This window comes from Erpetoichthys calabaricus, chromosome 17 (assembly GCF_900747795.2).
Source record: "Erpetoichthys calabaricus chromosome 17, fErpCal1.3, whole genome shotgun sequence".
Classification (NCBI taxonomy): domain Eukaryota; kingdom Metazoa; phylum Chordata; class Cladistia; order Polypteriformes; family Polypteridae; genus Erpetoichthys; species Erpetoichthys calabaricus.
The window spans coordinates 87,811,036-88,067,181 of record NC_041410.2 but is presented as its reverse complement, the minus strand read 5'-3'; the positions used below and the strand labels follow the sequence as shown (position 1 = coordinate 88,067,181).

General features: G+C 40.4%; 8 protein-coding genes and 1 long non-coding RNA gene across 10 annotated transcripts in view; 6 read left to right on the top strand and 3 right to left on the bottom strand.

The window, feature by feature from the left end:
• LOC114667909 (transmembrane 6 superfamily member 1-like) overlaps positions 1-3,904 on the bottom strand; it is an 86,449-nt gene extending 82,545 nt beyond the window's left edge. The window contains exon 1 of the mRNA XM_028823428.2: positions 3,535-3,904. Within this exon, the coding sequence (XP_028679261.1) occupies positions 3,535-3,626 (92 nt within the window). The 5' untranslated portion in view covers positions 3,627-3,904. The remainder of the gene's footprint in view (positions 1-3,534) is intronic.
• A 10,420-nt stretch (positions 3,905-14,324) lies between these two features.
• On the top strand, positions 14,325-36,459 carry LOC114668035 (BTB/POZ domain-containing protein 1-like). Of its 2 annotated transcripts, none has more exons than XM_028823628.2 (8): positions 14,325-14,913; positions 22,655-22,811; positions 25,270-25,375; positions 25,584-25,781; positions 26,075-26,204; positions 28,621-28,708; positions 31,100-31,246; positions 35,061-36,459. In XM_028823628.2, the coding sequence occupies exons 1-8, from the start codon at positions 14,495-14,497 to the stop codon at positions 35,217-35,219; spliced, it is 1,404 nt and encodes a 467-aa protein (XP_028679461.1). In that variant the 5' UTR covers positions 14,325-14,494; the 3' UTR covers positions 35,220-36,459. The 2 variants fall into 2 exon arrangements, with proteins under 2 accessions (XP_028679461.1, XP_028679462.1); XM_028823629.2 differs by having other exon boundaries at positions 26,012-26,204.
• Positions 36,460-36,705: 246 nt separating this feature from the next.
• On the bottom strand, positions 36,706-98,766 carry glsl (glutaminase like). The gene is made up of 21 exons (XM_028823627.2): positions 98,457-98,766; positions 97,191-97,291; positions 95,648-95,715; positions 94,508-94,601; positions 87,825-87,957; positions 86,077-86,143; positions 79,944-80,056; positions 74,259-74,388; positions 70,591-70,661; positions 68,079-68,242; positions 66,802-66,860; positions 59,389-59,433; positions 59,078-59,136; positions 58,613-58,679; positions 55,295-55,345; positions 54,055-54,231; positions 52,154-52,285; positions 46,982-47,074; positions 42,726-42,787; positions 40,681-40,821; positions 36,706-37,442 (listed from the first exon to the last, which is right to left on the bottom strand). The coding sequence occupies exons 1-21, from the start codon at positions 98,504-98,506 to the stop codon at positions 37,346-37,348; spliced, it is 1,974 nt and encodes a 657-aa protein (XP_028679460.2). The 5' UTR covers positions 98,507-98,766; the 3' UTR covers positions 36,706-37,345.
• Positions 98,767-102,756: 3,990 nt separating this feature from the next.
• On the top strand, positions 102,757-111,713 carry c17h15orf40 (chromosome 17 C15orf40 homolog). Its single transcript, XM_028823402.2, has 4 exons — positions 102,757-103,137; positions 109,445-109,574; positions 110,111-110,238; positions 110,993-111,713. Exons 1-4 carry the CDS (start codon positions 102,916-102,918, stop codon positions 111,086-111,088), a joined length of 576 nt encoding a protein of 191 aa, XP_028679235.1. The 5' UTR covers positions 102,757-102,915; the 3' UTR covers positions 111,089-111,713.
• Positions 111,714-117,475: 5,762 nt separating this feature from the next.
• LOC127526127 (uncharacterized) lies at positions 117,476-119,682 on the top strand. The gene is made up of 3 exons (XR_007933747.1): positions 117,476-117,642; positions 119,047-119,092; positions 119,509-119,682. It is a non-coding gene; the product is annotated as an uncharacterized LOC127526127 (long non-coding RNA).
• Positions 119,683-124,014: 4,332 nt separating this feature from the next.
• Positions 124,015-199,516, top strand: LOC127526108 (77 kDa echinoderm microtubule-associated protein-like). The gene is made up of 10 exons (XM_051920289.1): positions 124,015-124,171; positions 128,684-128,874; positions 131,396-131,493; positions 131,595-131,719; positions 152,122-152,451; positions 172,907-173,167; positions 178,151-178,286; positions 181,831-181,980; positions 190,280-190,764; positions 199,184-199,516. Exons 3-10 carry the CDS (start codon positions 131,486-131,488, stop codon positions 199,384-199,386), a joined length of 1,698 nt encoding a protein of 565 aa, XP_051776249.1. The 5' UTR covers positions 124,015-124,171; positions 128,684-128,874; positions 131,396-131,485; the 3' UTR covers positions 199,387-199,516.
• A 9,558-nt stretch (positions 199,517-209,074) lies between these two features.
• Positions 209,075-216,079, top strand: LOC127526122 (echinoderm microtubule-associated protein-like 3). Its single transcript, XM_051920440.1, has 2 exons — positions 209,075-209,840; positions 215,656-216,079. The coding sequence occupies exons 1-2, from the start codon at positions 209,114-209,116 to the stop codon at positions 215,955-215,957; spliced, it is 1,029 nt and encodes a 342-aa protein (XP_051776400.1). The 5' UTR covers positions 209,075-209,113; the 3' UTR covers positions 215,958-216,079.
• Positions 216,080-217,489: 1,410 nt separating this feature from the next.
• On the bottom strand, positions 217,490-226,495 carry LOC114668054 (RNA guanine-N7 methyltransferase activating subunit-like). Its single transcript, XM_028823668.2, has 3 exons — positions 226,417-226,495; positions 220,018-220,189; positions 217,490-218,656 (listed from the first exon to the last, which is right to left on the bottom strand). Exons 2-3 carry the CDS (start codon positions 220,185-220,187, stop codon positions 218,461-218,463), a joined length of 366 nt encoding a protein of 121 aa, XP_028679501.1. The 5' UTR covers positions 220,188-220,189; positions 226,417-226,495; the 3' UTR covers positions 217,490-218,460.
• Positions 226,496-253,189: 26,694 nt separating this feature from the next.
• Positions 253,190-256,146, top strand: part of homer2 (homer scaffold protein 2) — a 162,609-nt gene continuing 159,652 nt past the window's right edge. The window contains exon 1 of the mRNA XM_028823667.2: positions 253,190-253,856. Coding sequence (XP_028679500.1) covers positions 253,852-253,856 — 5 coding nt within the window. The 5' untranslated portion in view covers positions 253,190-253,851. The remainder of the gene's footprint in view (positions 253,857-256,146) is intronic.

The window sequence follows — 256,146 nt, the reverse complement described above, 5'->3', positions numbered from 1 at the left end:
ATATATATATGTATATATATATATATATATATATATATGTATATATATATATATATATATATATATGTATATATATGTATATATATGTATATATATATATATATATATATATATAAATAATCATCACAAAATCTCCCGAAACCATGAGGACTTAGGACTTGAAATTTGGAATGTAGGTTACCCTTGGCCCATTGGTGCTCACTGAGAAACGGTTTTTAAAAATGTCTGTCCGGCTTTATGTCTGTCCGCTTTTCACAAGATAATTACAGACAACCACCAAACCTGCAGCAACTCATTGTCCGAAGCTCCCTAAGTGAACCAACAGAAAATGGCACATCTCCCTGCCTACAGAAAAGATGTCAAACGTGTGCTCACATTTATAATACAGACCGTACAGTTATACCACACTGCCGACTAGAACATCACATAAAGGGATCATTTTCCTGCAGATCATCTAATGTGGTCTACCTAATTCTCTGCATGAAATGTCCTGACATTGCTCTCTATGTGGGAGAAACTGGACAAACACTCCGCCAGAGAATGAATTTACACTGGTTCCACATTAAATGTGGCAACACAGATGTTCCTGTAGCGGCTCACTTCAACAGCCATGGACACTGTGAGAGGGACTTTAAAGTCCCAGTGCTTATGGGCAACTTCAGAACGCAGCAAGAGAGAAAAGAATGGGAAGTCAAACTGAAGCTAAAATGTAATACATTACAACATGGTTTGAATAGAGACATGGGTCTTATGGCCAGATATGAGAATTGTTTGCATCTCTCAGACAGACACAGTCAACCTGACTACAGATCCACATTGTATGGAAAAACTCATTAGAAACTTCAAAAGACTATGTTGGGCAGTTACCTAATCCAAAGATCTTGACCATACATTATTCTTCTCTCTTGTTAAATGAACCTTAGCCTGAAGGGGTCTATTAATTTTTTACATTTAAGATTTCTCACTTAAAGATTTACCAATGTTGTTACTTGTCCTAGTGTGTATATAAACACAGGGAACTCCAGTGTACATTGCCTCCGCTTAGCTAGCGATACCTGTTTGATCAACAGACATTATCAGCTACAGATTGTTAAGGAGTAACGTTTGACGTTTTTCAGAGAGAGATCAGAGCTCCATGCGTTTTAGAGGGTAGCTGCTGATTGCCAGAGATATCACGGCCACGTGCTTTTGTCCCCACGGAGGGAACGCTTTCCCGTCAGAACTGAACACGATCAGATATAGTGCCAACATCTACTGATTTTTAAAGTTTGTCCTGTTACATTACTATGTGGGCGAAGCCACGGGGTCCAGCTAGTATAATATATATACATACTGTTACTTTTTTGGGATTGTGCAGAGCTCCTGGATGACTACATCCTAGCAAAATATCAGAAATTTAAAACTTTGGTTTCCAAGATATCCACCCTGAACACAGAGACCTACTGTATGTACAATGATGACCCCCCGACATAAATTACCTATCATTTTCAAACAAGTTGCATTGTGTTTGTCTTGTTACAGGCACCATGTTTATTGTTTTTGGTCCAACACTTGTTTTCATATACTTGAAAAGCCAAATGACATTTGTCCAATACAACAACAACATTTATTTATATAGCACATTTTTATACAAAAAATGTAGCTCAAAGTGCTTTACATGATGAAGAAAAATAAATAATAAATAAATAAATAAGACAGATTGAGGAGATCGTTCCTCCCCCAAACTATGCGACTCTTTAATTCCACCAGGGGGGGTAAACGTTAATATTTAACATTATACATAGTTATTGTCTGTTTTTTTCACCTGTATTATTATCATTCTTTAATTTAATATTATTTATTGTATCAGTATGCTGCTGCTGAAGAATGTGAATTTCCCATTGGGATTAATAAAGTATCTATCTATCTATCTATCTATCTATCTATCTATCTATCTATCTATCTATCTATCTATCTATCTAAGACAAAGTAAGAATTAAAATAAGACAACATTAAATTAACATAGAGTAAGAGTAAGATCCGATGGCCGGGGGGGTCAGAAAAAACAAAAAAACTCCAGACGGTGGGAGAGAAAAAAATAAACTCTGTAGGGGTTCCAGACCATGAGACCGTCCAGCCCCCTCTGGGCTATCAATGATAACTGTTACTGAAATTGTTTAATTTAACTAGGATTTTTGCAGTCTACTTCATTTATTTGTGGGAGCAGGCCTGCTGATTTGTAATATTTCTGCATGAGCAGCTTATCAGATACATCATTTATTTCAATATGTGCATACACATGCATACACATGCATGCAGACACCTAACACAAATACTTTTATAGGTGAAGATAACTGACAGCTTGCATGCCCTACCAGAACACATACTAGATGAAGAAAAAAAAGTTAACACAGGAACACCACAACAGAGCAGTAAAGGCTGACCTGCACAGAGGCATTAAACCACCCGTACAACTGTATCTGTACAGCTTGTTTACTTTATGTGATCCAGTGTGTTTAGTTTCAAATGAAATATTATTGAAGTTGTTCATTGCATTAAATTGCCTGTTTAGTTTACACTACACGTATGTGTTCATAATATTATATACTGTAAGTTAGTGTACTTGATTTTATGTTATTGTACGGTAAGATAGGTTGTGTTTTATTAGAACATTTCCTTTGGTTGATTTCCCTGCGGTGTCACTAATTTACATGGAGGTACCGGACGGACCATTTATTCCATACTGATTTTTTGTCTTTGCGCACCGTTACCCCGAACGTGCAAACCCCGCCCGGTATCCAAACCACGCCCATCACCGCATAGTGCGGAGTTGCATAGTTTGGCTTTAAAATGGATGTCCTTGTTCCAAAAAGCAGCTTTTAGCGAGGGATGGCTAAAAAATTAGGGCGAGGCGATGGGTATTTGGTCCGCACCATCCGTTATTCCCTTACTCACGGCATGGCGACATTGCACCTCAGACACTTAACTAAAGTGAATTGAACGGAATAACAAGCGGCATGGATCGGCTGTTTGTTCACCCGTGTTAGGAAATAAGTAACTTTAATGCGCAGACCTCACGATCTGATTGCTGCCAGTTTGTGCCAGGATAAAACTGGAGGGCAGCGCTGTTTGTCTGCAATTTTGGTTCTTGTCATGCTTAGTTCTATTTTTGAAACAATTACTGATAGGATACTTTGCATTCTCCGAGTGTAATAATACGAAGAGCGCTATATAAAACAACTACAGTTTTGGGGTGAAAGCAGCCACTGCACGTGTACCCGCTCGGCTTTTTCTCAGTAGCAGCTTTTTTCCCCGTTGTTTCCCCGTTTCTTTAACTCACTTTGCAGCTTGAGCCGCGAACCCTTCCTTAATTTTCAGACCCGCGAATGTCGCGCTCTTTCAGCTCGGCGATCCATCCTGTGGCGCAGAGCCGCAGGCTGCATTGCAACAGGGAGACCGAGCGGACCTTCCAACTTCCTCGTTACCAGACGTCTGCCAACATTCTCAGTTTTAGTTTGCAAAAGAAAAATGACGGGACAGAGAAAACTCACTCACCTGTTAGCGTGGAACAGTAAGTTAAACAAATAGGTAAGCGGGACTGACAGGAGGGAGAGCACAAAAACCCCCGTGCCTGCTGAAGCTGTCATTGTGGACCTTTCGGTTCTTCTGTACGGCGACAGTGCTACTTCTTTTGTTACACATCCATTATTGCAGCCTGGCAGCCGCGAAGTGGCGGTGGTCTCCTTATGGTATGTGTGTGTGCGCGCGCGCGCTTTGGGGAGCCAACGACGGGGCGGGAGGGCACGTGCAAACTGACACTTGACTCAAGATAATAACAGGCGGCTTTACATTACAATGTGCCCACGTGCCCCGGAGCGTTTCTCCCTTGTGACACGAGCAAGAAGAAACGGAGAGTGAGGTAAGGAAGTGTGTGGGTGGGGTTAATGGGCGTGTTTGGGCAACCGGACTCGCCGGCACAAGCTGACCTTCCACAACGACTTGGAGACAACGGCAGAAGAATTTCGATTTCAGGTAAAGTAATGGATTCTGAAACAGTGACTTTAACCAAGTTTGGGAAAGACGTGAATAAGTTAGGGCGGCGCAGTGAGAGCGGAAAACATGACTGCGTTACAGCGGCGCAGTGATTAACGCTGCTGCGAGACACCAACTTGCACGTCTCCCCGTGTCTGGCTGGGTCTTGGGGTGCTCCTCTTTTCTCTAGTACCCCCCCCCCCCAAAAAAAAACACTTGTTAGCTTATGGGTTAATCTAAATTGGCACCCAGGGCGACATTTGTGATTGTGCCTGGCAATGGACTGGCACTCCCCAGGTAGCAAGCCCAAATTGGCCCCCAATGTGTTTTATATGGGGAAAAGTATGGGTCCCATATTGGTGGCCTTTATAAACCTCATCATATTGGACAACCAAGCATCATTTGGGGCCTGTACAGGTTGGTACACTTTTATCGACTGACTGGTATAGATGTGCTGGGAGCGAGCAAAAACCTGGAGGATCCCCTGCTCCAGATGACATGCACCTAGGCTTGAAGCAATATTTTAAAATAATGAAAAACTCACTACTTATTTAGTTGATGCCTTCTTCCAATTAAGAATTACGGCGGTCACTTTGTTCTTGGGAATCTTCAATGATGCAGACATTTTTTTTGTAGCCTCCTCCGGGTCTGTGCCACACAATCAGTCTCTAAGCTGTACAGGCAATCAATTAATTCCTTCGACTTCATGGCTTGCTTTTCTGTTCAACTGCGGGACCCTCTATAGACAGGCGGTGCCTTTCCTAATCAGTCCAATCAATGGAATTTATAACAAGAGGATTTAAAGAAAGTGTAGAAACATCCCAACAAGGATGACTAGAATGGGATGCACCTGAACCCGATTTCAAGTGTCATAGCAAAGGGTTCTGAACCCTTGTGTCAATTAGATGGTTCAGATTTTATTTTTAATAAATTTACAAAAACATTTAAAAAAATCCTGTTTTCGCTTTGTCCTTCTGGGGTATTGACTATTGTTGGATGAGGGGAAAATGAATTTTAGTGATTTTAGCACAAAAAAAAGTGAAAAAGTTCAGAGGTCCGAATGCTTTCTGAAGGCTCTGTGGAGTTTTTGAGGTGAATCCACCACTGGTAACTTTGTTTGTATAGCATCTTGATTTTCTAAAAAAAAAAGAGGCTTTAATAAGAATTGAATATGAAAACATATAGAATACATTAAATACCAAGTTATAAACCCATAAGCAATCATTTTTAAAATTTTAAAGTGCCTATTGTGAATTTCAAACTGTGGATGGAGTTTAAGTGAGGCAACAGATGTTAACTAAGATCAGTTTCTAGTAAAGGGCACACTTTCCCTTAAACGTTTTTTTAGGTAACAGCTAATAACTATTAACTAATTATTAATAAATAATAGCTAATAACCAACGACTACGATAATAAAATCCTGCACTAAGTAACTTTATCATGCATGTCTCCCGCTCTTACAACAAACAGAGAAATATTCTGTGCAACTTGAATTATGGATTACTTTACTATTTCAAATTTAGCTTGAGAGACATCAGTTCATGTTTTATATTTTGTATTCATTTTTTCCGCTTATAAAAATCAGATACAGTACTTGCTCCTGTTAGCAATCAGATACTCAGTAGTCAGTCCAAGTTACTGAAATGGCCGCAGAGTCGCAGGCATATACTTGAATATGCCACCCGTACAAACATTTCAGATATCATTTTCAATAAAGCGGTGTCATTTTGCGTCTATCTCGCTTTTTAAAATTTTCTTTTTTCTGCGTCACTGGGCTGGGCTCTCATTTTGACTTTCTTTTTTGTGACCTATTAGATGCCTGCTCTGATCAAGCCCCACCCTTATCAACCAATCATATTCTTCTTTTAAAAGATTATTTATTTAGGTTTGATGGGATAGGTTTAAAACCATGAGGATCAAAATGGGGTCCAAAACGTGCACCTAAGTCACCCTAATAGATAGATAGATAGATAGATAGATAGATAGATAGATAGATAGATAGATAGATAGATAGATACTTTATTAATCCCTTTATTAATTCACCTACTCCAGCAGCAGCATACTGATAAAAACAATATTAAATTAAAGAGTGATAAAAAATTCAGGTATAACAGACTATATCTTTTTATAATGTTAACGTTTACCCCCCGGTGGAATTGAAGAGTCACATAGTGTGGTGGAGGAATGATCTCCTCAGTCTGTCAGTGGAGCAGGACGGTGACAGCAGTCTGTCGCTGAAGCTGCTCCTCTGTCTGGAGATGATCCTGTCCAGTGGATGCAGTGGATTCTCCATGATTGACAGGAGTCTGCTCAGCGCCCGTCGCTTTGCCACAGATGTCACACTGTCCACCTCCGTGCCTACAATAGAGCCTGCCTTCTTCACCAGTTTGTCCAGGCGTGAGGTGTCCCTCTTCTTTATGCTGCCTCCCCAGCACACCACCACATAGAAGAGGGCGCTCGCCACAACCGTCTGATAGAACATCTGCAGCATCTTATTGCAGATGTTGAAGGACACCAGCCTTCTAAGGAAGTATAGTCGGCTCTGTCCTCTCTTGCACAGAGCATCAGTATTGGCAGTCCAGTCCAATTTATCATCCAGCTGCACTCCCAGGTATTTATAGGTATGCACCCTCTGCACACAGTCACCTCTGATGATCACGGGGTCAATGATGGGCCTGGTCCTCCTAAAATCCACCACCAGCTCCTTGGTTTTGCCGGTGTTCCGTTGTAGGTGGTTTGAATCGCACCATTTAACAAAGTCCTTGATTAGGTTCCTAATCCATCCATAGATTCCACCATGTTTCCCAAAACACACTGAAGTGGGTGGGTGCAGTGGTAGCGCTGCTGTGTTGCAACATGAAGACGGGAGTTCAAGTCTTCAGTGCTCCCTTCGTGGAGTTTTCATGTTCTCCATGTGTCCACATAGGTTACCTCCCACAGTCGAAAGATGTATAAGTTAGGTGGATTCTTCTTCTGTAGCCTGTCCCATTTTTATATTTCTTTTGACTAGTAAAAACCCCTGGAGATGTCATGATTTTTACAGCTGAACGGATCACCAAGGCTAAATTTGTCCCTTAAATGTGTGTGTGTTCGGCTGGCAGTAAATTGGTGCCTTGTCCATTGATTATTCCTGCTTTGCTCCCGATGCCTGCTGGGATACGCTAACGCAACCCTGGTCTGGGTAAGCGAGTTTAGAAAATGGATGGGTGGATCGACTGCTTTATCTTTTTGGGATTACATCAACAGTATTTGGCTTGAGTAGACTGCCATCTAGTGGACATACTGTAAAATAAGGCCCGGCAAGAGCATGGTTTACGCCTTGCGCCCTGTGTTGGCTGGGATTGGCTCCAGCAGACCCCGTGACCCTGTAGTTAGGATATAGCGGGTTGGAAAATGGATGGATTGATGGTTTATGTTACCACTGAGGTACAGTACTTAATCTTTTATAATGTGTATGAGATTTTCATAGAAAAGAAGAGAGTTTAGTTTTGGATCTTATCACAATCTCATTCAGATATAATTCTGATTATCAGCTCACTTTCATAAAATTTGTTCCTATTAACTACAGCTGTGTGATTATATGCAGTTCATAAGCTAATATATGCAGCATTCAAGATAAATTGCATAATACGAGTTCAGAAAATGCAAAGAGATGTAAAACTTTTATTTTAGAACAAGTCACAATTTTTGCTGATGATACCAAACTAGGTGGATTGGCAGATCATTGAGAATCCATTGAATCAGTGCAGAGGAACTTGGACTGCAAGCAGGCTTGGGCAGATTTGTGGCAGATTGAATGTAAGTAAATGTAAAGTGTTACATGGGGTAAACGTTAACATTATACAATGTTATTGACTGCCATACCTGTCTCACACTCTCCACCTTGCATTTTTTAATTTGCACTGCGTTTTTATCACCTTTTAATATTGTTTTTATCAGTATGCTGCTGCTGGAGTATATGAATTTCCCCTTGGGGATAAATAAAGTATCTATCTATCTATCTATCTATCTATCTATCTATCTATCTATCTATCTATCTATCTATCTATCTATCTATCTATGTAGGGAGTAAAAATGTGAGGTTTGAATACACCATGGGCGGTCAGAAAATCGAGAGTACACCTTATGAGAAGGATTTAGGAGTCGTAGTGGACTCGTCACACCCCTCCAGGCCGTGTTCAGAAGCCATTAAGAATGCTAATAAGGTTATATTGGTTTTAGGTAGGGCAGCACTGTGGTGCAGTGGTAGTGCTGCTGCCTCACAGTTAGGAGACCTGGGTTCGCTTCCCGGGTCCTCCCTGCGTGGAGTTTGCATGTTCTCCCTGTGTCTGCATGGGTTTCCTCCCACAGTCCAAAGACATGCAGGTTAGGTGGTTTGGCGATTCTAAATTGTCCCTAGTGTGTGCTCGGTGTGTTTGTGTGTGTCCTGTGATGGGTTGGCACCCTGCCCGGGATTGGTTCCTGCCTTGTGCCCTGTGTTGGCTGGGATTGGCTCCAGCAGACCCCTGTGACCCTGTGTTCGGATTCAGCGGGTTGGTAAATGGATGGATGGATGGTTTTAGGTATATAGCGCCCAAATGCGTAGAGTACAAGTCCAAGGAGCTTATTATAGGTTTACGGTTTCTTCATTTAGTCACGTTTACACAAGAAAACATGAAATTTGCCTTCTTAGTTGCATCTAATAACAGACAGAATGAAATAAAACAGACAAATAGAAACAAGAAAGGTTAAGGTAAGGCAGTTAGATAATATAATACATATTTACACCAAAAAAAAAAGGTTACAGGATATATATCAACAACCTTAATCGTTATCTCCGATATTTCTTATTGAAAAGTCGTATGGCACTAGGAAGAAAGGAGTTCTGGAGCGATTTGTGTGGGTTTTCAAAGCGACTCTCCTTCCTGATTTACTGAACTTTAGTTCTACATGTAATGGATGTCTGTCATCAGTTGAGATGATTTCCAGTTTCTTTAACATTGCCCTCTGACACACACTAGTCAAATCATCTCCATCAGCCCCAATAACTTTAGCTGCATACTTCGTAATCTGCTGGAGCTTTTTTGAGTTTTGGTTTGTCAGACTATTAAAACAGGCAATGAAACTGAAAGTGATCACAGACTGGATCAGACTGTGATAGAAGGACAACATGAGGTCCTTGTCTACTTTAAATAGTTTGAGTTTATGGAGGAGAAATATTCTGCTCAAGCTTTCACTGGTTAGACCTCATCTGGAGTGCTGTGTGCAGCTTTGGTCTCCAGGGTACAAAAGAGACTTAAAAGCACCAGAAAAAGTCCAGTGAAGAGCCACTAGGCTGATTCCAGGACTGCAGGGGATAAATTATGAGAGAAGATTAATAGAGCTGAGCTTTTTCAATTTAAGCAGAAGAAGATTAAGAAGAGACATGACTGAAGTCCAGTGAGTCGAGATGGGGACTTTAAAATGAGTTCATCAAGAACACGGGGACATGGTTTGAAACTTTAAGGGTAGATTTTACACAAACATTATGAAATTTGTCTTCACACAGATGACCACAGACACATGGAAATAAGGGACCATGTAGTGTGGTAGACAGTAAAACTTTAGGGACCTGCAAAACTTGACCTGATGTTATTTTGGAAGAATTAGGACTGGTGAGCTCTGTGGGTTGAATGGCCTATTCTTGTACGGATTGTTCCAATGTTCTGATTTGTTTAGCTATGTGTGCACAGAGCTTACTGAATAACTGATATGGCAACCTGGTCAATGGATACATCAGGCAAGTTGATCTGTGCCTTCTATTCAATTAAGTACGGCATTTTAAGACATTTTTATTTATCATAGCACCAAAGAATGCTGCATGTCAGTTGGATATGCACATGTGAATTTCACTGTCTCCTTTGTACAACACTATGACGACTACATTTTCAATTAGGAGAGCTGTAGCCTGATGGCGGACTGTTCCTGACTTGTGTCCCATGTTGCCAGGACAGGCTCTGACTCCCCTTTTTCTTCATCTTTTCCCAGGTCTGTGTAGTGTTGATGTGTTTGAATGACCGTCTCCATACAGCTTGGTCCTATACCTCCTCCTCAATTAGATCCTTTTACCTCAAGTCTCCCTTTAATCTATCCATCCACCTCCACCTTTGGCCAGTTCATAATTCCTATGAAAACAAAATCTGAAAACTAAAAAAGTGAAGCTGTGAGAAATACCTAACTGCTGTGGTATAGAATGATTTGTAGGAATCTGAAACAAACTACTCAATCATGTTAGTTGAACGGGAAGTCTTGACAAACTTTAAGAGGTATCTGGATGAGATATGGAGACATGGCTGGTGCTGTGGTAGCACTGCTGCCTCACAGTATGGAGACCTGGATTTGCGTGGAGTTTGCATATTCACTCGGGGACCTGCGGTCAGGGGAGGCAGAGCATCGCCTGCCATCTTGAAAAGTAAAAAACTAATAATGACAAAATAAATATGTCCACTGGTCTGTGCTATAAATTTGTTTTCTGTATGATTCCAATAATTGTGATCATTTTTATAGCCATAATAGCTGAATTTGCACATTTCCTGTTCAAATACTGTGGAGAAACGCGAGGTGCAGCAACGAAGAGCCTCACCTCACCTCAGACTGTGCTCTCCCTCACACACAGGGCTTGATGCCAGCGATTGGCATGTGCCTGATGCTGTCTCTCGATATGTCGCCAATATGAGGGTTGCAGACACGTTTATTAAACACCCTGACTTTCTCATATCTTTAATGAATGTGTGTGACATATTTAGTCTGATCGGACACAAAACTGTGTTGAAAAGGCACAAAGTGAGGCACACAGTACCGTGCCGTCCTGAAGGGGGTGCATGTGAGCCCAACAGGTGCTCATTGTTGTTATTGTACTACGCAGAGGCTCTGGACGCCTATAAGTTAGCGATATCAGAAAGTCAAGAGCACTGCAGCGGTCTGTTTATTTTTATTTTGTTGTTCCTACTGACTGCCAAAATGGAAGATTAAGACAAACATAAAGGAAAATAAGGAGGACTTTTACAGGAAAGTGACGGAGATTTCATGGAGAAGGATAGACGCATGGACATCATTTACAAATATAGGTAAGACCATAAACAGTTTTCAATTTTATAAAAAATTGGACCAGACTAAGAAAAAAAAATTATGTTAAAAAACTAAATGTTGACTTTAGATAAAATATTCTTTTGTTTTTCTTGTTATACTTTTGTTGAACAGTCTGTATTAGAATTGATTAATACATCAGAATTGAAAGCTTTTTAAAACAACTAAATATTTCAATTAAGGTCAAAATTGAAATCCGTTTTTTTGTACACCTCTCTATACTTTCCTTTGTATTGAATGAGTTTGAATTGTGAAATTGCAACAGCAAGTTTAGAACACATGGAGGGTGAGGAGCAAATGTGCGCTCTCCGCTCTCTCGTCGCTATAAATGTACAGTGCATCCGGAAAGTATTCCCAGCACATCACTTTTTCCACATTTGGTTATGTTACAGCCTTATTCCAAAATGGATTAAATTCATTTTTTTCCTCAGAATTCTGCACACAACACCCCATAATGACAACGTGAAAAAAGTTTACTTGAGGTTTTTGCAAATTTATTAAAAATAAAAAATTGAGAAAGCACATGTCCATAAGTATTCACAGCCTTTGCTGTGAAGCTCAAAATTGAGCTCAGGTGCATCCTGTTTCCCCTGATCATCCTTGAGATGTTTCTGCAGCTTCATTGGAGTCCACCTGTGGAAAATTCAGTTGATTGGACATGATTTGGAAAGGCACACACCTGTCTATATAAGGTCCCACAGTTGACAGTTCATGTCAGAGCACAAACCAAGCATGAAGTCAAAGGAACTGTCTGTAGACCTCCAAGAAAGGATTGTCTCGAGGCACAAATCTTGGGGAGGTTGCAGAAAAATTTCTGCTGCTTTGAAGGTCCCAATGAGCGCAGTGGCCTCCATCATCTGTAAGTGGAAGAAGTTCGAAACCACCAGGACTCTTCCTAGAGCTGGCCGGCCATCTAAACTGAGCGATCGGGGGAGAAGGGCCTTAATCAGGGAGGTGACCAAGAACCCGATGGTCACTCTGTCAGAGCTCCAGAGGTCCTCTGTGGAGAGAGGAGAACCTTCCAGAAGGACAACCATCTCTGCAGCAATCCACCAATCAGGCCTGTATGGTAGAATGGCCAGACGGAAGCCACTCCTTAGTAAAAGGCACATGACAGCCCGCCTGGAGTTTGCCAAAAGGCACCTGAAGGACTCTCAGACTATGAGAAGGAAAATTCTCTGGTCTGATGAGACAAAAATTGAACTCTTTGGTGTGAATGCCAGGCGTCACTTTTGGAGGAAACCTGGCACCATCCCTACAGTGAAGCATGGTGGTGGCAGCATCATGCTGTGGGGATGTTTTTCAGCGGCAGGGACTGGGAGACTAGTCAGGATAAAGGGAAAGATGACTGCAGCAATGTACAGAGACATCCTGGATGAAAACCTGCTCCAGAGCGCTCTTGACCTCAGACTGGGGCGATGGTTCATCTTTCAGCAGGACAACAACCCTAAGCACACAGCCAAGATATCAAAGGAGTGGCTTCAGGACAACTCTGTGAATGTCCTTGAGTGGCCCAGCCAGAGCCCAGACTTGAATCTGATTGAACAACTCTGGAGAGATCTTAAAATGGCTGAGAACTGACGCTTCCCAGATCTATTTGTAGATCTCACTCTGAAGGAGTCACCAGCCATGAACCTCACCTCACCCCTTTTCTGCATTGGCTTTCTCCAGCTGCTACGGTTTTCTTCCACTGTAAAATGGTGTGTGTGTGTTCGCACTGTCCAGGGTTTGTTCCTGCTTTGTGCCCTATAGCCGCCCCCCCCCCGTGACCCTAGTCTGGATTAAGAAGGGTTAACAAAGGACATGACATGATCTGGAGACATCTGAACTATTAAAGAAACGAGTAACATGTGGATTTAAACATTTGTTTGTCAGACTTATGTTCTTTTTTTGGAAGGTGATGTCAGAAAAAAGAAAATCAGTTTTGGAAATAACTGGTGTGGCAGAATGAAACACTAAGAAGGCATAGAATTAAATAACGGGTTTAATTAATAGCTAAATAGGAGATTAGTTGGATTAAAAATGGAACTGTTTGAGATCTCTGAATTAACTGGTCCTTTGTTGGCTTGCACAGTTAGGCAAGCTCATAATACTGATAATTGCTCCAATACTGATGCACTGTGCAAGAAAGGACAGAGCCGGTTATACTACCTTAGAAGACTGGCGTCCTTCAACATCTGCAATAAGATGCTGCAGATGTTCTATCAGACAGTTGTGGCGAGTGCCCTCTTCTACGCAGTGGTGTGCTGGGGAGGCAGCATTAAGAGGAAAGACGCCTCACGCCTGGACAAACTGGTGAGGAAGGCAGGCTCTATTGTTGGCATGGAGCTGGACAGTTTAACATCTGTGGCAGAGCGAAGGGCGCTCAGCAGGCTCCTATCAATTATGGAGAATCCACTGCATCCACTTAATAGTATCATCTCCAGACAGAAGAGCAGCTTCAGCGACAGACTGCTGTCACTGTCCTGCTCCACTGACAGATTGAGGAGATCGTTCCTCCCCCAAACTATGCGACTCTTTAATTCCACCCGGGGGGGTAAACGTTAATATTTAACATTATACATAGTTATTGTCTGTTTTTCACCTGCATTATTATCATTCTTTAATTTAATATTATTTATTGTATCAGTATGCTGCTGCTGAAGAATGTGAATTTCTCATTGGGATTAATAAAGTATCTATTTATCTAATAATTACAGAAGACGGCTGAGAAATTAGCAGCAGCAACTGGTTACTAATTGAGAAAGTGACTGAAATTAAAATTTGCAGCCACTGCAGCCCTCCAGGATCTCGGTTTGACTCCCCTGCCATAGTCGTTTCATGTCTTCTATTTGCATTTTTCTTTAGGCGCCAGGGCTACTTCTCACCTACCCAAAAGACGTCCAAGGTTAGGTTCATTTTTGACTCCCACACAATATGTATTAGTATGTACACACCCTGTCCAGAGCTAGTTCTTGCTAATCGCACGTGCTATTAGTGTTAACTGTCTCTGACAATGAGTAAATTAGCATACATATATGAGCTTTTATAAATGTGTGTTAATACCACCTAGAACGTCGGTGATCTTCAAGCATGTCCATACAGCTGCCCTCAAGTAATACAAACACAGTATTTACATGCATACGTTCTGGAAGTTTCATCGCCGCGCAGCTCTGCAAGCGGATTGGCGAGTGCGCGAAAACGATCCAATCAGAAGCGAGATACTTCTGCGCAGGTTTGTCGCCGTCTAAGCGGAAGTCAAGGATGTGAACGACAAAACCCCGTCAAGGGGGCAAAAATACCAGACGAAGCCGATTCTGTCGCTCTCAAAAATGATGCGTCCATTCGGTTTGCACAGCCAGTTTATTTAACGCTTATAGACGTGCATCTCCACAGCGCCATGGCTGCCGGGCGTGGGGCAGAACCCAAGGTGCACACAGAAGGGCCGGCCTCGAACTTCGCCTATTCTAGTAGCAGCAGGAACATAGCGGCGGCTCAGGCTGCAGCGGCTGCTGCTGTCCCTGGCGCTCCGGGATCCCCGGCTTCTGTGGGCTTTCACCGGGAGCCGATGTACAATTGGCAGGCTACAAAAAGCTCCGTGAAGGAGCGCTTCTCCTTCCTCTTCAACAACGAACTGCTCAGCGACGTGCGCTTTATTGTCGGGAAGGGCCGTCAAGCGCAGAGAATCCCAGCGCACAAGTTCGTGCTGGCAGCCGGCAGCGCCGTTTTCGACGCCATGTTCAACGGGGGTATGGCGACCACCTCGACCGAAATTGAGCTGCCCGACGTGGAGCCCGCCGCCTTCTTGTCTCTATTGAGGTTAGTGTCTTGGGAGCGCTGTCTGTTTTTTTATCGTGGTAACGGTGAGTAAGACAAAGTCGTCTTGGGAGGGGGAATTGTTGGGGTTAACAGGAGACCCACTTGCTTATTTAAGAGTTATTTATGGAAGTCCAGTGCCGCTATCGCCTTCAAATGTTTCAGAGTTGAAACACAAATATGCTCCAATGCGTCAGCCACATACTTCATGTAAAATTTCGTTGTTCGATTTCGTTATCTTTTTATTTAAATCCGAAATTGTGTGAGCAGCTGGTAACGGGAACGTTCATACTCGAGTAGATTTGAACGCTCATTTCATTATCGAGAACCAACCCCGGACGGGGCGCCGGGCCATCATCAAGCCTGCAAACACGTAGACGATTTCGAATCGCCAGTCAGCATAATGATAACATCTTAGGGATGGTAATGAAAAAGTGGAGGACGGCCTGGTAGGGCCTTGGCTTACCACAGGGTCACTCACACCAACCTTGGGGTGGGGTGGGGTGGGGTGGGGTGGGGGTACCAAAATGGTGGGGTTTTTTTTTTTTTCTGTAAAAGGATTTTGGTAATGTGCTGTTTTAAAGGCATCATCTTATCAAAAACGGTTGATTGCGTTTAAAGGAATACTTAACCCAAAATTGATATTTTTTTAATATATTACTTCGTTAATATGTAGGTTTGTAGTGACGGCCAAGAATATCTTTTAATCAAATATTTTCATACAGCATAGAGAAAAAAATGTTTGATATAAAACAAACCAATGGTGATCATTGCATAGGTGGCAAACAATGTGAAACATGTCCACGAAGGAAAAAAAACAAATCTTATGTTACTCCTACACTAAGATGCACCTCTCCCGCTCCTTCATTTGTCAAGAGTCCTGTCTTCAATTCAAAAGTGCATTATGGGGACATGTTTTCCTGTCTGTGATATGCACTGATAATTTCGAAAGCATCTATTTAACAACATCGTAGCAATACAAAGCATGTGTTTTGCATGGATTTATTACAAGACAGATATGTGGATTATGCCAATGTTTCACAACCTCAGTTGTTTCGGGACCCCATTCAACATTTTTAGGTTCACTGGTGACCCACATACAGCAATTAAAGAGCTCTCCCCGTGATGAAATTAACGAGGTTAGGAATGGGAATGGAAGTGGGGAGGGGATCACACAACCCTGTCGATCGTTTTGCTGGATGGAGGGTTTGTGACCCACTGATGGCAACCTGTGACAACCCAACCCCCCAGACTGTGAGTTATGTGACCGGAGTAACATGAGATTTTTTTTTCTCTCTCCACGTATGTTTTTCACATCATATGTGGTTGTACAGTTTTGGTCACCTTTGGCTTCTTTCATATAATGGATTTTTTTCTCTCTATTCTGTATGAAAATATGAGGTTAAAATTTTTCTCTGCCATCGCTACAAACTATATTGGGTAAGTAACATATATGAAAAAAAAATACATAAAACATTTGGGTCGAGCTTTTCTTTCAGTGTATCCAGCAACCAATTCCACAATTAATAATGGTAAAGTTGCTGCATAAATGTTTAGCAAATCTGATTAATCCAATGTGTTGCTACGTGGGCTCTCCTGGCAGAAGAAACGTGCCATGAGCAGTGTGCCAGTCTATTAACACTCACATGGGCACACAGGGCCAATTTAGAGTTGCCCATCAATGTAACACGCCTGAAACCTTAACGGAAAAGTGAAGAACGTAAAAACTTGATGTGAGCAGTAACTGAGTGTGGGGTTTGACCTCGGGACGCTGGATTCGTGGAGCAGCAGTGCTAACCGCGTTTTTACAGTAATGCCTGTGAACAAGTCGATGAGATCGCTGCCATCCCATTCAAGGATTTTATTTATATATTGTTTTGTGTAGCACTCTTCAGTGAATGCAGGGGCAGAGTGCTGTAACAAGTTCACACTTCATAGGAAAGATGCAAATACAGACTTGACAAATTGCTAGTGAGCACATGTAAAGACAGATTTGTTTAAACAGATAGGAAACAAAGGCCCTGTCCACACTCTTTTTGTTTTAAGTCATTTTTACTTTTTGTCCTCACTACCCCTTTGTTTTTCAACCCTGAAAAACAGACTTTTTGAAAGCGCCGTCCTTAGTCATATACATGTATTTCGAAAAGTGCAGCCTCAGCATTTTGATGTGAACAAGTGAAAACACAGACTGTAATGAGTCTTTGGTTGGTTGGTTCTTATTGTATTCCCTGATCGGATCCTACTTATTACAACGTCTCATTCCCTAATTAGTCACCCATATTCCAACAAAGCCTAGCTGTCTTCCATGGCACTTCATATGTTGCTCACTTGTATGCATCAACGTTGTGTTTTGTATGGTTTGAATGTGCCAGTCATTTACTCAGTGCTACAGTTTTGCGATTAATCCTGTGATTAAGAGCGTTACTACCCCAGTGCATGTGTGCCCGTTATAGATGAACATCAATGTCTTGTGTTTCCAGTGGTTCTTGTGTGCACAGAGATCCTTTTGTAGACAATGTGAAAACACAAGTGTGGACAGAGGTAGATTTCTTTTAAAAACACCTTCTTTAAATGAAAATGTAGTAGTGTGGACTAGCCAAAGTGGTTTGAAACTAACATAAATGGAACCTCACAATATCTGTCCTTTAACAAATCGTTAAAATATGGCCAGTTGACAATGGAGGAGAGGAAAGTAAAAACTGGTCTGCAGCATCAGTGGAGGATAAAGTAAATCTCCGGAGGGGTCCACAGTCGGTTATCATGGGTAAAGTCCAGCACAATCCCTGTCCAACTGGCCGCCCACCCCCTCCTGGTCATTCTACAGTAGTGTATTCTGGGTCATTTAAGCTGACAGCAGAATCTTTTAAATCTGTTGACTCCAAGCCTTCCATTATCTCGGATGACTTTTCTATGGGTACAAAAAAAAAAAGCTTAGCAGTAGAGTAGTAGTACAGAGTGCCACAGCAGGACATGGAGAACTGAAATGGCACACTGGAGTGTTAGTGACCGTTCAGTATTATAGTCTTACATATATTCTTATATATTTCATGTGCCTCAGTTATCTATTTACAGTGCCAGAAGAACATGCTTTGGGAAGGACACTGCATAATATTGGATGCTAGCATTTAAGGTGCCCCCTAAGATCTTCCTTGATTAATAATAAAAATAGTAACATTATGGAATAAGTAAATAAGAGTGTTCATCCACACATTGGCCGATTTTTATGAACTTGCATTAACTGGGACAGTGCCTTGGTGTGATTGGTCAGTTTGGCTTTGGCGTGATTGGTCAGTTTGGTTTTGGTGACGTGAGGAAAGAGGAAGTGTGAGTGAGTGAGACACACAAGGAGGAATAACGGCATCAAAGTCACAATGAGAATGTCCGATTCAAAGACAGGTGGTGAGAAAGGCACCTTGAAAATAATGACAAAGTCTGAGAAGCAGGCTTTACGGGAACACGCTTGACAGACAGAGTGCCAGTTTAGAGACGTTCAGACACACAAATGCAGAGGAAAGTTGCTATCACTGGCCCAATGTGTATTTAATGTGTTTTTTTTTTTTTTTTTTTTTTAATTATTCAATTCGCTGTCTTTAATAGGTTCTGTGACTATTATATAAATGAGTTTTAGACTGTTGTGTTCTGTTATGCTAATGGTGCAAAATAAATGCAGACAATAAACCTCTAATGCAGGGTGTGATTTTTTTTTTTCCCCTAAAAATAAACTGTGTAGGGTGTTTTTTAATATATAAATAAGGGTGCTGTATAAATTACATTTTGATCAGCTTTAAGCAAAAGATTCAAAACCTCGACCTGTGATCCTTTCGGTTGTGTTGTTGTGCTAGTCAGTGAATGAGCAGGTTACGCTTTCTAGGGTCAACTACCTGCAGGCAGATTACAGTATGTGTTGTTCAGCAAAATGAAAAACAAAAACAGAGGAGTTGTTCTTCCCTCAAAAGAAACCAATCCATTTTGGCGTCTAAAGTGACACGTTGCAGGGGCAACATAAATGACTGAATTGAAAGCCTGCATTGTGCGCTGTTCTGAAATGTGAAATTAAGAACTTTTAGGAAATGTCAGGTGTTTTTTTTTTTTTTTTTAACTGAGAGAGTAATTTGAAGCCGTGAGGTGAAGGTTGGCCGTCCAGGAAACACTGGAATGTCCGTGCAGGGCCGTCCTGCGCATTCCTTTTATAGCTCCGTCAAAAGGCTTGTAACATTAACAAGATCAGTAGATAGAGAGAAAAAAAACTGACTGTATAATGTATACAACCTTTTCAAGTTATGATTGTGCATTAGACAATTTTGTGGCACAGTTTTAGTGCTTCGGCCTCCTACTTTCAGGAGACAGAGTTTGACTCCTGGTTTTGTACCAGCAGGGGGTTTGTGTTTTCTCACCTTTGAGCCCCTATGGCCTGAAAAATCTGCTTAAACAGGTTGAGTAAATAGATATATATATCTGCTCCCAGCCTGCTCACCTGCCTCCAAGCTCCAGGAACGTGACTCTGTTGGAGTGCTCTTCACCTCCTGTTGTCTTCTCACCTTGTCTAGTTGTTGTTGTTGTTGTTGTGTTTTTTTTGTTTTTTTTTTTTTTTCTTCAAACCCCCCCCCCCCACCACCACCACCCAGTGGATGTATATTTTTTTTTCCCCGTGTTCCCCAGAGCATGCTAGTAATGGAGCACAGATTCAGCAGGTTTAAAAATGGATGGCATTTTAATTTGAGGATTCAATTCTCTTCCTCATTAGAAATTCCCACCAATGTGCATTTCAAATTCTTGAGAAAATAAGCAATGTGTTCAGTGGGCCAGAGGGGGTCAGTACCGGTGCTGTCGAAATTATCAAAAAAAATGAGGGTTTGGATAGTTGTATTAAAGTAAGCAAATATTCAGATATATTTGAAGGTTGGTTAAAAGTTCTGAGTGCTACTACATATGTGTATGTACTTAATGTGTATTTGCTTGTATGTATGTATTTTTGTGTGTGTGTATATGTGTGTGTATATATATATATATATACACACACACACATACACACACACTCACACACTAGGGGGCTTTGACCCTGCTCGTTTCACTTGCCAACCTGTGGTCCTGCACTACGCGCTAGCCACTTTGCGATTCTGCCGCTCGCATATAGGGATGCGGTTGTACAATTTAAACAGATTTTTATTTTAATGGGAATTGTTACATATTCATAATAGAACTATTTTACATTACAGCAAGTAATTAACCATATTAAAAAAGAGTAAAACTATGTAAATTAATGTAAGTCTATGTAAGTAAATTATGTTTCATGTTGTGTTAGTTATCCATCTATCCATCTATTTTCCAACCCGCTGAATCCGAACACAGGGTCACAGGGGTCTGTCGGAGCCAATCCCAGCCAACACAGGGCACAAGGCAGGAACCAATCCCGGGCAGGGTGCCAACCCACCGCAGGACACACACACACACACACACACACAAACAAACACACCCACACACCAAGCACACACTAGGGTCAATTTAGAATTGCCAATCCACCTAACCTGCATGTCTTTGGACTGTGGGAGGAAACCCACGCAGACACGGGGAGAACATGCAAACTCCACGCAGGGAGGACCCGGGAAGCGAACCCAGGTTGTGTGTGTTACTTGTTGTGTAATATGATTTCGTTCTGTTTGGCTTTGAAATTAACACGCAAATACTTTTTAAACTTACACTTTTACTGTAAAACTTCAGTAAAAACGATTTTTTGAATTAAATTTTCATCAGTATTGCATTGAATTGTGATTCTGTGTTTGGACTGTCATTGTGACAACGATAACTGCCCGTGATTTAATTTTGTTTCTTTCAATCTATTAAATAAAATGACTGCTTTGAATGTTTGGCTCTGAGATTTGTAAATTGCCTTTGCAAAAGCTATTCTGACGGGAAACTGTTAACATTTTAATATAAATGGCATATCAAGATCTCCTTTGGTGTCTAATGTTATCCGCTGAAGATGTACTACATTATCTTTCTTGGATACGTCCTTCTTTCAACAGTAATTTGGCCAGTGACATACCAGACAGTGTTAACGGTTGTAGATATTCTTCGTGATATTGTAAGTTGATGTTTTTATCTTCCACACCATCACCACCAACTGTTTCAGCAGAGTCTATTGATACGCATTTGCCGTGTAACCAGTTGTCATTTTTCTTGTTAATGCATTTGACTTCATCGTTTCTCAGTGCTAGGATTGCCCGTGTACTCATTTCTTCTGTTGATAACCCTTCGGAATGAAATTCTTCAATAAGATTTGGACACAAAATTTCTTCTTTGATTGGGAACTTAAAGCGAGGAAAATGTGTAAAATTTATAAGCGCCGAGAGAGCAGGAACTGTGTCTGTCAAAAGCATTCACACGAATGAGAGGTGAGAGTCCCATGGGCGTAGTTGAAAATGGTTAAGAGGAGGTCGGGACTTGAAAAAATCTTCCAAAAGTCTTGTCACGTCGCAGGATTTTTTATACAGTATAATATATACATACATACTGTATATTTTTTTTTTTGTTATTTTGCTTGTGGTGCATCTGGAAAGCGTGTAGCACTACTTAAGCGTTGTTCACTGATGCAGCTTTCATGTGGAAAATACCAAAGACCTGATCAAAGATGAAAGTGGATCTGGGACACTTCAAACGTCTGTAATGCCTTTCAGAAACCCATACACAATCACTTCTGAATACTTTAAAACACATTAAACACACTCTTTACTTTAGTCCTGCCCCTCTCCTCTCACCCCCACTCCACTATGTGTGGGTGCAAAGACGCAAAGTCAGTGCCCATTTAGATTTGTTGTGTATCAGAGCGGCACACGGTGTTGCATGGGTAAGTCGTTTTAAGCTGTGGTTCCTTTGCCTGCCAGTCTGTCTTCAGTCTCTTCTGCACTGAGCCAGCAGGTGGCACTGTCCTTCAGACTGTAGTAGAACCAAAGATACTCCTGGGGTCAGAATTTTGGGCTGGCACATAGTGTCTGGTCTCCTCCTGATCAAATGAGTGAGGTGTGCACATTTTCGATGAGATTGTCCCAGCAGTGTGTTGCGTGTATGCCTCGTATACAAAATACATAATCTGTTGTGATATGAATTTGCACCTCAGAGTGTTTCTTAAGTGAGTTGCACGGTGAATTAGAAGTGGGAATTGAACCAACAACATTGGGATATTAAATCCTTAGCCATGCTCCCTGCCTGTGTGGTAAAGTCGCTAAGTAATGTTTTTTTTTTTTTTTTTGCTATATGTAAATTCAGTTTGCCATATGAGCCAACACCATAAGTAGATGCATCTGCTGTCTTTACCACCCATATGAAGCTGCCAGTACTTGCAGAAATGTCTGTGTATTGGACCCCCTTCTGACATTCCACATTCTGCTGTTCATCCATTTTGTTTTCTAACCCTGCTCAGTCCTAGCGGCCAAGCTGGTGCTGTACTGCCCACCATTGTGAGACTCTGAATGAGTCGCTTACATTGCCAATTGCAGAAAATAAAATAACAGGAGCGCCGTCATGTGACAAGTTTCTCAAGACCATACTGGACATACAGCGTCATTCTCCTCCATGATTTGTTTCTGACCCTGACCTCAATGTTGCTGCCATTTCTGTTCTTATTAATAGAAGACGCCCCGATCAAAATAATCTTCTGTGCATTATGTTGCATCGTTAGGTTACTTTTTCAAACGTTTCACTGTTTTCAAACATGGTACTGTAAAGGTTTGTACTTGTTCGTTTTAAGGTTCCTGTATTCAGATGAAGTTCATATTGGACCAGAAACCGTTATGACGACCCTTTACACGGCTAAAAAATACGCTGTGCCAGCCCTGGAAGTGCACTGTGTGGAGTTTCTGACTAAACATCTGCGGGCTGATAACGCCTTCATGCTGCTTACTCAGGTAGGTGAGTGGGATGGGATATTTGGATTTTTACTTTTATTGGTCTCTTCTAAAATAAATACACATTTTTTGCAGGCTGATTTATACTTCATAGGGGGCATTTTTTGATGGTCAGAGGTATAGATGAGCCCTCCCACCCCCTTTCAAACCTGGTAGTAAGTGTCCTGAGTAGAGCTCTGCACAAACAGCACTGAATCACCCAATAGGCAGTTCAGCCGCATTGTATTTCTTGTTTTAATGAGGAGACAAACAGAAAGCAAAACTGGGGTTGGTCATGTCACAGCTGTAATCACATTAAATAATTATAGAGACAATTATGAAAATAAGGTGGAAAGTATCCAGTTTACTGCTAAGCTTTATATAGCAAACATATTGGTTTCCAGTAAAGCTCATATTGATAACCATGCAGTGTCTTTATTGAATTGGTCGGATGTGTGAATATTTTGCCTTCCATTTGATATCCTTATCTTTCTTTAACACACCCACTGTATTTTATATATAATAGTCTATCCAGGCATCTGGATGTTAGGTAGAATGCCTAGTGGGGGCTGACCAGGTGGTCTCGTGGCCTTGGAACCCCGTAGATTTTATTTTGTTTTGTTTTTTTTCTCCAGCCCTCCCTGGCCATCAGACCTTACTTTATTCTTTGTTAATTAGTATTGCCTAATTTTATTTTTATATTTTTTCTTTTTTCTTTCTTCATCTTCTAAAGCGCTTTGAGCTACATCATTTCTATGAAAACATGCAATAGAAATAAATGCTATTGTTGTTGTCCATTTTCATAACCCAGGGAAGGATAACCGAACAGCTGGAGCCTGTGCAATCAATCATAGGGTGCAAAGAAACCGAAGAGTGAATATACACACGCACACTCACTAGGGTTGTGTAGTACCAAAAAAAACAATATTTGAAACAATAGAGTGAGACCTGGACACTTCTTTTCTGAATTCTGACTTTTTTGTGGAAAGGTGCTCATACATTTTATATATTTGACCCCTGGATAGAGCTTGCAGTTCAGTCACTTGTCCCACCCTTGACTCAGTGATACTGACCCAATCCAGAGATGCCAATTGACACATAGAGAGAGTGAGTTTAGGAACACATGCCCGCACCCACCATATGGCAAACCAATTTAGGACCCAAGTGCAGCAGGTGACACCTCAGCACCACACTGGAACAATGTGAAGGTTTTCTTTTTGTTTTTTTGTTTTTTTCTATTTTTTACTGTGGCTGGTGTGCCAATCCCGCCATCAACCCCCAAGTTTTCCGAGCAAGTTGGAGGACCTGCTTGCAGGGCTGGATGAAGATTAACGTCATACCCAGGACGAAGCAATTGCAGGTTAAGGGCCTTGCTCTAGGGCCAACGGAGTAGAGCCACTTTCAGTGTTTACGGGATTCAAACCGGCAACCTTCTGATTGCCAGTACAAATCCCTAGCCTTAGAGACACCACTCCGCCCCAACAGAGGAGAAGAGGTAGAAAATATGCAAACTGCACACAAACGCTAATCCAGCCAAAGCACTCGGCTCTCATTCCTGGAACTGTTTGAAGCAATTCTCATGAGGTGCTTTTCTTATTATAAATTGAAAGTGTAATCTTAAATCGGTGCTCCAGTTCATCCCAAAGGTGTTAAGGGCTCTGTGCAAGCCACTCAAATTCCTCCATGTCCTGTGGACCTGACTTTCTGCACAGAGGCACAGTCAATGCTGGAACAGAAAAGGGCCTTCCCTAAACTGTTGCTGCAAAGTTGAAAATGCACATCTGTGTGAAGTGTCTTTGTATGCTGTAGCATCAGCTGTTACCCTTCACTGGAACCAAGGGACCAGGCCCAAACCTTAAAAATCAGTCCCAGACCATTATCCCTCCTCCACCAGACTTCGATGTTCAGAAGGTAGCATTCACCGAAAACCCGGATTTGCATCACTCCACAGTACATGTCATACAGCTGCACAGTCCAGTGGTGGCCTGCTTGACATCACTCCAGCCGACATGGCATTGCACATAGTGATGTCAGGTGTGTGCAGCTGCTCGGCCATGGACACCCAATTCATGAACTGATCATACTTGAGTTTTAGTAAGGGTGGCATCCTATGGCAGAGCTCTTCAGTATGACACATTCTACTGCCAGTGTTTGCCAATAAAGACTGCAGGGGCCTTGTGCCTGATTTGATGAAGCCATTGACAATGAGTGTGGCTGAAACACCTGAACTGAATAATGAAATTAATTTAAATTTAATTTTATTCACATCATTTTGGCCATACATCTGTATTGTGTGCACATATTAATAAACTGGGGCAACTAAAGTGAATTCCAGTAATGGTTGGTTGAGAACTGTTCAAAGCCTATTTTTTGTTCCCCTTGCTCTGCCCTGAAGCTTCCCTTTTTGCTATGTCTCATATTTGATTCGCATTGATACCATAGATAAAGCTGACATTTACCTTTATGTTTTCTTTTGTAGGCGAGGTTGTTTGATGAACCTCAACTTGCCAGTCTTTGTTTGGATACAATAGATAAGAGCACGGCAGATGCAATTAGTGCAGAGGGGTTCACGGACATTGACTTAGGTATGCTGCTTGGCTTATAATAAATAACATGTAAACTTCTTTTGTTGTATAATGTTGCAAATAAGTGAAAAGCAGTTGTGTTTTTTTTTTTGTTTTGTTTTTTTTTTTTTATAAGTAAGCATATTTTATTTCTTGCCAAATGGCTTTCAAAACAGAAATCCACGTTGTTCAGCAATCTGTGCCTCTTTCTTCGTCTGCTTCTCTCTAGACACGCTTTGTGCAGTGCTTGAAAGGGACTCGCTGGGCATTCGGGAGAGTCGGCTCTTTGCGGCTGTTGTGCGTTGGGCTGAAGCAGAATGTCACCGGCAGCAACTTCCACTGACGGCAGAAAACAAACAAAAGGTTTTGGGAAAAGCCCTGTCGCTCATTCGGTTTCCACTTATGACTATTGAGGAATTTGCAGCAGGTGAACAGTTCAATAATGCTATTACAGCGTTTTGCTATTAACTTGGATGTAACATTTGGTTTTGTGCTTTATCTATTGTAATCATTGAAAATACTGTGTACAACATGTTCAGACTTTTATTGTGAAGTTTGCTCAGTGCATGTTTGTTTATTTATTTACTTTTTTGTTCTCAAAGCTCTTTTTGTTTTCTATCCAAAGAAACCAGTTTAATATTCTCTCTTGTGCCACAGGGCCTGCCCAGTCCGGAATTTTGTTTGATCGGGAGGTGGTAAATCTCTTTTTACACTTTACAGTAAACCCCAAACCAAGGGTTGACTACATAGACAAGCCACGTTGCTGTCTCAGGGGGAAAGAATGCAGCATTAATAGATTCCAGCAAGTAGAGAGTCGCTGGGGCTACAGTGGAACCAGTGACCGAATAAGGTAAGCTCTTAATAAATAAAATACACATAATATACATTCTGTTTTTGTTTTTGTTTTTTTTTGTTCTTTTTGAATAGCTTTGTTTTTCAAGGTAAACCTTTTTTTTCTTTTCTAAAGCACATGGATTGTTTTCACAATATTCCAGGTTTTTGACCTAACTCTGGGGCCAGTAGGGGTGATTCATGGTCAGAATGAGTGGCATGAAATATTACATACAGTGTGACCTATCACCGATGAAACAGAGCCCCACGAGTTGTGATGGTAGAGGAATGGTCCGCATCCTTGCCTTTCATAGTTTGATTCTCGCCCATTACATTAAATGCTTTCTTCAATCAATCGTTTCTCCTGCTATATCTGTCATAGTCCCAAGCCCCACCTCCGAGGGGTCATATTGTTCCCCAAGTAACAATCTGTCACCATTACACCATCATCACAACCAGTATGGCCCTGTTTCTTAAGCATCTTTTAAACTGTATTCCCAGATCAAGTGCTCATAACCCCACAGCTGGGTCACATCACATAATAAATTGGAATCCCTGATCATATTTAGTCTAAACATAATCATTTTTAGAGTTTACATTTATAAAATATCACTTGGGCAAAGCTGGGCATCCCAGCTCCAAGTCTACTTACATAAAGATGTCTTGGCATTTGTTTTATCAGCACTCAAAAAACAGCGTCACTGATTATCAGTAAAATTGGAGGGCAACTCCGGGATAGTCCAGCTTAGTATATAGGCTATGTAACGTCTAAATGCATTGTGGGAAGGGTTCAATGAATCAGACCTCGTTCTATTTCTGTTGTCCAGCAGTTTTTCCTTTTTTTAAATTTTCTGGGGGTAACTTTTAAAGCTGATCATTTGAAGGTGAATGATACTCCAACAGGGGCAGGTTGGGGGCAGAACAAGTGGTAATGATGTTAGCTAAAAATAATTAAAGAGAATCAATGTTAATACTGCAGACTCCTGCCATCCTGTCAAATGACCATTTCCATTGTAAATGGCTGCAGTTGGCTGTTAGTCTGTGGTATTCTTCCATACATCTCTAGTCGGGCTGCCTGCATGTCTTACTCAGAAAAACGTGAAGTACTTTATAGCTGCGTTTTAAGGGAAAACCCAGGCAATGCCAGGAAATACAGATATATACTGTATAATAAGGCTAAGACAACCATTTTAATGCCACCTCCGTTCAGATCAGATGGACTAGAGATTTAAATGATTTGATCTGTGGTTGAGCTGAAACAAAGTGAAATCTGTTTTGCTTTAACTCCTACACATTCCTTCCCAACGTTTTACACCAGCTGCATTGACATTAGCTAAATATTATTATTTGCAGGTTCAAAAAACTTTTTCAGTGTCCCACAGAAAATACAGCTTAAAATATTATGTCAATTTCAGTTTGGTAAATGTGCTTCTTTTGTGTTTTTGAGTGGTATAAGGTGATGAAAAGACTGAGAGCTAATGTACATAAGTCAGTTTATTACAACATAGCTGTCTTCTCAGGCATAAGGCTAAGAGTGCCTACGCAGAATGACAAAAGCATGTGACATCTACATTCTAGACATTCAAGAACAAATATACAGGGGTGGGCAAATGTAGGGTTATGGTTGTTCATGTGGAGAAAGGACATGCAGGTTAAAATTACTCAAAAGAAGTGCACTTAGCTACAATCTCAAAGTGCTCAAATTGCCAGCCTTGCACACTCGCAACTGTAAACCTACTTTTACCCACGTTTGTATATTAAAATGGACAACAATAAATGAGCAGTAGTTGAGATCTCTACTTTTGTGTCTTAATAATCCTTGTAATTGGAAATTTTGTAAACAGAAGTAAGGTTTGCCTAATAGTAAAGCAAACAGGTACACCAAAGTGGCACTGGTGGTGTGGTAAACAAATCCACCTGATAGTTTTCTAGGTAACCTCTAGGGAATGGACTGTCCTATAACATGAACAAAGTTAGAGAGCAGCTGCTCTCGGTCAACAGGCTGCCGCCACCCCCCCCATCCTGAACATCGTCAAGTCTGGTACGGGACACACTAGTTTGCATAACTGTAGTATGACCTGATCTTACATAAAGGACGATTAGCACAAAAACAGATGTAAATGGTACGTCTCGCAAGAAAAGGCACTCGGCAAAGTCTTACTCTTGCTATATGATCTTAAAGATCATTTCATAAAGAAATTATTTACCTAATGAAAAATATATTAAAAGGTCTGCAATGAAAAGCTGATATCCCTTTTGTAACCAAGCTCCTTTTTTCAAGGGATTCTAAAGGTTACAATATCGAGGCCCCCATTGACACTTCAACCCTAGAACAAAAACGAGGAGCTCTTTCATAGATACTACAAAGTAAATTGTTTTTAAAATATAAGTAGGAGCACAAAGTTTTAATGTAATTTTTTTTTTGTATATTTTAGGTTTACTGTCACTAAGAAAATATTCATAGTTGGCTTTGGGCTGTATGGCTCTATCCACGGGCCAACTGATTATCAAGTGAACATACAGGTACAGTAGATAATGTTTTGTAATGATGACTGCCTAATGCATTAATTGTACACGGTGGCTGAGCTGGATAGGAACAGGGCCCAGTAGGGCAGTAGGAAAGAAATGGATGTCTGCACTGGCTTCGAGAGTGAAAGGCAATGCAGGAAGAAAAACACAACGGGGGAGTGAGGGGGGCTTAGTATAACACATTTTAAATAAATACTCCATAGACACATATTGTGTCATAAATAAAAAAAGATCCTCCATGTCAGTAGGTATCAGCAAGATGATCTGGGCCCCCATCAGCATATTATGGAGTGCAGGCAACCAGAAATGTATAGATGTCAGGACATTTTAGTGTCAAAATATGTCTACAGGAGTGTAGGAGCACTAGAAGGCCAGCTAGAAGGAGCTCTGGCACACTGGCATAGGAATATCAAGAGAGGAGTATAAAGGCAGCTAATAGTCAGGGGCAAGGGGGGCCAAGAGTTGTGGGATAAACAGGGAAGGCAGCTCCTTGATGAGCAGAAGAGCAATCAGGACAGAGAGAAGGGGAGCGACTTAGTTTGGTGTGATGCTTCCACAGACTGGTGTTGGGAAGCAGGGGGCTTGTTTTGCATTTCTTTATTCTGTACTTCATGTGTTTGCCTTTTGCCATTCTAGGCAAGGGCATTGCTATGACAGTGCCCCCTTATAATCTAAGGAGCATCACGTTGAGTGCACGCACACAATCTGTATAAATTAAGAGTCCAATTTTACATTTGCAAAAAAAACAAGAAAACAAAAGTAAAATTTGACTTTTTTTTTTTTTTTATTTGAATAAAGCAGATTAATATCCTAGTATAGTCATTATTGCCCTAGAAGGATTATGCATTTGCCCCAGTTTGGTGCTTTTCAGTATTTTTGTTTATATATATAAAAAAAAAAAAAAAACAAGCCACAAATTAGTTAATATCTAATCCTGTTTCTTTTTTTGGAACATGCAGAGGATTTTTTCAAGGAAAAACTATTTATATATAAAAAAAAAAGTGTAATGGGGGGGGAAAAAAGTCAGAATTTCATTTGAGCCTTTTAAAAGGATCACGAAGTCCAAACCAAACCTCCAGTTTACTGCTTCCTTAAGTTTTAAAGTTAAACTCCTGGGAGACAAGTTCCCTGCATGGACGAATTCAAGTATCTCAGGATCCTGTTCATCAGTGATGGAAGAAGGGCACATTAGATCAACAAGCGGGTTGGAGCGACAGTCCATTGTGGTGAAGTGACAATCAAATCTGTAGACTAAACTCTTGGTTTACCAGTTACTCTACATCCCTGTCCTCTCCTGTGGTCATGAGCTGTGCGTAACTAACTAAAGACATTGTGAGTACAAGGGGGAGATATTCAGTTTCTTTAAAAACATGCCATGCTGACGCTTCATGATAGGGTGAGAAGCTCTGCAATTTCAGGGGAGTCGCTGCTCCTCTGGATTGAGAGGAGCCAGCTGAGGTGGTTTTGGGCATGACCCCAAGTCCGCTTCCCCTGGAGCTCCTCTGGGCACATCCCTCTGGGTGGAGACCCTGCAGCAGACAGAGGTTACATCCCTCGACTGGCTTGAGGAGCACCTCGGAGTTCCCCTTGAAGAAGATCTGGAATTAGTATGTGGCAACAGGGAAGTCTGGGCTGACCTACCTGGCCTACTGCAACCATCGATGAGATGGGAACTGTCACAGTCTGACCTGCTGGTAGGTTGTTAGTACCTGTGACATACTGTGTAGAAGTGTTTGTCGGAGTCCTTGACGTTACAGAAAATTCACCAGTGGAGGAGGACTGCTCGAGTTAAACCTTTCCAAAATGAGGTGCTGAGATTTTGTCTTTTTCACATTGCGTGCAAAAAGAAATATTGGGAGCTCATTGGAAAATGCTTTATTCATTTCAAGGTCAATCATTCTGCCTACATCAAGTACAAGGCAAAAACCAGCTCTGGATTGGGCCTCAAGCCTTCACAGGGTACACTCTGTGTCTCTCTCTTCTCTCTCTCTCTCTCATTGGGCCAGTTTAGAACCACCAGTGAGCCAAAAAAGCAAAAGCAGATCACTCACATTAGTAACCCATGTAGAGATGGGGAGTCCATGTAAATTCCACAGACAGGGTGTTTCAAATAATTTGCTAATTCTGATTTTATGTTGGGTAAGTAAGAGATTCCATTGTCTCTGTCTAGTGGAGGCTTGCTGACTGCATAACATCTCAGATGGTCTCAATGGCATCTTCCATAAAGTGACTCAAGGCAGAAGCTGACAAATGATCTCAGTTTCATGAGTCTATGCCACTGTGGTTATCAATATTGACTTCACCACACTCAAAAACATAGAAATGCTTAAGTAATACAGCATGTCTCCATGGTAATAATAATTCAACTTTTGTTTGGTTTCATAGATAATTGAAAGTGATAAAAACCAGACCTTGGGACAAAACGACACAGGATTTAGTTGTGATGGCACTGCCAACACCTTCAGGGTCATGTTTAAAGAGCCCATAGAAATACTTCCAAATATCAGCTACACAGCTTGTGCAACCCTCAAGGTAAAACTTTTGTTTTTGTTTAGTTTTACTATTTTATTTTTTAGGCAAAAAGGTTTTTGTTATTTTTATTTATAACTTGCTGTTATTTGTTGGCCATTTATTGTTCTGTAAAAAAAAAAAAATTTGGGAAACACTGGCTTAGATGATAAACATTCCTGCTGTTGTCTACTCCTTCCTTTTACTTTTTAGCTATGAAGCTTCCCCACAAATACACACAAACAGTGTAACGTTAAAGTGATAAATCTTGTGTGTGTCTGTGTTTTTTTTTCTTTTTTTAATGACTAATGCATCATTTTGGCCTCTTCTAACTTCATCATTAACTGTATGGCACCTCAATTCTAGTTTCACAATTGCAGTTTAGGCCATTAGCGGCGACACACACTCACAAGTATGAAACTTCCTAATAGCCGCTTTGTCTGCACACTCATTTGGTAAGTTAGGCTGTTCTGGCCTGACAGGTCATTGGTGACCTGAAAGGAGTGTGAAAGTTCAGTAAGCTCTAAAACCCTTCATCATGCGACATCCAGTGAGACAAAAACATAAACGGGCACACTATGAACAAAACACGTGCAGCAGGAACAGGCGTGCTACCACATCATGTAAACCCACCAAAAATATGAATTGATCTCATTGTAAACTCATGGGCTTTTTAAACGTTTGGACAAGCACAGAGAGTAAAAGAGAAATCTGCCAAACTGACTTCACTTGTAAACATAACTTATCAATAGAAAGAAGTGAATTAAACCAGCATTTAAGTACGTATTAGAAGAGCAGCTCAATAGACTGGAATTTCCTGTGTACTTTTGAATTTTTATTTATTATTTTTTTTAATGTGGACACAGTGATAGGATGAATATTTGTGATGGTAAAACTGCCATTTATCAGAGCTGAATAGCAAGTGCATGTTTTCTATTTATTGTTGTAGATTTGGCTGACACTTCAATAAAACTCAACTTACAAATTTAATATGCGATTACAGAAATTTCTTTATAGTCTGGGCACAGGTAGGTACAGTGACCTGCTCGGAGTCGTACAGGAAGTCAGAGGTGAGGAATGAGCCATCGGACTTGAGGTTTAATGTCTCACGCCTCAGCCAGTTTGTAACCAGTGCTTGTATTTTAGTTACGGTGCATTGCAGTAATAAAGTAGACATTAATGAGTCTTCCATTATACTAATTAGCTGTGGTGGTGACAGCAGGATTTTTTTCCATTACCAGTTATTTCTTCCATACAACCACCTAAAGCTCCACAGAGAATTCTGCTTCTACGATTTTCAGTGTACACTGTACATTCACTGTGATAATTTGTCTCAGAAAATTACTGTAGGATCATAAAGAAAGAACAAAGTCCCGAAGATCACAAAGGAACAAAGTTCGCCTACCTAAACTGATTTTGTACATTTCTATGAGAGCTGCCAGACTTATAAAGGTGCAGTGATAATCTTGATAATTGCTATTATGAATTTAATAAAACCCAATTATAAAATAAGAGTTATTCCAGTTAATTTTTGGAACTGCTTACAAGTTGTGCTAGTGATTTTCTGAAAGGTTAGTCGCTGTAAACAGAAACAGGGTGTTGGCTTGGGCAGGTACACTCCGGATCGAGGGACTTTGTTACAATATCTGACAGCACAACTGACACACGTAACTCTGTTTACAAAATTCCAGAGTGATCTAAACGTGCTGGGCCGTGCATTTCTCTATTTTTGCAGCCTATATGTTATTGAAGTATTGTGTATTTGACTAACGAATATGAAGTCAGAAAACAAAATCTGGTGTTTTTGAAACAACACAAAACAGAGTTTGTTTGACCATGGAGTAGACAGTCCTTTTAAAATAAGACTTTCTGAAAGTTTTAAAATGACATCTGGATATTAATGTATACTCCTTACACAGGAAAGTTGTGTTTTTTTATTTTAATTCAATAGCATAGATTCAAATGGCAATTACATTAACAAGTATAGTTTTGTTATGTAGAATGAAAATGATCTGCCCCGAGAAAAGTCCACTTGGACACAAGAAGAATGTTTAGACAGTACACAGACACATTTAGAAACATGCAATATTCTCAAATTGTCAATAATTATTCACAGTTTAGTGGTAATTTTGTTTGGTTTGGCCGTACAGCTTTCACAGTGTGGTCACAGTGCCAAGTCTCGACTTTGATCATTCAGTCTCTCTTGTTGTTTTCTAGGACTAAACACGGCCACTTCACTCTCCATTGGCACCAATGAAAAGCAGGGTGCAGTGAATCCACTTTCTATGTACTGAGGGTGTACCCTTTGTGCAATATGGAAACAGTATTTTACCACAGTGGAGTATTTGCAAATGGATTGAGAAGTTCAAAAAATGCTTGGAATGTGTTAAGCACCAATCCACATCCACTACAGACGACAGCTTTGAGCAGTTTTGTACCATCATTCTGATGAACCAATGAGAATTTCAGCCCTGCGATGCTTTGGTGCAAATGGAGAGTGAAATGGCAAACAAGAAAAATCTGACTGATGAAGGTCGAAACTTTACCAGTGTGACCACAGACATGCCATGTGTGCTCGGCGAAAGCTGTACTGCCAACCTAAACCAAATGAACACCAAAGTGCAGATAACTATTGGCTCAGCCTTTGTAATATTATGAAGCAAATTTCTGATATGAGGTTAGCAACAAAAAGTCCATTTAATGTTGCATTGCCAGTGAAGTGAAAAAAAATTAGTTGCTCAGTATGAATGAAAACTCACTAGCAGGAAAAAAGGTTTACTTGTACAACTGAACTAATTGAAAGTGGCGAGTATGTGTGGCGTTTCTTTGTTTATTGGTTTGGTATTTACTTGTTCTATCATCAGTTTGCTTTCTGCATTGTACTGATAGCATTATAAAGTTTCCATTCTGTGTTAGGATTTTTTTTTTTATTTATTATTATTATTTAAAAGTCTCACAAAATGAGTGTGGGTACAGGGGTCTAAAAATCCTAAATATGGATTGGAGTAGAGTTCAAGTTCACTTGAGATCCACCAAGGCTTTCTCCTGCATTTCTTTTCCGTTTTACTTCTTGACCTTCGTAGTGAGCTACAGTAGGTACCCCATAATGCACTTTCTAACACACAACCCACCCTTGGAAACCTCATAATATTCTTACCTCGTTATTGATTGGCATTTAGTGGCCTGGAGGTGTCATTAATATAAAATTACCTTTGAGGCACTGCTGTAGCTCTTCATGTAGTGGTAACCGTCGTCGCACTGGCATGAGGACAGAGTGGAGTCTGAATTGAACCTTGGTGGTCCTGTTCTGGTGGTCGGTTGCACTGAGCCTATTCAGGAGGAAGCACTTGGCACTGCCGCTTTATTTTTTAAATATTTGAATTAATACTCCTGTCCTCCAGGCTAGTTAGGAAAGTGCAGTGTGGTTTGTTTTAAATGTCGTGAGATTTTCATTTTATTTATTTATTTATTTATTTTGTCTTCAGTATTTGAACTGATCCTAACACTTACATACCAATTGAGCTGATTGCTTTGTCAGAATTCTTCTGTTTGTTTCATTTCCGTTGGCAGGAGTGACAGGTTTGAAAACTGAATGTTCCTTTATGCGTTTCTTTTTTTTTTTTTTTTTTGCAGTGTAGCACCAGGTTAGAGCAACAAGTCCTGTTTTCTAACGTGAACTGCATTTCTACTCAGAGTATAATATTCTCCAACATTCAACCTAAAAGTAGAAAGACTAAATATTTTCAGTTTCCCCTCCTTCTATGTATTTTTACTACGTAATCTTTTGTACCCTGCTTACTAATTTAGAAGTGTTAATTTTCTTGTATTTTTGGTTTAGGGTCCTGATTCACATTATGGAACCAAAGGACTAAAGAAAGTCATCCATGAATCAGCAGCGGGAACCAAGACTTGCTTTTTCTTCTTTAGTTCACCAGGGAATAACAATGGCACTTCAGTTGAGGACGGACAAATCCCAGAAATCATCTTCTACACATAGACTGGACTGCTGTCTTGGCCATTTTAAAGGACAATAATTCTTACAAAAGTGAATATGCTGTATGCTAAGAAAATTACACCAGTGACAACAGTAGAACAGTTCAAAATTATTAAAATAAATCCATGGAATGCAACCAATATAACTGCCACTGACGATTAATCATTTAAAGGAGCATGTCAGAAAAGTGGATTTCCATTGACGTCTCACATAATTTCAGTTTATCAGCTCATTAAAAAATAATAGTTTTGTTTCAACTTTGTGAACGATTAAGCAAACAGGCACAGTGTATTTAAAGAGACACTAGTTTTACGATACTCCTGCATTATCTCAGTAGGTGATATTCACATGTGGACGTTTTTTTTTGGTTTGTTTTCTGCCTTGGTAAATTGTAAATATAGTGCCATTTCAAGAATGCAGGCCTTTGCCTGCTGATTAATTACTTCAATATATCTGTTTGTTTAACTTGTCCGTGCATAACAAATTAGATTTTTTTTGTATACAGGCATTAAATACAGGCAAAAATGTAGTTATACAGTGAACATCTGGTCAATGCTCTATAATTTTTTGTAAGAACCCTTTGGTAATTGAGGTTATTATTTCCCTTCTGTTTCCATGTTAATTTTAGTATCTGTTCATTCTCATTCCTGTGACAGTTGCTAATACAGAGCAGTTGTATTAAACTGCGGAGTTGTACGTTATTTTGTCATTTGAAACTCAATGTAGCATACTGTGTATGTTACATATTGCTGTTAAATTAAAGTGTATTATATGTAATATAAATACAGAGAAATGATGAATACTGCATATTCAGGTTGCATGCACCAGCAAATATTGGGCTTAAAAGCTCTGACTTGTTAAAGAATGTATTTCCTCTGCATTTTAAAGGGGAAAAAAAAAAATCCTATTGTTGCTGTCCAAACTCCTTACAAGTTTTGGTATTTTCATAACATGCATCAAAATGGATAAGAGAGGGTCCTACTATAAAAAAATGAAATATGGTTACCACCATAAACAGCCACTTGGTTTATTACATTAAATCTACAAGAGAGCTCTGGTGCTTTGTGGAGGTCAGTTGTACTAACTCTCTTCTTTCTTTAACCACACAGAAATGTGTCAGCCGAGACTGCATGCCGCCGTCACCCCTGCCCTGTTACTTTACAAACCTGGAAAGTCAACTCTGATTTGACGAGAGGATAAGAGCATTTAGTGAGTACAGACACAAAGAGCCAGTGATAAATGATTGCAATGACAGAATCTCACTTTTGGATATGTTTGTACGTTTATAGCCAGTAAGTGCCTGTAAGTATCTCAGTACTTCTACCTGGGTAGTTGTTGAAGACGTGAGAGGAAGAGGAGAAGCAGACTAACATTCAAGTTCAAAACTTTCAGGAATAAAATTGTGTGATTCACAAATGTTTGAGTACAGAGTGTTAGTACAGAGTGTTCAGTTTCACATGTATATCCTACAGAAATAAGCAGATCTCTCTTTTACAGGTAACTAGTGCATGTTCATTTTTGCTTTTGTAATTTTACAATTGCTTATCAGTGTTTTGAAGCGTGTTGGTAAGACAATGCTGTATATTTTGATGCTGAATGTTGTTATTTAAAGAGTTTACAGGAAAAGTGATGTGAATTGAGCAATACGATTAAAAAAAAAAAAAAAAAGATTTAAATTCTTGATTTTTTTTTTTTTTTTTTGAATTCTTCCTATGCATTAAAATGTTTGATGTGAATCTGGAGAAATATGGTCGCTAAACTGGTTACTGAGTGCAGGGCATACATTTATTTAAACACATCTGCCTGAGGTTCTTATTTAAAATGTCAACATCAGGTATCTTACCCCAGCCCAACCTCATTTGTATACAGTAAATGTAGAAGGGACAACACCTGCATTTGGTATAAAGGAAAAGGCTACAAAAAGACAGAAAATATTTTCAACTATAAATGTAAACACACACAAACAGAAAGCAGCTACTCAATTTCAGAAATTTTAAAATCTTGATATGCACTGAACAAACGGTGAACCTTCTTGGTATAAACAATACATACTGCATGTGGCTCTTTATTCACTGTGATGAAGATGATGATGCATTCAAGTAGAGGATTTCACTTGGCTGCTGGTGCCACTATAAAGATCTGTGCTGTTCTTTGTATCTCTTCAGCAGTTGCACTGCATGAGCGTTGTTGTATTTTGTGGCTTCTTGCAGTGGCGTGTTCCCCCATCTGTAATCAAGATTAAGAACATCTTACATATACACATGTATTGAGACTTCTGTTGAATGATTTTTCCTGAACCCTCTTCATCCACTGCTGGGTTTTTTGTTTTTTTTTCCCCATCACAGGGCACACACACACACACACACACCCACACTCGCACACACATTCATTCATACCCAGTGTGCCAGGGGAAAACTCACAAAGGCGTGTGGGGTTTGAACATGACACCCCTGGAGCTGTCATGATTTATACCCCACCACAATGTGTATACGTTTACACATAAGTACACCAGTCTGCACTAAATTCCTCCTATGTAAAAAAAAAAAAAAAAAAAAAAGTAAACAAGCTGTACTTTACAAAATTAAGTGGGCGGAATCCATTTTGGAGTTTCTGTACTATAACCTGTATCCATGAGATATTGTATTTAGTGAAAAGTAGTGTTGTGAATTTTTTTTTTTTTAATATACGGTAAGTTTTATGTTTTAATTGCATAAGTATTTTTCATACTCAGAATAATATTTGAATTATTTGAGCTGAAATATGGCAGTCTTCTTCATTTTTAACACTAGCTGCAGTGTAAGCAACTCAAAGTCACGTATTTGCTACCCATTTTTTGTTCCCAATCAGTATTTTTTTCTCTCCCCCCCCCCCCTTCAGTATAGCCATGAATTTATATTTAGGAGGTTAGAAAGCTGTCTTTTTATTGTCTAGTAACGATAAAGCTGTTGTTTAAATGGCATTTATAGAAATAATGCAAAGTCAGGCTGATCCACACATTGTCTTGACCAGGAAACCGGTCAGCAAACAGTAAAGAGCACGCAGCCTGCCTGTAGTGGAGATGACAAAATGTCCTGATTTTACAAATTTTCAAAGAGGGTAAAAGGAATTTAAAAGAAAATGGAGGGAGTCTGTTAGTATTCTACTGCGACCACCTTCAGAGGACTAGAGGAGGAAGAACACCACCAAGTAACTACTTTGGGTAAGTAATCCAAATTTACACAAATAGTTGTTTTAAAATGTTTTTCAAGTCTTAAAATATCACTTTGTATTCTGTTTATTTAATATATATTATGTAATTTTCTCGTCTTAAACCTTTGTCAAAATTTGTTAAACTGTCCCGCTCTCAGGATATTTACAGTGACAATAATCCCAAGGGGCTTCACTGGTACACTTTCTAACTTTTCCTCTGACTCATTCAGTTGTTTCCTTCAGTATTTTTAGTAGAGAGAGAGCAGTAAGGATAAGTAAGGATTCCAGAGAACTGGTAAAATCAAAGCGCTCGTTGGGGTTTCCGAAGTTTGCTTGGTCACTATACAGCGTTTGCCCATTCTTCCACAGTCTGCTCTGAACTCCTCGCACATCCCAAATGATGCACAGGTCAGGCTGAATGGCGACTCTCCTTTAGCTCGATCTGAATGAGTGGACTTCTTCATGACTTGCATTTAGGTGCTGCCCCCAAACACTTGACCCTTGAAATACAGTATATGGCCAAACGTTTGTGGACACTAGGCCATCAAACCAATTTGAGTTTGTTGGACATCCCATTCCAAAACTGTGGGCATTATTATGGAGTTAGCCCTCCATAACAGCCTCCACTATTCTTTCCACAAGATTTTGTCTGTGGGCATTTGTGCATATTCTTCACAAAGAGTGTTTGTGAGGTCAGGAACTGAAGTTGGACAAGAAGACCTGCCTCACAGTCCGCCTAGGTTTAAGGTCAGGGGTCTGTGTAGGGCCACACAAGTTCCTCCATTCCTTTATGGACCTGGCTTTGTGCACACAGGTACCATCATGCTGGAACAGAAAAGGGCCTTCCCCAAAGCTGTTGCCACAAAGGTGGAAGTGCACAGTTGGCTAAAAGGTCTTTTTATGCTGTAGCGTTAATGGTACCCTGCACTGGAACCAAGGGGCCAAGCCCAAACTTTCCATTATCTCTCCTTCACCAAACATGGCAGAAGGCACTGTACGGTCCGGAAGATGGCGTGTTCTTGGCATTTGCCAGGATTGTCCATCAGACTTGAGCTAGTGAGGTGTGCGCACTGCTTCACGGTCCAATGGCAGCATGTTTACACCACTCCAGCTGATCTTGAGTGTGTGCAGCTGCTCGGCCATGAAAACCCATTTCACAAATCTCCCCTGATGCATAGTTCTTGTGCTGATGTTGCTTCCCGAAGCAGATTGTGAACAATGCAAGAGGAGATAGGCGATTTTTACATGTTATGCACTCGGTGGCCCTGTTCTGTGAGTTTGCAAGGTCTACCAGTTTGTAGCTGAGCTGTTGTTGCCCCTCGACACTTCCAGTTCACAGTAACAGCACTTATAGTTGACTGGGGGACATCCAGCAGAGCAGAAATTTTGAGATGGGTCCAGTTGCAGACTTTCATGGCTCAGTACTTCAGCCACTCTGCTAAGCAGCCAGTTAGATTACAGGTTTTTGGCATTTGGTTTACTTGACTTGAGTCAGACAACTGCCACCTCCCACCCTTAATCTTAGCCTTTGTATAACCAGGTGTTATCACTGATGTATAATATAAAGCGACAACCTCCTCAATGAAGTGGAGCTCTGGAGGTCTGCAGCTAGAGTCTATGGAAAATTTCACATAATGACTTGTGGCAAAGGTGGCATTCTCTGGTACTGCCACATTTAAAGTCCCACTCCATTTCAACCCATTCTGTTTGTCAATGCTAACTGCATTGTCTTCTATACTTGATTTTAATGCACGGGTGCTACTGAAATACCAGAACTTAATATTTTGAAGTAGTGCTTTCTTTCATACTTTTGGCCATATGGTGTATTAATATAGAGAAAGGTGAAGGAACAAAAGGTTGCGTATAAAAAAAATAAAACTTAAAACTGTGCATTGCCATGATTTATCCTGAAAAGCAAGTCAATGTAAGACCAATACTTATGCAACTGCAGGTATCATCATACAGAAGAAATTGTAAGTTTACAACACATCGTGTCACAGTCATAAAAGTTTGTGTTTCCCTGGACAAACGTATTAATTTTTTGGACATCAGGAATGTTTTCACATTGTCATTATGGGTTATTGAATGTACCTGTAGATTGATGGGCAAAAATGTATCCATTTTAAAATGAAATGTGCAGAAAGTGAGGACCATGTTCTGGATCCACTGTGCCAACATGCTGCCATCACAACACCTCTCCCCAAGAACGTTAATGTGAATAAACAGACGCTACCATATAACCTTTACAATTAATAAACAAAACTGTAGTAGTTACCTGTCTTGGGCCATGTGGTCTGCTCCGGCATTCTCTACAAGAAATTTTATAACTTCTAAGTGCCCTTCAGAGGCAGCAACGTGTAGCGCAGACCTTCCATCATAATCGACACAATTGACATCAGCTCCTGAAAGCAAATACCTGTGCAGGCAACAATGTTCAGGTCCATGTTATGACAGACAACATCAAATTCATCTACAACAACAGGATCACTTACTTAACCATACAATTTGAACTTTCAATAGATACTTACTGTATTTCAGGATTATAACAATACTCCTGTAATTACTGAAAAGCTAATTATCAGGAATGTATACCTCGTGGCTGCATTCTATGAATTGTACTTCCAGGTGACAGCTCATCGGTTGTAAGGTCGCTTGTGCTCTGTCTCTGTCTCTCTCACATACACACACTTACACACACAGAGAGCCCACCACAACAACTCAAGAGGTGTTATTGTATGTTAAATTTAGCCAAGACAAGTTGCAAATTGGTCTGACTGAGTCACTAGGGATGTCAAACTATATATTATTTTCCATCATGGGAGCAACTAGCCTGGACTCTCTAAGACTATATTAACAAAGTCGGCGCGCTGGACTTGATAAGTGACAGGGCCTTTAGAGAAACTACACTGCTGAAGGCTTTGGGCCAAGAAGATCCCAGGTGTTTTCTTACTGCACTAAAACGAGAAGTAAGAGCAGGTTTAAGTTGATAATATTTTCAGCAATCAATGCTGTTTAAGTCGGCCTCGCATTGTAGCGGGGCTACATAGTAATAGTGTTTTAAATGTATGTGCTGAGTGCGTTTTGTTTCCATCGTCCCGTTTGCTGTTTATAATGTGTGCGTCAGTGAATGTTGTCCCCGTAAATACAGAGGGGACGGATGAGGGAGAGAGACCGCAGCCCCAAGATGGATAGCGCCTGTTCACAATCGATTACATCCGGCTCCTTACTATTTAAACAACCGGGAGGGAAAAGGGAGGAGGAAGGAGAAAGACGGAGATTTACACGGTGAGATTGTTCCATTTTCCGGGAGATTCAAACACATCCATTCTTTGTTGACCAGTCATCCGTATTCAGGACAGTAATATACCATGACTCAAGTTCATGATCATTGTCAAATTCTGTATTCATCCATTATTATTTGTGTTGTGTGTGTTATATGTTACAGGGGCAAGGGAGGGTTTATTGTATATATGGTGTTTTCACATTGCTGCTTTGGTGGAGGGATATATATATTTTTCTACATGGGGAATGTGCAGTATTGTTTTGTTATTGTGTTCCATTTTATATTTATTCACTTATTTGACATACCTGCTTTTGTGTGCTTGTATTTATACCGTCGATTGAGGGGAAAATATTATTTGTTAGAGGTACAGCTTGGTATATGTAGATTCATCTCAGGAATTTATCCAGGCCACAAGTCTTGGTAGTGTAGCTGCCTGCTGGGTAAGGGGTCGGCCGTTACAACATTACGTGACTTTGAGCCTGAGGGTTGTGGGATTACATGACTAGAAATCACAGGGGATGACAAACTGTCCAACACTCTGCTGACTTTTACATTTCCAAAGTATTGTGAGTGCGCCCCTTTTTCTGACTGACCATTTGGGCTGGATGAATGCCTTTCTGGTTCATCATTTTGCATAAAAAAGGAGACGGACAGATGACCCTCTCTTCTGTTTGCACCCCTTAAACTTAACTTGGATTAGTTGGCTTCAGAATACTATTTTTTTTTTTTATACATCTATTTTTTAAGCTCCCTTTTACCATTGTGGGGTCTTGGAGAGCCTAACTAAACTTTCTACTGCACCCCAAATGGTGCCCATTCTTTAGGACTGAATTAATGACTTCATTTTAGACAATGATGTTACTCTCAAAACTTCATTGTATTGTAACAAGCTGAAAACACAATCAGGACACATTTATTGATTTTGGGTTTTTTTTTTTTTATGGTTCATTACATTTTACCTTGAAATATGTGCAATACCCCACCATGTGGACGACCTCAAGAGCGATGTAGAAGCAAAGATGATGCCATATGCTTACCTACGTAGGGACAAAACATCACCTCGATAAGCTGCTAGCAAAATATTCATGATCTGATAGCCCTGTAGGAGAAAGCACACACACCCGGTCAGATGTTGACACCTTCAGCTTACAGTACCTTCACAAGGTTTTCAGACCCCTTCATATTCTGCACACTTTATTGGGTTCTTAAGAATTACCTATGAATGCTTTAAAAACACTTTTCGATCCTAGTATAATTTTGCAGGAGCTTTTTGGGTTCCCCCACCCCAGACCTGGAAAAGTCATTTTTAGGGTATTTTTGGATGAATTTTTTGTGCAGGAAATTACACCCTTGTGATAAAAAGTATACCAAGTTTCTTTAGCAAAACTGATCCCAAGGACTTGAAGCTATGTATGACACATCAACCACCCCCAGGGGTTCACCCCCCCGATGAGATATGAGGGGTCAAATTGACTTCTTTTCTCAAAAACCTTGAAAGAATCCAGATTGGCAATGTACTCTACTATACTAGCTGTGTAAGCCCGAGCTCCTAGAAACAATTGAAATGCAGAGTCGGCGGTTTTGTTTTGCTGATGTGCTCGCCCCCCAGGTCTATCAGCAGGTAAGCGAGTTCCTCGCTCCTCGGATGTTTCATTTTGCCGACCTGCTCACCTCGCTTTGCGCATTAGCGGCTAAGCGAGTTTGTCTTTCCTCGGTGGTTTCACTTTGGTGACGGAACCTCGCCCTTCTTTCTTCTTCCGACTTGTTAACTTGGAGCCGTCTTACCGGCTCTTTGAGCTTCATGCTGTAGCCTCGCACTTCTGGGTCAGACAGACACACACACACACACACTTCCACACGTAGACGTTTATATATAACATATTGGTTGTATAGGCAACATGATATTTTGAGGTTGTTGATCAAACATTGGATCATACTTTTGATATTTGATTCTTTACCGGTGGTTCTAGCCCCCAAGAGCCATTCCTGGAAGGGTAAAAACGACAAACTTCAAACCTAAGTGTGTGGGGTGTCATTTTTAAAATGTTTCATCGTCGGTGACTAGAAATATGATGTTATTTTTGATCTTTTACTAGAGATCTATGTCCCTCTATGGACTTCTATCAGAGGGTGAAAAATGACAAATTTCTATTACAATCAGGAATTATCAAGAGTTTAAACCTCTAAAATGAAGCACATATTTTAATGTTTCATATATCTGATGCAAGAATTCTTGTTTGTTACAGTTGTGCTTGAAAGTTTGTGAACCCTTTAGAATTTTCTATATTTCTGCATAAATATGACCTAAAACATCATCAGATTTTCACTTAAGTCCTAAAAGTAGATAAAGAGAAACCAGTTAAACAAACGAGACAAAAATATTATCCTTCTATCATTTTCCTTAATAAATAAATGACCAATATTACATATTTGTGAGTGGCAAAAGTATGTGAACCTTTGCTTTCAGTATCTGGTGTGACCCCCCATTGCAGTAATAACTGCAACTAAACGTTTCCAGTAACTGTTGATCAGTCCTACACACCGGCTTGTAGGAATTTGAGCCCATTCCTCCGTACAGAACAGCTTCAACTCTGGGATGTTGGTGGGTTTCCTCACATTAACTGCTCACTTCAGGTCCTTCCACAACATTTTGATTGGATTAAGGTCAGGACTTTGACTTGGCCATTCCAAAACATTAACTTTATTCTTCTTTACCCATTCTTTGGTAGAATGACTTGACTTGTTCTTGTAGGGTCGTTGTCTTGCTGTATGACCCACCTTCTCTTGAGATTCACTTAATGGACAGATGTCCTAACATTTTCCTTTAGAATTCTCTGATATAATTTAGAATTCATTCATCAATGAAGACAAGCCATCCTGGCCCAGATGCAGCAAAACGGGCCCAAACCATGATACTACCACCACCATGTTCCACAGATGGGATTAGGTTCTTATGCTGGAATGCAGTGTCTTCCTTTCTCAAAACATAACGCTTTTCAGTTAAACCAAAAAGTTCTATTTTGGTCTCATCCATCCACAAAACATTCTTCCAGTAGCCTTCTGGTTTGTCCGCGTGATCTTTAGCAAACTGCAGACGAGCAGCAATATTTATTTTTTTTTTTTTGGAGAGTAGTGGCTTTCTACTTGCAACCCTTCCATGCACACCATTGTTGTTCAGTGTTCTCCTGATGGGGGACTCATGAACATGAACATTAGCCAATGTGAGAGAGGCCTTCAGTTGCTTAGAAGTCACCCTGGGGTCCTTTGTGACCTCGCCGACTATTACTTGCCTTGCTCTTGGAGTGATCTTTGTTGGTCGACCACTCCTGGGGAGGGTAACAATGGTCTTGAATTTCCTCCATTTGTACACAGTCTGTCTGACTGTTTATTGGTGGAGTCCAAACTCTTTAGAGATGGTTTTGTAACCTTTTCCAGCCTGATGAGCATCAACAACTCTTTTTCTGAAGTCCTCAGAAATCTCCTTTGTTCGTGCCGTGATACGCTTCCACAAACGTGTAGTGAAGAGCAGACTTTGATAGATCCTGTTCTTTAAATAACACAGGGTGCCCACTCACACCTGATTGTCATCCCATTGACTGAAAACACCTGACTCGAATTTCACCTTCAAACTAACTGCTAATCCTAGAGGTTCACATACTTTTGCCACTCACAAATATGTAATATTCAGTCATTTTCCTTAATAAATAAATGACCAAGTATAATATTTTTGTCTCATTTGTTTAACTGGTTTCTCTTTATCTACTTTTAGGACTTGAGTGAAAATCTGATGATGTTTTGGGTCATATTTATGCAGAAATATAGAAAATTACAAAGGGTTCACAAACTTTCAAGCACAACTGTATGTACCTCTACCTTACAAAGTAAATATTTCTTATGAACATGCCGAATTAAGGTGGCTTACACTAATTCCAACTTTTTGTTATGTTGCAGCCTGATTTATTTTTTTTCCTCATCAACACTCAGTACCCCAGAATGACAAAGCTAAAATAGGATTTTAGAATTATTTTCAGACACCTTACGGTGCCAGCAGTTCACACCACAAGCCGCATTCTGACTCGCTCAGACTGTGCCAGTTTGGAGTCACCAGTTAGCCCATCACACATCTTTTAGTACGTGCAAATAAACCGAATTACACAGAGAAAGCATACACTGACATGAGAAGGGCATGAAAAACTCATGAACAACTATACAAGGTAAAGGAGTCAAAACCAAGTCAGAAGAGCAGCAGTGCAAGTGTCACCCGCTCATCTGTGTTGTCCTGTCAATACGCTGCACTTTTTCTCTAGAAGCTGCACACGCTGTATTAATTATTCAATAGATGTTATAACTCTGCCATTAAATAAAACCCCATTGGGCTCAGAATAACTGGTTACCTGAAGGCCAAGTGAGCCCACTCGGCCACCTACCACTCACTGTGTCAAAGGTGCTGTTATTACAGCCTGCTGTAACGCTAGCTAGAATGTGAAGATGGGTTGGCTACACAGCAGCATCGCCATTGTTAAGTTAACAACAGGAAGTGTCTGTATGACAACAATGAACACTTTAAAGGGTGAAAACAATGCCCCTACTTGTGCACATTTAAGGGAGTTTTATTCCATTTACGTATTTGTGTGGCGGCACGGTGGCGCAGTGGGTAGCGCTGCTGCCTCGCAGTTGGGTGATCTGGGGACCTGGGTTCGCTTCCCGGGTCCGCCCTGCGTGGAGTTTGCATGTTCTCCCCGTGTCTGTGTGGGTTTCCTCCGGGCGCTCCGGTTTCCTCCCACAGTCCAAAGACATGCAGGTTAGGTGGATTGGCGATTCTAAATTGGCCCTAGTGTGTGCTTGGTGTGTGGGTGTGTTTGTGTGTGTCCTGCGGTGGGTTGGCACCCTGCCCAGGATTGGTTCCCTGCCTTGTGCCCTGTGTTGGCTGGGATTGGCTCCAGCAGACCCCCGTGACCCTGTGTTCGGATTCAGCAGGTTGGAAAATGGATGGATGGATGTATTTGTGTTTAAATTGCTGAAGCTTATTTACTGATTCTGGGCTTCATTTTTTTTTTTTTTCTGGAACCCCCTTTAAGTGTCCAAATGTCTAACTACAGTGTTGCTAAGTAGTTCCTTCTACGGTTACTTACATCAAACTAACAGTTAATAATTGTTACAGACCCTGCAATGAATACCTTGAATAAGTCCCAAGTTTCATAATACCTCCCAGCATGCCTTGTTTGTGATTGATGTGGTGGTCAAGGTAAAAGAACCACATGATGCTTTGCAGTTTATTTTCGTGAGAACTTACCTCAGACTCCGCTTTCCATTGTCTGTAAGTGACCACTTGACGAAAAGGGGTCCTGATGTCAAAGCTGTGAAGCTGGAATGTTGTTACAAGTTCCTGATAAAGTGAAATAAAATGACAGAGATGATCAATTTATACATTTTTATTATGGCCTCTTACACAACAACATTTTCAATGTTCAGATGTACAGGCAATGAGTTTTAACTACAAACCTCAGGCATAACTGAAATCAGTCAACATCACATTTCCAGAATGGATTTTTTAAAAGCATAAACAAAAGATTTAATGAAGTCCCAGCTCCTTAGCCCGATAGCTCATTAAAAGACAACTTTTTACAGGGGAAAGACGCCACTACCTACAGTATAATATACAAAGAAGTAACAGTGGCACATTATGTTACTGAAAGACCATGTTTAGGCAGACAGACCACCTTGATTTAAATAGGAGACTGTTACCTCCTGGTGCTCTGATCAAAATGTGTCTTATAGGGTAATTGTAAGCTCAAAATCAAAACAGTAATGTGAGTGTGGAGCATTCCCTGTAATAAACTGGAGTCCTTTCCAGAACTGGATCACACTTTGTGCCCAATGAAAAATGTCACTTCCTAAAAAAATGGATCTTGACAAAGCCTAAGAAGATTTGTTATTTGTAACCTTGTCAAAAATAACAAAAGATATTGGCTCCTTGATAGCATGCTACAGGATGTCTGACTGGAAAATATAATACCAATGTAAAGAGGCTAATGTTTTAGAAAACGTTTAACTAGTGCTTTCAATCAACCTGACTTTAAAATCTGCCTCTGTTTGTGAGGCAGTGAGGCTCTGTTTCTGGTTTTTAAGGTGGGAACACCACAATGTTGAATGGTTTCCAGAACTAACAGATTGGCCCCAGCTACCATCTGTAAAATGTGTGATAGATTATATATATATATATATATATATATATATATATATATATATATATATATATATATATATATATATATATCTCTATATCTATATCTATCTATCCATCCATCCATTTTCCAACCTGCTGAATCCGAACACAGGGTCACGGGGGTCTGCTGGAGCCAATCCCAGCCAACACAGGGCACAAGGCAGGAACCAATCCTGGGCAGGACACACACAAACACACCCAGCACACACATGAGCCAATGTGGAATCGCCAATCCACCTAACCTGCATGTCTTTGGACTATGGGAGGAAACCGGAGCGCCCGGAGGAAACCCACGCAGACACGGGGAGAACATGCAAACTCCACGCAGGGAGGACCTGGGAAGTGAACCCGGGTCCCCAGGTCTCCGAACTGCGAGGCAGCAGCGCTACCCACTGTGCCGCCCTATTTCTATATCTATATATTTATCTATATCTATCTATATCTATATCTATCTATATATCCATCATATCTATATCATATATAGATATATATAATCTATATCTATCGAGATATATAGATAGATAGATAGAGATATAGATAGATAGATAGATAGATATCTATATCTATATATTCACGGCATTCGTAGTCTGAATCACATGCAGTAGAGTGTGTACACCTGATGAGCCAAGAATTAGGGCGAAACACATGTCGCGTACTCTTTGCATTTATTTGACAGTAAACTATTTCAACCATTCTATGATCTGCTTCTCACAACTGAGGGCACCGTGGTGGATGTTAGCAGACTTGCTGGCCAACCACAAGCGCTACCTGGTAGGTAACCACCCATACAATCAGATTGTGACACAGACTTCGAATGCCGTGAATGTAATTACCCCGATCTACATGCTGTCAAATAAACGAACCACACGCCGTGGCGCAACGTTAGGGGCTTCACCTCTGGCGCTGACGTCCGAGGTTCAATTCCCGAGAGGGAGTGCAGTGAGTGTGTACACCTGATGAGCCCAGAATCAGGGCGAAACACATGTTGCGTACTCTTTGCATTATTTGACAGTAAACTATTTCAACTATATATATATATATATATATATATATATATATATATATGGGGTGGTTCAGATCTAACTATGCAATTATTGCATTGCATTAAAAGTTGCATAGTTAGATCTGAACCACCCTGTACAGTACATCCTGCAGGTATGCAGTCAGCATTCAAGCAAAGTATATCTCACGTAAATGATGGACAGGGATACTGGGCAGATGGACACTCAAAAGGGTTTATGGGTTAAACCTGCTCTGCATATTAAGGACATACAGTATGCAACATTTGCTGCATTAGAAAGGCAAACAGTATATATTTAAATATATATAAAATATCCAACGTCTGTATGTCTGTCTGCTTTGCACGAGAGAACTACTTAACAGATTTAGATCGGGTTTTCTTCTATAATTTGCTTGAACATTCCGGTTGATTTTGTGACTTCTCTCATCGTGCTAAGAATCATAGTTTGCTTGCAGGAGTGACATATTCACGCTAATCTGAGACAGAGGCTGGGCCCTCCTCACTGTCCTGTTTCACTCCTACACGGGCAGAGCCACAGGTGATGGCTAGTAAATACATACTGTATACATACATACACAGTATGTGGCACAGTGGTAGTAGAGGTGGCAACCCCTAAATGGGAACAGTCAAAAGAAGATTTTTGTCAATTGTCTGAGGAGACTGGCACATACAAATTTCACTGTACTGAGTACACATGACAATGAATTTGACTTAATTGGAGGCACGGGAGCTGAAATTGATAGAAAGTGGCATCTGGAATAACAAAAGTATGCCACAGATGTGAGATGATCTTGCTAGCAGGGAAGAATTGGAACCACCATAAAAAGGTAATACAGATTCTGTCTTATTATGTGATATCATCTACTGTTAAATTCTGCTCCGTACTTCTAAAATGTTTATTTTTATCCTGTATTGAGGATTTGTTCTGTTCTGTGTATTGTATTGTATTGTATTGACCCCCTTCATTTGACACCCACTGCACGCCCAACCTACCTGGACAGGGGTCTCTCTTTGAATTGCCTTTCCAGAGGTTTCTTCCATTTTTCCCTACAAGGTTTTTTATTTTTGGGAGTTTTTCCTCATCTTCTTAGAGTTGAGGCTGGGGGGCTGTCAAGAGGCAGGGCCTGTTAAAGCCCATTGCAACACTTCCTGTGTGATTTTGGGCTACTATATAAAAATAAATTGTATTGTAGATTCTATTGTACTTTTACAAACAGAGGTCATAGGCAGGCACACCAAGTTTCAAAAAACTGTCAGGATGATGAAACCTGAGCCTGTAGATATTCTTATACTAACCCAAAAAGTGTACGTGTACATGGGTGACATCTGATTTTGTGTAGCAAGTTTTAAATTCAGACTTCATGTCTTTTGTCTTTGTTTTTTGTGGTAATATAATGTAACTGGTTGCTCCCTGACAGGATATTATTCTAAAAGTGCACTACAAAGCAAGCAGATTAAAACACAATGAGTAATTACTGCTTAATAATAATAATAATAATAATACATTTTATTTATATAGCACCTTTCCCATGCTCAAGGCACTTACAGAATATAATAAAGAATGGCAGCGTATACAGTATATAGCATTGTACAAACCAGATAAATAAAGAAGATTACAACAGTGAATTCAGAGAAAAAAGAAACAGACAACATAATTGATGGTCTCTCGCACACACACACACACACACAGGTTACATGGGCATCTTGACAGAGAAGTAAACTGAGAGAAGGGTAATAAAGTCAAGTAGAGCTAAAAGCCTTCCTGAACAGATGAGTTTTGAGTTGTTTTTTAAAAGAATTCATGGAGTCAGCTGACCTGATTAATTTCGGAAGGTCATTCCAGAGTCTGGGCGCTATACAGCTGAAGGCCCTGCTGTCACCCATAGAGTGTAGATTAGTAAGGGGCACAACAAGATTGCCAGAATCAGAGGACCTTAGTGGGCGGGCAGGCACATAGTGATGGAGAAGGTCACTGATGTAGTTTGGTGCGAGGTTATTTAAGGCTTTGTAGGTTATTAGTAGGATTTTATATTCGATTCTGTAGGACACAGGGAGCCAGTGAAGATGGAGCAGGATGGGTGTGATGTGCTCACTGCTGCTGGTTCGAGTAAGGACTCTTGCGGCTGAGTTTTGAATAAGCTGGAGCTGTGATATAAGATTAGAAGGGGCACCTGCCAGTAGGGAATTACAATAATCGATGCGGGATGTGATAAAAGCATGGACAAGTTTCTCAGCCTTAGAGAAGGAGAGGAAGGAGCGAACACGGGATATGTTACGGAGGTGAAAGTAAGAAAGTTCCTTAATGTGATTTATGTGGGCGGAATAAGAGAGGGAGGAATCAAAAATGACACCAAGATGTTTTACAGTAGAGGCAGGTCTGATGAGATCACCGCCAAGATGGACTGGGAAGGAGCTCATTTTATTAAGTTGCATTTTAGTCCCAATTTGCAGGAGTTCAGTTTAATTGCAATTTAATTTTAAAGAGTTCTGCTCCATCCAGGTTTTAATTTCACTAAGGCAGGTTGTGAGCTGAGAAAGCTCTGATGAAGTTCCACTTTTAACATTGAAGTAGAGTTGAGTATCATCTGCATAAAAATGATAACCCAGTCCATAGCTACGGATAATATGGCCAAGGGGAAGCATATAAATACAGAAAAGCAGAGGCCCGAGGACAGAGCCCTTAGGAGCTCCTTGTGTGAATGGCGCCGAGCTGGATCTGCTGTTGCCAAGACTAACAAACTCTTGCCTATCAGTCAGATAGGACTTGAACCACTGGAGGGCAGTGCCAGAGATACCCAGCATGTTCTTCATTCTGAACAGTAGGATGTCATGTCTGACCTGAATGTCAAATGCTGCACTGAGGTCTAACAGAATTAATATGCTGGTTTGGCCAGAGTCTGCTGCCATAAGCAAATCATTGGTTACCCGTAGCAGAGCAGTTTCACAGCTGTGCCGCGCCCTGAAACCAGACTGAAAGGGTTCCATCAAATTATTAGAGGTTAGGTAATTGGTGAGTTGGGAAGCTACAACACGCTCAAGAACTTTTGACAGGAAAGGTAAGTGGGAAATAGGCCGGAAATTGTTAAGATTGTCAGCATCAAGGCCAGACTTTTTTTTAACATTGGCAAATGCATGCATCTACTTCTGCAGATTTTTTTTATTGTAGTGGTGCACATTTATATTTATTATAACTGAACAATTTTCCAAAGTTTCAATACCTGGCAAAAGTGAACTCCCATCAAAGAATTTCCAAAGGTGTCAAGCTGTGTGGACCAACACATAATCCCCATCACTCCAGGAACTACAATCTGCATTGTACCATTTTTGCTTGACATAGCTGGCAAAGATGTCTATAAAGAATGCAAAACATTAGTAAAATGGTTTTGGTGTTGATATCAACCATGTCAGTCATAACATACATCCAACAGCATATAAACCTGGAAGCCGGTTTTCCTTTGGTTGTACAGACAGTTACACAATGCACAAGAGATAAAACCGTTCTATCTAAAGCACTTCATCTGTCTGTGTGTCCATCAAAATACTGTATGCTCAGAATTCCTGTAAATCATCTCAAAAGCTTTTAAATGGAAGACCCATCAACAAGTAGCATGAATGCTGCTGATTAAACCACTATCATTTGTGGATGAACCATGCAGGTACAGTATAAGGCAATTTAAAACAGGGCTGTATCTCCCACCAACAGAAATAGTTACATTAATTAGCCTGCACAGCTAACATGGATTTAAACTAATTGTTGTTCTTGTAAATTTTCATCATGATGATTATCACATGTGGGCTGTGCACAAATGGAAAGGAATTTGCAGAGATCAGCCATTGGCACTCACATTCTGTCTCACACACTCACAGATGGTCACTTTGGAGTTTCAAGTAGTCTAACTTTCATATCTTTGTGAATGTGGGAGAAGAACCCAGTCACATAAGAAGAAGAATCTTATTCCACACAGACAGCATCTTACATCCTTACTATGCTAAGCTTTGTTGCTGTCTTTATAATTCATTGCTAATAATAATAATATTACTTTTTTTTTTAAAAAAAAGGCACCTTTCAAGGTACCCAAGGCCACTGTACACAATACACATAAACAACAAAAGGCAATATTAAAAAGATGAGGTACATGCACAGAGCTCCAAAGGCAGGGCATTCCATAGCAGTGGCCCTGACACACTAAACGCTCTGTCACCCATAGTGCACAATCCGCATAATGAAATGGTTAATAGCAAAGAGTCAGAAGAACGAAGTGTACGTGATAAAAGTACAGGGACAAATTAAGGAAGATAAGTAAGGTGAGGCTAGACCGTGAAAAGCCTTCAAAATCTAAAAAGAGATATTTACATTGAATACGGAAGGGAACAGGTAGCCAATGCAGTTTAAGTCTTTCAGGGCTGATGTCGACTTTTGTCAAAAGGAGGAGTTGACAATGGTAATCGACTGTAAATTGTGACAAAACCTACCGTTATGTGTTAGCTGGACTCTCGTTGCTAGAAGGAAAGTTAGTTTCATTGGTTTGACCAAGATTTCCTGCGCTTGTGTGAGTAGCAAGGTGCAAACAACACCAAAAATGGCATTGACATCTAGCGAGAGACCAAAGTGAATGCATAAAGCAAAACTACTACGTGGACGACGATTGGCCTATTGTCTCTGAACTGGACTATGACTTGTTGGACAATGATTTTGATACAAGTGATCGAAAACGAATGTGAGGTTCCAGCTTCAGTTGACTGGTCCCCATGGTGCTGAACGGGTTCATGTAGCTGATACATGCCTTTGGCAATGTTCGCCAGGGAGGAGTGCCACTTAACAATGATAAGAGGTAGAAACTGATCGCTGCTGTGCTGCCTCAGCCACGTGAAGACAGCTTGGCAGCAAATCTGCCGCATATTCTTGTCAAATTGGCTGCCGCAGCATGCAGCAACAGACGTTTTATGTTGACTTCTGTGTGAAACCATTGCTTTTCAGAAACCGTTTTTTGGAAAATATATTCAGCCCTCAAAGAGTTAAGAAGTGGAGGAGTAACATGCTGCATTGCTGCCAGGATAATCTCTGATGCTCTATGACCATAACATGGAAAAAAATATTTTTTTTAAATGAACAACACACCTTGAAATGAAATGTCCTCGAATAGTCATTCATTCCAGCTACTTGCATGACAGACAGTGTGTTCCTTACACAGGCAGGACTCAAGATTTGGTCACCAGACAGAGGACAAAGGCCACCATTGGCTAGTGATGCAGCCAAAACTGCACCGGAATCGCATGTCATTTCTGTAGATAAGCACTGGGCAAAAAAGGAAAACAAACGCACACTTTAGATACAAATGAAGTCATTTAACAGAATTATTTTATAGAAATACCAGGGGGCTCTGCCCCCTGCTGGCTTCACTCGCCAACCCCCCTGCCTGCGCTACGTGCCAGCAACTTCGCTTCTCTGCCACTCGCAAACAACAAAACTTTTAATTCTCACGGATCGGCCTCTTCTTTGGGAAGAAACACTACTTTTCCCTGATGGCAACACGAATTAGACAATCAAGTTTAAAGCCAAATAATATCTACATACTTCTGTCATATCACCTATGTCCATATATTCGATCTCTTTTCGCTTTTACCTTTACGTCAATATCGCATTGAACTTTGATTCCGTGTTTGGAGTTACATTGTGACAATGCAACTATAACTGCCCGTGAGTGAATATCGTTTCTTTCTCTCTACACGAACTGTGTCTGACAATAGCATTCACACAAATGAGAAATGATTGAACTGTGTATGCGGGTGTAAATGTTTTAGATGTGGGCGGGACTTTTCCAAATCTCTTTACATAAGGTCTTGTCTCGCGGGGCTTGACATTTTCTCTCACGTGATTTCATTTTCACCAAACAACAAATCTTTTAATTCTCGCGGATACGCCACTTCATTGGGAAGAAACACTACTTTTCCCTGATGCCAACATGAATTAGACAATCAAGTCTCCAACTTAAAGTTTAAATTCAGACAATATATTCAATCTCTTTTCGCTGTTCCGTTATTTCACAGAGTAATAATTTCCGTTTGTTTGCGCTAATGCGATCTGTACTATCATTTGTTTGAGACTTTCGAATTTTCGTACTTCCATTATCTCTAACCTGCTCTACATGTGTATCGCGCCAACATTTTTGAATTCTTTACGACGTTCTACTTTGTCATCTACTCTTTGTCTTTTATTTCCGGCCCCAGGCGTGGTTAAATCTCTTGGCACAAAGTCTCGTCCTGCGGGACATGAAAGTGTCTCTCTTCAAAAGATCATGTCTCCCAAGATTTTTTTATTATAATAGATGTATTTCCTCCTGAAAATGACTGACATTTACCTGTAGCAGCAGGTCTAGTGTTGCACTGATGTCAGCCATGTCTGGGAAACACTGCAGCATTAAAATAAAACAAAAGAATCAAAAAGTCACGCTTTCATCATCACACTAGTACAGAGAATACTGACACATGCTTAAAAGGGGTACTTTTATCATTCAAATATTGATCCAATAGTTAAGCTGTTTTTCAATATTTTTCATGTCAAAAACAAATCTTTCTAAATTTAGTACAAAATATACTTATTCTGCTTTATATCCCAATGGCCATTCTGCACAAACGCAAAGAGCCGCATGCTGGTTTTTTGTTTTAATTTTTGCATCTCCAGGCTTATTAAACTTCTGTACATCATCCTTTCATCATAGGAATGCTGTCATTCATCATTTTTATTTACTGGATTACTTCCACACACTAAAGAGTGTATGTTAGTATATACAGAGGATTCAGAAATTATTCAGACCCCTTCGCTTTCAAAACACTTTACTGTGCTGTTGATTTAACTGTTAATGGATAAATTTGCCATTTTTGCCCATCAATCAATAGCTTATGATAACAAAGTGAAAACATGTTTTCAGAAAGGTGTGCAAATTTATTACATGATAAAAACTGAAATTTCTCACTCATAGAAGTATTGTCTTAGTTATATGATTCAGCTCATCATTGCACTGAAAGGTGAACTGTCGCACCAATCTGAGATGGCATGCAGTGCAACGCAGGTTTTCTTCTAGGACCTCTCTGTATTTGGCTGCATTCACCATTCCCTCATTTCTGACCAGTCTTCCTGTCTGTGCCATTGATGGTATTGGGCAGGTGATAAGCAGAACCTGGTCATCACCAGACACAGTGCTTAGACATCTAGCCAGAGAGTGCATTCTAGATCTCATCAGACCAGAGAATCTTTCTCCTCATGATATCAAAGTCCAATGGCAGGCTGTCATATGCCTTTAACTCAAGAGTGGCTTCCATCTAGCCACAATACCATCAGTGCCTGATTGATTGAGATCTGCTGAGATTGTCGTCCTTCCAAAAGATTCTCCCATCTCAGCAGAGGACTTCTGAAGCTCCGTTAGTGTGACCATTGAGTTCTTGGACACCTCCCTGGCCAAGCTGTTCTTGCCAGATTAATCAGTTTGGTCAGACAGCCAACTCTAGGAATAGAGTCCTGCTGTTTCCTAACTTCTTCCATTTCATAACTGTTGAGGCCATCATGCTCCTGGGAACATGCAAAGCTGTACAGATGGGTTTTTATCTCCTTCCCCTGATCTTTGCTTGACCATAATTTTACACCAGAGGTCTAAAGAGAATTCCTTGGTCTTTTTGTCCTGACGTGCAGTATGAATTGTGGGACCTTCTATGTGCAGGTGTTAGCCTTTCCAAACAGTGTCCAGTCAACTCAATTTGCCACTGGTGGACTCCAATCAAGTTCCAGACACAGCTCAAGGATGGATAGATAGATAGATAGATAGATAGATAGATAGATAGATAGATAGATAGATAGATAGATAGATAGATAGATAGATAGATATGAAAGTCACTATATTAGATAGATAGATAGATAGATAGATAGATAGATAGATATGAAAGTCACTATATTAGATAGATAGATAGATATGAAAGTCAGTATATTAGATAGAGAGATAGATAGGTAGGTAGTGTAGTAGGCAAAATTAAAAATCTATAGAGATCAACAAGAAATGCATTATATAGGACAGATAGATAGATAAGGAAGGTACTATGTTAGATAGATAGATGTGAAAGGCACTATATTAGATAGATAGATAGATAGATAGATGTGAAAGGCACTATATTAGATAGATAGTGTAGTAGGCAAAATTAAAAATCTAGAGAGATCAACAAGAAATGTACAGTATTATATACGATAGATAGATAGATAGATAGATAGATATGAAAGTCACTATATTAGATAGAGAGATAGATAGGTAGTGTAGTAGGCAAAATTAAAAATCTATAGAGATCAACAAGAAATGCATTATATAGGACAGATAGATAGATAAGGAAGGTACTATGTTAGATAGATAGATGTGAAAGGCACTATATTAGATAGATAGATAGATAGATGTGAAAGGCACTATATTAGATAGATAGTGTAGTAGGCAAAATTAAAAATCTAGAGAGATCAACAAGAAATGTATTATATACGATAGATAGATAGATATGAAAGTCACTATATTAGATAGAGAGATAGATAGATAGATACGTAGTGTAGTAGGCAAAATTAAAAATCTATAGAGATCAACAAGAAATGCATTATATAGGACAGATAGATAGATAAGGAAGGTACTATGTTAGATAGATAGATAGATAGATAGATAGATAGATAGATAGATAGATAGATAGATAGATAGATAGATATGAAAGGCACTATATGATAGATAGATAGATAGATACTTTATTATTCCCAAGGGGAAATTCACAGCACAATTAAATTAAAGCACAATCTGGAGTGCCACAGCAAATGGTCTGAATACTTTTATGAACAAGAGATGTCAGTCCTCAAGTTTTTAATAAATTTGAAAACCTTTGTGAAAGCATGTCACTTTGTCATTGCTGTTTATTGAGCGTAGCTGGATTGGCAAGTATTGCAAATTTGTCCATTTAAAATAAAATAACACGTAAAAGTGTGTAGGTAAGTGAAGGGTTCTGAATACTTTAAGAATCTACTGTATTTGATGTGCTTTCTAATTTGAGGACACCAGTCAAGATGCTGTTATTTTCTTATGATTCCTATAAAATCAGAAAGTACAGTACTTCAGTTTATACGCAATTTAACATTGTAACTTTGTCAAATCCGCTAAATTTGATTCAGTGTTATGAGGGCCACAGTTTACTCCCACAGCATTAAATGCAAGGCACAAACCAGCCCTGCAATGGGCAACAGTCCTTCCTTGGGCCTATTTTTGCACCCCACTGATAAACAGTGCCAGTTTGGAACCATCAGTAACTTAACACACACACACATCTTTGAGATGTGGGAAGAACAATGGAGTAGCCCTACAGAAACCCAGCAGGCAGAATGTGCGCACTGCACACAGACAAGGAGCAGTTGGAGAAGTCCAACAACAGGAGGTTGGATCTGTAGGGCAGTGGCTCTAACCACTGCTCTGCCAATCTGCCCGTAACATTTAATTATTACTAGAAATGTGTTTTCTTTGTCAGCACAAAGCCTTTTTTAGATTCAGGATCAGAATTCAGATAATTATTTTTCCCCTTGAGAATGCCTTTCAGAGTTTGAGGTGACAGTAAGTATAGGTCTCAACTAAACAAGAATGTTTTAAAATTATTTGTAGAAAAAAAAAACTCACTTTCTTTTCTTGGAGGAAATATGACAAGGCATGAAGTCGGATGTTCTCCTTTTGCAGGTATTGGTATCTATTTAAAATTGGGTTGAAACATTTTATAAAAAATGTTATACATGTACTGTAGGTCACTTAACCAATGAGGGAAACCAGTTGTTTGCCGCAAATGTTCTGGAAGAAAACCCAGTTGCCTTTCTTATCAGTTATGTCATATTATTATTAACAGAGAATTAAGGGAGTTCAAATGTATTAGTTTGAAAACACAATTTCCCACCATGTCCCTTTTAAACTTATTTTTTACAACAATAAAATCACAGTAAGAAGCTCTTTCTTTATTTGAAAAAGTTACCAACACACAACACCGAATAAACCCTGAATAAGCAGGTTCAGAAAAAAGATAAAGGGATGAATACACCACAGTATTTATCAAAATAATATTTCACAATGAATTGACAAAAAAAAAAATCTTACCTGGAACAATTTAGATTTGCGTGTTCTTTGTTGCACAACCTCCTAAATAAATTTAATACCTTCAAAAAGTAAAATAACACATTTTTCCTTCAAAAAAAAAACCATGCATTTGGAGTTTTCTGTCAAAAACCCCAAAAGATTCACTTATACTTTAAGCAGAGTATTTTTATTTTCTCATTGCAATAACACAGTAACTGTTGAAGATCTCAGGGGTTCATTTTATATTATTAATAAAAATATGTTAAAAAGGGAACAGCATGCTGAAGACATACTAAGGTTTACCAGAGAATAATAGCTTTAGTCACACTTACTGTTTCATATTTTTCCTCGTCTTCCCCACCAAGCCCTGTGGCCAGCTACCAACGAAAAACACAATCATAAACATCCAAGTAAATCAATAAATTAACAATTATTTTTATATACAATCATATACAATATGTATTTGCAAGTAATAAATGTTTAATCACACTCTTATTTACTGCACATGAGGAGCATTGGTACTTTCTATTGCAGCACAACAAACGTCTCTGCTGTATAAATTGACTTTAAATGACAATTACAAGCACTGCTCAAAACATGAATCTATTCATCCAGTCGTCATCTTTATCTTGAAGTATCATTTTCTATTTCGGGTCTGGACGGTGCCCAAAGCCGGCATTTCTAGCACTGGCTACAAAGTAGGAATCAACCTTAGGGGCAATGCCAATCCATCAGAGGGCGCTGTCATGACTACACCCACACTCACTACTACTGATGTCATTTAAAGTCAGCAGTCAACCTAACATTACTAGATAGATAGATAGATAGATAGATAGATAGATAGATAGATAGATAGATAGATAGATTTTAATTTTAGTATAGTAGGCAGGATTAGATAGATAGATATGAAAGGCACTATAAGATAGATAGATAGATAGATACTTTATTAATCCCAAGGGGAAATTCACATTTGTTAGTGTTTCCAGATCGCAGCCACCCTACATGAGTCAACCAACTTAAAAGGGAACAATTTAAAATCAACAAAATCACTTTAGACTGTGGTAGAAAACCTGAATCAGGAGAAAACACATATGTGGGGAGGCAGCATAAAGAAGCGGGACGCCTCACGCCTGGACAAACTGGTGACGAAGGCAGGCTCTGTTGTAGGCACAGAGATGGACAGTTTGACATCCGTGGCAGAGCGACGGGCGCTGAGTAGACTCCTGTCAATCATGGAGAATCCACTGCATCCACTGAACAGGATCATCTCCAGACAGAGGAGCAGCTTTAGTGACAGACTGCTGTCACCGTCCTGCTCCACTGACAGACTGAGGAGATCGTTCCTCCCCCACACTATGCGACTCTTCAATTCCACCAGGGGGGTAAGCATTAACATTATACAAAGTTATTGTGTGTTATACCTGCATTTTTATCAATCTTTAATTTAATATTGTTTTTTATCAATATGCTGCTGGAGTATGTGAATTTTCCCTTGGGATTAATAAATCTATCGGGCGGCACGGTGGTGCAGTGGGTAGCACTGCTGCCTCGCAGTTAGGAGACCCGGGTTCACTTCCCGTGTCCTCCCTGTGTGGAGTTTGCATGTTCTCCCCGTGTCTGTGTGGGTTTCCTCCCTCAGTCCAAAGACATGCATGTTAGGTGCATTGGCGATTCTAAATTGTCCCTAGTGTGTGCTTGGTGAGTGTGTGTGTGTGCCCTGCGGTGGGCTGGTGTCCTGCCCAGGGTTTGTTTCCTGCCTTGCGCCCTGTGTTGGCTGTGATTGGCTCCAGCAGACCCCCGTGACCCTGTAGTTAGGATATAGCATGTTGGATAATGGATGGATGGGATGGATATCTATCTATCTATGTACAGGGAGAAAATATGCAAACTCAACACAAAAGGCACACCAGCCAGGAGTCTGTCTGATTTGAAGTTAAAATATACGTATCTTACTGTCTATCCATCCATTTTCCAACCCGCTGAATCCGAACACAGGGTCACGGGGGTCTGCCAGAGCCAATCCCAGCCAACACAGGGCACAAGGCTGGAACCAATCCTGGGCAGGGTGCCAACCCACCGCAGGACACAACGTATCTTACTGGATATACCGTATGTCTTCCAGACCAACTGAAACGTTTAGTCCACCTCTGCTGACAGAGTAACACAGCCTTGGACAGCTGTAGTTGTCTGGTCTTTTTAAAGAAAACCAGGGCCCTGGGGTGCAGTGGAACAAGTGAACTTGTGGCTCTATAACTTTGTAAGCAGTTCTGTTTCCTGTCTAGAAATAAACACTAGGCAGGTTTTAAAATGTTATTCATCTCTTTTCCTTATGTATTAACATAACAAAGGTGCTAAAGGTTGGAGAGCTCTTATGTTGATATAGGGAAGTTTGAAAGTCTATGAGTTATCAAATGTTGTATTCAAGAATCTACATGCCTATCTAAGGACCCAGGAAGGGCTGAAAGGTGCTGAATGGGTATCCGTCAATATGGGCGCGCACATAAAGGCGACCTTCAAAAGGGCGACCTCAATTGGGCGCGGCGAATAAAAGCGCACATAAATAAAAGCGATCTTCAAAAGGGCGACCTCAATTGAGCGCCGAATAAATGCGCGCGCAAATAAAGGCGAGCTTCAAATGGATGACCTCAATTGAGCGCCAAATAACTGCATGCATAAATAAAGGAGTGCTTCAAAAGGGTGATGTCAATTGGGCGCAGCGAATAAAGGCAAACGCAACAAAATTACAGAAAATTTATTAGATAAAGGCAATGATTGAACGTATAAAAAGGTGAAAGCAAGAATATTAAAACATCCAATTAATTAATGCATGAACTTCTAACGAACTATTTCTAAAGCTCTCTATATTTCATTGTTTTCAAAATTACAGAAAATTAGATTAAGGCAATGACTGAATGTATAAAAAGGTGAAAGCAAGTTACACTTGAAGCTGTAGATTATGTGCAATGCCACGTAGATATTCGAGATGCGGTCAATTAGCATAATCAAGGACAATTAATTTAATTCGCTCCAAAGGTCATCCTTTTGAAGCGCTCCTTTATTTGCGCGCGCATTTATTCGTCGCTCAATTGGGGTCGCCCTTTTGAAGATCGCTTTTATTTATGTGCGCTTTTATTCTCCGCGCCCAATTGAGGTCGCCCTTTTGAAGGTCGCCTTTTTGTGCGCGCCCTTATTGAATAGAACCGCTGAATGTCTTGTATTTTGGATTTCCTTTTATGAACTCCTTAATTTTTTTTTATTTAATAAAAGCCCTTACTATTTCAGATCTTGTGGTTTAGGGTCCATGTTGAACTCTTTTAATCTTAGTTTATGATCACAGTGGCCAGAGAATATCTGAACACAACCAACCCCAGACAAGGCACCAGTCCATTTCAGGGCACACTTACATACAAACACGATTACTCCTACAAAGCAAATTTCGTCTCGTCAATTAACCTGAAGCATGCACCTTTGAAACAGTGTCATTTTTTTTGTTCCATTTTCAGCAATTTACTAAATGAGGACTATTTTTTAAAATGTATATTATACATGTTGAACAGCATATACTATTGTGGGTTTTGTATTGATATGTAATATGCTGATTTCAACACTAAAACAAAAAAAAAATGGATCTAATTAATTTATTGTTGTTCTAGGAATAAACATTTAAGCTGTGATCTATTCAGAAATTACACAAATGTATTAAGTACATGTAAACTTTTTTATTTACCTATTTAGTTTTTAGTTGGCACTGTGTTACACTGGTGAGCGTTGTTGCCTAATGAATCCCACATCCCACATTCAAGTCTGTGTGGGTTTTCCTTCCACATCACCAAAGATGTGAATTTTGTGTTAACTGGTGACTCTGAACTTGTCCTGTGACACTCTGGTGGCCTCTCCAGTGCTGGTTTCTGACTGTGCTGATGCAGTCGGGTTAGGCTCAACTTAAGAATATTATCTTATGTTACTTATCTTTTTATAGTGGGAAGTCAAGCAATATGACACCTTTTATTTGCTAACTAAAAAAGAATACAATATGCAAGCTTTCGAGGCAACTCGGGCCCCTTCTTCAAGCACTAAACAAAACATAACATATTATTTTAGAAAAGTAAGAACTAGTTTTGATTAAACCGGAACACCATAGTAAAATGTAACTTTTCAAGAACTACAATGAAGATTGGCAAATTTAAAAGCAGCACAGAATTCATTTTTTTAAATGGTGTTTTCAATACAAGCAAGCCTTATTTTATGCTGCCTTTCTCTGTAAGCACACCCTAAGGCATTTTGGAAATAATGAAACAAGTGAAGAAGGCTTTCAAAGACTGAACATTGGCAGATTATATAACTTTCTTAGGGTTATAAAGTAATTACGTAATGGGGAACTGAATCTGGGCCCTTGTGTCTTACCATGCAGTTTGAGCATCATATATTACACTCCCCTTGGTAGATACTTTACACAGCACATCCACACACATACACACTAGCTGTGCTACCTGTCTAAGAGTCAAAATCTAATTCATCAACATCAGACTTCAGTATTAATGTTTGCACTGCCCCATCTATTTGAATGTATAGTAATCCCTCCTCCACCACAGGGGTTGCGTTCCAGAGCCACCCGCGAAATAAGAAAATCCGCGAAGTAGAAACCATATGTTTATATGGTTATTTTTATATTGTCATGCTTGGGTCACAGATTTGCGCAGAAACACAGGAGGTTGTAGAGAGACAGGAACGTTATTCAAACACTGCAAACAAACATTTGTCTCTTTTTCAAAAGTTTAAACTGTGCTCCATGACAAGACAGACATGACAGTTCCGTCTCACAATTAAAAGAATGCAAACATATCTTCCTCTTCAAAGGAGTGCGCGTCAGGAGCAGAGCATGGCAGAGAGATAGAGAAAAGCAAACAAATCAATAGGGCTGTTTGGCTTTTAAGTATGCGAAGCACCGCGGCACAAAGCTGTTGAAGGTGGCAGCTCACACCCCCTCTGTCAGGAGCAGAGAAAGAGAGAGAGAGAGAGAGACAGAGTTTGTTTTTCAATCAAAAATCAATACGTGCCCTTCGAGCTTTTAAGTATGCGAAGCACTGTGCAGCATGTCGTTTCAGGAAGCAGCTGCACAGAAGGCAGCAACGTGAAGATAATCTTTCAGTATTTTTAGACGAGCGTCCGTATCGTCTAGGTGTGCGAACAGCCCCCCTGCTCAATCCCCCTACGTCAGGATCAGAGAAAGTCAGCGCAAGAGAGAGAGAAAAGTAAGTTGGGTAGCTTCTCAGCCATCTGCCAATAGCGTCCCTTGTATGAAATCAACTGGGCAAACCAACTGAGGAAGCATGTACCAGAAATTAAAAGACCCATTGTCCGCAGAAATCCGCAAACCAGCAAAAAATCCACGATATATTTTTAAATATGCTTACATATAAAATCCGCGATGGAGTGAAGCCGCGAAAGGCGAAGCGCGATATAGCGAGGGATTACTGTACAGGTATTATGTAATGCATGTAGTAATAAAATGCATTAGTGCAAATGTTTGTGATTTGACATCTATTGGAATAACAAATTACTAAACATGTTTGTAATGCACCATCTTTTGGAATGACTCTAAAATTTCTTTTTACCTTCCATAAAATTTCAGTTTCCCCGTAGGGCCAAATACAGTATCATAAAGTATCATCTATCCAAACGTTTGCTCTGTGGTCAGAAAAAGACTGCATGGATGTGACTGAAACAGAATGGCATAAACTGTGCAGAATGTCAAATTAAGCACATCAGAACACAACTCGTTGTACCGTCAAATGTTATCATCTAGTGACAAAAAGACAGCACACAGAACACAAAAGGATTAGAAAAACTTTGCTTCATGAATTCCATTCTCACTCGTTCAAAAAGACTGAAAGATCAGAACATGTTGGAAACATCATGAGCCATCTATGGATCCATCTGAAGATGTGATGGTGTGAAGTTTTGTGACACACCTCGAGTCTTTTGATGCATGACTGCATGAGAAGGAGGGAGCGGAGGATGCCATCATCTATATGCTACACCGATCCCTCTCCAACTTGGACAGAGGCAGTGGTGCTGTAAGAATTATGTTTCTGGACTTCTCTAGCACTTTCAACACAATCCAACCTCTGCTCCTTAGGGACAAGCTGACAGAGATGGGAGTAGATTCATACCTGGTGGCATGGATTGTGAACTGTCTTACAGACAGACCTCAGTATGTGTGTCTCAGTAACTGCAGGTCTGACATTGTGGTCAGCAGCACAGGAGCGCCGCAGGGGACTGTACTTTCTCTGGTCCTGTTCAGCCTATATACATCGGACTTCCAATACAACTCGGAGTCCTGCCACGTGCAAATGTTCGCTGATGACACTGCTATCGTGGAGTGGGCAGGAGGAGGAGTACAGGGACCTAATCAAGGACTGTGTTAAATGGTGCGACTCAAACCACCTACACCTGAACACCAGCAAAACCAAAGAGCTGGTGGTGGATTTTAGGAGGACCAGGCCCCTCATGGACCCCGTGATCATCAGAGGTGACTGTGTGCAGAGGGTGCAGACCTATAAATATCTGGGAGTGCAGCTGGATTATAAATTGGACTGGACTGCCAATACTGATGCTCTGTGCAAGAGAGGACAGAGCCGACTATACTTCAGTAGAAGGTTGGTGTCCTTCAACATCTGCAATAAGATGCTGCAGATGTTCTATCAGATGGGTGTGGCGAGTGCCCTCTTCTACGCGGTGGTGTGCTGGGGAGGCAGCATTAAGAGGAAAGACGCCTCACGCCTGGACAAACTGGTGAGGAAGGCAGGCTCTATTGTTGGCACGGAGCTGGACAGTTTGATATCTGTGGTGGAGCGACAGGCGCTGAGCAGACTCCTGTCAATTATGGAGAATCCACTGCATCCACTGAACAGACAGAGGAGCAGCTTCAGCGACAGACTGCTGTCACCGTCCTGCTCCACTGACAGACTGAGGAGATCGTTCCTCCCTCACACTATGAGACTCTTCAATTCCACCGGGGGGTAAACGTTAACATTATATAAAGTTATTGTCTGTATACCTGCATTTTTATTTCTCTTTAATTTAATATTGTTTTTTAATCAGTATGCTGCTGCTGGAGTATGTGAATTTCCCTTTGGGATTAATAAAGTATCAATCTATCTATCTATGACTGCCACAACATTTAGGAACATTGTTGTCAATTATAAACTGTGCATCTCTTTGTCAAAGTAGTGTGCCCATCTGTGAATGGGGCTTTTAGGAAAGATTTTGCTGTCTTCTCAAAGACTAGTTACATTTCAGGAGTGAACCAGGGAATAAAACTGTGAATTCATCTCACTCCAGTGGTACATTTGCAGGATGAAATTGAACAAGCTGTGGGTGTCACAATGTAGGCAATATGGCCACGTATTCTGGAGCTGTACTTTTTCCAACTTGTTTTACTTAAGATGTAACAAATTCAGGCTGTTCTGGGGGCAAATTGGAATCAACCTACCAAAAAAAGTAACCACCTAGTGTATATTCTCTATTAAATATTGTGTAACACTCCAATGTAACTTTAATGTCAACCTTACCTTAAACACCAAATGTAAATTTTATTATGAATTTGGCTGTTTACTGTAATTTGTACATATGTTATCTTGGGGTCAATGCAAATATGCTTTATGTGTCGAAGAAAATCTTAACAAAAGCATTTATTTGTTAAATTATACTACTAGATTTATGCATTTTCTACAAAAGGTTACCTGTAACAATGAAGCAATGATAATTGCACCAGTTTCAATGAGAGGAGTGTGAGGAGTTCCTAAAAAACAAAATGGAGACATAAAGAACATCATCAGTTTCAGAGTTAAATGTTTTACTTTTATACTCCCACTCTGATTTTAAATCTTATCCTATTACTGATTAAAAAACGTGGCTAGACTGATGGGAATTGTCCCATCTCCCTTCTTGTTTACTGCACAACAGACTGCCAGTATAACACCAGCTCTTGCCATCTACCGCAGTTCTGAGATGATTGCTCCATTATAGGTTGCATTTATAATGAAGATGGTTGGAGTACAGGGGGACGGTGGAGGACTTTGTCTTGTGGTGCACAGAGAACCACCTGCAGCTTAACATGAACAAGACCTCCTGCGTGTCAATGAGCCCCTGAGAGCAGTCGTCAGCATCCTTTGGGAGAATGTGGTGGTGCTACAGAGCTGTAAGTACCTGGGGGTCCATATGAACAACAAACTGGAGTGGTCTGACAACACATTGGCACTGTGTAGTATAAGAAGGGCCAGAGCAGACTGGATTTTCTGAGGAGACTTTCCAGCTACTGGAAATGTTTTACCAGTCTGTTGTATTCAGTGAATTCTTCTATGCTGTGTTCAGACGATGCAAAATATCTCAACAAACTTATCAGAAAAGCCAGCTCAATCGCAGGACTGACCCTGGACACTCACACTCTGGAGGTTGTTATGGGAAAGAGGATGGTGGCAAAAATTGGATGTCAAGAATTGTGCCCATCCCCTCCAGGGGGGGCTTTCTTGAAGTAATTCTAGCCACAGCCTGCAATAGGAAGCATTTCTGGGGATCTTTTCTGCCTGTAGCTAGTAGGTAGTTCAAAACCTCCATCCTGCCCTTCACTCCAGCCAGAAGCTGTAGGAAGACAGTGCAGACTCACTCTACTTCAGTCATTTTAACATAATAGTTACTCTATTATAGGTTTTTATTCTATTGTTTTATATTGTACTTTGGGTCAGTATTTGTGTATTCTATGCTTTTGCTGCAGTATGCATTTGAATTTCCCCTTGGTGATTAATAAAGAATATCTAATCTAATCTAATGTGATGCAGTATTTTGAACCCTTTACTAATGTGGAACAGAAACAAATATTGCATGCATGATATGCTATGTTCTTTTTTTGAACTTGACCTTGAGGTTATATTCACAAATAACAAATGAAACAGATGTTCCCCATACTCTCTGAGAGTAGTTTCAAGGTTGAAGATCATTCTGCTGTTTAAAATATTCATACCATGTTTAGTCAGTACAAAGGAGGAGTCATATTTTGAATATTCTTCCATTCCCACATATCTGTGAATATGATCCACGCTGAACTGGTCCACAGCTATGCCATACATCAAAGGCCAGGAGCATTCCCCTAGGAGGCAGGGATCAGCAGAGTCCCCTAGAGATAACCTGCGTAATCGACCATGACAACAAGCACAAATATGAATACAGGGACATGTAATGGATTGCCTTTTTCCTAACAATTAGTGTATACATCAAATTTTCTTATCTTAGGCACGCACACAATGTAATTTAAAACATACAGCAATAAAAAAATGACACTACCTTCAAAAGGCAGATACAAATGGCCAAAAAGTGACTTAGAGAAATGAGATAGGTTTAAAAAAAAAACACACACACACATACACTGTTCATCCATTCATTTTTTGAACCTGCTTTCTCCTTTAAAGGTTTGAACTGATCCAGAATCCATCATAGCAGCATTAAACAAAAAGTATGACCAAACCATTAACCTGAAGAAAGTCCTGGAAAGGGCACAGTCACATACATACCCACACTTTGTTATAATTGGCCAACCTGGAGTCACCAGGCTCCATGTGAGTCCCACACGGACATTATTCATGCAGTAGAAGATTTAAATTCAGCTATTGTGCCACCATGTCTTCCTTGTCCCCTACTCATCCATCAGTCTGATACTGAAGCTTCACTTATGTATTCATACATTTCTTAATATGCTTTCCAAGTTCAGGGCTAAGGAGAAGCCCTGGGTGTGTAGGCGTTTGGGTTAATCATCACACAGCACACTCACACATAGATACACTCACTTATAATGAGCATATTTAAAGTCACTATTTAACATAACAAGCATGTTACACACACCTATAAATACCTGGGAGTGCAGCTGGATGATAGTTTCTGGACTTCTCTAGCACCTTCACCATCCAACCTCTGCTCCTTAGGGACAAGCTGACAGAGATGGGAGTAGATTCATACCTGGTGGCATGGATCGTGGACTATCTTACAGACAGACCTCAGTATGTGCGTCTCAGGAACTGCAGGTCTGACATTGTGGTTAGCAGCACAGGAGCACCGCAGGGGACTGTACTTTCTCCGGTCCTGTTCAGCCTATATACATCGGACTTCCAATACAACTTGGAGTCCTGCCACGTGCAAAAGTTCACTGACGACACTGCAATCGTGGGCTACATCAGGAGTGGGCAGGAGGAGGAGTATAGGAACCTCATCAAGGACTTTGTTAAATGGTGCGACTCAAACCACCTACACCTGAACACCAGCAAAACCAAAGAGCTGGTGATGGATTTTAGAAGACCCAGGCTCCTCACGGACCCCGTGATCATCAGAGGTGACTGTGTGCAGAGGGTGCAGACCTATAAATACCTGGGAGTGCAGCTGGATGATAAATTGGACTGGACTGCCAATACTGATGCTCTGTGCAAGAGAGGACAGAGCTGACTATACTTCTTTAGAAGGCTGGCGTCCTTCAACATCTGCAATAAGATGCTGCAGATGTTCTATCAGACGGGTGTGGCGAGCACCCTCTTCTACACGGTAGTGTGCTGGGGAGGCAGCATAATGAAGAGGGACGTCTCACGCCTGGACAAACTGGTGAGGAAGGCAGGCTCTATTGTAGGCACGGAGCTGGACAGTTTGACATCTGTGGCAGAGCGACGGGCGCTGAGCAGACTCCTGTCAATCATGGAGAATCCACTGCATCCACTGAACAGACAGAGGAGCAGCTTCAGAGACAGACTGCTGTCACCGTCCTGCTCCACTGACAGACTGAGGAGATCGTTCCTCCCCCACACTATGCAACTCTTCAATTCCACCCGGGGGGGGTAAACGTTAACATTATACAAACTTATTGTCTGTCTGTATACCTGCATTGTTATCACTCTTTAATTTATTGTTTTTTATCAGTGTGCTGCTATTGGAGTATGTGAATTTCCCCTTGGAATTAATAAAGTATCAATCTATCTAACTATCTATCTAAACCCACACCGACATGAGTTTAATGCAACGTCAGGGATTCAAAGACTCAGAGGATATTCCAACCATGCTGGGCAGGAATATTCTCTATGGAATATTAGTCTATCACTGGGCATGTTCAAATTAGATGTACAGTAGTTGCAATTTACTGTTTGTATGTTAAAATTATAGTCCACAAATATCAAGCAAAAGGGTGTAATGCACACTTCAAGAATAATTTTATTTTTAATGTGATCGATCATTCTTTAAGATCAGAATATTGGAGGCCTCTCAGATTTTTTCCAATACTGAAGTCCAGCATATAGAGGTTGCACCTTAATTGATGGGGACCTTGCAAGCCTTTTCTTCTTTTATAACATTACCAATGCTGTACATCTAAAAACACAACTATCACATTTTACATTTAATATGTTAAAAAAATGACAGAAGACAAGAAGTAAATAAAGACCATTTTTTTGCAGCTATAGTTTATGTCTTACATGTACCTTTAGGGAGCTTGGTATTCATACCTTTGTCCATCAACAGTGCAAATCGACACTCCCCATTTTTGACTGTTTTCTTCCTGACAGTTGAGTTCTGGCTAAGAAAACATAAATAGTTAGTATTTTGACATTTTCGTTTCTTAGCATTTTACTTAGTTTTTGAAAAGTCAACCAAAATGACACCTTTTATTGCACAACTAAAAAGAAAAAGTTTTCGAGGCAACTCAGGCCCCTTCTTCAGGCAAGATGTAATCAATCTAGCATTTACTTTTAATTTATTAAATTTTAGAACTATTCGGATCTTACTTATCACATGATTTGCACTATACAAAGATTGTGTAGGATGTATGGATTGTGCCCATCAGTCAACTCTAACAAGAAGCTTTTACATATTTATTTAGTTGTGCCCAAAGGCAAAGCTCTGTGGGTCTTAACACCTCTCAACACAAAATCTTTTCTTATTTTTATGGTAGGTGCTTGTTAAAGAAATATGGTTATAGGAAAATTACTGAGCCATATGCACTCTCTCCTGTATTATTATTACTTACACTGACACCTTTATCTGAAGTAGCTTACAACATCCATCCATTATCCAACCCGCTATATCCTAACTACAGGGTCACGGGGGTCTGCTGGAGCCAATCCCAGCCAACACAAAGGCGCAAGGCAGGAAACAAAGCCGGGGCAGGGCGCCAGCCCACCGCAGGAGCTTACAACATCTGAGATACAATTGGTTACATTTCTTTGTTTTCTGTTTTTCCATTTGGAGCACAGTCATGTCAAGTGACATGCTCATGGTCACACAGTGTCAGTAGCAGAATTTGAACCCACAACCTCAGGGTTTGAACTCCAAAGTTTTAACCACTGTGCTATAATGGAAATGGAAATCTCCTGCAATACGCTACTCTCAGACACATTTTCTGGTCTAATACACTATCTGTTTGTGGCAATTTCTTTCTAGCTTTTTGGATTCCTTCTCAGCCAACCTTAACATACGTAGACGTATGAATGTTATGTTGTTTGCTGCTCACTTTCTGTAAGGGTTAAGCATTACCATTAACTACACGCTTTCTTCCAGAGCAGGACATGCTAGATTCTATGAATAACGATACTCCTTGTGGTGAGCAGAGAATGTTGGCCTACCAAATGTCTCATGTTTGCCGCCAGGAAAATGTTAGATTAGCCCACAGTAGCTGTTGTAACAGCCATGATGCTTGTCTGCTGGTGCTCTCACTCATCATCATCATCTCATCTCCTTCAATCTCTGCATGTCAGACTTCCTTTTGTAACTTAATGACTTCTTTGTGAATTTGTTATCAACCTTTCAGCCACAGCTTGTCTGCATTCTCATTTGCTACTGAGTTTTTGAATCCTGTGCATTGGGCCCCTTACCTCTGACCTTTTCTCGAGATAAGGCACAAGCATTCCAGAGTTAATAGTTGACATCCTTACTACGACCATAAAGGCATCCACAAGCCTTTTAAATAATATTAGAAGAAATAAATTGATTTACCAGTCAATCTACGTCCCCACCCTCATCTGTGGTCATGAGCTTTGAGTAATGACCAAAAGAATGAGATAAGATGCTGCAGATGTTCTATCAGACAGTAATGTGGCAAGTGCCCTCTTCTACGCAGTGGTGTGCTGGGGAGGCAGCATTAAGAGGAAAGACGCCTCACGCCTGGACAAACTGGTGAGGAAGGCAGGCTCTATTGCTGGCATGGAGCTGGACAGTTTAACATCTGTGGCAGAGCGACGGGCGCTCAGCAGGCTCCTATCAATTATGGAGAATCCACTGCATCCACTTAATAGTATCATCTCCAGACAGAAGAGCAGCTGTAAGATGTAATCTCTTGCCTGAAGAAGGGGCCTGAGTTGCCTTGAAAGCTTGCATATTGTAATCTTTTTAGTTAGCCAATAAAAGGTGTCATTTTGCTTGGCTTTTCTCTACATTCATAATGGCTAACACGGTACAACACCCTAGTACCCTTGGGATTAATAAAGTATCTATCTATCTATCTATCTATCTATCTATCTATCGTGGGTTTTGTATTGCTAGGTAATATGCTGATTTCAACAATAAAACAAAAAAATGGATCTAATTAATTTATTATTGTTCTAGGAATAAACATTTAAGCTGTTATCCATTCAGAAATTACACAAATGTATTAAGTACATGTAAACTTTTTTATTTACTTATTTAGTTTTTAGTTGGCACTGTGTTACACTGGTGAGCGTTGTTGCCTAATGAATCCCACATCCTACGTTCAAGTCTGTGTGGGTTTTCCTTCCACATCACCAAAGATGTGAATTTTGTGTTAACTGGCAACTCTGAACTTGTCCTGTGACACTCTGGTGGTCTCTCCAGTGCTGGTTTCTGACTGTGCTGATGCGGTCGGGTTAGGCTCAATTTAAGAATATTATTTTATGTTACTTATCTTTTTATAGTGGGAAGTCAAGCAATATGACACCTTTTATTTGCTAACTAAAGAGAATACAATATGCAAGCTTTCGAGGCAACTCGGGCCCCTTCTTCAAGCACTGAGCAAAACATAACATATTATTTTAAAAAAGTAAGAACTAATTTTGATTAAACCGGAACACCATAGTAAAATGTAACTTTTCAAGAACTACAATGAAGGTTGGCAAATTTAAAAGCATTAAGAAGAAAGACGCCTCACGCCTGGACAAACTGGTGAGGAAGGTAGGCTCTATTGTTGGCATGGAGCTGGACAGTTTAACATCTGTGGCAGAGTGAAGGGCGCTCAGCAGGCTCCTATCAATTATGGAGAATCCACTGCATCCACTTAATAGTATCATCTCCAGACAGAAGAGCAGCTTCAGCATCAGACTGCTGTCACTGTCCTGCTCCACTGACAGATTGAGGAGATCGTTCCTCCCCCAAACTATGAGACTCTTTAATTCCACCCGGGGGGGTAAACGTTAACATTTAACATTATACATAGTTATTGTCTGTTTTTCACCTGCATTATTATCATTCTTTAATTTAATATTGTTTATTGTATCAGTATGCTGCTGCTGGAGAATGTGAATTTCCCCTTGGGATTAATAAAGTATCTATCTATCAAACAGCCAAAATAAGCTTTCTCCACAGGGTGGCTGAGCTCTCCCTTAAAGACAGGGTGAGAAGCACAGACATCTGGGAGAGGCTCCAAGTAGACCTGCTGTCCCCCCTCATTTAGAGGAGCCACTTGATGTGGTTCAGGCACCTCATACAGACGCCTCCCTGTGGAGGTTTTATAGGCACAAAAAGCTGGGAGGAATCCTTGAGGAAGGCCCGCAGCTCGCTTGGAGGATTATATGTCCCAGAAGGCCCAGGAACACCTTGGGATACCACAGTATGAGCTGGCCAGCAAGATTGGGGAAAGGGACGTATGGGCCTCACTGCTATGACTGATTTCACCCGCAACCCACTTTTGGGTAAGTGGTGGAAAATAAATGAATGAATGAGAAGAAATAAAGTGCAGCCATATATTCTAATATACTACTTACATATGGCATATAAAATGTGAACTTCAACTTTTGGAATGAAAAAGAAAACACTTTATGCTTGGAACATTTTCATGTGCCAGTTCTTCTGTGTATAATTAACAATCACACCCATGACAGCTTTATCACATTAAATGCTAGCATGAAAAGAAGACGCCAAGAAAGGTATTTAGTAAGAACCGCACCTTGAATGATGTAAGCTGCTTGCACTTCATAAAAATCCTTTGAGTTTCTTCAGTAAAAGTGGGAAAGTCTGGAATGACAAATCTCCCTTGCAGAGCTTTCAATATAAATGACACAAAGCCTGTGACACACCTGTAAGTTAAAACAATTTAAAAATGTGTATTAGCACTGTCTAGTATAAATTCATTAATCAAATCTATAGTCTTTTAGAATTATTTTACAAAATGCACTAAAACAAACTAAGTAGCAAGAAATATTTTTAGAATTAAGAACATTTTCTAACAATTAGACGTCTGTTAAAATTCACCTTGTTTGCCTAGTTTTCTATCTATTACCCGTTCATTTTTAAATGATCTCAGCGTATCTGTCTTGCATAAACTTCCCTTTTGTTTCTACTGGTATCTCCAACAACTAGGAGGAATAATCTTGCTCTGCTTGTACTTCTCTGTAAGGCTTCAACTTCTACTATTTGTCCTGTCATGTAGTAATTAAACTTTCAATACTTCAAAATATCCATCCATCCATTCACTAGATTTCATTAATTATTTGCCAGGCCCAAAAGAGGCAACCAGGGCAATACAAGATAGGACATAAGCCTGACGATGGTCTTTCAAACCCAACACTATGCTACCTTTACAATACCAAGTTTCAGGGCTAACAGTACATGGTGGTGTCTGGTGGATGGGCAGGTTGCTGAACCCCTGGATGCTCTCTTCCAATTAAAGAGAACACAGTCTGCCTATCCTTTAACTAAACAATACAGAGTCAAATACTTGATGTGGGACTTCTGTATGGCTGTCCACCAGTTTGGTAGAACTCAAATGATTTTTTTAAGTGGGTCACCAGCTGACTTTAAGAATCCCAATGTGAGGCGCTCTCATATTGATTCTAGGACTCCAATGTCAAAATATAATGGGGGTATGCCTTGGGGGGTTGATTTGTTTCGAACCTTGATTTATTTGTATGGAATGTTATTTGATTTTAATCTTCTTCTTCTTTCAGCTGCTCCCATTAGGGGTTGCCACAACAGATCATCTGTTTCCATTTCTTCCTGTCCTCATCATCTTGCTCTGTTACACCCATCACCTGCATGTCTTCTCTCACCACATCCATAAACCTTCGCTTAGGTCTTCCTCTTCTCCTCTTTCCTGGCAGCTCTATCCTTAGCATCTTTTTCCCAATATACCCAGTATCTCTCCTCTGCACATGTCCAAACCAACGTAATCTCGCCTCTCTGACTTTGTCTCCCAACCGTCCAACCTGGGTTGACCCTCTATTGTCCTCATTTCTAATCCTGTCCATCCTCGTCACACCCAATGCAAATCTTAGCATCTTTAACTCTGCTACCTCCAGCTCTGTCTCCTGCTTTCTGGTCAGTGCCACCATCTCCAACCCATATAACATAGCTGGTCTCGCTACCGTCCTGTAGATCTTCCTATCACTCTTGCTGATACCCGTCTGTCACAAATCATCCTGACACTCTTCTCCACCCACTCCACCCTGCCTGCACTCTCTTTTTCATCTCTCCTCCACAATCCCCATTACTCTGTACTGTTGATCCCAAGTATTTAAACTCATCCACCTTCGCCAATTCTACTCCCTGCCTCTTCACCATTCCACTAATAAAATCAAAAAAATAAATAAATAAATAATGGGGGCATGCCTATATGACATGGTGGGCATAGCTGCATGTTATCACTTATTTATCTATCTATAACCATTATATGTTTGTGTAAAAAAATGTATTTATTTTTCTTCTGATATAAAATAGCCTCTATGGTAGATACTCTTTGTTAGATAGGCTCTATAATGCTATAGAATATTTTACTTGCCCCCTACAACAGCATCTTACTGTCATTATTTTTAGTTATCTTGTTACTTCAGTGATAGTATTTTCACTCATTATATCTCTTGGGACTACCAATGTATAATTTAAAAGTGGGCGGCACATTGGTACAACAAGTGTGTCCTGGGTGCTCCCTGCGTGACGCTTACATGTTCACCACATGTCAGCATGGGTGTCCTCTCACAGTCCAGGGTCCTCATGTATAAACGGTGCGTACGCACAAAAATGTTGCGTAAGAACATTTCCACGTTCAAATCGTGATATATAAAACCTAAACTTGGCGTAAAGCCACACACATTTCCACGGTAGCTCATACCCTGTCATACGCAAGTTCACTGCTCGGTTTTGCAGACTGGCGGCACCCAGCGTCAAAGCAATGCTACTGTTCCTGTGTGGTTACCCTTTCTTTTTTAGATCCACATCCCTGATGCGGCTTTATAAATACACTGAAATTAAATCACATATTGTTTATTAGTTTAATGCATCTGATTGTAATTAACCTGTAACAATATAATGGTCCACAGAATGGTCAAACTATTCCAAATACCATAACTACTTTAGCGTTGTTACTCTCACTGCACCTTCTTTTTCTTCTTTCAGCTGCTCCTGTTATGGGTTGCCACAGCGGATCATCTTTTTCCATATTACTCTCACTGCACCACTTGGGAGTATTTATATCACTGTATCTGAGTGTGAATCACAGCTGTACAGCAGCTGATCGGAAAGAGAATTATCAGTATACAGCATCAAGCACACACTGCCTCAGCCTTGCTGTCTATTGACTGCTCTCATACGGCAAACGCTTCAGAGCCTTTCCTGTACGGACCTCGCAGTTCAGAAACAGTTTCATCCCAAGAACTGTAAACACACTCAATCAGTCCATCAAGTGCTCCTTGTAGAACTGTTGGTACTTATAAGTGTGATGACCACACTGTAAACTTGCGATAGTTATAATATTGCACAACCTGAGCCACTTTATAAAGCACGTATTTATATATGATGACGGTATCATTTTTAAGATGAAATGGAGCAAAATATGTTAACTTTAACTTCATTTAAATAATCTATAGTGTTAATAATTAAACGTGAGAACACGGTGCCGCAGCGCTAGCAAGCCACTTGCGCTCCGTTCATGGATTGTTTCTGCCTCGCGCTGTATTCTTGCTGGTGCTGATGCGACACTGGAAGGATAGATGGATAGAATAATTAAACACGTACTACGAACATATTTCAATGTTCCTTAAAAGTTTTGAAGAATCGGCGTTCTAAGCTTACAGATGGCTTAACGTCTATTATAGAGCTGATTGTGTGGAGATTGGGTTTTTGGAGAAAGAAAAGTAAGGACAGGAATTGGGGGTTAGTACGTTTGAAAGAGACAGTACTGCTGCAATAAAGTATTTCATCGAAGGTCACGCACGACGCAGCAAGCATCTTGCGTGAGACATGAACAATCACTGCGCCACCGTGTTCCCATGTTTAATAACATGCTTTAATTCCTATCATCATGAAAATGATATCACATATACATCTCAGTATTTTAATTATTCAGAGAGCTGTATTATCACAAATGAAATGGATTATGTGTCCTGTCGGAGAAAGAGAAAGCCCGGAAGCACGTAGTGATTCACACACATAGAGCACATAGAAGATCAGATACAAAACAAAGCATTTAACACGTTACTTTAGTTAAGATGGGATTGAGAAACTTGTAAATTAAACAATTTTAAGATGAAGTTTATGATGTTTTACTTTAATGACAAAATAAACTACGTGATTAAAGTGGAAATTTAGAGATTAAAGTTGACATTTCGTGCTTTTTTCCCCACTGTATGCCTTTTTTTTCTCTGTACCCTAATAAGCTTTCATATGACACTCACATGGTGGGCTACGACTCGCCTTTTCACGGCGACTTTGATATCTGACAACTTCTTTTTTTATTTCGGGCACTGTGCGACTTTGTGAACGTGAGCTTTCGAGTTTCTCCGACACGCTATGTCACTCGATCAACTTCCTTTTGTTGTTTATATCACTGTTTAAACCAGCGAAAGGCAACCTTTTTCGAGTTGCGGCACACTAAGTCCAAAAATTTTCTTTCGCGGCGCACCTGAGGGACTGCCCATAAATAAAGTCGTGACGACACAATCTATGGACAATCGCCAATAAAAACAGTTAATTTTACAAGCTTGAAAGACATTTTATTAATAAAGGAATCAAAGGATAAATCTTAAATTTAATTAATGTGAACGTTGAGATTGTTTTTCAGCACATATTTGCTCCGCCTTCTTCTATCCGTACAGTGAGCGAGATCTTCTAACAACGAGACTTTTTAAGTCTCACAAGATGTGTTTTTGACACCGCTGGTGTTGATATTATGATGAATGGTGAACAGCGAAAATTTTAACTTGCATTCAAAATAAATACATTCATTTATTCAACAATCTGATTAACCGTTATCTGTTTTTCCAACATAAAATATATTTTTTAAACATTATCTTTTTAATCAACCAAAAGTTCAAAAACACTAGCAATTTTAAATATTTTACAAAAGTTTTCGCTGCGCCCCTAGAAAATTCCGCGGCACACCGGTTGCCCGACATTGGTTTAAACCAACAAATAGTATGTTTTTCTTTGCCTCCACTTGGTATTTGCTGAAATTCTTCATTTTCCCCTCTTGCTTTTGCCATTGCCTTTTCACAGAACGCTGATCTTACGGCCTATTTATATTGATTTGCATATTCAAAGAGGTGTAATTCTGGGAGGAGTTGGGGCGGGACAGCAGTGCACATGCGTTACTTTTCACACTGACTGGGATTTATGTAACGGAAGCACGTGGAAGCTGGCGTTTGCACAGACATATGTATCTGGATTTTTTTGTGCGTAAGCACATTTCCGCTTTGTGCTTACGTCATGTTATAGTGCGAATTCTACGCACGGCGTTATGCATGAGGCCCCAGGAGTCCACTTCAGGTTAGTAGAGTTGTGATTGCTAAACTGGCCCTAGTGTGTGTTTGCTTGTGTGTGTGAAAGTGTGCTCACCCTGCGATGGACTGACGTCCTGTCCAGGGATTGTTCCTTCCATGCACTCAATGCTTGCTGGGACAGCATTTTGTGACCCTTCTCAGGATAAGTGGGTTTGAAGATGGATGCATAATTTAATAGGAATTACTGACATCTTGCCCTATTGCATGTAGTCGTTTCCTCTTCAGTTCTCAACATACTTTCACAGGTCAGGTCAGGGAGCATGCACCGGTACAGTGTGTTGCCGCACCCACCACACAACGAAGCAGCTTGGGATCCTGGTTGGCAGCCCCACGGTCCAGTCCCACTCTCAAGACCATCTATCTGCCGCAGCCAGGTGTTACATGGGCGACCCTCTGGCCTGGTCCAGCCACTCGAATCCCCAACAATCACTCTCAGGGAATCGCGCCACATGGCCGTAGTGCCGTAACTGACGCTCCCTCACAATGCAGGTCACGTGCCTCATTTGAGACTCCATGAGCAACACAAAGTCAAACCGGCGAGGATTCTCTGAAGAAACACAGTAGTGAGGGACTCCAGTCTTCATCTCAGGTCACTGGATAGCATCCATGTCTCACAAACAGAAAGCAGCAGGACTCTAAAGACTTGGACCTTCGTCCTTTTACAGAGATATCAGGAGCGCCACAAACCCCTTTCCAGTGACCTCATGACCCCCCATGCTCTCTCAATCCATCTACTGACTTCATAGGTACAGTCACCAGAGACATGAATGTTTCTGCCAAGGTAAGCAAACCTCTCAACTTTCACACATTGAACATTTTTTTTTATTAGTTTACAGACACTTAAACCATTAACCTCTAACCTGTGGAAAGTATTTCTGTCAACACTGCCATCTGGTTGCTGCAGTTTTCTCATCAGAGAGTAACAATCTTTGATCCTGGGGTCAGTTTTGCGGATGCCAGAGCTCCAAATTGCCTGTAGATTTAAATATTTTTTAGTTAGATAGACAGATCTTTATTGTCATTGTCACTTTTACAAAGGAACAACGAAATTGAAGGTGCAATCGACTCAGTGTGAGGAATAAGAGTTAAAAAGACAAAAAGACAAGAAGAGAGAAAATAATAACAAACCGAATAGTAATAAATATACAAATTGAACTTGTTGACTTAAGGTCTATATTGCACATTGGTAGAATAATATGGAGCAGTTTTATTCTGAGTTCAGGGCCATGATTGCGGTTTGTCCTCGTTTTCATAGCTCTGTATCTCTTGCCCGATGGCAAAAGCTGGAGGAGGCAATGACCGGGATGTGATGAGTCCTGTGAAATGTCTATTGCTTTTTTGTGGCTTCGGGAGGTGTAGATTTGTTCCAGAGTGGGGAGGGTACAACCAATTGTTCTCTCCGCTATCCTGACGACCCTGTGGAGCGCTTTCTTTTCTGAGGAAGTGCAGCTGCCGTACCACACACACAGTCCGTACGTGAGCACACTCTCGATGGAACAGTGATAAAAAGCAAGGAGTAGATTTTTTGGGAGGTGGTTCTTTCTGAGAATTCTCAGAAAATACAGTCTCTGCTGCGCCTTCTTTAGCAGCTCCTTGGTGTTGGCGCTCCAGGTCAGGTCATCCTCCAGCTCCATACCCAGAAACCTGAACACCGGGACCCTCTCCACACAGGCCCCGCCAATGATGAGTGGCTGGATGTCAGTTTTGTTTTTCCTAAAGTCAATAACAAGCTCCTTTGTTTTTTTGTTGTTGAGGAGCAGGTTATTGACTGTGCACCACTCTGACAGTCGCTCCACCTCGTCCCTGTACGCTAGCTCACCCTCCTTGCCCGAGATGAGTCCGACCACCGTCGTGTCATCCGCAAACTTTATAATCTTGTTGCTATGGTGAGTGGGGACACAGTCATATGTGTAGATGTACTTTATATTTACTAATCATCTAAAATTGTTATTAACTTTGTTGTTAATTGTATTACATAACTTGAAGTATTTTACCCTTGATTGAGAACAATGTTTTATAAAAAGTATAGAAAACAGAATAAATTGCTGAGAAAATCGGAATCCCCACAGATCCAGAATCTTGGGTTAAAATCTCACAACACCGCATTTATGAAGTCTGCAAATTCTCCCCATATCTCTGTTGATCTTTTCCCCACTGGCCTTCCAGCTTTGTTTGCACATATCCAAGATGTACAGGCTAAGGAAACTGCTGATTTCATTTTTGCCTAAGGCAGGGGTGGGCAAAGTCATTCCTGGAGGGCCGCAGTGGCTGCAGGTTTTTGTTCCAACCCAATTGCTTAATAAGAAGCACTTATTGCTCTAGAAACACTTCTGCTTCATTTTAGTTATCTCCCTCATTAAGATTTTGAACCCTTATTGCTTATTTAAGTCTTAAACAGCTGCATTCTCAGTTTTTAATTGCTCCTTATTAGCAATAAGATGCAAATGACAAAAGAAACCAGCAGTTATCCATTTTGCTTGTTACCCTTTACACCTGTGTGTATTTATCGTGCACTATTTGGTTTAATTAAATACTTGGAAGGAAAGAGAAGAGGAAAAAGTGAAGGATTGAGAATTACCCATCCGTTTTACACTTCAGAGTATTTGGATGATATCCTTAGAATGGAAAAAAATTCTAGGATATGAGAATGACTTGACATAGCAGAGTTAAAGCACTAACAAGCCATGAAATGTAATTATTGGCAAGGATTGTTTTCTAATTAAGCAACTGGGTTTGAACAAAAATCCGCAGCCACTGTGGCCCTCCAGGAATGACTTTGCCCACCCCTGGCCTAAGGTATTCCTTATGAGTGAGCTCTGCACTGGCACTCCATCCTCGGTTCTTTCTTGCCTTGTAGCAGGACAGGTTTTAGCACCCCCGGAATTCTACATCGGATTTAAAGAGTCTGAGAATGTTATGTTTTATATCAATATAAAGCAAAAAACACATGAACAGATGACATACCTGTATATAATATACACTGATCAGCCACAACATCAAACCCACTTGTGTAGGTCCCCCTGGTGCTGCCAAAACAGCTCTGACCTATCAAGGCCTGGGCTCCTCAAGATCTCTGAAGGTGTCCTGTGGTAGCTGATGTCTACTTTAGGTCCTGTAAGCTGCGAGGTGGGGCCTCCATGTATCAGAATTGTTTTTCAAGCACATCAAGCAGATGCTCAATCAGATTGAGATCTGGGGAATGTGGAGGCCAATTAAACACTGTGAATTATTTGTCATGTTCCTCAAACCATTCCTGAACAATATTTGCAATATGGCAAGGCACATTATCCAGCTGAAAGACGGAATACTGTTGTTATACAGGAGTGGACGTGGTCTGCAACATTTTTTTGGTAGGTTGTACGTGTCAAAGTAACATCTACATGAATGCCAGAACCCAAGGTTTTACAGCGTAACTGTGCCCAGAGCATCACACTGCCTCCACTGGCTTGCCTTCTTTCCATAATGCATCCTGCTGCCATCTCTTCTCCAGATAAATGATGGACACTCACCCTGCTGTCCACATGATCTAAAAGAAAATGTGATTCATCAGACCAGGCCAGCTTCTTCCATTCCTCCACGGTCCAGTTTTGATGCTCGCATGCCCAATGTAGATGGACCGAGGTCAGCAATGGGCACTCTGACTGTTCAGCAAGCTGTGACGCACTGGGCGTTCAAACACCTTTTTCTTTAAGGTTTTCAGTGATTTGTGCTACAGTAGCTCTTGTGTGGGATCGGACCTGATGGGCTAGCCTTTGCTCCCAACACGTATCAATATGCCTTGGGCACCCATGACCCTCTCACCAGTTGATCGGCTGTCCTTTTTTGGAGCACTTGTGGTAGGTACTAATAACTGTAGACTGAGAAGATCCCACAAGATTTGCCATTTTAGATATCCTCTGACCTAGTCGTATAGCAACATAATTTGTCCCTTGTCAAAGTTGCTCAGATCCTTACGCTTGCCCATTTTTTATGCTTCCAACACATCACCTTCAAGGACTGACGCACCCCTGTACAGGTGGTACTGTAACAAGATAATCAAAGTTATTCACTTCACCTGTGAGTGTTTTTAATGTTGTGACTGATCGGTGTATAAAAGATGCAACCATGTATCCCAACACAATTAGACTCAAATTAAGAATCAACTATTGTTAGAAAACCTTTCATTCACAGGGTGCACTCACACTGAGCCAATTTTGAATCACTGCTGTAGCTAGATGTGCATCTTTACAAGGAAAATGTAATCCTCAAAGCAAAACTCAATACGTTACAGGGAAAGTATTAGAATTAACCAGAGAACAAGGATTCAAGAACTGTGATGCAACAATGCTAGTCGGTGTGACAAAGACAAGGGCAGGACCTGAATTTGAACCCAGTTTCAAACACACAATATAAATGAAATACAAACAGGAGGCTGAAATCTGTCATCCTTGGGGACAAGCTGGCAGAGATGGGAGTAGATTCATACCTGGTGGCATGGATCGTGGACTATCTTAAAGACAGACCTCAGTATGTGCGTCTCGGGAACTGCAGGTCTGACATTGTGGTCAGCAACACAGGAGCACCACAGGGGACTGTACTTTCTCCGGTCCTGTTCAGCCAACATACATCGGACTTCCAATACAACTCGGAGTCCTGCCACGTGCAAAAGTTTGCTGACGACACTGCTATCGTGGGCTGCATCAGGAGTGGGCAGGAGGAGGAGTATAGGGACCTAATCAAGGACTTTATTAAATGGTGCGACTCAAACCACCTAAACCTGAATACCAGCAAAACCAAAGAGCTGGTGGTGGATTTTAGGAGGCCCAGGCCCCTCACGGACCCCGTGATAATCAGAGGTGACTGTGCAGAGGGTGCAGACCTATAAATATCTGGGAGTGCAGCTGGATGATAAATTGGACTGGACTGCCAATACTGATGCTCTGTGCAAGAAAGGACAGAGCCAACTATACTTCCTTAGAAGACTGGCATCCTTCAACATCTGCAATAAGATGCTGCAGATGTTCTATCAGATGGTTGTGGTGAGTGCCCTCTTCTACGAAGTGGTGTGCTGGGGAAGCAGCATTAAGAAGAGGGACACCTCACGCCTGGACAAACTGGTGAGGAAGGCAGGCTCTGTTGTAGGCATGGAGCTGGACAGTTTGACATCCATGGCAGAGCGACGGGCGCTGAGCAGACTCCTGTCAATCATGGAGAATCCACTACATCCACTGAACAGGATCATCTCCAGACAGAGGAGCAGCTTTAGTGACAGACTGCTGTCACCATCCTGCTCCACTGACAGACTGAGGAGATCGTTCCTCCCCCACACTATGCGACTCTTCAATTCCACCCGGGGGGGTAAACGTTAACATTTAACATTATACAAAGTTATTGTCTGTCTGTATACCTGCATTGTTATCACTCTTTAATTTAATATTGTTCTTTATCAGTATGCTGCTGCTGGAGTATGAGAATTTCCCCTTAGAATTAATAAAGTATCTATCTATCTATCTATCTATCTATCTGAGTAAAGAAAGTCAATCTCTCCCTGATTTGAAAGCAGATACGAAGTGTAATATGCAAACTCTTATTTAGATAGATAGATAGATAGATAGATAGATAGATAGATAGATAGATAGATAGATAGATAGATAGATAGATAGATAGATAGATAGATAGATAGATAGATAGATAGATAGATAGATAGATAGATAGATAGATAGATAGATAGATAGATAGATAGATAGATAGATAGATAGATAGATAGATACTTTATTAATCCCAATGGGAAATTCACATTATTCACAGTATATAGGAGTTTTGCACCTCACATATACCTTATGCTTGTGAACAATATTTTTGAAAAAGTTGGATAATTTACAAGTTAATGTACAGCACTTTACAAAAGATTTTGAATACTGCTAGATTACAAATGATACCTATACCTCTATTCCAATTTTAGGCACAAAATATGTTATTATCAGATAATGTAATGTCAAAAACTAAAATATATTACTTGTGTAAGTATTCAGACTCTTGTATGTTTTCATGCAATATGTGAAAGATAACTGCCTTAACAATGATATAACTGCCTTACAATCAGCCTGTGCACCACTGCCACTGACACGCTTTCTAGCCTGTTTAGGAATCTTTGGTCATATCTCAATTCAGAACAAAAGGTATGAAAATGAAGACTAGAAAACATTCTAAGAAAGTCTGAGTAACATAATAAGATGTAATATGAAAAATGGCTCAAACCTACAGATAGATATAATCAGGAAATAGAAACTGCATCACATGGCTCAGACGCGGTGTCGGAAATGATGTTCATCTAAACTCAGCATCTGAATAAAGAGCAAGTATAATCAATGAGTGTATAAAAATCACGTACAGAACAGAATAAAGGTGGATTTAAATATCAGGAGGGCAGCATAGGACTGGCCTGTATGGTAGAAACTGCTCATAAATAAAGACTTTAAGGCTGCATGGAGTTTGCCAGAAACATGGCAGTGACCCCAGATAATTTTGGGAAAAGCTACTTTGGTCAGTTTCATCAAAATGCAATGCACTGTATATGGCACAGAATTAAAACTGCCCTTTCCCGGAAAACACTATTGCTTTTATGATGTACTTGTATTGTGGTAACAGCTTTATACTGTAAGGACGTTTCTCATCTTCTCGTCAGTAAAGACTGTTCTGAATACTTTTGCAAGGTCCTGAAAACTGCTTAATGACCTGTTAAATTTTGAGGAGCAACATGATGGGGTGGGGTGGGGGGGAATAACCCTGAAGACAGAAGGTGTAATGAATAAATCAAGCAGAAGTTGTTATTAATAACAAAATTCAAAAATCAATGCTGAGATGGCATGGACATGTGCTAAGAACGGTACAGGGAAACTGACTAAAATGTGCAGCACAGCAGAAAGGGGAACAAAAAAGAACAAGAACAAGAGAAAAGACTAATGAAGAAATCGAGGATTGTATAAAAAACTAACTAAAGTAAACACATCATACCTCAAAAAACTGAGAGGTCCCAACTCTCCCTTCAGATGCAAAACTTTCAAAAAGCACATCGGCAGCCCTGTTAAAATTACACAGAAGGTACAATGTCAAGGTGTGTAGTTCTCAGACAGTTATTCATCTAGGTTTATGAAAACATTAGGCTTTGTCAAATATAAAAAATAAAACTAATTTCAGAGTTAATAACAGCCTTAAAAATGAGAATGTATTTTAATGAATCAATATATCAATTCCTAGGGAAACTGAAAAGATGTTACATGCAGTGACAGTCTTCAAATGTTTTTTCTTTTTATTCAGTCATAACTTGTTACCACTGGAGGGCACTATAAACAGCTTTATCTGACCACTATACTACTTGAAAAGCATACACAATAAGACCTGGAAATAGTTTTTACATAATAGCACATTACAACATTATTATATATATGAAAATTAAAAACGCTGTCTAGCAATAGCCGGCTATCTCAGTGGGAATTGTGGTACTTACACTACCAGCATGTTTAGGAATTATATGACAATTAGGTCTAATTTAATTTTATTGTATTCATTCTAAAACACTTTGATTCCTAAATTCACTGCAACCTCCAAAATCGGAAATCATTATACAGAAAAAGATAATGCAAACATTCTTTTCAATGAAATTTATAAACTAGCAATCATGCTGACATGATTTCTCCTGCATTAAATCATTCTATATGATTTAAGATCGTGTAAAGGGATTTTAAATGAAAAAAGATATTTTGGTATAAATATTCCTATTCAACATGAACTACACATACCCTAGTCATGTTTAATTAACTTTTTTAGTTCATAGAATGATTTCATGCAAGGAACTGCTTAGCTGTATTCAGATAAAATTAAGGTCTCTGCTTTAGGACCTCAGGGGGTATAAATGTTTGTGCCATGTAAGTTTCCCTTTTGCATCTCCAAAGACGTGTATATTATATGAACTAGAGTTTCTACTGTGTGAGTGGGCCTTGCAATGGACTCTGTGCTAGGCTGTTTCCTGCCTTGCAACACCGGGGTCTGTCCAGGACGGAGTTTGAGAGCCCCTGCTTTGAACAAAGTAAGCAAAAGGAAAGCACTGAAAAAGCAAAGCAGGTCTCTCAGTATGAAATGTATAAGAGATAAAATGTGAAGTAAATTTCATGCCAAGAGCATTCAAAAGCATTTACACTAAAAAAGTTTTACATTTCATAACATATGTAAACTTCATATCTTCTTAAAGGCATAGCTTCACTTTATGTTCAGTATTTACCAGTAATACCTTTACAAATGTTTGACTGCATCTTAAATATTTTAAATCAAATGCATCTCAAAAATGTACTGTGATTGAGGTCAATAAGAAAAAAAAAATAATGCTGATTCTGCAGCATTGTATTTATTATGTACTTATTACGAGTAATGCGTGGTTGCCATGCCACACGTGTTTGACGCTTAGCAGAGACTTTTCTATCATGTTATCACTTTCAGCACTTTGCATCACGCTCAGCAGATGTCACTGTTGAGCTTTTTCTTTCCGCCATGTCACCTTCTCAATCAGTTTGTTGCAGGTAAGATGTGAATGCTGATAACCTCATACGTGTTGCCGCTTGCCACATTTTTGCCTTCACCAGTGCATATAATGTCATAAACTTTCAGTTAAGACCAATATATCTAGGTTCTAGCCTCAGTAGTTCACAAGTAACTGCGTGATAGACAAACAGAACCCTTAGCATATATATAGATAGATAGATTCTTACACTTTTTTCCTGGAATGAAGCTGCAAAGAATCTGATTTAGTAATGTTGTGCCAAAAGATATGTGCTCCCTGGACTGATTCCCCCGGCGATAATGAGGATCTCTGGCTTCCATTACTGGTGTATGCAGGTACCACTGCATGGAAAGAAAAGAAAAAGAAAGAATAATAATAAACTAATTACATAAAGCATCAAAGATTGTGTTGCTTTGTTAAATCCTATTGCTGACTAAAAGCCAAAAAAAGCATTTACCTTGGAAAATGTGGCATACTGATGCCCAGTGCCACCGGAAGGGGTGGCTTCTTGGGCTTAAGCCCCTGATCTGTGGTGCCCAGCCACTGATTTTTCAGTCCCAGTTACACATGATAGTGGCAAGCTCTTCTTGACAATCATATATAATATAGTCCCTGATAAATGATAAACTGCTTATTTAACCTACATATACGACTCACTCGAAACCCCAGTGGGACCCTCCCACTGCTCTTCAATTTGGCATATGTGTACAAGTCAGGCAAAACCCCAGTCTTCAAATTTTTTTCCATGTGTAACAGACACAACAATTGTAGAGGGGTCTAAGGCCCTTATCTCTGCAAATATTTGAAATGCCCTGTTGAAGCCATAGTTAATGTTTTAAACACATTAAAATTTGTTGGATTATGCGAGGGTGGCACTGTGTTCTATAAACTCTATTAGAATTAAAAATACAACAAAATATGGTGGTTGATGCATCATGCATGATGCTACCACCACAGCAGTGTATTCCAGAGGAAGCACATAGCTCACTGCTCTCTTCAATTTGCAAAGTGATTATAAAAAAAGCAGAAATGGAACTTTGCCCTCAAGGGGTCATTAGATCAGAATCCGCTCTTCTTGGCAGATAAGACACAACTATAGGCAAGCAAAATATAAACACTATTTAGTCTCCTGGAAACCGCAATGAGCCTGGCACTACAAATATACTTCAAGTAAAATTTTGATGCTATATAATTTATCCATATTACTAACCGAGAACGGTAAACCGGATATGAACGCAGGAGACAGAGTGCGCAGGCATCACACAAAAATGAGGTATCAGCCCCCCGCCCCAGAGTGAAACGGGAGAGACTATGAAGGACACAGCCACACAAACAAGAGGAGTCAGCGCCCCACCCCAGAGTGAAACGGGACAGACTACGGAGTCCACAAAGGTTCACAAATCAAACCTGAGATAGTACGGAAAGCAGTAACAATACAGCCCCCCGCCCCAGAGTAAAACGGGACAGACTACAGAGTCCACAAAAGTCCACAACACACAGCATAATCAAACCCGAGATGGTACGGAAAGCACAGGCGTCTACAACGCGCTATACACCGCCAACAACGAAAGAGCTCAAATAACAGAAATAAGAAATAAAGCAACAAGCCCAGAGAATACAGAACCCTAAACGTCCACACCACACAGCAGAGGCAAACCCGACATAGTACGGAAGGTGCAGGCGCCTACATCGCGCGTCAGAAGGCGCGGGAAAGTACGAAAGGCAAAGCCGCCTACACAGCATAGTGAAACCCGACATGGTACGGAAGGCGCATGCGTCACCGCCATATTGTGAATGGCACTACTGTGGAGTGAAGGCGCATGCGTCACCACCATATTGTGAATGGCACTACTGCGGAGTGAAGTTAGGAATAATGTGCTGCTTGGGATTGTACAAACCGCTGAACGCTTTACACCAAATTCAAACACAATACAGCTCAACGATACAAACACGAGCCCACCTGGATAAGATCAATGAACGCAGGCGCCTACAACGCGCGTCTGAAACTGCGGAAGCAAAGCAGGCACGGGTTCAAAACGAATGAGCTCGACTGACGGATATACAAACACGAGCCCGCCTGGATAAACTCAATGAACGCAGGCGCCTACAACGCGCGTCTGAAATGCCGCGGGGAAAGTGGGCTCGGCTCCAAAACGAACGAGCTCGACTAATGCATTTCAGGATACCCAACGCCGGGGGTAGGCGAGTATCATATAAGAGCTCACCCATCAAAAAACACTCAGTCGTGTAATACACACAGATCATGTGCTCTCAGCACATATAAAGCGTATAAGGACAATACGGAGAGTAGAGACCCAAAGGCGTTGGAGAGAAAAAAAGGCAGGTAAGAGATTATGAAAGCAGTGGAATTCGAAAGGCTCCAACAAACGATGGCGCGATACACATGCAGAGAAAGGTACAGAATATGAAAGCAGTAAAATCCAAACGTATTGTAGCGTTCCAGCCAGGTTGAGGGCTGTTTGATTTTAAGTGACTGTTAGGTCCGATGGAGGGAGGGTGGAGTACAGTACAGAAGACTGATAGCGGGGTATTGATTGATGCGGTAAGGGGGGGCGTTGGAGAGGGTGCTAGAAAGTACGGGCATTGTCACAATGTGTCTCCAAACAAAATTGTTTTTAATGAAGCTTTAAAGTAAAAGTGCAAATAATGAAATTGAAACAATTCCAAAGAAGGAAAAAATGTAAATTGTATATCAGATTAACCAAACACAGGGGTTGGCGAGCAAAGCGAGCAGGGGGCGAAGCCCCCTAGTAGAAATATAACAGGAACAAGTACATTAGAGGGTCAGCTCAAGTTAAACGGTTGTGAGACAAATTCAGAGAGGCAAGATTGCGTTGGTTTGGACATGTGCAGAGGAAAGATGCTGGGTATATTGGGAGAAGGGTGCTAAGGATAGAGCTGCCAGGTAAGAGGAACAGAGGAAGGCCTAAGAGAAGGTTCATAGATGTGGTGAGAGAGGACATGCAGGTGATGGGGGTGACAGAACAACACGACGAGGGCAGGAAGATATGGAAAAAGATGATCTGCAGTGGCAACACCTAACTGGAGCAGCCAAAAGATGAAGAAGAAGATAACAGGACTAAGAATCCCATTACACCAATCAAAAAAAAAAAATGCATTTGCACAGCTTTTGTTTAAAACTGTTTGTGTAAATGTTATTACTGTAGTAAATGAAAATTAAATGCAAACAAATTATTCATTCACATTTTGAAATTTGCAGCATGAACTCTAGACAGGAAGAGACCTATCCATTCATCTATTACTTTTATAGGATTATTATTATAACGTGTACAGAGTACATTTAGTTGTTTATATGATCAACAGGCAATATGTTACCATTTTCCTCTGCCATGATAATAAGTAAAACTACCTTACCTCAAAAATTCTGTCTTCCTCCGCTGAAAAATCTCAACGTATTAACATGCAAATTTTTGGAATCCATTATTCTGTTAAAAATGAACTTTGTGTGATGGGTGTGAAATTCTACAAGTCTCTTCTCCTTTGTTGTTTTTCCATTAATTAATTGAACACACTTTATCCAATATCGGGTGCATGAAGATCTGAGGCCAAACCTGCCAGCACCAAGCACAAGTCAAAAACTACAATACTGGGCAAGGTTCCAGTTTGACACTGGGCAAACTCACTCACATTCCAAAACGCATGGGTACTAAGCCAGTTTAGAGACACCAATTAACCTAACACATACCCTAGCATTCTAAAGTTTGGAATCACCGACAAGTTTTCATATTTTTGATTGAAACAGATACCATTTTTATCAAGATACCATTAAATTGATTTATAAATATAGCCAAGACATTAATAGTGTTGCTAATGGCTGTTACTGCTTGAAATTACTAATTTGCAATTGTTACTCACATTATTATGACTAAAAAGCTCCATTTTCAGTAGCCATTCCTTCAGGGTCCTAATGGCCAACTCCATTAGTCTAACCTTAATTGGTCACACTTACATGTTAATTGGTTCTTAGAGAAACCTTTGCAATTGCATTAGCACTGCTGAAACCTGTTATTCTGTTCTGTAGAGCAAGTAAACCGTCTTTCCTTAGGTTGCAAAGTATTGGCACTCCTAAAATTCAGTTCTGGGTTCAAAAATTGCCAAAATGAAACAGCATTCTAAATAACAGTCTATTGTGTTTCTGCAGAATAAAGTTTATTCTGTGTGACAGAGACAAACTGCCAAGAAAATGAAAATTTCACACAAAGGAGTGTATTACTGTCTTGACAGAAGGAGGCAAACTGTATCCAACCAGGGCAGAAAAAGAAAGGGAAGGCCCTGATGCACAACTGCAAAACAGGACAAGTACATCACGCTGGAAGAGGACACTGTTATTTGGCATGTATTTAAGGAAGAAGAAAATTGAGTACCTGTGAGGTGTTTCTCAAACTACAGACTCTGATGTTCTTTAAGCGCTAGTAAACTAGGTAGAAAATCCAAAGTTAATGACAGAAAAATGTGGACATCTGATGAAAAAGAACACAACTGAAAATCATTAAAGTCTTAACAAGTGCAAGTTGTCCAAAAATGTCAGTCTAAATCCATTCATTCTCAAATTAGTATCTACAACATCTTCCCCACAGACACACAAACACATATCATTCCAGAATTGTTCTAAAGATATTCTAGCAATATCAAAACATGTTTTTCCGTATTAAATGTAAATCGTCAAAGATGATAATAATAATAATAATTCATTACATTTTGTATAGCGCTTTTCTCAGTACTCAAAGTGCTATCCACACAGGGAGGAACCGGGAAGCGAACCCACAAACTTCCACAGTCTCCTTACTGCAAATCAGCAGTGCTACCACTGCGCCACCTGTGAGGATGCAAAACAAAAAAAAAATTCTCATTCTTGTCCTCCGTGCATCAATGACATATTGTGTTGAAAAGTACAGCAATATACACTCTATGGCCAAAAGTTTGAGGACACCTAACCATCACACCCACATGAGCTTGTCGGACAGCCCATTCCAGATCCATGGGTATTGTGGAACATGACCCGGACACAGACAGGCAGACACGTTGTAATCACCCCACACACGTTTATTGAGGTGCTCCATCTTCACAAATATTGCACACAAACCCCAATACGCCAAAGTCCTGGCCACCACAATGCCTTTTCCTTCTTCAGGCCGCCTCCTTCTCTCTCCTCCAGACCTCGTCCGTCTTCCACCCGACTCTGGTCACAATATGAAGGGAGGCGGGCCCTTTTATATTCCCCCGGATGTGCTCCAGGTGTGTTCCGGCAATCTTCCACCGACACGCCCCAGTGTGGCGGAAGTGCCGGCTGCATCCCCAGAAGCTCTCCGGGTGTCCCTGCTCCTCTTCCTCTCAGCACTTCCGGGTGTGACGGAAGTGCTGAGCCCCAGGGCTCCAAAGGCATAGGGGCGCCCCCTGGCGGTGACCACGGGCCCCTACAGGGTCAAAGCTCTGTACCCATGGCCCCCACATGGTCTGGGGAAGGCGTAAGCCCTCCTCCGGTCCTCCTGGGTGTCCTGGCCGGGTCGCACCACCAGCCATCTGCAACAGTATTAATATGGAGTTGATATAACAAAGGTCCAGTAGGATAGAAATCATGGTTCTATACAGGCCACTTGAGTCCCTCCACACAAAACTCATCAAACCATGTCTTTATAAACCTGGTTTTGTGCACAGGAGCCCAGTCATGCTAGAACAGAAAAAGGCCTTTTCTAAACTGACAAAGTTGGACGTGCACAATTGTCTAAAATGTTTTTGTATGCTGTAGCATTAAGAATAACCTTTACTGGAACCAAGGGACCTAGCTCTAACCCTGGTAAACAGCCCCAGACCATTACCCCTCCTCCACCAAACTTTACAGTAGGCACTATGTACTCCAGATGGTTCCTAACCCTGGCATCTGCCAAGTCCAGATTGCTCCATCAGACTGCCAGTTAGTGAAGCATGATTCTTCAGATAACACATTTTCACTGCTCCAGCGTCTAAAGGTGGTATGCTTCACAAAAAAAAAAATCAGACAATGCTTAGCATAATGTACAGTGATCTTAAGCTTGTGTGCAGGCTGTTAGGCCTTGAAAACTCATTTCATGAAGCTCTCACTGCACAGTTCTTGTGCTGATGTTACTTCCAGAGGCAGAATGGGACTCTGTTGTGAGTGATGCAACAGAAGATAGGCGATTTTTAGGCACTATGCGCTTCAGACCTTAGTGAACAAGCTCTGTAGGTTTGCGTGATCTACCACATTGTGGCTGAGATGTTGTTGCTCCAAGAAATTTTCACTTCACAATAATAGCATTTACAGTTGACCTAGACAGATATGGCAGAGCCAAAATGTCATCTGCTGACCTTTGGCACAGGTGGCATCCTGTGACAGTGCCACATTTAAAGTTACTGAGCTCTTCAGTATGACCCATTCTACTATCCATGCTTATCAGTGGAGATTGCATGACTATGTGCTTGATGTTTTTTGCCCTTTGGGGACTGAAACCAAAAACTACATACTTTGGAGGGGTTTCCACATACTTTTGACCATATAATGTATAGTGCATCAGTTGTCCAGGACCTTTAGTATCCACATTACTAACCGAGAAATTTTCCAATAAACCTTTATACTGTGCCAAACACTTTATTGTTTACTTTCTATATGCATCATCCACACCTTCACACTATTCTATATCTCATTCATACATCTCACTCTTTGTCATTTCCCAACACCAGGGGTTGGCGAGCGAAGCGAGCAGGGGACGGAGCCCCCTAGTTTATAAAGATTTTGTAAAACAAGTTTGAGTGGGGTGTTTGTATATCATAGTGGCATTCATATTAAAGCACTTCAAAAAGGCAAACTGTGAAAACTTACTCAGAACTACTTACCAGCAGTACCAGGTATTACTAAATTGACAGGTTTTTGCGGCGGTGGAGTAGAATGCTTTTTTAAACTGGAGTTGTTTGATGGTAAATAGGTATCCTGTGAAAAGAGAGTCACAAACTGGTTGAACAATATTATTTTAATATGAAAAAAGAATCTAGTCTTTCATTCCAATGATAATGAATCCATTGTAAGGTTATAAATTCTAGAATTTAACAATGAAATTTGAATGTATTTATTGGATTGTTTGCTGCAAAGAAAAAAAAAAAGAAAAGAAAAAGCACTAAAAACCACCTACTGATTCATTGTATCCTCTAGTGCCTCAAGGGTAGCTATATTGAAAGCAGCTTTTAAAAATCCACATGGGACTCTCTTTTATTACAGCTTTTATAGGCTGTGCATTTCCTGCTATATTTTCTAATTGCAGGATGTTTCAGACAGAGTTTTATTTTGTAAATTCTTACGCAACTTAAACATATTTTCTTTCATTCATGTCTCACCATAAAATCTATTTTAGAGGAAGAAAGGGTATGTGTTTGTGTGATTTAGTTAAGTTCGGATCTAAAGCTCTTTTCATAACAACCTGCACAGCCCCAACTGAATCCTGTTTCTATCTAACAATTTGGACTTAATGAGAGTACACCCACACAGACCGAAAGGTGGTTATAACATTGTGTATGTGGGTTAACCCTTGTAGGTGATGTGAAGTGCGCTGTGTTACTGCTTCACATTTTGTTTTTTTGTTTCTTGTTAAACCACAGCTGCCTGTTTAACATTAAAGAATTGGTGAGTTAGTTGATTTTTAGCTTTTGGTTTTTTTTTTTTAAGGCAGGAATTCTTTCAATGCATCTCCATCATGCCAGTGAAATACGTTCCAAATGGAGCTAAAATACCTTTGTATGATCCTTTTTGTTGCTGAGCCTATTTAAATTTAAATGGACTTATAATTGCAGTTTCTAATTTTTACATAACTCTTCCTATTCAATGTCTCAACATGGAAGATTTTAAAAAAAATAAACACAAGAACTAATAGCTACTGATCCTACATTGATTCAGTGTGTGAGTTTTAAAATAGGCAGTTGGAAAATTCTAACTAACATCTGTTTTTGTTACACTGTGAGTTGCCAACAGGACTGAGCTTGTACCTGTTTTTCCGTACTCCTTGACACTGATGAATTCCTTTCCAGATGTGACTCTTTCATTAAGCCATTTTCTGTAATACAACAAAGCCCTCTTTTATGCCAGACAACCATCTTCAAAAAAGGTAATGAGTGATGTGAAATAAACTATGCATATATATGTATCTTTTAAAATATAAATAGCTTTGCCAAGAAGTATGTAAACTTGACCACCCATTGTAAAGGGCAATATGTTCTAAGAAAATGTTACCATTTTTTTGCTGAAAGCAAGCACAACCTCTCTAGAATTACAATTCAGTTTTTTCAGCATTTTTACAGTGTTCATACTTTAATAGTTCCTTTTTATTAGTTTGACAATATTGTATGTTTTATACATGTACATTTGCAATATCAGATTTGAGAATCTTCTCAGTTGACACAATATGGTTACTAATTTATAAGAAAATCAGTTCTAATAGACAATATCATTTATTAAACACATCCTGTCCTAATGTACAAAAATAGAACCTTTCGTGATATGTCTGTAATGCAAATGTGTCATTATAATGGTATGATAATAATTTATTCTAATCAATACAAGCAAGGTGCATTACTATATGAATACAATTCTGTAATCTCCACTGTGATGTAGGAATCTAAAACCCATTTTCTTGGAGATGATCAAAGTTCCTGATAATCTGCATAATGCTTCATTAATTCCTGCATCTGAAACAATGTAATTCACGATCTTAAATTAATGAATGCTTTTCTTATTAGAAGCACTGTCAAACCTCACAGACACTGACTTGAATATATTATATATATATATATATATATATATATATATATATATATATATATATATATATTCTCCCTTCGTGGATCTCCAACTGCAAATATGCAAACCGTATCACAGACCTTCTCCTCCATATATATATATATACATATATATCCATCTATCCATTTTCCAACCCGCTGAATCCGAACACAGGGTCATGGGGGTCTGCTGGAGCCAATCCCAGCCAACACAGGGCGCAAGGCAGGGAACCAATCCCAGGCAGGGCGCCAACCCACTGCAGATTTTATATATATATATATATAAGACAAAGAGAAAATAATTTTTCTAGGTTTCAAAAGATGATGGGAGGATTTTGCTTCTTTTAAGCAGTTGAAATCGCAGTGCTTTCTTAGAGTTACCATAATATTCTCAAACCCAAAGTGCACCTTGACATTAGGAGCATACTGACACACTTTTTCATGTTATTAAAATGAAAAATGAACCTAACAGTGATCGGAGTGTCCATGGAAACACACACACACTGAAGTAAGCCCCAAACAATACTTTTCAAATACCTCACCTATTTGTAGATTTGTTTAAACGTGTACTTGTTCTGAAAAGTGGAAACAACCAATAATTACTTTGTAATTTTTTTCCTCCAATATAACTGTTCTACATCTACAAAATCTTCATACTTTAGCAGCTGGATGAAGAAGCTACACAGACACACCCATGTTCAAGTAAGGTATAAACTTTGTTAAGGAAAGATGAGGACATTGGTTTAGAAAATACCTTGAGTCTCTTCCTCTTTGTTTGGTTCTAGTAGTTTATTACCATCAAGCCCTCCATAACGTTTTCTCCACTTTCGACGGAGGGATGGGGTTCTCTGGAAACTAGAATGGGCACATATCATGTACACAGCAAAATAAAAGAAATGCCATAAAATGTCCCTGCAGGCAATATAAAAATGTCAAAGTAAAACAAAAAAAAAACTGACTAGAAAATGTGAAAGAAAAAAGTAGCAAACAAACAACACAAAAAATTAAATTACACAATGAACTTTTACTTATTTTTTTGTTACATCTACAATTGACAATGCTTTTTATGTGGTCAGAAGGAAAATTAATGTTTCAAAAGGCTGGGAATATAAAGAAAGTCACAGTGCTGCCAATGCCTGTTACATAGAGATTGTAATCCCTACAGGAAACCAAAAGCATTCAATAACAACAAAGGCATGTGCATTTCATGCAAAGACACTTCCAAAGAGTACTTTAGTTTATTTTTACTTCTAAAGAGAAGGACAAATAGAGTGAAGCCACATAGCGCATCACAAACAAGCAGTCCGACTGTGAAACTTTTAGGGGGTTGGTCTGTTTCTCCACTCACTACATACAAAAGGCAGAAATTGTGAAAAAAAAAATTACCTATTTAAACAGTAACCCTTGAGCCTTTGACAACAATTTACTTTGTACAATCCATAAAACCAGAATAATAAAGCTTGCTGTGGTACTCTGCATGTATAATTGTCTGTAGTATATCATGGAAATAGTTTTGCAGTCACTTTTTTATGCCCATCTTCTACAGTACTGCACTTTATGGAATAGGCTTAATACTAATATTTTAATCACTAATTATGGTATATTTCAATATACTGTGTTTTTGTTAACATATACAAACAAAATCAGAAAATTATATATTTTATATATATATATATATATATATATATATATATATATATATACACATATATATGAACTATACACATATATATATATACACACACATATATATACACATATATATGAACTATACACATATATATATATACACACACATATATATACACATATATATGAACTATACACATATAGATAGATGAAAATGCTTTATTTGTCCCTCTATACAGTATACTGTATGTGTGTGTGTATATATATATATATATATATATATATATATATATATATATATATATATATAATACAAAGCATTTTCTTCTATCTGTATCTAAATATAAATATTTCTATGTTAAATGTTAATTGTTCAATGCAACAATCTTACCAAAGAAAGGGGTTGTCTTCATTACTATCCTGTATATGAATGTTTTCCATTGCTGCCACTTCTTAGTAAAAATCTAGGAGATCATCCGCTTTTTCATCAGATAACAATTTCCAGCTCATTCACTTCATACAATCCTCCTACGACAAAGCAGTTCTACCATTATGCATTCTAGAAAAAACGCATTATCCCTTAGAAAGAATTAGAAGAAAACTTGTATGAAATAGATAAGTAAACTATGTGTACATGCTGCAAATGAAGCCTCTTAACTCTGAGGATTCTTGCAGAGACTGATGACTTTGCCAGCTCTTTGAATGAAAGAAGCTGAATTTGACCTGAGGGCGGTGTTTTAATACATGTCTGGAATGTCGTTGTACTCATCTTGTACAACTAGTGTAAACATAAACTGCTGGTTCAAAAAGCCAGCTGCAGACATAGCTACTCCAAACCAATTTAGTTGCTTAGAGTGTTATAATGACACATCAGACAAAATGAATTTTAGATACACACCCAACAGCAGTTCATTTTATACAGCGGTGTATTCACTGATGTGAATTTTAGATTTACACTCAACAATAGTGCTTTTTATATAGTAGTACATTTACTTAGTTCCTTAAATGAGCAATTTTAAGAACTGCAGGCAATGATTTTATTATTCTATTCCATTAATCTAGTCCATGCATTTGATGTATTGACAATAAATAATTTTTTCTCCTGTTCTTGCATTACCACATACATACAGTATACTGTATGTATTATGCCTTTAACAATGGATACTTGTATGCACAGTTCCATTTGTGTTAGTAATTTACTCAATATGTCTGGCTTGTATACTTCTTTCATCCTAGTGGCTAGCATTAGCTCTAAAGAAGGGAAGATTTCCCAAAACACATCAGCTAACCTCTTCAAACAGACAGCCCTCCAATACTAGACTTTATATCCCAAATCTGGGAGATTGTATTGGGACTTGACACAGAGAATCTACTGTATTCATTTTTATGATTTTACAGATTTATATATTCTGACATACAGTAGTGCCTTGTACTTTGAACAATTCTAACTTTGAACCTTCCAGAGTTTGAATGCTAGAGAGAAATGTGATCCCGAGTTTGAACAACGCCTGTACATTCGAACTGCGTGCACAGTAAAAAAATGCAGCCACAGATGGTGCTTACGCAGCGAGCATAAACATTATCTGTTATGCGCCTAAGTCGTCACTCACTCTTGCTGTGAAAGCATCTCTTGCATTACGTTAGTGTGTTTCTAGTGATTTTTTCACTTTATTTTTGGTGTGTTGAGTCATCTATTTATAACTCCTTCCTACCTCTTAACCATGGCATCCAAGAAAAGTGTGGAAGCATCAAAGCCTAACGGGAAGGTTGTAGTGTCAACGATTGAGGTGAAAAAGGAACTTACCATGAAGTACAGGTATTTGGCGTGTTTATGGAAGGTGACTCCCCTTCCAAACAATAACCTTTCTCTTCCTCTCCACCAACCACACAGGACATCACCACTCCTCACTTAGGTACAGTAAATGCAATTTTCATTTTATTATGCAGTATTTACATTTATTGTTTTTATGTTTTAATTTAGTATTTAGGACATCTGATTGTGTTGTTTTTACCTTAAATTATGTATATTAGCTGTTTTAAGTTGATCGAAATGGGTATTATTTAGGGTCTGGAAACAGATTAAGTCACTTTCCATTATTTCTAATGGGGAACACTGATTCGGACTTTGAACGATTCAGAGTTCAATTGGCCTCCTGAAACGAATTACGTATGAAGAATGAGGCACCACTGTATACTGTAGAGTGACCTATGGTTTGCCATATTCTTTGTTAAATACTAAAAGGCTTTAATTATTATAAATTACAATATCTGACAAACAGTATTTATGTGGAATAATAACCTGCTTCTGAAATCATTTTGCAAACTTTTTGCAGGATACATGGATACAAAAAGCATTTGTAAACTGTTTTGTAAAGAATACAATTTTGCTTTTATACCAATTCAATACCATCTAGTATTTTTTATGATTAAAATTAATTACTACCTCAGTGTTTGTGCACCTTCTAGTTACTGGACACCACTGTGGACTAAGTATTAAGCCCCAGTTTATACGTAATGTTTTTAATATGAATTTTTATATACATTCTACGCTGTTTACAATTCTATAGGCTTTATGCTTACAAATCTGTAAAGCAGGGGTGTCGAACTCTGATTCTGGAGGGCCGCAGTGACTGCAGGTTTTCATTCTAACCATCTACTTAATTAGGGCCCATTTTTGGCTGCTAATTAACTTCTTTTGCCTTAGTTTTAATTAACTTGACTCAGGCCCCTTAGTTGTTTCTTTTTCCTTAATTAGCAGCCAAACAATAGTGAGACACAAAACAAGCCGCCACATGACCAGCTCAACTGTGCCCATCGCACAATATCTGAAAATAAAGAAAAGTGAAGGTCTCAGTAAAATTGATCTCTCAGCTCACCAAAACATTTTGACAGTGTTCTTAGACAAAACAGAAAATCAACAGTTTTGGAAATGTCTGCTGTGGCAGAATGAGAGTAGCAACAAGCTATGGAATTAAATAGCTGGCTTAATTAACAGCAAGAAATGCTTCTCATTAAGAAACTGGTTAGAATGAAGCTGGTTAGAGTTTGAAGCCCCAATTTAGCTGGACATCTGTCAGCTCATTTCATGTATCATTTCTGTTTGGCTACTGTTTAACACTGAATCCTTAAAACCAGGGCTATTAAACTGAATGGAAAAGAAGTTAATTAGCATTGAAACCCAGTCACCGATTAGGAAAAAGGTTAGAATGAAAACCTGTAGCCACTGTGGCCCTCCAGGACTGGAGTTCGACATCCGTGCTGTAAAGAGTAACATGCCTTTTACTTACCACTTTGAAATTCTGTATCTGATTATTTTTAGATGTGCACTTCTTAATTAATGATTAACTTAGAGCAGGAGTTTTCAAACTCGGGCCTGGGGACCCACTGTGGCTGCAGGTTTTTGTTCCAACCAGCTTTTGTTTTTTAATTGGACTCCTGGGTTAATTAAGTGAACTGTTATTTCCCAGATTCTGTGTTTTGGGGACAATATAGAAATTAGAAAACTAAGTTTGGTTAAAAAAAATACTAAAATGTACTAAACAGTTATATGGGAATAATGAATTTTTTTCTTTTTAAGAATATTTTCATATTGATTTGCATTCTACTTTTCCAAGTGTTCTAATTATTTAATTAATCACTATGTACTAATTAGTGGGTCTGACACTAAAGTTGTTGTAGCCTTTCATAATTCATTGTTGTTTGCCTGGGTGTCTTTTCTGCTCGCTTTTAATTGTCATTATTAAGATACAATGAAGGGAGAAGACTGTGCAGAGAAAGGGCAAAATAGAATGAAAAAAAAAGAGTTAAGCATTTAAATCTATAGCAAAAAGGGAAACATTTCTAAATGTCTTATAAATGTAAAAATCATGCTGCCGTGCTTTTCTGAATGTAGAATAAGAAAAGAGGAAAAAGCAATGCCATCTAATTAATTGAAATCAGTGTTATCAGTTGTTGCCACTGATTATGAATCTGGCTGGAACAAAAAACTGCAGCCACAGTGGGTCCCCAGGACAGAGTCTGAAAACTCCTGACTTAGAGCAGTGGTTCTCAAGTTCAATCCTTGGTGCCCCCTGTGGCTGCAGATTTTTGTTCCAACCAATTTCTCAATCAGTCAATGTATGTCCTTGTTTAATTAGATGGCCCTTCCTTTTATTTTACATTTAGAAAAGTGCTGTAGGGTCAGCTTTATACCTATCAGTCATTAAGACGATTTTTTCCCCAATATCTTTAAGTACTTACTTTGTTTTTTATTTTTAATACACTTTTTCTGCAGCATTTGCTTTCTTAATTGTATCTAAATAGTGACAATTAATGATGAGCAGAGTGCAAAAAAGGAGCAGCTACGTCAGTGTTACCAGCTTGTGTGCTTATTAAGTAAACTAGGACATTAAAAAAATATATATAAAAATGGAAAAAGAATGAATTCTTACCCATCTAACACATGTAAAGTCCTGCTTCATTCAGTTCAAATATAGCATAACCAGTTTTCTGGATGGGTGCAAACAAAAACACTGGGAAATAACTGCTTGCTTAATTAAGGTGGAATTGTCCACTTAAGAGAAGAAATGAGTTGGTACAAAAACCTGCAGCCACAGACAGAAACACTGATTTTTAGAGGATATTAATAGATGAGCAAGCATTCAAGGAATGAGGCAGCGGATAACCGCAACACGCAAGTACGTTTCATTATGCGCAGGCGCAGACTTGTTACCCACCTTCCGTGATGCGCACGCGCAGATTCTACACCAGCGTTGCTCAACTTGCCGGGGTGAAATTATCTCATTTTTTCGTCTTTTTGAATACATGCGTTTGATACTTTTAGAGATGGAAGAAGTTAGTAATAATTTTAAATGATTCCGTTACAATACAATCGTATTCTGAGCAACGCATGCATTAAATATCTATTAAAGATAGGAAACACAGGCCTTTTACGACCACGGTCTTTCTTAACAATCCATTCGCCCAGCCTGCTTTCATTCTTCTGGGGGCGGCCCTTCTTATCTCTCTGCGGATTTAAACAGCTTCCAGGATACGACTGGGATTTTAAAATGCCTAAGAAAGATAGTAGAACGGTATGGCAAAAATCATATCTTTAAAATAATTTTGTAATTAAAATAGTTATGATTTTGTTAATTGAATGTTATTACAGAAGTATATAAGTGAAAGTGGTCAAGTACTAAAATGAAAATAACTGCCAACATGAATACTCATTCAACGTCATGGAACAAAAATAATACTAAAAATTCTTATGCTTTGAAAGATGGCTTTTGAATAGTCCTGATTCAGCAAATTATGTTAAAGGCCACCTGGTGTATGTACTAGAACAGGGGTGCCCAACTCCAGTCCTGGAGGGCTGCAGGTTTTCATTCTAACCCTTTTCTTAATTAGTGACCTGTTTTTGCTGCTAATTAACTTCTTTTGAATTAATTTTAATCAACTTGTTTTTTAAGAAATTTTCCTTGAATTTCTTCATCGTTCCTCTGCTTCATTTCTTTCCTTAAATGGCACCCAAACAGAAGTAAAATGTGAAGTGAGTGAGCCAACAGAAGACCAACTAAGTCAGGGCCTCAAACTCTAACCAGTTGCTTAATTAGGCTCTGATTCTCGTCGTTAATTAAACCCATTCTTTATTTCTATGGCTTGTTGCTGCTTTCATTGTGCAATAGCAGACATTTCTGAAATTGTGGATTTTCTCTTTTTTAAGAGCAGATCAGCATTCCTGAGACCTTCACCTTTCTTTATTTTCAGATATTGTGTGATGGACACAGTTTGCTGGTCTTGTTTTGGCTCATTTTGTATCTCATTATTGTTTGGCTGCCAATTAAGGAAAAAGAAACAATTGAGGGGTCTGAGTCTTCAAGAGCAAGTCAAATAAGACGAATTCAAAAGAAGTTAATTAGCAGCACAAACAGGTCACTAATTAAGAAAAGGGTTAGAATGAAAACCTGCAGCCACTGCGGCCCTCCAGGACTGGAGCTGGGCAACCCTGTACTAGAAGTTAAATTTGTAAAGCACTTTGGCCACAGCATTACTATGTTTGTTTAAATGTGCTATATAAATAAATTGACATTGACATTAAATTCTATAAGAAATTTCAGACTTGTAACCCCCTGAGATCATCAATCAATACCTGTAGGATTTCAGTATACCCTACTTGGCATTTTGGCACAATGCTTATTGCTTCTGTACTTGTGTTCAATTCCCTTTCATTCAAATTCATTTCTTGTGGGTACTCTGCCTCCCATGTAGATTAGTTTCATTCTTCATTGACCACATATGAGACCGGGGGTCCGTGCATAAAGGGGCATGGTTTGCAGGGTTGGTTTCTGCCTTCCCTTGCCTTCTTGGCTGCCCTGCCTTGCACATGATGCTTATGGAATAGGCCGGAATTGGATTGAGTGGTTTTGAGAAGACAAGAAGATGTTATGTGAATTAGTGATGCTAAATTGGTCCCTGGTGTGTGTGAGTTCACCCTGCGATGAAATGACACCTTGTCCAGGGATTGTTCCTGCCTTGCACCCGTTGGTTGGTGAAACAGGCTCCAGGTCTAGCTTCTCCGCAACCCTTTATTAGATAACTTGGTTTGGAAAATGGATTTGATGGATGTCATGTTATAAATATTGGGGCTGAAAGTCGTACAGTGAAAAGCTTCACCTCTTTATAGAGGAAAGAACACTTCCCTGGCTATGCTGGATTCTGTATATATTTTATACCATAGTCGTTGTTTGTATTTTCTCTCGTGTTTCAAAGATATTCTTTCAGCTTGTTTGGCAAAGGTAAATTGCTAGGGAGTAAATGAGCATATGCATGAGTGTGCTCTATGATAGGGTAGCTGTCATTTTACCACTGGTTCCTGCCTTGAACTCATTATTTTTAGAATACACTATACCTCACGTTTAACCTTGTTTCTAATAATGCAGTAACACAAATGACTAGATGTTTATTATAACCCTTTATGGAATGGGTGGAGAAGAGTGTCATGAGTGATTTGTGACAGACGGGTATCAGCAAGAGTGAAAGGGAAGGTCTACAGGACTGTAGTGAGACCAGCTTTGTCATATGGACTGGAGACGGTGGCACTGACCAGAAAGCAGGAGACAGAGCTGGAGGTAGCAGAGTGAAAGATGCTAAGATTTGCATTGGGTGTCACGAGGATGGACAGGATTAGAAATTAATACATTAGAAGGTCAGCTCAGGTTGGGATACAAAGTCAGAGAGGCGAGATTGTGATGGTTTGGACATGTGCAAAGGAGAGATGATGAGTATACTGTATTGAGAGAAGGGTGCTAAGGATAGAGCTGCCAAGCAAGAGGAACAGAGGAAGGCCTAAGAGAAGATTTATGGATGTGGTGAGAGAGGACATGCAGGTGATGGGTGTAACAGAACAAGATGGAGAGGACAGAAAGATATGGAAGAAGATGATCCGCTGTGGCAACCCCTAACGGGAGCAGCCAAAAGAAGAAGATAATAATGTAGTGCAGCCTGTAAGTTTTGGGACAGTGTTAAGGTTACTGTTGTTGTAAATGTCAGCACTCTGACATTTTAATTACATTGTTTGAGGCAAAAGAACAGAATATATGAGGCAAAATATTCTTTATATGTGCATAGACAGTATATTTTATGCCAATTCCTCATTTTGTTTTTTTTTTTTATCCTACATAATTAGTGGAACAGTTGGCTGCCAGGTGCTTATTACTGGTGAAGTGCTTTGGTTGTGAACACATAAAATCAGGTGTACACTTGTAGCGTTGGAATTACTCTTTAAGCCACCCTTTAGAGATCGTCTCTAGGGGCTAGTAGGACTAAACAAACATGAAGGGCTAGAAAACCACTCATGAAATCAAGAAGTTTGGATGTGTAAAGAAAAGAACAGTTTAGAGAGAGTGCATGAACTAGTTAGAGCAAAATCAATTCTTGAATATCCTGAAAAAGAAAGAAACCACTCGCATACTAAGCAGTTGATAATAACTAGACCAGTGGTCTCAAACTCCAGTCCTGGAGGGCTGCAGTGGCTGCAGGTTTTCATTGTAACCTTTTTCTTCATTGGTGACCAGTTTTTGCTGCTCATTAACTCCTTTTCCTTTCATTTTCATTGACTTGTTTCTTAAGATTTGTTCCTCTGAATTGCTTCATTCATTTCCTTAAATGGCACCCAAAGAGACATGAAATGTGAAGTGAGTGAGCCAACATAAGATCAACTAAGTCAGGGCCTGAAACTCCACAACCAGTTGCTTAATTAGGTGTTGATTCTTGCTAATAATTAAACCCGTTCTGTAATTCCATGGCATGTTGCCTGTCCCTTTGTGCAATAGCTTACATTTCCAAAATTACTGATTTTCTCCTTTCTAAAAGTACTGTTAAAATGTTTTGTGGACATGAGCAGATAAACATTCCTGAGACCTTTGTCTTTCTTTATTTTCAGATAGATATTGCACGATGGACACTTTGCTGCTCCTGTTTAGGCTTCTTTTTGTATCTCATTATTGTTTGTCAGCTAATTAAGGAAAAAAACAATTAAGGGTTCTGAGTCTTCAAGAGCAAGTCAGTTAAGATTAATTCAAAAGAAGTTAATTAGCAGCAAAAACAGGTCCCTAATTAGGAAAAGGGTTAGAATGAAAATCTGCAGCCCTCCAGGACCGGAGTTTGAGACCCCTGGACTAGATCAACAAAGGATATCAAATGTAGTTGTTGATAGGAAAATTCGCAGAGCTATTAGTAAAAAAAAAAAAACTAAAACAATATGTTGAAATCTACAACATCCTCAAGAGTACATAGGTGAAGGTATCACAATGTACTGTTTGCAATAGAGTAGTAGAGGCCGTAAAGCACAACATAGTACATTTATTATCTCTAAACACAAAAAGTTCATACTGGAATTTACTTAAAAAACAGAGAGAAGAGCATGTATAATTGTAGGAGAATTTATAAGATAAAGATAAACACCTACAAGAGTGATATCAAGATAAATATTTGGGAAAAGGAAAGAATTACACACAAACACTATTTTGGTTCATGGTTGATGCAGATGAAGGTAATGTCATGGCTTTGACATGCTTTGCTGCTATAAGACATCTTGAGAGTTTTTCGTAAATGGTTTCAGTATTTATCATTTTTGTACTGGTTACGTTGTTTTTGTAAATGTTAAATTTTTCTTTTTTTTTTTTTTTTGTGGTTTGCTTTTTGAATGATTGACACCCTTTTAGTAACTCTCTTTAGGTTGCCCAGACATGTGGCACAGAGGCTATGTGATGGCTTGTGACATTAAGTTCTGCCTTTATTAGATCCACTTTCAAATTTGTGGAACATACAGTTATTGAAGAAGTTTTGGGTATTTTGTCTAAGAAGGTACCATGAAAGGAGGACCACAAGAGACATTCGGCCACAGCAGTTTTTAGGGATTTGGGGTGCCCATTTAATTTGAGTTAATAATGTTGTATGAACAATTATAGAAATGTATTCAAGCTAGTCGATGCATTAATTTATGGAGTAATCATATAAACTGAAATTCTTGCATTTCACAAAAAATAGAATTAATGGTTACCTGATTCATTGATCTGCGGTGGGCTGGCGCCCTGCCCAGGGTTTGTTTCCTGCCTTGCGCCCTGTGTTGGCTGGCATTGGCTCCAGCAGACTCCCGTGACCTTGTAGTTAGGATATAGCGGGTAGGATAATGGATGGATGGATGATTCTTTGATGTTGTATCATACTAAATACAATACAGTATATACAGCATATTCACAATTTCTTATTGAAAAAATAATGCATTCTTGTCATAGCTTATTGAAGACATTTGGCTATACCTGTCATCAGGTGTTGCTGGATTCAGTAAGCAATCGTGGTGAAAATAGTGTCATAGAATTATTTCACATGCCTTTAATCTTGTCTCTCATTTCTCTGTGCACTGATGTCTTGAAAATGTAATGTACCATTCCGTTTTCCCTTTCATGCTCAGATGCCCCCTATTCCCATTTCTAAAGCATGAACTAAACTGTTCTTATGAGACTTGCTTTTTGGTTATCTTCACAGTTGCTGTGTCCAGAACTTCTTGTGGTCTTATGTTTTGTTGGTCTATTACTGTATGTATACCAGAATTACATGCATACTTCCTTAAGCACCAAGTGACTACGTTTATAATTAGGATCTACAGGCAGCTGAAGCATTAAGATAACACTTCTTAGCAGTACATTCTGAACTCCTAGCATTCTTAATTAGAGTTCTAAGCTTTTACAGGTGATCGTGATGTCTATTGATCTCATGCCTTTTAGTAGTACTGTATATTAGATGTTGGTTTTTAATTATAGTTTATTGTTGCTCTCTGTGGAGCATATTAGTATTTTCAGAATTATTTACGTCACACGTACAGTACATTCTGTGAAATTATAGGATGCAGTAAAATTGGTAATAGCTGTATATCAGGATCAGGCAATGAAACTGCTTGTATGTATAATTTTAAGCTTTATGGGGATAATAAAATGCACTGTTTGTCTGAGGTGACTGGTGTTTACTGAAATGTGTAAAGGGTTAGAGGTTAATTATTTTTTAATGATCATAAGAGTACAGTCATTTTAAGTAGTTTTGCTCTCTTTACACTAGAGAAAACACTTAAAACTGTAGTTGTGTGCTTTTAGAGTAAGTGCTATTACTGATGTTCAGATTCATTGCCCTCTGCACTTAAAATACAAAAACTGTATTCGACATGCAGCAAATGTTTCAACAGTCAGAAGTTAGTGATATTTGATGAGCATAAAATGCACAATTGTGAGAGCTCTTTTTATTCTGTTCTGTCAGGAGTAAGCACAAGGGGTTTTGAAGCAATTTGTTTATTCTTCCTTGTACTTTGGTGTATTAAAGTTGAGGCAGACTCTTCACAATGGGAAGAGTTTAATATTATAAACAGTAGAGTGGCCTTTGGTTATAATTATTACCTTGTATCCCTGTTGTTATTTTATTATATACACTAACAAATGTTGAGCATTTTTATCAGGATTAATAACCAATAACAAAATGATGACTACTGAGATAGGATGTAATATTGGTAATACAAAAGTAATGTGTGAACAATGATTACAATCGCGGTGCACACATGGAGAAATGCTTGTACAAGAAATTTTTGTTGCATGTGATTTCAGTGAATGTGTAGTTTACTGCATTATTGTGAACAATATAGAGTACAAGACACTTCATTATCTTCTGAAGTGGGCTTTAAAATATGAAATCACAGAATCTTATTAGGAATATTGGTTTGGCGCCTTGAAATGATAATAATAATTGGTGGATCATATTAAATCATAAGAATTTCTCCTAATCAAGCTATTTTGAAGTTTTATTACTTTCATTTGTATATCTCTTTTTAAAATTACCAAAACTTTATTTTTCCAGAAAAAAACTCAGACAAAGGACAGCATAAAATCACCAGAGGATGCACCTGGTCCAGTCTCAAAAGATAAAAATGGATTTGTTACAATAGCCATACATGCCAAACCAGGATCTAAACAAAATGCTGTCACAGGTACAGTTAAGTGAGTTACTGTGATTAATGGGGTGGATGGGGTATTTAGGTTACATTTTACTGAAAGATATGTTTTGTCCAGCCTTCTGTGCATATTGTATTAGCAGCATACTCATGTCATGAATAGCATGGCTGCCTCGCAGATGCAACGTGCTGGATTGAAATCCTTTTGTGTTTGTTGCCTGTGTGGTGTTGCAGGCTTTCCCAATGTGTGCTTTGCTTCCCCCCACAACAATAGTGTGTTTGGTTAATTGGTGATTCCACATTTCTCTCCTGTATGAGTGTTACCCTGAGTGTGTGCAACTGTCCATGTCTTCCATGCAATGGGACTAGTAGTTTCTTTGCACTCAATGTTTCCAGGGTAGGCCCTGGCCCCCTGCAGATCTGACTTGGATTAAACATGTTTGAGAATGGTATATTTATGTTGTCATGTATGCTTGCATGGTAATATTAAATTCTGGGCCAGTAAAAATATATTGATAGCAAACTGGAAGGAAATATGTTTTTGTTTATTGGGATTATTTTTGGACCTGCAGATGTATCATCAGAAGCTGTTGGTGTGGCAATAGCAGCACCTCCATCTGATGGAGAAGCTAATGCAGAGCTTCTAAAGTATCTATCCAAAGTCCTGGAGGTAAAGAAAAGTGAAGTTACTCTGGACAAGGTATTCATTGAATTTTACTACGTCTAATTTATAAACACTGTTTTTTGAAAGTGCTTTCCAGTAGTGTAGGCAGTGTTTTTAAAATTTCAGTGCTGATGATTTGTGCTTAATGAATGGATAATTTCTGGCTTCTGTTTGATTCCGTGTCATGATTAAAATAAATATTCGTTTGCTTTTGGCTGAGCCTTATCTTGGATCCGAAGGCATAATATTTGTTCTGTTTTCTCCATTATAAGGTTATGACTCCCACACAATATGTGCTGAGTGCCTGGAACAATTGCAGCAATAATATTTGCCATCTTTTTCAATTTTTTTTTTAAATCTATCATCCAACTAAGTATAAAGTGCCATATTCACCAACAAAATCTGTACTAACTCTTATATATAATAATTTCACTTTCTTGGTTATTTTTCATTATGTACTTACAAGTTTACTTTAATTTAAAACACCTTTCTTTTACATTTAAATCAAAGAGAATGGTGCAACATGCACACATTTACAGCGATGAACATATTAATAACGTGTTCCCATGCTGACCATAAATATTCAAAACACAGAATAGCAAGTATTCACATAGCAAAGATTATTGAATTCTGTTTGTTTTGAAATGGTAATCAAATGTGTGAATTTCCCCTTGGGATTAATAAAGTATCTATCTATCTATCTATCTATCTATCTATCTATCTATCTATCTATCTATCATGAAAGTTTTATATGGAAATATGTGCATTATTTAAACTTCTGTTTCAACAGGGCTGTAAATCTCGAGAGAAAATAGTTAAGATATCCACTTCTTTGAGTCCAGAGGAGATTCTTAAGAAACTGCGGCATGAAGCTGAAAACACCTAAGATGATTATAATATGATTTTACTGCAGTGGAGTTCACCAAATTTGCATTTGAGGATTAAAGTTCAGGAACTGAACAGGTTGTCTAAAAAATAAAGGAAACTACAAGTAACTCTATTTCTGCTGCTGCTTCTTGTTAATATGGAAATATCTGTTTACACTTGAAAAGGCAGGTACCAAAGCAGCAAATTTGTGATAACACTGCTTCCTACCTGAATATTTTGTAGTGCTCTTACCAAGGAAATTGTTGTGCTCTTTGAAATGATGCCACATAATCTGTGATGGGTTTGAAAATGTGTATGCAATTCGAAAACACATTCTGCTTTTTCTTGTTGTAACTAATTTTCTACCAATTTTTTATCTGTCTGTTGACAATATTTAACTACTGAGGAAGACTTACACTGCTATAGAAATGTGTCAACATTTACATTTTAACTACAGCTATAAAAGGGTGTTAAGTAGACAGACTTCAATATTACTTTCATTTTAAATTTGAGGATTTTTTTTTTTTACATTTGTAAAATTTCTTTCTTTCATTGCTTGCAATTAAATGAAAATCTTTGTTTTAGTTGTGGAGCAGTAAAGCTGTATTTTACACTGTACAGTTTAATAAAAAAGTATATATGGCTTGCATTGTTTAATTTATATGTGAACAAGCAGTATATACAATTTTATAACAATCTTCTGAAACAGAACAGTTTGTTTTTCATCTAATGTGTTTTTCTCAAATGTTGGTGAGTTGGCTATTAGAATTTTCACATTTCTTAATAAAGTTCTAAAAACTCAATATATTCTGTATTATCAATATATTATGTTTAGTTTATATAGTATCAATAACACAGTGCGTCTTCAAAAGTTTGTTTTTCAGGGCTACAGTGCACTAAAAGTAAAAGGAATTGTTTATATTTTGAAATGTATAGAACTGATTAAGATCTATTAAAATGATTTGCATTTTTCGTAAAGAATATAAAAATATGCAGTATATTTAAAATGTTTTGACATATAAGTACATATTTTAATATAAACACATTGTTAGTGTTGCTATCACGGTAGTTCTTTATTTAATATGAGGCCATGAACCAAGGGACTGAGATAGTGTGACCTGCAAAGAGACAAGCTGTGCGTGTTCATAATATTGTAACTTAAATATTTAGTTTACATTCACTATCAGTCCATTAATGGTACATATGCTTTCTAAAAATACTTGTAATTCAAATGTTCAAATATGGCACTGAAAAAAATTCAAATAAGAGCTCTTGAAAGCAACAGATGTTCTGCCTTTTACTCTTTGTTGCTTTATTCTTCTGAGACGTAGGTTCATCATTTGTTAGAGATTTTATGTGTCATTTCATATCAGATAGTACCTAGAACTAATCAGTTGCAATAAATGAACTGAAGCAAGCGTTATTTACAAAGTGTTATAACTAAATACTTTTGTTTTCAAATTAATTTGCTTTTCATTTGACACATGTGAATGCCTTTTAAATCTGACAAGATTCTAGTCTGGCTTAAGAGTTTGCTTCAGTTTATTAAATAAGAGACATTGTGTTTTAAAATGAGCCTGTCAGAAAAAGATGAAAATCTTCCACCCGTAGCTTCCACCCAGATCAGTTTAAGGCCAAGCTCAGTGGAGTCTTCACCTGAAATTGTTTCAGTATCTTCAAGTGTTGTCAATTACTGGTAAGTCATTACTTTCATTCTTATATAAACTTTCCCATAATGTACATATTATGCATTAATTACTACATACCCAGATGCAGTAAGACAATATAGTTATGTAACATTGAAAGTTGTAATGTTTTAAAATAATAGTATTCTTTTTCTTATGTATATATAGCTTATACCTTAACACTGCCTTTAAAATAAATAAATGTAAAGTAAAAATGCATAAATCACATTTTGACAAGCAGCTGGATTAAATGTGTAATTCAAATACAAATGAAATTGTGTAAAACTATATTGGTGTGTAAGTTGCTTTGTTTGCACAGTACTTTTTGCTTGAACTAAAGTTCATTCAAAAGCTTTTACTTTAAAGCAGTTTTTTCCACTTCTTATTAAGTGTGTACTTTTTATGATTGAAAAATAGAAATGAAAGAGGCACCCTCGGTATATTGATGTGCAAACAATTAACACAGTAGGCTATATAAAGTTATTAAAAAAACCTTTTAACCTTTTATATGTTTCATATTATTCTTAATGATCGCTAACATATTTATAGCATATTTATATAATACTCTGTGTTTTGGAAATATGCATGAAGAGTTTAATATTTCCATAACTAACACAATAGTGCAGGTAGCACTGTGATTAGCCATCATTTTTCCTCTCTTGGATCTGTCATCTTGTGTTCAAAACGTTATGCCAGTGGGTGTCTGTGTCATCTCCACATTCTTCCCATGTTTTTGTGGGTCTTTCACTGGTTACTCAACTCTTCTAACTGGTCATATATGAGTGTGGATATATTGGTGAGTTGGGCCTGTGATGGACTGACAGCCGATCAAGTGTCCTTTTGCCATTGGTATTGGGATTGGCTCTGACCTTCTATAATTCAGAAACGGACTGAGTAGTTTAGAGAATGCTATGTTGTAAAATATTGCATTAGTGAGTGGATTTATCAGCAGTTTGTACTGAAATAAAAGAGCTTTATCATTCAATTCTAGTTTATATAATGCCTTTGCTTGCTTGTGCCATCAGAAATAATTTTATAAAGCGATTACCTATAACATTATGCAATTCTGTCTATTAGATTACTAGCCTCTTTATTTTTTTTAGAAGTTTGCAAATGAAAAAAATGGCATTTCAAGAATATGAATTTTAAATTTCCATACTACTTTTATAATGATTAATCTGTACCAAATGGCCATCTGTCTGTATTATATTATTTACATATTCTAAAATAATATTTGTTTTGAAGGTTACTTTTTATGTGTTTAATATTAATTTAGAGTGCTGCCTTATAGCTCCAACAGACCCAGATCAAATCATGGCCTACATAATTACTATCTAAAGTATGTAGAGTCGGGGTGTTCTTTTTATGTTAATATGGGTTTTTCTCTGGGCACTTCAGTGTTTACTCCACAACCACAAAGGGCTACAGGTTAGATGTATTGGTAACTCTAAACCTTGTCTGGGTATGTGGGTATGTACAGTATGCCCTGTTGGTAGTATTTGTTCCTGTATTCTAACTGTGATCCATCCATCCATTTTCCAACCCGCTGAATCCAAACACAGGGTCACGGGGGTCTGCTGGAGCCAATCCCAGCCAACATAGGGCACAAGGCAGGAACCAATCCCAGGCAGGATGCCAACCCACCGCAGGACACACACAAACGCACCCACACACCAAGCTCACACTAGGGCCAATTTAGAAGCGCCAATCCGCCTAACCTGCATGTCTTTGGACTGTGGGAGGAAACCCACGCAGACACGGGGAGAACATGCAAACTCCACGCAGGGAGGAACCGGGAAGCGAACCCAGGTCCCCAGGTCTCCCAACTGCGAGGCAGCAGCGCTACCCACTGCGCCACCATGCCGCCAACTGTGATCCTGAATATGATTAATTTGGTTCACAAAAAGAATATAAAATAAATGTCTTTCATTTAATTATGATTTAACACAAGTATACAATATACCAAAGCATTAAAGGTCATTTTCTGCAAAATTGTAAAATGGGTCATAAGGTCATTAAAGCTTTTTAATGTTTTTTTAAGGCATTTTCAGGTCCATTTACTGCAAGAAGGATATCGTTATTTGATACTCTAAATTCATTCCCATTAATGTGCAAATGCTATTGTTTCATTCTAACCATATTTTGTAAGAATGCTTCAAATAAATTAATTGGAAAACAGTGAAACATTCATTTCATTGACTTGTTTTTCCTATTACACCTTTACAATGATTACAGCTGGAGGCTATTGTTACATTTTCATTGTTTTAATTTGTTTGACTGAGCTCCTCAGTCTTGCAATTAAACTGGAAAGTGAGATTTTTTTTTCTTTCTAACTATCTGAGAGGACATAGATTTTCATAAAGATTTTCTTAGCTGGAGTGATTTTTTTTAAACATTTTTTTTTATTCAGATGAATTGATTAAGGTAGTTTTTTTTTTTTATTTTACTTTTCAATTTCATGTATTTTCACAAGGAAAAATTTAATTTTTGAGAAATATCTGCAGCTCCATCAGTACCTGTACCATGTCTTTGTGGACTTTAAGAAGGCTTCTGATGGGATTTGGCATGGCATCTTATGGGCAACTATGAGGAAGTACAACCTTAGCCCCAACCTTAATGATGAGACTAACAGTACAGTTCTCAGCAATGATTACACTGGGGGTCTGATTCAAGACAACGATTGGATTCCAGCATGTCTACTGTCACCCATCCTCTTTAATATCTTTTTGCTATGTATCATGACTGACACACTGGAAGACCATGACGGATCTGTCTGAATGGGGGGCAGAACACTTATGAATCTTTGTTTTGCTGTAGATATTGATGGGCTTGCTGGGGAACAGAAAGAGTTAGTCAGCTTAGTATAATGCCTGGATACCACCTCAAGAGCATAAGGCATGGATATCAGTGCAGAAAAGACCAAACTGATGATTAATAGCACCAACCGCATCAGCATTGACTTTAAAGCCAATGGCCAGACACTTGAAATGGTTTTGTGCTTCAAGTACATGGGAGTAGTTATCTCAGATGAAGGTTTAAAGCCTGACATCCTGGATAGGATAGTTCAAACAACAGCAGCATTCACGTGACTTAGGTCCATCTGAAATTACAATAACATCAATCTTGGTTGCAAAGTGAGACATATGCATCTCACTTTGTCAGTTTTCTTGTATGTATTTAAAACAAGGACTCTCATAGCAGAGCTGCGGGGAAGAATTCAAGCCATGGAAACCAGACTTTTAACATCTCATGCACCAGACGTATTACAATGAGGAAATCCACCACAAGAACACACAAAACTTCACAATGATCTGCTTACCATTGTTAAAAAACGAAAACTGAAACTGTAGGGCCATGTCACCATATCATTAGACCTTTCAAAGACTAGATTACAAGGCTCAGAACCAGGAAGGAAGGAGATGGCAGACAAAAGAAGATATTGGAGAAAAACATTAAAGAATGAATGGGCCTAGTAACTCCTAGGCAGCTTGAATGAAAAGGGAGAGATGGAGAGAGGTTGTCAAGAAATTGTCTTGAGAACCTAATCCAGGCATTTAAAATCCTCAAAGACATAGATAAAGAAGATCCAGCAATGTTCTTTCATCTTAAGGGTGAGTCACATACTCAAGGACATCAATGGAAATTAAGGGGAAGTGTATTTAAAGCCAGGAAGCACTTCCTTACACAAAGAGTTGTGGGACTCTGGAACAAACTACCAAGACATGGTGTTGTATCTGGATGAAACATTTAGCTGAACAATTTAAAGAGACAATATTGATATTTTAGTACTGAAATGCTGCTTGAATTGCAGAGGCAGTGCTTGAGGCCCTCAGTCCCAAGATTTTAACAATGGGAGTTGAGTTGAGTTGGAGGCCATCTTGGAAGTACTAGGATGTGATTATGTAACAATGTTACTTCTGATGACTATACAGTGTAACAGTAGAGGCGTGGAGCCACCTCTTGAACCCTCAGGTACCACTCTGAACACGAGGTAAAAGTACAAAAATTTTCTGTTATACAGTGCACCAAGCACCCTCCACTCCACACTCATAAATCAGTATTCTTTCTCAATAAACCAACACAATCCTCCTCGCCCAGACACTTTGCCACCCTACCTCCCAGCTCAGCTCAGTGTACTGGGCTTCCCACAGTCCTTTTATATCTCCCGACCCGGAAGTGGTTCCTGGCACAACCCACAAGTCCGTTTCCTTCCGGGTCAGGGCAAACAGTCCTCTTCTTCATCCCGGGAGCACGTCGTTTCCTCCAGTCACGTGACTGTGACGCACTCCCAGGTTATAGGGCACGCAAGAGCCCACTAGCCCCCTTACAGCAACTCCCGGTGGCCCCCAAGGTATCCAGCAGGGCTGTGTGTATAAACTACAAAAGTCCATGAGGCCCTGCTGGAAGCCGGGGCACCATCATGCTGTCCGGAGGGCTCCTCCTAGCGGCTTGGGGGTGGCGACCGGAGTCCGTAGCTGGTCGTCCATCACAACAGTAACTTTAACATTGGGACAGTATAGCAGTTAGCTAAACAAATGGTCTTGATGGACTGAATAGTCTCCTCTCATTTGTCAAACTTCTTATGTACAGTATGCATGTATGTATGTATGTATGTATGTGGTGCCCCAACAATCCAACTGTGGGTTAAGGGGATATGTGATGTAAGATGATGTTTGCATTCATATGAAGAAAATACTCCAATAGGTAAATATTACCAGAAACAAACCTGACAGAATTTTTTATGGAATAATGTATGTTTTAATTTTGTTGTGAACTGTGCTCTTTTTCTAGGCCTTCATTCACAGCAGAGTACTCAGCCTTTTATCAGAAATGGGAGTCAGCCAGTACACCAGAAGCAGCAGAAGAATCTAATGATTCAGAATATAAAGTACTGTATTGTTGTTTCCTTTTTTGTATAAGTTAGTTATATTTTATTAAAGAATAGAAATAATGCTAAGAATATTATAATCAACATGGTTAATATGTTCTCGAAAATTATAAACCCCATGCATGTGGCGAGTAGCCACTTTATTAATTATATCTACTAGCTTGTCATTTCCTCATTTGCCTTTGTAACTGCATGAATTGTTTGAGGCACGGACTCAACAAGTTGACTATTGCAGTGGATCTTCTGAATAAAGAACCATTTTATGAATGAAAAGTTGCTGTTAAAACAAAGTAAAAGAATGAAGTTAGTGTATTTGCTTATGCACACTAACATTTACACCTCAATCAACATACTGTATGTTCTCTTTACATACAGAGGTCTGAGTGATGTAGTTCTTAGCACAGGATTACAAGCTTGAGTGCATATTTTTAACTTCATAAAAAAGGTTAACAGTAGTCAATGTACAGCACAGGGATATTGATTGGTCCATGTTCTATAACGTGTTCCATATTTTACATTTAATTTCTTGTTTGATGCTTTTATCCAAGGTAACATGAGATACAATTTGATCATTTTCTTTAGTTTTTCCAATTGTAGCACAGGCAGGTGAAGTGACTTGACCCCACAACTTCGGGGTTTGAAGTCCACAGCCTTAACCTGTATGCCACACTGCAAGCTGCACATTTGCTAAATGTGGATCTCTAATTTAAAAATCACACTACTTTTTGATTCATTTGAGTAGATTGTGGAGGTGATTGTATTATAGTGAATGGAGTGCCATGTGCTTGGGTTGCTTAACTTATTGCAGCCAGTGCCTTAAACTTTGTGTGACAAATTATGACACATTATATTTCAGTTTCATCTTCTACTCAATGAATATATTAAAGTGACAAATACAAAATTGACAGTTTCACATCAACCTATTATAGTGAGAAGTCAAGCAATATGACACCTTTTATTGGCTAACTAAAAAGATTACAATATGCAAGCTTTCGAGGCAACTCAGGCCCCTTCTTCAGGCGAGATGTAATTAAAAGATGTGTACAACACCTTAGTACTACAGACATCAACCTGTTATAAAATATCGAGTATTAAACATGGACAGATTAGAAAATGAAGCAATAAGACACTTTTGTGCATTACACCGATACAGTATAGACAGCATTGACTTGTTCCTGCCAGTGCATGTTATGTTACTAGTGACGGAGCAGTGAACTACACATGAGGGGCAGGTGTATCTAATAAAGTGTCTCCTCTGTTATTAAGATTGCATTATATCAGATGGTTATATCATGTAAATCTATAATGAACCTTCATTCTTTTAATGGTGAATGAATTATAACATTAAAGTCTTTTTTTTCTGGGAATAGACTGCATTTACATCATTATGTTTTCCTATCATAGGTTTTAAGAAGTTTCTCTAATGAGATGCTGCATTCTAAACAGAAAGGTAAATAAAAGTTAAGCTCCTGTAACCCAAATTAACAAAATGTAAAGAACTATAAGCCTCTTTGTTTAACCAGATTTATTGGTGCTAAGTTATTATTTGACTCTGTGTTTTGTGTTTTTTTTTTGTGTGAATCCATTTAGCTGAACAATTTAAAGACAATATTGATATTTTAGTACTGAAATGCTACTTGAATTGCAGAGGCAGTGGTTGAGGCCGTCAGTCCCAAGATTTTAACAATGGGAGTTGAGTTGAGTTGGAGGCCATCTTGGAAGTACTAGGATGTGATTATGTAACAATGTTACTTCTGATAACTATCTTCCATAACAATTGTTCTTTTTTTTTTTTTTTTGCTATTTTTTGATATGCATTAATTTTATCCTGTACTTTTTTCTCCAACCATGTCTTTTGTAACATAGCAGTAGAACATAAAGCATGCTGCAGGAAACGACAAAACAAGAACCCAGACGAGCAGCTTCTTGACCTTTTGCTGGGCTCTTTGGCTTCCTGCAGCCGACAGAGATTACGAGCTTTGAAAATGGGAATGGAGCATCTTGCTGACCTGGACACACGCTCAATTTCTGTTTTTAATTTCATGTAAGTGTATGTGAATATTATATAACAGTTCTGAAGTATCTGTCTGCCTGTCATCTGTCAGATGGACCACAGATGTGAAATTTGACATGGTTATAGGTTGTTGGGAAAACTAAAGGAAAACAATAAATTTTGCATAATCAACTTCTAGGTAGGGCGGCACGGTGGTGCAGTGGTAGCACTGCTGCCTCGCAGTTAGGAGACCTGGGTTTGCTTCCCGGGTCCTCCCTGCGTGGAGTTTGCGTGTTCTCCCCGTGTCTGCGCGGGTTTCCTCCCGCAGTCCAAAGACATGCAGGTTAGGTGGATTGGCGATTCTCAATTGTCCCTAGTGTGTGCTTGGTGTGTGGGTGTGTTTGTGTGTATCCTGCGGTGGGTTGGTTCCTGCTTTGTACCCTGTGTTGGCTGGGATTGACTCCAGCAGAACCCCGTGACCCTGTGTTCGGATTCAGCGGATTGGAAAATGGATGGATGGAACTTCTAGGTACTGTATCTTTTAGATGTCCCATTTCTCCAGTGTTTCTTGGTAGGTATTTAAAACGCTGAGTTTTAGTGACATCTGCTGGTCAATAACAATGTCAGCCATGGCTTGCAGAAGCAATAATGCAACTCCTAGGAATAGATAGATAGATAGATAGATAGATAGATAGATAGATAGATAGATAGATAGATAGATAGATAGATAGATAGATAGATAGATAGATAGATAGATAGATAGATAGATAGATACTTTATTAATCCCAAGGGGATTAGCCTAATTAAGGTAACATTTACAGCTTTGGGAATCAGGACAGGTTTGCTGTCTGTCATTACTTTGGTATTGTAATGTTAATGACTATTATTCTTTCATTATGTTTCATATGCCAGTTTTGGGCACATATTAGAAGAGGATTGCATGCAGTCTGTTATAGTACATCCTTTAACAAAATAAAGGCACTTATCTAGAAGCTCTTACACGATTCTTAGTTATTATAAATGTGTCTATAATATTATAGCCCTAAAGTTAGGCTACTAGTCAGGCATTTATTTGGGAGCACTTGAAGAATTCTTATTTACTATAAATGTGTTTATTCTGCTGTTTCTTCTTTAATTATTCCAATTTTTACGTGGGGTCACAATTCCTTCACCAGACTTATCCAATATAGGTTTTAGCGTGATTTTTACTGCTGGGTGCATTTCATGATGCAAATTTATCTATGATGGTAAAAACATCAAGTGAATTGAATTGAATGAAGTGAATTAACCAGGTTACAAAATGGATGGGTGGGCTATCCACAAATCATTGTAACAAATGTAAGGAAGACCTCAAAATATTTAAAAATGTCAAGCAACAGACCTGTAAAAAAGGAAAGCAATTAGCTCATGTCCACTGCCACAGAAATAAAAAAGAGATAGTGTCTGAAATAGAGAAGTATATCAAGTAAATAGAGAGGGAAAGGTGGTCTGTCAATTTTAGGATATTTGCCAGCACACCTGCAATGGGCTACTAGTAGCTTGATAAAACTGTTTGTCTGTATGGAAGGATAAACATTTACAGTATAGAGTGTTCTTCCCATTATAATGCAACTCAAAATATGAAGCAGTCCAGTATGCTACACCCAAAACCATCTTTATGTTTAAGAAAAAAAACATATAAAAGCAGCATATTACAAATATACATAATGCTAGTGGTTTGGATTGGAGGTTAGCAAAAAATTGCAACATGATGCAAATCCTAAAGAAAATGAAATTCTTGAAGCCACACAGTTCTTTCATCCAAAGAATGCCCCTGAGATTTAAACCGGCTGGTTACCCGACCCTTCTTGTGGGTTGAGAAGGCTGGCCAGGTGTAAACAGACTGTGGCAGATGGTGATGTGTGAAGTGATGGAGCAGGTCCAGATCTAGGATCCTTAGTGTCAGATGATTGCTCTTCTCATATTTAGAGTGAGACCAAATCTCATGGCAACTGTAAGAAGAAACCATTTAAAGAAAGCTAGGTGTGCACCTGGGAGACTAAGAAGAGTAGGTAAATAAAGCTAAACTCGGCAAACATAAAAACTACAACCCATTCATTTAGATTCTAAACACAGTTTTTTTCATTAAGTGGTGGTGGGTTGTTGGAGACTATACTGGCAGCATCAGGCACAAGGCAGGAAAATGTTCAAGATGAAGTCTATGACAGGACCCACTGACCGTACCTTGATACAAACCAAACAGCCACATGGAAAACATAAAAGCTATACATATAGACAATGACCTCTGGTGTGATTCATACCCAGGATGTCCAAGGGGCAGCAGCGCTAACCACTGTGCCATCAGCGATTGCTAACTAAGCATGCAACCACTATGACCTTTAGGCCAATTTTTACCATTTCCTGTCTTATTTTTAGAACTTGGAATGGATTATTTATAAAAATGAAAACTAAGATTTTTTTGCTCTTGTGTAAATTCACTTTGTTTTGTATTGACTTCAGTTTGCAGTGTGTTTGTACATTTCTTTGTCAGTGTAATATGGATGAACTATAGTCAAGGTAATGTGACAATACAGAAGAGATTACCTTAGCGCTCTAAATACTTACAAAATACGCACAGCATTTTCCTAATATTTTAATAACATATAATTTCTCAGTGGGCGGCACAGTGGCGCAGTGGGTAGCGCTGCTGCCTCGCAGTTAGGAGACCCGGGTTCGCTTCCTGGGTCTTCCCTGCGTGGAGTTTGCATGTTCTCCTCGTGTCTGCGTGGGTTTCCTCCCACAGTCCAAAGACATGCAGGTTAAGTGCATTGGTGATTCTAAATTGTCCCGAGTGTGTGCTTGGTGTGTGTGTGTGTGTGCCCTGCGGTGGGCTGGCGCCCTGCTCGGGATTTGTTTCCTGCTTTGCACCCTGTGTTGGCTGGGATTGGCTCCAGCAGACCCCCCATGACCCTGTAGTTAGGATATAGCGGGTTGGATGATGAATAGATGGATGGATAATTTCTCGGTTTTACATGTGTGAAGAAATTTCTAATTTACAAAAATGATTCTCAACCACGCTAGCCAGGAAGAAGCAGGTATAGCAAATGAATGGGTGTTTCCTATGATCCTTCAGAATAATTATCCTAGGTAACTTGTAAAATCAGGGTACATACTGTATGCAGTTTAGAGGGCTTGGCAAGGAACTAAAAATTAACAGATTGAGGATAACAAGTGGAGTCCTGCAGGTAACACAAGGGATAGATGCCGGGGGCTGTAAAACAAAAGCATAAAAAATCAAAGGCAGACAAGATCAGAAGATGATGTTAGAAATCCAAACCACAGCTAAATGGTAGAATTGTTAAGCAGTTTTATTTTACCGTTAGAAGAAGTGAGTCCTAAAGTGAAAGCTGAACATGAGTAGACTAGAAGGTATGCACATGGTTAGTGTAAATCTATTCCTTGCAAAGGAGAAAAACCTTGTAATAAATGAAGCTTTCTAGTGTGCCTGCAGAGAAGAGGAAATTCATGAGTAGGCAGAACAAATGGAGGTTTTAAGGAGAGATTTAGAGAAAGTCAAGCAAATGAAGAACAGAGCTATACAGAGAGCCGTGAGGCAACAACAGCATAAGCCATTGCACCCCCCCCCCCCCCCCAAAATGTGTTCTGTTCTTTTTAATTAGTGGTCCATGAATATCAAATATTCAGCCTTATTGCCAAGAACAAACTGAATAGCCTTCTTACCATCATATTTTGCTTGTCATTGTCCTTGATTTCTCTTTCATTCACCATACAAAGATACTGTAAGCAGTTTTGGCATTCAAACAGTTTTAAAGTAGGTAACTCAAAGTGATCAGCATTCTTTAAAAGTATTTCAGTGAACGTAATAGTGTTTAATTTGTACTGTTTGGTGGGTGAGAGAAAGTGTATTCTATTGTGTTGTAGGAATAACTACATTGTCAGTCAATTTAAATGTAAAAATGTATTGAGTAAAAAAATTGCACATCATTTAAAACTAAATGTGCTTTTGCATTAATCTGAACTCAAATGAAATATGATCTTCATCAAAATCTTAACATACAGTATTTAAAACTAATTTGAATGCATTATCGTATTTATTGCTATACCAAACACATTCATAAAACATTTACTGTTTTTATTGGAAAATATATTTTCAGTTTTAAAATGACATGAAGTCATATCGTCATCCTAATGTTCTCTATAAATATCAGTACCATACAGAGTTTTTTGAGGGAATTTAGTCTGTTATTCTTGCTTTAATTCATTGATATTTTTGGAGTGTCTTGCATGAACATTGCTCTTCAGGTCAAGCCTTGTCCCTTTGTAAAATAAATGAGCTGTGGTCTTTAATTTTTGTATTGTTTTCTATTTCCTACACTTTATGTCATATTTTTCCAAGGTCTGTCCTGGAGGAGCATCAAATTCAGTTATCCAGCAGAGCTATTCAAGTTCTCATTAAGCGTTTTAAAGATACCCGTGGAGTAGGAGTGTCTTATGTACCTCTGTGCAAATATTTGGAAGATGTTCAGCTTCAGACAGGTACTGTTATCAGTTTTCTCAAGTGCCAATGACCAAATGTTTTCTCCTTCATTTAATTAGTTAAACTCACTGGAGAGGAGTAAGAACTGTCATAACACAGTTAAAAGCTTAGTAACAATGATGTTTGCAGAAAAGTATCGCTTCACCATTTCACCTTTTATTTCAGGCACACTTTAGGTATCTGTGGTTACCTCTTTCAAAAAACGGTTTTCACTTTTTTGCAATTATCCATACACACGTAATTTATATTTTACTTATTCAGTGTTTTTGGAGTTTGCCAACAACAGAACTTGTTAACGTGCCATAAAGCTTCTAACAGTGTTACACTGCAATATGTGATGGTGTTTCCTTAAATTGCATTCATAACATTACATTGTCAGAATCACTTTATCCAATTCAAGGTTCTAGAAATTAACCCTAGATGAGATGTTAAGTTTATTAAGGGACCCACTAATGTACTCGCCCATACGACCTACCTTACAGGTCTTTAAAAATGGGGAGGAAAACCACAGCATCTGGTGAAATGAATGTTACTTCCTTTTGTAACTCTATTTAGTTATCATAAAGCACTTTGATATTTTTATGTATGACAGTATGCTATATAAATACACGTTGTTGTTATTAACATGGAGATGCAAATGACAAGATGGTCAATCTCAGACCAGACAACATGGATGGTTTTTAATTATTGAATAGCTTATTTTGATAAAATTTAAAAAAAAAATAAAAAAGGAAAAATAGCTGGGAAGATTCAGGGTTGTTAATTATCTCCAGTGGATCAAAAAAATCCAAAGGAATGTTTAACGAAACCGCTCAATAACAGGACCAGGGGCTTGTTATTATTAACACTAGAATTACCAGAGCCTACGAAAAAACTCGTAGATCCGGCCCACCTTAAATCGCTTCTTAAAACCCTTCTCACCTCTCCGCCAGCGTCTTTTGTCATCTAAATGTACTGATAAAGACAAGCTGCCAGCAGCCGGCTATTCCATCCCCCCAACGACTTAGAACGTAAACAGGCTTTTCCCAGCTCATGCCTTGATTGATTATCTGGGAGTGAAGTGGAGTTTTAGAGTAGAAATAATAGATTGTTATTTGGAACACACGCATTTCATATGTGTTGCATTTCTACAGTAATCTGTGTAAACACATTGTTAAAACAGAAACGGTTTACAATATTCTAGTAGCAAATGACAAAATGTAGGCATAAACTATATAATGTATGAAGCCTGAAGTCCAAATATCAAAGAAACACTTTCACATTTTGTAACATTTATTACTAAAATATGAAAAAGTTTCTGTTTTAGCAATGTGTTTACACAGATTACTGTAGAAACGGAACATGCATGAAATGCATGTATTCCAAATAGCGATCTATTATTTTCATTCTAAAATTCTAGCAGTTCAGTCACTCCCAGATAATCAAACAAGCCATGAGCTGGGAAAACTTAATGAACGTTCTGCGACGGTGGGGGATGGAATAGCCGGCTGCTCGCTGCTCCTCTTAATCGGCACATTTAGAAGACAAAAGAGAGGTGAGAACGGTTTTAAGGTGGGCCGGATCTACGAGTTTTTTCGCAGACTCTGGTAATTCTAGTGTTAAATGACTTGTTTCATTAACCCCCAAAATTTGCTTTGTATTAAACGATTGATTGTATTCAAATCCTCCAGCCCCTGCATCACTCAAAGATTAATTGTAGCAGATAATGAGTAAATTATTTAAGTGGGATTTGTTCTTTTGTCTTCCTTTGTAATATTATCTGAAGTTTTATTTGTCATCATTGATGTCTATGTATACACATATGCTTTTATTTTTTACAGATACAATTTTCAAGTGTTATGTTATACATGGGCTCTACCCACCCATCACTTAATTTTTGAGCACACATTTTATAACCCTCTAAGTGAGGCATTATTTTTTTATTATTAATGTCCATCATATGTGTGTGTGTTTGTGTCTGTGTGCAAATATACTGTATACTGTATATATAATCAGCCCGACTTATTGTAAGCTTGTCTCGACGCAGTTCAAAATTATTTTTAAAAATCCAGAATATTATCCAGAAAAAACAGTTGAAACTCCAGCATGTGGTGCTGGCGCCAAATGCGCATAAGAAACAACATGCACAGACTGGTGCTGCTGAGGCACGGAGTACCCAAGCCTAGCCAACTTTCACTCCCACTGTATCAGTCCTTCTATTTGCTTTGTGCATGCAATCATCTTTATGCTTTTAAATAAGTCCTGAGCATCTGCATATAACCTACAGATAAGACAGGCCCATCTGTGTGTATGTGTGTAATATATATCTACTCTATATATACAGTATATATAAAATTCTAAGCCTAAAACTACAACGATTTTATGTGACATTATTTTATTTTTTGTCACACTTTAAATTGAGCTTATTTTAAAACCTACATATATATGTTTGCTATCATTTTTTTCTGAATTTATTGAACTTTAATGTGATGTTAGATTTTCAGATTCTTATTCCATTTTTAAATTATAAACTAAAAAATATCAAGAACTCACGTTCTGCGAGACAAGACTTTGTGCCAAGAGATTTAACCACGACCAGGGCCGGAAATAAAAGAGAAAGAGTAGGACAGCTTCTGTACAGACTTTTACATGTTCGAAGCACTGTGTGAGATGCAGCCAGCAGCTGATCGAGCAAAGAGGGTGTAAAAAAAAAAAAAAAAAATGTATTTGTTTCCCATTGTATCATCATTTAAGAGGGGGGTTTCTGAGGAGCGACTGCATCTCCTTGGGGTGCGTTCAGCCCCCCTCTTCACAATGCGAGTGGCAGAGAAGCAATGTGGCTGTCACGTAGCGCAGGCCAGGGGGAATGGCGAGCGAAGCGAGCAGGGGGCAAACCCCCTAGTATATGTTTGTGTGTGTATATATATATATATATATATATATATATATATATATATATATATATATATATATATATATATATATATAGATAGATAGATATATATCTATATCTATCTATATATATATATATATATATATATATCTATATCTATATATAAGCCCAGAATTAGGGCGAAACACGTGTCGCGTACTCTTTGCATTTATTTGACAGTAAACTATTTCAACCATTCTATGATCTGCTCCTCACAAACTGAGGGCACCGTGGCGGATGTTTGCCGAATGGCAGACCAACCACAAGCGTTACCTGGTAGGTATCCACCCATACAATCAGATTGTGACACAGACTACGAATGCCGTGAATATATATATATATATATATATATATATATATATATATATATATATTGCATTCGTAGTCTGAGTCCCGACCTGAATTGTGTGGGTGGTTACCTACCAGGTAACGCTTGTGGTTGGTCTGCCATTCGGCAAACATCCGCCACGATGCCCTCTTCAGTTGCGAGAAGCAGATCATGGAATGTTGCATAGTTTACTGTCAAATAAATGCATCGAGTACACGACACATGTTTCGCCCTCATTTGGGCTCATCAGGCGTACACACTCTACTGCTCCCCTCTCGGGGATCAGGTCGGGACACAGACTACGAATGCAATGAATGTATTTACTTCTGACCTACAGGCTGTCAAATAAACGAACCACACGCCGTGGTGCAGCGTAAAGGGGCTTCGTCTCTGACGCTGACAACTGAGGTTCGATCCCCGAGAGGGGAGCAGTAGAATGTGTATGCCTGATGAGCCCAAATGAGGGTGAAACACGTGTCGCGTACTCTTTGCATTATTTGACAGTAAACTATGCAACATATATATATACACATTTTTACAGATATCACAGATTTTACAATTTTTTAAATTGTAATCATTATTATTTGCTTTAGCTTTGATTTTAATTTATATGCATACCACTAAAATTGCCTTCTAAATTGTCTCCAACCATAACCAGCAAAGGTGTAGGAGGATGATAGATCTCCTGCTGATATGTGTAGTAATAGTTCTACTTAATTCAGGTTTTGTCTTGATAAATATTTTTTTTTTTCAATATTTTATATTTTGCTATTAAATTTGTACTTTGTTCCACCAAAAAATTATTCTTCCACTGGATTCGTCTTGACAGGACTATCAAGCCTTGCTTAGATGAACGATTTAGAATGTATATCCTTGGCATGCTATGAGTTGTTGAGAAGGTGATTTTCTTTATGAGTGGAAAAATGGAGCACTAGTTCTCACTCCTGTTGGTTCCTTGACTTTATTTATGTCATCCTGTGTCCATGTGGATTTCCTGTGTATTATGATTACATTTAAAAATGAATAGGCTAACTCTGATTATGCCTGGCATAAGTAAATCTGGGTGTGTGTATGACTGGCATCACATCCAGGATGGTTCCTGTCTTAGTCCTGATCCTACTAGGAAAGGGTGTGGCTCCTCTTGACTTTATACTGTAATTAAAAAAATTCTGAAAATGGTTTTGATTTAGAAGAAGCGTGGCATTTGTGAAGAAGCTTTTTGTGATAAATAGATTCTAACTGTAACACCTCTCTTTACCTTTGCCTATGTAGGCCGTGACAGTGTTCAGAGAAGCAAAACCTCAAAATGGCAACAATTCAATTTTCAGCATGCTGATGACCAAGAACTCATTACAAAAATAGAAAAGATATTTTTAAATCATGACCTAGACTTTGAAATCGAAGAACTGCGCAAGAAAATAAAGGAAAGAGAAAGAGGACAGAACTTGATATCAAAAAAAGAGGTACATAGAACTATGAATTAAAGTCATGTTAGTATTTTAAGGTATTTGGAGATTAAACCACTAAAACTGTATTGACTTTTTATAGTGGCTGCATCAGATTTTCTTTAGGCAATGTTTAATGACAAGCTTGACAATATTTTTGCTTTGTTATACTGGCTGTCAATTCCTTACACAACACGTGTAGCAAAAGATGTAGGACCCTGGAAGTCAGTCTCTGAGCAGCGGTGCTAACAGAAGGGACACTTAAGAAATTTTTCAGACCATTCAAAACTTGTCCCCTAATAAATGGCCTAGTTGGGAGTAGCAAGTTGGGAGAAGTAGTGTATCTTGGCCTTTAGACTGTAGATTCATAATGAGTGATGGGCCTTTACATGTATTATTATTGAACAAAACCCCAAATACAAGAAGCTATCCACCATGGTGTTTGTATCCATTAGGTAGAAAAGAGAGATGCAGACACCTCAATAAAGTTCCCAGAACAATGAAATATATATACAGGTTGAAATATTTACTTCCACTGCACCGGCCTAGGTCACATCAGGGTCAGGTTGGGTAACATGCATTGGTACAGTGCATTGCTGAAGCCACCACATGAAGAAACAGCTCAGAATCCCTGTTGGCAACCCTATAGAAAGACGCGTGGTCCAGTCCCACCCTTCAGAAATGACTATCTACCTGTAGCAGCCAGGTGTTACATGGGCATCCCCTTGGCTGGGTCCTCAACAATCAGAATCGGGCGAGCCGGATCACCCTCGGGGAATCACACCACATGGCCATAGTGCTGTAACTGATGCTCCCTCACAATGCAGGTAATGTACCCTGTTCAGAACTCCTTGAGCAACTGCTCGTTCGACATGAAGTCTAACTAAGAGTACCCAAGGATTCTCAGAAGAGACACAGTACCGAATGAGTCCAGTCTTCATCTCAGGTCACTGGATAGAGTACATGTCTTGCAACCATATAGCAAGACATGGACGCTATCCAGGAAGCACCAGGACTCTAAAGTCTTGGACCTTCGTCCTTTTGCAAAGATATTGGGAACACTACACACCCCTTTCCAGTGACTTCATGATCCCCCATTCTCTCCCAATCCATCTGCTGACTTCATAGGAAGAGTCACCAGAGACATGAATGTCACTGCTGAGGTAAGTAAACCTCTCGATGAGGTTGACATTCTCAAACAGACACACTGCTGACAGCCCAAGAGGTCATTAAAGGCCTGGATGTTGGTTTTTATCCAGGACATTCGCAAGCCCAGACACTTGGACTCCTCGCTTAGTCCCTTGAGAGCCCTGACCAGAGCCTCCATCGACTCCGCAAAGATCACAGCATCGTCTGCAAAGCCAAGATCAGTGAATCTTTCTTCACCAACAGATGCCCCACAGCCGCTGGACCCCACAACCCTGCCCAACAGAGTAGGAGCAAGAAAACAACCCTGATGAACCCCACAATCAACTGGGAAAAACACAGAGTGCACAGCACTCACAGCACCAGTGTATAGGCCAGGCATGATATTCACCAACCTTGGGCGAAATCCACAAAGTCTCAGGATGTCCCACAGGGCAGCTCAATCAACTGAGCTGAGCACTTTACAAAAATCAACAAAGGCTCCAAAGAAACTCTGCCGATATTCACGTTTGCGCTCGATGAGAACCCTCAATGCCAGGATCCGGTCGATGATAGACTTCTTAGGCGTAAAACAGACTGCTCCAGTCACTAGTAGATGAGCAAGTGATCACAGATCCTACTGAGGATGACCCTAGCAGGGTTCTTACCTGGCACCAAGAGCAGTGTTATCTCCCTGTAGTGGCAACTATCCAGGCAATCACCCTTCCATTTTCAGATAGGGATAAGTCCCGTTTTCCAGTCAGTTGGGATGACACCCATCTCCCAAATGGAAGCAAAGATTGCTTGCAATGACAGGAGGGAACATCCTTATCACCAGCCTGGAGAAGTTCACTGTGGACACCAGAGATTCCTGTAGCCTTTCCTACCCTCAGCTGGTTCACCACCTGTGCAGTCTTAGTGAGACTGGGTGGTTCACAGCTAATTGGAGGATCAACCTCAAGAACTGTGGACCCAGAGATGTCCAACATCCAAGCCAGAGGATCAGCTTTAAACAGCTGCTCAAAGTAGCCAGACCAGTAGTAAAGACCGTTCCATCACCCGCCCTGACTAACTCTCCAAGGAACAGAGTTGGATGTACATAATGGTTTGATTCCTCTGTAAGCAGGATGTGGGTCACAAGACCTTATGCATGTCACTTGCTCACAGATTCCTCTAACAAATGCCTCCTTATCTGCCCCCAAGACCCTTGCAGCCATCCTTCTCAGGTCCCAGTATAGACCAGAGTTGCCATCAAGCCATTCATTACGACTCCTCTCAATGATATCCAGGGTGCCCTGCTAGATGAAATACCTCCTTCTGGGAACACCGGCAACATCAACACAAACCTCAGCAACCTTCAGGGTATACATCTGCCTAGTGTATATTAAAATGCTTTTCAATGTCTTCTTTTTAGCTAGCCAAGATATGCCTTGAGATAGGAGTACCGTTGCATGGCTCGTCCCTCAATCAGCTTCTGTCAAGATGTGATGATGAGAACAATGGAATGGTGAAGTAAGTGAAGAAAATATTTACTTTTGACATGACTGATTGTGTTATCTCAAAACTGTCTTCTGTCCAGGTTTTTGCTGAATGTCTCTCCTTTTTTTTTTTAGCTGGCCAGAATTTCTGCAATTCCTTGCTGCTGCACTAGAAGGAGCTCGAGAAACACTGAAGAGCAGCGTACAGCCTGACCTCAAAGCAGACGCTTCCAGTCTGCTGCAAATATGGGACAAAACAGGTAAGAGCAAGTTTATTCACACATTGATTAACACCTCTGGGGAACATCGTGCATTGTCAGATATTAAATGAGCCACCACACTTTCACCCCAAGTCTTCTATTCTCCAGCTAGTCATATAAATCTGTCAGTTTTTCTTTTCTCAATCCAGTAAAGACTGATTATGAGCTAACAGAACTGCATTTGTGTGTGCTTTAAGCACCTTGCCTTGATGCTCTCTGTGAAAATTATTGTGAGGGATATGGAGAAACTGTCCTTTATGGATTGCGCAGGTGGCTCTTACATTGTATTGAAGATTGCCAAGGGTTGGTCTGAGTGACCAGCTTGTCTAGGACTTCACTACACTGGCCCACAGTGATATACAATATACTCTTGTATTTTTTATATCATGCCAGACTACTTTTCTCCTCTATTTCTTTGTTACCTGTCCTCAACCATACTATTATATGTCGCTTAGCTCTCTATTGTTTCTGTTTATTAATAGCTTTTGTGATGCTTAGCCTTTGCCATTTTGCACATCTTTTTGAGTCAGCATGTTATGGAAGATGTGTACAGAGAGGCCGCCAGGCTGTGCATTAAAGACAGTTTCATGGGAAAACTACAAGCCTGCCCAGTAGACAAATTTTCACACTCCTACCCAAAGTTAAATATTTACCAGAAAAATCTCTTTTTTACTCCAAACTGGAAAATATTTATATTTGACTAGATACAGTACATAAGAAATTTGACAAACGAGAGGAGACCATTCAGTCTGTCAAGCTTTTTTGTGTAGCTAATAGGTAAGCTGTCCCAATATTTCATCCAAATAGTTCTTAAAGGTTGTTAGGGTTTCTGCTTCAACTACATGTCTCGGTAGTTTGTTTCAGATTCCCACTACACTTTGAGTAAAGAAGTGCTTCCTGGCTTCAGTCTTAAATGCACTTCTATTTAATTTCCACCGTTGTCATCGATTACATTATTTACAATTAAGTATGACAGAATTCTGCAGGATCTACTTCATCATTCCCTTTGAGAATTCTAAAGACCTGAATTAGGTCCCCACGCAGCTTCCTCCGCTCACGACTAAACAGGTTTAATGCAGGACCTGTCCTTAAGTCCTGGGATGTACTTGGTTGCTTACCTCTGCACATCTTCTGGTGCTGCTATGTCTTTATTGTAGCATTGTGACCAGAACTGCACACAATACTCCAGATGTGGTCTCACTAGATAGAATCAATACTGTGTTCACTGTCTACGCAGCTTCGGACTACCTTATGTATTTTTTGTGTATTCAGTTACTGTTAGTGCCATTATTGAAGGGTTACATTACCACATTTGGCATATAATTTGCTCGGTTATGACAAATGTATTCTGAGGTTTTCAGCAAAGAATGAGTGAAGTTTTGAGATAAGGTCATTAAAGTCACTCATAATGGCACTATGTTGTATGTTGATTAACACTTAGGCAAGTAAGAATTTCACTGTACTCTTTACAGATGCTAATAATCTACTCTCTTATATATATTTCTCTTCTGGTTCGTCCTGCTTCCACTTCAAAACCGGTCCCGCCTACACGCAGCCGACTCGGCATTTCTCGATTCCTATTCGTCCTCTTCTATGTCATGCACTATACTGGACTGCTGAGCACAATACATCCAACAAGTACTCGAGGTGCTACCACAATAGTAAAGTAGCTTTACCACCGTTGCGGGAGCCACCTGTGTCTTTACAACAACTTCTTGCACAGCAAACATCAGAAGCTAAAAATTAGTGTGAGTACATTCGAGAATACAACTCTTCTCTAGCGTTTGCTTCCATGGGTGCACAGATAACTCAACCTCCTGGCCACAGACCATACTGTTTTAAAATACACGGGCAAATTTATCACCAAATCTCTCCACTATACACTAACACTTCTACCTCTCCAGGATATGGACAGTTGTATGTTTTTGACACAGCGCAAGCTACTGAAGTACGCTTACAAAATAAAGCAAACTCTGCATGCAGCGAAAATGTACTTCTCCAGCTAGATTCCATGCTCAGAACCATCAACCCCTTCGCTAAATCACACAAACACATGCATGAAATCGCTCAGTCCAATCCAACAACATCTGTACGAATGGTTTTCAAGGAAAACCCTGAACAGGATTTACGACAATACAATGCCCCGACATGTTCCTGATAAAAGAACCGGCAAGCGAATAAGGCTTACTCAATGCCAATTTTACGCGTACAGATTAGCAATGAGGAATACATTTAGTATTTTGCACTCTAGCGGCAAACTATTCCAACAGTACGTCGTAGATGCGTATGTTAAAACAGAGGGCGCGCGTCTCAACTATCTCAGATTACATCAACAAGATCTGTGCATGGAACTATCAGACGCACTCCAAGCAAACGCTGAAAATAACAACGTTTGTGTGGGCAAAATGATCATATGACCGTCCACATTTCCAGGAAGTCCAAGATACATGCAACAAAACTATCAGGATGCCATGGCCATAGTACGTAAATTCGGAAAGCCCGATTTATTTATCACTTTCACACGTAATCCTACTTGGCCGGAAATTCTACATGCACACTGCGTCTTTCAAGAAGTATTTATTTCTTCTTGATTTCTGAATTCCTTTCTCACCATTTTCCATTCCTATTCTTACACCACCGGGCGTCAGCTAGTCTATAATAATAAAAGGCAAAGCCCTCACTGACTGACTGACTGACTCACTCACTCACTGACTGACTCACTCATCACTAATTCTCCAACTTCCCGTGTAGGTGGAAGGCTGAAATTTGGCAGGCTCATTCCTTACAGCTTACTTACAAAAGTTAGGCAGGTTTCATTTCGAAATTCAAAGCGTAATGGTCATAACTGGAACATATTTTTTGTCCATACACTGTAATGGAGGAGGCGGAGTCACGTATCGCGTCATCACGCCTCCTACGTAATCACGTGAACTAAAAACAAGGAACACATTTACAGCACGAGTCACACGCGGGAACGAAGGTAAATGACGTTAATTTTTGACTGTCTTTTAATACTGTGTAACCATACATATTAACACATGTCCAATTAAACGTGTGCATTTACGGGGTGATTTCTCAGGCTTAAAAGCTCGCCTTTTACTAAAAAGGTAAATGCAAAACTATTTTCAATCAGTTTATTGAAACGCTCCCGTTAAGGATTGCAATAACATATTCGCGAGATAAAAGAACGAAGTAGGGGGAAATGGAGGAACAGCCGCAAACAGCGAAGAGCAAAAAATTAATTAAACAATTGAGAACGGAGCGAGTTAAGCATACAAGCATGTTCATAAGGGAAACAAAGCACGGTGTAAAACGTAAGTTTAAATGAAGTTTATAGAAACGCTCCCGCTGCGGATTGCAATAACATATTCGCGAGATAAAAGTTTAATGAGAAGACACGAGGTATAAACGAAGCACACGCCGTGGCGCAACGTTAGGGGCAACAGTTTCAACCATTCTATGATCTGCTTCTCGCAACTGAAAGACGGCACATGGCGGATGTTAGCCGACTTGCTGACCGCAACGTTAGGGGCTTCAACTATGGCGCTGACGCAACATCTCAGTGCCAACACTTTGCAGACTGTACTTAAAAGACACGCCCTCCTCACTGGACAGTTAAAAACACCAATCAAACTAACGATGACATCAAGTATTACCCAATCAAAAGTAGGAAAGAAGGCATCTTCATAAAATGCGTGTGGGATGATTTGCATGAGACGCTGCTTTAAAAAAAAAATTATAAAAAAAATACGGGATAAATCCCGTCCAGTATTGATTCAAAACGGGACGCGCAATTTCATTCTCAAACGCGGCACGATTCCGTATTTTAAAGGACGGGTGGCAACCCTACAGTGCCAGGTAACCACCCATACAATCAGATTGTGATTCAGACTAGGAATGCAATGAATGTAATTACCCCGATCTACATACAAGGCGAAAGTCTTGCAACATTCAAAGATGATGGTTTGGGATAATTAGTACTTATTAAGTACAACATTGAACATAAAAGAGCTTATGAAGCCTTGAACCGAAAAAAGCAAGATCTCAGAGATCGTAAAAAAAAAAAGGAGGTAATGTCGTTTTACTCGCTGTAGATTTTAGTCAAACATTACCAGTTATTCCACGAGGGAGACCAGCAGATGAGCTCAACGCGTGTTTAAAATCCATGCTTCTCCCACGCTCGGTTATATGTCGCGTGTTCTCGGGTAGGTACACCAAAAAATGTATACATTTAAGCATGTAATGGGCAAAGAAAAAATGAGGTATACCCGAAGGCACTGCAGTAGTACTCAATGTAACTTTACTTCTTAAATGTTAATGTTTTACTGTTTAATAATTTATACGCTTCTTATATATTGTTCAAATTCTTTTATCAAAATACCAGTGACAGCGCAATGCACGATAACATGGACTGAATACACCATACGCATCTGCCCACGGCCGCCCTGGTGTGCGCAGATAGGAGTTGATTGTAAAATAAAATAAACATAAAAAGAGTAATACATTCATCACCCATAAAGCAGATAGCAGACGTGACGTATTATATGTGTACCACATTTCAAGTCAATACGTGAAACGGTTTGCAAGCTACATGTGATTTAAAATCCTGGACAGACCAACGAAAAGCCACGGTAGCAAATTATAGAAGAAGATTTTACTGTTTAATAATTTATATTTATATGAAATGTGCTTCTTATATATTACTTCATATTCTCATATGATAATGATGTTAATGTTGTTTATATTGATTTCTATGTTATTGTAAGTGCATCTATGTGTGTATATGTATGTATGTATGTGTGTATATATATATATATATATATATATATATATATATATATATATAAAAATATATATATAAAAAATATATGTGTATATGTATATATAATATATCTGTATATGTGTGTATATGTGTGTGTATATGTGTATATGTATATATATATGACAGCAACACTCATAACAATGACAACACAATTACATTGACAATGATGTTACGTTATTTTTAAAATGTTTCCTTTACTTTTTCATAACCTCTTTAACACACTACTTCTCCGCTGCGAAGCGCGGGTATTTTGCTATATATATATATATATATATATGTATGTGTATATATATATGTGTGTATATATATATATATATGTGTGTATATATATATATATATATATATATATATATATAGATAGATAGATAGATGTGTATGTATGTAGATATACAAATATGTATATATATGTATATATGTTTATATATATGTAGATATACAAATATGTATATGTATATATATGTATATATGTGTATATATATGTAGATATACAAATATGTATATGTATATATATGTATATGTGTCTGCATGTGTGTGTATATATATATACAGTGGTGTGAAAAACTATTTGCCCCCTTCCTGATTTCTTATTCTTTGGCATGTTTGTCACACAAAATGTTTCTGATCATCAAACACATTTAACCATTAGTCAAATATAACACAAGTAAACACAAAATGCAGTTTTTAAATGATGGTTTTTATTATTTAGGGAGAAAAAAAATCCAAACCTACATGGCCCTGTGTGAAAAAGTAATTGCCCCCTTGTTAAAAAATAACCTAACTGTGGTGTATCACACCTGAGTTCAATTTCCGTAGCCACCCCCAGGCCTGATTACTGCCACACCTGTTTCAATCAAGAAATCACTTAAATAGGAGCTGCCTGACACAGAGAAGTAGACCAAAAGCACCTCAAAAGCTAGACATCATGCCAATATCCAAAGAAATTCAGGAACAAATGAGAACAGAAGTAATTGAGATCTATCAGTCTGGTAAAGGTTATAAAGCCATTTCTAAAGCTTTGGGACTCCAGCGAACCACAGTGAGAGCCATTATCCACAAATGGCAAAAACATGGAACAGTGGTGAACCTTCCCAGGAGTGGCCGGCCGACCAAAATTACCCCAAGAGCGCAGAGACGACTCATCCGAGAGGTCACAAAAGACCCCAGGACAACGTCTAAAGAACTGAAGGCCTCACTTGCCTCAATTAAGGTCAGTGTTCACGACTCCACCATAAGGAAGAGACTGGGCAAAAACGGCCTGCATGGCGGATGTCCAAGACGCAAACCACTGTTAAGCAAAAAGAACATTAGGGCTCGTCTCAATTTTGCTAAGAAACATCTCAATGATTGCCAAGACTTTTGGGAAAATACCTTGTGGACTGATGAGTCAAAAGTTGAACTTTTTGGAAGGCAAATGTCCCGTTACATCTGGCGTAAAAGGAACACAGCATTTCAGAAAAAGAACATCATACCAACAGTAAAATATGGTGGTGGTAGTGTGATGGTCTGGGGTTGTTTTGCTGCTTCAGGACCTGGAAGGCTTGCTGTGATAGATGGAACCATGAATTCTACTGTCTACCAAAAAATCCTGAAGGAGAATGTCCGGCCATCTGTTCGTCAACTCAAGCTGAAGCGATCTTGGGTGCTGCAACAGGACAATGACCCAAAACACACCAGCAAATCCACCTCTGAATGGCTGAAGAAAAACAAAATGAAGACTTTGGAGTGGCCTAGTCAAAGTCCTGACCTGAATCCAATTGAGATGCTATGGCATGACCTTAAAAAGGCGGTTCATGCTAGAAAACCCTCAAATAAAGCTGAATTACAACAATTTTGCAAAGATGAGTGGGCCAAAATTCCTCCAGAGCGCTGTAAAAGACTCATTGCAAGTTATCGCAAACGCTTGATTGCAGTTATTGCTGCTAAGGGTGGCCCAACCAGTTATTAGGTTCAGGGGGCAATTACTTTTTCACACAGGGCCATGTAGGTTTGGATTTTTTTTTCTCCCTAAATAATAAAAACCACCATTTACAAGCTGCATTTTGTGTTTACTTGTGTTATATTTGACTAATGGTTAAATGTGTTTGATGATCAGAAACATTTTGTGTGACAAACATGCAAAAGAATAAGAAATCAGGAAGGGGGCAAATAGTTTTTCACACCACTGTATATATGTATATATATATATATATATATATATATATATATATATATATGTGTATATATATGTTGATATATGTATATATATGTGGATGTGTATATGTATATATTTATGTATATACAGTATGTTTATGTATATATATGTTTACATAACCTCTTTAACACACTACTTCTCCGCTGCGAAGCGCGGGTATTTTGCTAGTATATACATAAAACCCTAAGCCTAAAAGTGCAACGATTTTATGTGACGTTTTTTGTCACGCTTTAAATCAGGTTTATTTTAAAACCTACATACAGTATATATGTTTGGTATCATTCTGTTCAGAATTTATCAGACTTTAATGTGATATTGTTAGATTTTCAGATTCTTATTCCGTTTTTAAATTATAAGCTAAAAAGTATCAAGAACTCACGTCCTGCAAGATGAGAGTTTGTGCCAAAAGATTTAACTACGCCCTGGGCTGGAAATAAAAGACAAAGAGTAGGACAGCTGCTGTACAGGCTTTTAAATGTTTGAAGTGCCGCACGAGACGCAGATCATGCAGCACGGTAGCAGCAGCAGCTGATCAAGCAAAGAGGAGATAAAAAAAAACAAAAAACTATTTGTTTCCCATTGTATCACCATTTAATAGGGGGTTTCAGAAGTGCGACCGCGTCTCCTTGGGGTGCATTCAGCCCCCCTCTTCACAACACAAGTGGCAGAGACGTGAAGTGTCTGGTGCGTAGCACAGGCATGTTGGCGAGCAAAGCGAGCAGGGGGGAACCCCCTAGTTACCATATAAATCTGTAATAATCCATCCATTTTTAAGTGCTTATCCAGGGTAGTTTTGTGTGGCAGCTGGAGTCTGTTCCAGCAATCATCCAGCACCAGTCCAAAGCTCGGTGAACACATGCACACACACTAGAGACGATTTACCAACTCTAGTCCACCAAACCTGCATGTCTTGTTAAGGGATATGTGTTATTTTTATAAATAGGTTGTTTTTTTTGGGGTAAAAGAACAAGAGAGGGATGAATAAAGAAACAACACAAATAATAATAAACTAATCCAGCGGTTCTCAAACTGTGGGGCGCGCTCCCCAAAGGACCAAAAAAGGGGACGCGAATGTTGCCATATGTGGCATAATTTCTCTATTCGTAGGGAAATTTTAAACTTGTAGTGGTGTATCGGCAGCAAAAAACATAGGAATAAATTTTATTAGGGTTTCAAAAAAACGTTAGGGGGACACGATTAAAACTGTTATGAAAACTAGGGTCGCAAATACTTAAAGGTTGAGAAACGCTGAACTAATCCACAATATAAAGTGTGCTCAATAAACTAATCCCTTCAGCCCAGCTGGGTCTGGCTATAATGTGAAACGGCGCCTAACTCACTAGGCAGGGTAATTTTCCAATCACCCGACTCTGAACATCTCCAAAATAAATATCTCCCTTTCTCTCTGTGTCTCTATTCCCTGATATCATCCCCGAGTTGTGACAGCCTTTCAGCATGCAGTGGATTTAGGGATCAAAGGCTTCACGCCTTTACTGAATATATGATAATACTCTAAAGCAGAAGTGTATGTATATTCCTTTTATGGCTGATAATTCCTAAAACCACCACATGCTTGAAAGCTGTCAAATCTGGAAGATTAGCTGATCTCCCTACCACTAAATATTTCCCTTCAGTAGACATTTACAGTGTGACTAGAGAGTCAGTTTTCGTCTGGCTGACATTAGCCTTTTCAACTTGACCTAGGGATTGAGTGGTGGCTCTGTGGATCTGCGATGGCATCCCAAAGGTTGCCGGTTCGAATCCCCGTCACTGCCAAAAGAGATGCTACTCTGCTGGGCCCTTGAGCAAGGCCCTTAACCTTCAATTGCTCCAGGGGCGCTGTACAATGGCTGACCCTGCGCTCTGACTCCAAGGGTTATGCGAAAAGATGCATTTCACTGCGTGTTGTCCTGTATAACTATGTATGTGACAAATAAATAAAGAATTAAATAAATAAAGAATTCCTTCCACAGTCCAAAGACATGCAGGTTAGGTGGATTGGCGATTCTAAATTGGCCCTAGTGTGTGCTTGGTGTGTGGGTGTGTTTGTGTGTGTCCTGTGGTGGGTTGGCACCCTGCCCAGGATTGGTCCCCTGCCTTGTGCCCTGTGTTGGCTGGGATTGGCTCCGGCAGACCCCCGTGACCCTGTGTTCGGATTCAGCGGGTTGCAAAATGGATGGATGGATAAATAAAGAATTATTACTTCTGGACCACCTCAAGAATTATTCACAGACATCATATAAAACTCGACAGCTACCAGTACACAGTGGTCAACAGATTAGCTATACCTCTGAGTAATCCTTTTTTTTTTAAAGGTATAGGCACCCAGCGGCTTTCAGGCATCCTGTCATATTTTATTGCCTACAGGATCTCAGTAGAGCTTTCATGTGATCATCTAGAATATTGCAGCCTTGTTTCTTGTCCACCATGACTCCTCTCTTTCATGGAGTGTCTGTGAGACATTTTTCTTCTTAAACATCCTCTCTATCTATAGACTTTTTGCAGTATCCTTGTCCTCCCACCACTATGAATCAGCATATTCTGACATTTATTGCACCCAACAATATTTGTCCAATCCCCGAGTCTAAGTGTTCCTTCATGGATTTTGCCGTCAGGAATGGAAAATAATTGGCTTGTTATCTGCTATCCATGACAGGAGAAGCGGAGTTATATGTTCTGTTATGCTTCACACTATTATTTTCAGCTATTATTTGAGTCACTTGAGCCCATCTCTTTCTCCGCACAAGTTACATTGGACTTGAAAGACCAGAAAATGGAAACTCTTTCAAGGGTAAAGTTAAAGATACTCATTAAATGGGCAGGAGTCAACCATCAGAAAAGCGTACAAGAAAAAAAGATTTCCAAAGCCAAAAGTCAACAAGCTGCTGGTTTTTAACTGTATGATTTACATAACAGGGTTGCAAATGCCAAGATGTTTTATGCCCAGTGGTCTTTTAATACAAACATAGCACTGCTGCATATGAGATCTACTTTTCGTGGTTTCTGATATTTTCATGCCACTGTATCTGGTCCCCACTAGCAAGCTGTATTCAAGGCCACTTAAATATTTAGATTTGCCATTTTCTCCTTGGAATTACGTACACAGACAACTGTTCTTACTTACCTATGTGCGTCTAATGGCATTGAGAGCACTGTTAATGTTGTAATTGAGTGAGCAGTCATATGCATGGGAAGGACAGGTAAGACCAAATAAGGCATACAGCTCTAGGGCTTTGATCTAAGGCCGGCCTTCTTGCCATTTTTCTTTCAAGCACTCCAGTGCAGCCAACCATCATCTTTATCTTCTACCATGAACCAAAGAGTATGCAGTCTCCTGGCCACCTTCAGCAATGATAATCATAGCTGAGTGTTCTCCCAAGTTCACTTCCGAATTCATTTTAAGTGAGCCAGTCAGGGATGGTCATCTGCATTGTATTGCATGGCACATCACCATTCATATTTGGTGATCAAATACTTCTGCCAGACAACAATTACATTTATTTTGAATTAAATGGATCATGAGATGGATTATTGATAAAATCTAATGTGTGCGACTTACTCAGACCACATTTAAAGTATTCTTGTTTTCTATAATAGTCACTCTGAGTAATTTTTTGTAGTCATGGTTGTACATAATAATAATAAAGAAATATGAATAACTTAATAATAGGAAGTACCAAAAAAGATGTAATCAATGGAGCATCATGGTGTCACAGGCCCTAGTCAAGCACACAGTTTGCACATTCTTCCCATGTCCAAGTGAGGTTACTTTTGGATACTCAAATTCCCATCTCACATTCCTGAGACATGCGGTTAGGTTATTTGCATACTTGAAATTCGACAAGTGTATGCACATGACATTCTGTATGGAGCAGTTTCCAAACTTCCAAACGTCTCCAACTCTTCACAATCCAGATTTGGATCTGCTGGTTAGAAAATGAATTGATAGATGTGAACAATCTATTCTACATTTCCAAGGGTTCTTATAAAAACAACACTGATAAGCACGGTATACTGGACAGGTGGAATAAATAAAGAGTCATTCTGAAAATTCTGGACATGTTTTCAATGGAGTACACCTGTTTTTAAATACATTTTTAGCTTCCCTGTCGAAAGACCAATACATGTATTACCTATAAATACACTGCAAGATGCAGGTTTCTCTTAGACACATGTGAATGAAAATAAAACACCATCTAAATACAACACTAAATGCTATTAGACAGGTTTGCAAATTTATCCCAAATGATTTCTGAGTTGGGCATCAGGAGTTGGCACAGCAAAGAGCTTTTAAAAGCTTTTAAGAGGCCTAGGTGATAAATTATTACTGTGTGAGAAATTTCACTTCCTCACTGTAGGAGAGGCTAACAACATTTGTGTTTCCTTCCTTTTGTGAGACTTGTAAGCTGTGAAATGATGACTTTATTATGTATTGTTCATATGTAACCAAGAAAAAACAGCTTGTGCATTCTGGAACAGCATGGTGGCGCAGTGGTTAGCCCCTCACAATGCTACAGTCTTAAGCTCAAATCTCAACCGAGGCACTGCCTGTGTGGAGTGTTCGTGCCCTCCCTGTGTGTCCATGTGTTAATCTCACACATCCTTAAGACATTCATGTTAGGTTAGTTGGTGACTCTAAACTGCTATTGTGAGAGTGGGGTGAGTGACTGTGCCTTGTGATGGACTAGTACCCCACCTAGAGTTTGTTTCCACCTTGCTCCTGAAGCATGAGAGGACTAGAAAATGAATGAATGATGATTTATTATATATTTCCTGCATGCTTATAGTTAATTTCTTGATTCATGTTTTAACTTTTAATTTGTAAAAAATAGCAAAAATGTATCAAGGTAAATGAAGTGGAAAAACAGAAAGCCCAACTGAAGTGGTTCTGAATTGCAGAAGGCTGTAGCGCGGCCACATAGTTAGTGTTAAATGTCAGTTCTGAGTGCGTCTCGTTTCATTGTCCCGTTTACTGTTTGTATGTGTATCAGTTAATGCCGTCCCCGTAAAGGGGGACGGATGATGGAAGGAGACCACAGCCACAAACCTGGAAAACACCTGTCCTTAATTAATCAATCACAGCCGTCACAGGACTATTTAAGCCAGCTGGAGGAGAAGGAAGTAGAGAGGAGAGAAGGAGATTTTTTTCACATTCACGACCACAAGCCATCTGTACCTGTTATTTTCCACATCGCGCATTTCCATCCAGTTTGTTTTTCCATCCACCGGACTTGCTTCAAGGACCTCATCACGAGAGACCCCGGGGTCGGAGTTAATCATCCACCACGCACCAAGGATTCACGGTGAGGCTGCTCCATTTTTTCTGGGGAAAATCAAACGACTCATTTTCACTAATTCAGTCAACCGCATCCAGGACAGTTTCTTTATTACCGGACTCACGTTCACATTCGTTTCCATATATTATTCAATTCTTGTTATTCGTGTTGTGTGTTTATCTGTTACAGGGACAAGGGAGGGTTTTTTGTTGTATTTATATTTGGTGGTGTCTTGTTGTTGCTGGGGTGGAGGGATATTTATATTTATATGTTTCTATTTTTTGCATGTCTTGTTTCATTTAATACATTTAATCTGTTTAATTTTACATCCTGTTTTTGTGTACTTATATTTTCACCGTCGATTGTGGGGAAAAGTTTAATTGGTTAGAAGTACGGCTTGATAGTTAGATTATTTCTCAGTAAATCATCCAGGCCACAGGTCTTGGAGGTGTAGCTGCCGGCTGGGTAAAGGGGTCGGCCGTTACAAGGCAGCTTAAGTTTATAGGTTTGAAAGGCTGGAGGACCAATGTCATATGATTATGAGGGAAGCGCAGATACCAGAAGACTGGCAAAGATGTGGGCTAATTCAATTACACAAAGGAGAGAAAGACTCAAATTAGTGTGGCTGTGATCCAGTGATTGTGTGTTTAGAGAGTGCAATACAGATGGTCAGCAAAGTGCTAGAGGGATTAATGCGTGTGATGGGTGAATTTCTTGACTTTTGCTCAGTCCTTAGCTTTTCATCTGTGCTGAGGTGACAAGGTTAGAAGAAAAGTCTGGATGGCTTAATAAATTCAAACAATACAGATATTGAACCAGTGTAATAGGAATTCAGTCATGGTAACTGTTCTTTTTATCATTTTATTTAAATACTAGCTGTGTTGCCCAGTTTTGCCCAGGAAATTTCAGCTGTGGTTAATTGGATGTATATAGAAGTACTACGTAACTAAGTGCTACTCTGTATATAATACTGGCAGACAATACGTATGGTGTAACAGTTAAGGCTTTGGACCTAGGACTTCAAAACTTGAGGTTGTGTCTTCAAATCCCATTACTGACACTCTGTGACCTGACCGTGCTCCAATTAGAAAAACAAATGAATTCTAATCAAATGTTGTGAATTGCCTTAGATAAAGACAACAGTCAAATAATAAGTGATGATAATAATAGTATTAGGTCACTGGAGCTGCTTACTCTAGAACATGCTATATACAATTGGACATGAGTTGAACATTCCTGCATTGAATCAGTGTCTGCTTTCAATAGTCATTGCTTTGCAAAATCCTCGAGTCTTACAGGAAAGTGTATTCTTTTAATTTGAAACAGGTAATCAATAGGCATAATGTGAAATTTGAGTATATATAGTTATTATTATTATTAGTTCTTCACATCTTTCAATGAAGTACTTCTTTTTGTGATTATCATCATGTATGTATGTGTGCAAATATATACACACTAGCCATCCCCCCACGACTCCACCGCATAATAGTGAAACAGCACAAATTTTAAAATTCAATAAATAAACAGCTATCACTAGCTAAGCGGAAGCAAGGTACACTCCAAAACGTGGCGACAGGTAGACTGACTCAAACGGAGACTGGCGCATGAGTGAGGAGGGCCCTGCCCGGCTTCCTACTCCTGACGTCACGCTTCCCCCTTCCCTCGTCCCACAGCCTCTGTCTTGGATTAGCGTGAATATGTCGCTCCTGCAAGTGAACTATGATTCTTAGCGCGATGAGAGAAGTCACAAAATCAACCAGAATATTCAAGCAAATAATAGAAAAGAAAAACAATTTAAATCCTTAATGTAATTCTCTTGTTTGCTCGCTAAGTGGAGGTAAGGTACACACCCTGAGGCTGACGCATGAGTGAGGAGGGCCCCGTCCCCCTCCCCTCGGTCTGCTGCGTCTCTCTCAGATGCGTGCAAATAAATTGGTACCGCAAACGAACTATGATTCTTAGCGCGATGAGAGAAGTCACAAAATCAACTGGAATGTTCAAGCAAATTATAGAAAAAAAAACAATCTAAATATGTTAAGTAGTTCTACTGTGAAAAGCAGACCGGCATATAGGCAGATAGACAGATAGACAGACAGACAGTTGAATTTTATATGTTATATATATATATTAGCCAACCCGTGCATAATTATGTATTGATGGGTGAACACTTCCTGAAAGACACAGTTGTCCAAATGGGGTGGGTTTGAGGATACGACTGTAGGTGAATGAAAAGATGGAACCCTGGAGAGGGCAACACACAATTGTCCGTGACTGACAATTGGAGGACCGCCGTCGCACGCTCATTCAGCGATTCACATCCACGACAAACATGATTTTTCTTAGATGGTCCTATCGCGTCTACCCTCGCACTCGAAGCATACACACTGTCTGGTCATGAGCCCGCTTGCAAGAGCAACTCACAGAGACCCGGCCACCAACTGTAAGACCATGGGATACCCCTCGCAAACTGTTTTACACGCTGCATACAGCGATTCACATCTGCGACAAACATGCTTCTTCTTAGATGGTTCTGCCGCGTCCACCCTCGTTCTTGAAGCATACACACTGCCTGGTCATGTGCCCGCTCACAAGAGCAACTCACAGAGACCTGCCCACCAACTCTAAGACCATGGCGTGTAAAACAGTTTGCGATGGTGGACGCGGTCGTGCGTCGTAACCGAAAAGAATAATGAAAAGTCAACGTGGCTCAGAGGTGCATGTGGAGTGTAGCAGAGACGAACGCGAATGACGCCCTGTGTTGTGAGTTGCTGCGTCCGAGTTGGTGGGTGTGGCTCTGCGAGTTGTCATCGTATCTAAGGGTCTTAGAGTTGGTGGGCGTGGCTCCATCCTGCGTGCTCCATGGGTGTCTTGCTCGCTGGTGGCTTAGTGAATTATATATATAGATATATATATTGATATATATATATATATATATATAGATACAGTCATATGAAAAAGTTTGGGAACCCCTCTCAGCCTACATAATAATTGACTCTCCTTTCAACAAAAAAGATAACAGTGGTATGTCTTTCATTTCCTAGAAACATCTGAGTACTGTGGCGTTTTCCGAGCAAAGATTTTTAGTGACGCAGTATTTAGTTGTATGAAATTAAATCAAATGTGAACTTCATAGACCGGTGTGTCCAATCATGAGATATAAAGGTATTTAAGGTGGTCAATTGCAAGATGTGCTTCCTTCCCTTTGATTCTCCTCTGAAGAGTGACAGCATGGGATCCTTAAAGCAACTCTCAAAAGATCTGAAAACAAAGATTGTTCAGTCTCCTGGTTTAGGGGAAGGCTACAAAAAAAGCTATCTCAGAGGTTTAAACTGTCAGTTTCAACTATAAAGAATGGAATCAGGAAATGGAAGGCCACAGGCACAGTTGCTGTTAAACCCAGCAGGTCTGGCAGGCCAAGAAAAATACAGGAGCGGCATATGAGCAGGATTGTGAGAATGGTGACAGACAACCCACAGATCACCTCCAAAGACCTGCAAGAACATCTGGCTGCAGATGGTGTATCTGTACATCGTTCTACAATTCAGCTCAATTTGCACAAAGAACATCTGCATGGCAGGGTGATAAGAAAGAAGCCCTTTCTGCACTCACGCCACAAACAGAGTCGCTTGTTGTATGCCAATGCTCATTTAGACAAGCCAGATTCATTTTGGAACAAAGTGCTTTGGACTGATGAGACAAAAATTGAGTTATTTGGTCAAAACAAAAAGCACTTTGCATGGCGGAAGAAGAACATCGCATTCCAAGAAGAACACCTGCTACCTACTGTCAAATTTGGTGGAGGTGCCATCATGCTGTGGGGCTGTGTGGCTAGTTCAGGGACTGGGGCCCTTATTAAAGTTGAGGGTCAGATGAATTCAACCCAATATCAGCAAATTCTTCAGGATAATGTTCAAGCATCAGTCACAAAGTTGAAGTTACGCAGGGGTTGGATATTCCAACAAGACAATGACCCAAAACACAGTTCGAAATCTACAAAATCATTCATGCAGAGGGAGAAGTACAATGTTCTGGAATGGCCATCACAGTCCCGACTTGAATATCATCGAAAATCTATGGGATGATTTGAAGCAGGCTGTCCATGCTCGGCAGCCATCAAATTTAACTGAACTGGAGAGATTTTGTATGGAAGAATGGACAGAAATACCTCCATCCAGAATCCAGGCACACACCAAAGGCTATAGGAGGACAGCATCTAGAGGCCGTTATATTTATAAAAGGAGGCTCAACTAAGTATTGATGTCATATCTCTGTTGGGGTGCCCACATTTATGCACCTGTCTAATTTTGTTATGATGCATATTGCATATTTTCTGTTAATCCAATAAATTTAATGTCACTGCTGAAATACTGCTGTTTCCATAAGGAATGTCATATATTAAAAGGAAGTTGCTACTTTGAAAGCTCAGTGAATGAGAAACAAAAATCCAAACACTTAAGAGGGGTTCCCAAACTTTTTCATATGACTGTATATGCAAGTGGTCCCTAGGTACTCTTAGAAATATTTAATATTCCCAGCCTGCATGAGGTGTTTTTAACAAGGTAATGCTGCAGTTGGCTGGTGCAAGTGATTTTATCAGCTATGGATTAGGTTGGTTGCAGGACCGCTGAAGGCAGAATATCAGGTGTGACCCAGGATCTGCTTGCTCAAATCAGTATTAAGAGCACCGTTTACAAATGTGTAAGAAGAATGCTAAAAGGAAAAAGAGTTTCTAGTAGCAAATCAACCAGAACTGATAATTCCTATACTTGAAGCTGTTTTTTGTGTGTGAAATTAAGAATAAAATCCATCTCAAGTGTGCCCTTGGCCAGTGTGTATGTGTTTTTCAAAAGCACGTTGTTGACAAGTCAGTGGATGAGACTAGTTGTGGCTTTCCCGGTGAGCTCATTTCAGTTCTGTTGTAGTGCTAACTTATTTTTTTCTCCATTCCTCAAACTTTACAATAATCTGAGCCAGTTGCAACAAACAAAATCTGTTCATTTTTGACTCACAGGATTTTTCAAAAGTTTACATTTTAAAAATGTGTTTTTAAAGAGTGTTGAACAAACAGATTAAAGAATTCTGGTGGCATATGCAAAGGTAAAAAATAAATGTTGGTCAACTGTTATTTTTATTAGAATGTAAATGTTTAAGTGTATATGAACTGACCCGTGTGTATATGCTTGCAAGAACATGTGAAATAAGTCATTGGGAGCTTTGTAGTTAACATGCCTCTCATAATTAACTAAATGTATAAGTGGCCGGACTATGGAAATGTTTTAGTGGTCTGATTTTTGTCTGATATAGCCCTACTAAAAATACAGTAGCTATCAAGCCATGATATAAGAGAAGGCACCTTTATTGGCTTGACACAGATGATACACGGCTTTTGATACAAGAGACGTGAGGCACAGTGTTTGATATGAGGGAGAGAGTTCTGAAGATGAAACAAAACATCATGCTGTCAAGAGGACGAAAGTACAATGCCACCCACAAAATGAAAATGCACTCCAACAGAGAAGTGTAGAAAGGCTGCACCATGGCACATACTTTTAAAGAATGTCTTAGCTGGATGAAGAAGAAAGGACTTTTCAGGTTATATGTTTTCATTTTCTTTTGCCTTACAGTATTTGATGCCTGGTTTCTCTGCAAATAAACATGAATAATGATTTAAATGATCTTGTGACACTGCCTTGTTTATTGACATTATTTGTGTGTCCTGTGATGAGTTTTAATATAGCAAGCTGTGAACTCTTTCAAAGGTAGAGATCCAAGAGCTGAAAGATGTAGGTAACCTGGCAGGAGGCTGGTTCTCCTCACTTTGTTGGATTATTTCTTGCATGTTTGTTCAGGTTCAAGTTACGCTTGTTCAGGTGATTCAGGAAGAAGACTTTTCAAAGGTAGCAATCTGGGAGTGGAATGACAAATCCATGAATCCCGTCAACAGCAGTGCTCTTGTAGCAGCTCCTGGCCTTTGCTAAGGTATTCCTAAATTCATCCCTTTCAAGGGTAGTGACCCGGAAGCAGTCTGTCTCCTATAAATCCCAGCAAGAGCAGAGCATTTATGGTGGCTCTTGGCCGTCTAACGAGGCATTCTGAGAGTCAGTCGTTGGTGGACAAAACTGAGGTAGCCAGCCTCAGCCATTGTTATGGTACAGCAGAGTGAATGTCAACTCCTTACAGAGGAGGTAGCAAGCCATTAGCAAAGACACAAGTGATGAGTGAATGCTAAAGAGATAAGTACTGAGGGGTAAACATGAAAACATTTAGACATTTACAAGATTAACTTGCCCAGCAATAAAATAAGAACCTTTGGAAGTTAAAGTGCCTTTTGTGATCACTTTTTTATGATAAAACAAAGAAAACAAAAAACATTAACAAATGCTCACTGGTTCACATCACAGGCTTATGTTCTTCAGTATCAGCTATATATGGGATGTCTGGCCTTTTTGCTAATCTTCTAAGAGGAATAAATTATTGTGGGAAAAACAGCACCCTCAGTGTTTCTTCATTTATGTGGTGGTGGTGATGGTAGGAGGAGGAGTTCAGTGAAAATCTAACTTGCATGTCCAACTAACATACAAATTTATGTTAGTTTTTTCCCCATTCTGGTGTTTGATGTGAACATTACAGGGGTTTCTGATTATTTCCTCATTGAGTGTGTATCTTGGGTTACATAGTAGTATTAGTGTTGTCAATGTTTGTGCTGAGTGCGTTTTATTTCCATCATCCCGTTTGCTGTTTATGTGTGTGTCAGTAAATGTCGTCCCCGTAAATTCAGGGGGGACGGATGATGGAAAGAGACCGCAGCCCCAAGATGGAAAGCACCTGTTTTCAATCACAATCAATTACATCCAGCATACTATTTAAGCAATCAGGAGGAAACGGAGAGAGGAGAAAGACGGAGACCATTTTTCACCACCACTTACTTGCTGTTTTTCCACATCGCACTTTTGCAACCAGTTTGTTTTCATTCCGCCGGACTGACTTCAATTCCCTCATCACGGTGAGGTTGCTCCATTTAATCCGGGAAATACAAACGCATCTCTTATCAGTTGACCAGTCATCCGCATTCAGGACAGTTGTACACTCGGATCAATATCATTGCCATTTTCCATGTTTCATTCATTGTTGTTTGTTATGTTACAGGGGCAAGAGAGGGTTTGTTGTGTATTTATATAGTGTTGTCACAGTATTGCTCTGGTGGAGGGATATATATATATATATATATATATATATATATATATATATATATATATATACATGGTTGAAAATAGTTTACTGTCAAATAATGCAAAGAGTACGCGACACGTGTTTCACCCTAATTCTGGGCTCATCAGGCGTACACACTCTACTGCACTCCCTCTCGGGAATCGAACCTCGGACGTCAGCGCCAGAGGCGATGCCCCTAACGTTGCGCCACCGCGTGTGGTTCGTTTATTTGACAGCATGTAGATCGGGGTAATTACATTCATGGCATTCGTAGTCTGTGTCACAATCTGATTGTATGGGTGGTTACCTACCAGGTAACGCTTGTGGTTGGCCAGCGAGTCTGCTAACATCCGCCACGGTGCCCTCAGTTGTGAGAAGCTCGCTGGCCAACCACAAGCGTTACCTGGTAGGTAACCACCCATACAATCAGATTGTGACACAGTCTACGAATGCCATGAGCATATATATATATTCTACATGGTGTATGTGCAATAGTATTTTGTTGTGTTGTGTTTTAATATATTCACTTATTTTTACATATCTGCTTTTCTTTTGTGCTTATGTTTACACCGTCGATTGTGGGGAAAAGTTTATTTGTTAGAGGTACGGCTTGATATTTAGAGTCCTCTCAGTAATTCATCCAGGCCACAGGTCTTGGAGGTGTAGCTGCCGGCTGGGTAAGGGGTCGGCCATTACAAGTGTATATCCAGAAGCACAGGTTTGATTGGATGTACAGTATATTGCCAAATATGATGCTTTTCTGTAGTTAATAGTGACCTTCAAGTCTGCTGTCTATGTAAGGCCGTAAGCATTTCTTAAATGTTTCGCTTAAATTAGTTTCCTGTACTTTTTTTTTTTTTTTTTTTTTTGTAACCTGTACTGTAAATGTTTTTTCTAATTGCAGGAAGAGAAAAGGACACTTCTGGTCTGCCTGCAGCTTCTGCACTTCATAAGCCTTCCACAGATTGTTCACCCAAGACAGATGACTTTAGTTTAATTTCTAAAAATGTACATAATGAAGAGGTGCAAGATGCAAAGATGAAGAATCTGGATGGAGAAGGTCACTCAGTATCTTTGGAGAACTGTGTGGGCAATGATTTAGGAACCCAGTGGAAAACTCAGACAACTTTAAAGCACAACCAAGGAATCAAAGTCAGAAGGAAAATAAACATCGCTTCTGTTTTTAGATGGAGGCAAAAACAAGAGCAAACACTAGTCAACAAGCACTCTTCAGGTATGTTCAGCATTTTGTGTTCCCAATAACATCATCAAAATCCATATGACAACAACATTTTAACAATTGCTTTAAGTCAAGCAAATACATACAGTCAAGGTGGGTGTATAAGTATTGCAATAGTTCCAGGATTTAAGCACTTAGAGAACTGCTTATTTTGTTATGTAATGTAAAGAAAGTGCAGATTTGATCATCCTGACATCTTATGCAAAATCCTTTACATCATCAAACTGTTTAATAAGTTTGACTGCAAGACAAGAGCTTGTACTTATTTAAATTTAAAGCACAAAGCAGAAACCTGCTCTAGATAGGGATACAGTTTGTTACTCTGTACATATACAGTTAGGTCCATAAATATTTGGACAGAGACAACTTTTTTCTCATTTTGGTTCTGTACGCTACCACAATGAATTTGAAATGAAACAACTCCGATGCAGTTGAAGTGCAGACTTTCAGCTTTAATTCAGTGGGGTGAACAAAACGATTGCATAAAAATGTGAGGCAACTAAAGCATTTTTTTAACACAATCCCTTCATTTCAGGGGCTCAAAAGTAATTGGACAATTGACTCAAAGGCTATTTCATGGGCAGGTGTGGGCAGGTCCGTCGTTATGTCATTATCAATGAAGTAGATAAAAGGACTGGAGTTGATTTGAGGTGTGGTGCTTGCATGTGGAAGATTTTGCTGTGAACAGACAACATGCGGTCAAAGGAGCTCTCCATGCAGGTGAAAGAAGCCATCTTTAAGCTGCAAAAACAGAAAAAACCCATCTGAGAAATTGCTACAATATTACGAGTGGCAAAATCTAGTTTGGTCCATCCTGAGAAAGAAAGCAAGCACTGGTGAACTCAGCAACGCAAAAAGACCTGGACGTCCACGGAAGACAACAGTGGTGGATGATCGCAGAATCATTTCCATGGTGAAGAGAAACCCCTTCACAACAGCCAAGCAAGTGAACAACACTCTCCAGGGGGTAGGCGAGCGTATCGATATCCAAGTCTACCATAAAGAGAAGACTGCATGAAAGTAAATACAGAGGGTGCACTGCAAGGTGCAAGCCACTCATAAGCCTCAAGAATAGAAAGGCTAGATTGGACTTTGCTAAAGAACATCTCAAAAAGCCAGCACAGTTCTGGAAAAACATTCTTTGGAGAGATGAAAGCAAGATCAGCCTCTACCAGAATGATGGCAAGAAAAAGTATGGAGAAGGCGTGGAACAGCTCATTATCCAAAGCATAGCACATCATCTGTAAAACACGGTGGAGGGAGGCAGTGTGATAGCTTGGGTGTGCATGGCTGCCAGTGGCACTGGGACACTAGTGTTTATTGATGATGTGACACAGGACAGAAGCAGCCGAATGAATTCTGAGGTGTTCAGAGACATACTGTCTGCTCAAATCCAGCTAAATACAGCAGTCAAACTGATTCATGATACAGATGGACATTGACCCAAAACATACAGGCAAAGCAACCCAGGAATTTGTTAAAGCAAAGAAGTGGAAAATTCTTGAATGGCCAAGTCAGTCACCTGATCTTAACCCAACTGAACAGGCATTTCACTCGTTGAAGACTAAACTTCGGACAGAAAGGCCCACAAACAAACAGCAACTGAAAGCCGCTGCAGTAAAGGGCTGGCAGAGCATTAAAAAGGAGGACACCCAACATCTGGTGATGTCAAGACTTCAGGCTGTCATTGCCAGCAAAGGGTTTTCAACCAAGTATTAGAAATGAACATTTGATTTCCAGTTATTTAATTTGTCCAATTACTTTTGAGCCCCTGAAATGAAGGGATTGTGTTCAAAAAATGCTTTAGTTGCCTCACATTTTTATGCAATCGTTTTGTTCACCCCACTGAATTAAAGCTGAAAGTCTGCACTTCAACTGCATCTGAGTTGTTTCATTTTAAATTCATTGTGGTAATGTACAGAACCAAAATTAGAAAAAAGTTGTCTCTGTCCAAATATTTATGGACCTACAGTAACTGTACATCCAACCAAACCTGTGCTTCTGGATATACACTCAATGAGCAAATAATCAGAAACCCCTGTAATGTTCACATCAAACACCAGAATGGGGACAAAATGTGATCTCAGTGATTTTGGCCATTGCATGATTGTTGGTGCTGGTTTGAGTATTTCTTTAACTGCTGATCTCACATGCAACAGCTGCAAGAGTTTACTCAGAATGTCGCAAAAACCAAAAAAACATCCAGTGTGTAGCAGTTCTGCAGATGGAAACACCTTGTTGGCAAGAGAGGTCAGAGGTGAATGGCCAGACTGGTTTGAACTGACAGAAAGGCTACGGAAATGTACATAACCAACCTATAGATCTGTGGTGAACAGAAGAATGCACAATACATTGACCCTTGAGGCAGAAGGGCAGCTACAACAGCAGAAGACCACATTGGGTTCCTCTCCTGTTAGTCAAGAACAGAAAGTTGAGGGTGCAGTGGGCACAGGCTCACCAAAACTGGGCAGCTGAAGACTAGAAAAGTGTAGTCTTGTCTGATAAATCTCAATTTCTATTTAGGCACACAGATTGGGAGGGTCAGAATTTGGTGCCAATAGCATGAATCCAAGAAACCAACCTGCCTTGTGTCAACAGTCCAGCTGTTAGTGGTGGTGTAATGATGTGGGGAGTGTTGTCTTGCCACACTTTGGGCTCGATAATACCAGTCATTCATAGCCTGAATGCTACTGCCTATTACTGTAGAGTATGTTTGCTGGTCATGTTCATCCCTTCATCATCTTCTAATAGCTTCTTCCAGTATAATAATGCACCATGTTACAAAGCAAAAGTCATCACAAACTGGTGTCAAGAATATGACAATGAATTCAGTGTTCTTCAGTGGCCGTCACAGACTCTGTATCTAAATCCAGTAGAACACCTTTGGTTGTGGTAGAACAAGCAATTTACAAATGAATGTGCAACTGACCAATCTGCAGAAACTGTGTAAAGCATTCATATCAGCATGGATCAGAATCTCAAAGGAATGTCTTCAACATCTTTTGGAATCCATGCCATGAAGAACTGAAGCTGTTTGAGATCAAAAGGAGGCCCTACCCAGTATTAGAATAGTGTTTGCAAGAATTGGCTCAGTGAGTGTAAGTCCAGTTTAAAATTGCTTATTAGTATAACCTGCACACTTTTGGGATGTGGGAAGAAAACTGCCGAGATTTGTGAAAAAACGGAGTATTTTTGGGCCCGAAATTGAGTCCACGAGTTGTGAGGTAGCACTGCTAACCACCTGGCCAACATATGTTCAAATCAAATAATTAGTTAATGCTGATGTTAGTATAAAACATAAAACACTTGCATCATTCTGTGTACTTCTGACTGCAACTTTTAGTGTTGTTGATTTGAATCCCAGCCCAGTCATTTGCCCACTCTCCCTGTGTCAATCCGAAAGTTTGCTTCAAGTATCCCTCTGCCCTAAAGATATGCTTGTTAGGTTGATTGGCATTTCCAAGTTTTTATGTGTATACTAGTTGATTACCCAGTGGCTTCGCTCACTGAATGCAAGGGAAAAAAATAAAATGTAGTCTATAAGTTATTAAACAGTAAAACATTAACATTTAAGAAGTAAAGATACATTGAGCACTACTGGGGTGGTTTCGGGTAAACTACATTTTAAAGGCGCTATAACACAACAGGTAAGTAGTAGATCCCTTATGAAAGCCGCTACACGACCGCTGTGGTATAGAAATTACATTTTCTATGTGATTGTCCAAATTTTTGCCTGACAACCTTGCACTACATGCCTGTGATTTACTTGTTAAAATAATTAATCACAAAAGCAACCTTGAATGTTGTGGGGTTTTAGTGACCCGAACTTACCTTAAGGGACAGTAAGTAGTTGTGCAGAGCAATTCGATGGCGCCGATTACACTTATTCTCAAAAGATTTCCACTCTCCCAGGAGCCGACGGGGGACTTGAAGTGTCACAAACAGTGTGAGAATAGAGGACCCTGCCCGAAAATGTGAAGCTCTCGACCCGGCAGAGCAGCCCGACATTCCGCGTCTCCCTGTGTTCACTTTGTTCTCACGACCCCTCGCCGCTGAAGGCGGTCTCATCTTCACCTTGATTACAGCTCGGCGCAGTTAAAAAGTAGAAAGACGCAAAGCTGTTTTCCTCATCTCTTCTACTATCAAGTACTGCCAACTAAAAAAAAGTGACAATGTGGCAGTTTCAGCGACAGTCATGTGGACGAATAAATAAAACTTCTCTGTCAGAACGCGCCTGGCTATTTCCTGTATTATAATATGTTCTGTGGTCATACGTAATTTCCATATCATGTGGTCATACGTTCAAGGGTTGTCTGGGTTCCGCGCGGAATTTTATTGTTTGTCGAGTGTCAGCCTGTCGAAACCTGTTCTGCTGTGTAGAGGGATTATTCAAGTGGTTGCGTGTTTTTGTTCAGATGTTTTGCTCCCTCTCTTCCTTCAGAATGAACACGAGAAGCAAACGAACTGAGAGTGCGCAGCCGGTGCTAGTGGCGAAGCTCCCGACTCCGTGCGTGCGTGACTTTCGAGTGATGATTTTTTACGACTTTTCTGATGGTTTAATCCGCTCGGTGGAATGCACCATGTTTGCCATCTTTTTCAACATCGATGGCATTGTCGCGTCAATTCCACTGATGGAGAGGACAACTGTGACCTCTGAGTGGTACACCACTCAGTGCCTGCCTGACGTTTTTTCTGCGATGGCTAGAGGCCGGTCTAAGAACTTGCGAAGGCACTTTTTGCATCATGACAATGCGCCAGCCCACACGGCTAATGCGACGAAGCATTTCATTGAAGACAGTGGTGTCAACGTTTTGAACCCGCCACCCTACTCGCCTGATCTTGCACCACGTGACTTTTGGTTCTTCCCGAAGGTGACAGAACCCCTGCAAGGCCACAACTTCGAAACTCGAGAGGAACTGATTGCAGCTGTCAAAGAACAGCTGGACAACCTCCCAAAGACAGCCTTTCGCGAGTGTTTTGCGGCGTGGGTCAGAAGAGCCCAAAAGTGCATTGATGTTGGCGGTGAATACTTGGAAAAAGTTTAAAAAGTACATGAGAAAAATAGAAAAAAAAATCCTTGGCTACTTATTTCGAGTGATTCCGCGTGGAACCCAGACAACCCTCGTAATTTCTGTTTCAAACGCGAAAAGAATTTTATATATATAGATGAGTGAGGCCTGTGATATACTGGCTTCACATCCAGGGTTTCTTCTTGCCTTAAACCTAGTGGTGCTAGAATAGGCTTAGATCCCAGCTTCCCTGAATTGGTTTAAGTGGGTTTGTGAATGTTATGTAACAAAATGCAGAGATACAGAAGCAAGCACAATTCTAAAAATGATTATTTATAACACAATCACACCTTATGTAATTCTTTGCCATAATGGACAGCATCACGTTTTATACATAATATTAATTATGTACCAGGGGGCTTTGCCGCCTGCTCGTTTCACTCTCCTACCCACCCTGCTGCTCGCTATGTGAAGAGGTGGGCTGAACGCAGGCTGAGGTGATGCAGTCGCTCCTCCGAAACCCCCCCCCCCCCAAACGGTGATTCAATGGGAAACAAATACATTTTTTTTTTATCTCATCTTTGCTCGATCAGCTGTTGGCTTGCTGCTGCCGTGCTGCGTGATCTGCATGTCGCACTGCGCTTCGAATATTTAAAAGCCTGCACAGCAGCTGTCCTTTTGTCTCGTGGGACGTTAAAGTGCCTCCGAGAAAATCGCATCTCATCTCCTTCCAAGCCTTCCAAGAATTTTTTTTTACAATGGAGAGATGAATCCATTAGTTGCAAAAAAATATAGAGATGTGTCAAGTAGGAAGTCAGTAGTGGGGATTGAACTGATAGGTTTTTGCTTTACGTCGAGATTCTTTATCCACGTGAAGACACCATCTGCTGAGTTGTAAATGATTATGTTATCAAATAGCTCAGGCTGAGAAAACAGCTCAGTGGTTTCAGCCTTAATGCGCCACTATCCTTGAACTGAACCTTGCTGTGTAATTTTTGAGACATTATCACAAACACATGGCACAAGTCACAAGACCAGCCATTATGCTATTCCTTTACACATGTTTACGGCATAAAATAAATGTTATGTCTTTTTACTGCTTTTAACAAAATAATATAAAAACACAAGACTTCAAAGGCTACTAACAAAAATCATTTATAAAAGCAAACAGAAAATCACAACCAATAGATCTTAATCATCTAAAGTAAAAGAATAAAAGCAGTGCTGCTGGAGGATTTTTCTACGTTATGTGTGTGCTGTCGACAAAGCATTTTGATTAATAGTTGTGAATGCTCTCCAGATACCAAGATTTCTCCTTCCTGAAATATTTAACCTGTTAATGAAATAACTGAAAAAAATGATTTTGTTACCTGACTGCTCTTGTATGTAATCTGTAATTGTGAACAGAAGAATCAGATATATTTACTGTGTGTAGTGTCTATTTGTGTATACATTGTGTACGGTGTTGCCAATATTACACTGATCTGCAAAAGTAAAAAAAAAAATAATAATGTAGACAGTTTTTATAGATCCGAGAGTGCTGAATCCAAGCCAGTTCCTTATCAATCCAGTGTTTAAGAGGTGACGTTTTTCCATCCATCCATTATCCAACCTGCTATATCCTAGGTACAGAGTCATTGGGGTCTGCTGGAGCCAATCCCAGCCAACACAAGGCAGGGAAACAAACCCCAGGCAGGGCGCACACACACACCAGGGACAATTTAGGATCTCCAATGCTCCTAACCTGCATGTCTTTGCACTGTGGGAGGAAACCCACGCAGACACAGGGAGAACATGCAAACTCCACACAGGGAGGACCTGGTAAGCGAACCACAAGCCTCCTAACTGCGAGGCAGCAGCGCTACCACTGTGCCACCCCGAGGTGAAGTTTTAAAATGTAAAAACACTATTTTAGAGAAAAAAATATATATTTAAAATAAATTATTTACGGCGGCACGGTGGCGCAGTGGGTAGCGCTGCTGCCTCGCAGTTGGGAGATCTGGGGACCTGGGTTCGATTCCCGGGTCCTCCCTGCGTGGAGTTTGCATGTTCTCCCCGTGTCTGCGTGGGTTTCCTCCGGGTGCTCCGGTTTCCTCCCACATTCCAAAGACATGCAGGTTAGGTGGATTGGCGATTCTAAATTGGCCCTAGTGTGTGCTTGGTGTGTGGGTGTGTTTGTGTGTGTCCTGCAGTGGGTTGGCACCCTGCCCGGGATTGTTTCCTGCCTTGTGCCCTGTGTTGGCTGGGATTGGCTCCAGCAGACCCCCGTGACCCTGTGTTTGGATTCAGCGGGTTGGAAAATGGATGGATGGATGGATAAATTATTTACACTTGAAAAAAATAATTACACTTATAGTTTTTTAAACATAATTGTTACTTACAAGATGCAGTCATTTGGTAGTTTATTTTCTCTCTTATAGTCCTCTGAAGGTGTTGCACAGTGGAATGACCAACAGTTGCCTTCTAAAGTAAACTTGCTCCACTTTACACTGTAACATTTCTCCATTTGAGCGATGTCCTCCCCACAATCATTAGAGGCTGCTAAGTTCTTGAGGGAAAAAATCCAAATGAGCGTGTCAAAAATGTGTTAATAAAGACATGCGCCATCCAAGTGCTAGGTAGGAAGAGAGAAGCTTCTCAGCTATGGTGCTTTGGAATTTTAAAAAATGTGCTTTGGGGTGGTTGGCTGAAAGGAATGGAACATTGTTTCTTACAGGTTTGGCAACACCATACACCCCTTTCGGACCGTCGTATTTTTCAGTAGAGTGTCCTGATGATGAAAATAAATGAGCAAAAACTGTCTTTTGGAAATTCAACATAACTAAATACAACCTACAATGAGACAAAATGAGGTACTCCTAGACAAAAGCTGTAATCCAGCAATGCAATAAAATTGTTATCCAAATTATTTGAGAAGAAAATGTTGTACCTGCAGACTTAGATGAGATTCTACTTTGGCTGGTAAGAAAAACTTTGTGCAATCTGATTAGATAGATAGATAGATAGATAGATAGATAGATAGATAGATAGATAGATAGATAGATACTTTAGTAATCCCAAGGGGAAATTCACCTACCCCAGCAGCATACTGTTAAAGAAAATATTAAATTAAAGAGTGATAACAATACAATATAACAGACAATAACTTTGTATAATGTTAACGTTTACCCCCCCAGGTGGAATTGAAGAGTCGCATAGTAAAATGGAGGAACGGTCTCCTCAGTCTGTCAGTGGAGCAGGACGGTGACGGCAGTCTGTGGCTGAAGCTGCTCCTCTGTCTGTTCAGTGGATTCTCCATTATTGACAGGAGTCTGCTCAGCGGCCATCGCTCTGCCACAGATGTCAGACTGTCCAGCTCCAAAACGGTGTCCTCCCATCAGCCCCAGGACATTCCTGCTTCAATTGCTGCCCCCCATATCGACACTGGTTTTGGAGTTGCCCCTCTACCCGATACGCCATAGAGCCCATATTGTAAGTAGGACTAATGGCAACACACATGCAAAATTTAGTAGAAAGTAATTTAGCCATTTTTGCATAATAGGCAAACAAACAGTTTTCAGTTTAATTTATGTATGTATGTAAACTGTAAATACATATTTTGAGGGAAATAAGTGTTCAATTTAACAATCAAGTTATGTGATGCAGTGGAAACTTTAAAAGATAAAGTTTAGTAATTGTTTATGAATTTTTGTTTTATGCAATATCTATGTAAATCGGATACATATGAAAAAAATGTAAATGAATCAAATAATGAATCAATATATACACAAACTAACAGATAAGCATGTAAATAAATGAAAAAATACCGTATTTTAGAACTAAGATTTTATTCCAAGTTATTAGTTGTTTTTTGGTCATTCAACAGTTAAAATTCTCAAACGTTTGAGTTCCATAATAAATGAAATGTCCCAAGTGTCATAATTAGAGGGATATGGGCATTATGGCTGTCAGATTAAAAGAAAGTTTAATTAAATTTACAGTTTCAAAAGTACCAAAGTGGCATTACAGAAGATAAAGTGTTAAATGGCAGGAAAAAACTGCATTAGGGAGAATCAGTACGAAGTAGCAGGACTATAATAGTTCTTTGATCTACTCCATCAGCCGAGAACTAAATTATACGCTTCCCCACAAAACCACTGCGTCATCTATTAATATCCTAGCACAAGACCAGAACCTGAGGGAATTTTTTTTTATGTTTATTCATTAAATATCCCTGAGTATTTCCTTTCTTTGGCTCAGAAAATGAAAGCAACTTCCTAATCTAATTTCCCTGGAACAAATCATTTTTTTTTTTACACTCAGTCTGCCTACATCATTGTGAAGCGCTAATGCTGTAAATCGGACCACTATTTTAATTGCTTTTTTGCTTTATGAAATGTTTTTGCTGTGGATATACAGGAGTGGTTGGATAATTGATTTGTTCCTATTTATAGTTTCTGTATTCATTGAAGGACTTTTGTTTGAAGTGTGGCACAAAAAAGTCAAATGATGTGCTTTATCATCACATAGCCCACTCACAAACACTGCTATTTCTCTCTCCTCGGTATCTGGAGCTATTCATAATTTGCAGGTGTCTCTCTAGCCAGCGTCATTTAACTAACTGGCTAACTAACAGTGGTGGGCAGTACCGCCGCTCCCTATACGCAGAGTACGCAGTCTGCGTAGGGCACCAACTCCCAGGGGGGCACCATCCCAGCTGCTCAAAAAAATCGTTTTTATATATTATAATAATAAATTAATATTAATAATATACATATACAAATAAACAAAAATATAAACGTATATATTGCATTTTACGGTGAACGCAGAGTAGGCTAAGCACACGTGATGACGCGCGCGCCCTCACCTCTGTTACGGCTGCCTAACTAATATTTGGGGGAGGGGGCACAAAAGTAAATTTCTGCTTAGGGCACCCATTTGGCCAGCAGCGGCCCTGGTGGTGGGAATTGCTTGATTCATTTTATGTTGTAGTATTCATTGTTTCATTGCACCTTCACTTCCAGTCTGCTTATTCTGGCAAAGGTCACAGTGGCAACATGCCAAGCTAGACAGAATAGGCCAGCATCTCTTGGAGAATTCTCATGTACTGTACTTCCAGTCCAACTGAGATACAGTATATAATTACAGGAGGTCTGTATTAAATTGCAACAATATAATAATAATACTTTACATATATATATTTTTTTTTTTTTTTTGTTCTTTAAAAATACGATTTCTCGTATTAGAAATTTGTTAAGTTTTCGTATACCCCTTGGAGTCAGAGTGCAGGGTCAGCCATTGTACAGCGCCCCTGGAGCAATTACAGGTTAAAGGTCTTGCTCAAGGGCCCAGCAGAGTAGGATCTCTTTTGGCAGTGACGGGGATTCGAACTGGCAACCTTCTGGATACCAGCGCAGATCCTTAGCCTCAGAGCCACCACTCCGCCCATATATGTAGCTCAATTCTCACTACTCACTACCAGGATGCAAACCCATGATCTCCTTACAACTTTGGATGAATCTGGATTCTTCATCTTTCAGCTGCTCCTGTTAGGGGTTGCCATAGCGGATCATCTTCCTCCATATATTTCTGTCCTCTCCATCTTGTTCTATTACCCCCCATCACCTGCATGTCCTCTCTCACCACATCCATAAACCTTCTCTTAGGCCTTCATCTTCTCCTCTTGCCTGGCAGCTCATCCTTAGCACCCTTCTCTCATTATACCCGTCATCTCGCCTCTGCACATGTCCAAACCAACACAGTCTCGCCTCTCTGACTTTGTCTCCCAACCGTCCAACTTGAGCTGACCCTCTAAAGTACTAATTTCTAATCCTGTCCATCTTCGTCACATTTGGATTATATAGTGTAAATAATCAAACATGAACCAGTTTTAACTTATAGTCTATCTGTTCATTATTGAACCCATTTAATGTATTTAGGTGTGCAGAGATGGCTGGCACGGTGGCGCAGTGGGTAAAGCTACTGGTCTTGCAGTTATGAGACCAGAGTTTGCTTCCCAGGTCCTCCCTGCGTGGAGTTTGCATGTTCTCCCCATGTCTGCGTGGGTTTCCTCCCACAGTCCAAAGACATGCAGGTTAGGTGCATTGGCGATCCTAAATTGTCCCTAGTGTGTGCTTAGTGTGTGGGTGTGTGTGTGTGTGCACCCTGCGGTGGGCTGGCGCCCTGCCCGGGGTTTGTTTCCTGCCTTGTGCCCAGTGTTAGCTGGGATTGGCTCCAGCAGACCCCCGTGACCCTGTAGTTAGGATATAGCAGGTTGGATGATGGATGGATGGAGGATTGCAGAGGCTTCAAGCTATCAGGGCAAATCGCTGGAGACAACACCAGTCAGTATGTCCATTCCAGGGCACACTCACGCAAACACCACATCTGGTGGAGAATGGAGAGTTTAATTATCATGGACATCTTTGGGAGGTTGGAGGAGACATAAGAAGAACATGGGGGCCACAGGAAACTAGAGCTCCTGGTGGGAACCCACAAGTATGTGGAAAGACTTTCAGATTTACCCACTGAAGCTGAGAATCAAACAGCAGTTCAGGAATGGTTCAATGGCAAGTGCCACAGCATGTGGCCCTCACTCTTAATCATTCTCAAAACATATTATCATCTGTTCCATCATAAAACCAGGCTTATCTCTCTTTTTACTCAGAATTCATGCACCTTTGGGATAATTTCAGATGCACATTCTAGTTAGTAGCAATTTATGGCAAATACATTATTGATAATTATGCAGTATTTTCAAAATGTAATTCTGCAGAACACAGCTGTTTGGAAATGGAGTAATGTTGGTTGCATGGCAAAAATGCTGTACTACAGGACATGCCTCTACTTCAAGGCACCCAGACTGTTTGTATAAAAACATAAAGATGGGAAGAGCATACAAATTCTACACACAGGGCACGCTATTTGAAAAATACATTAAGTTCCAAGTGCTATTAGGCATTAGTGCTAAACTTTGTAATTCTTTCTTGGATGTAATTATACTGTATGTATTCTGTTGAATAAGCTGGGAATCTAGGATAAAGAAAATAGTGCATGGCTTGGCATTTGTCTATATTAATTTGTAAAAAATGCCGTAAAAGGGGGTAAAATAACTTGGGAGTTTTGTGTGTGGGGCACTGAATTATTCTAAAGTATTACCCAGTATAAAGAATGGCAAAGTACAGCAATATACATACTTATAGTGCTATAGTAGCCTGTTAGATAGCAGAATAAATTGTAAAAGTTAGAATTATAAAAAAAAAAGTAGCCTGTTCTGGTAAATACTCAGTAAATAAAGATGGATCTCGAGCCATTGTTACAAATGAAATTCAAATATGGGTGTCCATTATTTACACCAACTGGTGGACTCCCACGTGCCCCTGTTAATGCAACATGGCAGACTAAACGAATCTAACATTAGAACATTAGAACACTCTAGAGCAGAACAGGCCATTCAGCCCAACAAAGCTCGCCAGTCCTATCCACTTATTTCTTCCAAAAAAAATCAAGTCGAGTTTTGAAAGTCCCCAACGTCTTACTGTCCACCACACTACTTGGTCGCTTATTCCAAGTGTCTATCGTTCTTTGTGTAAAGAAAAACTTCCTAATGTTTGTGCGAAATTTACCCTTCACAAGTTTCCAACTGTGTCCCCGTGTTCTTGATGAACTCATTTTAAAGTCACGGTCTCGATCCACTGGACTAATTCCCTTCATAATTTTAAACACTTCAATCATGTCACCTCTTAATCTTCTTTTGCTTAAACTGTAAAGGCTCAGCTCTTTTAATCTTTCCTCATAATTCAACCCCTGTAGCCCTGGAATCAGACTCATTGCTCTTTTCTGGACCTTTTCTAGCGCTGCTATGTCCTTTTTGTAGCCTGGAGACCAAAACTGCACATAGGACTCTAGATGAGGCCTCACCAGTGTGTTATAAAGCTTGAGCAGAACCTCCTGTGACTTGTACTCCACACGTCAAGGTGCTATATGACCTGACATTCTGTTAGCCTTCTTAATGGCTTCTGAACACTGTCACGAAGTCGATAGCTTAGAGTCCACTACGACTCCTAAATCCTTCTCATAAGGTGGACTTTCGATTTTCCGACCGCCCATTGTGTATTCAAACTTTACATTTTTACTTCCTATGTGTAATACTTTACATTTACTAATATTAAATTTCATCTGCCACAATTAAATGGCTTCCTTTAACCAACTAGGTTAATTTACATATAATGACTACAAAGCATTTCAAACACACCAATCAGCTTACAGATAAATGGTATACAGTAATCCCTCACTTATCGCGGGAGATAGGTTCCAAGGCCGACCGCGATAACTGAATTTCCGCAAAGTAGGGACACTATCTTTATTTAATTATTTAACGTGTATTTGGACGTTTTTAAACCCTCCCTGTATTGTTTACAACCCACCATTTACTCTATTAAAAACAGGGACAACTGCTAAGCAATATGAAATCGGTAGATAAGTTTACACTTACTGTATAGCGAAGTACACGTAGCAGCTTGTAGGCGGTCATGACGTCGTCGACCTTGTTGCAAAGATTCCTAAAGCAGATTCCATCCAGACTACTGCCTTATCACGTCCACTTGCAACTCGTTTTGCACCCTGGTTAAAGGACACTGCGGCCGTAGATCTTACATGCTTTTCCTCCTTTTTAAATAAAAAGAATCGATGTCCTGCAGCGGTGTAGCTGTTCCCTTCCTTCAACATATCCAAAACTTTTACCTTTTCTGCAATCATTTGCATCTTCTGTTGGTGCTTGGACACGGCCCCTGAAGCATTAGCACGTTAATGATGAATGAGTGAGATGAGACTTCCTGGTTAATGCAACACTCTGTCGCTGAGCCAATCAGCAGCACACAGGAACTTAACTGCGTGCTCTGATTGGGTAGCTTCTCAGCCATCCGCCAATAGCATCTCTTGTATGAAATCAACTGGGCAAACCAACTGAGGAAGCAAGTAAAAAGACCCATTGTCCGCAGAAACCCGCGAAGCAGCGAAAAATCCGCGTTATGAATTTAGATATGCTTACATATAAAATCCGCGAAGTCGTGAATCCGTGAAAAGTGAACCGCGAAGTAGCGAGGGATTACTGTATTCTAGAAACATCTCTCTGCCACTAACCATTATGTAAAGCCCCAAAATAGTTCATTATTAAGAGTCGTGTGTGAAAGAGGTGCACAAGAAGGCAACCTAACTTCCACTGAAGTGGCTGGCTTCGGACTACACTAGGCCAAAATGTGCATTCATAAATGTATTAAGAAATCTCAATAATTCAAAATGTATCTCAAGAGAAAAACATGAAAAACCTGTAGTTTTGAAACAAATATACAGTAGTCCTCTAATGCAGCATTTCTCCTTTTTGATGACACAACCCACTTTTTCACACATAAGTGTCTTCGTGACCCACTTGGATGGGGTCCCCCTTGGTGCATCATGGGGGGTTGGACTCCCCCTTGGCTAGTTAAAGATGATCACCAGAGACAGAGTCGAGTTAACTTCCTTAGGTAACCTGCCACGGCCCACTAACATTATAAAGTATAGGAACTTGTGACTCATGGGCAGCAACCTGCAACCAATGTTTGGTGGTAGAGAAACACTGCTCTAATGGAACTTTATGAATAAAATTATTATTGAACAAAAAGAATACAAAGGCTCAAAAAGAAGGCAAAAAATGTTGTTGTACAGGTACTTCAATAGCCACCAAACCCAAATCACAATCCTTAAATGAAGTCCGTAATTTAGAAGTAAAAGGTCAAAGTAAGCCAAAACTCACAATCAAAAAACATCTGCGGCAGAGTGCATTCAAAATGAGCCGTGAAGGGATTTCTAGGGATGGGATGTTTGACATCGAGGCCTTGAAGCTTGTATCCCTTTAATGAAGCACTGTATCAAAGCTACATTACTACATGATTGATGACATCTGAAGCTTCAAAGCTGCTACACATGGTATGAAAGTGGATGTGAAACTACCGGCCATATCTTATACAAAGACGATACTAAACTAAATATGGAATCCGAAAGTGTGGAATTCATTATCCAACAATGAAGTGCCACGCTGTACTACTCTTCTGTACTGGAACTTACAATGTTTTATTAATACTCTAGACTACTATAGGCACATTTTCTGGATCACCTTATCAATCCTCAGTTCCACAAGCACATTCCTAAAGCGCTTAGTGCAATTATTCCCCAAACAATGATGGAAAAAAAATCATCTTTCACATTGTTTCATAGCAAAAATCCCCTGATTTTAAAAAAGTTATCACATAACTATGAATCAGTGGTGATTTATAATGTGTGGTAGAGTTGTGACAGTGCTCATCGGTTCTGAGTGCTGATGGATTTTTGCTGTTTACACCTCTATTGTAACAGTAAAGCGTCATCAGCCTGGGGAAGAGTTGCCAACAGTATGAGTTGGCATTTCATCACACAAATGAGCAGCTTTAATGCAGGGGAGCCAACAAAAACGGCAAGCCTGCCAAAGTCACAAACGCATTGAAACTACTGCAGCAACATTGAGCCACCCTGCTAAGGATAGCAAACCACCTCAAATAGATTTGTTAACAGCCAAGAACCCATTGGTGATCACTAGCGTGGTTCTACAATATTCGTAACGGCAACATGTTTAGGACAACACATTTTTTATTGTAGATTCCATCCATCCATCCATTGTCTTCCGCTTATCCGAGGTCTGGTCACGGGGGCAGCAGCTTGAGCAGAGATGCCCAGACTTCCCTCTCCCCGGCCACTTCTTCTAGCTCTTCCGGAAGAATCCCAAGGCGTTCCCAGGCCAGTCGAGAGACATAGTCCCTCCAACGTGTCCTGGGTCTTCCCCGGGGCCTCCTCCCGGTTAGACATGCCCGGAACACCTCACCAGGGAGGCGTCCAGGAGGCATCTTGATCAGATGCCCGAGCCACCTTATCTGACTCCTCTCGATGCGGAGGAGCAGCGGCTCTACTCTGAGCCCCTCCCGGATGACTGAGCTTCTCACCCTATCTTTAAGGGAAAGCCCAGACACCCTGCGGAGGAAACTCATTTCAGCCGCTTGTATTCGCGATCTCGTTCTTTCGGTCACTACCCATAGCTCATGACCATAGGTGAGGTTATTGTACATTAATTGCAGCAGTATAATGACAACATTATTATCTTATGGATTAGCGCACCAGTCCGACTGAAACTCTGTGATCGACAATGGCTTGTAATGCGCTTCCTCAAGCTCAAGGCTGCTATGGTTTCTGTAAACTACCAGATGTCATTATTTTCAAAGCTTCAAAAACTTTGTATCAGGAAGAAGCTTCAGAAGCTTCATGGGGATTCATCCACCCATCGCTTAGGACTCCAAATCCCAGCCTGCCTCTATAGGACTGGGTATGGGTCCTCTTGGGGAATACACCCACAAAATACAAGAAAAATGGGACAAGTGAAGAACACACATAGAAGTTACATCATAACTAAATGGAATAAAATTAACAGAAAATACTTTATTAGACAAATAATAAGTTAACATAACAATAATGTCAAAAAATATGGAAAACAATGAACAATAATGAAAACTGAACAATGAAGATCTTTCTTGTTATCTTATATAAAGAACCACTACATACAGTAATAATATCAATATGAAGCTACAGTAGTCTTTTATATAACCAACTAAAGAATTGTCACAAAAGTTGTCATTTCAATCAATAAAAAATTGAAGTAAATGGTAAGTAGGTTCAGTTCCCATCCTTGACATGTGTGTTTGAAATTCTCCGCACCTAAAGGTGCTGTGGTCTGATAAATCCAAAATGGAGCTTTTTGGCCATCAGACCAAACACTGTCTTACAATACCCATTATCAAGAACACACCATATTCATAGTGAAGCATTGGGGTGGCAGCATCACACAGTAGGACTGCTCCTCTGCAGTAGGCCATGGAAGGTGCAGTCAGAAGAAACCTGTGCCTTGAGGGGTTTGCCTTCCAGCAAGACAACAACCCCAAGCATGAAGCAAAAGCTACACAGGAATGGCTTCAGAACAGGCTGGGTCAGAGCCCAGACATCTCACGATCACCATGGCATCTGAAAGAGCTCGAGTAGTTAGGCAAAGTTTCTAAGTGAGCTTGTTTCACCAAGGGGGTGGTTTGCAGTTACTGCTAGTGGGTCGTCAATGAATTTAAAGTGGCTAAACTGGATCACTTGACCATAAAGGTCGAGAAACACTGGTGTAAGGAAGGCGATGTGGGATGAATGCATAAGAATTAACCATATGGAGCAGTGCCGGTCAATATGATCCTCCAAGAGTCAGAAATCATATAAGACCCTGTAAAATATAATGATAATAATAATGAAAGGTTTATTACTGGGGCTGGTTTTGGCAATTGCTCAAACATTACTACTCTATTGATTCCCTATGGCCTTTGGCCATAAGCATGAATGGTCTAAATTGGTGCATGACTATTGTGATGGGCGGCCGGGTCCCATGCCCGTGTTTGTGAATTTCCCCTTGGGATTAATAAAGTATCTATCTATCTATCTATCTATCCATCTATGCCCAGCCGGGAGACCAGCCATGGGATGCACTCTACGTCCCCCGGAATGCATGGTGGCAGCCCTTCTGGATTACATCGGGGCCACAGGTGTGGGACTTCAGGACTCAGACCTGTTGGGCTCCGTGGCCACCACCCGGAGAAGCTGCACGGCTTAATGAGCCTCTGTGGGCTGGAATGCAGCCACACCCGGAAGTGCGGCCTAATTAGGCTAATTACCACCCGGAGCGCTTCCAGGAGGGCTACAAAAAAAGCCTGCCGCCACTACTCGAGGGCCAGAATGATGATGATGATGAGGAGGAGGAGGAGGAGGAGTAGTAGTAGTAATAGTACCAGTACCAGACGAACGGTTGGTTGTTTTGATCAAGTGCTTGGGATTGTGTTATGCCTGTGGGGTTCACGGGGAAGACGTGCACCACAGGTGAAGAAAAATAAAAGTCTTGTGGGTTTGACACGTGCCTCAGTGTGAATCTGTGCCGGGTCGGGCGCCTATATAGCGTCCATATCACACTGTACTTTAACTGATTAGCTCAGACTAAGGGAGTGTGGGCATGTGGATATGGGCACAGCTGTTGTCATGGGATGACTGGCACCCAATCTAGGGCAGATTTCACCACCACGCAACCCACTAATGGAGGAAGGAACCTCTAAAACCTTGATGAATATGTATTCGGTATAATATGACTGTTACTCACATTTTTCCCTTAGACTACAGTAGTAAGAGTTGTGTAACAGAAGCAACTGAAAACGAATACAATAGATAGATAGATAGATACAGTAGACAATTGACAGAAATCAAAAAACATTCATCAAGCTTATTGTCCGTAAAAGTGACTTACTAGTAGCCTTTTGACCTGTGGATAAAAACCGTTAACTGAATCCGGTGTTGGGAGCGCTAACCTATTTAAACACAGACTTCTCCTGAAGAGTAAGCATAAAATCCCCAAAAGCTCATTAAATATTAGCAAACAATTTATTATTGAAGTTTAGGGAGCCATTTATCTGTAGCTTTGTTATAGTAGGCAGTGATTTATTTCCTCGTTTCAAGAGGTTCAGGGTTATCTTGCACTGTACGGGTATGGATAAAAAACCTACCTATGCAATTTTACTCCATTCTTGCCAATTAATAGTGTCACATTTGCAGCAAAGCTTGGGGTATAAATTGAATTTTGTCATTTTTTGCTTTGCCTGGCATAACCTACTTTCATTTTATTTGTGTCCCTAGTCACCAGTTTCTAATACTGCTTTAAATACCATTCTAGCCTTTCTAATGAAATAGAAAAGGCGGCAAGTTATGAAATCTCCTCCACTGATTTGATAGAACGAGGTATCTTGAACAGTTAAGCATTTTTTAAGTGTCCTTCTCCGCCTGCCCACCCACCCATCCACCGTTTTTCTAAACTTCTTCAATCCTACTTTGAGGATGGTGAGGAGTGAAAGCCTAACCAGTGAAACACCAGGCCTCTGCGGGGTACACTAATGTGAAGGCTAACATGGGCCAATTGCATTTCAAGCTAACAGAAGACTGGAGAATATTTAACACAGACATCTGTAGAACGTGTACAGTGGGCATAAAAAGTATTCCCCCCCCTTTGATGTTTTTACAATATACTATTATACAACATTGAATCACAAGGGATTGGATTTGTGTTTTTTTTTTTTACAGTAACAAACAGAAAAAGACTCCTGTAACTTGCTTTGTAAATCACCTTGGATTAAGGCTTCTGCTAAATAAATCCATCCATCCAGCCATTACCCAACCTGCTGTATCCTAACTGCAGGGTCACGGAGGTCTGCTGGTGCCAATCCCAGCCAACACAGGGCGCAAGGCAGGAACCAATCCCAGGCAGGGCACACACACCCACACACCAAGCACAATTTAGGATCGCCAATGCACCTAACCTGCATGTCTTTGGACTGTGGGAAGAAACCCACGCAGCCACGGGGAGACTCATACAAACTCCACGCAGGGAGGACCCGGGAAGCGAACCCAGGTCTCCTTACTGCGAGGCAGCAGCGCTACCACCGAGCCACCGTGCCGTCCTGCTAAATAAATAAATATATAATTAATTAAAATAATAATAACCCAAATGGATCTGTCAGACAGCAGCACCAACCATTGAACCTTCTTGTCATTATCTTATATATAATTCGCCAGCCTACTCACTCACGTCTGTCCGAAGCCGAATGCGCAGTCGCCTTCTGCGCACGTCCGAAGCCGGAATGCGCAGTCGCCTTCTGCGCAGCTGCCCGAAAAACCTTACGAGACCGACATCGTGGCAGGCGGCGGATTTACAGCCGCGAAAATTCAAAGAGAAAGGCGACTTTGATTAAAGCTCTAGAGGCCTGAAAGGCGATTTCGACTGCAGCTCAAGGCCTAATTACGCATTAATTTAATACACCTATATCAGGTTTGTGGTGCTTATACTTATTACTATTCCATATTGTACTGGAACATTCATCATTCAATATTATACTATAGGCCTGGAAAATTCATCAACTAACAGTACAAGCCTGTACAGTAATGAGTAAAGCGGACTACAATCATTACAAAACAACTTCTTCGTTACTTATCATTTGTTCTTCATACACTGCTGACACAATCTTGTGCCCGTTTCATCTTACGTTTTCGAAACGGGCTCTTTGTCTAGTATGACCATAAAGTCAACTATTCATGTCAGTTCTAATCACGTTAACCCAACATTTACTGAGATGCATAATGATGCAATAAGTGCTTAAGAAACTTTCTGTTGTTTATTTGCTGTGTATAAATTACCACCCCGATTACCACTGGTTAACTGGTACAGTTTTAAACCCTGAAGCGTTCCTCAAAAGAAGGTACCGTATTATCCAACGAGAGATTCTTGGTCAATCCCGGGCTTCCCAGCCATAAAGGTCTCATCTTGTAGAAAGGCTGTAAGAAACTTCACCTCTCTCTGTGTTCTCTTGTTAAAGGAGCGGTGAGTGCCGACTCTCTGTCTTTCTCTGAAAAATGGAAGAGACCTTCTTGGCTTTTCAACTCAATCAAAGCAGCTTTAACTGGATTCAGTGGAGGTGCACAAACAGGGAGTGATGAATCCAAATCGGACTCAGAGTTTCTGTCAGTAACTGAATCAGAAGACCTTGGCTGTCTGGGGCAGGCCGTCAGCTTGCAGTGGGATGCAGAAGAAAGCAGTAAGACTCTTCTTTCCTTTCTTTCTTGTTATTGATTTATAAACCCAGAGTTGGGTTAAACAAGGCTAATAATGGATGGATTGATTACTTTTTTATTTACTTGCGTCTTTGATTGCATATTTTCAACTTCATCCATCCATTATCCAACCTGCTATATCCTAACTACAGGGTCACGGGGGTCTGCTGGAGCCAATCCCAGCCAGCACAGGGCGCAAGGCAGGAAACAAACCCCGGGCAGGGCGCCAGCCCACCGCAGCTTATTTTCAACTTATTTCAGCTTTCTTATTGTTTGCTCCTTCCAAATGAAATTTTCCTTTACCACTACATCAGACATGTTTATGAGATTTCTGGACATCCAACCATATATTTAAAATTTTATTTTTTACTTATACTTGTAGTTTCGGCACTCAACTAATTTCAGTGTACATTCCTCAAGCTCCAGGCTGGGGCTAAAATTCATCTTTCTGTGAGGCAGTGGTGTTAACTGCTGTGCCACCAGGCTGCCTGCTTCACAAAATACTGTTAAATTTGCGGTCATTAAGTAAGTTTGTAAACCTTGGAAATAAAACCAGTGAAATTCTTTATTTTTCACAGATGCATCTATAAACAACTCAATTACTGCAAATTTCAGTAATTAGATAATTATTAAATTTGTGTCTGTTTGCGCCTTGCTGTTACACCAGCATCAGCCACCTAGCCGTAAAAAGTTGTGTTAAATGAGGTTAATTTTAATAGACTACATTATGTAGACTTGTTAATTTATTATATCAGGAGAAAACATTACTGCATAACATCACTACTGTCACTATTGAAGTGGAATGGAAAATAATTATTCAGCCTACATTTTCTGCTTATTTTTTGCTTGATTTACTTGACGGTAAAAATATGTGGAACTAGATCAAATTAAATATAAACACTCTATAGCTTGTTTATTTAATTTATTTTTTTGTGAAGTAAACTGAATTCAGCAATAGGCAGCAGGGTGGTGCAGCGGTGCTGCTACCTCATGCATCCAGTGTCCTTGGTTCAAATCTCACACCCTGCTGTTGTTCATGTGGAGTTTATACCGGTGCTGGTCATAAAATTAGAATATCATGACAAAGTTGATTTATTTCAGTAATTCCATTCAAAAAGTGAAACTTGTATATTAGATTCATTCATTACACACAGACTGATGTATTTCAAATGTTTATTTCTTTTAATGTTGATGATTATAACTGACAACTAATGAAAGTCCCAAATTCAGTATCTCGGAAAATTAGAATATTGTGAAAAGGTTCAACATTGAAGACACCTGGTGCCACACTCTAATCAGCTAATGAACTCAAAAGCCTTTAAATGGTCTCTCAGTCGAGTTCTGTAGGCTACACCATCATGGGGAAGACTGCTGACTTGACAGTTGTCCAAAAGACGACCATTGACACCTTGCACAAGGAGGGCAAGACACAAAAGGTCATTGCTAAAGAGGCTGGCTATTCACAGAGCTCTGTGTCCAAGCACATTAAGAGAGAGGCGAAGGGAAGGACAAGATGTGGTAGAAAAAAGTGTACAAGCAATAGGGATAACCGCACCCTGGAGAGGATTGTGAAACAAAACCCATTCAAAAATGTGGGGAAGATTCACAAAGAGTGGACTGCAGCTGGAGTCAGTGCTTCAAGAACCACCACACACAGACGTATGCAAGACATGGGTTTCAGCTGTCGCGTTCCTTGTGTCAAGTCACTCTTGAACAAGAGACAGCGTCAGAAGCGTCTCACCTGGGCTAAACACAAAAAGGACTGGACTGCTGCTTTCTGATGAAAGTAAATTTTGCATTTCCTTTGGAAATCAAGGTCCCAGAGTCTGGAGGAAGAGAGGAGAGGCACAGAATCCACGTTGCGTGAGGTCCAGTGTAAAGTTTCCACAGTCAGTGATGGTTTGGTGTGCCATGTCATCTGCTGGTGTTGGTCCATTGTGTTTTCTGAGGTCCAAGGTCAACGCAGCCGTCTACCAGGAAGTTTTAGAGCACTTCATGCTTCCTGCTGCCGACGAACTTTATGGAGATGCAGATTTCATTTTCCAACAGGACCTGGCACCTGCACACAGTGCCAAAGCTACCAGTACCTGGTTTAAGGACCATGGTATCCCTGTTCTTGATTGGCCAACAAACTCGCCTGAAAATCTATGGGGTATTGTGAAGAGGAAGATGCAATACGTCAGACCCAACAATTCAGAAGAGCTGAAGGCCACTATCAGAGCAACATGGGCTCTCATAACACCTGAGCAGTGCCACAGACTGATCGACTCCATGCCACACCACATTGCTGCAGTAATCCAGGCCAAAGGAGCCCCAACTAAATATTGAGTGCTGTACCTGCTCATACTTTTCATGTTCATACCTTTCAGTTGGCCAACATTTCTAACAATCCTTTTTTTGCATTGGTCTTAATTGATATTCTAATTTTCCGAGATACTGAATTTGGGACTTTCATTACACACAGACTGATGTATTTCAAATGTTTATTTCTTTTAATGTTGATGATTATAACTGACAACTAATGAATGAATCTAATATACAAGTTTCACTTTTTGAATGGAATTACTGAAATAAATCAACTTTGTCATGATATTCTAATTTTATGACCAGCACCTGTATATTCTCCCAATGGCAGGTTTTCATCAAATGACCCCAAAGACATGCAGGCTTATTGACGATTTCATATTAGCTCCAGGGCTGTGAGTAAGCCCCCCTCCCCACCGATAGACTGGGTCTCTGCCTTACACTGCAATGTATTTTTGTAAAGCACTCATCGCCAAGTGCAGGCACAAAACACTGTGAATACATTCTCGGGAAAACTGAAAGTACAGAATGCACTTATTACTAAATACAGAATAAGTGCATACAGTGTATAGATACAGATGTGTTTAAACACACAGAAAACAAAGCAGAACCTGAGTAACATAAATGGAAATCAAGCATTTTTGTCTGTGAATAAACTGATGAACTATGGCCAGTTGACAGCGGACAGTAGAGTAGATGGAAATTGTAAAAAAGAAAGTGAAAGACAAAGTCAGACACAGTCAAAGTCCTGAAAGCCTCGGCCAACTAGCCACTTACCCCCTACTGGGCATTTTATAATTGGGTCTGTGCTGGCTGGACGGGCCATCCAATCTTTCCATCCGATGATTCCAAGGCTGGTCCCAGCATCTGAGATGACTTTTCCATAGGCGGGAGAGTGGCTTGGCAGTAGAGCGGTGGCACCAAATGCCACATCAAGATACTGAACAGAGAAAAAGTATAGAGGAGGGTTAACAATTGCTTCTAATTATTTTATTATGTATATTTCTGTACAGGGCGGCACGGTGGCGCTGCTTCCTCGCAGTTGGGAGACCTGGGGACCTGGGTTCGCTTCCCGGGTCCTCCCTGTGTGGAGTTTGCATGTTCTCCCCGTGTCTGCGTGGGTTTCCTCCCACAGTCCAAACACATGCAGGTTAGGTGCATTGGCGATTCTAAATTGTCCCTAGTGTGTGCTTGGTGTGTGTGTGCGTGTGCCCTGCGGTGGCCTGGCGCACTGCCCGGGGTTTGTTTCCTGCCATGCACCCTGTGTTGGCTGGGATTGGCTCCAGTAGACCCCCGTGACCTTGTAGTTAGGATATAGCGGGTTGGATAATGGATGGATGGATGGATGGATATTTCTGTACAAATGACTATCAAACAGAGATGCAGTTTGTACAACTAGTCGGCAGCTCTAGTTAGGGGTATGCCAGACTAAAGTAGGGAGTCTTCAACCAGGTAGAAAATTCCATAGCTTTGGGACCCTGTAACTAAAACCTTGAACGATTCCAAGGACTAATAAAATAAGTAAGCCTGCGTCTTGAGGTCTTAACATGTACTGTGACAAGTTCAGAGAAGTAAGCAGGGCACTCTGTCGTTCTCGTAATAATTTCTGTAGCAGCATTTTAAATTAACTGAATGCTGCATAAAGAACAGTAATGAAGAGCCCGTGAGTAATGCATCACAATAGTCAATCCTATAAGAAATAAAGGCGTAAATGAATTTCTCAGTATTCTGCATTTTTAGAAAATGTCTTAATTTTCTTAACATTTTTAAGATAAAGAAATGTGTTTTTCATTCAAAGCTGCTGTGATCATGAATGAGATTAGGTTGTTTTCAGAAAGCTCTGTTATAAGCATATAAAAAAGAAGGCAATTCAGTGGTTTTATATATCAGGAAATAACTAACTAATATTTAGTCATCTATTCAATACACTTAACGTCAGGAGACAAGTGTCTCATAACAAATTTCACTTTGTTATTATTTATTACTAGGGGGGGCTTTGCCCCCTGCTTGCTTCACTTGCCAACCCCCCCGGCCTGTGCTATGTGCCAGCCACTTTGCATCTCTGCCACTCGCGTATGTGGATTTCATTTTTACCAAACAACAAATCTTTTAATTCTTGCGGATCGGCCTCTTCATTGGGAAGAAACACTACTTTTCCCCGATGGCAACACAAATTAAGACGATCTACAAGTCTCCGACTTAAAGTTTAAATCCGAACAATATATTCAATCTCTTTTCGCTCTTCCGTAATAATTTCCATTTGTTTATGCTAATGCGATCTTTACTATTATTTTTTTTGAGACTTTCGAATTTTAGTACTTTCATTATCTCTAACCTGCTCTGCACGTGTATTGCGCCAATGTTTTTGAATTCTTTACGATGTTCTACTTTGTCGTCTACTCTTTGTCTTTTATTTCCGACCCCGGACGTGGTTAAATCTCTTGGCACAAAGTCTCGTCTCACAGGACATGAAAGTATCTCCCTGAAAAAGTCACATCTCGTCCCAGAATTGTTTTATTATAATATATACAAAATGAAGCAGCCAATGAAATTGTATTCAGTAAACAGGACGTGCCTGCCATTCCTCACTCACCTCGAGCACACCGTGTCCTCCCTTCACTTAATGGTTCCTCAGTGCTGCTCTTCTTTCTTGTTTTTGGCAGCCGACTACTCTGGAGTAGAATCTGTGGAAAGTGAATTAGATGGGAGTGTTTTAACATATTGTGTCCCAGAGAAGTTCCAGTGCCCAGGACCTTGGCTCAAGACACCGCCACACTGCAGACTTGAACTCGAGTGGGTGTGAGTTGAAAACGATTATTAATTATTATTATTATTATTATTATATTACCAAAATACAAAATAAAAAAAAACAATTGCATACAGTGAGCCCCAAGTCTCCCTTTGACTTAATTACTTTGTTTTATTTTATTCAAAACAGTCCTTTTGTGTGATCATTTCATTAATTTGAAATAGATAGATAGATAGATAGATAGATAGATAGATAGATAGATAGATAGATAGATAGATAGATAGATAGATAGATAGATAGATAGATAGATAGATAGATACTTTATTAATCCCAAGGGAAAATTCACAATTATTGTGAATAATAATTATATATGTTACATACATAGTTATTGGTGCCTATTCAAGGTTGGTTCTTATCTTCCGCTTGATGCTTTATGGATTAATTGCACGAGTGGATTGATGGGTGAGTGATTTATAGGATATTAAGTAATAATGACAAATACAAAGGCTAGGTTGGAACCATACTTTCAAATGCTACTCCTAATCACCATAGCACCATCACCACATCATGCGTGACCATCACTTCAGATATTACCCATACCACTATGACTCACATACAGTACACTCCCAATACAACCCATACCCATCTATGTACAATCTAACCCATGTATGTAATTCACCAGACACTATTTGTATCCTTCAAAATAAATTCTCCACATCTCACCCCGTGACCAGCACCTTCACCTCCATCTCCATTCATACTCTGGATGATAAACTGGACTGGACTGGACTGCCAATACTGATGCTCTGTGCAAGAGAGGACAGAGCTGACTATACTTCCTTAGAAGGCTGGCGTCCTTCAACATCTGCAATAAGATGCTGCAGATGTTCTATCAGACGGTTGTGGCGAGCGCCCTCTTCTACACGGTGGTGTGCTGGGTAGGCAGCATAAAGAAGAAGGACGCCTCACGTCTGGACAAACTGGTGAGGAAGGCAGGCTCTATTGTAGGCACGGAGCTGGACAGCTTGACATCCATGGCAGAGCGACGGGCGCTGAGCAGACTCCTGTCAATCATGGAGAATTCACTGCATCCACTGAACAGGATCATCTCCAGACAGAGGAGCAGCTTCAGCGACAGACTGCTGTCACCGTCCTGCTCCACTGACAGACTGAGGAGATCGTTCCTCCCTCACACTATGCGACTCTTCAATTCCACCCGAGGGGCTAAACGTTAACATTATACAAAGCTATTGTCTGTTTTACCTGCATTTTTATCACTCTTTAATTTAATTTTATATTATTTATTATTTTTGCTGCTGGAGTATGTGAATTTCCCCTTGGGATTAATAAAGTATCTATCTATCTGAATTTTTAATCTTCGCTACTACACTATCTATCTACTCATCACAGGGCCGGATTAAGAGCTTTGGGGGCCCGTAGCACATTTCAAATTTGGGGGCCCTTTTGGTCTGCATCATCTGAAGTTTAGATTCTGAACAGTTCAAACCGGACTAAATAATTATTTTACTCTCGATTATAATAAGAATCTTTTAATATTTATGTGAATTTTATGTGTTGGGCCCCTAAAGTTTTGTTATGTAAGAAATTTACAGTTTAAAAACGTAAAGATAATATTTTTAAAGACCAGTTTTTCAATGCTACATTTTTTCATTAAATATTGGGTCCACCATTTGGGGGCCCCCGAAATTGCGGGGCCCGTAGCATATGCTACATGTGCCTATTGGTTAATTCGGCACTGCCTCATCACTGTAACTACTATCACTGCATCACAAGCTCCCATCACTCCAGCTACTTCTAACACTTCCACCAAACCACCGTCCATATACACATTTATGTGCATAGACCTTTTGGTGGACAGGGGTTCAAAGCGGAGCGGGAGAAGGGGCCTATTCAGAACAGAATTTGTATCAAAACCCTGCAGTACAATGTCAAATGATCTTTATGCACTATTGTGTATTAAGATCTCTCAATAAGAAAAACAAGACTAAAACAATACTACTAATTTGCTTGCTAGGTGTTGTCAGCTTTTGGGTGTTTTAGGAAAATTTTCCCTTTGGACACCACGTTTTGATGAATTGCAGTTTCTTCATCTTTGTTCTTACTGTCATATTTCTCTGTTGACTGAATTGGAAGATCAGAGAGCAGTTTCTGTTCACATACATTTCTAAATTTGTATTTAACTGAACTGAGATTGGAAAAACTTCATTCTGCAGTTTAATTTGATACAGGCAGTGGGGAACAGATTTTCAGAAGCTGAAACATTAAATAAGCATCCATTGAATACTGAGCATTCAATGGATGGAGAAAGGAGCAGAGGCTTACCCCATGGTAGTCATCCCTTTGAGCATGTCCCTCCATATACATCATTCAAACAACAATCCATACCAGCTGTTAATTTCACTACCAGTTCCCCATACCACAACAGCTGTACTCACTTTTCCAGACTTCATGCATAACCAGCATCACCACCATTACCTTACTACTCAGCCCATTACCGGCACTTCCCATACTCAACTTTTATCTGGGCTGCTTATCTCTGCAACCACCATCTGGTAATCCTTTTAGATATGAGATCAATCACCTGTACCCCTCACTTGGGAACTCTACTGCCCATATCAGTTATTTAAACTACCACCGACAGATTCTCTCACACCTTGCCACATTCCACTACTCATCTTGTGAACAGCACCCATCACCTTCACACCCATTTCAACGTTTTGATTTTCCACCAGAGAATAGACACAACTAAAGGTTCAGGTGGCTGTCAGTGCCACGTGGTATTGTCCAAAAGACGCACAGTTGTGAGTGTATCAGGAACACCACTGTCACAGGTGTATTGAGAATGGACCACCACTCAGAAAACATCCAGCAAATAAAGGCGCTGTTGTCACAAACAGATCTCTGAGGAAGTGGCCGACAGACCTGATTTGCACAGACTAATAGCGGAGTTGAAGCTTGACAGCTAAAAGCACAGTATAATATATATATAGAAAGAGGCATATTAGAAAGTACCAATTTGGCAGCTGATGACCTAACTAATGTTGCCTCTCATTAAAAACAAAAAAAACAATATGGCACTGTTGCAGTAGCCTAATTTAACATAAACACTGGTGGACTGGAAAAACAAGGTCTGGTCTTGTTTGGAATCACTGTACTGCTGATTCAAGCTGATAGGACCCCCAGAACGTAGTGAAAAGTCCATAAATTCATGGACCTAACCTGCCAGGTGTCATCAATGCATATTGGTGGCAGCAGTGTAATACAGCATGGTGTGTTGTTGTGGCACAACTTGTATGGCCTGATATAAGTAACACTGAAAAGCCACAGGATATCTAATGCATTCGTTTATGAAAGAAGCATACCCATTGACGTTTTGAATGAAGGATTGATTTTAAAAAGTTTCTTCATGCAACATGGATAATAAGTTTAAAGTACTGCCAGTATGACTATAATGCAGAGTTCAGTTATTGTCATTATACATTACATACAGTACAGTACAGTACAGTACAAAACATTTTTCCCTGAAAAGGGATATCATCTTCTCACTAATTGTATTAAGTTCTCTGTTTGCAGGTATGGAATCGGTGGACCTGACTGTGGTAGTAATCTGCTTTGCAGTAAATCTGGCAAACTGGTATACTTTATCAGCTGCATTGGAGTAGTTTTTAATGTTACAGAAAAGACACAGAAGCATTATTGTGAACATACAGCTAAAATTACAAGGTGAGAATAGTCAGGATTTTTGTACTGAAATATGGCATTTTGTTCATTAATGCTACTCTTCATTCTGCTCTGACCTTTTCTTTCTCTTCTGTCTAAATTGTATAATCTTGTTAGATACAGATGGATAATTTTACTTGATATGGTTTGTGATTTACTAGGTTAGATAGTGAAAAGCATTGTATGAGATAGGGAGAGAGATTGACAGTTAAAGGGGACTATGATAGATAAATAAGGCACTATATAGATAGTAATTTTGGAGTGATAGATAGATAGATAGATAGATAGATAGATAGATAGATAGATAGATAGATAGATAGATAGATAGATAGATAGATAGATAGATAGATAGATAGATAACTTTATTAATCCCAGGGGGAAATTCACATACTCCAGCAGCAAAAAAATATTAAATTAAAGAGTAATAAAAAATGCAGGTAAAAAAACAGACAATAACTTGAATAATGTTCAACGTTTACCCCCTCTGGTGGAATTGAAGAGTCGCATAGTTTTGGGGAGGAATGATCTTCTCAGTCTGTCAGTGGAGCAGGACAGTGACAGCAGTCTGTCGCTGAAACTGCTCCTTTGTCTGGAGATGACACTGTTTAATGGATGTAGTGGATTCTCCATAATTGATAGGAGCCTGCTGAGTGCCCGTTGCTCTGCTACGGATGTCAGACCGTCCAGCTCTATGCCAACAATAGAGCCTGCCTTCCTCACCAGTTTGTCCAGGCATGAGGCATCCTTCTTCTTAATGCTGCCTCCCCAGCACACCACTGCGTAGAAGAGGGCACTCGCCACAACCATCTGATAGAACATCTGCAGCATCTTACTGCAGAAGTTGAAGGATGCCAGTCTTCTAAGGAAGTACAGGCGGCTCTGTCCTTTCTTGCACAGAGAATCAGTATTGGCAGTCCAGTCCAATTTATCGTCTATATATATATATATATATAGTTGGTAAGATGGTAAGATAGATAGATAGATAGATAGATAGATAGATAGATAGATAGATAGATAGATAGATAGATAGATAGTAATTTTGGTATAGTTGGATAGATATATAGATATATAGATCTAACACAGTTCTGTTGTCTATTCTTCTATCCAGCCTATAAAAAGTATTCACCTCTCCTTGGATGTTTTCACATTTTATTATATTACTAGTCATTTAGCCCGTTACAATAACGGGCGCTAGAACAGCTGGAGTTATAGAACACCTGGACGCACATAGGGACTTTATATATATAGATAACATGGAATTTCAGTGAATTCATTTGGCTTTTTTGACACTGAGCAACAGAAAAAGACTCTTTAATGTCAAAGTGAAAAGAGTTCTCTGCAATGTGAGCTAAATTCATTTCAAATATAAGACATTCATGTATGCTGGGATGGGTTCCAGCTTCCCCGCAGCCCTGCTCAGGGTAAAGCAGGTTTGGAAAATGGTTGGACAGATAAATATCAAACAAAATAATTGATCACATAAGTATTCATCTCATTTAATGACACTCTTAAATCACCACTAGGGCAGCCAATTGGTTTTAGAAGTCGCAGAATTATCTTAATGGAGATCACCTGTCTAGGGTTTCTGGAAAGGCCATCTTCTGGCGAGTAATTATGGTGGTCTAACCTACACAATGAAGGCACAAGAACATGCCAAGACACTCTAAAAGAAGAGGATTGAAAAACACAAGTCAGGGGATGGAGACCAGAAAATATCCAAGTCATTGAATATCCAGTTAAATCGGTCATCAGGACATTGAAACAGCATGGCAGTGTTGTAAATCTGCCTAGAGCAGGCCAAACACAAAAACAAGAGGAAGGTGAGTGACGGATGAGACCAATGAGAACTCTGACAGGGTCACAAGCTACAGTGCATGAGAATGGAGAAACTGTGCGGACAACGGCTATGCCTGGGAGCTTCACCCGTTTCAGCTTTAAGGGAGAGTGTCTTATATAAGAAAGTGTGAATCATCCATCCAGTTATTCGCCTATCTTCAATCCTGGTAAGTCCAATTCAGGTTCCCAGTTGTACCAGATACAGTCAGGACAAGGTGGGGCAACCTTGCAATTCTATAATTTAAAACTGATGAGTGTTGCCAGGACCATTTAGTACACACAGTAGTAATCACAGGAAGATGGATGATAGAATTAAGTAACACACATTGCATAAATCATGTGTTCTACAGTCCATAGATAGTGGAGAATATCATCACTGATTTGTATCAGATTTATATCTGAATGGTTATTAATGTAAACAACAATTTGGGATGCACAAGTCAGCGATGAATCTCATCTGAAATATCACACAAGTGATATGAGTGAGTATTCAGAAGCTTTACTCAGTTCTTAGTTGAAGCCCCTGTGTCCGTGATTACAGCCTCAAGGTCTTCTTGGATGTAATGCAACAAGATACACCCACCTGGATTTAGTGGTTTTCTGCCATTCTTCTCTGTAGATTTTATCAGGCTCTGTCAGGTTAGATGGAGATCATCGGTAGATAGCTATTTTCAGGTGTCTCCTGAAATGCTGGATTGGGTTCAAGTCCGTTCTCTGGCTGGACCACTCAATGACATTCACAGTGTTGTCCCTAAATCACTCTTGTGTTGTCTTTGCTTAGTCCTGTTGGAAGGTGAATCTTCAGTCCAGTCTGAGATCCAGAGTGCTCTGGAACAAGGTTTCATTAAGGACATCTCTGGACTTTGCTCTGTTCAGCTTTACCTTGACCCTGACTAGTCTCCTAATCCCTGATGCTGCCACCCCCATGCTTCACATTTGGAATGGAATTGTACAGGTGATGAATGTTGATGCTATGAGTTGAGGCCAAACACTTCAGCCTTGCTTTCATCAGATCAGAGAATCTTGCTTCTCACAGTCTGAGACTCCTTTAGGTGCCTTTTAACAAACTCCCAGTGGGCTTTCATGTGTCTTTTACTGAGGAGAAGCTTCCATCTGACCACTCTGCCATAATTCCCAGATTGATGGAGTGTTGCAGTGGTGGTTGTCCTTCTGGAAGTTTCTCCCATCTCCCTGCACTTTCTCTGGAGATCAGCCAAAGTGACCATTGTGTTCTTGGGCACCTCTCTTACTGTGCTAAGGCCATTCTCTCCTGAATGGCCACTTTGGCCAGCTCTAGGAAAAGGTGTGATTGTGCCTAACTTCTTCCATTGAGGCTTCCATCTGGCCACTCTGCTATAAAGCCCAGATCAATGGAGTGTCACAGTGGTGGTTATCCTTCTGGAAGTTTCTCTCATCTTCTCACACTTTTTCTGGAGCTCATCCATTGGGTTCTTAGTCACCTCTTTTTCCATAACCCTTCTTGATTGCTAAGTTTGGACCTGGCATCCAGGTCTCAGTAGAGTCATAGTTGTTCTGAGTTTCTTCAATTTAAGAATTATGGAGGCCACAGTGCTTTTGGGAACTTTCAGTGCTGCAGAATCTGTTTTTGCAACCTTCCCCAGATCTGTACATGGGCACAGTAATGTCTCTGCATTCAATTCCTTTGACCTCACGTCTTAGTTTTTCTTTTAACTGTGGGACTTTCTACAGACACCAAGTCCAATCCACTGAACTGACCACAGGTGGACTCCAAACATCTCAATGACGATCATCAACAGAACCCTCCCGAGATAAGTGGGTTGGTAAGAAGGATGGATGGAAGCATAATTTTGCAACAAATTCCATGTTCTTCCTTAGTCATTCTGGAGCAGTAAGTGTTGTTTGATGAGGGGAAAAAAATGAATGTAAATGATTTTGGCACAAGGCTGCGACACAATGAAATGTGAAAAAAGTGATGGGATCTGAAGACTTGCTGAATGAACTCAGATATAAGCAGATACCACCTTTAAGGCACCAATACATCAACATGAGGATGAGCACTTCTGGTGAGCCTCCCTGAGGGTCTGCTCCTCAAACTCCACTTTAAGTAGATTAGCAATTCTCATTTGGCTCATTGTGAGCGTGTGTGTCACTGTAGTGGATTGGCACCCCAGTATGGGTTGGTCTCTTCCTTGGCTCGACACTGCTGGCTTAGACATTGGCCCAGCTTGACCTTGTATCGGAATAAGTGGATTAAGAAAATGAATGATTGACTGAATGAGTCCATCCATTTTGGCCGAGTATGAATGAATGCAAGTGGAGTGCCCAGGTTTGGCTCCTGCCTGAGATGACCTCCAGCCTTCCGTGATTCTTTTCTATAAATTAATTAATGGATATATTTAACATTAAAGCGATTGATAGCTCAGTGAATTTTCCACAAAGCCGTAGTATGGGTATGGCTATAGCTAAATTACTTGAAATGTGAATCCTGAAAGGGCATTTCACTGTCAGTTTGCTTTTAAGTTTCTTGTGGGTTAGAATTTCAATGCTGTGGGTTTTATTTTGGAATACATTTATAGAAATATATATACATTTTTCCCTAGTCAGCAAGCTAATACGATATTTCTGCTTGTCATCTTGACTGCTGCTAACAAAGAAGCCATTGCAAGCTGGGAGTGCGAAACTGTTGGCTCGAAGACGCAGGCATGAGTCAGAAAAGGAAAGGCGGACGCTTTTGTTCCCCAGAAGACAACCGCATATTAAGGCCCATCAGGATTATCCCTTGAGTTTTGTTAGCGGTCTCTAAGAGGGTTTTTTCTTCTTTTTTATTATTTTTTTTTTAGAAGAAATCAAGCAAAAGCTGTCACTTGGCAGGGTGATGCTTATATTTACCCTGCACTGATTTGTAAAAGAAAAGCCATATTGTTGTGTTGTCGGTACCCAATTAAAATCAGTCAAAACACCTCAGTAATGTCACTGAACTTTAAGTAATCCCAGTGGTGGTGACGTTACCTGAATTTCTTTTCCACTTTACAATCGCAGCCGACTAATCCAAATAGTTCATACAAGTAAAACACTTCAGGAGCTCTGCCTGCAGCCCAAGCTCCATGGTGCAAAGCTTTTTGTAACCAGCCGTTTGTAACCTCACACACCTACAGAAGTTCTCTGTTGGTTGCACTCACTCTTCAACTCGGACTTAATTTTTTTCTAAAGGGGTTCATGAGCTTGGAAGAATATGTCTCCAAAGTTGGTTGGTGTTGCACTCTGCTTTTACCCCGATGCACACTTTATGAATTTATTGATACCCTCATCCAAGGCAATTTACAAATTCAGTGTCTACAGATAGCATAAGCAGGCTGGATGACCTCATAGTCATAGATGGGAACTGAACCAGTGGCCTTGAGGTTAAAGGTGCAAAGCCTTGGTCATTGTGGCACACTGCCTGCTGTGTGAAGTGATTGGCACACATAACCTCATTCACACCACTCATACAGTGCAGGATTGTGTGAAAAATAAAAAACCTGAAATATCCAACTACTCAGAGCCTTTACTATGACCCTTGACATTTGGCTCAGGTGCATCCCATTCTGTTGATAATCACTGAGATGCTTCTAAACCTTGTCTGGAGTCCACCGGTGGTCAATTCAATTTATTGGAGGCACACAACTTTCATTTAAACAAAACCCAAGGTGTGGGGTCAAAGGAATTTTCTGCAGAGCTTAAAGATGGGATTGTGTCGAGGCTCAGATAGAAGAATATACCTGCAGCACTGACAGTTCCCAAGGGCACAGTGGCCTCCATAATTCTTAAATGGAAAAATTCTGGAACACCTATGACTTATCCTATAGCTAAACTGAGCAATCAGGGGATAAAGGCCATGGTAAGAAAAGTAACCAAGATCCTAATGGCTGGACTCTAGAGAACTTGTGTGTAGATGGGAGAAACCTCTACAGGGGTGTCAAACTCCAGGCCTGGAGGGCCGCAGTGGCTGCAGGTTTTCATTCTAACCCTTTTCCTTATCAGTGACCAGTTTTCGCTGCTAATTAACTTTTGTTCCCTTCATTTTAATGGCCCTGTTCTTAAGTATTCATTCCTTTGAATTGATTCCTTTCATCGTTAAATGGCAGCCAAACAGAAATGAGGCATGAAACGAGATGACCAGCTAAATCGGGGCTTCAGACTTCAACCAGTTTCACAATGAGAAGCAGATTCTTGCTGTTAATTAAACTCGTTACTTAATTCCATGGCTTGTTGGTGCTCTCATTCTGCCACAGCAGACCCTCACAATGTTTTGGTGAGCTGAGAGATCAACTTTACTGAGACCTCCACCTTTCTTTATTTTCACATAGTTTGTGATGGGCACAGGTGAGCTGGTCATATGGATTCTTGTTTTGTGTCTCGTTATTGTTTGGCTGCTAATTAAGAAAAAGGAAACAACTAAGGGGCCTGAGTCAAGGTAATTAAAATTAAGGCAAAAGAAGGTAATTAGCAGCAAAAACTGGTCACAAATTAAGAAGATGGTTAGAATGAAAACCTGCAGCCACTGCGGCCCTCCAGGACCGGAGTTCGACACCTGTGCTCTAGAAGGACAATTACTACAACACTTCATCAATCTAGGCTTTATGACTTAGTGGCTCAGTAAAAGACAGATGGAAGCTCACTTGGAGATTAAGAAAAATCAGACTATGGGAAACAAGATTCTCTGGTCTGATGAAATTAAGGTTGAACTCTTTGGCTTAAACTTTTAAGTGTCACATCTGGATGAAACCAGGCACCGCTCATCACCTGTACAATACCATTCTAGCAGTGAAGCATGGTGGTGGCAGCATCATGCTTTGGGGTTGTTTTTCAGTGGCGGGGACTGGGAGACTAGTAAGGGTTGAGGGAAAGCTGAACAGAGAACTGTATAGAGATATCCTTAATGAAAACTTGCTCCATAGTGCTCAGGACCTCGGACTGGATCGACAAGAATCTAAGCGCAAAGAAAACACGACACAGGAGTGATTTAGGAACAACTCTAGGAATGTCCTTGAGTGGCCCAGGCAGAATCTGGACTTAAACCCAATCAAACCTCTCGAGAGAGACTTGAAAACAGCTGTCCACCTATGGTATCCATCCAACCTGCCCGAGGTTGAAAGGATCTGAAGAGAAGAATGGCAGAAAATCCTCAAATGCAGGTATGGGAAGCCTGCTGCATCAAACCCAAAAATACTCCAGGTTGGAATGGCTGCCAAAGGAGTTTCATGTAAGCACGGAGTAAAAGGTCTAAATACTGGTGTCAATGTGACATTTCAGTTTTAAATTTTATGAAATTTGCAAAAACATCTAAAAATTATATTTTGTTTGGTCATTCCTGGGGTATTCAGTGCTGTTTGATGAGAGATAAAATGAATTTAAATGATCTTCAACACAACAAAATGTGAGAAAAGTGACAGGGTCTGAATACTTTCTATAGGCTCCATTTATACTGGATCTATGTACTGTGCCTATAAAAAGTATTCACCCCCATGGCTGTCTGACATTACAGGGTCTTTTTCTGTTGATCAGTGTAAACAAAGCCAAATTATGCTGATTGTGATGCCATGTTGTATAGCAAGAAAGTGTGAAAACATCCAAGGGGAGTGCTTTCCATATTTCACTGTTACATTACATTCAATGTATGATTTTCCATTTGTCTTTTTTATGTCTGTTGTTGATTTTGTATCATTGTCACTAGTTTGGATAGATAAATGGTATAGTAGGCAAGATTAAAAATCTACATAAATTGACAGATAGATAGATGGTATAGTAGGCAAGATTAAACATCTAGATAAATAGATAGATGGTATAGTAGGCAAGAGTAAAAATCTACATAGATAGATAGATAGTATAGTAGGCAAGATTAAACATCTAGACAAATAGATAGATGGTATAGTAGGCAAGAGTAAAAATCTACATACATAGATAGATAGATAGATAGATAGATAGATAGATAGATAGATAGATAGATAGATAGATAGATAGCAAGATTAAACATCTAGCTAAATAGATAGATGGTATAGTAGGCAAGAGTAAAAATCTGCATACATGGATAGATGGTATAGTAGGCAAGATTAATTATCTAGATAGAATAGTAGGCAAGATTAATTATCTAGATAGATAGATGGTATAGTAGGCAAGATTAATTATCTAGATAGATAGATAGATAGATAGATAGATAGATAGATAGATAGATAGATAGATAGATAGATAGATAGATAGATAGATAGATAGATAGATAGATAGATAGATAGATAGATAGATAGATAGATAGATAGATAGACTTTGTTTGACCCCAAGTGGACATTAAACCTTTACATGGTAGACATGCAAGTAAGAATTTCTTTGTACACATATGACAATAAACATGAATTTGAATGATTAACCTAGAAAGCACCATTTTGAACATCCCACTTTTTATATCTAATGCAATTTCTCTTTCCAAACGTCCCTGACATGTCATTTCCAGCCTTGCACTTCACCCTGATGGTGACACTGCTGCTACTGGCCAAGCTGAACAAAAGAAAAGCATACTAGGAAAAGCTCACGTTCGAGTTTGGCACCTGGAAAGCTTACAAACCCTGCATGTGATTGGAATGCACACCTTTATGTCATCGGTCACCAGCATTGGCTTCTCATACTCGCAGGCTCTTCTGGTTGCCATTGACAGCAGACGTGTCCAGCTCATGGCAGTGTGGGACCTTAGCATGGCATGCATGGTGGCCAAATGTAAAATTGGTACTGCCGAGCAGTCAGCGCAAGTTACTAACGTGCGGTTTGGAATGAAGAACGCAGGGAGCCTGCTTACAGCTGGAGAAGAGCATCTGGTCTGGTGGAAGATTGACAGGGAGACCGGAAGGATTGTGGAGCGTCAGAAAGCAGATTATCAGAAAGAGTTACGACCCAAATGTATCACATGTTTGCTCTACAGCGAGAAGGGGGATCTCATTACAGGTCAGTGTCTTCTTGCTAAATTCATCCGAGCTGAGGTTCAGAGATGTTGCTGTGCTGAGCTGGGTTTGTGAATGACAGACCAGCAACAAGTTTTAATCTTTTTAAGAGTATGCAGAAGTGTATCTTGTAAAACTACCAGAAGTTATTGAACATCTATGGAGGAAAAATAATACCAGCAACCTGGTGCCACCCAGTAAAATGATAACTCTGAAATTCATTTATTAACCAACAGGGGTAATTCAGTGTGGTGCAATCTGAAAAGAATAAGAGACCCACCGGCAATAGTCTAACTTTAGCAGATTTCCGAAAATCTAAAAGATGGGCTTTGTTTTATTTAAGGCCACAGGTTTAAAACACATTTATGTATCTACATATTCCCAATATCAGATATTTGCACATACATTATTGTAAGAAATTAAACACCACAGCACAGGGGTCTTTGTGATGCGGGAGGGTAACGTGAGACTGGCACCTTAAAATTAGGCCACTGTGAGAGGCTCTTGTGATGCACTGGCTTCTATGGCTGGTTATTAGCTGCATTTAACGATTCTAGGATAGGACATTATAGGATAGGATAAGTAGTTTCTAAAAAATGTGTGGATGGCACCAGTGGTTATTGTTAATGCCTCACACCTCCAGGACCCTCCACTGTATGGAATTTGTTATGTTTGCCTTCCTTTGCAAGGAAGTGTGTGTAAGCAGGGGTGGCCAACTCTGATCCTGGAGGGCCACAGTGGCTTTCATTCTATTTTATTAATTAGTGACCAATTTTTGTTGCCAATAAACTTAACTCTTTCAGGGCTGATGTCGACTTTTGTCAAAATTCAGGGGTAGAGCACGGTAATCAGCTGTAAACTGCGACAAAACGCGCTCTTACATTTAAGTTTGACTCTCTTTGCTAGAAGGAAAGTTAAGTAGCTTTGTTGATTTGAACCAAGCAAAGAGCAAACAACCTCTAAAATGGCATCGACATCTGACAAGAGACTAAATACACCATGGACGTTTTACATATTATCGCTGAATCAGACTCTGACTTGTCGGACTTGGAATTTGATGCAAATGATCAGGAGATGGACATCGAATACGAAAAGTGAGGTACCAAAATCAGCTCATCAGTCCCCAGATGATCGTGGTGTTGAACTCATTTGTGTAGCTGATACGCCTATGGCAGCGCTCACCTGGGAGGACCACCACTTATGATGACAAGAGGTACAAACCATCAAACCAATTGATTGCCACCACTGCCCAACTGTGTGAAGGCAGGCAGGCAGTCCTTACATTCCTGCTGGCAATCGAGGTGCCCCCTCTCAGCCACTGCCTCCAGAGAGGCCGAACTTGCGTCAACATCAGCCACAACACGTAGCACCAGGGGCCTTATGTATAACGCCGTGCGTAGAACTCACACTATAACATGGCGTAAGCACAAAAACAGGAATGTGCGTACGCACAGAAAAATCCAGATGCAGGAATCTGTGCGCACGCAAACTTTCACGTTCTTCCACTACATAAATCCCGATCGGCGTGAAAAGTAACGCACATGCACGCGCCTTCTGTCCTGCCCCAACTCCGCCTCTTTGAATATGCAAATCGATATAAATAGCCTTCTGTGAAAAGACAAAGGGAAAAGCACGGGGAAAATATAAGAATTTCAGCGAATACCAAGTGGAGGCAAAGGAAAAACATACTATTTGTTGGTTTAAACAGTGGTATAATCAACAAAAGAAAGTTGATCGAGTGACATAGTGTCGGAGAAACTAGAAAGATCAAGTTCACAAAGTCGCACAGTGCCCGAAATAAAAAAGAAATCACACATCAAAGTCAGCGTAAAAAGGCGACTCGCAGCCCACCGTCTGAGTGTCATATGAAAGCTTATTAGGGTACAGAGAAAAAAAATAGGCACACAGTGGGGAAAAAGCACGAAATGTCAACTTTAATCTCAAAATTTCCACTTTAATCACGTAGTTTATTTTGTCATTAAAGTAGTACATCATAAACTTCATCTTAAAATCGTTTAATTTACTAGTTTCTCAAGTAGCACGTTAAATGCTTTGTTCTGTATTTGATCTTCTATGTGCTCTATGTGTGTGAATCACTACGTGCTTCCGTTCTTTCTCTTTCTCCGACAGGACACAGAATCCATTGCATTCGTGATATTACAGCTCTCTGAATAATTAAAATACTGAGATGTATACGTGATATCTTGTTCATGATGATAGGAATGAAAGCATGTTATTAAACATGGGAACACGGTGGCTCAGTGATTGTTCATATCTCACGCAAGAGGCTTGCTGCACCATGTGTGACCTTCGATGAAATAATTTATTACAGAAGTACTGTCTCTTTCAAACGTACTAACCTCCAATTCCTGTCCTTACTTTTCTTTCTCCAAATACCCAATCGCCACACAATCAGCTCTGTAATAGACGTTAAACCATTTGTAAGCTTAGAACGCCGATTTTTCAAAACTTTTAAGGAACATTGAAATATCTTCGTAGTACATGTTTAATTATTCTATCCGTCTATCCTTCCAGTGTCGCGTCAGCACCAGCAAGAATACAGCGCAAGGCAGGAGCTATCCGTGAACTAGCTAGCGCTGCGGCACCGTGTCCTCACATGTTTAATTATTAACAATACAGATTATTTAAATAAAGTTAAAGTTTTATCTGTATACTATAAGCAACATATTTTGCTGCATTTCATCTTAAAAACGATACTGTCATCATATGCGCTTTATAAAGTGGCGCAAGTTGTGCAATATTATAACTGTAGTGCAAGTTTACAGTGAGGTGATTGTACTTATAAGTACAAACAGTTCTACAAGGAGCACTTGATGGACTGATTGAGTGCGTTTATAGTTCTTGGGATGAAACTGTTTCTGAAACGCGAGGTCTGTACAGGAAAGGCTTTGACGCGTTTTGCCGTGGTTGAGGTAGTGTGTGCTTGATGCTGTATACCGATAATTCTCTTTCCGATCAGCTGCTGCTGTGATTCCCCACTCAGATACAGTGATATAAATACTCCGAGTGGTGCAGTGAGAATAATATGGAAAAAGATGATCCGCTGTGGCAACCCTTAACGGGAGCAACAAAAAGAAGAACAAGATGCAGTGAGCGTAACAACGCTAAAGCAGTTATGGTATTTGGAATACTATGGCTACTCCCTGGACCATTATATTGCTACAGGTTAATTACGATCAGATGCATTACACTAATAAACAATATGCAGTTAATTTCAGTGTATTTATAAGCCTGGTCAGGAATGTGGGTCTAAGAAAGAAAGGGTGACCACACAGGAACAGTAGCACTGCTTTGACGCTGGGTGCCGCCAGTCTGCAAAACCGAGCGGAGAAATTGCATACGCCAGGGTATGAGGTACCGTGGAAATGTGTGTGGCTTTATACCGAGTTTAGGTTTTATACATCGCGATTTGAGCGTGGAAACGGGAGTACGCAACATTTCTGTGCGTATGCACCGTTTATACATGAGGCCCCAGACATTTCATGTTGATTTATGGGTGAAACCATTGCTTTGTGTGCTTTTCAGAAAACAGTTTTTTGGAAAAAAATATTCAGCCCTCAAAGAGATAATGTCACTGATTTGCTATTTAAGACTCAGACCCTTTAAATCAGGGGTGAGCAACATCAGGCCTGGAGGGCCGCAGCGGCTACAGGTTTTTGTCTCAACCCAGTTGCCTCATGGGATGTTATTTACTGTTGATGAAGCAATTATTGCTTAAGTGACTTTTTTTTTCTGCTTCATTTTAGTGGTCTCAATTGTTAAGGTTCCCCACCCTTAATTACTTATATTAGTCTTAAACAGTTGCATTGTTTTTAATGGCTCTAAATAACAAGCAAATTACAAAAGAACCGGCAGTTCTCCGTTTAGCTTGTTTCCTTTTCCAGTCTGAAGAACTGAAAGTTACTCATCTGTTGTAGGCTTCAGATCATTTGGATGATATCTTTTTTTCCCTGTAAGTGATTCAAGATTGGCCTGACATTGCAGAGATAACACTAACAAGTCATGATATTAAATAAGACCCGTTATTAGCAAGGATTGTGTTCTAATTCATCAACTGGACTGGAACAAAACCAGCAGCCACTGCAACCATTTTGAGCATCCCACTCTTAATTTCTCTTTCTAAATGTCCCTGGCATGTCATTTCCAGCCTTGCACTTCACCCTGATGGCGACACTGCTGCTACTGGCCAAGCTGAACAAAAGAAAAACATACTAGGAAAAGCTCCCGTTCGAGTTTGGCACCTGGAAAGCTCCTCCAGGACTGGCATTGATCACCCTTGGTCCAGAGCAGGGGTCCTCAGTGTCGGTCCTGGGGGCCCACTGTGGTTGCAGGTTTTTGTTCCAACCAGCTTCTATTTTTAATTGGACTCCTGGGCTAATTAAGTGAACCTTTAAATGTCAAATTCTGTGTTTTGGGAAAAATGTAGAAATTAGAAAACTAAGTTTGGTATATTAAAATGTACCAAGCAGTTACATTGGAATAATGTATTTTGTTTTCTTTTTAACAATATTTTCATCTTGATTTTCATTCAGTTTTTTGCTGGGTGGTCTAATTGTTTAATGAATTCATTATTTTCTAATTAGTGGGTCTAACACTGAAGTAGTTGCAGCCTTGTTGTTTGCCTGGCTGTCTGCTCCGCTGGCTGTCATTATTAGGATACAATGAAGGGAGCAAACTGCACAGAGAAAGGGCAAAATAGAATGAAATCAACAAAAGGTTGTTAAGCAAAAGCAGAACTATTCTTAAATGTCTTATAAATGTAAAACATGCTGTGGTGCTTTGTTAATGAAGAATAAGTGAAGAGAAAAAAAATGTCTGCTAATTAATTGAGCTCAGTGTTGTCACTGATTAGGAATCTGGTTGGAACAAAAACCTGAAGCCACAGTGGGCCCCCAGGACTGACATTGAGAACCCCTGGTCTAGAACAGGGGTGTCCAACTCTGGTCCTGGAGGGCCGCAGTGGCTGTAAGCTTTCATTCTAACCCTTTTTGAAATCACGGACCTGTTCCTGCTGCTAATTAACTGTTTTTCTTTCATTTTAATTGATTAGCTTTTAAGACTCTGACCCCTTAATTGTTTTTTTTTTTTTCTTAATTACCAGCCAAACAATAATGAGATATAAAACAGGCCAACAGATGACCAGCTGCGTCCATCGTACAATATCTGAAAACCTGTAACGGTGCACTACCCGATAACGTGCAGTGAATACACTTGACTTGAGCGTTCCTAGATTTCATCCTCTTTCTTTCTCTTTACGTTTATCATTCGTTGGCTCAGAGGTTGATGCTCTTGTTGTTTCCTGAGCAGCTCTTCTTTTCTCCACCCTAGCGGCCTGCTGCTTCTCTTCTTCCGTCGGCATCTTTATGCATTAAAACTGATTAAGTCAGTGTTTGTATTGCAATTACTTAGTACGTTTTCCTCAATTTTTCACTTAAGCTGGCACTTACAGTGCATCCAGAAAGTATTCACAGCGCATCACTTTTTCCACATTTTGTTATGTTACAGCCTTATTCCAAAATGGATTAAATTCATTTTTTTCCTTAGAATTCTGCACCCAACACCCCATAATGACAATGTGAAAAAAGTTAAATTGAGGTTTATGCAAATTTATTAAAAATAGAAAAACTGAGAAATCCCATGTCCATAAGTATTCACAGCCTTTGCTCAATACTTTGTCGATGCACCTTTGGCAGCAATTCCAGCCTCAAGTCTTGTTGAATATGATGCCACAAGCTTGGCACACCTATCCTTGGCCAGTTTCGCCCATTCCTCTTTGCAGCACCTCTCAAGCTCCATCAGGTTGGATGGGAAGTGTCAGTGCACAGCCATTTTAAGATCTCTCCAGAGATGTTCAATCAGATTCAAGTCTGGGCTCTGGCTGGGCCACTCAAGGACATTCACAGAGTTGTCCTGAAGCCACTCCTTTGATATCTTGGCTGTGTGCTTAGGGTCGTTGTCCTGCTGAAAGATGAACCGTCGCCCCAGTCTGAGGTCAAGAGCGCTCTGGAGCAGGTTTTCATCCAGGATATCTCTGTACATTGCTGCAGTCACCTTTCCCTTTATCCTGACTAGTCTCCCAGTTCCTGCCGCTGAAAAACATCTCCACAGCATGATGCTGCCACCACCATGCTTCACTGTAGGGATGGTATTGGCCTGGTGATGAGCGGTGCCTGGTTTCCTCCAAACGTGACGCCTGGCATTCACACCAAAGAGTTCAATCTTTGTCTCATCAGACCAGAGAATTTTCTTTCTCATGGTCTGAGAGTCCTTCAGGTGCCTTTTGGCAAACTCCAGGTGGGCTGCCATGTGCCTTTTACTAAGGAGTGGCTTCCGTCTGGCCACTCTACCATACAGGCCTGATTGGTGGATTGCTGCAGAGATGGTTGTCCTTCTGGAAGGTTCTCCTCTCTCCACAGAGGACCTCTGGAGCTCTGACAGAGTGACCATCGGGTTCTTGGTCACCTCCCTGACTAAGGCCCTTCTCCCCTGATCGCTCAGTTTAGATGGCCGGCCAGCTCTAGGAAGAGTCCTGGTGGTTTCGAACTTCTTCCACTTACGGATGATGGAGGCCACTGTGCTCATTGGGACCTTCAAAGCAGCAGAAATTTTTCTGTAACCTTCTCCAGATTTGTGCCTCAAGACAATCCTGTCTCGGAGGTCTACAGACAATTCCTTTGACTTCATGCCTGGTTTGTGCTCTGACATGAATTGTCACCTGTGGGACCTTCTATAGACAGGTGTGTGCCTTTCCAAATCATGTCCAACCAACTGAATTTACCACAGGTGGACTCCAATGAAGCTGCAGAAACATCTCAAGGATGATCAGGGGAAGCAGGATGCACCTGAGCTCAATTTTGAGCTTCATGGCAAAGGCTGTGAACACTTATGGACATGTGCTTTCTCAATTGTTTTATTTTTAATAAATTTGCAAAAACCTCAAGTAAACTTTTTTCACGTTGTCATTATGGGGTGTTGTGTGTAGAATTCTGAGGAAAAAAATGAATTTAATCCATTTTGGAATAAGGCTGTAACATAACAAAATGTGGAAAAAGTGATGTGCTGTGAATACTTTCCGGATGCTCTGTATAACATCCATCCATCCATTATCCAACCCGCTGAATCCGAACACAGGGTCACGGGGGTCTGCTGGAGCCAATCCCAGCCAACACAGGGCACAAGGCAGGAAACAAACCCCGGGCAGGGCGCCAGCTATATAACATCACTTCTATTTATTATTTATTTTATTTTTATTTATGTTCATATATTTTTATTTCTATTTATGTTGTTTGTTTTTTCTTTTATTCTATTATTTTAAAGCACTTTGGCCACAGCATTCCTATGTTGTTTTAAATGTGCTATATAAATAAATTGACATTGACAAATTCTTCTGCATCCAGCATGGGTTCCATGATTCACATTTGCCAGAACTGCAGGATTCTCAGATGGAAAGAGCAACCATGTAGTCCATGTTGTACTAATGGTCAAATTAAACGTTTTTGATTAATAAGGCAATTAAATCAAATGCTGGTTATTCTTCAATAGTTATAATCTACCCATCATGCAGTAAGGAGACTATGGAAGATTGTCGGTTCGTTTCCCGGATCCTCCCTGTGTGGATAGTGCTTTGAGTACTGATAAAAGCACTATATAAATGTAATAAATTATTATTATTATTATTCTCATAGACGGGTAACTCGGCTACTAATTAATTATTAAAAAATACATTTCTCAAAACCTAAGAAAAAAAGGTTTTGAGGTAAGGTTTTTCTACTCACTAATCCTGGTGACGTGTTGCATGTTGATTAACACACAAGCGAGAAGTTCCCTGTTCTCTACGCGTGACAATACTGACCCTCTAAACCCGCGAACAATGTAACAAATAGGCAGGCTGATATGCTCAGTGCTCATTCAGGAATTCACTTTGCCTTTTTTAAATTGCTGAATGACTTCTGGGAGGCAACATAATCCCGCATGGCGTCTTTAGTCTTTAATATGGTAATAGAAGGCAGGGAGCGATCACCTTTCTGATGCTGTACAACACCGGGGGCTCGGGTTTCTGGGATTGTTTTGCAAGTGTATCGCACATCGTGCATTATTTAGATTATTGTTCGCAGTAACTCTTAATTGCACATACATAAAACATTTTCTTTCAAACTGTGTAATGACAAACCCATTATGAAGTAATGCTTTAGTGTTCTGCTTGTGTGCTTTTTGTTATTTCCTGTACTGCTTGAAAGAACGATCCAAGTGAAGAATATCTCAATCTTTTAAAATTTGTATTCATGATCGTATTAAAAAATGCAAAAATAATTGGACATCTCCTGCCATTACGAGAGCTGCATGTACTGCAGTGTGCTACATTATCTCTCTGTATCTGTATTGTCTCTTTTATTTCACATTAGGTGACTCCAATGGAAATGTGTACGTGTGGCCAAGTGGAAGCAACACAATCTCCCATTTCATCCGCCAGGCGCACGAGGGGCCCATTCTCTCTCTCTGCCTCCATCAAAACATGCTTTTAACGACGGCCAGAGAGGACAACGTTCTTGTTTGGCACTGGGGCAAGACATTTGAATGCTTCCGGCTTCTTAAGGTAAACTCTTAAAAAGTTTAGGCTCAACTTATCTGATCTACCAAAAACAAAAATCTGTTCACACTTTGGTGCAACAGCTTAGAAAATTGGGAATGTGCCTTCAGTCAAATGAAGAGGTTGTCTCCAGTAGGGAGCAACAAGCTCTAAGAATGGCGCAGAGTCCACCACTGGGAAGTGCACTATGGAAAGATCTTACAGTGCTTACAGTAGCACCTCACAGGTGACAATATACCAACAACAGAAAGCAATCCCATTACAAATAATAATTTTATACTTTATACGTTTGTGCCTGGTGGTTATTTGGATGGGAGACCATCTAGGGAAAGCTTGGGTTGCTGCTGGGCAGGGGGCTGTTAACCTGTGACCTGTATGTGGATACCAATGCCCCAATTTAGTGACAGGAACACTCTGAGATTTGCCGTCATCCATCAGATAAGACGTAAAACTGAGGTAATGGCTCTCTGTGATCATCAAAAAGAGTAGGGTGTACCCTGCTATCGTAACTAAACTGCCCACCTCAGCTTGGGCATTCTCAAATCAAATCAAAATCTTTATTGTCATTGTACAATGAAATTTTTAGGTGCAATTTTCAAGTGCAGAAAAAAAATAAAAACAAAACCAAAACACAATTACTCAAGTTACAACTAAAATAAGGGAGTAAAATAAGTATCCAAAATTGTCCATAACAGCAGAACATTTTCACTCATACATAGATTATATTGCACTTGTCTCTTATCTAATGTTAACTTAGAATGAAGGTGCACTCGGTCAGATTGACCACTTAGCACCATTCAGCATGGTGATGGCTGAAGGACAGAAACTGTTTCTCAGTCTATTTGTCTTAGTCTTTATGGATCTGAAACGTCTGCCTGAAGGCAGGTGTTCAAACAATGCATGTCCTGGGTGTGATTCTGGCCCCCTAATCATCCCCTGTCTCCAACTGGCTAACTGTGTCTTTCAGCTAATGTGTGGTGAGAGTATTGGCACAAGAATGGCTGCCATCACATCATCCAAGTGGATGCTACACATTGGTGCTGGTTGCCATCAATGTAGTTTGAGTATCGAGAAAATCATCTATCTTTTCTAACCTGCTTAGTTCTGAAAAGGGTTACAGGGGATACTTGAGCCAATCCCAGCTAGCACAAGTCACAAGGCAGGAACAAACCCTGGAGAGGGTGCTAGTTCATCCCATGGCAATTACACACACACACACCCAAATCAACTGTATAAATGTAACTAAAGGATCACTCCGCATATAGTCCATGTCAGGCTCTGTCAGGAAACCCCCACTTGAAATTCAGCAGAATGAATGCGGCTGCAGCAGATGCCACTCTTTCTATTAGTGTACAGTAGGTGCCCTAGCAGTTATCTAGTTTGGAGCATGGAGGTTATACTGAAGGCCACAATTTAAAAGCTCCAGGTTTGAGTAGTAATCATACAGTGAGCTAAATAGATAGATAACAAATGAAAAGCACTATATGATAGATAGACAGATAGACAGTGTAGTAGGCAAGATTATAGATAGATAGAGATAGATAGTGTAGTAGGCAAGATAGATAGAGATAGATAGTGTAGTAGGCAAGATAGATAGAGATAGATAGTGTAGTAGACAAGATAGTGTAGTAGGCAAGATTATAGATAGATAGATAGATAGATAGATAGATAGATAGATAGATAGATAGATAGATAGATAGATAGATAGCGTAGTAGGCAAGATAGATAGATAGTGTAGTAGGCAAGATGATAGATAGATAGATAGATAGATAGATAGATAGATAGATAGATAGCGTAGTAGGCAAGATAGATAGATAGATAGATAGATAGATAGATAGATAGATAGATAGATAGATAGATAGATAGATAGATAGATAGATAGATAGATAGATAGATAGATAGATAGATAGATAGATAGATCTATCTATCTATCTATCTAACACAGTTCTGTTGTCTATTCTTCTATCTAGCCTATAAAAAGTATTCACCGCTCCTTGGATGTTTTCACATTTTATTATTATATAACATGGAATTTCAGTGAATTCATTTGGCTTTTTTGACACTGAGCAACAGAAAAAGACTCTTTAATGTCAAAGTGAAAAGAGTTCTCCGTAATGTGAGCTAAATTCATTTCAAATATAAGACATTCATGTATGCTGGGATGGGTTCCAGTTTCCCCGCAGTCCTGCTCAGGGTAAAGCAGGTTTGGAAAATGGTTGGACAGATGGATATAAAACAAAATAATTGATCACATAAGTATTCATCTCATTTAATGACACTCTTAAATCACCACTAGGGCAGCCAATTGGTTTTAGAAGTCGCAGAATTATCTTAATGGAGATCACCTGTCTAGGGTTTCTGGAAAGGCCATCTTCTGGTGAGTAATTATGGTGGTCTAACCTACACAATGAAGGCACGAGAACATGCCAAGACACTCTAAAAGAAGAGGATTGTAAAACACAAGTCAGGGGATGGAGACCAGAAAATTCCAAGTCATTGAATATCCAGTTAAATCGGTCATCAGGACATTGAAAAACAGCATGGCAGTGTTGTAAATCTGCCTAGAGCAGGCCAACCACAAAAACTAAAGAGTGATAACAATGCAGGTATAACAGACAATAACTTTGTATAATGTTAATGTTTATCCCCCCGGGTGGAATTGAAGAGTCGCATAGTGTGAAGGAGGAACGATCTCCTCAGTCTGTCAGTGGAGCAGGACAGTGACACCAGTCTGTCGCTGAAGCTGCTCCTCTGTCTGTTCAGTGGATGCAGTGGATTCTCCATGATTGACAGGAGTGTGCTCAGCGCCCGTCGCTCTGCCACGGATGTCAAACTGTCCAGCTCCATGCCTACAATAGAGCCTGCCTTCCTCACCAGTTTGTCCAGGCGTGAGGCTAGAAGTAAGACTTGAAATTGCAGCCCTATGGTTGCAGTCCAGTACTTCTCGTCTTGTAAACAGATTAATTAGAACATGTCAAGGATGGCACTACCCACATTAAAAGAATGTGGTCTCTGAAGAAATAAGAGTCAGCTCTGCCCTTTCTTATAGAGTTACACCATGCTGATATTTTCAAAAGTGCTCACTTCATTATGATCCAACTCCCCACTACAGATACCAAAAAAAAAGAAAAAAGAGAGACGGACGTATGAGTATGTTGTGTAAAATATCTGCTGACAAAAAAAATCATCTTTCCTTTTTGGCCATGCAGGTTTGCAATATAAATTCATACTAATTAGAACAAGATGTTTGAAAGTCACTTGCAATCCGGTAACATATAAAAAGTTGAGAAAGGTCTTGCGGCAGACCTCCAGAACTCTGCGATTAAGGAGTTTTCCTAAACAGCCAATGGAACTGTATGTTTATGTCACATGATTTACACAGGAGAAACTCCGAGAAGGTTCTGGCTGTGACCTGCAGAACTATGTGACATCATCGCTACCTTGAAAGCCACTCCTAACTACACAACTTAACCACTTGATAACGGTCATTACGCCTGAGTAAGCTAACCCACCCACAACCCTAACCTTAACTATAGTGTGAAGATGTTCTAAGAGAACAAAGTGCGTGGTACACCATGAAACAGGTGTGTTGACAATGACCAGATGACTGGGTGCAGCACAGAGCATCACTGACGTGTAACGCCAAGGACGGCAAGTGTTACTGGATGTGATTGGTTTCCAAACAAAGCGCTGAAGGTCTGCTGCTCAACTCTTTTAGAAAAGCTGAAAGATTCTGAATATGATTGCATGGCACAGTAAGTTATAAAATCATTTGATCAGAAGAAATGCTGAGAGGCAGCAACAATCCTGTCATCAAATCCAAATTAAAAAAAAAAATAAGCTGTAGGGATAAGCTTTGCTTTTTTAAAAGTTTGAGCCATGAGTCTGCACTATGAAGATGGACTTTTCTTCTCAAAGTCAAAGTAGATTTATACTCTAAGGAGCTTCCAGTCTTCCTGCATTACCAACTCTAATCTTTAGCATCGGTTATGCCACTTCCACAAAAAGGAGAGTAATTAAAATATCACAGGTCGCACAATGAGTCCATTTTAAGAAGACAACATTTCTTTTATGGTATTTAGTAAAAGGCTTTTGTCAGTTTCCATGGTAACTCAATGACCTTCTCGATCTGAAATTTGATTTTCTAAAGGGCAAAGGTGGCAGTGATTGATGGTTTGAAGCCTAGAATAGATACCCCTAACTAATTTAGATGGCATTACAGTAGCAAAATACGGACGTGACAAAAAAAAAAACAAAGAGCAAACGTCATGCTGATCACCCAGGGACGTCTAAGTTTGTAACAGCTTGGCCTCCAGCTAGAAAAACTCACGCAAATGGTGCTGTGTAGTCAGTCTCACAATGTTTAAATTTAATATATGACCCGTAAATCCTTGTGCATGTCAATGATGAGCAATAAAATGAAAAGATCTATTCAGATGCATTTGTTTTCCACATTGTGCATGTGTATGTATATATATATATATATATATATATATATATATAAAATGTGTATACACACACACACACACATATATACAGGTGCGTCTCAATAAATTAAAATATCATCAAAAAGTTAATTTATTTCAGTAATTCAATTCAAAAAGTGAAACTCGTATCACTCTGTGTGTAATGAATCTATATAATAAATTTCAAGCATTTATTTCTTTTTATTTTGCTGATTATGGACTTACAGCCAATGAAAACCCAAAATTCAGTATCATAGAAAATTAGAATATTGTGACAAAGTTCAATATTGTAGACTCCTGGGGCCTCATGCATAACGCCGTGTGTAGAACTCACACTAAACATGGCGTACAGACAAAAGCGGAAATGTGCGTACGCACAAAAAAATCCAGATGCATAAATCTGTGTGAATGCCAGCTTCCACGTTCTTCCGCTCCATAAATCCCAGTCAGCGTGAAAAGTAACGCACGTGCATGCGCCTGCTGTCCCGCCCCAACTCTTACACCTCTTTGAATATTCAAATCAATATAAATAGCCCTTAATCTCAGCCTTCTGTGAAAAGGCAATGGTAAAAGCAAGAGGGAAAACAAAGAATTTCAGCAAATACCAAGTGGAGGCAAAGAAAAACGTACTATTTGTTGGTTTAAACAGTGATATAAACAACAAAAGGAAGTTGATCGAGTGACATAGCGTGTCGGAGAAACTCGAAAGCTCAAGTTCACAAAGTCGCACAGTGCCCGAAATAAAAAAGAAGTTGTCACATATCAAAGTCGACGTGAAAAGGCGAGTCGTAGCCCACCGTCTGAGTGTCATATGAAAGCTTATTAAGGTACAGAGAAAAAAAAGGCACATAATGGGGAAAAAAGCACGAAATGTCAACTTTAAATCTCTAAATTTCCACTTTAATCACGTAGTTTGTCATTAAAGTAGAACATCATAAACTTCATCTTAAAATCGTTTAATTTACTAGTTTCTCAACCCCATCTTAACTAAAGTAACATGTTAAATGCTTTGTTTTGTATTTGATCTTCTATGTGCTCTGTGTGTGTGAATCACTACGTGCTTCCGGGCTTTCTCTTCCTCCAACAGGACACAGAATCCATTACATTCGTGATATTACAGCTGTCTGAATAATTAAAATACTGAGATGTATACGTGATATCATTTTCATGATGATTGGAGTTAAAGCATGTTATTAAACATGGGAACATGGTGGAGCAGTGATTGTTCATGTCTCACGCAAGATTCTTGGTATGCCATGCGTGACCTTCAATGAAATGATTTATTGTAGCAGTACTGTCTCTTTCAAACGTACTAACCCCACAATTCCTGTCCTTACTTTTCTTTCTCCAAATACCCAATCGCCACACAATCAGCTCTGTAATAGACGTTAAGCCATCTGTAAGCTTAGAATGCCGATTCTTCAAAACTTTTAAAGAAGATTGAAATATCTTCGTAGTACGTGTTTAATTATTTTATCCATCTATCCTTCCAGCACCAGCAAGAACACAGCGCGAGGCAGGAACAATCCATGAACGGAGCACCAGATCCTCGCTAGCGCTGCGGCACTGTGTCCTCACATGTTTAATTATTAACAATATTGATTATTTAAATGAAGCTAAAGTTTTATCTATATAATAGACATATTTTTCTGCATTTCATCTTAAAAATTATATCATCATCATATGTAAATATGCACTTTATAAAGTGGCTCAGGTTGTGCAATATTATAACTGTATCGCATGTTAACAGTGAGGTAATTGTACTTATAAATACCAACAGTTCTACAAAGAGCACTTGATGGACTGATTGAGTGCATTTACAGTTCTTGGGATGAAACTATTTCTGAACCGCGAGGTCCGTACAGGAAAGGCTCTGAAGCATTTGCCGTATGAAAGCAGTCAATAGACAGCAAGGCTGAGACAGCGTGTGCTTGATGCTGTATGCTGTTAATTCTCTTTCCGATCAGCTGCTGTAGATCTGTGATTCACACTCGGGTACAGTGATATTAACACTCTGAGTGCTGCAATGAGAGTAATATGGAAAAATATGATCCACTGTGGCAAAACCTAATGGGAGCAGCTGAAAGAAGAAGAAGGTGCAGTGAGAGTAACAACGCTAAAGCAGTTATGGTATTTGGAATAGTTTGGCCATTCTGTGGACCATTATATTGTTACAGGTTAATTACAATCAGATGCATTAAACTAATAAAGAACATGCGGTTAATTTCAGTGTATTTATAAAGACGCGTCAGGGATATGGATTTAAAAAAGAAAGGGTAACCACACAGGAACAGTAGCACTGCTTTGATGCTGGGTGCCACCAGTCTGCAAAACCGAGCACAGAACTTGCATACCCCAGGGTATGAGCTACTGTGGAAATGTGTGTGGCTTTACGCCAAGTTTAGGTTTTATACATCGCGATTTGAGCGTGGAACATATTTGTGCGTACGCACCGTTTATACATGAAGCCCCTGGTGTCCCACTCCACTCAGCTAATTAACCCAAAACACCTGCTATGGGGCCCTAAGCCTTTAAACGGTCTCTCAGTCTGGTCCAGTAGGCCACACAATCAGACTGCTGACGTGACAGTTGTCCAGAAGACCATCATTGACACCCTCCACAAGGAGTGGAAGCCACAAAAGGTCATTGCTAAAGAACCTGGCTGTTCACAGAGTGCCATATCCAAGCATATTAATGGAAAGTTGAGTGGAAGGAAAACATGTGGCAGAAAAAGCTGCACAAGCAACAGGAATAACTGCAGCCTTGAGGGGATTGTGAAGCACAGCACATTCAAGAATTTGGGAAGGGATTCACAAGAAGTGGACAGTGGCTGGAGTCAGTGCTTCAAGAGCCACCACACACAGACATATCTAGGACAGGGGCTACAACTGTCTTACCTGGGCTAAGGAGAAAATGGACTGGACTGTTCCTCAGTGGTCCAAAGTCCTCTTTTCAGATGAAAGTAAATTTTGCATTTTACTTGGAGATCAAGGTCCTAGAATCTGGAGAAAGAGTGGAGAGGAGAGGCACAGAATCCAAGTTTGAGGTCCAGTGTGAAGTTTCTACAGTCGGTGATGATTTGAGGAGCCATGTCATCTGCTGGTGTTGGTCCACTGTGTTTTATCAAGTCCAAAGTCAGCGCAGCCATCTACCAGGAAATTTTAGAGCACTTCATGCTTCCCTCTGCTAACAAGCTTTATGCTGATGCTGATTTCATTTTCCAGCAGGACTTGGCACCTGCCCACACTGCCAAAAATACCAATACCTGTTTTAATAACCACTGTCCTTGATTGGCCAGCAAACTTGCCTGACCTAAACCCCACAGATTTTGTCAAGAGGAAGATTAGAGACACCAGACCCAACAACACAGAGGAACCGAAGGCCGTTATCAAAGCATCCTGAGCTACCATAACACCTCAGCAGTGCCACAGCCTGATCGCCTCCATGCCACGCCGCATTAATGCAGTAATTCATGCAAAAGGAGCTCCGACCAAGTATTGGTATTGAGTGTGTACATGGCCATACTTTGCAGTAGGTCATTTCTGTATTAAAAATCTATTTTTTTTATTGGGTCTTATGTAATATTCTAATTTTCTGAGATATAATTTTGAGTTCTCATTACCTATAAGCCATAATCAGCAAAATGAAAAGAAATTAGCACTTGAAATATATCACTGTGTGTGTAATGCTTCTCTTGCCAACCCCCCAACCCTCTCCCCGCCACAGCCTGCGCTACACACCGTTGTGAACAAGGGGACTGAACGTACCCCAAGGAGATGCAGTCGCTCCTCTGAAACCCCCTCTTAAACGGTGATACGATGGGAAACAGTTTGTTTTTACCTCCTCTTTGCTCGATCAGCTGCTGGCTTGCTGCTGCTGTCGTGCCATGTAATCTCCATTTCTGGAGCTTAGTAGAGCCAGATAACTATAAGAATCTTCACCAAGCAGCTCTGAAAATGTCTCCTTTGTTTGGGTCTCCATACCTCTTTGAGTCTGACATGAATGTCATGAACTCAAAGTTCAGAACACGACTGACAGACGAACATTGAAATGACTCCATAAGAGTGGACCTAAGGGGCTCCACTCCACCACACACCTCAGTGCCAGTCATCTGACTAACTAAACAACACATCACACATGACACTGGACCTGTGAATAAAGTGACACGGTGACAAACGAAGAAGTCAGATCTGTGGATTTGGAATCGCACTGTTTTTGTTTTGACAGCATTCATCTTTTAATTCAACAGTGTGAAATTCACTAGAAAATGCATACAGACATACAAAATGCACTTGCAGGTGAACCCAATATTTTGTTGTGATATTTTAATGCAAAACGTGAGGACACCAACATTTTGTTAAATGCTCAGGTAAAACAAGCGTATTCAGTTTGTTTGAGTTGAAATAAGCTATGAGAATAAACGTTAGAAAACAGGAGTACCTCTCGGCCATTTTCATGCTGTAAAAGTAGCTCGGGGGGTGGAAGGTTTGAGACCCCTGATCTAACACATGCAGGGCGCCACCTGCTGGTACTCGTGAACTATTAGCTTGGTCTTGGGAGGTCCAGAGGTTGTGCATGTTTTTAGTTGTTCATTTAAAAAATAAATCATGACAGGTATTTCTGAGCTAGATACTAGTTTAATGAATAAAGTGATCTCTGACTAGGAAATTGCCTCGATTGAAAACTAGCAGCCACGGTGTTCCCCAAGTACTTGGATTATTCCAGCAATGTAATTGCAGACTGCAGTACCTACGAGGTAATACCCCCAACATCACGTAACACCCATCTCAATAGATTATGATTAATATTAGGGCCCCGTTACACTATAGCTATGATTAGGGTTGTAGGAGGGGTTATCCGAGTCAAAGGGCGTTTTGTGACTCACACGGTGGGCATTACCTGATCTATGGCATAGGTATTGCCAGCTGCAGCTAGACCCTTCGATTATTGAGACTCTCGCTGTCATTTGAACAGCAGCCCCCCCCCCCCTCCCCCCTTTATTCTTTCATCATAAGTATTCTTTGACTTTTCCGCATTTTGTTAAATTTGTTCGATTGCTCCAGAATCACATTTGCTTTGCGAGTTGACCCCTCCGTGTAAAACCGTTAAAAGCGATTGCTTTTCTAGCTCAACGACAGTCCCATTTGGCTTCATCTGAATGTGCCATCTGCCTTTATGTTCTCGGTGACAAATCAGTTTTTGTTTTTTTTGTTTGCGTACAGATTCCCATTTCAGAAGGAGGCGTTTATCAGATCGCAGTTGCTGGGGACGCTCTCTACATGGCCACGGTCAACGGCTCCATACTCCAGACGGATATCAGCAGTCTGAACTCTCACTCGGCTCCCATCGTGCTCTGCGACAAAGCCATCACGGTGGGCCACTCGGACTCGGTGCTGGCTCTCGCCGTGGATGCAAAGCCACATCCAGATTGTCACGTGTTTGTTTCTGCAGGCTTTGATGGCGCACTTCACGTCTATAACGCACAAAGCAAGGAGTGCTTAGCAAGGCACTGTTTCAGAAAGTCTGTCATCTGTTGCGTGAGCGCAAGCCTCGCACAGAGACTAATTGCTGTCATTTCTAAAGAGCGTGATCTCACCGTATTTCATGTTTCTGTCCAAGACAACCCTATTAACCTACAGAAAGCTGCAACTTTTAGAAAGATTGCGCCTTTCCCGCCGCTCTGCATGCAGTTATCCCCCTGTGCAAAGAAACTCGCTTTGGCCTGTGCCGACATGAGCATTTATGTGTTCCTTTTAACACGGTGTAATAACGCCGAAGTGCATGTTGACGCTTCCCAGAGCCTCAAAGGGCACACCTCGAGAATTACTGGATTAGACTGGACTGCAGATGAAGGAAATCTTGGCTTTCACATTTTAAGAAGCAGCTCTACGGACGGTGAGCACAAAATCTGGAACACCGATACCGGGGAGGAAGTGGAAAATGCTGTGCTGTGGAAAGACGCCAACTGGGCTTCAGAAACGTGTACGACGGGCTTTACCAAGAAAGGTATGTAGATGTGCAGGACCTCAGTTATGGTCAACAAATCACAAAATCAACATTTGCACTTTGTGTGTGTATATTATATATATATATATATATATATATATATATATATATATATATATATATATACACACACAATGCATATATAGTACATTTACTTGAGGTTGAGGACATATTCTTAGAGTCACACAGTGATAATGAACAGCGGCCTTGCACCATAAACAAGCTCAGCTAAATTAAAAACTGACGAGCAGAACTAAGCAAATGCTTCCTGTTCACCTAAAGAGAGTATGAGATTTGAAAAAGTATTCCTGATAAGAACATTAGAACACTCTAGATAAGAACAGGCCATTCAGCCCAACAAAGCTCGCCAGTCCTATCCACTTATTTCTTCCAAAAAAACATCAAGTCGAGTTCTGAAAGTCCCTAAAGTCTTACTGTCCACCACACTACTTGGTCGCTTATTCCAAGTGTCTGTCGTTCTTTGTGTAAAGAAAAACTTCCTAATGTTTGTGCGAAATTTACCCTTCACAAGTTTCCAACTGTGTCCCCGTGTTCTTGATGAACTTATTTTGAGTCCCAGTCTCAATGCACTGGACTAATTCCCTTCATAATTTTAAACATTTCAGTCAGGTCTCCTCTTCATCTTCTTTTTCTTGAACTGTAAAGGCTCAGCTCTTTTCATCTTTCCTCATAACTCATCCCCTGTAGCTCCGAATCAGACTAGTCGCTCTTGTCTGGACCTTTTCTTGTGCTGTTATGTCCTTTTTGTAGCCTGGAGAACAGAACTGCACACAGGACTCCAGATGAGGCCTCACCAGTGTGTTATAAAGGTTGAGCAGAACCTCCTGTGAATTGTACTCCACACATCAAGGCGCTATATGACCTGACATTCAGTTTGCCTTCTTAATGGCTTCTGAACACTGTTAGTTGATAGTGTCAAGTCCACTATGACTCCTAAATCCTTCTCATAAGATGTACTCTCCATTTTCTAACTGCCCATTGTGTATTCAAACCTCACATTTTTACTTCCTATATGTAATTCTTTACATTTACTGACATTAAATTTCATCGTCCACAAATCTGCCCAAGCCTGTCTGCTATCCAAGTCCTTCTGTAATGATATAACGGATTCCACATTATCTGCTAATCCACCTATCTTGGTATCACCTGCAAACTTAACCAGCTTGTTACTTATATTCCTATCTAAATCATTAATATAAATTAAAAATAGCAGCGGCCCCTGCACTGCCCCCTGCTGGTCACCACTCTTAACATCGGCCAGTTCTGTCTTTAAAAAAAAAATCTGTCTTGAAATTTTTTTTTGTTATAAATTGATCTATTTATATGGAATGATTACAATAAAATTAATAAATAAAATTTATAAAAAAAAAAAAAAAAAAAAACACACATCAGCCAGTTCTGATGAGGTTCCTCTCACCGTCACCCTCTCCTTCCTGTATCTGAGCCAATTCTGCACCCATCTAATCAACTCACCCTCAACTCCCACTTCTTTTAATTTGATGCCCAACCTCTCATGTGGCACCTTATCAAGATATATTGTATATTAAGACAATATATTAATTTAAAATGAATCATATCAGAACAGCACTGAGCAATTACAATAGGAGGTAACCAACATAAAGCTCAGCAACAACAGTTAAATGTCAAAGAGCAAAATTAACAATTCACTTAATAAATAGATAAATGTAAGAATAAATGTATGCTTGTGAATATACAGTTGAAGTCAGAAGTTTCCATAAACTTGGGGTGAATTCTTTAAAGCTCAATTTCTAACCCCTCCACAGATTTTATACTAAGAAGCTATAAATTTGGTGTATCATTTAAGTCGTCTACTTTGGGCCGAGCAATAGTCATTTTTTCCAAAACATATTCATAGAGGATTTCACTTTTTATTGACTCAAACACAATTCCAGTGGGTCACAAGTTTACATACACTTCGTTAACCGTGCCTTTATAATTCCCAAAAATGATATCACGCCTGTAGGCCTGTGGTCCCCAACTCTGGTTCTGGAGGGTCCGAGTGACTGTAGGTTTTTATTTTGACCCTTTTCTTAATTAGTGAGCGGATTTTGCTCCTACTTAACTTCTTTTGAATTAATTTTATTTGACTTGCTCTTGAAGACTCAGACCCCCCTAATTGTTTCCTTTTTCCTTAATTGGCAGCCAAAAATTGAGATGCAAAATGAACCAACTGAACCAAAACATGACCAGCGTAACATGACCAACATTGTTGATCGTACGATATCTGAGAATAAAGAAAGGTTAAGGTCTCGGGAATGCTGATCTGTTCAGGTCCCCAAAACATTTTAACGGTGCTCGTAGAAAACAAAGTCAACAAGTTTGGAAATGTTGTTGCTCTCGTTGTGCAACAGCAGGCAGGCAGGCCATGGAATTAAAGAACTTGGTTTAATTAACGACAAGAATCAGCGCCTCATTAAGCAGCTGGTTGGAGTGAAAGTGGTTGGAGTTTGCGGCCCTCACTTAGTTGGTCTTCTGCCGGCTCACTCATTTCACATTTCATTTCTGTTTGGGTGCCATTTACGGAAAGAAATGCAGACATTCAGGGGAACAAATCTTAAAAAACAAGTCAATTAAAATGAATTGAAAAGAAGATCATTAAGAGCAAAAACAGTGCACTACTTAAGGGTTAGAATGAAAATCCGCAGCCACTGGGGCCCTCCAGGACCAGAGTTGGTGACCCCTGCTTTAGGCAATTTGAGCTTCTGAAAGCCAATTAACAGACATCCACATGTTGACTCCAGTTAGGTTAAGGCCTACCATCAAACTCACTGCCTCTCTGCTTGACATAATGGAAAAATGAAAAGAAACCAGTCAGGACTAAACAAACAAACAAAAAATGTGGACCTCCACAAATCTGGTTCATCCTTGGAAACAGTTTCCACAGGTTCCACATTCATCTGCACAAACAATAGATAGATAGATAGATAGATAGATAGATAGATAGATAGATAGATAGATAGATAGATAGATAGATAGATAGATAGATAGATAGATAGATAGATAGATAGATAGATAGATAGATAGATAGATAGATAGATAGATAGATAGATAGATACACAAGTATAAAAACCATGGGATCTCACAACCGTATCAGTGCTCAGGAAGGAGATGCATTGTGTCTCCTACAGAAGAGTGGACTTTGGCGCGAAAAGTGCAAATGAATCCCAAAACAACAGCAAAGGACCTTGTGGAGATGCTGGAGGACACCGTTAGACAAGTCTCTCTATCCACCATAAAACAAGAATGATCCATATTACTAACCGAGAATAGACCGGATATGGACGCAGGGACACGGCGACGGGACCATGAGACGTACTGCGCAGGCGCGCGTCTCATAAACCGCAAGCAAAGTCGTATCCACCGCGAACGAAGGAGTCACGGCCCAAGAATGAAAGAGCTCAACTAACATGAATGAGAAATGAAGCAACAACACAACCATAGCTACCACTAACGATACAACCACACAAAAAAGAGGATTCTGCGCTGCACCCCAGAGTCAAACGTGAGAGGCTATGGAGGCCCCACAGGTCCACAAAGGCGCAGGTGTCACCGCCATATTGTGAGTGGCACTACTGCGGAGTGAAGGCGCAGGCGTCACCGCCATATTGTGAGTGGCACTACTGCGGAGTGAAGATAGGAATAATGTGCTGCTTGGGATTGTACAAACCGCTGAACGCTTTACACAATACGGCTCAACGCTACAAACACGAGCCCACCTGGATAAGATCAATGAACGCAGGCGCCTACAACGCGCGTCTGAAACTGCGGAAGCAAAGCAGGTACGGGTTCAAAACGAAAGACCACAACTGACGGAGATAAATAATCTTTCAAATCTATTTCGGGTTACCCAAGACCAGGGGTTGGCGAGTGAAGCGAGCAGGGGGCGGAGCCCCCTAGTATCAACATAACCTGAAAGGCTGCTCAGCAATGAAGAAGCCACTGTCCCAAAGCCCCTATTAAAAAAGCTGTAGTCTGCAAAGGCACATGGGGACAAATATCTTATATCCTCTGGTCTGAGGAGTCCAAGGTCGAACTGTTTGGCCATCGTTATGTTTGGAGGAAAAAAAGGGTGAGACTTGCAAGCCAAAGAACACCATCTCAACCGTCAAGCATGGTGTTGTTGGGGGTCCTTTGCTGCAGGAGGGACTGGTGCATTTCACAGAATAGATGGCATGATGGGGAAGGAAAATGATGAAGATATACTGTAGCAACATCTCAAGAGCTCAGCAAGAAAGTTGAAGCACAGTCGGAAATGGCTCTTCCAAAAGAACAAGGACCCCAAGCAGCCCTCCAAAGTTGTGGCAAAATGGCATCAGGACAACAAGGTCAAGGTACTGGAGTGGCCACCACAAAACCCTGACATCAATGCGCTTGAAAAATTTGTGGGCAGAACTGAAAAAGTGTGTGTGTGTGTGAGCAAAGGAAGCCTGCAAACCTGTCCCAGTTAAACCAGTCCTGTCTGGAGGAATGGGTCAAAATTCTAGCAACTTTTAAGAAGCTTATGGAAGGACACACAAAACGTTTGGCTCAAGTTAAACGATTTAAAGCCAATGCTACCAAATATTAAAGTGTATGTAAACTTGTGACCCTGATATAGTCAATAAAATGTGAAATACTCCGAGATCTGGGAATACTGCTGGAACACTGCCCTGCACAAAGTGGAGGTCTTAAATGATATGCCAAATGTTTAGCTTGTTAGTATAAAATCTGTGGAGAGTTATAAAGCGAGTTTTAAAGAATTCATCCCGTGTACGGAAATGTCCGACTTCAATTGTAAGTTAAAGTTCACTGGAACAGACCACTGATTTAGTAAAATAACCGATGTGTTAAATAAAACCAGCAAACACCTTATTTTAAAATGCTTTAAATGTCTTCTGTTTGTATCAAATGTTTATGTACTGCAGACTAAATATCTCCCGCATATGTGCAAAATATTACATTTCTATACAATACACACACACACACACACACAGTGCCTTCAGAAATGTGTGATACGGGGGTCCAACTGTGGACTGGTGCAGTCCGAACTCTTAATTTTACAGATGGCTTTGCAGCCTTCCCCAGCATGGTGAGCACCCACAATTCTTTTTCTGAGGTGCTCTGGAGTGTCCTTTCTCTGCGACGTGATACTGCACAAGCGGGTCTGAAGATGAAGCCCTTGACAGAACCCTGCTCTTTTAATATACACAGGGGGTCCCATTCACACCTGACCATCGTCACACTGATTGACAACACCTGACTCGGCTCTCCCCTTCAAATTAGGTTCTCACACTTTTGTCAATCACAGATATGTCATACTGGGTGATTTTCCTCAGATTTGTTTAGCTGGGTTCTCCACATCTACTTTGAGGACTTCTATGAAAATCTGATGATGTTTTAAGTCGTATTTATGTAGGAATATGGAAACTTCTGAAGGGCTCACTAACTTTCAGGCACCACTGTACATGCTGTCTCCACAAATGTTTTACTAGAGAAATAGGACTCATAGATTACTGTGGCTCCCATCTTGTGTCCTGTGCTGTCAGGACAGGCTTTAGCCACTCACCACCCTGGCTGGAGAACGTTACGTTAAACTTGCATGGCAGACACCTGACATTATGGTTCTACTGCCTTCATCATCGATGTGTAGCCCTGCACACTCCATGGCGAGCTGGACATTTTATCACTTTAAGTACATACACATTTTTTTTTAAAGTATCCCCATTTTTAATCTAATTATTTTCTCTAGCTGTCCGTAAGTTGACATCACTTACTTGCATTTTTCTCCTTCCAGGCCTGCTACATTCGCTACCCAGACATGAAGTAGCTGTGGGGGTGGACGTCTCGTCATCTTCATCTTGCTTAGTTGTGGCCACATTGTCTGGAAAGCTTTTCCTATTTCGTCATCCTCTTCTTCACAGTAATGGAGAGTTTGACACGTACTGCTGTGGCACAAATGCGGCAGCAGTGAGATTTCTTCACGATGGAGCTCACCTCATAGTAATTGGGGGCAAGGACTGTGCAATTACCCAGTGGAAGATGGCAACTAAAGACTGCGATACGGAGTACTCAAACAATTACGCAAACATCCGCTAAGTGCATACTGTATTCCTTCTTTAACTTCAGTGGTGTTCATTTATAACTTTGCAAAGAATCATTTTACCTTTAAATCTGAATACTGCGTATAAATACAAGGGACGTGCAAAAAGTTTCCACATTTATTTTTTTTTTAAACTCTATTAAGAATTTCAAAAACAAATATTTTCCACATAGTCACCTTCCTTTGCGATGCAATTTTCCCAGCATCATACCAACGTTTTAATGCCATGAACAAAAAATGTTTTTGGTTTGAGTGCGTAGCCACTGATGCACTGCTGCTTTCACATCATCATCACACGAAAATCTTCCCGTCCAGAGCGCTCTGCACCCATCACACTAGAACGGCCATTTTCAAACATTTCAATCCACTCATAGGCGACACTACGAGAGAGAATTTTAATGAACTTGTGCTCCTGACACACCTTCTACCCACAAAAAGCGTATGGCAGAGCGCTGTTCCTCTTTCTAAGTTTCACAGCCATCTTCATTCACCACAGGGTGACAACTCTTATACTAAACTGCAAGGGCAGGCAGCTAGAACTAGTCACATGACACTCTCAGACACGCCCAATGACTACTCCTCCTTCCCGCCTTCACCGTTACCAATGAAAATACAAAAGTGCGGAAACTTTTTGAATGTCCCTCGTATAAACTCCACTAAAACAACACTTGAAAAGAGGGATACTAGATAAAGACGTCTTTCAACCAAAAGAACTGCAGGCCGCAACTCTTTTTTTAAAAAATCCTGCTGATTTTGTCCCAACTAATATTTATTTATATAGATATAGATATAGATATAGATATAGATATATAGATATAGATATAGATATAGATATAGATATAGATATAGATATATAGATATAGAGATAGATAGATAGATAGATAGATAGATAGATAGATAGATAGATAGATAGATAGATAGATAGATAGATAGATAGATAGAGAGGCCGAGACCAAGGAGCGCTCAGCAGGACCTACAAGGCATACAATATGCAGCTAATGAGGAATAAGAACGTGGGTGTTTTGGACCTTGAAAACAGAAGCTTCTCCATCTCAAACGACATTTTACATAACACAACAGGACAGGAAAAACAAAAACAAAGGCAGAGACTGTGGCTGAAGTCGCCTTACCTGTAAACCCTTCACATGGCCCACCAGGCAGCACATTATTGGCTGTCAGAAGAGACTCTGGAAAGGTGAAACTGTGCTGGAAAGTCGTCACGCAGTCAAGTAATCCGATGGCCGCAGTGATTTCTAGTTGGGTAAACTGACATTCTCTGGGCACGAGATCAGCACTGCAGTCAAGTCTGACATCCCCACCTCCTAGAAGTCATGTAATTCATATATGACACCCCCCCGCCCCCCAGCTTGTTGCGCTAGTGTAATCTAGTAGGCCATACCAGTCATGTAATGACGTTACTCTCCTAAGACTCGGTACTGTCGACCCATTTCAGTCAGTTTTGTTCAACAGCTCAAGTCACCATCCACAGTGCAGTGCGTGAGGTATAGAACACTCCACAACATCTGGCTAAAACACAACTTAAGAAAAACACATTTACTAAGAGCTAAAAACAATTTACCAAAACAAAAGCATACAGTACAAGAAATGATCAAACTTAATGAAGAAAAAAAAAAAAAACATTAAATGTAATCAAAAATTACTCCAAATTTCTTGTGCACATTTCAAAAGCAACAGACACACAACCATAATTGCACTGAGCCGGGTATTCGTTCATCTATCAAATCAGTTGGCCAAACCTCTCTTGTGATTAGTGGCTAATTAATTTTGAATTTACTGTTTAACATATTTTGCCGAGCCTTAATAATGGAGCTGCATGGATTCAAATGACTTGCCACCCCACAGTCCGATATGTTCCTACTGAACCAAACATGACGTATTTGTATTTTGCATGGATAGCAAACAATTAAAAAAAAAAAAATGAAAGCGCCCACAGAAAACCTCGGATTAAGAGGGGGAAAAAAATTGGCTACACTGTGTGCCGTTAAGCAGACTATGCAATTCGAAGAATAATTTAGAAAGACACACAGGTTGATTTTTTCATTTGGACCACCCTTAAAGATCCGATAATAATATTATTTTAAGGGGTGAGTGCATTCCTTACTGTCTACAATGTAAAGTTTAAAGCTCTCTTTTTTTAATCTGCGTTTCTGCACAGCAACACTAACTACGCTGCTTTGGACAACCAGACAGCTGACTGGCTTTCCACGTGTACATGAAATGTTAACACTGCCAACGGGCACACAAACGTTTATGCCTATGCTAAATAAAAATCACAAGCAATACAGTTTAATTCTACACTCCCTCATTTTCAATTAACTAAAACATTCAAATGACTTTCTATGATGCCTAAAGGAAGTGGCCATTTTCAGCTAACATCCAAATAACCACCAGCCTTCAGAGTTGAAAAATAATCAACATTTAACCCGTTTTTTTCTCCAAACCCCCCACCCCCAACCCCCGAGGTAGCACATTGTGCCTCTAGTAGTGGTGACTGCTGGGTCTCTGATGGTAAGAATGATAACCCTGGTGTCTGTAATTAGACGAGTTATAATTCCCCGTTTGCTGGTGTGACCTTTGGCCGCCGCCACCCCAGCCTCTCTCCTGCCAGTGCTGGTGTGATCTGTAATCATTTGACCAGCTTCTCCCTTCATCTCTTCCTCTGTAAGGTCTGTACCTACAAGAATTCCAAATAAGAAAAAATGCTAAAAATCACAAGTATTTCCTTTCAAGCCAATTATGCATTTCAGCAATGTCCATGTTAAAAGACTTTCACAAATGGGAACAAAAACGGGAATGGCCAAACAGTGTAGTACAGTGTCCTTCAGCTAAAAAGCGCTATATACAGTCGTGGCCAAAAGTTTTGAGAATGACACAAATATTAATTTTCACAAAGTTTGCTGCCTCAGTTTTTATGATGGCAATCTGCATCTACTCCAGAATATTCTGAAGAGTGATCAGATGAATTGCAAAGTCCCTCTTTGCCATGAAAATCAACCCATTTTCAATTGTAGCAAGCGCCAGGACCTTCTCCTAAAGTTCATTCAGCTGAGGGATCGGGGAGGCACCACCAGTGCAGAGCTTGCTCAGGAATGGCAGCAGGCAGGTGGGAGTGAGGCGAAGACATGTGGAGGATGGCCTGGTGGGTGTCAAGAAGGGCAGCAAAGAAGCCTAGAAAATCATCAGGGCCAGACTGATATTCTGGAATTGGACTGCTGTGGGTTTGGGGAGTCATTGTCTCTGATGAATCCCCTTTCTGATTATTTGGGGCATCCGGAATAAAACAATGGTGAACAGCGCTACCGTCAGCAGTCCTGTGTCATACCAACAGAAAAGCATCTTGAGACCATTCATGTCACGTGGGGTTGCTTCTCAGCCAAGGCAGTGCAGAGCTCACTCACAGAACACAGCCATGAATAAAGAATGGGACCAAAACATCTTCCGAGAGCAACTTCTCCCCAACCATCCAAGAACAGTCTGGTGACCAACAATGCCTTCTCCAGCATGATGGAGCACCAGGCCATAAGGCACAAGTGAGAACTAAGTGGCTCGGGGAACAAAACATAGAAATTGGGGGTCCATGGCCAGGAAACTCCCCATTGAGAACTTGTGGTCAATCCTCAAGAGGCGGGTGGACAAAGAAAAACCCACCAATTCTGACAAACTCCAAACATTGATGATGCAAGAATGGGCTGCCATTAGTCAGGATTTGGCCCAGAAGGTGATTGACAGCCTGTCAGGGTGAATTGCAGAGGTCTTGGAAAAAGTAAGAAGGGCCAACACTGCAAATATTGACTCTACATAAACTTCATGGAATTGTCAGTAAAGCCCTTGAAACTTCTGAAATGCTTGTAATTCTACTTCTGTATACAAATAGAAACATCTGACGAAAAGATCTAAAAACACTGAAGAAACAAACTTTGTGAAAACCAACACTTGGGTCATTCTCAAAACTTTTGGCCATGACTGCAAATGTAAAGAATTATTATTGTATTATTAAACAAAAATTATAGACATGAGACGAGGACAAGGCCTCACCTAAAATCTCTGCCTCGCTGGTGTCCACCTGCTTTGTTTCCCCAGTCTTCAACTACCGGTGGAGGATCTGGTGGACGTTGGCAGTACTCCTGATATTCTTTGTCTTCAGAAGTGAAACGGTCAGAAAAAATCTCCTCGTAGTTTGGCTCAGATTCTGAAGTGGTAGACATTTCTAACAAAACAAACAAACAAAAACGATTAATAAACTGTGATACTTTCACTGCATATGAAATGCGCCCGTTGCTCCTCCGCTGAACACACACACACACAAATGCAGCCTCTATCAGGATATTTAAAATTTGTCACTCCAAGTCATAGAAATGATAAAAGTGCCCATCTTGGATTCTTTTTTCTGAACCCATTTCTTCTTTACAGTAATCCCTCACTTATCGCGGGAGATAGGTTCCAAGGCCGACCACGATAACTGAATTTCCGCGAAGTAGGGACACCATATTTATTTAATTATTTAACGTGTATTTGGACGTTTTTAAACCCTCCCTGTATTGTTTACAACCCACCCTTTACTCTATTAATAACAGGGACAACTGCTAAGCAATATGAAATCGGTAGATAAGTTTACACTTACTGTACAGCGAAGTACACGTAGCTATATATGACGTGATGATGGTGATGAATATGCTGCGCAGTAAAAATGATGACGATGAAGGTGATAATCCCCTGAATGCAGTAGCAAGAGCACGTTAATGCTGAATGAGTGAGATGAGACTTCCTGGTTAATGCAGCACTCCGTCGCTGAGCCAATCAGCAGCACACAGGAACTTAAATACGTGCTCCGATTGGGTAGCTTCTCAGCCATCCGCCAATAGCATCTCTTGTATGAAATCAACTGGGCAAACCAACTGAGGAAGCAAATACCAGAAGTAAAAAGACCCATTGTCCGCAGAAACCCGCGAAGCAGCGAAAAATCTGCGTTATATATTTAGATATGCTTACATATAAAATCCGTGAAGTCGTGAATCTGCGAAAAGTGAACCACGAAGTAGCGAGGGATTACTGTATACTTCTGGATAGCAACTTACATCAACTTTGGACCTCAATTCTATGGATTTAATTTTACACACAAAACACGCCATTGTAATTGCAGCTCAATGTACTATAAGAATAACAAAAAATGAGGGAATGTTTGACCCAGCATTGTTCCTATGCATAAATAGGGAACGGGTACTTTAAACCTTTGAACTGTAAAAGACAAATGTAAATTCAAAGAACCAAAGAAATCCGGTTTCATTATATTACGATATTTTTCAAAATTGCTATGAAATAATCTTATTCCACTCGTGTTGATCACATATTTAACATCTATAGCGCCTTCCACAATGTTTGGGCCAATGACCTATTTTTCCTTGATTTGCCCCTCAGCTCCACTGTTTAAAACTGCAAATCAGATGATTCAGACGCAACCAAAGTGCACATCGCAGACTTTCATTTAAGGGGATTTACAGACATTTCGGTCACACTGTGTAGAAATCGCATTTCTGAAACTTGCAGCCTTGAGATTTCATTCTTCCCTGCACAGACTCCAGACGCAGCAAAGTGGCCCCACAACATAACCCATGTTCCTCTATGTTTCACAGTAGGTATGGCATTCTTTTCTTTGAAAGTTACACTTTTTTCGTCTGTGGACATACAGAGCTGATGTGACTCGACAAACTGCAGCTTTTGGTCAAAGAACATTCTCCCAGAAGCACTGTGCATTGTCATTATGCATTTTAGCAAATTCCACTCTGACTTTATGTGAAGTCCTCCTGTGTCATCTTCTGTTTGGCCCACTGTCACTCAAAAGCCGACGGACGGAGCGATCAGACTCTGATGGACCTCGACCTTGGAGTTCAGCTTTTATTTCTTTGGAAGTTGTCCTTGGCTTTGTGTCCACCATTCTCGCTGTTCTTCTGCCCATTCTGGGGTTGAGGTTCCTCTTGAAGAGATTGGCTACAGTCCCCTGGACCTTAAACTTATTCTTAAGAATATTTACAACAGTTGTCACAGGAACATCAAGCTGCTTGGAGGTGGTCTTCTAGTCTTTGCGTTTCACACACTTATCTATCATTATCTTTGTGATCTCCTCAGATGATGCTTTCTCTGGTCCATGTTCAGTGTGGGACACACGATGACAACAAACAGCAGAGTGACGACTTTTATATCGGCTGAATGACTGCCTGCACGATTAGAGATGTGTGTAATATGAATTCAAGAAAATAGCGAGTTTGAAAGATCACATGAATCCAATTATTTGTGATCTTTTCTAGAAACCAACAAATGTGTCCAGGCCTTTTTGGAATGTCTTTGTAGAGAAAGTGACACTTGATCTCTGGTTACACTTGCTTTGCTTTACTCTGTGATGTGTCAAATGCATGCAGGTATACAGAGGACAATGGCTTTTCATTTCATCACCTTCAGCTCTTTTTCAATGTGCTGTACCAACAAGTCTGTCCACGTCTCCACAATGCATATGGCATAAAAGAAAATAAAATGCCTACCATTAGTATAAGCCATTGCGAATTCTAATAAAATATTCACAATATGTTCATCAAGAACATAGCAGGCTTATTTCCTTAACAAGTCTACACACAAAATCGACCCCCCTTCTTTCGGCTGCTCCCGTTAGGGGTTGCCACCAGGGCTGTGGAGTCGGTAGATAAATCCTTCGACTCTGACTCCTTAGTTTCTGATACTTCTGACCCCGACTCCTCTGTATTTAATATCCTAATATATTTTCCATGTTGATTGAAGGAAGGCAACATACATGTCATTGAACTACTGGCTAGGAAGCCGACTCTCTACCGTATTGGCCAGTTTAAACAAAATTACACACACACACACACACACACACACAGAGGGTTTCTAAGTAATCAACAGAACATGGGACACATGTGCAAATTGTTGGCAAGGCTTCATTTACTTTAATTGCTGCAGACCATCTGGAGGTTTTAAGCTATTAGTTGTTCCCCGATGAAGGGACATTTGTGATATTCTGATATTTCCTTTTTTTTCAGTTTTTGCTAACCTAAAGTTAACATTTAAACCTTCGACAGTTTACTGCTTACCCTTTTCAACATTTTAGGACATTCACTGTATTTCAACTAATTCAATTTGAAGAAAAACTGGAAAAAGTGAGATGTTCTAAAACTTTTGAGCAGTAATGCAATAATATGTATAATGAATTAAGATTACCTAGCACACAGCGGGACCACCTAAACCAGTCCTGGAGGGCTGCAGTGGCTGCAGGTTTTCATTCTAACCCTTTTGTTAATTAGGGACCTGTTTTTGCTGCTAATTAACTTCTTTTGAATTCATTTTAATTAACTCGTTTAAGATTTGTTGCCTGGAATTTCTTCATCATTCCTCTAAATTGCTTCATTTCTTTCCTTAAACAGAAATGATAGGACAGGTGACCGAGTCAACAGAAGACCAACCAAGTCAGAGTCTCAAACTCCAACCAGTTACTTAATTAGGCACCGAGTCTTGTTGTTAATTAAACCCCTTCTTTATTTCCATGGCTTGTTGCTACTCTCATTTTACATTAGCAAACATTTTCAAAATTGTTGATTTTTTCTTTAATTTTCTAAGAGCAACTGTTAAAATGGTTTGGGAACCTGAGCAAATCAACGTTCCTGAGACCTCCACCTTTCTGGTCTTGTTCAAAAAGGCAGACGCCATCTCCTTTTTGTTGTTTGTTTTAGACTGGCCTACCCCTACTAGAAACCCTGAACTTAAGGTTCATGGGGGAAAAGGCCAGCTACACCAGGGTCCCTAATCTTAAAAATTTAGAGAAGGTGCCTAATCTTAAAAACAAGTGCCGTTCTTGGCGTCCACTTTCTGAACAAAAGCCCACCTTTCTTTTATTTTCAGATATTGTATGATGGACACAGTTTGCTGGTCAGGTTTTGTATCTCATTATTGTTTGGCTGCTAATTAAGGAAAAAAACAATTATTGGGTCTTTTTAGGGTGGCACGGTGGCGCAGTGGGTAGCGTTGCTGCCTCGCAGTTAGGAGACCTGGGTTCGCTTCCCGGGTCCTCCCTGCGTGGAGTTTGCATGTTCTCCCCATGTCTGGTGGGTTTCCTCCCACAGTCCAAAGACATGCAGGTTAGGTGGATTGGTGATTCTAAATTGGCCCTAGTGTGTGCTTGGTGTGTGGGTGTGTTTATGTGTGTCCTGCGGTGGGCTGGCACCCTGCCCGGGATTGGTTCCTGCCTTGTGCCCTGTGTTGGCTGGGATTGGCTCCAGCAGACCCCCGTGACCCTGTGTTGGGATTCAGCGGGTTGGAAACTGGATGGATGGATGGGTCTTTTTAAGTCTTCAAGAACAATTCCATTAAAATGAATTCAAAAGAAGTTAAATTAGCAGCAAAAACTGGTCACTAAGAAAAAGGAGTTAGAATGAAAACCTGCAGTCACTGTGGCCCTCCAGGACTGGAGTTGGAGACCCCTGACCTAACCCAGGGGTCTCCAACTCCGGTCCTGGAGAGCTACTGTGGTTGCAAGTTTTCATTCTAACTCTTTTCTTAATTAGTGACCAGTTTTTGCTGCTAATTCACTATTTCCCTTTATTTTAATTGACTTTTCTTGAGACTCTGACCACTGAATTGATTCTTTTTTCCTTAAACAGCACCTAAACATAAATTTGATGTGAAGTGAGCCAACAGATGACCAACTAAGTTGGGGCCTCAAATTCCAACCAACTTCACTTCATTCAGTTTCTTAATTTGAAGCCAATTCTCATTGCTAATTAAACCCATTATTTATAATATAAATTTAAAACATATATATACACATACACACACACCCCCACGGAGATCATTTTGACATGGCAGACATTTCCAAAACTGTTGATTTTCTTTTAAAGAGCGCTGTCAAAATGTTTTGTGGACCTGAGCAGATCAACATTTCTGAGGCCTTCAGCTTTCTTTTATTTTCAGTTATTGTGTGATGGACGCAGGTTGTTGTTTATGTGTTGGTTTATTTCGTGTCTTAATATTGTTTGGTTGCTAATTAAGGAAAAAAGAAATAATTAAGGGGCCCGAGTCTTAAGTTGTGCATCAATTAAACTTAAGGCAAAGAGTTAATTAGCAGCACTAATTAAGGGTTAGAATGAAAACCTGCAGCCACAGCAGCCCTCCAGGACTGGAGTTGGAGACCCCTGACCTAACCCATGCCAAATTATCTAATGTTGTAAGTCACCTTGCATAAAGGCATCAACCAAATCATAAGTAACAACTCTCAACCTGAACAAGAGATTTAACAAATACCACTGCAACACTAATGAGGGGGGACGATGAAGTAACACTGAACGCCTTCGGCTGAATGAAAGGTTCCTTACAACTGCTTACGCTATTATTTCCACTCAAGTCTGGCCCTACGGTGAAGTTATAAAGGAATCAAAAACTTCAGCTATTTCTGCATGTAAAAGAATGTGGAAATGTTAAAATATCTTTCTCACCTAAATATAAGTAGAATATTTGTATTGAATTTCACACGATCACAGACTGTAATGTACACTGCTCAAATGCATCAGTGTCAATTTGCTAAATAGCATCACTTCTGGTAACCAGTACACTAATGTAAGTGGCACAAATTATTAACTGCAAGTTTATAATTCACATCTATGTCTGCAAATCTTTTTTTTATTTTCAGAAATTTTTCTGAAAGAAATGAACTGACTCAAATAGGAATGGCTAACCGAGCGGCGATTTAAACCAAATCTGTGCTAAAATTCACTACAATGCCATAACGGTAAAGACGGTTAATAAAGACTTCACTTACGGAGGTAATTTATCTTGAATGGACAGATCAACTTGCAGCCACCTGTGACAAAGTTTTGGCCTTCCCCATAACAACACAGTTTTTAGTCGAATAGCACGCAGGTTTGGAAGATTTTATGAAACGCAGGGCCAGCGGTTTGGACGTGGCGAAAAGATGTTCACCTCAGGCAGCATTTTCATATGACTAAAGGTCGAACCTCACTGTAATGAAATTCATGGACCATACAAAATAGTTATACTTAAAAATCATTTCGACCGCTAAGCAAAATACACGCGAATGTAAACGGTTAATCGGAGATATAAAAACAAATAAATGAAAAAGATTATGACCCAGTATTGACCCAATATTGTACAAATGTGTCGCCCAAACACATTTACCCTTTTTTTAATTAAATTTCACTTTTGCTTTGTGAACTGCAAAATCCGCCGAACACCGCAAAAAATTTCGACAACAAAGGAGCTCGGCGAAGAACTCACCAGAAGCACAACCTTCATACAAAGATTATTTATGCAAATGTGCTTTTTGTATGCCAGAATGACTAACAGAAATATTTACATTATCACAAAGTAATTTGCGTACAATATCAAATTAAGTAGGAAGAAAAGATCATAACTTACTCGCTTGACAACCGCCCGTCCACTGGTACAACGCACTGGAGTCACACTGAAATGCGCCCCACCAGGCACCGCAGCACGAAACATTTAGAGTTCCGCGCAGCACAATTCGTACGGAGTCAGCATTTTACAATCCCCAGAGGTTAATATAATAATCAGAAGAAGAAGAAGAATACTTGGGTCGGCTGGAATCTTGTTTTGCCTTTCTTGCTTTTGCATTTTAAATTTATTTTGAAGTAAAATCAATCTGCTATGCCATTATTTGTTTGATTGAACGGTATGCCACTGTGATGTTCTGCTTTTCGAAAATTAATAAATTATAACGATACTTGGATGGGAGTTGAATCGTGTTTTGTATTCCTTTTTTTCTGTTTTCTCTATTGATTTTGAAGTAAATTAATGCATCTGCTGTTCTGTTATTTGTTTGTTTACGTAGTATGCCTCTGTAATGTTCAGCTTTTCGAGAATTTAATAAAATCGATAAACGGTAATAATAATAATTGTTTTCTTTTTATTTCTTGTGTTTCCTCTACTGATTTTGAAGTAAATAGATGTGTCTGCTACGCTAATATATGTTTGATTGAGCAGTGTGCCAGTGTAATGTTCTGTTTTAGACAGCATACTAAGAGGAAGAAGAATTATTATTTAAGGTTGTATATAATTATTCTGCAACGTTCGTACACTTTATGAAATTCATTAATATAATGGAAATGCTTTTATACAGCACCGCCCGGCAGTAGCTTTAAAAAAACTACCAAAACCTGAAAAAACATATTAACGTAGCAGAAGGTTGACCTTGGAATAGATAGATAGATAGATAGATAGATAGATAGATAGATAGATAGATAGATAGATAGATAGATAGATAAAACGCAGATCAAACACGTTAAAAAGCCGGTGAGTTAAACACAACATATACTGCAATCACCTAAGTAATCGCCGCTATTCACCTTACAAAACACACGATACCCAACATACCTCCATCCATTATCCAACCCGCTATATCCTAACTACAGGGTCACAGGGGGTCTGCTGGAGCCAAAACCAGCCAACACACGGCGCAAGGCAGGAACCAATCCCGGGCAGGGCGCCAACCCACCGCAGCCAACGTACATTAACGGATTAAATTTCAAAAGAAAGAAAAACTAAACACACACATACAGTCATATGAAAAAGTCTGGGAACCCCTCTTAATTCTTTGGATTTATGTTTCTCATTGGCTGAGCTTTCAAAGTAGCAACTTCCTTTTAATATATGACATGCCTTATGGAAACAGTATGATTTCAGCAGTGACATTAAATTTATTGGATTAACAGAATATATGCATCATAACCGAATTAGACAGGTGCATACATTTGGGCACCCCAACAGAGATATGACATCAATACTTAGTTGAGCCTCCTTTTATAAATCTAACAGCCTCTAGACGCCTCCTATAACCTTTGATGAGTGTATGGATTCTTGATGGAGGTATTGCTGTCCATTCTTCCATACAAAATCTCTCCAGTTCAGTTCAATTTGATGGCTGCCGAGCATGGACAGCCTGCTTCAAATCATCCCATAGATTTTCGATTATATTCAAGTCAGGGGACTGTGACGGCCATTCCAGAACATTGTACTTCTCCCTCTACATGAATGCCTTTGTAGATTTCCAACTGTGTTTTGGGTCATTGTCTTGTTGGAATATCCAACCCCTGCGTAACTTCAACTTTGTGACTGATGCTTGAACATTATCCTGAAGAATTTGTTGATATTGGATTGAATTTGTCCGACCCTCGACTTTAACAAGGGCCCCAGTCCCTGAACTAGCCACACAGCCCCACAGCATGATGGCACCTCCACCAAATTTGACAGTAGGTAGCAGGTGTTTTTCTTGGAATGCGGTGTTCTTCTTCCGCCATGCAAAGTGCTTTTTGTTATGACTAAATAACTCCATTTCTGTCTCATCAGTCCAAAGCACTTTGTTCCAAAATGAATCTGGCTTGTCTAAATGAGCATTGGCATACAACAAGCGACTCTGTTTGTGGCGTGAGAGCAGAAAGGGCTTCTTTCTCATCACCCTGCCATACAGATGTTCTTTGTGCAAATTGCGCTGAATTGTAGAACGATGTACAGACACACCATCTGCAGCCAGATGTTCTTGCAGGTCTTTGGAGGTGATCTGTGGGTTGTCTGTCACCATTCTCACAATCCTGCTCATATGCCGCTCCTGTATTTTTCTTGGCCTGCCAGACCTGCTGGGTTTAACAGCAACTGTGCCTGTGGCCTTCCATTTCCTGATTCCATTCCTTACAGTTGAAACTGACAGTTTAAACCTCTGAGATGGCTTTTTGTAGCCTTCCCCTAAACCAGGAGACTCAACAATCTTTGTTTTCAGATCTTTGGAGAGTTGCTTTGAGGATCCCATGCTGTCACTCTTCAGAGGAGAGTCAAAGGGAAGGAAGCACAACTTGTAATTGACCACCTTAAATACCTTTATATCTCATGATTGGACACACCGGTCTATGAAGTTCAAGGCTTAGTGAGCTAATCCCACCAATTTGGTGTTGTAAGTAATCAGCATTGAGCAGTGACAGGCATTCAAATCAGCACAATGACAAGGGGACCCACATTTGTGCACAGCCAGTTGTTCACATTTGATTTAATTTCATACAACTAAATACTGCGTCACTAAAAATCTTTGTTCGGAAAACACCGCAGTACTCAGATGTTCCTATGAAATGAAAGACATACCACTGTTATCTTTTTGGTTGTAAGGTGAGTCAATTATTATGCAGGCTGAGAGGGGTTCTTATTCATATGACTGTATATAGGGATAGGTAGGTTTACGGTTATTCCTATGGAAAAAGTCATGCAGGTTGTGATTGCTATCACACCCCTGTATATATATATTTACTAGTCATTAAGCCCGTTACAATAACGGGCGCTAGAACAGTAGTGCATAAAGATTAGTAGGAACAGTCTATATTAAATGGCAAGGGACCTTGACCTCATTCTGTTTGTTGGTCGTATTTTTCTTTGTCTTTCTGCCTTTCTTTTGTTGATGTTTACTTGCTGAGCTGACCGTTCTTTGTGGGCTGCCGCCGTGTATTGTGTGTCTTTAATTTTCTGTGACAGTAATACTGTCTTGTAAAGTCTGCTGGCTTGTACGTCCGTAATATACCTTTAATTTTCTCTGACGGTAATACAGGCGTGCGCGTCGGTAATATGCCTTTAATTTCCTCTCGCAGTAATACTGGTTTGTATTTCCATAAAGTGCCTGTAATTTTCTCTGACAGTAATATCGCGCGTCGCACCGTGTCCTCCGCATGCACTTCACCAGAAGACACACACACACGGACACCTGGACGCACACAGGAATTTTATTAAAGAGATGAATATGTATATGCGTATGTGTTTGTGTGTGTGTGTGTATATATATATATATATATATATATATATATATATATATATATAATATATATATATATATATATATATATATATATATATATATATATATATATATAATCTGTTATGTATAACTTGTATAGAAGTTTTGAATACAAAAACAAAACATTACAAATCTTGTAACAAAGCAAACAAAATATAATTAAATTGGCACAACAAGGCAATCGACGCAGTAGATAAAAGAAGGAAAATTATTGGCATCCGATAATCGCGTAATTCATATCTTATATAGCGCCTCTCACAGTAAGTGCCATCCCAAGCTGCATAACAAAGCAAAACAGCGGTATTGTTTTAAGTGTGTGGTGGGCCATCCTGTCCAGGGATTGTTCCTGCCTTGTGCTCCATGCTTGCTGCGTTGGGCTCCAGCCTCCCTGGGACCCTACTCTGGATAAGCAGGTTTAGAAAATGGATGGATAGATAGCTAAGGCAATTCATACATGCAATGTAACCTGTATTTTAAAACTTGAAAGATAAAAGCCCACATTGCAATCAGTACACTTTTTAAAATGCAGCCTTTCAATCTTCTACTTCTTCTTCTTCTTCTTTCGGCTGCTCCCATTAGGGGTTGCCATAGCAGATCATCTTGTTCCATACCTTTCTGTCACACCCATCACCTGCATGTCGTCTCTCACCACATCCAATAACCTTCTCTTAGGCCTTCCTCTGTTCCTCTTACCTGGCAGCTCTATCCTTAGCACCCTTCTCCCAATATACTCCGCATCTCTCCTCTGCACATGTCCAAGCCAACGCAATCTCACCTCTCTGACTTTCTCTCCCAACAGTCCAACCTGAGCTGACCCTCTAATGTATTAATTTCTAATGCTGTCCATCTTCGTCACACCCAATGCAAATCTTATTTGCCACCCTTTACAGCAGAAAGCATCAGAAGCCCCTCTGTCAAGCAAAGAAACTATTAAATCAGTTAACAGAGCCAAGATCAGGAATGAAAATGATTGGAATAAACAGCATTGATTGGAGTAGTGCTTAGCATGCCGAGATCACATGCTGCCTGTGCGGAACCTGCACGTTCTCCTCACGTCTTCTCAGATTTCCCGCCTGTATTTTAAACACTTGCCGGTAGCCCGACTGTGTCGGTATGTGTGCGCGTGCGCGCATTTAAGTGTCTGTGTGCCGTGTGTGTGTGTCTTGCGATTGTGATTGGTTCCGTCTTCACGTGACCCAGAACGGAGCTTGAGGCTTAGACCTTGAAGGACAGTGATCGAGATATGTATTAGATGACATTTTAATAAATTAAAGTGTATATACCAATAATTTAGCAACTTTAAATATTTCAGTTGAGTTGTTTAATCTTAGTTGATTGCCTTTTATTTAAGAGGATCAATGTGTTAGGTGGGGAGGGAGACAGAGGGGGTGGAAAGTGATGTACACTCTGTACTAAAAACAAGGAAAATGTTTTTAAGGAGCTGAGAAAGCACAGCTTCAGTGTCTTTACTTTTTCTTTCACTGATCTTATAATAGAGACAGCGTCGTTCAAGCCAAGATACATCACAAACTTCTTTTTAAATATAATGTAAAATTAAATAATTGAAATAATTGAAATAATCCAAAACGTTTACAGAATAATTGTCAGATAAATGACATCGAAACCTTAACACCCTGGCAAGAGCCCAATCAAATGAGTACAGGAACCAAAAAAATGGTTGCATTTATCGTTCGACTGATTAACGGAAAGAACCGATTGACAGCGCTGCGAAGCACAGCCGATTCCGTCTCTAAATAAATAAATAGCGGATCTGAAAGGCACGAGCGAAAAGCAATTTCAGGCGTGATTTGAACTTCACTCAGCGAATTCATCTGAACGGAAACACGCTAAACACCCCCACCCCCCCATACACACCCACAAAGAGCTGATAAATAAAACATTACCGTGGAGATGATGAAGAATTCATGGGATGATATTCCGTTTTGTCTCCGTTATGTGCACGCAGAATTGCTTGTTGATTTAGGTGTAATCCGAGATAATGTAGATTTGAAAACCTCAGCGAGTGCAGAGCCAGCAGGAAAGATCACCTGATTGAAAAGCCCTGTCGCTCTCAGCGCTTAGAAGGTTAAGGATGCCAATACCCCCCAGCCACCCCTGCTGCGGTCATCTCTGTGGTGGATCAGTTATAAAATTAGCGATATTAATGCCATCTAACCCTCCATTTACCAACCCTGTGCAGGTAAGCCAAATTTCAGGGGTACAGAGGTGGATGTAAAGCTGGAAACCCTCCCCGGATGGGATGCCAGGCCTTTGCAGCGCATGCCAGGCACTGGATGAATTATGGAGGGAACTGAAAACTTTAAAGGAGGAGAAAAAGATATTCGAGTCAAAGCAACAAACGATCAAACCCACATCAAAAGGATGAAGTGCGAATGGGGAGTCGTGCTAAGTAATATGGTGCAGTCGAACGAGGTACGAGACGAGGCCAAAGAATAAATGTTAGGCTGCCAATTTAAATAATGGTCTTGAAAACAAAAGAAGTAGCACTCGTTGTCGTGGATTTAAACAAAGAAACGACAAGGCTGCAGTGCCTCTTCTAGAAAAAGAGATGTTCACCTGAGTGGTGCATCTTGGGTAGAGCTCCGTTCTACGGCCAATGAGATGGAACCTTCCAGGAGCGCCTCGTTTTTAAAGTCCCAGCATTCCTGTGTGAATGGCTGGACTGCAGCTCGTGTTAAACTTTGGTCAGGCCTGAATTTAACAAAGGTGTAAGTCATAACTCTGCAGAGACTCCTTCAGGCAAAAAGGTGTCCAAGTGGACATTCATTTTAATCTTAAAACCACTAACTGAACTCTGGCTGGTTGTGATGCACAGAACAACGCACCTATAAGCAGGCCCTGGGACATTAGGTTACACCTTCCTGCAAAACTAGCTACATTCTTCTTCTAATTGCTTCAGCTATTACGGCATTGGTTGCTTGCACTCATAACTGAAAAAGTTATTTCCAGATGGATCCTGTGTTTTTCAACAAGATCTGGCCCCAATGTGGCACATCAAAACAAGTGAAGACATTACTCGATGAGAATCAAATGAACATACTGGAGTGGCCTGGAAACTCTCCTGATCTGAACCCAACTGAACATTTGTATTCACAGAATTTCAAAAGATATCTGGACTCAAAATTAATTTGAACAAAACTGTGCCTTTACCAGTGAATTCTTTAGCAAGCAACATTAGATTGGACACCTTCCCTTTTATCATTGCAGATCAGTTTAAATACCTAGGAGTCCACATCACAAGTAAATATAAAGTTCTTTTTCAACAAAACTGGTTGCATGGCCAAAATTACAGAAGACGTGCATAGATGGTTTACCCTCCATCTTACTTTAGCAGGGAGAATTAACACTGTCAAGATGAATATCCTCCCTAAGCTTCTGTTTCTATTTCAAAACATTCCTATATACATAAACAAATCTTTTTTTAACAAACTAGGGGGTTCTGCCCCCTGCTCACTTCGCTTGCCCACCCCCGGGTTTGGTTAACCAGATATACAATTTAAAGAGATTGTTATTTTCATGGCAATTGTTACATACAGACATCCATTACATGTAGAACTAAAGTTCAGTAAATCAGGAAGGATAGTTGCTTTGAAAACCCACACAAATAGCTCCAGAAACTCCTTTCTTCCTAGTGCCATACGACTTTTCAATAAGAAATATCGGAGATAATGTTTAAGGTTTTGATATATATCCTGTTACCTTTTTTTTTTTTGGTGTAAATATGTATTATCTAACTGCCTTACCTTAACCTTTCTTATTTCTATTTGTCTGTTTTATTTTATTCTGTCTGTTACCTGTACCATGTTTTCCTGTGTAAACATGACTAAATAAAGAAACCTAAACCTAAACCTAAACCTAGATATTCATTATTATATATGTATTATTATAGACATTACAGCTGCTGCTGCTGGAGTATGTGAATTTCCCCTTGGGATTAATAAAGTATCTATCTATCTATCTATCTATCTATCTATCTATCTATCTATCTATCTATCTATCTATCTATCTATCTATCTATCTATCTATCTATCTATCTATCTATCTATCTCCAGCCAGCCAGCCAGCCAGCCAGCCAGCCAATCGGAAGACAAGTTTCTGAGGGTAACCAGCTTGTGTGTATATGACATACAACATCCATTTTTACTGTTACTTTAAAATTTCAGTAGAAACAATATTTAATACTTTTCATCAAGATGGCATTGAATTTTGATTCCGAGTTTGGACTTTTATCGTGACAACGCAACGTACAACTGCCTGTGAGTGAATATCGTTTCTTACTCTCTAATAAATAAGCCGACTTTTTCGAATGTTTGTCCCTACTCTTTCTCCTTTGCTTAGTCGTTGACATGTCATCTAGAACGTATAAAATTATTGTCCTGATAAAATTTATAAGAGCTGAGAGGACAGGAAGTGTGTCTGACAAAAGCATTCACACGAATGAGAGATTAGATGACCGAGGTCTTGTTTGAAAATAGTTGTAAGTAGGGCGTGACTTGAAAGAATCTCATGGTAAAAGTCTCCGTCTCACGGGAGTTCGTTCCAAAAGTCTCTCTGAAAGTCACGTCTCGTCTCCCAAGATTTTTTTATTATAATAGAGATGTTAGATTCAAATCATAACCTCATTTATTTGAAATTTGAACAATCCACGCTTCCAAAAGGCGACCCTACAATGACATAAATCAGAAGGTGGCACGGCACTACCTAACTTTCAATTTTATTACTGGGTGGCAAACATACAAGCTATAAAATCCTGGACACAAATTGATGAACACACACGGGCTTGGTCTGCAATAGAAACAAAATCCTGCAGAACCTCTTTATATTCCCTGCTTTGTACCCCAATAAGTACAAGTTATTGTCAATATTCTTACAACTCAATTGTCCGTCATTCATTCAGAATACGCAACCAATGTAGGCAGCACGTGAAGTCAGAGAATATTTTATCTGTGGCTCCTCTACATGATATCCACCTTTTTCCACCCTCTCGAACTTACACAGTTTTTAATGTTTGGAAAATGTATGGGATTAAATCATTTAAGGATTTGTATATAAATAATGTCTTTGGATCCTGTGAACAATTACACTCCAAATTTAGCTTCTCATCAACACTTTTTTCCTCCATCTCCAAATTAGAGACTTTGCTAAATGAAATCTGCCCAATTTCCTCACCTCCCACCTACTTCTGTTCCAGTAGAGATATTGATCAGTCTGGGGGACTCAGACAGCATTTCTATACTATATAAAAACATTTTAAAGTCCCTTCCTTTTAAACATCCCAGAATACAGTGGAAGAAGGATCTCTCACTCAACATTTCAGAAAACGGAGTGGAAGGCAGCCACGCATAGAATTCACTCAAGCTCCACATGCGTAAAGCATTCAGTTAGTCAACTTAAAATCTTTAATCGAGCGCATTTGTCTCGTTTGAAATTGTCCAAAATGTTTCCAGGGTGAGAGCCAACCTGTGAACGTTGCAATCGAGCTCCAGCCTCATTTTGCCATATATTCTGGGCCTGCACCAAATTAAGAATATTCTGGACCAAAAATCTTTAAATGCTTATCAGAGAGCCTTGGGGTCACAGACACTCCTGACCAATGAACAGCTGTGTTTGGTGGGCTCCCAGAGGGGCTTAAAGTGCAAACAAACCGTAATTGCCTTTACCTCACTATTGGCACGTAGACTTATCTTGCTCAACTGGAAGAATCCTAACTCTCCTATTCTAAGTCAGTGGGTAACTGATGTTACCGTATAAACTATTTGAAATTGGAAAAAATCAAATTCTCACTTAGAGGTTCTGCTCAAAACTTTTTTAAAACGTTAAAGGATCTGATCGATAACATTTTAGAATAAGCATTTCTATTAGGGAGGAAGACTCCTTTCCCTTTTTACTACTCTCTAACGTTTTTCTGGCTGTTGGCCTTCCTCTCTTTCTCATGGGTGGGAGTTGAACTGAATTTAGTTTTGTGAAGTTTGACTTGATTGTATGGAACGTTACATGCTTTGAATAAATTAAAAAATTCTTGTCTGTTTGTAAGCAGCCATGGAGAAGATGATTCAGGCCCTAATCCAGGTTCGGCACAGAGACCCTCACATCCTTCAAGACTGTTCACAATCGATGGATTCTGTACCAAATTGCATCTAGATGCCTCTCAGGAGCCGAGGAGCTCACATCATGTATTGATGTGAGTATATGAATATTATTCATAGTACTATGGTGTTGTACCGTGTTAGCCATTATGGATGTAGTGAGAAGTCAAACAAAATGACACCTTTTATTGGCTAACTAAAAAGATTACAATATGCAAGCTTTCGGGGCAACTCAGGCCTTTCTTCAGGCATAACTGAAAAGATTTCGACGTCAGCATCAGTAGGCTTTGTGCCCTAGGAAGCAAGTTACCCAAACTATTCATTAACATTTCAGTTAATCTGATGCTGATCTTTTAAGGCCATAAAATAGGTCATTACGATAGCAATTGATGAGAAGAATTCATCATTCATTGCAGAATTACGATATCTGAGGGTTCCTCCTAAGCGCCTCTTTCTCTTGTACGATTTGGCTCAAAAACTAATCAGCACATCGTTATCTCATAACAGGCTTCAGTTTCGAGTTTGGTATTTTTCCATCCAGCCGTTTTAGTTCTGGACCGTCCTCAAGAAACTGTGACACACACAGAGAGACATACACACCCATCATTGAGATATCAAAGTTTTTGGTATCAGGGGACCCTAAAACATTGAGATCCGTCAAAAACCGGAGATCGGAATTTTGGATGAATCTAAAGCTTCCGCTTGTCCCCCTTAGACAATAGGTTATGGTGGGGGGCAGGGCGCAAAGCAAAAATGGGCAAAACTGATTTTTGTAACTTTCAGAGTTTATTTCACTTCATTTGCATAATGGTGTGTAATAAACACTTCATACGCAATAACGGTATTACCCCTAAATAACTAAATGACCCCTCGATCGCCTTTATTTTCTTTCCCAATTTACACTTCTGGTTCAAGTTCTTCCCAGGCAAGGCCTGTACCGCTTTCTTGCCACAGTCAGGTAGAACAGCCGAGTGGATGTTCATGACATTTTGCTTGTGTATTGTAGCTAACGTAACTCAACATACTAAGTTTATGGAGTTTGAATGGTTTCTTGGTGAGTGGTGTTTTAACAGAGGGAACAGGACCAAGAGCAGTGGGGTCACCTAGCTTACGTGCTGAATCAATGATTTAATTACCGTATATACTCGAGTTTAAGTTCTCCCACAGATAAGTCGGGGCTTGATTTTACTGTATAATTTCCAGTATTTTATACTGTTGGTCCTATATGTCGAACGCAGAAAATTCACACTATTGGTCCAAGAGATTACGATATGCTAACGTCCACCTGAGAGAGTAACCACGGAGCACACGGCCTTTTTTTTTCTATGTGGGTGCGGCAATGCGCTGTATCAGCGTGTGCTCCTAACATCTCGTTCTCTCTATTGTGCCTATGTGACCACACGGTAATTCCCAAACTATTCTGAAGTGACGTTTGCACTGATTTGTGTTTTTTATATCTCACATCCTCATACACCTTTATCATAAGAGCATCTCTTATCTACGATGGAGCGTTCAATTAGAAGAAAATACAAAGCTGGTGTAGCAGATAGAGGCTTTGTCCACCTCTTGAACCCCCAGGTACCACTCTGAACACCAGGTAAAAGTATAAATAGTATTTATTTTACTATTATATCGTGCACAAAGCACTCTCCACACTACACTCATATAACAATACTCTACTCAATAAACAAACCAAATCCTCCTCGCCCAGACACTTCGCCCTCCTACCTCCCAGCTCAGCTCAGTGTCTGGGCTTTCCCACAGTCCTTTTATATGCCCTGACCCGGAAGTGGTTCCTGGTCAAACCCACAAGTCTGTTTTCCTCCTGGGTCAGGGTAAACAGTCCTTTTATTCATCCCGGGAGCACGTCGCTCCTTCCGGTCACGTGATGCTGACGCACTCCCAGGTTATAGGGCACACAAGAGCCCACTAGCCCCCCTACAGCGACTCCCGGTGGCCCCCAAGGTATCCAGCAGGGCTGTGTATATAAACTACAAAGTCCATGAGGCCCTGCTGGAACTCGGGGCACCATCATGCTGTCCGGAGGGCTCCTCCTAGCGGCCTGGGGGTGGCGACCGGAGTCTGTAGCCGGTCGTCCATCACACTGGTTTTAAATTAAATGTCGAAGTAGCGAAAGAAATTGGTAACTGCGCTGCTGCAACAAAATTCGATGTGTTTGAGAAACTGATGCAAGACTGGAGGAGGCAAGAAGATAAATAAATTGGTCTGATTTTAGGATCAATTTTTCGGGTTTCAAGACCCCAACGTATACGTGAGTATATACGGTATTCAACAGGCCATCTGGTTTATTAATGCGGGATTAAACATTGTGGCCACTAAAGGGCCAAAACACCAAACACAACTCTCAGGTTCACAACACCTTTTATTGAACCGAATACCTTGTAGAGGTTTCATCTTCATAGCCACAATCAGCAGCACAGTTACAATCCTCTTCCTCCACTCTCCTCCCAGCAAGCCTCAGCCACCACCTCCCAACCTTTCCTTATTTTATGGATGACCCTGGAGTACGTCTGGTGTCATAGCGTTGGATGATGGAAGCACTTTGTCCCACAAAACAGCAAGGTCTTTCCACAGCAGCACCCAGGGAACCCCCAGACAGGGCCAAACTTCTGAAGTACAAGTCCCAGTCAACCCTGTGGATGTCTAAGCTGCGTGAACTGCCACTTGTCACGTTGGGCAGAAATTGTCCCCGACATCCAGTCCTTCCATTATGGCTTCTACCATACTGGGATTAAAACTTCACCTGTGTCCACAGACTCCATCCGTTTAGGAAAAGCAGATTGAGCAACGGCATCTACAACATCTGTTGCTGAAACCATGGCAAAGAAGTAACGTTCAGGGTTCAACCTAACAAGGAGCTGCGTCAAGCCTGGAGTCCAGTCGTATACAAGAAGAACAAATTCTCGACTCTTGAGAGCAGAGACATTGATAGACAGGTAGTGGAGATGACAGATGGGAGAGCCCACTAATGACACAAGGGTCCGCATTTAAAAAGCACGTAAATATTTCCTTTTTTACCTTAACCCATTATATAAATATACCTGGGTGCTGCAGCTCGTTATATTTAAGTCTGCTAGTGAAATTAAACGTATGAGAATGTTGAATACGAATCCAGCAGGATACAAAATCTAATTAACCTGTCTGATCTGACAAACAATAACAGCAGCCTATGCACTGAGGGAAAAAAAAGATAAAGATAAGTGACAGGGAAAAAAAAAAGAAAAATCTCAGAACGCTCACCCACACACAAAGCTGTCAGCCGAAATGAATATGCGCTTGAAACAGAGGCAGGTGAAATGGATCTCCGGCATCTTTGTCCTGTGCTTCACTCTGCAATCGGAAAGCTCTCAGGTTTGAATTGACTCCCTCTCGGCCTCATTCCTCCCTTCAAGACATCTCTCGGCTCAGCATCTTTCCAGTGTTTCATGGTAGTGGCCCACTTTATCTGACCTTTATGAGTTGCTTTTTCCTTGCCTTCTCATCAAAATGAACACTGGCTTCTCTTGGACATCTTTTCTGCACAGGTCCACCCAGTATGGGTGATCTTTCTCTGATTCATTTCAGCGGTTACTGTGCCCTTGCATTATGACCATTAGAACAATCGAGACGAGAACAGTCCATTCAGCCCAACATTCAATTCTTCCAAGATAACATCAAGTCGAGTTTTGAAGGCCCCTAAAGTCCTACTGGTCCACCACACTACTTGCTCGCCTATTCCATGCATCTATGGTTCTATGTGTACAGAAAAACCTCCTAACTTTTGTGTGAAATTTACCCTTAACAAGTTTCCAATCTGTGTCCCATTAGTTTTGTTGGAGATGTTAAGCCTTTTAATACCAGCGTTACCTCATATGAATGTCACAGTTTATAAATGTCATCGTCCAACAAGTCACAGAGCCATACTTGGTCGCTTATTTCAGGTCTCTGTGGTTCTCTTGGTGAAAAACTTGGTAACTAATTATGGCTGCTCTTTGATGCTTTCTTCAAAGTATGCTCCATAGGCCTTAATGTTTCGATAGTGACCCTCCTCGGTTTTATTTTTTTGGTTGGTTTTCCCTCCCACTCCTCCTGTCCTCCATGCCTTACACCTCCTCTGCATCAAACTGAGCATTCAGGTCCCTCAGCACCCTTGTGTCTTCATAGCCTCATTTTTATTCCAATGGTTAGGCTCTCCTGTTCACATTCACCACACACCAATGCTCTTTCAGTAGCTGCTGTCCTCATTGTAATCTCTGGTCTTGATAAGAACATAAGAGGAGACCATTTAGTTCATTTGTCACTCATTTCTTCAGCTAATTGCTAAGCCCAGGGTCCCCCAACTCCGGTGCTGGAGGACCACAGTGGCTACAGATGTTCATTCTAACCATTTTCATAATTGGTGACCAGTTTTAGTTGCTAATTAACTCCTTTTCCATTCCTTTAATTGACTTGTTTTTTAAGATTTGTTGCCCTGAATTTCTTCCTCGTTCCTCTGAATTGCTTAATTTCTTTCCTTCAATGGCACTGTAAAGGACAGCCGGGTCCCATGCCCGGCAGGGACGCCTCTGCTACATCTGTTCCGGGGGAGCAGCCATGGACTGTTCAATACCTCCCCCGGGACGCTTGGTGGCAGCCTCCCTGGCAGCCAATGATTCCCCAGCCCAGTGCATGGCTCCATGGGAGATGGAGTCCTTCACAGCCTGGTTGGGGGCTCGGATGGCCGCCAGGGGGAGCTGCGTGGAGTCAGCAGCCTGGCTGGTCATACCTTCAGCCCCACCCGGAAGGGCAATTAGGACCAGGTGTCCAAGCACCTGGACCGCTTCCGGGTGGGATATAAAAAGGGCCAGCCACCACCACTCAGAGAGCCAGAGTCGGGAGGAAGAGGACTAAGCCTGAGGAGGAGTGGTGGTGCTGAGGTGGAGAGAAGTGTGGTTTGTTGTAGTTAAAGTGCTTTTGGGACTGTGTTGGGCCTGTGGGACACGGGGAAGGCGTGCCCCACGGCTGAAGAAGAATAAAAAATGCATTTGTTTAAGTACGTGCCTCTGCGTGAGTCTGTGCCGGGTCGGGCGCTATATAGCGCCTTTTACAGCACCCAAACAGAAATGAAATGTGAAGTGAGTGAGCCAACAGAAGACCAACTAAGTCAGGGCCTCAAACTCCAATCAGTTGCTTAATTAGGTGCCGAGTCTTGTCGTTAATGAAACCCGTTCTTGAATTCCGCGGCTTGTTGCCGCACTCATTGTGTAACAGTAGACACGTCTAAAGTTGTTGATATTCTCTTGTTAAAATGTTTTGGGAACCTTAGCAGATCGACATTCCTGAGACCTTCATCTTTCTTTATTTTCAGATACTGTATGATGGACACGGTTTGCTGGTCCATGAAACAACTAAGGGGTCTGAGTCCATTAAAAGGAATTCTAATTAAGTTAATTAGGAGCAAAAACAGGTCACTAATTAAGAAAAGGGTTAGAATGAAAACCTGCAGCTACGGTGGTCCTCCAGGACCAGAGTTGGGGACCCCTAAGCTAAGGTGTCCCAACATCTCATCCAGATCCTTCTTTAAGGTCGTCAACATTTCTTCTTCAACTTCATGTCTTGGTAGGTTGTTTCAGATTCCTAAAACTCTTTGAGTAAAGAACAACAACAAAATTTATTTCTAGAGCAGGTTTTCATACAAATGATTTAGCTCAAAGTGCTTTACACGATGAAGAAAGAAAAATATAAAAATAAGATTAGGCAATACTAAGTAACAAAGAATAAAGTAAAGTCTGATGGCCTGGAGGACAGAAAATACAAAACAAATAAACAAAACTCCAGAGGGCTGGAGAAAAAAAATAACAAAATATGCAGGGATTCCGAGGCCAAAAGACCACCCAGCCCCACTAACATCAATGATCTCAATCAGTCCTCATGGTTTTTAGGCTTCACATGGAAGAACTTGATGCTGATGATCATGTGGACCTCTGGCCTTCAATCCATCAATGGACTGCACGGTGCTTTGATCATCAGCGCCACCACAGAAAACTGGAAAGAGAACAGCAGAGAAAGTAGGGGTTAGTACGGATCGCAGAGCCATGAAAAAGAAAGGTAATTCAATGAAGATACAGAACATCAGGGTTACACTAAAATAAAGCTACGAGAAAGCTATGTTACAATAATGTGTTTTTAGCAGTTTTTTAAAGTGCTCTACCATATCAGTCTGGTGAACTGTTCCAGATTTTAGGTGCATAACAGCAGAAGGCCACCTCACCACTTCTTTTAAATTTTGCTCTTGGAATTCTAAGCAGACCCTCATTTGAAGATCTCAGGTTACGATTCGGTGTGAAAGGTGAGAGGCATTCCGAGATACAGGATGGAGTGAGATGATCGAAGGCTTTATAAACCATAAGCAGTATTTTAAAGTCAATTCTAAATGGCACAGGTAACCATTGTAGTGACGCTAAGACTGGGGTGATGTGCTCAGATTTTCTTTTTTCTAGTTAAGATTCTGGCCGCTGCATTCTGCACTCATTGCAATCAATTGATGTCTTTTTTGGGTGGTCCTGACAGTGGTGTGTTTTTTTTTATATCTACTCAACTGAAAACAAAATTGTGAACTCAATTCTCAGCATCTTGCAATGTTCCCAACATTCCCAAGTTATCCTGGTGTCTCAATGCTGCTGTTCCTCACCACTCCACCTTTATACCCTACTAGCTATCCCCCACGGCTCCACCCGCGTAGCAGTGAAACAGACAGTGAGGAGGGTTCTGCCCGGCTCCCCACTCCTGAGGTCCCGCTTCCCCCTCCCCTCGGCCTGCAGCCGCTCTCTTAGATTAGTGTGAATATGTCGCTCCTGCAAACGAACTATGATTCTGAGAGAAGTCGCAAAGTCAACCGGAATGTTCAAGCAAATTCTAGAAAAAAAGCCCACTCTAAGTCCATTAAGTAGTTCTCTCGTGAAAAGCGGACAGACAGACAGACAGACAGACATTGGATTTTATATATATAGAGATGGCAGCTCTTGTTTGGCTTCATTCCAGTAGGCCTTACCCACGATGGCACCCTTTTCTGGTGGCTGCTCCGTCCACCTCACTCTTGTATTTTTATTCTGCTCTTCCTCGCTTTTCCTTCCAGACCAGTGTCACGCCCCTAGACCTCCAATCTTCTTCCAGCCCTTTGACTGGCACCTGCCCTTCCCTAACCCTCATTCCTTTCTTTTATCCTTTCAGGCCTTCATATTTTTGACTCTACCTTTGTTTCTTCAGTGGTCATTTCTGCCCAGCAGGAAACCGGAGCCCCTGCCAGCTCTCTATGTATAAGTTACACCCTGAACCACTGTAAAAATCATACCTCCAGGATGCTCATTTTTGGGCTAATTTTTAGAATTCTTGCGAAATCCCTTTGTTCACACACACACACACACCTTTCCTGCCCAGAGCAATGATCTTCTGTTCTGGCTTTATTTCCTTATATTGAAGGGTGTGACCACAGTGGAAACTAAAAACAAAATAATAATCATAGTGGATCCGGTATGTATCCAGACCCCTTCACTTTCTACACACTTTATTGTGTTGTAGATTGAATTTTAAAGGGTTAAACTGGCCTTTTTTTTTGCCCATCAATCTACACTCATTAACCCATAAAAACAAAGTGAAAACGTGTTGTCAGCAAGGTTTGCAAATGTATTCAAAATCAAAATATGAAATCTGTCATTTCTATAAATATTCACAACCCGGCAGAAGACCCCTTTGGCAGCTTCATGTCTTCCTGGGTAAGTCTCGGCCAGCATTGTGGTCCTGGATTTGGGCAGTTTACCCCATACTGCCAGATACTCTAAAGTTCCACTTGATTGGATGACAGGCGTCTATAAGCTGCCATCTTCAGGTCTCTCCACATGTGTTCGATAGGAATGAAATCTGGACTGTGGCTGGACCACTCAAGAACCACCATCCCAGTCTGTTTGCCAAGTGAAAGGTGCTATATAAATTAAATGTATTATTATTATTATTATTATATTAAAAAGTTTTCTGTTGTGTCCACATTATTCATCCATGACCACGCCCCTCCACACCACTCGCCCAATCATCACTCCTACTGCGCACATCCTCTCTCCGTGCCACCCCGTGACACTCGCAGTGCTGCTAACACGCCCTTCGATGCAGTCGCTTATATATAGAATGTAAGTTAGAGGATAAAGTAATTCATAATATTGTTTTTGATGAGGTATTAATGTAATTTAATTTTTTATTTACTTTTTATTATGTTTTACTTTTTTACTTCAAATTTTTACTACGTTTTTATTCACTGGTATTTAAAATAGACAGTTGTTGTGAAATACTCAAGTAACTGATTTTCTGCCTATAATAACTGTGGAACCTTGGGTCGTGTAGAGCCCCCTTAACCCCAACACAGACAGGCAGTCACAAGTATTGTCCAGCACACACATTTTATTTCAAGTGGGGCAGCACTTTCCCTTCGCTTCCCATTACTGGTCACAAGCACGGCCCTTTCTGCTCTCTCTCTTTCTCAGTCTGCTGCCTCCACTCCTCTCCCGGGAAGCTTCGTCTTGCTCCTCCCGACTCCTCTGGCTCCTCGAATGGACTGAGGTGGCTCCTCTTATAGGGCACCCAGAAGTGCTCCAGGTGCTCCCAGATCTCCTTCCGGCAGGACTTCTGGGTGTGGCGGAAGTGCTACAACCCAGGGAGCAGCAACTGTCCAGGTACCCCCTGGCGGTGGCCACAGGCCCCAGCAGGATTGAGCTTCTAAGCTCCAAACCTGTGGCCCCGCTGTGAACCAGGGGGGTTGCCCTCTCATGTTCCGGGGTGAGGTATTGCCCTGAAAATGCCCTCTCCTCTGGTCATTCCATTATAGGGGTGTCCAGGCCGGAACTAAGGGCCAAACCATCTTCCTCCCACGCCCTGCATACTCTTCTATTCTTTTCTGCATGGTGTGAAGACAACAATCTATCTCTCAATGTTGACAAGACAAAAGAGATCATCGTGGACTTCAGAAAATCACATCCTGCCCACATCCCACTCAGCATCAACGGTTTAGATGTGGAGACTGTTGGAGTACCAAGTTCCTCGGTGTGCACATAACTGAAGAACTTACGTGGACATATAACACCTCATCACTAATCAAGAAAGCCCAGCAGAGACGACACTTCCTGAGGCGGCTGAAGCGAGCAAGTCTTCCCCCTTCCATCTTCACCATGTTCTACAGAGGCACCATTGAGAGTGTTCTGACCAGCTGCATCACGGTCTGGTATGGCAACTGCAACATATCCGACCACAAGCGCCTGCAATGGATAGTGAAGACAGCAGAGAACATTATTGGGGTGCCTCTCCCTTCACTACAGGACATATTTCACAAACGCAGCATCCACAAGGCCTGCAGCATTGTGTAGGACCCCTTACACCCCTCACATGGACTTTTTACACTTCTGCCATCCAAGAGAAGATACTGCAGCATCAAAGCCAGATCTGCCAGGCTGCAGGAGAGTTTTTACCCCCAAGCTGTCAGACTCCTTAACACCAGGCTGCCCCCTGGGACCTTCCACACGGCCTCAACCACCGCTAAAAACAGAACTTTTATACATGCGAGCCACTGTCCTGTAAAGACGAGTGTACGGGGAGACAAGAACTGAAAAATCATACTGATCTTTAAGGATTTTGACATTGTTGTCATACTTCTTTGGCTTGTCTATGCACAATGTCTTGTCTTGTTTGTGTTTTAATTTTAAATTTTAATTTTAATTTTAATTCTAGGGGCGGCACGGTGGCACAGTGGGTAGTGCTGCTGCCTCGCAGTTAGGAGACCCGGGTTCGCTTCCCGAGTTCGCTCCACTCCCTGCGTGGAGTTTGCATGTTCTCCCCGTGTCTGCGTGGGTTTCCTCCGTGTGCTCCGGTTTCCTCCCACAGTCCAAAGACATGCAGGTTAGGTGGATTGGCGATTCTAAATTGTCCCTAGTGTGTGCTTGGTGTGTGGGTGTGTGTGCCCTGTGGTGGGCTGGCGCCCTGCCCGGGGTTTGTTTCCTGCCTTGCGCCCTGTGTTGGCTGGGATTGGCTCCAGCAGACCCCCGTGACCCTGTGTTCGGATTCAGCGGGTTGGACAATGGATGGCTGGATGGATGTATTATTTGCACGTCATGTTATTACACTGTGGACCCTGAGCTTCGCAATTTCGTCTATCTGTTGTGGAGACTGGCTCGGACACAGACAGGCAGACACGCTCATGTCACCCAACACACGTTTATTTACTGTATTTACAAAGTCCATATTGTGCTCACAAACCCCAAAGTCCTGGCCACACCACAATGCCTTCTCTCTCTTCAGGCCGCCTCCTTGCCATCCTCCCGACTCTTGTCAATGACTGGAGGGAGGCAGCCCCTTTTATACACACCCGGATGTGCTCCAGGTGCTCCCCGGCAATCTTCCACCGGCACTCCCCAGTGTGGCGGAAGTGTAGGCTGTGTATCAGGAAGCACTCTGGGTGTCCCTTCTTCTCTTCCCCCCAGCACCTCCGGGTGTGGTGGAAGTGCTGGGGTCCAGGGTCCCCAAGGCATCAGGGCACCCCCTGGCGGTGGCCACAGGCCCCTACAGGGTAGAGCTTCCAAGCTGTACCCGTGGCCCCCAATACAACCAGGGTGGATGCCCCCTCGCGTTCTGGAGGAGGAATGAGCTCTCCTCCTGTCCTCCTGGGCGTCCCAGCCGGGCGTGAACCCCATCCGGGTGCCACACTGTGTACTTGTATATGGCTGAGATGACAATGAAGATCACTTTGACTTTCACAATCACATTCTCTAATAGAGGGGCGCCCCGACACTCTTTGAGCAACTCAGCCTCGAGGCCCAAGGGGGTTGGCAAGTGAAGCGAGCAGGAGGCAGAACCCCCTAGTTCTTCTTCTTATTATTACATTGATTATTAATATTAAATTAAAATTTATACATTAAAAATATACATAGTAATTATTGATAATATCCTTCCATCCAATTTCCAACCCACTGAATCCGAACACAGGGTCACGGGGGTCTGCTGGAGCCAATCCCAGCCAACACAGGAACCAATCCTGGGCAGGGTGCCAACCCACTGCAGGACACACACACACACACCCACACACCAAGCACACACTAGGGCCAATTTAGAATCGCCAATCCACCTAACTGGCATGTCTTTGGACTGTGGGAGGAAACCGGAGCGCCCGGAGGAAACCCACGCAGACACAGGGAGAACATACAAACTCCACGCAGGGAGGACCCGGGAAGTGAACCCAGGTCTCCTAACTGCGAGGCAGCAGTGCTACCACTGCACCACCGTGCCGCCCTTATTGATAATATTCATTATTATAATGTTAAATATGAATTATATAATAATAATAATAATAATCAAAAACTGAAATCTCTCATTCCTGTAAGTATTTGGACCCTTTGTTTTGGCTCTTTAAATTGTGGAGAGTGTGGTGTTGTCAGTATTCTTCAAGTCATTGTCGTGCTTAAAGGCGAACTGTCACCCCAGTCTGAGGTCCCATGCACCCTGGAGCAGGTGGTCTTCACAGACCTCTCTAAATTTGACTGCCCTCACCCTTCCCTCAGTCCTGACCAGTCTTCCTGTCCCTGCTCCTGAGAAGCTGCCATCATCGTCCTTCAGCAGCGGGATGGTATTAGGTAGGTGAGGAGCAGTACCCTGTCTTCACCAGACATAGTGCCTGCCCCTGCCACTGAGAAGTATCCCCACAGCATGTTGCTGCCACCATCATGCTTTATGATAAGGATGGTATTAGCGGGTGATGAGCAGTGCTTGGTCTTCACCTGACATGGTGCTTGGAGTTCTGACCAAAGAGCCCAAAGTTTATCTCATCAGACCAGAGAATGTTTTTCCTCTTCTGCTCTCAGAGTCCTTTAAAGTGTCACTTTGCCTTTCCGTCTAGCCCCTCTAACACAAATGCCTGATTGACAGAGTGCTTTATTCAGCAGAGGACTTCTAAAGCTCCACTCGAGTGACCATTGGATGCTTGGTCACCTCCCTGACCAAAGCCCTTCTTGTCAGGTTACTCAGTTCAGCCACATGGCCAACTCCATAAAGAATCCAAACTTCTTCCATTTCACAGTCCTTGAGGCCGCAGTGCTCCTGGGGACGCTCTAAGCTTTAAATATGGTTTGATCCCCTTATCCTGATATCTGCTCACCACAATTTGTTCACAAAGGAGTTTAGAGAGTTGCATGGATTGGAATTGTGGGACCTTCTCTACACGGATACACGGGGGCCTTTCTAAATGATGTCCAGTCGATTGGCCACAAATGGAGTCCAATCAAGTTCTGGAAACATCTCAAGGAGAGTTAAAAGCAAGCAGCCTCTACCCAAGTGCCACAGCAAAGAGTCTGACTACTTACATGATGCAGAGATTTCCAGTTTTTAATTAGAAAAAAAAATGCAAACCTTTCTGCAAACGTGTTTTCACTTTTATTATTATGGGTTATGGAGAGTAGATAAATGGGCACAAATGGTAAATTTACCCTTCTCAGATTAAATATACAACACAATAAAGTGTGCAGAAAGTGAAGGGGTCTGAATACTTTCTGAAGGCGCTATGTACAGTAAACTCACTGATACTGCTGAAAAGGGTGGCACGGTGGCGCAGTGGTTAATGCTGTTTACTTCAGCATTGTGCATTCATGCTCCATGTGGAGCCGACATATCTGGGGGATTTTTTGATTTTTCTCAAATGGCTCCAAAGACACGGTGGCAAAAAAAATTGTCACTGCAGTACAAATGGGTTAGTTTGAGCAGACCCCTGAGTCCTATTCTGTGCTGGTTTCTCACTTTTGTTCAGTGCTGCTCTGACCCTCACTTCAGTTAAACCAGTTAGAGAATATTATGTTATTTTTTTAAATGTCTTCTACTGTTACCTGATAGGCTAAAGTCTGAATAGTTCCTGGCTTGGATTAAGAGGGTTAGAAAATGACATGACATGAAGAGTCGATTAAAACTGACGTATTGCCCTTCCGTCATGGAACGTATGTGACACAAGGGAGACGGCAGTCCGGGTTTCTGTCCACACTGGTCATTGACTACAAATCTGGCATGGCTAGTTATTTTATTTATATGATGGCAGACAAGTGGCTGCTGAACTACAGTATTCACCCCCTTGGATGTTTTCACATGTCATTGTTATACAACATGGAATCACAGAGGATTTATTTTGGATGTGTTTGACCCTCCTCAACAGAATAAAGTCCCTTTAATGCCAAACTGGTTGTTTACTTGTTGATGAGGACGAGACCTCCTGATCAGACAGACTGCGAACCTAAAGTGGAATCAGCATATTCGCAAATAGAGGGGTGAATAGCACTAGGCACAATTAATTTATATATAAGGAGCAGGCCCGGCCATAGGCATAGGCGAAGTAGGCGACCGCCTAGGGCCCCGGATCAACGGCGGCCAGGCCCCCGGCCCGCCCCTCCCCTCGCAATGCATTCCAAAAGTTTCAAATATCCCAAAAAATAAAAAAGGACAAAAAAACTAAAAAAAGAAAAAATACAAAAAAACTAAGCTGGGCTTAGCTACATACCGCCACGTGGTGCCCAGTGGAAACAGTTCAAACTGGCTAAATTGTAGCAGCTAACTACTCCGGGCGAAAAAGGGACGCAGGGTGATGACCTCGTAACGTTACAAGAAAACGTCTCCTTGGTCTAATTTTCACGCATTTCGCAGAGTTTCCAGGGGGCCCCTGGACCCCCCTTTCGCCTAGGGCCCCATAATACCTAAGACCGGGCCTGTAAGGGAGGGGGGAAAATCACCCTTACGTGCAAGAAAATTGCGAGAGTAAGAAAAGTGTGATTTCTGCTTTGGCAGAGAAGCAGTTTTGACCCCGCTAATCTTCCCGCCTCCTGAAGGGGGCGTTGTTTCACGCTAATTATCTAAAACCGGCGTGGCTAAATGGGGCGGGGTTTCGCGTAAATTGGGCGCGGAATATGCTAATTCAGTCTTTCTCGCTCACTCTCTCTGTTTTTTTTTAATTGTTAAAGAAAATCGAAGTTCTTTGGTGTTCAGATTTCATTCGGATGCTTGGCCGCCCACTTATTGCACATTGCGGTGTTTTTATGGAAGCCCGATGACATGACGACTGTGGTGCGTAAAATGCGTGAAAAGTAAACGGAGGTGTGAAGCGAAGAAGAGAAGGCGGACACCCTCGTGCGCTCGGCACGTTGTCGCCTGATTTACACCTATAGTAGAGGGGATGGCGCGTGCGACATGTCTGTTGCAGTCTTGTCAGTCCTGGGATGGTGTCTGCCGTAAATGACGCAATATAAAGTGAACATTGTGATCTGGCGTGTACACCAACGGATAATAAGGGCTCTTTAAGCATGGGGTGCCGAGCAGGATTGGATTAACACGGATTCAAGATTCGTTTATTTGTCACCTATACAGTTATACACGTACAACGTGCAGCGAAATGCCAACCTGGTTCGTTATTTACATGATGCAAAATAAAATAAAAAGAGAGATAGAGAAATAGAAACGCAAGTAAGACTAAATAGAACGACACACAGTAGGACGTAGTGGTCGGACCCCAGATTTCAAACCCTGAGGCTGCCACTGACACTGTGTGACCATAAGCAGACCACTTCACCACTTCACCTGCCTGTGCTCCAATTGGAAAAAATACAAAAGAAATGTAACCAATTGTATCTCTCAAACGTTGAAGTCGCTTTTGATAAAGGCGACAGCCAAATAATAAGTCATAATAATTTGAAATGCGCTTAATCCAGTTCAGAATTAAGGTGGCCCGGCATTATTTTGTTTGTGGGTCAATTTAGAATGTAATCGACTAACATTCATGGATTATGTTAACTCAAGATCAGTAGTTTAGTAGTTATCTGGGCGTGCATCTCAGAATCGCTTTAATTAAAACGCGAATGATATGTAAATTTAGAAGAATATTATCCGCTCCTTTAAAGGCCGATTATTGTAAAAGGCGCTATATTGCACAAGGGTTGATCAATAAAGTGAAAGCACATCATCCATCCAGTTCAGAGTCGCGGGGAACCGCAGCATATCGGAGCAGCACTGGTCACAAGGCAGGCGCTATCACTGGACGGGACGCCAAATCCACACACACACACACACTCGCTCACAGGGGGCGTCGTTAGGGCTGGCAATTAACCCGACGTACACCTCTTTAAATGTATTGGTTAAGGATGTTTTCTTAATAAGTGTTCATAAGTTAGGCGGGGATAGCAGCATCAGGCAAGTAAATATGGAACAATTTTAAATATAATCTGGCTAAACAGAAATAACTTAAAGTGTCAAAATAATCTAACAATATGCAAGGTGTAACATACAGTTGTAATATTATGTCATTTATTATAGTTATGACATAACTAGCTGTGCTACCCACCTAAGACAGTTTGGAATAGAAGTAATCAATGCAGACCTCAGTATTAACGTTTGCAATGCACCATCTATTGGAATGTATTTTGTAATGCATGTAGTAATAAAATGCATTGTATTTGTCATTGCAACAGTTGGCGCATCACAAAAATATGTAGTACTAAAGTGCAATAATTCAAACATTTGTGATGCGCCATCTGTTGGAATAACATATGCATATGTCTCTGTTATACGACGTTTGGCATGGAATTCATAAAACCAGTGTTAAAGTGTAAGTTGGGTCTTTTTCAAGTTAAAGTTCTTTCTTCAGAAGCATGAACGTTTTTGTGGATACCATGTTGGTTTCCTCCAGGTGCTTTGGTTTCCTCAAACATGTCCAAAAACATGCAGATTAGGTGGACTGGTGGGGCTAAATTAACACTATGCTGCACTTGTGAGTGTGCCCACCCTGTCCAGGGATTGGTCCTTCCTGCACCCAGCAACTACTCTGGATAAGCAGATATAGAAAATGGATGGTGAGACTAGTAGAGTATTGGACTTTATGTTCTTCACCAAATGTGAACTCCCAGTCTGTTTGTTCATGCTGGGTTAGTGTTTTTGGGCTATTGTTGCCCGATGTGCAAATCCTGCAGCTGGGCCATTGTTGGCTGTCCACCTAGGGCTGATATGTTTGCCCACACTGGGCCTACACTGGCCCAATGTCAGTTTGTTTGCTGAGTAAGACTGTGGGGTCCTTTTGGCAGATTTCAGGTTGTAACCTGACTTGCATCTGTGGGGTAGACAATGTGTGCCATGACGTGTGCGCTCTTAACAAATAAAGGTGGCAGGGTGGTTCTTCAGAGAAATGCCATAGGGGAACCATTTTGAATTCCCAAAAAGACCATCCACATGAAGATTCCAGCAAGAACATTTATTTAGGTCCATAACAGACTCCATAAAGAAATAGCTGATGAATAACTGATAAAAGATTTGTGATGTGGTGTGTACCCTTCCTTTGAATGCGGCTGATTTTGATTGTTTTGGTCCTGCTGCACTGCTTGGTGGAAATGTCCTGCAGGGTAGCGCTAAAAATAATAATGGATATTTAAATATGTGAAGAAAGGCAAACGCATGATTGCTGCCCGGCTGTCTTCTTTCTTTATTCCCAGAAGTGAAGCTGAAGCGTTGGTGAATGCCGGTCGAAGCCCATTCGGAGCGGGTGGTCAGAATCAGACTTCGATGACCGGGTTGAGGTCCCACTTGATGTCCGGAGCGGAGCGCGCGCCCCCTCAGTTTCATGCGTGGACTTTACGGAGCGCGCGCCCCTTAACTTTGACAAACGGCTCACTGATAGACGAAAGAAGCAGGGGGAAAAATGTCTGATGCGCTGTGATCACCTTGTGTGGGCGGGTATTGTGTCTTAATACCCAATAAATGGGAATCCCGCTTTTCTCCTGTAGTCCAAAGCCATGCCGTCATAGTGACTGGTGTGTCTAAACAGGCATCGATGTAGATAGATGTGTGTGTCCTGACGTGTCGCCCGCCTTGTGTCTCGACAAATACAATATGATTGGAAAGGCAGATTAAGAAAATCGATCGGTGCGTCCCGTCCAGAGTTCCTTTCTTCCGTTGCACCTGTTGCTGTCTGGGTAATCTCCGGGTCTCCTCCATAGCGAACCTATCCACCCAAAATATTTAGTAAATGGTTGGATGGCAGAAGGAAAGACTGGACAACAGCAGCAGCGAAGGCAGCAGCAGCAGCACCGTCGGTGTCCTTCTCTAGAGACGCTAACTGTTGACAGAAACGCTCCGATGTCACTCTGCGAAGAAGAGCATGTGGGAGGATGCCGCCGTAGGCAGGTGGGATCCGCTCCGTGTCGCTGCTGCAGCTTCACTTGCAAGGCGAGCGGCGCACATCGAGGAGCGAAGCTTACTAAAGAAATAAAAAAAATCAAATCCAGTCATCAGAAGAAAAAGCGGCAGAAGCAGAGAAGCTCTAGGACTGTTCAGATCAATCTTCTTTTCCACCGATAGCGATTACCGAAAAGGATCTGCAATCGTTCTCTTACTTTTTTTTTAAATTTTTATCTTATTATTTCCCTGGAGCACATTGGCTAAATGGCTAAGGAACGTGCGCTCGCTCGAAGCCGGAGAGAGGCTTTTGATAAAGAGGGAAATTAAGCTGCCGGCTCTCTGGCTGTGTGCGCGTGCGTGCGTGCGTGTGCGTGTATGTGTGTGTGTGCGCGTGTATGAGTCACAATCTCGTATTTCAGCCCTAGCTAGTGTGGCCGGCTGCTTGGAGCTGGGGCCCGATATGGACTCAAAGAAGAGATAATTCCAGGAGGAGGAGGTGGTGGTGGAGGAGGAGGTGTCGGTTGTAGTAGTGGAAGGGGAAACAATTTGAGTGCGCCGAAGAACTTTTTTATTATTATTTTTGAAGACAGAACTGGACTTTACAGGATTAAAAAAACAGAAGAGCCAGTGAACAAAGTTGGCGTCAAATACTTCTGCGTGAAGCTGGAGCCGTGGTCTAAAAAAAACTCGGAGGAAATGGGGTGAGTTGTGGCAAGTGAGCTTCGCCGGGTTATTGGGTAGAAGGGGGGGGGGGGGGGATGTGTGATTGACATTGTATTATTTAAATACTAAAACAGACTGATTTGTGTGTGTTTGTGCGCGCGCACGCGTGCGTATATGTGTGTGCCTTCGATAATTTCCCCTCGTCTTCTTAATGCTATCTTCAGTTGCCTGACGAGCAGTTCCAGTAGTTCACTTCAACGCGCTTCAGCGCAGGTTTCTTCTCCCCGATTTCCATAAAATCGAACGCGATCCACGGAATATACTGTAGTGTAGACGCGGGGGCGCGTACGGATGTGTGGAAGGCTCGCGCCCGCACGCACGGCTAATCCTACCAGCACTTTACAAAATAAAGGGGGTCCGCATTGGTTGAATCGCTATTATTGGGGAACTGTGGGAAACCGCCGACTGATATTGTCAAGCAAGAAAATGTCAAGTTATGCAGCCAGCTGATAAGACCTATAATGTTACACAGGACTTTAAAACCATCGTGTGCCGTCACCAGTATTGAATATGCACACCATTTCGCACTGGAGTCCAATCCGTACTGTTGAAAGAACGGAGCGTAGAATATTACGAATGACTGGCGTCCCATCCGGGTCTGGTTCTCCCGGATTCCTTCATTAAGCCCCGACTTCTCGCTACGTCAGCAAATAAATGGATAGCCATGCGAAGTTGTTTTTAGACAATGTGGAGTTTTTCAGTCCTAAACGATTATATCAACATTTCTAATAAAGACTGTCATGTTAAATGCTACTAACAGCAATTTAGATGAAGAGTGCAGCGCTGAAAAGTTGAGTATTTAAATCACATCGCTTGTACAGGGTTAACGGAATTTGAAGCTAACGTTGCAACCCAAAACCTATTGAAAATCATACTTTCTAACTAAGCTCTAAAGTTCATTGAAAGTTTAACTGGATGGCCTTCAATAGAAGGGGTTCTTCTGTACCGTCCCATTGTCGAACTCGTGATAGAAATACATTTAATCTGCGGGCGGGCAGTATGGTGTAGTGCTTAAGGCTTTGGACTTCAGACTGACTTTGTGTGACCATGAGCAAGTCACTTCACCTGCCTGTGCTCCGAAAAAAGAAATGTAAACAATTATTTCTCAAATGCCATAAATCGACCTGGATAAAGGTGTCAGTGTAATAATCGTGTGAAACCCGCTTAATTCAGTTCAGATTTAAGGGAGTCCGGCATTGTTGTGGTGCATAGTTCCGTTTGTGATGTTTGCGTTATCTTGACGCACGATCAGTAGTTTATTAGATTCCTTCGTATGGGCGCTCATAAATTCCTTTAATTACATGTGTCTGATGATAATTAAGACTTAATTTGTACCCGGGGGAAAACGGCCTTTTTACAGAAGCTATTTAATATATGTGTTTGTATATGTATATCTATATAGATATATATGATATAGATATAAGTATGTGTATGTATGTATGTGTATATATATATATATATATGAGAGAGAGACTTATAAAAAAAAACAAAAACATTCAGTTTCTTCAAATTCTGAAAAGGCGCTATATTGAACAAAGTGTAAGCACATCATCCATCCAATTCAGAGTCGCGGCGAGCCGCAGCATATCCCGTTAGCATTGGACACAAGGCAGGAACTGACACTGGCCGGGACGCCGAATCCAAGCTCAGTGGCTCACGCGGGACGTAATTGGGGTTGCCAAATAACCCAACGTACACTTCTGGAACTTCTCAGTTAAGATGTTTTCTAAGTAAGTGTTCGTCGCTTGTGCGGCACGGTGACGCAGTGCTAACCTCGCGACATGGAGATCGGCGGTAGACGAGCACGTCACGTGCTAAATTAACCCTTTCAGTGTGTCATCTTACACCTTTTTAGAGCTGTGCTTATATGTAAACACTTAACAACCTGTGTGAAGTCTGTATGCGCTCCCTGGGTTTTCTCCTGCAGTCCCTGGTGCACTCTTCAGAATAAGGGTGGCAAAGTGGTTTTTCAAAGTGATGCCATAGGGTGACCACTTTTTGGTTCCCCAAAAGAACCTCCTATGCACATAAAGGTTCCAGAAAGAACTTTTATTTATTTTGATCCATATCAGATTCCATAAATAACAATGGATAGATAATAATAGATCTGTAAAATGCCAATGTGTTCTTGGTTTTTCAAAAGACTTTTACTGCACACAGTAACACAATAAATTCAGGTTTTCTTATCTGTCAGTATCCTGCTTTGTAACTTGCTGTGAGAATTTAAAATATTTTTGTTTGTCCACATATTAGAACAATCTAGACCAG

Bases quoted from the DNA above. Each gene is read 5' to 3' on its own strand.
- LOC127526108 (XM_051920289.1), top strand. The intron at 152,452-172,906 runs GTATGTTCAGCA...TCTTGTAGAAAG, and splicing joins AGTCAACAAGCACTCTTCAG to GCTGTAAGAAACTTCACCTC. The intron at 190,765-199,183 runs GTCAGTGTCTTC...ATTTCACATTAG, and splicing joins GAAGGGGGATCTCATTACAG to GTGACTCCAATGGAAATGTG.
- glsl (XM_028823627.2), bottom strand. From the start codon at position 98,506: ATGGAAAACATTCATATACAGGATAGTAATGAAGACAACCCCTTTCTT. The intron at 95,716-97,190 runs GTATTTTCTAAA...GTTGTATTACAG, and splicing joins CAAAGAGGAAGAGACTCAAG to AAAATGGCTTAATGAAAGAG. The intron at 47,075-52,153 runs GTATTGAAACTT...TCACTTTATCAG, and splicing joins TGGGAGTTCACTTTTGCCAG to GAACTTGTAACAACATTCCA.
- LOC114668035 (XM_028823629.2), top strand. From the start codon at position 14,495: ATGGCTGCCGGGCGTGGGGCAGAACCCAAGGTGCACACAGAAGGGCCG. The intron at 25,376-25,583 runs GTATGCTGCTTG...GCTTCTCTCTAG, and splicing joins GTTCACGGACATTGACTTAG to ACACGCTTTGTGCAGTGCTT. The intron at 31,247-35,060 runs GTAAAACTTTTG...TTTTTGGTTTAG, and splicing joins CAGCTTGTGCAACCCTCAAG to GGTCCTGATTCACATTATGG.
- c17h15orf40 (XM_028823402.2), top strand. From the start codon at position 102,916: ATGATTCCGTTACAATACAATCGTATTCTGAGCAACGCATGCATTAAA. The intron at 109,575-110,110 runs GTACAGTTAAGT...TTGGACCTGCAG, and splicing joins TAAACAAAATGCTGTCACAG to ATGTATCATCAGAAGCTGTT. The intron at 110,239-110,992 runs GTATTCATTGAA...CTGTTTCAACAG, and splicing joins GTGAAGTTACTCTGGACAAG to GGCTGTAAATCTCGAGAGAA.
- LOC127526122 (XM_051920440.1), top strand. From the start codon at position 209,114: ATGGCCACGGTCAACGGCTCCATACTCCAGACGGATATCAGCAGTCTG. The intron at 209,841-215,655 runs GTATGTAGATGT...TTCTCCTTCCAG, and splicing joins GACGGGCTTTACCAAGAAAG to GCCTGCTACATTCGCTACCC.
- LOC114668054 (XM_028823668.2), bottom strand. From the start codon at position 220,187: ATGTCTACCACTTCAGAATCTGAGCCAAACTACGAGGAGATTTTTTCT. The intron at 218,657-220,017 runs GTGAGGCCTTGT...GAATTCTTGTAG, and splicing joins CAGCGAGGCAGAGATTTTAG to GTACAGACCTTACAGAGGAA.